We start from the raw sequence: 288,358 nt of genomic DNA, 5'->3' as shown, positions 1-288,358 counted from the left end.
CTGGCTAGGCCACTCCAGGACCTTAATGTGCTTCTTCTTGAGCCACTCCTTTGTTGCCTTGGCCGTGTGTTTTGGGTCATTGTCATGCTGGAATACCCATCCACAACCCATTTTCAATGCCCTGGCTGAGGGAAGGAGGTTCTCACCCAAGATCTGACGGTACATGGCCCCGTCCATCGTCCCTTTGATGCAGTGAAGTTGTCCTGTCCCCTTAGCAGAAAAACACCCCCAAAGCATAATGTTTCCACCTCCATGTTTGACGGTGGGGATGGTGTTCTTGGGGTCATAGGCAGCATTCCTCCTCCTCCAAACACGGCGAGTTGAGTTGATGCCAAAGAGCTCGATTTTGGTCTCATCTGACCACAACACTTTCACCCAGTTCTCCTCTGAATCATTCAGATGTTCATTGGCAAACTTCAGACGGGCATGTACAGTGGGGAAAAAAAGTATTTAGTCAGCCACCAATTGTGCAAGTTCTCCCACTTATAAAGATGAGAGAGGCCTGTAATTTTCATCACAGGTACACGTCAACTATGACAGACAAAATGAGGAAAAAAAATCCAGAAAATCACATTGTAGGATTTTTAATGAATTTATTTGCAAATTATGGTGGAAAATAAGTATTTGGTCAATAACAAAAGTTTCTTAATACTTTGTTATATACCCTTTGTTGGCAATGACACAGGTCAAACGTTTTCTGTAAGTCTTCACAAGGTTTTCACACACTGTTGCTGTTATTTTGGCCCATTCCTCCATGCAGATCTTCTCTAGAGCAGTGATGTTTTGGGGCTGTCGCTGGGCAACACGGACTTTCAACTCCCTCCAAAGATTTTCTATGGGGTTGAGATCTGGAGACTGGCTAGGCCACTCCAGGACCTTGAAATGCTTCTTACGAAGCCACTCCTTCGTTGCCCGGGCGGTGTGTTTGGGATCATTGTCATGCTGAAAGACCCAGCCACGTTTCATCTTCAATGCCCTTGCTGATGGAAGGAGGTTTTCACTCAAAATCTCACGATACATGGCCCCATTCATTCTTTCCTTTACACGGATCAGTCGTCCTGGTCCCTTTGCAGAAAAACAGCCCCAAAGCATGATGTTTCCACCCCCATGCTTCACAGTAGGTATGGTGTTCTTTGGCTGCAACTCAGCATTCTTTGTCCTCCAAACACGACGAGTTGAGTTTTTACCAAAAAGTTCTATTTTGGTTTCATCTGACCATATGACATTCTCCCAATCCTCTTCTGGATCATCCAAATGCACTCTAGCAAACTTCAGACGGGCCTGGACATGTACTGGCTTAAGCAGGGGGACACGTCTTGCACTGCAGGATTTGAGGAGTCCCTGGCGGAGTAGTGTGTTACTGATGGTAGGCTTTGTTACTTTGGTCCCAGCTCTCTGCAGGTCATTCACTAGGTACCCCCGTGTGGTTCTGGGATTTTTGCTCACCGTTCTTGTGATCATTTTGACCCCACGGGGTGAGATCTTGCGTGGAGCCCCAGATCGAGGGAGATTATCAGTGGTCTTGTATGTCTTCCATTTCCTAATAATTGCTCCCACAGTTGATTTCTTCAAACCAAGCTGCTTACCTATTGCAGATTCAGTCTTCCCAGCCTGGTGCAGGTCTACAATTTTGTTTCTGGTGTCCTTTGACAACTCTTTGGTCTTGGCCATAGTGGAGTTTGGAGTGTGACTGTTTGAGGTTGTGGACAGGTGTCTTTTATACTGATAACAAGTTCAAACAGGTGCCATTAATACAGGTAACGAGTGGAGGACAGAGGAGCCTCTTAAAGAAGAAGTTACAGGTCTGTGAGAGCCAGAAATCTTGCTTGTTTGTAGGTGACCAAATACTTATTTTCCACCATAATTTGGAAATAAATTCATAAAAAATCCTACAATGTGATTTTCTGGATTTTTTTTCTCAATTTGTCTGTCATAGTTGACGTGTACCTATGATGAAAATTACAGGCCTCTCTCATCTTTTTAAGTGGGAGAACTTGCACAATTGGTGGCTGACTAAATATTTTTTTTCCCCACTGTATATGTGCTTTCTTGAGCAGGGGGACCTTGCGGGCGCTGCAGGATTTCAGTCCTTCACGGCGTAGTGTGTTACCAATTGTTTTCTTGGTGACTATGGTCCCAGCTGCCTTGAGATCATTGACAAGATCCTCCCGTGTAGTTCTGGGCTGATTCCTCACCGTTCTCATGATCATTGCAACTCCACGAGGTGAGATCTTGCATGGAGCCCCAGGCCGAGGGAGATTTACAGTCTTTTGTGTTTCTTCCATTTGCAAATAATCACACCAACTGTTTTCACCTTCTCACCAAGCTGCTTGGCGATGGTCTTGTAGCCCATTCCAGCCTTGTGTAGGTCTACAATCTTGTCCCTAACATCCTTGGAGAGCTCTTTGGTCTTGGCCATGGTGGAGAGTTTGGAATCTGATTGATTGATTGCTTCTGTGGACAGGTGTCTTTTATACAGGTAACAAACTGAGATTAGGAGCACTCCCTTTAAGAGTGTGCTCCTAATCTCAGCTCATTACCTGTATAAAAGACACCTGGGAGCCAGAAATCTTTCTGATTGAGAGGGGGTCAAATACTTATTTCCCTAATTAAAATGCAAATCAATTTATAACATTTTTGACATGCGTTTTTCTTGTTTTTATTCTGTCTCTCACTGTTCAAATAAACCTACCATTACAATTATATACTGATCATTTCTTTGTCAGTGGGCAAACGTACAAAATCAGCAGGGGATCAAATACTTTTTTCGCTCACTGTATAAAACAGGTATATTTTTGTAGGATATAGATGATGTAACATAGGATACATTTAACAAATAAATATTGGAGATGTATTAGAAGATTTTAAACTTCAGGGTACGGTGCTACATTTATCCACCAGGTGGCAGCTAGACCAACTAATTATTACACATTTCCATTGTGTTTGTGTGTGTCTGAGAGTTCACTTTGAATGTAGTAGTCAAAACCACCCATCAATATTGACCCGGTTGATTTTAGTAAGGCTTTTTCACGTAGCCTGGTCCCAGATTTGTTTGCTGTCTTGTCAGGCTATAGGTCACCTTTTCATCTGTCAAAGTCAGTATAGCGCTCCACAGTGGAGGTGTCATAATACCCATTAAACCTAGTGGTCAAAGAGGGAGATGGTTCCAATTGTTTTTCCACCATTCATTTTTCTCATAGGGGATTTTAGAAACACTTCTAATAAGGGCTGTGTTTCGGGTAGGCTTACCCTGGCGTGATGTTTTGATAACCATGTCAATCTAGCTGGGACAAGGTGACTTTTATCTATTTACTCTGATTCAAAAATGCTAATTAGCGTCCAAGTAGACATCATGCAAAACGACAAATCCCTGCAAGCTCCTTCACGTCATCTCTAGCTGACACCTTTGCTAACAAGTATTGTCAATGTAAAACTAGCACAAGACAGTTCCCAGAATTGTCCATTTAATTAAATGTAGCCAATTTATGAATTACTACATTTAGCTAACATTAGGTAGTTAATCCAGAGATTCTTACCTTTGTCTCGATTCAGCAGTCTTTTTTTTTGGGGGGGGTAAATACAGGTGACTATATTGATAAAAGTCACCATTGTCTGAGAGAGGTTTATATAGTTATCAAAACGTCACATCAGCGTAAGCCTATATGAAACACAGCCCCTATTTAAGTGTTTCTAAAATCCTCTATGGGAAAAATGAATGGTGTAAAAACAATTGGAACCATTTCCGTTTGGCCGCTAGGTTTTATAGGTATTATGACTCATGCTGTGGTACTCTATGGCATGCCTACCAACCCACTGTGCTTGGTAGTTGTAGTTCACATCTCTCAATTAAATCAGTGGATATTTATGCAATGAAGACATTTGTGATTCTTAAGGGTCTGTAACAATACTTTTCACTGTAATGTGCGTCAGTGGTCATGAATGACTCTCCTCCTCACACACTTATTTTTTTCTATCGCTCAATTTTTAGGAATGACTCCGCATAGCCTGGTCCCAGTTCTGTTTGTGCTGTCTTGTTTAGTGTGACAATGACCATAGGATTTGGCAAGATAACACAAACAGATCTGGCAGCAGGCTAGGTTCCGCATATTTTTTAGTGCAAATGTTTATCATCATCCGTAGACGATCAGATACACCGCAGCACAGTGTTATTATGGCCATACAGTAAACATTGCTACGTTATGCCATGGCTTTCAACTGTAAATACCAGGGTTGGCGTCAGTTCCATTTCAATTGACCCCAATCCTGGTAGATAATAGTTTATCTGTACTGTACATATGCACACAGAGTAAATGGATATTCCACAAGTCACTATAATTCAATTTTTATGTCCATAATTGAATATAATACCATGTATTTCATGAGCAAGTTGACACCATTGTAAAACTCATGCATTCACTCGCCTATTACTATATAAGGACACATCGTTATTGTATCTTGGGGCTTTGGGGGGTGCTGTTGTATCTTAGGTAAAATTGGCCTGCAATTGGGTGCTATGTAGTAACCAATGTAAAGGGTGGGGGTGTGGGGTACCTTTCTTTTAAATGTATTGAAAATATATGTATTGTTTGTATAATGTGCTTGACAATGCCTATGATATAAACAAAGTCACAGCTTACTATTATGAGCTTATAGTAAGTTAGTTATCCAGCAGCTGCTAGCTTTATTTATTTAATCACTGCCATTTAGTTGTTTTCTGTTGCTTTTGGTGGGGAGGGCAAGGAAATGTGATTAGAACAAAAATGAACCTATAACTCAGCTTTTATAGCTAGATCATGCTGATAGAAACATGCAGGGCTTGCAATTGATTGTACTATTCAGTTAGTCAAGGCAAAGATTTACTGTGTATCACACACAGCTACAAACCTAGCCAAAGAAGAGACTGGGTTGATAAAGTTGGAAAAGCAGATATTGTCAGATTTGTCATTGCTTAAGCTTTATTTGACGAGCTTCTACCAGGGTATCCTCATGCAATAACTTTCATGTATTAAATATATCTCTAGGTTAGCTTCGTCATGTCATAGAATATGGTCTCAGCAGCACATTGAACGCACAACACTGAAGACAATCTATGATGTCGCTATACACCATGAATGTTTTGGATGTTTCATGTCAATTTGTGTCCACGTACAGTAACTCACTGTTGTTGTTCAATACCCATGTAGTTGTTAGTATTGGAATTCACTACCTGATTGTTTTTCCCCCTCTCCATTTTGTATTGCGTTGGAAGTGTTCTATGTCACACCTGAACTATGTAAGATGTATTTACTCAGAGCTATAGAATAAAGTGATAGAACATGTTTTTCATTTCAATCTTAATGTTCCACATTGTGCCCTGCTTAATGTGTTAACTGCACTGATTTGAGGGAGGGACACACTCTGCATTGCTCAATGTTTACAGACAGCAGTCTTCCACCAACAAAGGAGTGGTCGTACAAGCTGACCTACAGCCCTCCTATAGTACACAAACACCGACCATGAACTGAGGTAAACTGTACTTGTTTCGTAGGACGCCTTTGTCCAACAGCCAGTAAAAACAGGAGGGATTGAAAACGAAAACGAGAAGTATCAAATTTCTTGGAACACAGCTACAGTTGAAGTCGGAAGTTTACATACACTTAGGTTGGAGTCATTAAAACTCGTTTTTTCAACCACTCCACAAATTTCTTGTTAACAAACTATAGTTTTGACAAGTCGGTTAGGACATCTACTTTGTGCATGACACAAGTCATTTTTCCAACAATTGTTTACAGATTATTTCACTTATAATTCACTGTATCACAATTCCAGTGGGTCAGAAGTTTACATATACTAAGTTGACTGTGCCTATAAACAGCTTGGAAAATTCCAGAAAATGTCATGGCTTTAGAAGCTTCTGATAGGCTAATTGACATCATTTGAGTCAATTGGAGGTGTACCTGTGGTTGTATTTCAAGGCCTACCTTCAAACTCAATGCCTCTTTGCTTGACATGGGAAAATCTAAATAAATCAGCCAAGACCTCAGAAAAGAATTTGTAGACCTCCACAAGTCTGGTTCATCCTGGGGAGCAATTTCCAAATGCCTGAAGGTACCACGTTCATATGTACAAACAATAGTACGCAAGTATAAACACCATGGGACCACGCAGACATCATACCGCTCAGGAAGGAGACGCCTTCTGTCTCCTAGAGATGAATGTACTTTGGTGCGAAAAGTGCAAATAAATCCCAGAACAACAGCAAAGGACCTTGTGAAGATGCTGGAGGAAACAGGTACAAAAGTATCTATATCCACAGTAAAACGAGTCCTATATCGACGTAACCTGAAAGGCCGCTCAGCAAGGAAGAAGCCACTGCTCCAAAACTGCCATAAAAAAGCCAGACTACGGTTTGCAACTGCACATGGGGACAAAGATCGTACTTTTTGGAGGAATGTCCTCTGGTCTGATGAAACAAAAATATAACTGTTTGGCCATAATGACCATCGTTATGTTTGGAGGAAAAAGGGAGTTGCTTGCAAGCCGAAGAACACCATCCCAACCGTAAAGCACAGGGGTGGCAGCATCATGCTGTGGAGGTGCTTTGCTGCAGGAGGGACTGGTGCACTTCACAAAATAGATGGCATCAAGAGGAAGAAAAATTATGTGGATATATTGAAGAAACATCTCAAGACATCAGTCAGGAAGTTAAAGCTTGGTCGCAAATGGGTCTTTCAAATGGACAATGACCCCAAGCATAATTCCAAAGTTGTGGCAAAATGGCTTAAGGACAACAAAGTCAAGGTATTGGAGTGGCCATCACAAAGCCCTGACCTCATTCCTATAGAATATTTGTGGGCAGAACTGAAAAGCGTGTGCGAGCAAGGAGGACTACAAACCTGACTCAGTTACACCTCTGTCAAGGAATGGGCCAAAAATCACCCAACTTATTGTGGGAAGCTTGTGGAAGACTACCTGAAACGTTTGACCCAAGTTAAACAATTTAAAGGCAATGCTACCAAATACTAATTGAGTGTATGTAAACTTCTGACCCGCTGGGAATGTGATGAAAGAAATAAAAGCTGAAATAAATCATTCTCTCTACTATTATTCTGACATTTCACATTCTTAAAATAAAGTGGTGATCGTAACTGACCGTAACTGAGGAAATTTTTACTGGGATTAAATGTCAGGAATTGTGAAAAACGGAGTTTAAATGTATTTGGCTAAAGTGTATGTAAACCTCCGACTTCAACTGTACATAAGCAGATGAACGGTGAAGTTGTGGCTGTGTTATGGAAACACCTACTTTTGAAAGGGATGTGTTCTGAATGTTTAACTTTCAAAAATGTATTTTTTCACCCAGTGACCTGTGTGTGAAAAGACTGGTGGAAGCACAACTGGCATCATTACCCAATACAATAAGCCACATCATCCTGTTGGTCCGATGAAAAGAGACAGAGGATGGTGTGATGAGGTCTAGGGTTTGTATTCTCTCCCACACACACACACCTGTTTCAGACACGTTGGCCACCTGCCAACCTGGCCATGGCAAGTATATTGAGGCAGTGTGTGTTTGGATATCGAACCTGCTCCCCTCGTTGCCGAGTTTACAGTCAGGTCTTCATTAATAACACACACAGACTACACACACCAGTCACGCAGGAGTCAGGCTTGGGTACCTGAACAGGTAACAAACATTCATTCACAGGTAAAACATGAAACACATAGTTACTGGACTGACTTTACGTATAGAATCCAGATGCATAGAGCAGTGCTTCCCAACCCTGGTCCTTGTGTACACCCAACAGTACACATTCTCGTTGCAGCCCTGACAAAGACACCTCATTCAACTCATTGAGGGCTTGATGATTAATTGACAAGTTGAATCATGTGTGCTTGTCCAGGATTACAATAAAAATGCTTACTGTTGGGGGTTCTCGAGGACCAGGGTTGGGAAACACTGCCATAGAGAACCATGCATTACTCAAGTTGAGTTCGACTCCATTAGAGACATCAATAAATGCATGAAACACACCATAGTTGTAGATATACTTCTCTATCCCAAGGGATGAGTAATGTTCAAGTGTTTTCACAGTTTAGTGCATGTTCTAAGGTCCCTGACTGAGAATGTCTTTATTTAACTAGGTAAGATGAGAACACGTTCTCTTTTACAATATTTACCTGGCCAAGGCCTTTAAGCTACAGACCACTGTCTAGTTCGTACAACTTGGGAGTTTCCACATCTAGATAAAAGAGATAGGAATAAGCTCCACCTCATCTTCCAATGGGCTTATGAGCGCAGGAAGTTAAGGGCGTAGGAGCTAATGAGCAGTGGAGATCATCATGCACCAGAGCATTCTAGAACATTCACATTTTTCTTGAGGAAGTGACACATTTCATATGTCCTATGATAGGTGGAGGTAGCAATCTTAGAACTCAAATGTTAGTGCACGAGAACGACAGATACGGAAAATGCCCTTTTCTTCAAGATCAAATGTCAACAGATGTTTTGTAGTCATACAAAACTCAAGAACACTTGAGTATTGTTGTTTGCATAAGGTTCAATTTTGTGAAGGGAGTTGAGAAAAGACAAAAAATCAAAATGCAGGAAATAAACAAGTAATTGTGTCTGAGGCCTCTATCAGTGTTGATCTAATGCTACTAACAAAACTAACTCAATCTATTGCATTGGCACAATTCTCTTGACGGCCTCTAAAACATCTTCATTCTCCACTTTGTTGCCAAACTCCTTCTCCCTGTGCTCCAAAAGAATACCCTGAGGAGCAAAAAAGACAACATTAATTTAAAAAGGGACCTACATAATACCAAACAAGCTCACAACACAACAATGATGCTCTCTGTCCATTCGTTTTCATTAAATCATGTTTGTATCCATATTGTCCTGCTGATGGCCACTGATTACTAAGGAGTTGATAACAGATACAAAGTGTGTGTTGGCAGTTTGAGTCTAACAGCTCCAATCAATGATTCCCAGCTGTGGCTGAGCCCACTCCATTGATGCACAGCCCTGTATGTGTGTGTGTGGTACCTGGTTCCCCGCTCCGATGACAAACACGCCTCCCAGGACAAAGCCCTCCCCCAGCATGTTGCCCTGGTAACCAGCCTTCCAGGCCCGCATGAAGTTCTGCCACACCCCCTGACGGATGAACCCCAGCCCCCCCATCTTCCTCTGTAGCGGGCCGTAGAAGTGGTGCTGCAAGGGACACGAGCAAAACAATCAATCAGTCAGTCAGTCCTTGGAGAAAATAAAACTTGAAACAAAGTCAGGCACAGACAATGGGCACACTATATCTACACCAGAGCATGTGAGCGAAGTTGAGCTGTCGGAAATTCCGCTCTGTATCCTTTCCAACCGCCGCTCCGCACTCACAGGAAAAAAAATGGCGCTCCAAATTCGATCCATTCATTAAAATCACAATTTAACCAACACCCATATATTTTTGTGACTACCTGGACCTACCAATTGGTTTTGAAGTACTGAAACCAAACCATATCGATTTGAATGAAAAGTATTTGAATAAACATGAAAAGGTGAATGTAAGAAGTGCACATCATTTCAAATAGGCTAAATGTCATATTAAACAGCATATAAACACTAAATAGGTCAAGAGCCAGACATGGAGCCTAAGAAGGAACAAATTATTTAGGCTATATTATTTCAAGGCTATAGCCTACAAATAAATACATTGTGAAGCATTTGCGAGTGTGACACACTAGGCTGGTATGGACATAAAGCGCTCAGCATTTAAACAACATTTCGTTGTATTCAATCATTTTAGTCTATAAATTGCGCATATAGGCTGTGACTTACTTAGAAAAAAAAAAGAAAAAAAAAAGACTTATTAGTGCCTTTGAATTCATTTTTAGAAACACGAGTTTGGCCAGTCTGTGGCTTCAGGCTCATCCGATGGTGCCTGGAGAGCCGGCCAGCAGCGGAGAATATCCGCTCCACACTTGTAGAGCCACTGGGGATGCTAAACATCCTTTTGGCCACTCTTGCCAGGCTGGGCAGAGATGCAGAGTTTTTTTAATTTTTTTCCTATAGGTAGGCGTAAAGGTTTTTAGGCAAAATAACCCAATCAAAACAGAAAGCTCCTTGAACGTGGGAATATGCCAGGCCTATTGGGCCAAAATCAATTATGGCCTATTGTATAGATAATAGAACGAAAAGTTGAAGAGATCTGATTTTTTGTTTAGAAATACTTTGCTACAATGACACAGTTATCTACCCACCTCGTTCCTTTCTTTTAGCATGTACACGTAGTAAGTAAAGCATCGTGCTTTCGGGATATGTGTCTTCAGATTCCACAATGATTCTTTAGTTGTGGACACTAAATCACTGCACTCCCTCTCTTGCTCTTGGTCCTCATCTTTGTAAGTCAGTTTATTTATGAAAATATTTAGCGACCTCCATGACAGTAGCTAAAACAAGGGGCTATAGCAGCACACAAGTAGACTACAAATGCATGCTGGGCCGGGCATGCCCTGAGCTCGTGAAGTGAGCGCTACTGGAGCGAAATTGGAGCGGGCGAGAATGCCGAAGCTCCAGCCTTTGGGAATCTCGCTCCGTGCTCCAGTCAAATTGGGAATGCTCCTCTCCAGCTACACTCACATACTCTGATCTACACATGGTTTAGCTCCTCTCCTTCATGGCAGGCCTATGTAGTGATCTATTCAAACATGTTCACAGTTCTTTCAGGCCAGTGCAGATGAAGGAAAGGAGGAGACAAGGAGAGGAAGCCTTTGTTAAACTATTGAGATGCACCCATAGAGCGTCAGGTCAGTCTCACCTTCACGTCTACATAGATGTCCCCAGCAAAGTGAGGTCGGAAGTCCTCGATCTCCGTGCCAATGTTCTCCTTCACCACGGCAACCAGAGGGACACCAAGCTCCTCAAGCTGGGTCTTCAGAGAGGACAGCTCAGAGGCCTCCTACACAGACAATTAGTACAATTCCAATAATAGGATGGGGCCTCGTTTATTTGGAATTTAGGCCTGCAGATTTTGCCTAATGCATACAGCGGAATCTACACAACAACAACATATGGTGTGGAATAGACTTGAATTAAGACCATTTCTGAAATAGTAAAAAAAAAGCTGACTATACTGTAAAGTATCAGTAACATCATCACTTCACCTCTCTGCACAAAAATCATCCGGGCCGTCGTACAGCCATGACTACTGCTCCTGTCTTCTCCCACAGAGTTTTGGCCTTCATGGTCTTCTCATCTGCAGGACACACACACACATACACATACACATTATACACAGCACATACATAAAAAAAAACTCTGGGCCCTAATGTATGGCTCAGAGTTTTTCCTGAATACATGACCAAGAATAACTCCAAGCCTGCAGTGTGTTACATGTACAGTGCCATCAGAAAGTATTTATACCCCTTGACTTTTTCCACTTTGTGTTACAAAGTGGTATTAAAATTTATTTAATCGTCATTTTTTTGTCAACAATCAACACACAATACTCTGTAATGTCAAAGTGGAAGAAAAATTCTAACATAAAAAAGAAAAAAGAAACGAATATATCTGGATTAGATAAGAATTCAACCACTTGAGTCAATACATGTTAGAATCACCTTTTGGCAGTGATTACAGCTATGAGTCTTTCTGGGTAAATCTCTAAGTGCTTTCCACATCTGGATTGTGCAACATTTGCCCATTATTATTTTCTAAATTCATCAAGCTCTGTCAAATTGGTTGTTTATCATTGCTAGACAAACATTTTCAGGTCTTGCCATAGATTTTCAAGCAGATTTAAGTCAAAACTGTAACTAGGCCACTCAGGAACATTCATTGTCTTCTTGGTAAGCAACTCCAGTGTAGATCTGGCCTTGTGTTTTAGGTTATTGTCCTGCTGAAAGGTGAATTAATCTCCCAATGTCTGGTGGAAAGCAGACTGAACCAGGTTTTCCTCTAGGATTTTTCCTATGCTTAGCTCCATTCCATGTATTTTTTATCCTGAAAAACTCCCCATACCTTAATGATTACAAGCATACCCATAACATGATGCAGCCACCACTATGCTTGAAAATATGGAGAGCGGTACTCAGTAATGTGTTGTATTTGCCCCAAACATAACACTTTGTATTCAGGATAAAAAGTGTATTGCTTTGCCACATTTTTGGCAGTTTACTTTAGTGTCTTGCTGCAAAAAGGATGCATGTTTTGGAATATTTTTTATTCTGTACAGGCTTCCTTCTTTTCACTCTGTCAATTAACGTAGTATTATGGAGTAACTACAATGTTGTTGATCCATCCTCCCTTGTCTTTGTGGTCGAATCTGTTTGAAATTCACTGCTCGACTGAGGGACCTTAGAGATAATTGTATGTGTGGGGTATAAAGATGAGGTAGTCATTCAAAAGCCATGTTAAACACTATTATCGCACACAGAGTGACGCCATGCAACTTGTGACTTGTTAAGCAATTATTTTTACTCCTGAACTAATTTAGGCTTGCCATAATAAAGGGGTTGAATAATTAGACTTTCAGCTTTTCATTTTTCATGAATTTGTAAAATTTTCTAAAAACGTTATTACACTTTCATATTATGTGGTATTGGGTGTAGGCCAGTGACAAAAGATCTCTTAAATTCAGGCTGTAACACAACAAAATGTGGAAAAAGGGGTGTGAATTCTTTCTGAAGGCACTGTATAAAGACTGGGTTAAACGCATGGATAAATGTGTTTAGTAAGGAGCGTAATAGTTTTACATCATGTTCCCTCTTTACATTAAGCCCTTGTTACATGGAGGGAAAATTGCATAGGATAGGCTAGCTCATTTAAATACTGCTTTTTACTGAGGGTTCTCAAAGTGCTTTACATTTAGTGGGAGTTTTATAGCCTACCATGTATGGCCGAGGATTTAGCCTGTGGACAGTTGAGCATTCACTCATGTCTTAGCCACATTACAATAACCTACAGTGCATTCGGAAAGTATTCAGACCCCTTGAATTTTTCCACATTTTGTTACGTTACAGCCTTATTCTAAAATGGAGTAAATTGTGACAAAGCAAAAACAGGTTTTTAGAAATGTTTGCAAATGTATAAAAAATTAAAAACAGAAATACCTTATTTACATAAGTATTCAGACCCTTTACTCAGTACTTTATTAAAGCACCTTTGGCAGCGATTACAGCCTCGAGTTTTCTTGGGTATGACGCTACAAGCTTGGCACACCTGTATTTGGGGAGTTTCTCCCATTCTTCTCTGAAGATCCTCTCAAGCTCTGTCAGGTTGGATGGGGAGCGTCGCTGCACAGCTATTTTTAGGTCTCTCCAGAGATGTTAGATCGGGTTCAAGTCCGGGCTCTGGCTGGGCCACTCAACGACATTCAGAGACTTGTCCCGAAGCCACTCCTGCGTTGTCCTGTTGGAAGGTGAACCTTCACTCAGTCTGAGGTCCTGAGCACTCTGGAGCAGGTTTTCATCAAAGATCTCTTCGTACTGCTCCGTTCATCTTTCCCTCGATCCTGACTAGTCTCCCAGTCCCTGCCGCTGAAAACATCCCCACAGCATGATGCCGCCACCACCATGCTTCACCATAGGGATGTTATTGGCCAGGTGATGAGCAGTGCCTGGTTTCCTCCAGATGTGACGCTTGGCATTCAGGCCAAATAGTTCAATCTTGGTTTCATCAGACCAGAGAATCTTGTTTCTCATGGTCTGAGAGTCCTTTAGTTTACTTTTGGCAAACTCCAAGCGGGCTGTCATGTGCCTATTACTGAGGAGTGGCTTCCGTCTGGCCACTCTACCATAAAGGCCTGATTGGTGGAGTGCTGCAGAGATGGTTGTCCTTCTAGAAGGTTCTCCCATCTCCACAGAGGAACTCTTGCGCTCTGTCAGAGTGACTATTGGGTTCTTGGTCTCCTCCCTGACCAAGGCCCTTCTCCCCCGATTGCTCAGTTTGGCCGGGCGGCCAGCTCTAGGAAGGGTCTTGGTGGTTCCAAACTTCTTCCATTTAAGAATAATGGAGGCCACTGTGTTCTTGGAGACCTTCAATGCTGCAGACATTTTTTGGTACCCTTCCCCAGAGCTGTGCCTCGACACAATCCTGTCTCGGAGCTCTAAGGACAATTCCTTCGACCTCATGGCTTGGTTTCTGCTCTGACATGCACTGTCAACTGTGGGACCTTATATAGACAGGTGTGTGCCTTTCCAAATCATGTCCAATGAATTGAATTTACCACAGGTGGACTCCAATCAAACTCAAGGATGATCAATGGAAACAGGATGCACCTGAGCTCAATTTCGAGTCTCATAGCAAAGGGTCTGAATACTTATGTAAATAAGGTATTTCTGTTTTTTATTTTTCTATACATTTGCAAAAATTTCTAAAAACCTGTTTTCGCTTTGTCATTATGGGGTATTGTGTGTAGATTGATGAGGAAAAACATTTATTTAATCAATTTTAGAATAAGGCTGTAACGTAACAAAATGTGGAAAAAGTGAAGGGGTCTGAAAACCTTTCGAATGCACTGTTTATAGGCTAATACAAAGAATGGGGCTTTCACTGGGGATGCAAGTTTAATTGTTTGTAAACATATGGACTGAAAAGATATGGACAGATGACAAGCTCTGCCGATGTAGAGGAAGGAAGCTGGTTTTAGCCTTGCACTGTGATGTCACCTTTCCTGAGACTTTAAGTAACTTTGACTGACCATCAAGGGTTAAGGTTTGGAAAACTGGTTAAATTCCTTGTCATGTTGTTGGTCCAAATTCACGGCCTGTGCAATGCCTCTATGTGGTGGTAGAATAGGTGAACCAGGGCCATCGTACCGTCTCCAGTGGAGCGGAGGTCTGCGTCCTCCAGGTACTCCAGCGAGGCCTGGGCAGCCTTGGTCAGACACAGGTCAGTATTAGCCAGGAAGATCCCTGCGATGGCTGCTCCTAAGGCCCCCAGACCCAGAGACCAAATCCCCATCTCAAACAGCTCCACCTCGAGGACGGAGGACAACACTGCAGACAAAGACAGGAGAAGACAAACATGATTATCAAAGTGATTTACAAAATATATTTTTCTTAGGAAAGAAGAAACACAGGAACCAGACCTAGAGGAGTGAGGGGGAGGGGGGCTCCTACTCTGGTTGGCCACACTTATGATTTCTCGTTTAGTCAGTTCATGGGACTTTACCGTTAGTAGCTAGGTTTCCATCCAATAAGCGACAGATTTTCATGCAAATATTCTACAATCCGCATAAATACAAAATGCCAGAGATGTGTTTCCATCAAATTGACTGGTGTTGCGGATAAAAAGCTGTGCGTGACGAAGTAGTGCACATAAAAATGAAATGTGCGGTTAAATTCCCATGTACTGAATAAAAAAGTAAATGGGTTTCCAGTGCGGGTAGGCTACCTAAATGATGAGATTATTATAGACAAAATAGCGAGATTGCTTGGCTGCCGTTTTGACAAACAAAATCATTGATGTCACCAGAATAAGACTCTCAATATTTATTGGAAAGCAGCATCAAGCTCATCAACGTGCACTTTCACCACTCTGTGAAGTTCATCATAACTTATTTCATTTGTAGCCTAATAAACTGGATGCTTTCCCGAGTCGTTGTGGGAGGAACACACAACACATCATCGCGTGACTCCAAGTTTGCTTCAATATGATGGTTATTATATCGATATTTGCGCATAAAAGGCGTTTCCACAGCTATTTCTCGCATAATCAATTTTACCGACACAAAAAAACATCGCACCTTGTCTAGCGTATTTTGTTTTGTTGGAAAGTTTACCAACATATTTCCTGTGTCCATCAGGCCTGTCGTGACATTTGTTATCCGACATGTACTTTATTTGCATAAAAAGGTTAGATGGAAAGGGAGAAGCAACAGTCCTAGGCATGGGTTGGGGGGAGGTCAGGGTCACTGATCTAGGCCGTAAGATTAACTGGGAGACAAGTCAAGGGACCTTTAAGTTACTCCATGCAACATACAGTTGCCACTAGAGAGAGATAATGTAATGCTGCTCCTTGCCTGATTTGGGCTTGTTAGTGTCAGGGCTGGATGAGGCTGAGCTGTGGTAAAAGGCAGCAGTCTGGATTCTCAGAGAGGGGAGTCTGGCTGAAGGGGTGGTAGAGGGCTGCCTGTTGTGTGTGATGCCCCCCAGAGGCAGTGCAGAGTCTGAGATAGCCTCCATCTGGCCCTTGGGGCTGTAGCTTAGGGCCTGGACCAGGGCCATGGTGACTGTGTAAACACAGCCTACCAGAGCTCTCACGCTCTCTCTGACTCTTACAAACCACCCTCAGCCATTCTCTGGAAAGACAACTAAAAAACAGAAGCCTTTACCGTGAGTGTGAAATCATTTGTGTTTGAAAGTTGGCGTTGGCATGGGCACATGCCAATGACTGTTAGGAAGTAGTGACTGAGGTTAAAACAGTAGGCTAAAGACTCTGGGGACATGTAGTTTAAATGTGTACTGTTGACAAAAAAAGGAAAAACTACAGTTTCACTGTGTGTAAAACTCTCACTCTCGTCAGTGTTGTCTGGGTGAGGCAAGCGATATCAATTACTGTGAAGTTGAAGGTGTGTCCTGACTGAGTATAATTCAGTTGCTCCTAGATGCTGATCTAAGGTCAGTGTTGCAATGATTCCTCTATGATTATGACATATGGAGGGTAAACTGATCCTAGATCTGTGCCTAGAGGCCACGTCTAACCACAGTGTCATGGCAGCTCAAATTTCATTAGGCATTGTCTAATGAATGACAGTAAACCTGCTCGTCTACTTTCCATGTCCTCAAAATAAAACTGATACATGACTTATGCAGGATAAGTAAACAAACCATATGAGCTGCTCAGTTGGTTTCGTCTTATCTTAAGTAGACTATCAAACTGTATTGTACAAGACACAGTATGTGGTTATACAGTTGTGTGTGACTGACTCTCTCACACACACACACACACACACACACACACACACACACACACACAGCTCATCACTAAGCTAAGGATCCTGGGACTAAACACCTCCCTCTGCAACTGGATCCTGGACTTCCTGACGGGCCGCCCCCAGGTGGTAAGGGTAGGTAACAACACATCTGCCACACTGATCCTCAACACGGGGGCCCCTCAGGGGTGCGTGCTCAGTCCCCTCCTGTACTCTCTGTTCACCCATGACTGCATGGCCAGGCACGACTCCAACACCATCATTAAGTTTGCCGACGACACAACAGTGGTAGGCCTGATCACCGACAACGATGAGACAGCCTATAGGGAGGAGGTCAGAGATCTGGCCGTGTGGTGCCAGGACAACAACCTCTCCCCTCAACGTGACCAAGACAAAGGAGATGATTGTGGACTACAGGAAAAAAAAGAGGACTGAGCACGCCCCCATTCTCATCGACGGGGCTGTAGTGGAACAGGTTGAGAGCTTCAAGTTCCTTGGTGTCCACATCACCAACGAACTATCATGGTCCAAACACACCAAGACAGTCGTGAAGAGGGCACGACAAAGCCTATTCCCCCTCAGGAGACTAAAAAGATTTGGCATGGGTCCTCAGATCCTCAAAAAATTCTACAGCTGCACCATCGAGAGCATCCTGACTGGTTGCATCACCGCCTGGTATGGCAACTGCTTGGCCTCTGACCGCAAGGCACTACAGAGGGTAGTGCGTACGGCCCAGTACATCACTGGGGCAAAGCTCCCTGCCATCCAGGACCTCTATACCAGGCGGTGTCAGAGGAAGGCCCTCAAAATTGTCAAAGACTCCAGCCACCCTAGTCATAGACTGTTCTCTCTGCTACCGCACGGCAAGCGGTACCGGAGTGCCAAGTCTAGGTCCAAAAGACTTCTCAACAGCTTCTACCCCCAAGCCATAAGACTCCTGAACAGCTAATCATGGCTACCCGGACTATTTGCACTGCCCCCCACCCCATCCTTTTTACGCTGCTGCTACTCTGTTAAGTATTTATGCATAGTCACTTTAACTCTACCCACATGTACATATTACCTCAACTACCTCAACTAGCCGGGTGCCCCCGCACATTGACTCTGCAACGGTACCCCCCTGTATATATAGCCTCCCTACTGTCACTTTATTTTACTGTATATATAGCCTCCCTACTGTCACTTTATTTTACTTCTGCTCTTTTTTTCTCAACACTTTTTTGTTGTTGTTGTTTTATTCTTACTTTTTTTGTTTAAAATAAATGCACTGTTGGTTAAGGGCTGTAAGTAAGCATTTCACTGCAATGTCTGCACCTGTTGTATTCGGCGCATGTGACCAATAAAATTTGATTTGATTTGATTTGAACCTAATGCCTCAGACCACAGCTTACAAAGTTAATCCTCTTTCCTCTTGTATAAGCAAGATGGGCCATAACATACAATGTTACAGGCAGTAGGCTACACAACAATAAATCATCAGTATAGTCAATTGAGCATAGTTATTAGCATATGAATACAAACAACATACTGTTACTGTATTGTCATGACTAGCTTAGATGTGAATTTTTCAAGATATGGATCATTCAGGTTCTCTGAACACTATGAACATGACATTCTAAAATTGTCCACCAAATGCTTAGGCCTACATGCATTGAATATATGTGAAACCAGACTATTATTTTTAAACTCATTTCATTTTCAAACATCGATTCATATATCAATCACCCACTGAAGGTTTGCACTCACTTGAGAAATGCCCCTCAAGTTCAGCTCATTCAATTCCAGGTAGGTACTCTGTTCTGCACTTCACTGTGACTTGACAGTCTTGACTAACTACTGCAGTTTGACTTTCACTTCTCAGAGAGACGACAAATGCCTAAACCCTAATGATAACAGCAGCCAATAAAGACTACCTGCCAGCTGTCATGAACTGGACTTGACTGGATTCATTGGATACCATGTAGATAGATAGTGAAAAGGAATGTTTACATTGTATAAGTCAATAGTTAAGCTACGGTGACAATGAGTGGAGAAACTGAATGTTATTGACAATGAAAATATGAGGACATAGGGCCTATTATTATCATGACAAAGATGAAATGGAAAGTTAACTAGTTACAGATCTACAGTAAATATTGATTGAATTATGCACCTTCTTATTCCTTGTCTTTCAGCTTATTTCAAACGGTGTGACAAATTATTAAATGAGGCTTTTCATGCAAACCCTACCAAGACAATTTTGCAAAGCTCAACTCATGCATTTTGACATAGCTAGTTAACGTTAGCTAGCCTTTTTGATAAGCAACCTTCAGGATGCACTACAGACAATCATGTTGACTGGTAACAGTGGCAAGTGGTATTATAAAGTGAGCTTTACTAGCTAGATAACTAAATTGCAGTATGGTATTCTTTGATTTATGCATTAAATAGGACACGTAGAAGTTAGTAATAGCAATGACACTGTAGTTTTTCTACTTTGTTGACTTCACCTGTGGCTATCTCGCTAGTTAGCTGGCTATCTGGGTTAGCTAAGCTAGCTAGCTAGATTCTGGCTGCATGATGACGTTAACAAGTTAGCTTGCAGATTGAAATAATATGGGTCTGAATGCTCGCAACATGTTTAACAATATTTCAAATAATGTATATTAAAGGTATGATACTCACAAATATTGTGTTGACGGAGGAGAGTGCAGTAGAAACGTCTCCGTTCAAATGATCTAAATGTGTGGTAGGCGTATCAGTCGAGCCAGATAAATGGATTAGTCATTGCAGGGAAAACTAATTATATTTTAGTCATTTAGCAGACGCTCTTATTCAGAGCGATTTACAGTTAGTGAGTGCATACATTTTCATACTGGCCCCCTGTGGGAAACGAACCCACAACCCTGGCGTTGCAAGTGCCATGCTCTATCAACTGAGCTACAGGGGCACATGATTACATGGACCCTTGGCATAAATCAACTAATCAAGGTTATTTTTTTACAATAAAAACGGACTGACCTAGGTAAAACATCTAATAAAAAATAAAGATATATAATATATAAAGATGTGTGTAGGTAAGTGTAGGTATACAAAATAAAATAAAGACAATTTATTAGGTGGAACATGCCACAACCATTTAGTAAACAAATTGCAGTACAGGTAAGTATAAAACCCACAAACAACGGTAAAAGGTTTGATAAATAATTACTTTATTATTCTCAAATGCCTTGTAACAGTTCATGCATTCTCCTGGTAGCGAGCCCTATCTTTGTCTATTGAGCAGTGTGACTGAGTGTGTAAGCATCAGCCCTGAGCTCTCATCATTTAGACACATACCTTCATTAACACCCACACAGTCCCATGACTACAACTGGACAGTAGTGAGACCAGTACACAGGACAACACAGCACTATTGACAGGACATGTCCAGGGATGAGATCAGGACAGGTTCAGCACAATGAAAAAGGGAAAGGGTCTGCTGGGTCAATTTCAATTATGTATAAATATCAGAAAAATGACAGAAAAAAGTACAATCTAAAATAAAAGTTATATGCACAGAGACTGACAGACATACTGTGAAGTAGCACAAATACATTCACTATAGACTATACATTTGACACAAAAGTGCACACTTATGGTCAATGAGAGGCTAACACACGTGAGTGGAAAGTCATTCCTGCATAAAAGAACCAAAACTACTGTGTTAAATGGCTAAAGAACAATGAATGCATGTGCTTTTAGACCAAAACAATTAGATTTTCCTGTTTTTTAAAATGATATTTCCACACTATGAGGTCGAAATAACACTGAAATTGTGAAAATAATGATAATGCCCTTTTTGTGTAAGAGCTGTTTGAAAAGAATGCCTGATCATGAATTCACAATCAGATCTGATTATTCTGACCAATGACCAGTCATCTTTTATTTGCATATGTATCCTCCTAGTTTGAAGGGGTAAGTGGGGTAGGCTCTATGGTCCAGACGATTCTATCCGGCAAATCAGTGCTGTGTATGTAAATATATTTACATTTCAATGGCAAAAGGAGGCTCAGGGCAATAAATGATACTAAAGTTATTTTCATGAAATAAACACACACACAGTGATTTTTTTATACATACAGTGATGATTTAAAAATACAATTAAAAAGACTGCATGGGGACTTTAAGCTGTTTGTGTAAACTATTTGGCTGTAGCCAAGCCGTCTTGAATTTTCCTGGCTGATCTGAGTACAGCCAGCAGGTTGACTTTATCCCCAAACTCCTTCTCACGGTGCTCAAGCAGAATACCCTGCATGGGGAAGAGAAGGAAAACAGACATGGGTCTCAAAACTGGTCTCTGTGGAAGTACAGCAAGTGCTCATTGTATAAGCATTAATATGTTATGAAAAGTACACCATGTGTAAATGATAGCAGAATAAAAGCACATCCACCGATACATACTTGCACTGGACCTGAATCCTAATTTGAGTTACAGGTAAGTGTCAAAATAAAGGAAACACAAGTAAATGAGGGATACAAAGTGTATTGAAAGCAGGTGCTTCCACACAGGAGTGGTTCCTGAGTTAAATAAACAATTATCATCCCATCATGCTTAGGGTCATGTGTAAAAATGCCCTGTTGCCCATTATTTTTGTATACAATGGCTAGAAGAAGAATCTCAGTGACTTTTAAAGAGGGGTCTCAAAGGAGCATAGGGGGTTTAAAGTGTGTGTGTGTGTCTCAGTCACCAGATCTCAACCCAATTGAACACTTATGGGAGTTTCTGGAGCGGCGCCTGAGACAGAGTTTTCCACCACCATCAACAAAACACCAAATTATGGAATTTATTGTCTGAAGAATGGTGTCGCATCCCTCCAATAGAGCTCCAGACCATTTGTAGAATATATGCCAAGGCGCATTGAAGATGTTCTGGCGGCTCATGGTGGCCCAACGCCCTATTAAGACACTTTATGTTGGTGTTTCATTTATTTTGGCAGTTACATGTATATGCTCACATCTCAAGCAGTTGTCACTATACGGACTTGCTGCAAAGAATTGTAGTACCGTACCATCTAACATCCAATGCATATCAAATAGCTCACATACATCAGTATAGAGACTAAGTGGAGTCGCAATTCAACGGCTCAGACACGAGACGTATGTGGCAGGGTCTACAGACAATCACGGACTACAAAAAGAAAACCAACCATGTCGCCGACACCAAAGTCTCTCTTCCAGACAAGCTAAACACCTTCTTCGCCCGCTTTGAGAATAACACAGTGCCACTGACGAGGCCCACTACCAAGGACTGTGGCCTCTCCTTCTCCATGGCCGACGTGATTAAGACATTTAAGCATGTTAACCCCCGCAAGGCTGCCGGCCCAGACGGCATCCCTAGCCGCGTCCTCAGAGCATGCGCAGACCAGCTGGCTGGTGTGTTTATGGACATATTCAATCTCTCCCTTTCCCAGTCTGCTGTTCCCACATGCTTCAAGATAGCCACCATTGTTCCTGTACCCAAGAAAGCAAAGGTAACTGAACTAAATGACTATCGCCCTGTAGCACTCACCTCTGTCATCATGAAGTGCTTTGAGAGACTCATCAAGGATCATATCACCTCTACCTTACCTGTCACCCTAGACCCACTTCAATTTGATTACCGCCCAAATAGATCCACAGACGATGCAATCGCCATCACACTGCACACTGCCCTGTCCCATCTGGACATGAGGAATACCTATGTAAGAATGCTGTTCATTGACTATAGCTCAACATTCAACACCATAGTACCCTCCAAGCTCATCATTAAGCTCGAGGCCCTGGGTCTGAACCCCGCCCTGTGCAACTGGGTCCTGGACTTCCTGACGGGCCGCCCCCAGGTGGTGACGGTAGGAAACAACATCTCCACTTTGCTGATCCTCAACACTGGGGCCCCACAAGGGTGCATGCTCAGCCCCCTCCTGTACTCCCTGTTCACCCATGAATGCGTGGCCAAGCACGCCTCCAACTCAATCATCAAGTTTGCAGACGACACAACAGTAGTAGGCTTGATTACCAACAATGACGAGACCGCTTACAGGGAGGAGGTGAGGGCTCTGGGAGTGTGGTGCCAGGAAAATAACCTCTCACTCAACATCAACAAAACGAAGGAGATGATCGTGGACTTCAGGAAACAGCAGAGGGTGCACCCCCCTATCCACATCGACGGGACCGCAGTGGAGAAGGTGGAAAGTTTCAAGTTCCTTGGCGTACACATCACCGACAAACTGAAATGGTCCACCCACGCAGACAGTGTGGTGAAGAAGGCGCAACAGAGCCTCTTCAACCTCAGGAGGCTGAAGAAATTCGGCTTAGCACCTAAAACCCTCACAAACTTTTACAGATGCACAATTGAGAGCATCCTGTTGGGCTGTATCACTGCCTGGTACGGCAACTTCACCGCCCACAACCGCAGGGCTCTCCAGAGGGTGGTGCGGTCTGCCGAACGCATTACCGAGGGCAAACTACCCGCCCTCCAAGACATATACAACACCCGATGTCACAGGAAGGCCAAAAAGATCATCAAGGACATCAACCACCCGAACCACTGCCTGTTCATCCCGCTATCATCCAGAAGGCGAGGTCAGTACAGGTGCATCAAAGCTGGGACCGAGAGAATGAAAAACAGCTTCTATCTCAAGGCCATCAGACTGTTAAATAGCCATCACTAGCACATTAGAGGCTGCTGCTGCCTATTGAAATCACTGGCCACTTTAAGAAATGGAACACTAGTCACTTTAATAATGTTTACATATCTTGCACTACTCAGTCTCCAACTTTCTGCCAGTTGGAGACTGGATAAACCATGTATTTAGATTGTAGGTAGGTATTGTAGTTAGGTATTATAGGTAGTTTACTCAGGTAGTTATTGAAGGTTATTGTAGGTAATTATTGTAGGTAAGGACTGTATTCGGCGGACTCCGGCGAAGCACGAGGCTAGCCTACCCACTACTTGGACCAACAAAGCTAGCTAGCTAGCGGGTAGCTACCGGTAACTTTTAGCAACTGTGGTTAGCTGTTTCCAATGTTATTTCACGCTTAAGAGTACCTGTAATTGAGCCAGCTAGCTGCCACCTTCAGCTGTTTTTCTAACCTCATTATCATTAACGTTAGGTGGTTGGTAGCTGCTGTACTTAATTTCGGCTACTGATTGCAGTCTGCCAGTTTGGCTTTATACATAGCTTGGGCTTTGTCGAGTAAGGCTTAAACTATGTATTTAGATTGTAGTTAGGTACTATAGGTAGGCATCGTGGGCTGTATATTATTAAGTAGTATAGGTAGGCATCGTGGGCTGTTGTGGGTAGCTGTTGTGTAGTTATTGTAGGTTACTTTTGTATTCGGCCGTGCCGGGATGTAGCACGGAGCTAGCTAGCTAACTCACCTCCTGGATTAGCTGGCGAAGTTGCTATTAGCAACGGTTGCAACTAAAAACAATATCCTTTTAGCCAGCTACATTCGCTCGCAGCGACGCCGCTTTTTCAAACAAAGTCAACACAGTAGCCATTGCTAGCCAGCCAACACTACCAGCAGGCTGTGGTAGCTAAATACAATATCTTTGTGCTAGCTACCCAACGTTTAATCGTTGCTGCGTTATGAAAGGTAAGCTTGGCTTCTTATATGGTGTTGAGTTAAGCTTAAACCATGTATTTAGATTGTAGGTAGGTATTGTAGTTTGGTATTATAGGTAGCTTACTCAGGTAGTTATTGAAGGTTATTGTAGGTAATTATTGTAGGTAAGGACTGTATTCGGCGGACTCCGGCGAAGCACGAGGCTAGCCTACCCACTACTTGGACCAACAAAGCTAGCTAGCTAGCGGGTAGCTACTGGTAACTTTTTGCAACTATGGTTAATTGTTTCCAATGTTATTTCATGCTTAAGAGTACCTGTGATTGAGCCAGCTAGCTGCTACCATTCAGCTGTTTTTCTAACCTCATCCGAGGCATTAACGTTAGGTGGTTGGTAGCTGCTGTACTTAATTACAGCTACTGATAACAGTCTGCTGTAGTTTACAACAATTCTAATTTCTAAAGTGGAAGTTGGGAGAGTTTTACTCGGGTGGTTCAGTGAAACAATTATAGTTTCTGAGGTGGAAGTTGGGAGAGTTATATATAAAAAAAATTTTTGGTGAGGGAGGCCTGCTCTCTCCTTTCCCTGATGTTTAGTTCATTTCATCCCGATCTCCTCTGCATTATTGTAGCCATCTGCTGCAGCCTGTCAACTATGCCTCTGCCTATCCCTGTTCTCTCCTCTCCGCACAGGCTACACAAACGCCTCACACCGCGTGGCTGCTGCCTCTCTAACCTGGTGGTCCCTGCACGCACCACACACCTGGAGTTCCAGGTCTCAGGCAGCCTCTGGAACTGCCGTTCTGCCGCCAACAAGGCTGACTTCATCCCGGCCTATGCCACCCTCCAGTCCCTCGACTTCCTGGCACTGACGGAAACATGGATTACCACTGAAAACACTGCTACTCCTACTGCTCTCTCCTCGTCTGACCATGTGTTCTCGCATACCCCGAGAGCATCTGGTCAGAGGGGTGGTGGCACAGGAATCCTCATCTCTCCCAAGTGGTCATTCTCCATTTTTCCCCTAACCCATCTGTCTATCTCCTCATTTGAATTCCACGCTGTCACAGTCACTAGCCCATTTAAGCTTAATATCCTTGTCATCTATCGCCCTCCAGGTTCCCTTGGAGAGTTCATCAATGAGCTTGACGCCTTGATAAGTTCCTTTCCTGAGGATGGCTCACCCTTCACAGTCTTGGGGGATTTCAACCTCCCCACGTCTACATTTGACTCATTTCTCTCTGCCTCCTTCTTTCCACTCCTCTCCTCTTTTGACCTCACCCTCTCACCGTCCCCCACTCACAAGGCAGGCAATACGCTTGACTTCATCTTTACTAGATGTTGCTCTTCTACTAATCTCACTGCAACTCCCCTCCATGTCTCCGACCACTACTTTGTATCCTTTTCTCTCTCGCTCTCCTCCAACACTACTCACTCTGCCCCTACACAGATGGTAACGCGCCGCCGCAACCTTCGCTCTCTCTCTCCCACTACTCTCTCCTCTTCCATCCTATCATCTCTTCCCTCTGCTCAATCCTTCTCCCTCCAATCTCCTGATTCTGCCTCCTCAACCCTCCTCTCCTCCCTTTCTGCATCCTTTGACTCCCTGTGTCCCCTATCCTCCCGGCCGGCTCGGTCCTCCCCTCCAGCTCTGTGGCTTGATGACTCATTGCGAGCTCACAGAACAGAGCTCCGGGCAGCTGAGCGGAAATGGAAGAAAACTAAACTCCCTGCCGACCTGGCATCTTTTCACTCCCTCCTCTCTACATTTTCTTCATCTGTTTCTGCTGCTAAGGCCACTTTCTACCACTCTAAATTCCAAGCATCTGCCTCTAACCCTAGGAAGCTCTTTGCCACATTCTCCTCACTGCTCCCCCCCTCCTCCCTCTCTGTGGATGACTTTGTCAACCACTTTGAAAAGAAGGTTGACGACATCCGATCCTCGTTTGTTAAGTCTAATGACACTGCTGGTCCTGCTCACACTGCCCTACCCTATGCTTTGACTTCTTTCTCCCCTCTCTCTCCAGATAAAATCTTGCGACTAGTGACTGCAGGCCGCCCAACAACCTGCCCGCTTGACCCCATCCCCTCCTCTCTTCTCCAGACCATCTCCGGTGACCTTCTCCCCTACCTCACCTCGCTGATCAACTCATCCTTGACCGCTGGCCATGTCCCTTCCGTCTTCAAGAGAGCGAGAGTTGCACCCCTTCTCAAAAAAACCAACACTCGATCCCACTGATGTCAACAACTACAGACCAGTATCCCTTCTTTCTTTTCTTTCCAAAACTATTGAGCGTGCCGTCTTTAGCCAACTCTCTTGCTATCTCTCTCAGAATGACCTTCTTGATCCAAACCAGTCAGGTTTCAGGACTGGTCATTCAACTGAGACTGCTCTTCTCTGTGTCACGGAGGCTCTCCGCACTGCTAAAGCTAACTCTCTCTCCTCTGCTCTTGTCCTTCTAGACCTGTCTGCTGCCTTTGATACAGTGAACCATCAGATCCTCCTCTCCACCCTCTCCGAGCTGGGCATCTCCGGCGCGGCTCACTCCTGGATTGCGTCCTACCTGACCGGTCGCTCCTACCAAGTGGCGTGGCGAGAAGCTGTCTCCGCACCACGTGCTCTCACCACTGGTGTCCCCAGGGCTCAGTTCTAGGCCCTCTCCTTTTCTCCCTATACACCAAGTCACTTGGCTCTGTCATATCCTCACATGGCCTCTCCTATCATTGCTACGCTGACGATACACAACTAATCTTCTCCTTTCCCCTTCTGATAACCAGGTGGCGAATCGCATCTCTGCATGTCTGGCCGACATATCAGTATGGATGACGGATCACCACCTCAAGCTGAACCCTGGCAAGACGGAGCTGCTCTTCCTCCCGGGGAAGGACTGCCCGTTCCATGATCTCGCCATCACGGTTGACAACTCCGTTGTGTCCTCCTCCCAGAGTGCGAAGAGCCTTGGCGTGACCCTGGACAACACCCTGTCGTTCTCCGCCAACATCAAGGCGGTGACCCGATCCTGCAGGTTCATGCTCTACAACATTCGGAGAGTACGACCCTGCCTTACACAGGAAGCGGCACAGGTCCTAATCCAGGCACTTGTCATCTCCCGTCTGGATTACTGCAACTCGCTGTTGGCTGGGCTCCCTGCCTGTGCCATTAAACCCCTACAACTCATCCAGAATGCCGCAGCCCGTCTGGTGTTCAACCTTCCCAAGTTCTCTCACGTCACCCCCTCCTCCGCACACTCCACTGGCTTCCAGTTGAAGCTCGCATCCGTTACAAGACCATGGTGCTTGCCTATGGAGCAGTGAGGGGAACGGCACCTCCGTACCTTCAGGCTCTGATCAGTCCCTACACCCAGGCGAGGGCATTGCGTTCATCCACCTCTGGCCTGCTGGCTCCCCTTCCTCTGCGGAAGCATAGTTCCCGCTCAGCCCAGTCAAAGCTGTTCGCTGCTCTGGCACCCCAATGGTGGAACAAGCTCCCTCACGACGCCAGGACAGTGGAGTCACTCACCACCTTCCGGAGACATTTGAAACCCCACCTCTTTAAGGAACACCTGGGATAGGATAAAGTAATCCTTCTACCCCCAAAAGTATAATTGTAAAGTGGTTATCCCACTGGCTATAGGGGTGAATGCACCAATTTGTAGTCGCTCTGGATAAGAGCGTCTGCTAAATGACGTAAATGTGCCCTTGAGCAAGGCACTTAACCCTAATTGCTCCTGTAAGTCGCTCTGGATAAGAGCGTCTGCTAAATGACTAAAATGTAATGTAAATGTATATACTGCATTCTATTCTATAATATTCTACTGTATCTTATTCCATGCCGTGGTCCTCTGTAGCTCAGCTGGTAGAGCACAACGCTTGTAACGTCAAGGTAGTGGGTTCGATCCCCAAGACCACCCATACACAAAAAAATGTATGCACGCAAGACTGTAAGTTGCTCTGGATAAAAGCGTCTGCTAAATGGCATATTATATTATGCCGCTCTGTCATTGCTTGTCCATATATGTATATTTTCTTAAATCCCATTCCTTACCAGTTTTGTGTGTATTGGGTATATGTTGTGAAATTGTTAGATATTACTGCACTGTCGGAGCTAGAAGCACAAGCATTTCGCTACACCCGCTATAACATCTGCTAAACACGTGTATGTGACAAATAAAATTTGATTTGATTTGATTTTACTTGCAGATCCATTCTTGCTATTGCTAATTAGTTCTAACTACTGTATATCTCCACTTTTGTCCGTTATAGCATGGATAGAGTGCCCAGTTCAAGCGGTATAGCCCTACCTGATCTTTGGGCCCAATGACGAACACTCCCCCCAGTACAAGACCTTCTCCTTTGATTATATTTCCTGTGCAGCCCTTCCTATAGGCCCTCCACAGGCTCCTCCACACCCCGATACGCAGCAACGCAGACAGGAACATCCAACGCTCCACAGGACCGTATAATGCTCTCTGAGAAAAACAGGTTTGGTTATTAGATGGAGGGATACAGTGACGTTAGCAGGATACTGTACTTTGTTGACGTCTACAGTTGGATGTATATTTGAAAAGATGTCGGAAATAGATGTTATATCATATATTGCACAAAGGTGTGCAGTGTGACTGAACAAACGCTGGAAACATATATTTTACAAGGAACTGTGTACTTTATCTTCTCATGTCAATGCTAACTGCTGTTAACATTGTAAATTAATTAGTTATTCACTGACCTTCTGGTCTACATAGACTTCCCCAGTAAAAAATGTCTTGAAGGCATCCAGCTCTTGGCCAATGTTCTCTTTGACCACGGCTAAGAGAGGGACCCCCAACTCCTCTAGCTGGGGCTTCAGAGAGGACAGCTCAATGGCCTCCTAGAGAGAAAGAGAGAGATAGACAAAGAGACAAAGCGACAGAGACAGACAGAGAAAGAGAGAGCGAGAGAGAGAGCGAGAGCGAGAGAGCGAGAGAGCGAGAGAGCGAGAGAGAGAAGAGGCATGGAGAAACATCAGCACTCAAGTCTGTCTGCTGTCAGGAGTGTGAAAGAATAAAATAGACAAGCTAGTCTAGAGGAGACACCACAACCACAGCGCTCACCTCTCTGCACAACAAGCATCCAGGGCGTCGTACCACCATGATCACTGCCCCAGTCTTCTCCCACAGAGCTTTGGCCTTATACGTCTCATAAACTGAAAGAGACAGAGAAGGGTTAAATATAGCCTACTTCTCCAAATCTATGAAGAGACCTCATACAAGGTCAAATGCTAACAGTAGATCTGTAATCTAAACAAACAGATCTGGCTTACTAACTATTCTAGCTATTAATTTGGATATAAAACGTTCAGTGTTCTGGACTCTATTCTATGACTCCTTACTTCCTCCGGTGGTCTTGAAGTCAGTCTCCTCCAGAACCTTCAGGTTGGCCCACAAAGGCTTGGTGAGGAACAGGTCTGTGATGGACTTTAGTAGATATGCTATGAACAGGCCTACTGCCTTCAGAGCCTGGTTAGAAGTCACCATGGCCCACTCAGACACTTCACATCACTCTGGGGGTAAAAATATGGATCAAGATAGGATATGAATGGGATAGGAATATGTGGGGTAAAATAGAATGAAGTAGCCTATTCATCCCTGAAATACATTGTCCACTCATGCACAATAAATACAGTGTGTGTGTGTGCACGTGTGCATGCATGCATGTGTGTATCTGCTACAAACATCCCATAGACCCTGCTTTGTTATAGTGTTTTGTTATGTAATTGCTGGACCCGATCATTAACATTCTTGGCCCTAATTAGTTAGTTGTTTCTGAGCAGTGAGCAATGCCATCTACAGCCCAGACCTTCAGAGCTGATAATCACAGCTTACTGCAGTAGCGCTCTGAAAGCAGGGCTATATTTTTTATATCGCTGACTTTGATCGATATTAATTGTAATGCTAAATCGTGTTACTATGAAGCACAGTCATTCAGTGTGACACTTCAAATTATCAAAGCGGTAGCTTCGATCATAAAAAAAAAAGATGATCAAAGACGGGAATGGAAAACAACATACAAGAGTGTTATCTTGTTTAATAAAAAACGGAATATGCTACTAACCAAAGAAATTCCTTCAATCACACTTCTTGATCAATCTATCTACAGATCAGTCATTGTCTTACGTCAGATCGTATCACTCCTACGCGACGCTCGTCCCTCAACCGATCAGTGATGGTGGAATCGACGCGCTATCTGACATAAGACAATGCAGGTCAGTAGATGCTAAGAATCAGTCAAATTCAACAATCAACCTACTGTACAAAAATAATTCCCCTTTAATTAACGGATGTGACTTCTAGCCTAGATAAAGGAAATTCAACAACAACTAAAATTAATCCAGCAAAAGTTAGCCTTTCTCCTTCATCAATGAAAATACAATTAATGTTTATATTCCATTGATCAAATAACCATTAAATACATTATAAATCAAATTTAGTTGAAGCTATAGCATAGAGTAAGTGGTGGGGGAAAAAAATACTCACCAATATCTGTCTCCCTGCTACTAACGAGAGTAGGATTCAATATCCTGGTCTGGTGTGTTTTCAGCCCCTAGCCACTAAGCCCTTTAACCAGCCCCAGTCCAATCACATCACTGTACCAGCCCGATTCAGTATGACCTAACATTTTGCCGATACACACTGTGGTGGAACACAACTGACGTTGACTCGCTATTACTGGGTACTACATGGTCGTATTGATAAGGGCATGCAAAGGAAAACGTTTTAAAATGTTGAGCAACGTAAAACGAAAATGAGTGTTTGACTGTTTCCAGTGTTTCCAGATAGTACCTCCCCGTTTCGGCACGTTTACATACGCTGCGAGCCTAGTGAATAGGACCCTGAGTCTGTAATGGACATTTACTGGAGCAGGTCCATGAATGAATGGAGATTTCTGCTTCACCGCCCACATTAGCCTAAAAGCCCATCAGGATGCTGTCATTTTGTTCATTCATCCCATTCCTCACTAGCATGGTCCCAAATCTCTTTGTGCTGTTTTGCCAACTCCTATGGTCATTGTCACGCCAAATGGCAAGACAGCACAAACAGATCTAGGACCAGGCTAATTCTTCACTGCTTTAATTTAGGGATCTGAAATTATACTTTCTACTATCTTCTATTCTATGGAATTAGGCTATACTCTGTTTGTTATGCTTTTGGATAGGGACTGGCATGATAGTGGTGTCGAATTGCTGCATGGCTGGTTGTCAAGAAGGTCAAAATTGAAGAAATAGGACTGCCTTTGTTTGGAATATTCAAAAATATAGCAAATGGATAACATTTATATCAGGGTGTGATGATATTGAGGCATCAAATGTACTATATACTCTATATATCCTACGCACAGCACAGGTGGCCCACTATAACTACTATTATACTAATATTATATAAGACAATACTATTACAGTAATAGATAATACTACTACTCTACTGTACTGTACTAGCTGTACTGACCCCCTGTGACCGCCAGATCAGGAGGGGCTTAAGAAGGGTCTTAACCTCTGCGACTGGCTCTACAGCGCGTGTCAAACTCATTCCACAGAGGGCCGAGTGTCTGCGGGTTTTCGCTCCTCTCTTGTACTTGATTGATAAATTAAGGTCACTAATTAGTAAATAACTCCCCTCACCTGGTTGTCTAGGGCTTCATTAAAAGGAAAAACCCAAAACCTGCAGGGACTAGGCCCTCCATGGAATGAGTTTGACACCCCTGCTCTACAGGCTTTTTAAATAGGTCTGAGGTCAGGGGTCAAGTCACAGGAGTTCCCAGGGGGTGCTGGGCATTCCCATAAAGATGTGGGTCACCCCTATATGTGCTGTATGTTGTGTATGACATGGATACCCCCTAAACTTTAAACAAATTATTTAGGCGATAACTGTTACTGTAACATCTGTACATGCACAATTCTAATCTCATCTTTGACTCCTCCTCAAGCTCCTTTTTCAGCTGCCTCTGAAATGTGTCCCTCTAACACAGAAAACCCACCTTAGCACATTCATTATTTTGTACAAATAATTCTTGATTAGCTATGTTCAATGATGTAGCTTAGCCCATTTATAAAAAAATCGAATTCACAAATTCATGGTGTTGCTCAATGTCATATGGGCCTATTTATTGGCAAGGAGACACTGAGCCCTAGAGGCAATCGACCACATTACAGTTTTCAAAAGTGTTTTACCTCTATCTAGCTCCCCACATAGTCCCTCACAGGCAGACGTTTCACATGAGTCTACTGTGGAACAGATGTAAAAATCCCTCCAAATCTGATTTTGCCGCCCATTCAAATTAGGCACAAGGTTGCCTTGTTAAATCTTGTTCATTCTCTCAAACTAAATACCATGAATGTGTTCTCATTAGCTGGGAATGTTGTTTGAAATGTCTGATACAACATACTTTGGTGATATCGTTATCAACCTACTACATAGGCCTACCCCTTAAAATAGAAATAAATAAGAATTCAGAGGGTGCTGCAGCACCCACAGCACCCCTACTTCCCGCGGCTATTCATATAAGGCAGTAGTTGTCAAAAACGGATTTGTTGTCATCTTTTGGTTGACAAGGTAAAAGGTCAGTGGTGAAACTTGGCAACTATGGCAACAGAATTTTCTCGAGTTCCCCACTTTTAATTCCGACTTGAAGGGTAATTAAAGTGAAACATGGTAGGCCGTCATTGTAAATAAGAATGTGTTCTTAACTGACTTGCCTAGTTAAATAAAGGTTAAAGAAAAAATAAAATAATACTAATAATAATATCCCAGTCTGAAATAGGAATTTCCGATAAATCCAATAGCATGTGAACGCATAGCTTTTAAAACATTGGCCAGTCAGACCATTACTAGCCTACTTTTCCAGCTGGTTTATTGCAATTTTTAGGCTACGTACAGTTGAAGTCGGAAGTTTACATACACCTTAGGCAAATACATTTAAACTCAGTTTTTCACAATTTCTGACATTTAATCCTAGTAAAAATTCCCTGTCTTAGGTCAGTTAGGATCACCACTTTATTTTAAGAATGTGAAATGTCAGAATAATAGTAGAGAGAATGATTTATTTCAGCTTTTATTTCTTTCATCACAGTCCCAGTGGGTCAGAAGTTTACATACACTCAATTAGTATTTGGTAGCATTGCCTTTAAATTGTGTAGCTTGGGTCAAACGTTTCGGGTAGCCTTCCACAAGCTTCCCACAATAAATTGGGTGAATTTTGGCCCATTCCTCCTGACAGAGCTAGTGAAACTCAGTCAGGTTTGTAGGCCTCCTTGCTCGCACATGCTTTTTCAGTTCTGCCCACACATTTTCTATAGGATTGAGGTCAGGGCTTTGTGATGGCCACTCCAATACCTTGACTTTGTTGTCCTTAAGTCATTTTGCCACAACTTTGGAAGTATGCTTGGGGTCAATTTGGAAGAACCATTTGCGACCAAGCTTTAACTTCCTGACTGATGTCTTGAGATGTTGCTTCAATATATCCACATAATTTTCCGTCCTCATGATGCCATCTATTTTGTGAAGCGCACCAGTCCCTCCTGCAGCAAAGCGCCCCCACAGCATGATGCTGCCATCCCCGTGCTTCACAGTTGGGATGGTGTTCTTCGGCTTGCAAGCCACCCCCTTTTTCCTCCAAACATAACGATGGTCATTATGGCCAAACAGTTCTATTTTTGTTTCATCAGACCAGAGGACATTTCTCCAAAAAGTACGATCTTTGTCCCCATGTGCAGTTGCAAACCGTAGTCTGGCTTTTTTATGGCGGTTTTGGAGCAGTGGCTTCTTCCTTGCTGAGCGGCCTTTCAGGTTATGTCGATATAGGACTCGTTTTACTGTGGCTATAGATACTTTTGTACCTGTTTCCTCCAGCATCTTCACAAGGTCCTTTGCTGTTGTTCTGGGATTGATTTGCACTTTTCGCACCAAAGTACGTTCATCTCTAGGAGACAGAACGCGTCTCCTTCCTGAGCGGTATGATGGCTGCGTGGTCCCATGGTGTTTATACTTGCGTACTATTGTTTGTACAGATGAATGTGGTACCTTCAGGCGTTTGGAAATTGCTCCCAAGGATGAACCAGACTTGTGGAGGTCTACAATTATTTTTCTGAGGTCTTGGCTGATTTCTTTTGATTTTCCCATGATGTCAAGCAAAGAGGCACTGAGTTTGAAGGTAGGCTTTGAAATACATCCACAGGTACACCTCCAATTGACTCAAATTATGTCAAATAGCCTATCAGAAGTTTCTAAAGCCTTGACATAATTTTCTGGAATTTTCCAAGCTGTTTAAAGGCACAGTCAACTTAGTGTATGTAAACTTCTGACCCAATGGAATTGTGATACAGTGAATTATAAGTGAAATAATCTGTCTGTAAACAATTGTTGGAAAAATTACTTGTGTCATGCACAAAGTAGATGTCCTAACCGACTTGCCAAAACGATAGTTTGTTAACTAGAAATTTGTGGAGTGGTTGAAAAACGAGTTTTAATGACTCCAACCTAAGTGTATGTAAACTTCCGACTTCAACTGTAGGTGGTGTGCAAAGCACAACACAGTGCAAAAAAAATATGTCATTGTATATCCTGTGTGGGATCATCAAATCAGGATATTTGGCTTTTTCATACCGAGGCTTGGTGATTATCGAGGCCGGGAGAGTGTTGGAAAGATTTTTCAAATACTGTGAGGAACTATTCGGCTATCATTCACAATGAATGTTAAAAACACTTTATTCGTTGACTTACTGTGTGAGGTGAAGAAAAAAGGACTGAGAAACTCAGATTATTAGTGGTGGATGTGGTGAGTTAAGAAAATAAGAAATCAGACATCCCCAAATGGGCACTTTGTGGCAGCAGGCCAGGTACTTCTATGCGTGCTCAGGCGCGCGCGCTCCCTTGACATTATCAGGACAGGGAAACCAGACACATGCTCATTGCTCACATGACACTCCAAACAAAAGACAATGAACAAAATGACAAACCTCGTAAATGATGGTTATGGAATAAACTGAAACTTGTTTCTCACAAATGTAGCAGGTTGTGAACTCTGCAAACAACGTTTCCACTCTGAGAATGAGAACGGTAAACTGTAGCCTAATTAATACATGCATTAACAGACATTTATGTAACCAAATGACTGGGATTAACGGTACATTTACTAGGCCTACTGGTGACGTATGTAATTGGGAATCGATAAAAATAAACAATCAAAGGGCAAACAATTCACACAATGAAACAATGAATCCGCAATAATTGTCTGGAGACAGCTGTGCCATTCTGGAGAGTGTGCATTCTGGAGAGAGACGCGCCACTTCTTCTTGTCTCAATGTTTTGAATTATACCCAAGACACATTGTCTTCACACATATTTTAGATGTTTTTTACTGACAGATGCAACTCAATAGTCAGTCAGGCCTACTGCCACGCGCGCTGCCCAAATTGCTGCCTTCCCAAATAGGCATAGGCCTACTCGCTTATGATTTGAAACAATCCACAGCAAAAAAAAGAAAAAAGAAAAGAAGCTAATGATCAAATCAAATCAAATCAAATTTTATTGGCCACATGCGCCGAATACAACAGGTGCAGACATTACAGTGAAATGCTTACTTACAGCCCTTAACCAACAGTGCATTTCTTTTTAACAAAAAAAGTTAAAATAAAACAACAACAAAAAAAGTGTTGAGAAAAAAAAGAGCAGAAGTAAAATAAAATAACAGTAGGGAGGCTATATATACAGGGGGGTACCGGTGCAGAGTCAATGTGCGGGGGCACCGGCTAGTTGAGGTAGTTGAAGTAATATGTACATGTGGGTAGAGTTAAAGTGACTATGCATAAATAATTAACAGAGTAGCAGCAGCGTAAAAGGATGGGGTGGGGGGGGCAGTGCAAATAGTCCGGGTAGCCATGATTAGCTGTTCAGGAGTCTTATGGCTTGGGGGTAGAAGCTGTTGAGAAGTCTTTTGGACCTAGACTTGGCACTCCGGTACCGCTTGCCGTGCGGTAGCAGAGAGAACAGTCTATGACTAGGGTGGCTGGAGTCTTTGACAATTTTGAGGGCCTTCCTCTGACACCGCCTGGTATAGAGGTCCTGGATGGCAGGAAGCTTGGCCCCAGTGATGTACTGGGCCGTATGCACTACCCTCTGTAGTGCCTTGCGGTCGGAGGCCAAGCAGTTGCCATACCAGGCGGTGATGCAACCAGTCAGGATGCTCTCGATGGTGCAGCTGTAGAATTTTTTGAGGATCTGAGGACCCATGCCAAATCTTTTCAGTCTCCTGAGGGGGAATAGGCTTTGTCGTGCCCTCTTCATGACTGTCTTGGTGTGTTTGGACCATGATAGTTTGTTGGTGATGTGGACACCAAGGAACTTGAAGCTCTCAACCTGTTCCACTACAGTCCCGTCGATGAGAATGGGGGCGTGCTCAGTCCTCTTTTTTTTCCTGTAGTCCACAATCATCTCCTTTGTCTTGGTCACGTTGAGGGAGAGGTTGTTGTCCTGGCACCACACGGCCAGGTCTCTGACCTCCTCCCTATAGGCTGTCTCATCGTTGTCGGTGATCAGGCCTACCACTGTTGTGTCGTCGGCAAACTTAATGATGGTGTTGGAGTCGTGCCTGGCCATGCAGTCATGGGTGAACAGGGAGTACAGGAGGGGACTGAGCACGCACCCCTGAGGGGCCCCCGTGTTGAGGATCAGTGTGGCAGATGTGTTGTTACCTACCCTTACCACCTGGGGGCGGCCCGTCAGGAAGTCCAGGATCCAGTTGCAGAGGGAGGTGTTTAGTCCCAGGATCCTTAGCTTAGTGATGAGCTTAGAGGGCACTATGGTGTTGAATGCTGAGCTGTAGTCAATGAATAGCATTCTCACGTAGGTGTTCCTCTTGTCCAGGTGGGAAAGGGCAGTGTGGAGTGCAATAGAGATTGCATCATCTGTGGATCTGTTGGGGCGGTATGCAAATTGGAGTGGGTCTAGTGTTTCTGGGATAATGCTGTTGATGTGAGCCATGACCAGCCTTTCAAAGCACTTCATGGCTACAGATGTCAGTGCTACGGGTTGGTAGTCATTTAGGCAGGTTATCTTAGAGTCCTTGGGCACAGGGACTATGGTGGTCTGCTTGAAACATGTTGGTATTACAGACTCAGTCAGGGACATGTTGAAAATGTCAGTGAAGACACTTGCCAGTTGGTCAGCACATGCTCGGAGTACACGTCCTGGTAATCCGTCTGGCCCTGCGGCCTTGTGAATGTTGACCTGCTTAAAAGTCTTACTCACATCGGGTACGGAGAGCGTGATCACATAGTCATCCGGAACAGCTGGTGCTCTCATGCATGCTTCAGTGTTGCTTGCCTCGAAGTGAGCATAGAAGTGGTTTAGCTCGTCTGGTAGGCTTGTGTCACTGGGCAGCTCGCGGCTGCGCTTCCCTTTGTAGTCTGTAATAGTTTTCAATAATAATAATAATAATAATAATTAATTATAATTTTCAAGCCCTGCCACATCCGACGAGCGTCAGAGCCAGTGTAGTACGATTCAATCTTAGTCCTGTATTGACTCTTTGCCTGTTTGATGGTTCGTCGGAGGGCATAGCGGGATTTCTTATAAGCGTCCGGGTTAGAGTCCCGCTCCTTGAAAGCGGCAGCTCTACCCTTTAGCTCAGTGCGGATGTTTCCTGTAATCCATGGCTTCTGGTTGGGGTATGTACGTACGGTCACTGTGGGGACGACATCATCGATGCACTCATTGATGAAGCCAGTGACTGTTGTGGTGTACTCCTCAATGCTGTCTGAAGAATCCCGGAACATGTTCCAGTCTGTGCTAGCAAAACAGTCCTGTAGCTTAGCATCTGCGTCATCTGACCACTTTTTTAATGATCCTCTGAGGCTAAGTCATGCTCTCTGGTGAAGTATTTTGAATGGTTTTATTTAGACAGGAGCATTGGCTTATCACAGTTTCTCTGGACCCCTCCCTAAAATAAAAATAAAATGCGTCAGCCAGACAGCCACTCACAAAGTAGCCTATAGACTAGGGATCGCAGTCCATGGTGCTGAAATTGTGACATGTCAATGAGGCTGCCTATCAAATGGATGATATGTTATCTGTGGTGCCAGGGCATGTAGCCTATAGCTTTGCTTTAGCTAATGGATAAATGTTTATTGCTAATGGATAAATGTTTTATTTGGTCATCATTTTCTAATGTTAAGCTTAACATTTCACGAAGCTGTACTGTGTGGGAAGGCTGCCATGTAATTACTTGTTCAGTAACTAAAGTGGCAATATGTAACTTTTGGGGCCACCTGACCAAATTCACATAGAAATGTTTGTTATAGAGCTATCATTCTACTTGAAAGTATGGTATTATTTTATGTATCATTAAGGCAAATGTAGGGAGAGGTCAAAGGTAAAATATAATAAACATGTTTGATATTTTATAATCCAGATACATGCTTAAATAAAGAATATAGCCATGTAGTATATGCTGTGTTTCAAATGAATGTATGTGCTCTTTCACAAAAGCTCTCAACAGTATGCGTTACATTAGTTCTTTTTTAAGAAGGGGCCTAGGCCACGCAGCCAATAGAATGATAGAATGAGAGGCTTCGTATAGAAAAAAGCATTCATGACCTTTTGGAGTGGACATTGTGTGACAGCTGGACGTTGAAAAAGAAGGGTGGTGTAGAACTAAAATAAGTTAGGAATTTGCCATAAGGTAACTGAATATGCCATGTAAGTATGTTTGTGCATTTGTGTGTGTGTATAAAAGGGATGTCTAAGCCAGAGAGAGACAGCCGTTCCATGGAACTGCTCGGCTTTCGTTATTAGATAATAAGTCTAATTTTTGGATTCACAGGCTCCAGTTTCTTGAGAGATATGTTTGAGTTGACTACTTTCGAGTCATATATTTCTACGACAAAAGAAGCGTTAGAACTGTTCTATGTGCGCTATTTCTATGCTTCCAGTTTTTAAGTTTAGTTTTTGTCTTTTACTTTTGGTTTTGTACACCAGCTTCAAAAAGCTGAAACAACAATATTTTTGGTTATGGAAAATATATTTCACAGCGGTTTAGACGGTAGAATGATTCTCTACACTATACTAGCTTATTTTGTCACATAAACTGAAATTAGGCGAACAATTTGAGTTTTAGCAACCAGGAAATGGCGTAGCGATTTCTGAATAGTGCAACTTTAAAGTTCGAAATTCAAACATTGCAGATTGTAAAATAAATGTTTGATACAACAGCATACTTATCAGCAACCAATAGATTTTTTTTAATATAAAACTGTCCTGTATAACCTACCTGAACCTGCATGGCATGAGCAGTCCTTGCTCTCTCCCAGCTTTGATTTAAAGTTGTTGTGCGTAAAACTAGTCTATTAATGCCAAATAATACAGTTAGTCCACCCTCAAAACACTAGTTTACTATGAATTGTTTCTGTAGTATCTAAACAGTTTATGACTTTGCTGACGTTTGCAAATGGTGTGTTAGAGGAAGTTGACTCAGCTTGCGGAAGCATCTGGAAAGCATTACTATAGGGAACCCCTAAAACAGAGGAAGTCTGTTATGTGAAGGCCAGAGATTGGTCTTTAGAAAAACCACCCATATTATGTTACATATTATAAATACCATGTTTGGAACAAAGGACGGGGAGAAATAACATATTAGAGATTAGGTCAGTTGTTCTCCAGATGTCTGCAGGAGTCTGTAAATTGACGCTGAAATCTTTGATGTAATAAACCATTATAATCAAGGACAGTGTCAGCGGATTTCTTGTCATCACAGCATAATCAGCATCGTTATCTCGACACTACATTAATGGCGACGAGGAATTTGGGACGTGTTGCGTCTTTTCTCAGCATTCCATTCATGGGCGCCGAGCTGACTCCCGCTCAAGAGGCATGCAGATACGAGACGAGAAGGAGGAGAAAGAGAGAGAGAGGAGGTGCTGACGAGTGCGTCACGCGACAGTGTGTGCTGCTCCGGATCCAGTCCAATCAAGGCCAGTACTGCTCTGTTCACAAAACTTACTTTCCCATAGAGGATATTGTGTGTGCCTAGCATATTTCATGTTGTGACAATTTGACAGGGACTTGGCAACAGACTGATCAATTGATGTTATTAAGAATTGCACATTGGAGTTATTGTGCATGAGTTGGTTTGATTAGAGTTGTGTTGGAAATCCAGCACTGACATTATTCTGTAAAATTAAGGTAATTTGGTGCGTATTAAGCAATTGGTTTGTGAGTGCTGTAGTGTTGCTGGATTACAGGTCTTTCTTTTTTGGATTGCTCTGAAGTTGACTACTTTCCTTTACTTTTCCTGATCGGATGTGGTAAGATTGCCACTAATCAATAATTTGGTAAAATAAAATAAAACATTAATTAATAAATAAATAAAAATAAATAAATATATTGATAAATTAATTAATTGATTGATTAATTAATTAATTACATTTTAAAAAAGGAGGGAAACATAAGCTACATAGTCTAAAGTATTTTTTGGTTTATGTCACGATCGTCGGTAAGAGATGAGGACCAAGGCGCAGCGTTGCAGACGAACATACTCTTTATTTAGCGAACACGACCAAAACAACAAAAACGATAACGTGACAGTCTACGGTCAAACACAAACCAACTTGAACAAGATCCCACAAACACGAATGGAAAACAGACTGTTTAAATATGGCTCCCAATCAGAGACAACCAGCAACAACTGACACTCGTTGCCTCTGATTGGGAGCCACTCTGGCCAACATAGAAATAGCACCCATAGAATTTACACCATAGAAACAAAACACATAGATCTACACACCCTGGCTCAACATAACAGTGTCCCCAGAGCCAGGGCGTGACAGTACCCCCCCCTAAAGGCGTGGACTCCGACCGCGTCAACCAAATACCACAGGGGAGGGACCGGGTGGGCACTCCGCCTAGGCGGCGGATCCGGCTCCGGGCCTGATCCCCGCTCCCTCTCCAACCCCCAAAGTACCCCTGGTCCGGTCTGGCCCCGCTGGCCGGAGCTGGACTGCACACTGATGGAGCGGATTGCTCTAGCTCCGGCGTAAAGCATCTGACCGGTGCCGAACCAGGCACCAGTGGAACAGGCACGGGCCGTGCCGGACTGACGACGCCCACCACTGGCTTGGTGTGGAGAACAGGCACGGGCCGTGCTGGACTGACGACGCACACCACTGGCTTGGTGTGAGGAGCAGGAGCGGGCCGGACCGGGCTGGCGATGCGCACCATAGGCTTGGTGCGGGAAGCAGGAGCGAGCCGGACCGGGCTGACGATGCACACCCCTGGCTTGGTGCGTGGAGCAGGAACGGACCGGACCGGGCTGACGATACGCACCCCTGGCTTAGTGCGTGGAGCAGGAACGGGCTGGACCGGGCTGACGACTCGCACCCCTGGCTTGGTGCGAGTGGCAGGAACAGGCCGGACCGGGCTGGCGACGCGCACCATAGGCTTGGTGCGGGGAGCAGGAACAGGCCGGGCCGGGCCGGGCTGGCGAAGCGCACCATAGGCTTGGTGCGGGGAGCAGGAACAGGCCGGGCCGAGCTGGCGACGCGCACCGTAGGCTTGGTGCGAGGGGCAGGAGCAGACCGGGCCGGGCTGGCGACGCGCACCGTACACTTGGTGCGGGGAGCAGGAACAGACCGGACCGTACTGGGGACACACACCCCTGGCCCTACACCGGGATCTGGAACGGGCCGGACTGGTAACACACCCCAGTACCTCTCGCCGTGCCTCTACACCTTCCTTCCCTTCTTTGACCAGTGGCCCCCGTAACCTGGCGGCCTCCTCTGCCAACCCGCTGGACCGCTCTATCGCGGCCTCCTGCTGCCCCGACGTCGTGAGCCCCCCCTAAAAAAATTCTGGGGGTCTCTCTTCCCCGTGGGCCAGGCCTCTATAGTTCTCGCCCAACTCTCGCTCTTCTGCTTCCAGCTCCAGCCATTCTGCTCCTCATTTGGCTTGACCCAGTCGAGACTCTTCCTCCACTATTCCCAAGTCCACCCTCTCTGCTCCTCACTAGGCTTGACCCAGTCGAGGTTGCCACGGAGATCTGCTAGCGATTCCCCTGGCGATGGCTCCTGGACACGCTGCTTGGTCCAGTTTTGGTGGGATCTTCTGTCACGATCGTCGGTAAGAGATGAGGACCAAGGCGCAGCGTTGCAGATGAACATACTCTTTATTTAGCGAACACGACCAAAACAACAAAAACGATAACGTGACAGTCTACGGTCAAACACAAACCAACTTGAACAAGATCCCACAAACATGAATGGAAAACAGACTGTTTAAATATGGCTCCCAATCAGAGACAACCAGCAACAACTGACACTCGTTGCCTCTGATTGGGAGCCACTCTGGCCAACATAGAAATAGCACCCATAGAATTTACACCATAGAAACAAAACACATAGATCTACACACCCTGGCTCAACATAACAGTGTCCCCAGAGACACGGCGTGACAGTTTACAAATTAATTGGTTTAAAATAATAATAATAATAAAATAATTCACAATAAAGGAATATAAAATAGTTGTTACAATGGGGAAAAAGGACATCAAAACTATGAAAGTAATTAATCCTGTTGATGTAGTACAAAATAGTAATCCTCTAGTTAATGGTATTGGAAGATTTGGAGATTAAAGGTGCTTCATGTTCAAGAGGATTTTATCCTACAATGAAGGGAGCACAAGTAAGAAGATGATGCCAGTGATAATTTGAGGACAGAACCTGGAGTATAAGCCTTTGCAGAATACCGATATGTCAGATATACTTGAGAAGCTGCCTACTCTTCAAGATGGAGCATATCCTTGGATTTCAAAATTGGAAGAAATTACGGTGGGAACACAGTCTGCCATAGGAGACATTAAGAGACTTTTGGCTAATCTCCTTGGGATTCCAGATATGGAAGACATTTTTCAGAGAGCTGGACTTAATAGATATGTGGGGACTGCGGTGAATGATCCTGAATTGTTGGCTGCAAGTAGAAATCGGCTGTGGAGAGCACTGAAAGATATGTTTCCAACAAATGTGCATCCTGACAACATTCTGATTGACCCACTGGGACAACAAGAAAATCAGAGAGCATATGTGTGTCACGGTTTCGGCCGAGGCTGCTCCTCCTCCTTGTTCGGGCAGGCTTCGGCGGTCGTCGTCTCCGGAGTACTAGCTGCCACCGTTCTTTGTTTTCGATGTTTGATTGGTTTGGTCTGTTTAGTACACCTGTTCATGTTTAGTGTTGATTAGGTGTCCTATAAGTTCTCGTTGTTTCTGTCATGTGTTGTGTGTAATAGTTTTTCCTGTCTGTTGGTGTTCTACTGTTGTTTGGACAGACGCTAGTTATTACCGTCGCACATTTGTTCGTGCGTAGTCGGTTTTTGTATTTTACGCACTGTTGCGTATTGTTCGCCTCCGGGTTAGTTTGACCCGTTTATTTTGTGCTTTTCCAGTAAAGTCAAGTTTGACTGAGCTCCTGTGTCCTGCACTTGATTCCACACCACATTCGCATCAGAACCCTTGACAATGTGTCAAGAGTTCATCAAGTGTGGAGAAATATTACCGGAAATGATCCAGATGTGAGTCAAATTGAGCAGTCAATTTTGAGAGCTAAATTGCAGATGGGACTTCCCTCACCAGTAAGTAGCAAACTGGCTGAGGTGGTTGGACTTGGAAGCATGACAAAAGGTATCTATACAGATCATATAGCCCATCAAGTGGATCTGTACAGGAAAAGGAACACAACCAGAAAGAACAGGACCAAGAAACTCTCAGAAAACTCAATCAAATACAACTGGTGGAGAATAAGAAGGAGAAGAAATAAGCTTTGGTTATGCAGAATCAGTGTGCACCAAATCAACAATCACTGCCACAGCTTCAACCGGACCAGTTCCAACTGCAATTGTACCAGCAACCAATAGCGGTACCAGTTGTTTCATATCCACAGCCAGTTTCTGGACAGACACAGAATTGGAGAGGTAGAGGACGAGAAGGCTTAGGAAGAGGAAGAGGAGGAAGATTTAAGCCATACTTCCAGCAATCTTCAGAAGTGTGTTATGATTGTGGACAGGTTGGTCACTTTGCTGTGAGTGTAATGGGCCAGGAGGAAACACAAGAGGGAATTTCAGAGGAAGATACAGGGGCCAGTCAAGATCATCTGGAGGACAGGTGAACCCTTATAGGGGCCCGGAGCAAGGATTCTAGGGGTGCCCAGAAGATCCGAAAGGGGGGTGTCAGCTGGTAGCATCAGGACCGTAAAAAGATCCAACAATTGAGGTGAAAGTAAACAACCGACCATTGGAAGTGATGGCGGATAGCGGAGCTGCTTTTATCTGTGTTCGGCCTGAAGATGTTACACATCTCCCTATGTCCAATCAACTAATTAGGACAATTGGATTTGAGGGAGTGAAACAGCTGATTCCTCTTACGGAACCAATTGAGCTCTGCTATGAAAATCAGAAAATTACAATACCCATACTGGTATCAGAACATACACCTATTGCATTGTTGGGAAGAGATGCATTGTGTAAATTGAACTATACAATAAAATGTACACCAGACGGCTGTCTGGTAGAAGTGCCAAAGGAAAAGGTTTACCAATTGTTGATGACGACAGAGATGGATTCTTCTTCAGTATTCTGGATTGGAAATCTCAGTGAAGATTTTTTGAAGCAGGCTAAGATATGGGAGAAATTCATTGTGGCAAATATGCCAGATGCGAGGCTTCGGCAATATCCATTTCATTGTACGCTCAAGTATTTCAAGAATGCTGCCCAATCGAACTCAGAGGAATGGTTGAGTCATCAACAAAGAAAGTTCAACTCAGCTCATGTTGCATAATTTTAGGACCACAAGGAGCAGCTATGAAGATAAATACAGACGATTATCTGGATAAAGAATTTGAGATTGAGAAGAGTGTGCCACATGTGACCTTGTTGCTATGAGCAGAAGCAAATAGGAGAAATGATGACAGAAGCAGAGAAAGCTGTTGAAAATGAAAGAGAATTTGGGGATTTGGAGGAGTGAAGATCAGCGATTTCTCAAAATAATGATTTCGGCTCAAGGACAAGGAGAGCCACAAGATGTACGGATGACACATTAATCTATTTGCAGTGTGAAGATCGATTCAGACCCTATGAAAGAGGAGATGTTGCAATAAGTTCCAGAATGTTTGTGGTCTCAACACAGTACCGATATTGGACTTGTGAAATCAGCCCAATTGAGGTGAAAGTTGAACTTCGACCAGGAGCCAGACCTCCTTGGAAGAATCAGTATCCATTGAAAGATGAAGCAATCCAAGGGATTGAACCACAAATTGAAGGAATTTCGAAAGCAGGTGTTTTGAAGACAATAAAAAATCCTCAGAGTAACAATCCTTTGTTGTCTTTGGAGAAACCATGAGGGGTTGATAGTAGCGCCTCTAGACCTATTAGGTCTGATGATTTAGGAAGCACATGGGTTAGCTAATGTTGCAAGGGGGGAGGTTAGGAGAAAGATCACAAAGGAGTATGGTTTTTGGGAACCATATTTGCTTGAACAGGTTGACTATGTCATAGGCAGGTGCACAATCTGTCTGAAAAATAATGTTCGCAGGGGTGTGACTGTTATTCTTGGTTACATTCCTACACCAAGAGGTGCATAAGATGTCCAACTAAGCTAAAATATGCTCAATCGGTTGCCAAGTTCTTGTGTAAAGAAGTCATAAGCAGGTGGGGACTACCCGATCGAATATCCTCAGATAATGGGAAGGAATTTGTGGATAAATCAGTGAAATTGATGTTGAAAAAATTGGGAATTAAGCAACGTCTTGGAGCAGTTTATCACACACAAAGTCAAGGGATTTGTGAAAAAATGAACGGTGTCTTGAAAAATCGCATTGTCAAAATTTGTCAGCATACGGGTCTAAACTGGATAGCGGCGCTTCCTTTAGCATTAATGGTGTGTCGCTCAAGTGAGTTGCGTGATCTACGTATGACACCCCATGAACTGGTCACAGGAAGAAGGATGCCTACGCCTTGTTTGCAAACAAGCGGAAAGGGTCCAAGCTTGGCTCTTTTGGAAGATGAAATGAGAGCGTACGTTACATATATGGCCAATTTTCATAAAAAGTTGTCCACATATGTTTCTGACAGGCAAAGAAAAGAAGAGGTGCAGGAGAAGCTTGATGAGCAAAAAATGAGTACAGTGCAAACTGGGGACAAGGGGTTCGTGAAGGTATTTAGAAGGAAGTGGTATAACGAACGTTGTGAAGGACCATTTGAAGTTGTTCGTAGTACTGGAACAGCTGTCGAGGTTAAAGGGTCTCCAACGTGATATCATTTGTCACATTGTGTTAAAGCGCCTGGAGAAGAGGTGCCACGCGCAGAGAGACAGGATGTTGAAGGCTCAAGAGAGCAGGATGAAGATAGGGGAGAACAGGCAGAAGGAGGGATGCATGACAATATCCAGAGTCAAAACCCAGAAGGAGAGATTGTCCATGTTGTGGACAACGTTGATGATAATGTTTACACTTCTGATGATGCCAGAGATGACTCTGCAATGGATGGAAAGGAAAGGAGATTTGGGGACATTGATTTTCAATACGTCCCAGAAACAACAGGGAATATTTCAGTGGAATGTGAAACAGTGGAGATCACCAAGGGGAACTCTGTTACAGGAGAAGCTGGTGATTCGGTTAGACAAAGTAGGCCCAGACCAGTTAAGAGAAAAGTCAGACCAAAACGTTCGAAAACTAGGGTTGAAGTAACTCTAGGAAAGTCAGCTCAGCTTCCATGTCAGTGCACGAGAGAGAACAGTGGTGAAGGGAAATTTAGAGTTCAGTGGGAAAATAGCTATGGCAGGAGTTTAGATCTGTTAGGAGCAGTTGCATTGAGAAAGTATGCGCTGCTGAATGATAAGAGAAGACTGAAGATTGAGGGTGATTGTAGTCTCTATGTGTACAATTCCCAGCAGGAGGATCAAGGTGATTATAAATGTATTTTTTATAATCCACAGTTTGAAAGTGAGGGATTCGAGTCGGGACTGAAAGTTAATGTAGTGACACTAGTGGTGATAGATGGAAATACAAGTAAAGAGCTCAAAGCTGTAGGGATAATAGATTAATCAACAACAATGACATCAACACTTCAGCCTAATACAACAAGAGTGAGAAGCAATTCAACTCTTTCAACATTGACAGATATTAAAGCTATAAATGTATCACATTTGATTACAATGGCGCATCAGAAAATCGCTCCAACACCAATTTTAGAAAAAAAAGACTGTAATTAGGGTTAGGATGGGTGGTACAGCGAAAACATAATGTTAACTTTCACTGCTATGCGGATGACACACAGCTGTACATTTCAATGAAGCATGGTGAAGCCCCAAAATTGCCCTCGCTAGAAGCCTGTGTTTCAGACATAAGGAAGTGGATGGCTGAAAACTTTTTACTTTTAAACTCGGACAAAACAGAGATGCTTGTTCTAGGTCCCAAGAAACAAAGAGATCTTCTGTTAAATCTGACAATTCATCTTGATGGTTGTAAAGTCGTCTCAAATAAAACTGTGAAGGACCTAGGCGTTACTCTTGACCCTGATCTCTCTTTTGACGAACATATCAAGACTGTTTCAAGGACAGCTTTTTTCCATCTACGTAACATTGCAAAAATCAGAAATTTTCTGTCCAAAAATGATGCAGAAAAATTAATCCATGCATTTGTTACTTCTAGGTTAGACTACTGCAATGCTCTATTTTCCGGCTACCGGATAAAGCACTAAATAAACTTCAGTTAGTGCTAAATACGGCTGCTAGAATCCTGACTAGAACCAAGAAATTTGATCATATTACTCCAGTGCTAGCTTCCCTACACTGGCTTCCTGTTAAGGCAAGGGGCTGATTTCAAGGTTTTACTGTTAACCTATAAAGCGTTACATGGGCTTGCTCCTACCTATCTTTCCGAGTTGGTCCTGCCGTACATACCAATACGTACGCTACGGTCACAAGACGCAGGCCTCCTAATTGTCCCTAGAATTTCTAAGCAAACAGCGGGAGGCAGGGCTTTCTCCTATAGATCTCCATTTTTATGGAACAGTCTGCCTACCCATGTGAGAGACGCAGACTCGGTCTCAACCTTTAAGTCTTTACTGAAGACTTATCTCTTCAGTAGGTCATATGATTGAGTGTAGTCTGGCCCAGGAGTGTGAAGGTGAACGGAAAGGCTGGAGCAACGAACAGCCCTTGCTGTCTCTGCCGGGCCGGTTCCCCTCTCCACTGGGGTTCTCTGCCTCTAACCCTGTTGCAGGGGCTGAGTCACTGGCCTGCTGGTGCTCTTTCATGCCGTCCCTGGGGGGTGCGTCACTTGAGTGGGTTGAGTTACTGACGTGATCTTCCTGTCTGGGTTGGCGCCCTCCCCCCTTGGTTTGTGCTGTGGTGGAGACCTCTGTGGGCTATACTCGGCCTTGTCTCAGGATTGTAGGTTGGTGGTTGGGGATATCCCTCTAGTGGTGCGGGGCTGTGCTTTGGCGGAGTGGGTGGGGTTATATCCTTCCTGTTTGGCCCTGTCCGGGTTTCTTCGGATGGGGCCACAGTGTCTCCCGGACCGCTCCTGTCTCAGCCTCCAGTATTTATGCTGCAGTAGTTTATGTGTCGGGGGCTGGGGTTAGTTGGTTATACCTGGAGTACTTCTCCTGTCTTATCCAGTGTCCTGTGTGAATTTAAGTATGCTCTCTCTAATTCTCTCGTTCTCTCTTTCTCTCTGAGAACCTGAGCCCTAGGACCATACGTCAGGACTACCGGGCATGATGACACCTTGCTGTCCCCAGTCCGCCTGGCCTTGCTGCTATTCCAGTTTCAACTGTTTCTGCCTGCGGCTACGAAACCCCTACCTGTCCCAGACCTGCTGTTTTCAACTCTAAATGATCGGCTATGAAAAGCCAACTGAGAGACCTGAGCCCTAGGACCATACGTCGGGACTACCGGCCGTGGTGACTCCTTGCTGTCCCCAGTCCGCCTGGCCTTGCTGCTATTCCAGTTTAAACTGTTCTGCCTGCGGTTATGGAACCCCTACCTGTCCCAGACCTGCTGTTTTAAACTCTAATGATCGGCTATGAAAAGCCAACTGAGATTTATTCCTGATTATTATTTGACCATGCTTGTCACTTATGAACATTTTTGAACATCTTGGCATGGTTCTGTTATAATCTCCACCCGGCACAGCCAGAAGAGGACTGGCCACCCCTCATAGCCTGGTTCCTCTCTAGGTTTCTTCCTAGGTTTTGCCTTTCTAGGGAGTTTTTCCTAGCCACCGTGCTTCTACACCTGCATTACTAGCTGTTTGGGGTTTTAGGCTGGGTTTCTGTACAGCACTTCGAGATATTAGCTGATGTAAGAAGGGCTATATAAAATAAAATTGATTGATTGATTGATTGATCTTCCTTGTAGATGTGAGAGACGGAGTGGGGGTGGTGACATTCCTCCCACGTGGAGAGATAATTATAGAGAAGAAGTGTTGTTATCAGGACCAGAAGTAGAAGCTGTTTCATCTAGTCAAAGGAAGTATATTTTGTACAACGATATGAAGTGGAAGAGGGTTATGAGTGATTGCTCACTTATTTTGCGTAATGTTACATGGGAAGATCAGGGAGAATATACGTGTACTTATTTAGAGCCAGCGTAAAAATTTGTTCCGGTTAAGAATTATTGGTTAAAAGGCTATGTAACTCGTACAGGTGACGCTTATGATGGAAGATTTTAAGTCTGCTGAAGTTTCCACAGTCACCAAAGGAGTTCAGGAGCAGTATATTACAGTAGCCACTCCAACAGTAAATAATACACAGAGGATATCTGTCACTTTGCCACTGGAAATAATTAAGAGTGTTAATACATCAACTAAAGCCACTATTTTAACAGTAACTTTGAAAGAGATTAATGTTACGACGGCGATAACAAATTTCGGAAATGTGACACAGACACCAACAACAACTTTTCTGAAACTAAAGGATGTAGTAAGAGTGACTCAGAAGTTTATGATACGGATGGAGAGTGCTGTGAATGGTAGTAAGGATAGTGTTGAAATAGGAGAGCAGGTGGTAGTAGAGAATGATGTAGATTCATCTGAAATAGTGCAGAATACTATCCTGGAGGTAAAGGATGAGTTCTTTAATTTTGATGGAACACCAGAAGATATATCTGATCAATACCGCTCGTTAGGGAAGAGAGAAATGAAATGGAAGGCATATGGTTTTGATTCTTCTGTTTTGCAGATTAAAGATGGATGGGCAGGTAGGAATCTATGGTTCCAGCAGTTAACCCATTCTGTAAGATCAGTGAGGAATCTTGAGGGTCCATGTCTGTTGAGAATTCCAGCACCAGGCACATGGGGTTCAATCTTAGAGACGGTGGCTCAACCTCTATCAACTGCGTGTCAATCTTATGCTTTATCATGGCTGTTGTATCAGCAACAATCATTAACAGATATAATGATGTCGTTGTCGAAGCATTTGTTTAGGCCTAGGTTTAATTGTTATTGGTTAAATGAATTACCCTATGTGAATTTGTTAGATCGGAAGGAAAATCAGTTAAAAGCGATTCCTGAAGCATTGGAGGTGAAACCCGTGAGGGCTAAAAGCTGTTTTTGTTCAAATAAAACATATGATGGACCGGGTATGTTTATGGGAATATCAGATTGTGATGATTATATGATGACTTTGGGTAAGCATGAACGTAAGGTTAGTAATGAGAAACATAAAGTAACTTTTTATGTTCCATTTAGTAAGAAGAGCAGGACTTTGATGGTGAAAGATCAGCTTTTGCCTGGCAATGTGACTATTGGGAATTTTCTAGATATTTGGTGGGTTTGTGGTGATAAAGCATATATATTCTTACCCTATGGATGGACAGGATGTTGTTACATGTCGACGTTGAAGCTTCCATATGAGGTTTATACCATTCAAAAGGGGGAAGCACCGGACACAGATAAATCTGATTCTAGGTCTGGAAATAGGGTGAAAAGGGAAATGGCGCAATTTCATAGTCTGGAATCCTACCATTGGAGGATAAGTCTAGGAGAGAAGTGGGGACTTGGACTTTTTCCATGGTATGGTGTAACATTTTTGGCAGATCACATTGATAATATTACCTATACTTTGCAGGGTTTTGCAAATGAAACGATACAAGGGTTTAACCTTCTGTCAAACACTCAAAGAAGTCACAGACTGACGCTGTTGAAACATGACATGGCTCTTGACTATATTTTAGCAAAACAAGGTGGCTTATGTTTGGCAATGAACTTGACGGGGGATGATTGTTATACTTTGATCCCCGACAGTTCCGATAATATCACTAGTGTTATAGATGCATTGAAGAATATAAGGGATGCGTTTGGTCGATCTGAAGGAGCTGGATGGTCAGCGAAGGCTTGGTTGCAAGATCAGTTAGGCCCAGTGGGAGCAGTGATAGTTCAGATTTTAGTGGCCGCTCTTGTAGCGCTGTGTGTGATGTTTTGCTTTTGTACTTTGTTATTGACTTTTGCGAAGGCTATGATATTGAGATGGGTTCGAGTTGTGATGCCTGGAGACAACACTCAGATGCCGTTGTTAACTGTTACTGATCTAGATGGAGATAAACAAGTGGGACTGGATGGAGTATTGATGGATAGATACAGTGGGGGAAAAAGTATTTAGTCAGCCACCAATTGTGCATGTTCTCCCAATTAAAAAAATGAGAGAGGCCTGTAATTTTCATCATAGGTACACGTCAACTATGACAGACAAATTGAGAAGAAAAAAAAATCCAGAAAATCACATTGTAGGATTTTTAATGAATTTATTTGCAAATTATGGTGGAAAATAAGTATTTGGTCAATAACAAAAGTTTCTCAATACTTTGTTATATACCCTTTGTTGGCAATGACACAGGTCATAAGTTTTCTGTAAGTCTTCACAAGGTTTTCACACACTGTTGCTGGTATTTTGGCCCATTCCTCCATGCAGATCTCCTCTAGAGCAGTGATGTTTTGGGGCTGTCACTGGGAAACACGGACTTTCAACTCCCTCCAAAGATTTTCTATGGGGTTGAGATCTGGAGACTGGCTAGGCCACTCCAGGACCTTGAAATGCTTCTTACGAAGCCACTCCTTCATTGCCCGGGCGGTGTGTTTGGGATCATTGTCATGCTGAAAGACCCAGCCATGTTTCATCTTCAATGCCCTTGCTGATGGAAGGAGGTTTTCACTCAAAATCTCATGATACATGGCCCCATTCATTCTTTCCTTTACACGGATCAGTCGTCCTGGTCCCTTTGCAGAAAAACAGCCCCAAAGCATGATGTTTCCACCCCCATGCTTCACAGTAGGTATGGTGTTCTTTGGATGCAACTCAGCATTCTTTGTCCTCCAAACACGACGAGTTGAGTTTTTACCAAAAAGTTATATTTTGGTTTCATCTGACCATATGACATTCTCCCAATCCTCTTCTGGATCATCCAAATGCACTCTAGCAAACTTCAGATGGGCCTGGACATTTACTGGCTTAAGCAGGGGGACACGTCTGGCACTGCAGGATTTGAGTCCCTGGCGGCATAGTGTGTTACTGATGGTAGGCTTTGTTACTTTGGTCCCAGCTCTCTGCAGGTCATTCACTAGGTCCCCCCGTGTGGTTCTGGGATTTTTGCTCACCGTTCTTGTGATCATTTTGACCCCACGGGGTGAGATCTTGCGTGGAGCCCCAGATCGAGGGAGATTATCAGTGGTCTTGTATGTCTTCCATTTCCTAATAATTGCTCCCACAGTTGATTTCTTCAAACCAAGCTGCTTACCTATTGCAGATTCAGTCTTCCCAGCCTGGTGCAGGTCTACAATTTTGTTTCTGGTGTCCTTTGACAGCTCTTTGGTCTTGGCCATAGTGGAGTTTGGAGTGTGACTGTTTGAGGTTGTGGACAGGTGTCTTTTATACTGATAACAAGTTCAAACAGGTGCCATTAATACAGGTAACGAGTGGAGGACAGAGGAGCCTCTTAAATAAGAAGTTACAGGCCAGAAATCTTGCTTGTTTGTAGGTGACCAAATACTTATTTTCCACCATAATTTGCAAATAAATTCATTACAAATCCTACAATGTGATTTTCTGGATTTTTTTCTTCTCAATTTGTCTGTCATAGTTGACGTGTACCTATAATGAAAATTACAGGCCTCTCTCATCTTTTTAAGTGGGAGAACTTGCACAATTGGTGGCTGACTAAATACTTTTTTCCCCCACTGTATCCATTTTGAATATCCGATCATTTTTCACATGTCTTTACATATTATTGTGATATTTAGTATGTTGTTATGAATCAAAGGGGGGAAATGGAATGTGATTCATTTTATATATAATTTTTATATTATTGTTGATATTGATGTTTTAATTTGCATGTGTTGTTTTGCAAAAGATACTGGTTGGTGTTTTCTTTTCTTCCAGAAGCATATGGGGGAATGTGTAGAGGGGATTCAAATACTCAAACATGGACAATATGAATGGACTGGAGGAAGTGGAACAAGGAAGGTGTGGAAACGTTCAAATTCCATCATCAACGTTGCATTGAAAGTCGACACTGCTGAGGAGATGCAGTGTAGTGGACTACATTCCAGTGTCTGCAATGATATATAGACATATTTGTATGTGTAATACATAATTTGTGTCATATTCTTTCTGTATTAATTTTTGAAGAATTATGTTTTCTGTTGTTGGGTACATGTGGGGACCTCAGATGTTTTTGTTTATTTCGTGGATGCTTAGGGATATTGGGTCTAGGCAGGGACAGAGAGAATCCACAGGAGGGTCCGATGGGTCGACCAGCCTGAATGTGGGCATTTTTGATTGTATTTTGTTTTCTGAGGCTTTCATGTGTATTCAATTGCATCATAGTTTAAAATGCATTGATAAAGATTTATGAATTGATCTGGAGTACTTAGGTGGTCGCCTGGGGCAGAGGAGCCGTGAGATAATTTTACTGTCTTGATTGATTGATGGATATTTGGAAAGAAAGCTGCCAGACAGGTTTTTCGCTCTCACACTCCATAAAGATTTGTTCATATTTCATAGAAATGTATTTACACTCCATAGAAAAATTTGTTTTTGGTTTATTGCTGAAGTTACTCAATAAGAAAAATTGTTATTTGTCATAATCCTATTCTTTTTGTTTTCGAGACTTAATTAGTCTCGAAGGGGGGAAATATGTAGTATCTAAACAGTTTATGACTTTGCTGATGTATGCAAATGGTGTGTTAGAGGAAGTTGACTCAGCTTGCGGAAGCATCTGGAAAGCATTACTATAGGGGCCCCCTAAAACAGAGGAAGTCTGTTATGTGAAGGCCAGGGATTGGTCTGTAGAAAAACCACCCATATTATGTTACATATTATAAATACCATGGTTGGAACAAAGGACGGGGAGAAATAACATATTAGAGATTGGGTCAGTTGTTCTCCAGATGTCTGCAGGAGTCTGTAAATTGACACTGAAATCTTTGATGTAATAAACCATTATAATCAAGGACAGTGTCAGCGGATTTCTTGTCATCACAGCATAATCAGCATCGTTATCTCGACACTACAGTTTCATTATGCAGTGTAGCCTACTATCTATAGCTATAGGCCTACATTATTTAGCTGCTATTTATCTGCTATATATAAACAATTTATTAAAAAAATGTTCAATTAGTTCAATAATTTATTTTTGAGGGGCCTGAGGCACTTTGATCAGTCACATTCTTGAAGCCCAAGAAACCAACACTTAGCTTCCTAGTACATATGGAAATTAAAAAGGGTTCTGAATTATTTTTTAGAGGATTACTGTCGAAATGATTTATATATATTTAAAAAATAGACATCGATGATGGGCGTATGGGGCTGTGGGGATGTATGCCAGTGGACAGGAGTAATTATATAATTTTGTCAACTTTAGGGGAAGCCAGCATCTGCACAGTGCACTCTGCACCTGCCAACTTTCCTTTCCGATTTGAAAATGGCTGAAACCAGAGATCTGTATATAATGACAAGATTATCATGTCTCCGCCCTAACAATGGGAGTCGTTGTTCCAAAGGCAGGAAGGCAGGAAAGAAGGCAGGGACTTCATGCACCCCAAAATCGGAGGGGTCACAAGGTCCCCCGTCCATAAGTTGGAGAATAAAATAATAAAATAATATGAAACAGCTTTTTCCTGCAATCTAGAGACATAATCATTATGTTTAATTTGATGTAAAAATACAAGTGTATTTTTCTGCATATCTAAGAGTACTTCTTGAGCTGACTGTCATCTTGACTAGTGGTTCTTTTTTTAAATAAACTAAATATGCTTCTCTACATCTCTGCTAAAATCTGGGTAACCGATTGAAAGGAATGTGAGTCTTTTTCAGTACATTTAGTTATTGCTTGCTTTTCTAAAGTCTACCAACCTTGCCAGCAGGCATGCCAGCTAAGATAGTTAGACAAGCTAGCTACTGTAACTTGATTGATAGCCTGAAATGGCTTCTTGGAAGCTAGTTATAAGGTTGGGATATTGGAAACCTATCTGGGCTAGCTAAAGCCAACTTAATAAAATTGCTAGGTGGCTAGAATACATTTATATACATATACAGTTGAAGTAGGAAGTTTACATACACTTAGGTTGGAGTCATTAAAACTCGTTTTTCAACCACTTCACACATTTCTTGTTAACAAACTATACTTTTGGCAAGTCGGTTAGGACATCAAACGCCTGAAGGTACCACGTTCATCTGTACAAACAATAGTACGCAAGTATAATCACCCTGGGACCACACAGCCATCATACCGCACAGGAAGGAGACGCGTTCTGTCTCCTAGAGATGAACGTACTTTGGTGCGAAGTGTGCAAATCAATCCCAGAACAACAGCAAAGGACCTTGTGAAGATGCTGGAGTAAACAGGTACAAATGTATCTATATCCACAGTAAAACGAGTTCTATATCGACATAACCTGAAAGGCCGCTCAGCAAGGAAAAAGCCATTGCTCCAAAACTGCCATAAAAAAGCCAGACTACGGTTTGCAACTGCACATGGGGACAAAGATCGTACTTTTTGGAGAAATGTCCTCTGGTCTGATGAAACAAAAATAGAACTGTTTGGCCACTGTATATATATATATACAGTGCATTCAGAAAGGATTCAGACCCCTTCACTCTTTCCATATTTTGTTACGTTACAGCCTTATTCTAGAATTGATTAAATTGTTTTTTTTTCTCATCACTCTAAACACAATACCCCATAAAGACAAAGCAAAAACAGGCTTCTAGAAATTTGTGCAAATGTATCAATAAAAAATATCACATTTACGTAAGAATTCAACCCTTTACTCAGTACTTTGTTGAAGCACCTTTGGCAGCGATTACAGCCTCGTCTTCTTGGGGATGACACTACAAGCTTGGCACACCTGTATTTGGGGAGTTTCTCCCATTCTTCTCTGCAGATCCTCTCAAGCTCTGTCAGGTTGGATGGGGAGCATCGCTGCACAGCTATTTTCAGGTCTCTCCAGAGATGTTAGATCGGGTTCAAGTCATGGCTCTGGCTGGGCCACTCAAAGACATTCAGAGACTTGTCCTGAAGCCACTCCTGCGTTGTCTTGGCTGTGTGCTTAGGGTCGATGTCCAGTTGGAAGGTGAACCTTCGCCCCAGTCTGAGGTCCTGAGCGCTCTGGAGCAGGTTTTCATTAAGGATCTCTCTGTACTTTGCTCCGTTCATCTTTCCCTCGATCCTGACTAGTCTCCCAGTCCCTGCCGCTCAAAAACATCCCCACAGCATGATGCTGCCACCACCATGCTTCACCAAAGGGATGGTGCCAGGTTTCCTCCAGATGTGATGCTTGGCATTCAGGCCAAAGAGTTCAACCTTGGTTTCATCAAAAAACTAAAAAAATGTGTTTTGCTTTGTCATTATGTTGTATTGTGTGTAGATGAATGAGGAAAGCAATTAATTTAATCAATTTTAGAATAAGGCTGTAACGTAACAAAATGCGGAAAAAGTCAAGGGGTCTGAATACTTTCCGAATGCACTGTATGTACATATACTGTAGGTAAGGATAAAGTGACTAAGCAACAGGATAGATAATAAACTAACAGTGGCTTATGTGATTCTAACATGTATTGACTCAGGGGTGTGAATACTTCTGCATTTTTTAAAATTAGATACTTCTGTATTTCATTTTCAATAGATTTGCCAAAATTTCGAAAAACATGTTTTCACTGTCATTATGGGGTATTGGGTGTATAGTCGTGGTCAAAGGTTTTGAGAATGACACAAATACTAATTTTCACAAAGTCTGCTGCCTCAGTTTTGATGATGGCAATTTGCATATACTCCAGAATGTCATGAAGAGTGATCAGATGAATTGCAATTAATTGCAAAGTCCCACTTTGCCATGAAAATGAACTTAATCCCCAAAAAACATTTCCACTGCATTTCAGCCCTGCCACAAAAGGACCAGCTGCCATCATGTCAGTGATTCTCTCATTAACACAGGTGAGAGTGTTCACGAGGACAAGGCTGGAGATCACTCTGTCATGCTGATTGAGTTAGAATAACAGACTGTAAGCTTTAAAAGGAGGGTGGTGCTTGAAATCATTGTTCTTCCTATGTTAACCATGGTTACCTGCAAGGAAACATGTGCCGTCATCATTGCTTTGCACAAAAAGGCCTTCACAGGCAAGGATATTGCTGCTAGTAAGATTGCACCTAAATCAACCATTTATTGGATCATCAAGAACTTCAAGGAGAGAGTTTAAATTGTTGTGAAGAAGGCGTCAGGGTGCCCAAGAAAGTCCAGCAATCGCCAGGACCGTCTCCTAAAGTTGATTCAGCTGCGGGGCCTCACCAGTGCAGAGCTTGCTCAGGAATGGCAGCAGGCAGGTGTGAGTGCATCTGCACGCACAGTGAGGCGAAGACTTTTGGAGGATGGCCTGGTGTCAAGAAGGGCAGTGAGGAAGCCACTTCTCTCCAGGAAAATCATCAGGGACAGACTCATATTCTGCAAAAGGTACAGGGATTGGACTGCTGAGGACTGGGGTAAAGTCATTTTCTCTGATGAATCCCCTTTCCGATTGTTTGGGGCATCCGGAAAACACCTTGTCCGGAGAAGACAAGGTGAGTGCCACCATCAGTCCAGTGTCATGCCAACAGTAAAGCATCCTGAGACCATTCATATGTGGGGTTGCTTCTCAGCCAAGGGAGTGGGCTCACTCACATTTTTGCCTAAGAACACAGCCATGAATAAAGAATGGTACCAACACATCCTCCGAGAGCAACTTCTCCCAACCATCCAAGAACAGTTTGGTGACGACCAATGCCTTTTCCAGCATGGTGGAGCACCTTGCCATAAGGCAAAAATTATAACTAAGTGGCTCGGGGAACAAAACATTGACATTTTGGGTCCATGGCCAGGAAACTCCCCAGACCTTAATCCCATTGAGAACTTGTCGTCGATCCTCAAGAGGCGGTGGACAAACAAAAACCCACAAATTCTAACAAACTCCAAGCATTGATTATGCAAGAATGGGCTGCCATCAGTCAGGATGTGGCCCAGAAGTTAATTGACAGCATGTCAGGGCGGATTGCAGAGGTCTTGAAAAAGAAGGGTCAACACTGCAAATATTGCCTCTTTGCATAAACGTAATGTAATTGTCAATAAAAGCATTTGACACTTATGGAATGCTTGTAATTATACTTCAGTATACCATAGTAACATCTGACAAAAATATCTCATAACACTGAAGTAGCGAACTTTGTGAAGACCAATACTTGTGTCATTCTCATAAGTTTTGACCACGACTGTAGATGGGTGGGGTACACTGTATGTGTGGGATACAGACATGAGGTAGTTATTCAAAAATCATGTTAAACACTATTATTGCACACAGAGTGAGTCCATGCAACTTATTATGTGACTTGTTAAGCACAGTTTTACTCCTAAACTTATTTAGGCTTGCCATAACAAAGGGGTTGAATAATTATTGGCTGAAGACGTTTCAGCTTTTCATGTTTAATTAATTTGTAAACATTTCTAAAAACATATAATTCCACTTTGACATTATGGGGTATAGTGTGTAGTCCAGTGACACAAAATCTCAATTTAATCCATTTTAAATTCAGGCTGTAATCCAACAAAATGTGGAAAAAGTGAAGGGGTGTGAATACTTTCTGAAGGCACTATAGAATTATCTGTAAGGTCCCTCTGTCAAGCAGTGAATTTCAAACACAGATTCAACCACAAAAACGAGGGAGGTTTTTCAATGCCTCTCATAGAAGAGCACATATTTGTAGATGGGTAAAAAAAAGAAAAAGCAGAAATGGAATATCTCTTTGGATGGTGTATCAATACACCCAGTTACTGCAAAGATACAGGCGTTCCTCCTAACTCAGTTGCCGAAGAGGAAGGAACCTGCTCAGGGATTTCACCATGAGGCCAATGGTGACTAGGAGAAAACCGAGGATGGATCAACAACATTGTAGTTACTCCACAATGCTAACCTAATTGACAGAGTGAAAAGAAGGAAGCCTGTGCAGAATAATGATATTGCAAAACATGCATCCTGTTTGCAAAAAAGCACTAAAGTACTCCTGAACTTATTTAGGCTGGCCATAACAAAGGGGTTGAATACTTATTGACTCAAGACATTTCAACTTGTCATTGTCAATCAATTTGTGAAAAAAATTATTGTTTACCAACTTTTCTGCTACCCATGTGTAGGCTTATATTGATTCTAAGGTGTTTTGTCTGCTCTTTGGTTTTCTAGCAAGGTGTTTTATATACCTTCCGGAGCAATAGATCATGGCCCATAGAAATAGAATTAGACAGATCCCACTAGGCACAGACATCTACAGTTGAAGTCGGAAGTTTACATACACTTAGGTTGGAGACATTCAAATTCCTTTTTCAACCACTCCACAAATTTCTTGTCAACAAACTATAGTTTTGGCAAGTCGGTTAGGACTTCTACTTTGTGCATGACACAAGTAATTTTTCCAACAATTGTTTACAGACAGATTATTTCACTTATAATTCACTGTATCACAATGCCAGTGGGTCAGAAGGTTACATACACTAAGTTGACTGTACCTTTAAACAGCTTGGAAAATTCCAGAAAATAAGTCAATTGGAGGTGTACCTGTGGATGTATTTCAAGGCCTACCTTCAAACTCAGTGCCTCTTTGCTTGACATCAAAAGAAATCAGCCAAGACCTCAGAAAAGAAATTGTAGACCTCCACAAGTCTGGTTCATCCTTGGGAGCAATTTCCAAATGCCTGAAGGTACCACGTTCATCTGTACAAACAATAGTACGCAAGTATAAACACCACGGGACCACGCAGCCATCATACCGCTCAGGAAGGTGCGAAAAGTACAAATCAATCCCAGAACAACAGCAAAGGACCTTGTGAAGATGCTGGAGGAAACAGGTACAAAAGTATCTATATCCACAGTAAAACAAGTCCTATATCGACATAACCTGAAAGGCCGCTCAGCAAGGAAGAAGCCACTGCTCCAAAACCGCCATAAAAAAGCCAGACTACGGTTTGCAACTGCACATGGGGACAAAGATCATACTTTTTGGAGAAATGTCCTCTGGTCTGATGAAACAAAAATAGAACTGTTTGGCCATAATGACCATCGTTATGTTTGGAGGAAAAAGGGAGTGGCTTGCAAGATGAAGAACACCATCCCAACCGTGAAGCACGGGGGTGGCAGCATCATGCTGTGGGTGTGCTTTGCTGCAGGAGGGACTGGTGCACTTCACAAAATAGATGGCATCATGAGGAAGGAAAATTATGTGGATATATTGAAGAAACATCTCAAGACATCAGTCAGGAAGTTAAAGCTTGGTCGCAAATGGGTCTTCCAAATGGACCCCAAGCATACTTCCAAAGTTGTGGCAAAATGACTTAAGGACAACAAAGTCAAGGTATTGGAGTGGCCATCACAAAGCCCTGACCTCAATCCTATAGAAAATGTGTGGGCAGAACTGAAAAAGCATGTGCGAGCAAGGAGGCCTACAAACCTGACTCAGTTTCACTAGCTCTGTCAGGAGGAATGGGCCAAAATTCACCCAATTTATTGTGGGAAGCTTGTGGAAGGCTACCCGAAACATTTGACCCAAGCTACACAATTTAAAGGCAATGCTACCAAATACTAATTGAGTGTATGTAAACTTCTGACCCACTGGGTATGTGATGAAATAAATAAAAGCTGAAATAAATCATTCTCTCTACTATTATTCTGACATTTCACATTCTTAAAATAAAGTGGTGATCCTAACTGACCTAAGACAGGGATTTTTTACTAGGATTAAATGTCAGGAATTGTGAGTTTAAATGTATTTGGCTAAGGTGTATGTAAACTTCTGACTTCAACTGTATTTCACGTTGGTTCAAAGTAATTTCATAAACAACATTTATTCAGTGTGTTCCCAGTGGGATGGCTCTTGTCAAAAGGGTATAATGAAACACAACCAGTTTTGAGAGTACAGTAGCAACCTCTCACCCTTGAAGTTCTGAGAAAAACGTGCCACCCTTGCCTCTCCAACAGTTTATTACTGGCAGCATTTATTCATCAATATGGGTGTTCCTACAGTCTATGGATGTTTTGCAGTAATGATATCAGTAGTAGAGGAGGTAAAATGAATGGCATTGATAATGGCCTTATCATCACCATTATCAACATGTAATGCAGTATTAATATGTGTACAGAACAGTAGGTTAAAGCCAATTCCCCTCCTGACTAAAAGGCTTCTGATCCTACATTTTATTTATATGTCACAGGGGTGATTCCTCACGAAACTAGAACAAAAAAAGTTCACAACATTTAATCCATAGAAGGGTCCTTAGGAGGAATGATTCTTGACATATATTTGACATTTGTATCTTAAAGCATCATTGAAAAATAATTAAAGTTGGACAATTTGTGACATTTTGGCCTTACCTAGGCCTCCTTTTAGACTCCATAATGCAGCGATTCCCAAACTCGGTCCTCGGGACCCCAACGGGTGCACATTTTGTTTTTTGCCCTAACACTACACAGCTGATTCAAATCAAAACTTGATGATTAGTTGATTATTTGAATCAGCTGTGTAGTGCTAGGGCAAAAACAAAATGTGCACCCCTTGGGGTCCCGAGGAGCGAGTTTGGGAAACCCTGCCATAATGTTTCATCTGTAGGTGCTACAAAGCTTTACCACTTGCTCTGTAATATGTGTAGTATTTTGATTTCAATAAAGAAAAATCTTACATTAAGTTATGAATATTGAAAAATATAAAAATGTATATTGAAAATATACAATTTCTGATTTGGCTAATTGTTCAATATATTGTTGAACATAATATACTCTAGGGCAGGGCTCTCCAACCCTGATCCTGGAGAGCTACCCTCCTGTAGGTTTTCGCTCCAACCCCAGTTGTAACTGACCTGGTGCGCTAGATTAGGGTTGGAGCGAAAACCTACAGGATGGTAGTTCTCCAGGAACAGGTTTGGAGAGCCCTGCTCTAGGGGCATATCAAAGTTCCAGGGAGTTCTCTGCAGAAACAGGCACAGATAGGGCTCAAGGGGTGCATGAGAATCTGCCCTTTTGCCCTTCTATGAGAAAAGTTCCCTTTCAGACAATGCAAATAGTCCGGGTAGCCATTTGATTAGCTGTTCAGGAGTCATATGGCTTGGGGGTAGAAGCTGTTAAGAAGCCTTTTGGACCTAGACTTGGCACTCTGTTACCGCTTGCCATGCGGTAGCAGAGAGAACAGTCTATGACTAGGGTGGCTGGAGTCTTTGACAATTTTGAGGGCCTTCCTCTGACACCGCCTGGTATAGAGGTCCTGGATGGCAGGAAGCTTGGCCCCAGTGATGTACTGGGCCATACGCACTACCCTCTGTAGTGCCTTGTGGTCGTATGCCGAGCAGTTGCCATATCAGGCAGTGATGCAACCAGTCAGGATGCTCTCGATGGTACAGCTGTATAACTTTTTGAGGATCTGAGGACCTATGACAAATCTTTTCAGTCTCCTGAGGGGGAATAGGCTTTGTCGTACCCTCGTCACGGCTGTCTTGGTATGTTTGGAACATGATAGTTTGTTGGTGATGTGGACACCAAGGAACTTGAACTCTCAACCTGCTCCACTACAGCCCCGTCAATGAGAATGGGGGTGTGCTCGGTCCTCTTATTTTTCCTGTAGTCCACAATCATCTCCTTTGTCTTGATCACGTTGAGGGAGAGGTTGTTATCCTGGCACCAAACGGCCAGGTCTCTGACCTCCTCCCTATAGGCTATCTCATCGTTGTCAGTGATCAGGCCTACCACTGTTGTGTCATCAGCAAACTTAATGATGGTGTTGGAGTCGTGCCTGGCCATGCAATTATGGGTGAACAGGGAATGCAGGAGGGGACTAAGCACGCACCCCTGAGGGGCCCCCGTGTTGAGGATCAGCATGGCAGATGTGTTGTTACCTACCCTTACCTCCTGGGGGCGGTCTGTCAGGAAGTCCAGGATCCAGTTGCAGAGGGAGGGGTTTAGTCCCAGGGTCCTTAGCTTAGTGATGAGCTTTGAGGGCACTATGGTGTTGAACGCTGAGCTGTAGTCAATGAATAACATTCTCACGTAGGTGTTCCTTTTGTCCAGGTGTGAAAGGGCAGTGTGGAGTGCAATAGAGATTGCATCATCTGTGGATCTGTTGGGGCGGTATGCAAATTGCAGTGGGTCTAGGGTTTCTGGGATAATGGTGTTGATATGAGCCATGACCAGAATTTCAAAGCACTTCATGGCTACACACGTGAGTCCCACGGGTCGGTAGTAATTTAGGCAGGTTACCTTAGTGTTCTTGGGCACAGGGACTATGGTGGTCTGCTTGAAACATGTTGGTATTACAGACTCAGTCAGGGACAGGTTGAAAATGTCCGTGAAGACACTTGCCAGTTGGTCAGCGCATGCTCGAAGTACACGTTCTGGTAATCCGTCTGGCCCTGCGGCCTTGTGATTGTTGACCTGTTTAAAGGTCTTACTCACATCGCCTACGGAGAGCCTGATCACACAGTTGTCCGGAACAGTTGATGCTCTCATGCATGTTTCAGTGTTACTTGCCTCGAAGCGGGCATAGAAGTAATTTAGCTCGTCTGGTAGGCTCGTGTCACTGGGCAGCTCGCGGCTGTGCATCCCTTTGTAGTCTGTAATAGTTTGCAAGCCATGCCACATCTGACGAGCGTCGGAGCCGGTGTAGTACGATTCAATCTTAGTCCTGTATTGACACTTTGCCTGTTTGATGGTTCGTTGGAGGGCATAGCGGTATTTCTTATAAGCGTCCGGGTTAGAGTCCCACTCCTTGAAAGCGGCAGCTCTACCCTTTTGCTCATTGCGGATGTTGCCTGTAATCCATGGCTTCTGGTTGGGGTTTGTACGGTCACTGTGGGGACGACGTCATCGATGCACTCATTGATGAAGCCAGTGACTGATGTGGTGTACTCCTCAATGCCATCGGAATAATCCCGGAACATATTCCAGTCTGTGGAAGCAAAACAGTCCTGTAGCTTAGCAACTGCATCATCTGACCACTTCTTTATTGACCAAGTCACTGGTGCTTCCTGCTTTAGTTTTTGCTTGTAAGCAGGTGTCAGGAGGATAGAGTTATGGTCAGATTTGAAATGGAGGGCTAGGGAAAGCTTTGTACGCGTCTCTGTGTGTGGAGTAAAGGTGGTCTAGAGTTTTTTTTCCCCTCTGGTTGCACATTTAACATGCTGGTAGAAGTTAGGTAAAACAGATTTAAGTTTCACTGCATTAAACTCCCCGGCCACTAGGAGTGCCGCCTCTGGATGAGCGTTTTCCTGTTTGCTTATGGCTTTATACAGCTCATTGAGTGCGGTCTTAGTGCCAGCATCGGTTTGTGGTGGTAAATCGACAGCTTCGAAAAATATAGATGAAAACTCTCTTGGTAAATAGTGTGGTCTATAGCTTATCATGAGATACATGGAGTCTTAAAGGAGGCCTGGATATGGCCATAATGTCACAAATGTTCCAACTTCAAATACTTATTTCTCAATTATGCTTTAAGATACACATGTCAAATATACACTGAGTGTACAAAACATTAGGAACACCTTCCTAATATTGAGTTGCACCCCCTTTTGCCCTCAGAGCAGCCTCAATTTGTCAGGGCATGGACTCTACAAGGTGTCAAAAGCGTTCCACAGGGATGCTGGACCATGTAGACTTCAATGCTTACCACAGTTGTGTCAAGTTGGCTGGATGTCCTTTGGGTGGTAAACCATTCTTGATACACACGGGAAACTGTTGAGCGTGAAAAACCCAGCAGCGTTGCCGTTCATGACACACTCAAACCGGTGGGCCTGACACCTACTACCATACCCCGTTCAAAGTTACTTCAATCTTTTGTCTATGTCATGGTCAGCCTATGGCAATGAAAGAGCAGGTGTTCCTAATGTGTTGTACACTCAGTGTATATCAACAACCCTTCCCCCAAAGGGCACTTCTATGGATTAAATGTCATGAAGAAAAAAAAAAGGTATTTTTTTGTTCTAGTTTTGTGAAGAATCACCCACAGTTCTAACATGATCTATTTAGCTCCTATCTCCGAATTAATCTGTTTTGGCAGACAAGGACAGATCATTCTAGACATGTAAACATACAAAAAGTAGACTCAAAAGTAAGTATTTCACTGCTTGTCAAAACTAGCAAGAAAGCCAGATCCATTCACAACAGCCCTTCTCACAGTAAAATAATAGTGAGCTTCTTGATTTGATAGTGATACAGTGTTAGTGTCTCTATGTCGTTGTTTGTGTCTCTAGTATTTTTGGGTGTTCTGTGCTGTCCATTGTGTGGAACTCCAGGAGGAGTAGCTGTGGCTACAGTAACAGTGAATGGGGATCTGAATAAACTGGAAAAAGAGAAGCCAGATCAGAAGTTATTTGAAGAGCTTAATACCAAAAAGCTACATATACATTTTCTGAAATGTTGGTAAATAAGCTTTTATTGTTTAAAGCTGCAATATGTAACTTTTTGGGCGACCCGACCAAATTCACATAGAAATGTGTGTTACAGATCTCTCATTCTCATTGAAAGCAAGTCTAAGAAGCGGTATATCTGTTCTATGTGTGCTATTTCTATGCTTCCTGTTCTTAAGTTTCGTTTTTGCGTCTTTTACTTTCGTGTTTGTACACCAGCTTCAAACATTTGAAAATACTATATTTTTGGTTATGGAAAATATATTTCACAGTGGTTTAGATGGTACAATGATTCACTACAATATACTTGCTTGTTTTGTCACTGTGATGAGTGTGGTGAAAGGAGTCAGGCGCAGGAGGGTAATCACCGAATACAGAGTTTATTCCTTCGTTGACACTCAAATGCTCTCCAATAGGGATCAACGAAACAGGTACAGGGGAAACAAACATCCCTGGCAATTACACTGTGACGGAATCCAATAATACATAGGCACAGGGGGAAAATCTACCCTGGCAACACAATGTTATGAGTAGCTCCACCGAGCTACATTACTCTCACAATTAACAATCACCCACAAGGACAAGGGGGCAGAGGGAACACTTATACAGACTAATTAAGGGATAGGAACCAGGTGTGTGTGATTGACAAGACGAGACAATTGTGATGATGATTGGGGCGGCAGTGGTTAGTAAGCCGGTGACGACGAACGCCGAAGCCTGCCCTAACAAGGAGGGGAGGCAGCCTCGGCCGAAGTCGTGACAGTACCTCCCCCTTGACGCGCAGCTCCAGCAGCGCGCCAACCCTGGCCTCGGGGACGGCCAAGAGGATGCAGAGCAGGGCGAGCCGGATGGCGACAGTGGAAATCCCGCAACAGGGAGGGATCGAGGATATCCCTCACCGGGACCCAGCACCGTTCCTCCGGACCGTACCCCTCCTACTCCACGAGGTACTGAAGGCCCCCCACCCGCGATGTCCAGAGGAGGTGGAGGAACCTCCCGCACCTCAGACTCCTGGAGCGGACCAACCACCACCGGCCTGAGGAGAGACACATGAAACGAGGGGTTAATACGGTAATCGGGGGGAGTAACAACCTATACGTAACCTCATTGATTCTCCTCAGGACTTTGAACGGCCCCACAAACCGCAGGCTCAGCTTCTCAGGGCAGGCGGAGGGGCAGATTCCGGGTCGAGAGCGAGACCCGATCCCCGGTACTAAGACCAGGGCCTCACTGCGGTGACGGTCAGCGTTGGCCTTCTGACGATGCACGGTGCGCTGGAGGTGAACGTGGGCAGTGTCCCACGTCTCCTCCACGCGCCGAAACCAGTCATCCACCGCAGGAGCCTCGGTCTGGCTCTGGTGCCACGGTGCCAGGACCGGTTGGTAACCTAAAACACATTGAAATGGTGTTAGGTTAGTAGAGGAGTGGCGGAGAGAGTTCTGTGCATATTCTGCCCATGGCAAGAACACCGACCACTCCCCCGGCCGGTCCTGGCAGTAGGACCGCAGGAACCTACCCACATCCTGATTTACTCGTTCCACCTGCCCATTTGACTCGGGGTGGAACCCAGAGGTCAGGCTGACCGAGACCCCCAGACGTTCCATGAACGCCTTCCAAACCTTGGACTTGAACTGGGGACCTCGGTCGGACACTATGTGCTCTGGCACCCCGTAGTGCCGGAAGACGTGAGTAAACAGGGCCTCCGCAGTCTGCAGGGCCGTGGGGAGACCGGGCAGAGGAGGGAGGCGGCAGGACTTGGAGAAGCGGTCCACAACGACCAGGATGGTGGTGTTACCTTGGGAAAGGGGAAGATCAGTCAGAAAATCAATGCTAAGGTGAGACCATGGTTGTTGAGGAACTGGTAACAGTTGTAGCTTACCCGCTGGGAGGTGCCTAGGTGCCTTACTCTGGGCGCACACCGAGCAGGAAGAGACGTACACCCTCACGTCCTTAGCCAAGGTAGGTCACCAGTACTTTCCGCTCAAGCAGCGCACTGTACGACCGATACCTGGGTGACCAGAGGAGGTTGACGTGTGTGCCCAGAAGATCAGACGATCACGGATAAGAGCAGGCACGTACCGCAGCCCAGCTGGACACTGCGGTGGAGATGGATCTGTGCGTAATGCCCGCTCTATATCCGCGTCCATCGCCCATACTACCGGCGCCACAATGCAGGAGGCCGGGAGTATGGGGGTGTTGTCTCTGGGCCACTCCTCTGTGTCATACAGCCGGGACAGTGCGTCTGCCTTCACGTTCTTCGTACCCGGAATGTATGATAGTGTAAAATCAAACAGGGTGAAGAATAGGGCCCACCTGGCCAATGTCTCCACATGGTCAAAGCTCGGACAACAGCCAACAGTTCCCGATCACCAACGTCGTAGTTCTGCTCCGCCGGGCTAAGCTTCTTCGAGAAGAAGGCACAGGGGCGGAGCTTGGGTGGCGTGCCCGAGCGTTGGGACAGGACAGCGCCTATCCCTACCTCGGACGCATCCACCTCCACTACGAACGGTAGTGATGGATCAGGGTGGGCCAGTACCGGAGCTGAGGTGAACAGACCCCGCAGTCTCCTGAAGGCCAGATCCGCCTCAGCAGACCAGCGGAGCCGGGACGGCCCACCCTTCAACGGGGATGTGATGGGAGCTGCGACCTTGCCAAAGCCCCGGATAAACCTTCGGTAGTAGTTTGCAAAGCCAAGGAATCGCTGCACCTCCTTAACCGTGGTTGGAGTCGGTCAATTACGCACGGCTGAAATGCGATCTCCCTCCATCTCCACACCTGAGGTGGTAATGCTGTATCCGAGGAAGGAGACGGACTGCTGTAAAAACATACACTTCTCTGCCTTGGTATAAAGGTCATTTTCCAACAGTCGGGCCAGCACTTTGCGAACCAGGGACACATGCTCGGCGCGAGTAGCGGAATACACCAGGATGTCATCGATGTAGACCACCACACCGCGACCAAGCATGTCCCGAAACACCTCATTCACAAAGGACTGGAAGACGGATGGAGCATTCATCAAACCGTAGGGCATCACCAGGTATTCATAATGCCGTCTTCCACTCATCCCCCTCCCGAACACGCACCAGGTTGTACGCACTCCTGAGATCTAGCTTTGTGAAGAAGCGCGCCCCATGCATTGACTCGATCACTGAAGGAATGAGGGGGAGAGGATAACTAAATCTAATCGTCTCCTTGTTCAGTGAGCGATAATCAATGTACGGGTGCAGACCGCCGTCTTTCTTCTTCACAAAAAATAAACTTGAGGAGGCGGGCGAAGTGGAGGGACGTATGTACCCCTGGCCCAGGGACTCGGAGACGTATGTTTCCATAGCCTCTGTTTCAGCCTGCGACAGGGGGTACACATGACTCCTGGGCGGTACAGAGTCTACCCAAAGGTCTATCGCGCAATCCCCCGCCCGATGAGGTGGTAATTTAGTAGCACGCATCTTGGAAAACGTGTGCGCCAAATCGAGGTATTCGGGGTGAATGCGCACGGTGGAGGTACCGTCTGGACTTTCCATCGTGGTTGCACCAACGGAAACATCTAGACACCTACCCTGACATTCACGCGACCACCCCGTGAGAGCCCTCTGCGGCCATGAGAAGGTGGGTGATTCTGTGATGAGTGTGGTGAAAGGAGTCAGGCGCAGGAGGGTAATCACCGAATACAGAGTTTATTCCTTCGTTGACACACAAATGCGCTCCAATAGGGATCAACGAAACAGGTACAGGGGAAACAAACATCCCTGGCAATTACACTGTAACGGAATCCAATAATACATAGGCACAATGTTATGAGTAGCTCCACCGAGCTTCATTACTCTCACAATTAACAATCAACCACAAGGACAAGGGGGCAGAGGAAACACTTATACACAGACTAATTAGGGGATAGGAACCAGGTGTGTGTGATTGACAAGACGAGACAATTGTGATGATGATTGGGGAGGCAGTGGTTAGTAAGCCGGTGACGACGAACGCCGAAGCCTGCTCGAACAAGGAGGGGAGGCAGCCTCGGCCGAAGTCGTGACAGTCACATTAACTGAAATTAAGCGAACTATTTGAATTTTAGCGGGCAGGCAGTCTCGGCCAAAGTCGTGACAGTCACATTAACTGAAATTAAGCGAACTATTAGAATTTTTGCAACCAGGAAATAGTGGAGCGATTTCGGCATAGTGCATCTTTAAAGAAATTCCGAGAGAGATCGGTGTGTTTTTTCACTATCTAATCTGTTCAAGGACAGACATGTATTTGTTTTAAATCTATCACTTGATGATTTCATTTCAGAGAGACAAATAAACATGTTTCTTTGCTAAATGCTATATATCCACCTCACTCTCAGAGAAATAAGTAGTAGGCCCTACTGCTAGGTTTTACACAGTCAAATGTAACAAATAACTACATTATCCAAATAAACTCATTAGTCCTTGCCGATGACAAGCATACCCATAACATGATGCAGCCACCACCATGGATGAAAATATGAAGAGTGGTACTCAGTGATGTGTTGTGTTGGATTTGCCCCAAACATAACGCTTTGTATTCTGGACATAAAGTTAATTTCTTTGCCACATATTCTGCAGTTTTACTTAAGTGCCTTATTGCAAACGGGATGCATGTTTTGGAATATTTTTATTCTGTACAGGCTTCCTTCTTTTCACTCTGTCATTTAGGTTAGTATTGTGGAGTAACTACAATGTTGTTGATCCATCCTCAGTGTTCTCCTTTCATAGCCATTAACCTCTGTAACTGTTTTAAAGTCACCATTGGCGTCATGGTGAAATCTCTGAGCGGTTTCCTTCCTCTCCATCAACTGAGTTAGGAAGGGCGCCTGTATCTTTGTAGTGACTGTGTGTGTTCAAAGGGGGTGGGGGGGGGGTCAAAAGCTTCAAGTTCCTCACATGGAAACCATGTGTTTGATTAGTTAGATTACCATTCCATTCATTACGCTCCAGCCATTACGATGAGCCCGTCCTCCCCATTTAAAGTGTCAGCAGCCACCACTACTGAGGCCAGTAAGTCTCTCCCTATCCCTAACTTTGTGATAAAGTCCATAACCAGAGGGACTACCAAGGGTCCAACTAGACCACTACAAGGCCATGGTGCTTGCCTACGGAGCAGCAAGGGGAACTGCCCCTCCCTATCTTCAGGCTATGCTCAAACCCTACAACCCAACCCGAGCATTCTGTTCTGCCACCTCTGGTCTCTTGGCGTCCCACCCCGATGGATGGTCAGCTACCACTCAGCTCAGTCAAAGCTTTTCTCTGTCCTGGCACCCCAATGGTGGAAGCAGCTTCCCCCTTAAGCTAGGACAGCAGAGTCCCTGCCCATGTTCCGAAAATGACTGAAACCCTACCTCTTCAAAGAGTTTCTTAAATTAATCCCACTAGCACTGACTCTGCTAACTACTTTGAGGGAAAATGTACTTGCTACGACTGTGATATGTGGCTGTCTCACCCCAGCTATCTCAAGATGAATGCACTAATTGTCAGTCGCTCTGAATAAGAGCATCTGCTAAATGACTAAAATGTAAAAATGTAGATCTACCTGCCATGGCCAGGCTCTGGATGGTACTGGTTCACAATCTAACAAACACCCAGGGCTGGGGTTGGGGCTGGGCCTATGATCGGGGCTTCCCAGGCAACACGACCTTGAACATGCAGAAAGACAAACACCTGTTAACAACCTTCCTACAGGCTTCACATCACAGGCAGCCTGACTCCAACTCACTTATCTCAGCCTGTTCTCTCAAGTTTAAGGTCTGACGTTCAGCCAATCCCAAATCAACCCTTCGCTCCTACCCCTTTACCCTCCAGATGATTGAATAGGGGTTAGTCTCACAAAGCCAGACTCCAAGCCGGAAGATCAAGGTCTGATAGGTGTAAGCAATATGGCGCTATAAGCAATAAGCTTTAAGCAAATGGCACTAGCTCCTGCTTGCCGTCTGATAGGTGGAACTTGTACCATATAGCTCTGGGTCAGGGCTAGGGGTCGATTTGGAATTGGGAAAGAAAGTAAAAAAGAACACATAAGGGGTTTCTACACCTCTGTCACCAAAGTACATTACACAGTCCAGGGAATCCCCCTACACATACTAAGTCAGGTCGTTATGTGTCCTCAATGACTTACCTGGTTAGGTACTCTTGAAAACAAGATGGTGCATCTCAAGAGATTTTATCCTGCAAAATTTCTAATAAATAAAGGCAAAAAATGAAATAAATAATAATCTCTCTCTATGGCTCACACACACAAAAAACACTATGCCAGATAACTCTCTATAAAGGTCTGGGAATTAATAATCACTACTGATAATAATAATTTTGTTTTTTTCATCAGAAATGATAGCGAGTACCTTTATGTGTGTGTAAAATATTACTATTCTCAGATTTGTAATTCATTGACATTAGATGTGTATGAAAATGTTTAGTTTTTTTGCAAAACGCTATACTGTATATCCATTGTTTAGCTGGAATGGAATGTTCGTATCCTGTATATTTGACTGTGATATATGTGGTTGTCTCACCTAGCAATCTTAAGAGGAATGCACTTACTGTAAGTCGCTCTGGATAAGAGCATCTGCTGAATGACTAAAATGTCAAATTAATAAAATAAAAAAATATCATTAAATATTTATGTCACAAATGTATCATTTGTACATTTCTTTATTAAAAATGTAGTTCTTTGTTACATTTGACTGTGTAAAACCTAGCAGTACTACTTATTTCTCTGAAAGTGAGGCAGATACATACACTGCATTCAGAAAGTATCCCCTTCACTTTTTCCACATTTTTTACGTTACAGCCTTATTATAAAATTGATTAAATAGTTTCCTCATCAATCTACACACAATACCCCACATTGACAAAGCGAAACTAGGTTTATAGAATTTTTTGCACATTTATAAAAAATACAAAACTTTAATATTTACCATTTACATAAGTATTCAGACCTGTTACTCAGTACTTTGTTGAAACACCTTTGGCAGCGATTACAGCCTCGAGTCTTCGTGGGTATGATGCTACAAGCTTGGCACACCTGTATTTGGGGAGTTTCTCCCATTCTTTTCTGCAGATCCTCTCAAGCTCTGTCAGGTTGGATGGGGAGTGTCACTGCACAGCCATTTTCAGGTGTCTCCAGAGATGTTTGATCAGATTCAAGTCCGGGCTCTGGCTGGGCCACTCAAGGACATTCAGATACTTGTCCCGAAACCACTCTTGCATTGACTTGGCTGTGTGCTTAGGGTCGTTGTCCTGTTGGAAGGTGAACCATCGCCCCAATCTGAGGTCCTGAGCACTCTGGAGCTGGTTTTCATCAAGGATCTCTCTGTACTTTGCTCCGTTCATCTTTCCCTCGATCCTGACTAGTCTCCCAGTCCCTGCCGCTGAAAAACATCCCCACAGCATGATGCTGCCACCAACATGCTTCACCGTAGGGATGGTGCCAGGTTTCCTCCAGACGTGATGCTTGGCATTCAGGCCAAAGAGTTCAATCTTGGCTTCATCAGACCAGAGAATCTTGTTTCTCATGGTCTGAGAGTCCTTTAGGTGCCTTTTGGCAAACTCCAAGCGGGCTGTCATGTGCCTTTTACTGAGGAGTGGCTTCCGTCTGGCCACTCTACCATAAAGGCCTGATTGGTGGAGTGCTGCAGAGATGGTTGTCCTTCTGGAAGGTTCTCCCATCTCCACAGAGGAACTCTGGAGCTCTGTCAGAGTGACCATTGGGTTCTTGGTCACCTCCCTGACCAAGGCCCTTCTCCCCCGATTGCTGAGTTTGGCTGGGCGGCCAGCTTTAGGAAGAGTCTTGGTGGTTCCAAACTTCTTCTGTTTGGTTTTGACATGCACTGTCAACTATGGGACCTTGTATAGACAGGTGTGTGCCTTTCCAAATCATGTCCAATCAATTGAATTTACCACAGGTGGACTCAAATCAAGTTGTAGAAACATCTCAAGGATGGTAAATGGAAACAGGATGCACCTGTGCACAATTTCGAGTCTCATAGCAAAGGGTCTGAATACTTTTGTAAATAAGGTATTTCTGTTTTTGTTTTTTTATTAATTTGTATTTTTTTCTAAAAACCTTGTTTTCACTTTGTCATTATGGGGTATTGTGTGTAGATTGATGAGGAATATGTTTTACTTAATCAATTTTAGAATAAGGCTGTAACATAACAAAATGTGGAAAAAGTCAAGGGGTCTGAATACTTTCCGAATGCACTGTATAGCATTGCGAAAAATGTGATTTTTTGTCTCTCTGAAATGAAACCATCAAGTGATGGACATGTATTTATTTAAAATCTGTCATTGAACAACCCCATGCCATGATTAGATAGTGAAAAAACACACCAATCTCGCTCATAGTTTCTTTAAACAATAAAAGCTAATTTACCAACATTTCTGAAAATGTATATACTGTATAGCGTTTTGGAATTAAACTCTTAATTCGTTGTAGCTTTGACATTTGACCCTAGTAAGATTAGATATATCAAGGTAAGACCATGCATCATCTACTGACCTCTACCTCTCTTTATCTTTTTCTCAGCACGTGCATGCTTACGTACACACATTTGCATGCACACGGGCCTACACTCAGACAATCTCTCCCTCTCTTATTCTGCAGTCACTCTTATTTACCAAAACTGCAATCGGTCACATATCTAATTTATGTTACCCCACGTTTCACGTATACAGTATGAATGTGAGCCATGCCTCCCTCTGTTAGCTCCTCCTGTATAGCCCTAATGGTCATCTGTAAAACTGTGTCTGAGTTCGTCTCTGCAGGGCCCCTTGGCTCTGTGCAGGTTGAAGTTCATGTGTTTGTGAACTTTGACTCGTCTTTATCCACTGTTGCACTGAGTCGCTGAGGAGGGATTTAATAACCCACTGTCCCCGAGTAAGTAACCTCTCAGACCTAGAAAGAACGGGTGCATGGAAACACTGCATGGTGATAGGAGTTACCTCCTATACTGTCTTGGTTTGTTGTATTGTTGTGGTTGATGTCTTCACCTCCTATATAACACAAACAATCTTTGAATGATTGTGATGATTCTTTGTGCTTTCATTCTCAACATTACAATTACTGTCATAGATAGCACTTATAATGGATTAGTAAATAATTATTCATAATTTATTAATCATAATATAGGTCCTTATAAACCATTTACTAATATTAGTAAAGTATTTTTGTGTGGCCTCATCCAAAGTGTTGTCTATTTTATTTTATAAATACTTTATAAATGTTTTGAGTGACCAGTGTAATTTCTCACCAAAAAAGTAGACATTCCAGCAGTACCTGATGCTCCTTAAGGTCTCAAAATGGCCCCTAGAACATATCAATGGTTAAACAAGAAGCAAGGATATGAGGAAGGTTGGCTCAGAGTTTTCTTTCCGAGGGTGGAGACTTCGCAAACCGGAACGCCCAATTTCTAACACGTATGACTACAATTTCTAACACAGTGACTGTATGTACATATCCCAACCAGAAGCCATGGATTACAGGCAACATCCACAATGAGCTAAAGGGTAGAACTGCCGCTTTCAAGGAGCGACACTCTAACCCAGAGCTTATAAGAAATCCCACTATGCCCTCCAACGAACCATCAAACAGGCAAAGCGTCAATACCGGACTAAGATCGAATCGTACTACACCGGCTCCGACGCTCGTCGGATGTGGCAGGGCTTGCAAACTATTACAGACTACAAACGGAAGCACAGCCGCGAGCTACCCAGCCGCAGGGCCAGACGGATTACCAGGACGTGTACTCCGAGCATGCGCTGACCAACTGGCAAGTGTCTTCACTGACATTTTCAACCTCTCCCTGTCTGAGTCTGTAATACCAACATGTTTCAAGCAGACCACCATAGTCCCTGTTCCCAAGAACACTAAGGTAACCTGCCTAAATGACTACCGACCCGTAGCACTCACGTCTGTAGCCATGAAGTGCTTTGAAAGGCTGGTCATTGCTCACATCAACACCATTATCCCAGAAACCCTAGACCCACTGCAATTTGCATACCGCCCCAACAGATCCACAGATGATGCAATCTCTATTGCACTCCACACTGCCCTTTCACACCTGGACAAAAAGAACACCTACGTGAGAATGCTATTCATTGAATACAGCTCAGTGTTCAACACCATAGTGCCCTCAAAGCTCATCACTAAGCTAAGGACCCTGGGACTAAACACCTCCCTCTGCAACTGAATCCTGGACTTCCTGACCGGCTGCCCCCAGGTGGTAAGGGTAGGTAACAACACATCTGCCACGCTGATCCTCAACACGGGGGCCCCTCAGGGGTGCGTGCTTAGTCCCCTCCTGTGCTCCCTGTTCACTCATGACTGCATGGCCAGGCATGACTCCAACACCATCATTAAGTTTGCCGATGACACAACAGTGGTAGGCCTGATCAGCGACAACGACGAGACAGCCTATAAGGAGGAGGTCAGAGACCTGGCCGTGTGGTGCCAGGACAACAACTTCTCCCTCAACGTGATCAAGACAAAGGAGATGATTGTGGACTACAGGAAAAAGAAGAGGACCGAGCACGCCCCCATTCTCATCGACGGGACTGTAGTGGAGCAGGTTGAGAGCTTCAAGTTCCTTGGTGTCCACATCACCAACAAACCAACATGGTTCAAGCACACCAAGACAGTCATGAAGAGGGCACGACAAAACCTATTTCCTCTAAGGAGACTGAAAAGATTTGGCATGGGTCCTCAGATCCAGGTTCTACAGCTGTACCATCGAGAGCATCCTGACTGGTTGCATCAATGCCTGGTATGGCAACTGCTCGGCCTCCAACCACAAGGCACTACAGAGGGTAGTGCGTACGGCCCAGTACATCACTGGGGCAAGCTTCCTGCCATCCGGGACCTCTATACCAGGCGGTGTCGGAGGAAGGCCCTAAAAATAGTCAAAGACTCCAGCCCCTGAATATAGCCTCGCTATTGTTATTTTACTGCTGCTCTTTAATTATTTGTTACTTTTATTTCTTATTTTTTTTAGGTATTCTTTCTTAAAACTGCATTGTTGGTTAAGGGCTTGTAAGTAAGCATTTCACTGTAAGGTCTACACCTGTTGTATTCGGTGCATGTTACAAATAACATTTGATTTGATTTGATTTTATCTGTGGACCCAGAACTGAATCACGCTGACCAAATTACGCAAGATTTTAGTTCTGGATTAACTGAGATTAGACTTCTCTACACACTTTGGTTTTGGTAGAAAAGTCACTGCCAAGAAAAGCTTTTGTTAGCATTTTCAGACTAAAAACATGATTTTACTCAGCATAGAGTGTGTCTGAAGTTACACATCACACTATTACAACAGTGTGACTGTTTTGGAATAAAATGTTCCATATTACAGTATTTTCTTAAACATCCTCTGTATTGTGTGCTTATTGTTTAACCATTGATATGTTCTAGCGGACATTTTGAGACCTTAAGGAGCATCAGGTACTGCTGGAATATCTACCAATGGCATGTCTATCTTTTTTTGAGAAATTACACTGGTCACTCAAAAAAATAATAAAGTATTTATAAAGTATAAATAGCCCACACTTTAGATGAGGCCACGCAGAAAGACTTAACTAATGATTAGTAAATGATTTATAAAATACCTATATTGAACATCTTATGAATAATTATTAAATACTTAAAAGTTGTTTATAAATGTGTGAATAACTAGGTTACTAACATTTACAAATGTGGGAGTAATGGTTAATAAATGATGAATAAACTGTTTACTAATCCATCATAAAGAATGTATTACGTGGAGTTATTATAAAGTGCTACCAAGTCATATTTCCTTAGTGTCACAGTCCCACTGTAAACTCACAATCCTTATCATAATTGAAACATCCCTAATCCATATATTATGTTTCTTATTCACCGGAAGATAAATTCTGCTTCAGCAACTGTTCGGATTATAATTGATCTATGTTCAATTGTAGTGCCATGACCTTCTTTAACATGTTATATGACACGTGGTCACCCCAGCGATAAATAGCCATTATCTTTCTACACAACCAGAAAGATATTGTCGGTGGTGAAAAACTTCCCCTGCTGCGTCAGTCAGTCATTAACCTTGGCTGTGTAGAGACAGGTTGCTGCCAAACCACATCACTCAACTAACCACTGTCTGTCTTTAATGGTTTGTCCGTGAGGGCACACACTTACACATACACTGGCATGCAGACACACATGCACTGGCACGCAGCACACCGACACATATGGTATGCAGACACACACACACACGAAAACCACAACTTTCTCACTGATTTCTGTGGGACAGAGTGCACAATTTACTATACTGTAAATAATTTCATAGAAAAGAACACACAGATGTGTGTGTGGCCAAACCAAACATTGGTGTCCTCCCCCAGGGGTCAGTTGAGGTGTTGGCAGGCACTATGTGTCACTGTGTGACATTGAACTGGACCGGTTCTGGTTCTGGAGCTCTCTGGTTTGGGCCGAGGATAGGTGTGTGTGTGTGTGTGTCAAGAGTAGCTAGTTGCCTAAAACCCTGATCCGGGGTAAGAAATGTTTTCATCCCCCTGATGGTTACGTTTAGGACTGCGGGTGGGATAATCTGGTACTAGATCTGTAGGGTTCTCACTTCAATCACTTGTGTCAGAGGTTGATCCCTTGTTGTCACCAAATGATGACAAAAGACTGTAGCAAAAATTGTGCTTGCAACAGTTATCCTTAACTATCAAATGAAGGTAAATGTGTGTATTTGCTGCTATAACATGCTATAAATTGTGCCATATTCGATCCAGAGACAGGTTGGACACAACAGGTTCACAGCTACAGTCGACCACCTGTCTTGAAATATTAACAGTATGGTAAGAGGAGGAGGTGTTAGATCATCACAGCACTCATTACCCAGCCTCTACTACACATTTAACCATTATCTCAATGTGAGTTTGAGATACTGTACCACTATGATGACTGTCTGTCAGTGACAAAGGAAATATAGTGAATATTGCTTTATAAAAATCTGCTTCTGGTATCCTGACAGGAAAGAGACTATTAAGCTGAGCGCTGCTGAAGTCTTGTTAAAATTCTCCTCTCATTTCTTGGAGCTGAGTCAACATGAACTGTAACCAGATCCAGATGTGTGTGTGACTGTGTGTATGCCTCTGCACCATACAGTTGTATTATATATGATTTGTAAAATGGTACATATTCTTGTGTGTCTTGTAGTTGCAGTAGCTACTCTTCCTAGGGTCCACATCAAATGTACAAATACATGACAAAGTACAGAACACTTATAGACAATAACAACATGAGATATTATATTAAATTCAAAATAAAAAATGATAATAAAATAAGAGTCATATAATACTATTTACACACTATTCATATGTATATGCTTATTCATATTCTTATATACAGTACAGTTAAATTAGATCTTTAGAAAGAGGAGAGGCGCTGTGATACAATATGTTTTTTTGTCTGTTTTTTAAAGCTAAACTTGCTTTTTGCCTTAGTAACCTCTAGTGGCAGAGCATTCCACGATGATATGGCTCCATACATAACTGAGTGACGCATTAAATCTGTTTTCCGTGAAGAAATCCATAGTGCCTTCAGAAAGTATTCATACCCCTTAACTTTTTCTACATTTTGTTGTATTAAAGCTTGAATTTAAAATGTATTACATTTATATTTTTTTGTCACTGGCCTACACACAATATCCCGTAATGTCAAAGTGGAATTACGTTTTTCTAAATTTTTACAAATGAATAAAAATGAAAAGCTAAAATGTCTTGAGTCAATAAGTATTCAACCCCTAATTGACAGAGTGAAAAGAAGGAAGCCCGTACCGAATAAAAATATTCCAAAACATGCATCCTGTTTGCAACAAGGCATTAAGTAGTACTGCAATAAAAACTAGAGTTGCTTACCAAGAAGACAGTAAATGTTCCTGAGTAGCCGAGTTACCGTTTTGACTTAAATCTACTTGAAAATCTATGGCAAGATCTGAAAATGGTTGCCTAGCAATGATCAACAACCAATTTGACAGAGCTTGAAGAATTTTGAAAAGAGTAATGGACAAATGTTGCACAATCCAGGTGTTGAAAGCTCTGAGAGACCTACCCAGAAAGACTCACAGCTGTAATCGCTGCCAAAGGTTATTCTACAAAGTATTGACTCAGGGGTGTGAATACTTATGTAAATTGAATATTTCTGTATTTTATTTTCAATAAATTGGCAATAATGTCTAAAAACATGTTTTCACTTTGTTATTACGGGGTATTGTGTGTAGATGGGTGAGAGAAAAAAATATATTTTATCCATTTTGAATTCAGCCTGTAACACAACAAAATGTGGAATAAGTCAAGGGGTATGAATGCTTTCTGAAGGCACTGTATGTCTGTTTGAAGTGTATGCAAATATATTATACACAACACAAAACATTTTCTTAAAAAGACTAGAAGAGAAGTAGTACATTTCTCCTCAACCATGAAAGACTATCATGCATGTTGTTGATGTTAGTTCTGTGTGTGCAGTTAGGAGCAAGGCATGCTGCTTTGTTTTGAGCCAGCTGCGGCTTTGCTAGGTCTTTCTTTGCTGCACCTGACCATATTACCGGACAGTAATTGTTGTGGAAAATAACCGCTATACTTTATTACAAATAAGGTCTTACAGAGTTTTTGTTGCATCAAGAAATTACTTTATTAAAGTTTCAACAAAGCCGATACCAGTCTGCAGAGTGGCACACCCCCTTACGGTCTCCCTCCATCTTATATAGTCCTCTTCAGTTTTCCCGCTCTTTTATTGCTCCGCCCACTTCCTTTGTCTCTGAGAGCGGCTAAACTCAACTTTCATTAAGTTCAGAGTACTACACTCAATCAATCCTTATCTTGCAAAAACACTAATGTTTAGTTTAAACTCTGTTCAACCCTGGCTCTTTTCACTGTGTTTGAAGACAAAAACAAACGGCCCAAGCCAGTTTCAGTCTTTGATATGATAAGACAACCATGGATCTAAGTAAGAGCAAGCAATCTGACCCTAGGGCAGATTCCCTCTCTACTCAGTGAAATTAAATGACCCAATACAATTTCTGGCCCAGTAACAATGAATTCTAACTTTATGCTCTTGATTAACCCAGTTCTACCTCATAGTCCATTAAACTCTACAGTTCATTAATAATAATTCACCACATAATCAAGAAGGGACAAGACCAGAGCCTGAACAACTAATACAGTTGATATTTGTGTAAAAAATGCAGAACATATTTTTATAATGGATATACCTCTTCCCATCTTCACAACAACTTTGTCAATATGACTTGACCATGATAACTGACCATCCAAAGTTACTCCTAGGAGTTCAGCTTTTTCAACTTGTTTAATGGTCACACCCTTTATGCACAACTCCAGTTGAGGTTTAAGTCTAAGAGAATACTTTGAACCAAATACAATGTTTTTGGTTTTAGATGTATTTAAGACTAGTTTATTGTTAATTACCAATTCTGACACTGACTTTGACTCATTGCTAAGAGTCTCAGTGAGCTCACTGGCTGTAGGTGCTGATGTGTAGAGTGTGGAATCATCAGCATACATAGTCATATTAGCTTCTTGTAAGACAAGTGGCAAATCATTTGTAAAAAATAGAGAAGTAATGGCCCAAGGCAACTGCCCTGAGGGACACCGCACTGTACATATCTGATGTTAGAGAAGCTTCCATTGAAGAACACTCTCTGAGTTCTATTGGATAAGTAACTCTCCAACCATGTTATGGCAGGTGATGTAAAGCCATAACAAGTGAGATATTTTTCAATAACAAATTATGATCAATAACATAAAAGGCTGCACTGAAATCTAAAAATACAGCTCCAACTATCATCTTATTATCCGAAGACATTGCAAATAGGGGTGGCAATACAGTCTTCTACCATTCTCAATAGTTACCCATCTAGGTTGTCTATACCTGGTGGCTTACCATTATTGATGGATAACAATCCTTTTTCCACCTCTTCCCCACAAACTTGACCAAATTCAAAACAGCAATCCTTCTCTTTCATTATTAGATCTTCAATACACAAATATGATGGTTCACTGTTCAATGTTGTAATTTCACTTCTCAGTTTGTCCACTTTACCAGTGAATTAGTTATTGAAATGATTGGCTATATCAAAAGGTTTTGTTATAAATGACCCATCCACTTCAATGAACAATGGAGATTAATTGGGTTTTCTGCCCATAATATAATATAAGGCGCTCCAAAGTCTTTTTCCATTGTTTTCTATGTAATTTATCTTGTTTTGGTAATATAATTGTTAAATGTTTCAATTCATCATTGATCCAGGGGGCTCTAACAGTTCTCACAGTTATTTTCTTAACAGGTGCATATTTGTCAACAATTGGCAAGGATACTTTTACAAATATTTTTAGATCTTCAACAAAATAATCCTGAAAAAACATTTTGTATGATCTCTTTTAAATTATTTTAGGCCCTGCCTTTCGTACGTTGTCTTTTGTTGTTATTGCCACAATGTTATGGTCACTACAGCCAATGGGAACTGATATTGCTTTGGAGCAAAGCTTTGCAGCATTAGTAAAGATAAAATATGATCAATACAAGTGGGTGTCACAGATCGAACACTATTGGTATACACTCTTGTTGGTTGAGTGATAACCTGGGTCATGTTTGTCACGATCGTCCAATGAGGGAGACCAAAGCGCAGCGCGTTGAGCGAACATGACTTTATTATATTAAAGTATAGAACACCAAAACAACAAACAATGACGATACGTGAAGTCCACAGTGACAAAGACTGATACGGAACAAAAACCCACAACCACAAGGTGAAAACACACAGTTTAAATATGGCTCCCAATCAGAGATAACGAGCCGACAGCTGACACTCGTTACCTCCGATTGGGAGTCATTTGAACAACCAAATACAACAACCTAGAAATAGACACAACAGAACTACCAACATAGAAATAAACACATAGAATGCACACACCCTGGCTCAACATAATGAGTCCCAGAGCCAGGGTGTGACAGTACCCCCCCCTAAAGGCGCGGACTGCGACCGCGCCTCAATACGGGCTAAACAAGGGAGGGCTGGGCGGGCATACCACCTCGGCGGTGGCTCTGGCTCCGGCCTTGATCCCCACCTCCTCTGCCACCCCCCAAAGTACCCCTGGTCCTGTCTAGCCCCGCTGGCCGGAGCCGGACTGACGACACGCGCCCCTGGCTTGGTGCGTGGAGGACGAACGGGCCTTACCAGGCTGACGACGCGCACCACTGCCTTGGCGCGGGGAGCAGGAATGGGCCGGACCGGGCTGACGAAGCGCACCCTTGACTTGGTGCGGAGAGCGGGACCGGGCCGGACAGGGCTGACGAAACGCACCACAGACTTGGTGCGGGGAGCAGGAACGGGCCGGACAGGGCCGACGAAACGCACCCTAGGCTTGATGCGTGGAGCCGAACGGGCCTCCCCAGGCTGACGACTCGCATCCCTGGCTTGGTGCGAGTAGCAGGAGTGGGCTGGATCAGGCTGACGGCTCGCACCCTTGGCTTGGTGCGAGTAGCAGGGACGAGCTGAACCAGGCTGACGACTCGCACCCTTGGCTTGGTGCGAGTAGCAGGAACGGGCTGGACCAGGCCGACGACTCGTACCCCTGGCTTGGTGCGAGTAGCAGGAACGGGCTGGACCAGGCTGACGACTCGCACCCTTGGCTTGGTGCGAGTGGCAGGAACAGGCCGGGTCGGGCTGGCGACGCGCACCGTAGACTTGGTGCGGGTGGCAGGAACAGGCCGGACCGGGCTGGCGACGCGCACCGTAGGTTTGGTGCGAGTGGCAGGAACAGGCCGGGTCGGGCTGGCGACGCGCACCGTAGACTTGGTGCGGGTGGCAGGAACAGGCCGGACCGGGCTGGCGACGCGCACCGTAGGTTTAGTGCGAGTGGCAGGAACAGGCCAGGTCGGGCTGGCGACGCACACCGTAGGTTTAGTGCGTGGAGCAGGAACAGGCCGGGCTGGGCTGGCGACGCACACCGTAGGTTCTGTGCGTGGAGCAGGAACAGGCCGGGCTGGGCTGGCGACGCACACCGTAGGCTTGATGCGAGAAGCAGGAACAGGCCGGGCTGGGCTGGCGACGTACACCATAGGTTTAGTGCGTGGAGCAGGAATAGGCCGGGCTGGGCTGGCGGACACCGTAGCTGCTGGGAACAGGCCGGGCTGGGCTGGCGACGCACACCGTAGGCTTGATGCGAGAAGCAGGAACAGGCCGGGCTGGGCTGGCGACGCACACCGTAGGCTTGGTGCGCGGAGCAGGAACAGGCCGGGCTGGGCTGGCGACGCACACCGTAGGCTTAGTACGTGGAGCAGGAACCGGCCGGGCTGGACTGGCGACGCACACCGTGGGCTTGGTGCGTGGAGTAGGAACAGGCCGGTCCGTACTGGGAACACACACCACTGGCCTTAACCGGGGATCAGGAACGGGCCGGACCGGACTGGTAACACACCTCAGTCTCTCACGCCGTGCCTCAACTGCTTCCCTCCCTCTACTCGCCAATGGCTCCCGTAATCCGGTAGCCTTCTCTCCACGTCTCCCTGTGGCAGCCTCCTGCTGCCCAGCCGCCCAAGCCATGTGCCCCCCCCCAAAAAACTTTTTGGGGTTGCCTCTCGTCCCTCCGACGATGGCCCTGCTGACGCCATTGCTCCTCTCTCGCCAGGGCCTTGATCCTCCCCCAAGGTCCCTTGCCCCCGAGCATGTCCTCCCAGGACCACGATTTGCCCACCTGGGCCATCGCCAGCCTCTCGATCTCCTTACCCGGCGCTTCCTCCCATGTCCAGTCTCCTTGCTCCTGGACACGCTGCTTGGTCCTTTCTTGGTGGGTTTTTCTGTCACGATCGTCCAATGAGGGAGACCAAAGCGCAGCGCGTTGAGCGAACATGACTTTATTATATTAAAGTATAGAACACCAAAACAACAAACAATGACGATACGTGAAGTCCACAGTGACAAAGACTGATACGGAACAAAAACCCACAACCACAAGGTGAAAACACACAGTTTAAATATGGCTCCCAATCAGAGATAACGAGCCGACAGCTGACACTCGTTACCTCCGATTGGGAGTCATTTGAACAACCAAATACAACAACCTAGAAATAGACACAACAGAACTACCAACATAGAAATAAACACATAGAATGCACACACCCTGGCTCAACATAATGAGTCCCAGAGCCAGGGTGTGACAATGTTACAGGCATTACTCACAGTAAGAAGCTTCCTCTTGAGAGGACAACTAGATGATAACCAGTCAATGTTCAGGTCACCAAGAAAATATATTTCTCTGTTAGCATCAGAGACCTTATCTAACATCACACACATATTCTCCAGATACTGACAGTTTGAACTTGGTGGCCTATAGCAGCACCCTAAAAGAAAAGGCTTCAGATGAGGCAGGTGAACCTGCAACCACAGCACTTCTACTTCATTTGTGATGAGATCCTCTCTGAGCTTTACAGGAATATGGCTCTGAATATACAGTATACAGCAACACCTCCCCCGTAGACATTCCTGTCTTTTCTATAGATGTTATATCCTTGTATTCCTACTGCTGTATCATCAAAGGTGCTGTCTAAGTGAGTTTCAGAAATGGCTAATATATTAAGATTATCTAAGATTAGCAAATTACTAATCTCATTTTCTGAGGCTACATATACAGTGGGGAGAACAAGTATTTGATACACTGTCGATTTTGCAGGTTTTCCTACTTACAAAGCATGTAGAGGTCTGTAATGTTTATCATAGGTACACTTCAACTGTGAGAGACGGAATCTAAAACAAAAATCCAGAAAATCACATTGTATGATTTTTAAGTAATTAATTTGCATTTTATTGCATGACATAAGTATTTGATCACCTACCAACCAGTAAGAATTCCGGCTCTCACAGACCTGTTAGTTTTTCTTTAAGAAGCCCTCCTGTTCTCCACTCATTACCTGTATTAACTGCACCTGTTTGAACTCGTTACCTGTATAAAAGACACCTGTCCACACACTCAATCAAACAGACTCCAACCTCTCCACAATGGCCAAGACCAGAGAGCTGTGTAAGGACATCAGGGATACAATTGTAGACCTGCACAAGGCTGGGATGGGCTACAGGACAATAGGCAAGCAGCTTGGTGAGAAGGCAACAACTGTTGGCGCAATTATTAGAAAATGGAAGAAGTTCAAGATGATGGTCAATCACCCTCGGTCTGGGGCTCCATGCAAGATCTCACCTTGTGGGGCATCAATGATCATGAGGAAGGTGAGGGATCAGCCCAGAACTACACGGCAGGACCTGGTCAATGACCTGAAGAGAGCTGGGACCACAGTCTCAAAGAAAACCATTAGTAACACACTACGCCGTCATGGATTAAAATCCTGCAGCGCACGCAAGGTCCCCCTGCTCAAGCCAGCGCATGTCCAGGCCCATCTGAAGTTTGCCAATGACCATCTGGATGATCCAGAGGAGGAATGGGAGAAAGTCATGTGGTCTAATGAGACAAAAACACACAGCCAGGGCAACTAAGGAGTGGCTCCGTAAGAAGCATCTCAAGGTCCTGGAGTGGCCTAGCCAGTCTCCAGACCTGAACACAATAGAAAATCTTTGGAGGGAGCTGAAAGTCCGTATTGCCCAGCGACAGCCCCGAAACCTGAAGGATCTGGAGAAGGTCTGTATGGAGAAGTGGGCCAAAATCTCTGCTGCAGTGTGTGCAAACCTGGTCAAGACCTACAGGAAACGTATGATCTCTGTAATTGCAAACAAAGGTTTCTGTACCAAATATTAAGTTCTGCTTTTCTGATGTATCAAATACTTATGTCATGCAATAAAATGCAAATTAATTACTTAAAAATCATACAATGTGATTTTCTGGATTTTTTGTTGAAGTGCACCTATGATAAAAATTACAGACCTCTACATGCTTTGTAAGTAGGAAAACCTGCAAAATCGGCAGTGTATCAAATACTTGTTCTCCCCACTGTATTTACAGTATATGAGCACATTTTAACCCTTTCCTGGGTAGCTTATCTTAAACTGAACTGATAATAGGTTGTTTTTCTAATAATTCTATTTCTGATAATAACAAAGAAGAAATTAATGGATTTTGGAGCAGATTATGTTTAGCAGATGCTAGTAGACTAGAGCAGGCAACCTTTATTATTCCCAACTGGCAATTTCGCTTTGCAGCTATCAAAATATATTTACAAAATACACAAGAGCAACAATTAGACATAGAGTACATTGAATACAACACCAAAAATACTTTTATGACACTGCTTTCACCATAATCTAAAAGTAAAAATATATTAAATTTCCAACACTGATTGCATCATCTAAAATACAGCATAAGCGTGACTTAAACCCAAGTGTGTGTGTACAGTATCAGCTGTACTTTCATATGCAATCACTGTCAGATCAGTGGGTCAGTGAGTCAATGTACTCATCATGCCACTCTATGTTTCCTCCCACATCCCACTCCCTGCAATGGATGCCATTTTTCAATCACTTTGGTGCCATTTTCACAAGTTTGTGGTAAATTTTGACAACTCTTAGTACAAAACTCAAAACATATAATCAGAAAGACAGTTGTTTCAAAACTTTAAGGACATTTTCAATTGACTAAGTACAACACACAAAATCATACAGTTACAGAAATGTAATCAGTGTTTCATCTAGAAATACATGTTTCATATTGCAATACATGTTCATATAAAGTAATTGCCTTTCACAATGCAACGCTCACATTACTTTTGATATGATTCTCTTCTCATTTATTCAAATACATTTAACTTAATCTGACTGCTCTTAATTGATAATCACTAAACCATTTGGTAAACCTATAGATTTTAAACTGGTTTGTCTACTACAGATTTTGAGAACTACATAATGAAAATGTATGTCTGTAAAGTAGAAACATATAAAGTATGATATATACTGTAATATTATATAATTTAGTCTATTACGATAATGACCATTATACATTTAATTCACAGTAAGTTTTAAAACATATAATATTGACAAGATCAGATATGTACTGTATGTAACAAGTGTATCCCCTATACAGTAAAGATGTATGAAAAATGAAGTTGCTGGAGTGGGGTTGACACTGCTTTAGTAAAATTGCATTGACCAATACAGTACTGTAATACCGTAATATATGCCATTTAGGTACCAGACGCTTTTATCCAAAATGACAAGTGAGTCCACACATTTTCGTATGTGACCCCAGTGGGAATCGAACCCACAACTCTGGTGTTGCTAGTGCCATGCTCTTACGAACTGAGTTACGTACAGGACCACTACAATATATAATTACAATAAAATACTGTAAAATATGATAAATGATTACAATAATTGTGGAAGATGTATGACTTCCATCCTCATGAGCGTACCACGCTCCTTCAGGCCATGGATGAGGCAGAAATGACAGGCTTGGATTCGCCATGCCAAAATGTTTTTCTCCAGGTGCATGAACAATGAGGACATTCACTGCGATGTCGATGAAAAGCTATGGCCAAATGCTCAAGACAGGCTTGATGCAAACGGGTGTCTGCTAAACGTTATGTTTCTTTCATTTATTTTTATTTTTTTCATTTGATTACAGTACACCTATGTTGTAATTATATGTGAACAATACATTTATTTTGCATCAATGATTGTGAAAGATGTATTCAATAATCACACCTTTCATCACACGTGATAGAAATGATGGAAATCTGATGTTCGGTTAATTTTAATGGGTAGTGCAAGTGTATGGCCTAATGTGAAAACAGTGTTATGTACTGTAGTTTACAGTACTGTAGCATATTACATTCAAAGGGCACTTTTGAAACATATCTTGCATTTTTTGCTATTGGATTACAGTTTTTTTTATCGCTTTGGTAATATTTTCACAAGTATGTGGTACATTTTCACAACTCTTACTCAGTGGCGGCTGGCCGATAGAGGGCGCTAGGGCGCCGCCCCCTTAAATAAAATTATTTTTAAAAAAATAAAATAATAATAATAATAATAATAATAATAATAATAAAAACATCAGTATGTCAATATTTGTGTGTTTGAAATATGGAATGCACACAGTAATATGTGTAAGATATGATAGAAAATCATATTCGCAACCTTTCCTCTGCCTGTCAAACGCCTCGTCAGCTCTGGGCGATACAGAAAGTGCCCCGAGGAGGCGGGTCTACGTAGCAGTTAAGCCAATTGCTAATTTAAGATATGAATGTATGACATAAAATGTAGCTAATCAGCGATTTTAATTCGAATCCAAGGAGGGCGATTATTTTATCGCCCCAAGCTCGCCCCTGATAAAATAAGGACCGGGCTCCAGTGGCGCCATTTTTACTAGACGACAATGGCGAGCGCAAACGTTACTCCTCCAAGACCCAACCCTAACTCGGTGAAATCTCTCCTCCAAGATCCGTTTGAGAGGAGAACTTTGTCAGAGAAAGTTCGGGTGAAAGAGCTGGGCCCAGATCAACCTGACCTCTCAATCAGACAGCAGGCTAGCGAGAAAGGGAAGCAGTATATGCGCGGCTTCTCCCGTAGCTGGTACACCAGGAAGGCTTGGCTAGCTGGGTGCACTGATGCTAATGCTTTATTTTGCTTTCCGTGCTTGCTTTTTAAAACGACGGGGTCAGATTCAGCATGGACAGGTACCGGAGTGAGGGATATGAAGCACCTGTCAGAGAAGGTAAAGAAACATGAGAACACCAGGGCACACATGGACAACTCTGTAAAGCTAGCTGTATTAGGAAGGGTGAACATTGCTACGCAGCTGGATGACGGCCACAGGATTGCGGTGAGGAAACACAATGAGGAGGTGGATAAAAACAGGCACATTCTATCCAAAATTATCGATTGTGTGAAGTTCTGTGGGGCTTTTGAGTTGGCCTTGCGTGGGCACGAGGAGACTGACTCCACGGACAACCCCGGCATTTTCCGGGGCTTAGTGGATTTTGTTGCCTCCCTCGACAGTGTGCTGGAGGAGCACCTGAAGACAGCTACCGTTTTTAAGGGCACGTCAAAGACGATACAGAACGAGCTGTTGGACTGTATGCTGTCAGTGCTTAAGGATTACATCCTGGAGGAAGTAAAGAGTGCTGATTTTATCGCCATTCAAGCTGACGAGACGACTGACGTTTCCACCCACTGCCAGTTGGTGCTTGTGATACGCTACATCGATGCTAAAAGTAACGTCCAAGAGCGTTTTTTTTCGAGTTCATTTTGATCGAGAACGCAACCGCCCGACACCATCGCTACAGCGCTGCTGGAGAGGCTCAGCACCATACTCTCACATGGACAAAAGGCCAAACTTATTGCCCAGGCTTACGACGGAGCAAGTGTGATGAGGGGAGCCACCGGCGGAGTGCAGCGTAAAATAGTGGATGTGTACGAAAATGCGCACTACGTCCACTGCTATGCACATCAGCTGAACCTCATCATGCAGCAGGCTACTTCACGCATCCCCAGGATCGGCACTTTCTTTCCGACCTTGCAGGATTTTCTGCTTTCTTCTCCAGGTCTCCCAAGCGAACCACCGTGCTTGACGAAGTGGTTGCGCATAGACTCCCCAGAGCCTCTACAACACGGTGGAACTTCCACAGTCACGCTGTAAACACTGTGTACGAGTACAGGGATGACCTCCTAACGTGTTTCCAGACCATCAGAGACTCTGGGAACTTTGATGCCCCGACTGACAGAGAGGCGGGGGGGCTTTGTGAGGATGCTCGAAGACGAGGCTTTCTGTTTTTTCCTGGCACTGTTCCACAAGATCATGCCAAATGTGGACATGCTTTTCAGCCAGCTGCAGAAGAGGAACATCGACCCTGTCTTCATTAAAGCACTTGTCCAGAGGTTCACAGACAGCATGCTAACAATCAGGTAAATAACTATATTTACTATTGGCTGATAAAGATGTTGTTAGAAAGATGAATAGTTCACTTACAACAGTTTAAAAGCCTAAATGTGTCTGGTCATCAAAGTGAGTGATTATCATAGAGCCGTCACAATTATATTTGTTTTAGTATTTTAAAAGGAAAAGAAGACACAATCAGGCGTTGATAATAATGCAGGAAAGTACTACACAGTTTGTAATAATTATTCAGGTGTCCACCAGGTCAATTTCTAGAAGAGGCCTAGTTGTTATTGAAGATTAACTTTATTGCTAAGTGCACAGCAGAACAAAATGATGTTGCATCCCTCTCACAAATGTAATAGAAAAAGGCTTTAAAACGTAATAACATCAGTTAATTATGTACATCACAGGTTAAAAGCAGTTACTAGACATAGTTTGTGTGTATATACACACTATCTGTCTGTCTGTCTGTCTGTCTATATATATATATATATATATATATATATCTATATATATATATAAATAAAAGTCACTGGTTGTGTGTTGAGGGGGAATTACAGTGAGTTAAGAAGTCTGATTGCAAGTTATCAAATTAAACTTTATTTTTGGACCCAGGGCCTCAATTCCCTCTTTGTGTGGGGACAGCGCATCTGACGAGCAGCAACAGCCCATCAAGCGACGGAGGATGCTGGGACCAGGAGAACAACAGAGGTTGGCTATAGAGGTAAGTTGTGATGTAATTGTCAGTGTTTCCCCCTAGAACTATTTTCAGGCCTGGTAGTATGTAGCCAAAACCCTGAACAATCAGCACCTTGGTAATCATATACTTGAGTTGGACATAGGCATGTGTCAGTCAGGATCACTTGCATCAAAATAGCTTAATTGCAAATTAAAGCTGATGATGTATCTTTTACAGGTATGTGATACCATCCTGAGTCATGCCAAAGAGAGGTTCTCCTTCACCCAGCACCTCATCAGCGCAACACTATTGCACGGAGAGTTGTTCCCACAACACAGTGTGAAGTTCCCGATACAGCGCTTGAAACAACCGTGGAGGCGTACCCCATGTTGAACAAGGCCAAGCTCAAAACCGAACTGTCCCTCATCTATGAGAACAGTGAGTTCAAGGCTTGTAGTGGTGCAGTGCCCCTGTACCAGTTCTTCATGGAGAACAACCTTCAGAGCACTTTCACAGAGACTGCCAGCCTCCTCAAGATCCTCATCACCACACCCATGACAACTGCTGAGTCAGAAAGGTGCTTCTCTACACTGAAAAGGATCAAGACCTTCCTGAGAAACAGCATGACACAGGATCGCCTGAACGCTCTGGCCATGCTCTCCATGGAGAAGAAACTTGTCAGGGACATTCCTGACTTTAATCAAAGGGTCATTGAGAGGTTTGCCACTCAGAAGGACAGACGGGCAAAATTCCTGTACAAATAAGATGACAGACACACACACACAGAGCAGCTCTGGCCGCATGTTTCTTTGTATATAGTTGACCTTAGCATAAAAAAATCCAGTTATATATGGTACTCTAGAAAGTCTTAATAGTGTCTTTGCTAATATTACTGTATATATGTTGTTTGTATCAATTAATTGTTGCAGTTCTGGAGCACATTAACAATTAGTCACATTTAGTATGATCATAAAATACTGTATGCTATTCTTCCAGTCAAAGGTTTGAGTTCATCCACTTGATATCCATTTCTATATTATACATCCTTTTATACAGTGTAAGATTTCCTATAAACTTTATAATAATTTCATGTTATTGTCCACTTTCCACTCTGTTCTGACAGCATGCCTGTTGCGTTGCCTGTTTACTACCAATGGTGAAAAGTTCACTTTAAATGCAAATGAAAGGCTTGGGTTTGTGTAATATGTTTTTGTGTAAGAATGCCTCAACTTTTTAATATTGGCATTAAATAATTACTGAATGTTTCACTGAGCACTGCTGTCCTGCAGTTTGTGTTAAAATATATCGCGATGGTTACAGGAAAAAAAAAGTATGGCACAGCCCCACCGAGAATATTTTTCACCAGCCGCCACTGCTCTTACTACAAAACTCCAAACTTGTCACACTTGTAACGCAGCCAGTCTTTCATTCAAAACCTGTCATTGTACATTCATTTGGATTGTAAACATCTCTCACCACACAACCATTGATTGAAAATATAAGTTTGTGAAATGTAATGAGAACATTGGTTTAATCACCAAAACACAATATAATATATTTTCAATTTAGTCATTCTAACTACCAGTTAATCCAATAGCAAACAATGCAAGGTACTGTACGTGTTTCAAATTGGCCTTAGAAGTGTTGAAAGTAATATGCTATAGTACTGTAAATTACACAGTTTTAACATGAGGCAATACACTTACATTACCCAACAAAATTTACAGAAAATCTATAATTTCCATAATATCTATCCAATGTGTAATCAAAGGTGTGATCAATGAAGACAGCCTCTACAATCATTCATGCAAAAAAACACATTTAATTTTTCAGATATAATTGCAACATAGGTGTACTGTCTGTAATCAAATGTAAGACATTTAATGAAACAAATAAAATTAATGAAAATAAAACATTACGTTTAGCACGCATTAATTTGCATTAAGCCTGGCATTTGGCCATAAATTCTCATTCACATCACAGTGAATGTCCTCATTGTTCATGCACCGCGGGAAGAACCTTTTGGCATGGCAAATCCAAGCTTGACATGGGTCTGCATTGATGTTGTCGCATGCCTCATCCATGGGCCGAATTAGGGTGACACGCTCATTGGGATGGCGATCGTACACCTTCCACCATGATGAAAGGAGAGTATGGGGGCAGGTATAGCGTCGGGGATGGGCCCGAAACCATACCTGAACCACCTCTACATGATGGAACCTGACAATGACATACCTTGACAGGCCTGCTCAATTTCATTGAGAAACACAATGAGGTGTGCAGCGTTGTAGGATCCAAGTAATGGCCTACGTCCTACCACACCATCTTCAGAGATACACTAGCTGCGCACATGGAGATGTTTCCCCCACGTTGTCCTGGCATTTGGATGGTCGCCCACAGCGCCGAGTTTTGGCCAGGTTGAAGCCTGCTTCATCAACAAAGATATACTTGTCATGGTTCACAGCATCATCAAGCACCATCACCCTCTAAAAATATATTTTTACAGTGTAGTTCCAATATGATATTGTGAAGTAGCATGTTTCAAATAGTAACAGTAATACAGTATAATAGTAATATACATGAACATACTCGGCCCACAGTTGTTTCGCCCGGTCATTGTTTCTCTCAAAAGGCAACAGGTAAATGTGTTTCATAGATACCTGCTGCCTCTTCAAAAGGCGGGTGATTGTTGGTAGGCTGATGGATGCCACATTGGCAAAGGTGTCATCGTTCTCCTCAATGGCCTGCTTTATTTCAGACAGCCGTATGTCATTCCTGGCCCTCACCATTTCCACCACTGCCCACTCCTTCTGGTTGGTCAGCACACGGCCACAGCCACCACCATGGGGTCTTCTGTCAATTCTGAGGGTAGAACAGAGTATACTGTCAATAGATCATGCTGTAAGAATACTGTAACATGTTTTGTGAATTTACATGCATTACAATATGTCATTTACTGTAAATATAATGGTAAAGCATAGTGCATATCCTGCAGACTTATCGGTTTTCTTGGCAAAATGTTCTCATGATCGAATTGACTGTTGATCTTTTCAGATTGGGGTGAACTAATCTGCCATGGTAAGGCCTCTGTTTATCACATGGTCAATGACGATGGCCCGGACTTCATTAGATACAACAGTTCTCTGCCGTCTGCCTCCCTCTCTCTGATGTCCACGTATTTGACGGGGCCCATGCCCACCTCTTTGACGAGGCCTATGCCCACCTTTTTGACAGGGCCCATGCCCATATCTTTGACCTCTTTGATGGGGCCCTGTTCCACCTCTCTGACAGGCCCCTTATCCACGAGCTCATTGATTTCGATTGATTTCTTCCTCTCTCTTGCTGTCTATCCTGCTCCATGTTGAAAGAAATTGCAAGTGTTCACACACACCGTTTTATATGGTGACCAATTGTGGTTAACACTATGTGAAATCAATTAGCAATAACGAGTAGACATTATGTATGGTTATCATGTATCATACATGTCATTTAGATGTTTATACTTTACAAACACACGTATTATTTCTGTAGTTCTCAAAATCCATATAAAGTAGACAAACCAGTTTAAAATCTATAGGTTTACCAAACCGTTAAGTGATTAACCATTAAGGACAGTTGGATTAAGTGATGATCAAATGTATTCAAACAAATGAGAAGATAATCATATGAAAGGTATAGCGAGCATTGTATTGTAAAAGGCAATTACTTTACATGAAAGGTATTTCTAGATAAAATACTGATTAGGTTTGGTGAAAAAGTTACTGTGTGATTTTGTGTGTTGTACTTAGTCAATTGAAAATGTGCTTAAAGTTTAGAAAAAACTGCCTTTTTGATTATCTGTTTTGAGTTGTGAAATTTTACCACATACTTGTGAAAATAGTACCAAAGTGATTAATAAAACTAACTAGTTGTTCAAATAACTAAATTGAGAAGATATCATTATGTTGTGTTTTGTTGATCAAATCAATGTTCTCATGATATTTCACAGTAAACTTATATTTTGGATCAATGGTTGTGTGGTGAAGGATGTCTTCAAACAAAACAAATGCACAATAAAAAAGTTTTGAATATGAGACTTCCTAGTCACAAGTGTAACCAGTTTGGAGTTTTGTACTAAGAGTTTTTAAAATTCATCACATACTTGTGAAAATAGCACCAAAGCGATTGAAAAAAACGGTATGTGGTTGGTTGACTGTCTTATTGTTTACAGTTGTGTATGTGTGTGTGTGTGTGTGTGTGTGTGTGTGTGTGTGTGTGTGTGTTTGTACCTAGCCACTGCTAGCAAATGCTTTGAAACAGTACACATGTATTGCACAATGTAGCCCAAACACTTGAAGCATTGCATGCTTTCAGAACCAATATTATGATCTGTAGAATACTTGTTTGCATGCCTCCTCCTGTGACACATCAACTAGCAGCGGGAACCCGGTTACTGAGATTTACCGGGATTTACCTTCCAAAACCACACCCTTTTCTCTGGGTAAATAACTGCGAGAAACCAGTCAATTATAATAAATGTATTATATGAACAGCATGATGTGAAATTGAACTGTTAAATGATATGCAATGTCTAAATCTGGTTTCTCTAAGGCCTCTGCATGATGAATCAACACTCAGGGTGGGGACAAACAGCCCATCTCAGTATAGAGCGCAATTCACAATGCATGTAGGTAGATCTATCATCTCATTATGGTAACTTTTTTTCTGGTGACAGATAGGCCTACATTTGCTGCAGCATAGCCTATGCTACAGTAACATAAAGACCAAATGCGCCTCTAATTTATTCATCTCCATCTGGCATTCGGGGTCACCTTGTTTTTTAATTGTAAAGTTTTATCTTTTTTCCTTACGTTTTAAAACAGCCTATCACTTACATTTACATTTACATTTTAGTCATTTAGCAGACACTCTTATCCAGAGCGACTTACAGTTAGTGCATACATTACTTACCTTTTTTTTTTCATACCCCCCCGTGAATGTCATTGCTTTAAATCAGTGCACGCGCGAGCACTCTCGAGTCTTTCTCTCTCTCCATCAACAAAGATTGATATCAGCGGCGTAACTTTCACTGCATTTTTGTCCCCTCCAGTTGTATCATTGGAATGTGATACAAAACCAGGCAATGGTGTGCTTTAGGACCATGCGGACGCCTCCGAGCGGTCGGGTAGGCTGTTTGGAGTGTTTATCCAACTGGATAAAAAAGAATATATATAATAATGTTGTCCCCCCCCCACTTCTAAAACCAAACTTAGGCCCCTGATTGATATATAGGCCTATATATATATGTCATAGCCTACCACTTTCAGGTTATACATTCAATGCAGTATTAGCCTTATATTTAGCTAATTAATGACGGGTTATGCATAAAAAGCTTCTAACTTATACCCTCTGTCTCTTGCGCAATACGCAAGCAACTGTGCTCCGCTGGCCTTTCATTAAAAAACGCTCCTTAGCTCTTGGAGTCCTATGCAGCAAAAGCTAGACTAGAATAGCTTGCTGGACATCTTTTTTTTTTTGCATTTCTTATACCAATAGACTATTCAAAGAGGGATGCAAGCTCTTTTTTGCTGAATGTTATAAACAGTACCCAATAGAACTCACTGGTAGTTTGAAAGAAGAGCATACGCGCGATTGCGGCAGGCTATAGCAGTTATTTATTTAGACCCATAACCATTAAATCTTTGTGAAGAGAAGTGAAAGCCTTCTGCATCTAATTCTAGTCCTATATTATTCAAGGATGTCATTAGAATGATGAAGATAAGGACAACGAAACGTATGTCATGTAACTGTTGAAAGCGAGGAAGGAATGAAGCAACAATAGAGAGAGAAAGAGGAGGTAGGCTAATAACATTAGTGGAAATATTATGAATGTGTCAGCCTACTAACTATACAAATAGGCCCTATTATATTTCAAAGTTAAAATCAAATTCGCTAGCCTATACTTGTAACTTTCTAGGCCGCATGTGCTGCACCAGAATCACATTTTCTTTTGCTTTATCATGGTTTGAACTATGTGCTTACAGTACAATACAGTACAGTAATACAGTTCACACTCAAAAAGATAAGCCTATTGGAGCTAGTTTCATTTATTTACCCAAGAGAGCATATAGAGTGGGGGAAAAAAGTATTTAGTCAGCCACCAATTGTGCAGGTTCTCCCACTTAAAAAGATGAGAGAGGCCTGTAATTTTCATCATAGGTACACGTCAACTATGACAGACAAAATGAGATTTTTTTTCTCGAGAAAATCACATTGTAGGATTTTTAATGAATTTATTTGCAAATTATGGTGGAAAATAAGTATTTGGTCAATAACAAAAGTTTCTCAATACTTTGTTATATACCCTTTGTTGGCAATGACACAGGTCAAATGTTTTCTGTAAGTCTTCACAAGGTTTTCACACACTGTTGCTGGTATTTTGGCCCATTCCTCCATGCAGATCTCCTCTAGAGCAGTGATGTTTTGGGGCTGTCACTGGGCAACACGGACTTTCAACTCCCTCCAAAGATATTCTATGGGGTTGAGATCTGGAGACTGGCTAGGCCACTCCAGGACCTTGAAATGCTTCTTACGAAGCCACTCCTTTGTTGCCCGGGCGGTGTGTTTGGGATCATTGTCATGCTGAAAGACCCAGCCACGTTTCATCTTCAATGCCCTTGCTGATGGAAGGAGGTTTTCACTCAAAATCTCACGATACATGGCCCCATTCATTCTTTCCTTTACACGGATCAGTCGTCCTGGTCCCTTTGCAGAAAAACAGCCCCAAAGCATGATGTTTCCACCCCCATGCTTCACAGTAGGTATGGTGTTCTTTGGATGCAACTCAGCATTCTTTGTCCTCCAAACACGACGAGTTGAGTTTTTACCAAAACGTTCTATTTTGGTTTCATCTGACCATATGACATTCTCCCAAACCTCTTCTGGATCATCCAAATGCACTCTAGCAAACTTCAGACGGGCCTGGACATGTACTGGCTTAAGCAGGGGGACACATCTTGCACTGCAGGATTTGAGTCCCTGGCGGCGTAGTGTGTTACTGATGGTAGACTTCGTTACTTTGGTCCCAGCTCTCTGCAGGTCATTCATTAGGTCCCCCCGTGTGGTTCTGGGATTTTTACTCACCGTTCTTGTGATGATTTTGACCCCACGGGGTGAGATCTTGCGTGGAGCCCCAGATCGAGGGAGATTATCAGTGGTCTTGTATGTCTTCCATTTCCTAATAATTGCTCCCACAGTTGATGTCTTCAAACCAAGCTGCTTACCTATTGCAGATTCAGTCTTCCCAGCCTGGTGCAGGTCTAAAATGTTGTTTCTGGTGTCCTTTGACAGCTCTTTGGTCTTGGCCATAGTGGAGTTTGGAGTGTGACTGTTTGAGGTTGTGGACAGGTGTCTTTTATACTGATAACAAGTTCAAACAGGTGCCATTAATACAGGTAATGAGTGGAGGACAGAGGAGCCTCTTAAAGAAGAAGATACAGGTCTGTGAGAGCCAGAAATCTTGCTTGTTTGTAGGTGACCAAATACTTATTGTCCACCATAATATGCTAATAAATTCATTACAAATCCTACAATGTGATTTTCTGGATTTTTTTTCTCTCAATTTGTCTGTCATAGTTGACGTGTACCTATGATGAAAATTACAGGCCTCTCTCATCTTTTTAAGTGGGAGAACATGCACAATTGGTGGCTGACTAAATACTTTTTTTCCCCACTGTAGCTAGCTACATCTATGGGCTGTTATGTTTTTCTGTCGTGCGTAATGTGCAGTAGCCTATATAATATATGTTGGATAACAGAACAATCATTTGGGCTTGGGCTCATTAATGTAGGGCTCATAAAATGTAGGCTATTTAATATATGGCTCATCAGGCTCAGGTAGCATCAGGTTTGAAATGTCATGCTGATCAAAGCTCTAATCAAATCCAGACGTATTTATATGCTTTATAATGCTTTTGAATGACACTTCCGATTTTTTTTCGGGAAATACCGGGTCACGGGAGAAAAGTGATTTATTCCCGGGATAGAACATTTTTAAAATACCAGGAAAATACTCAACTATAGAAATTTTTATATTGTTAAATTCTCTCCATCTATTTTCCTATTAATAAAACGTGTTTTTGTACATCCAGTTATATTGCTAAACCAAAGTAGCTGAGGAAAGGTAGTTAACACGCTACATTGCATCATATGTAAAAGCCTCTCTCTCTCTCTCTCTCTCTCTCTCTCTCTCTCTCTCTCTCTCTCTCTCTCTCTCTCTCTCTCTCTCTCTCTCTCTCTCTCTCTCTCTCTCTCTCTACCTTTACACAGCCCCAGCTCAATCCTAAGGGAGAGCTAACCAACCCAGAGAATATGGGGGAGTGATACTTTGCGTTCTACAGCCCAACAACGGTGTCTGGGCTACAGCAGCACCCCTGTGGACGACAGAATTGATAGATTCCTTCCACCATTCAGGATTGTGGAAAGAACAAGCGTTTAACTGAGACTTCCCAAAAGTTTAAATCCCCTCCAATCAACAACTCCCCCTGGAATGGTTTGTCCCATGGGTTCGCATGATGTGTTTGTGTGTGTGTGTGTGTTTTTTTTTCTTTCTCTTAGCCATATATAGGACCATGTGTAGATAGTCCAGGAGTTCTATTGGATAGACAGACAGTCAATTGGCTGCAGGGCTTCAACCCTCGCTCTCTCTTTTTTCTCTCTCTCTCTCGCTCTACCTTCTCGTGCAGGAATATAAAGCTCTCACCAGATCTATTTGGCTGCTGTTGAAGGAAACGGTGGAACTTCTCTGTGTTTTTGAGTGGTTCTGAGCACCTACCTGTGTCAAAATGAGTGACACTCTGCTGGATGATGGGTCCTTCATGTTCACTTCTGAGTCCGTCGGAGAGGGACATCCAGGTGAGTCTTCACCTGGCTCCATTTTACTTTCTCTTTACCTGCTCTTTACCAGTACTCCAGATTTTTTCTAGCCGTGGCCCCACATGAATAGCAACAGGCTCAATAAGAACCTACATCTGTGCCTGTCAGATGAAGTGTGAATAGTTACTCAATGTTGATAATGCACATTATATGTTTGATGCATGGCATCAAATTCTAATCTGGAACTCAAAGCCAGTTCCAGTACTTTTTTAATACTTCCCCTTTAATTAGGGACTGATTTAGGTGGGTGCAATTAAAAATCAGGTAGGACAGAAAAACCAGCAGTAGTTTGGACCTCGTGTCAAACTCATTCCACGGAGGGCCGAGTGTCTGAGGATTTTCGCTCCACCCTTGTACTTGATTGATTAATTAAAGTCACTAATTAGTAAGGGACTAATCACCTGGATGTCTAGGTCTTCATTTAAAGGAAAAACCAAAAACCTGAAGACACTCGGCCCTCTGTGGAATGAGTTTGACACCCCTGTCTTAGGGTAAGATCTGAATACCCCTGGTATATAGATATAAAAGATGGAAAATTAAATTAAATTAGACAGAATTTAACAAAATGTGCATAGAAATGAAAGTTGATTAGAGACAAAATCATTTTTTTAAACTCAAAAATGGATTACCGGACTGATGTAGAAACGCAGCATATTGGTGCTCTATGACACAAAGATAGTATCTAACCAGCCACTATAAGACCCTGGAGGTAGTTAATCTGTCTGTGCTCCTGGCAGACACATTTACACATTTACTATGAAAGCATATGGATGGTATTCCATTGATAGACTACCCCCATAGACATGTGACAGGCACTCATCATTACCACTCTCTCTTTCTCTTCCCCCAGTCACGCTTTCTCTCTCTCGCTCTCTCTCGCTCTCTGTCTCTCTGTCTCTCTCTCTCCCTCTCTCTCTCTCTCTTTGAGGGGGATATTGAGTAGAGGTCTGGTGTAGAGTTGCATTGCTGAGAGAAAGGGGGAGAGAGAGTGACATATGCTCCCACAGTGCACTATTGCCAGCACGGGGGGGGTTCAATGTTGCTGTTTGATTTGGCTCTTATTGTAACGTGTTCATTCTGATAAAGCAACCAATGGTCTGATGTCCCATACACCCTGCCCCCTCCAACCATGTTAACTTCACGTCCAATCAAAAGTGCTAAAACCTACTCTGCCCTCTTTGGGCTAGATTAACCAAACAATGCTGACCCTGTGTGTGAGAATATTTACAGAAACATAGACAGTCATACATATATACACAGACACATACATGCACTCACAGAAACACAAACTGTCATACAAAGATCCTGATTGTGAAAGGTATGAAAAGTTATCGTACCATTGCGATAAGCTAACTACACAAGACTATTAGGGCCAAGTTAAGAGAAAACAAAACAGGAGGTGGTACTTTGAGGAATCTTTTATGCATGATAGTACTTTTAAAAAGTGGCAATATTTTGAGAATAAAGTGGCAATATTTCAATAATAAACAACGAAGCAGGGGTTTTACGCAAAGGTGTTTTTGGAGGGTTGTTGTATGTAACCACACGGACTACGATTAAATACCTCATCTGAGTCTGTGTGGTTCCTCCTTCTGAAAAGAATCTGTGGCACAACCTCTTCCAGGTCCTAATAGGCCTTCTTATAATAATATGGTTATTATGTGCTAAAAGAGATCGGGTTTCCTTGTTACTAAAGCCAATTCTAAAGTATCGTTTCAGCAGGCCATCTAACTTCAGGCATTTCACCGGTGGCGCACACAGCAACAGGGAGCCAGGGCGACATGCAGTTAACCAAATCCCCTACTTTAATCTTGAAATATAACTGGGACTTTATTCTCAAAATGTTGATTTTATTCTAAAAATGTTTTCTTTATTCTCGAAATATTGCTACTTTATGCTCGAAATATTGCTACTTTATTCTAGAAATATTGTCACTTTATTCTCAAAATATTGCCACTTCATTCACAACATTTTATGTAGACTTCATTCTCAAAAAATGTTCTCTTCACTTTGCCCTAATACTCTTCTTAAATCATGAAATCAACAAGGCTTCATATGCTTAGTTTAATACACTGAAAACAAACTTAAACATACCAAAAACAATTTAGTCCAATCAATGTTGCTCAATATCATGTGGCTGTTCATTCCACTGATTTCTGACTGTGTGTGTATGTGTGTGTGTGTGTGTGTGTGTGTGTGTTAGTGCTTGCGTGTGTGTGTGTGCGCACAAGTAAACATTTTTGGGGGATTTACCCTACTTGTAAACTAGTTGAACGCCAATGCCATCCTCCTCTCTTTCATGTTGGCAAAACTGTCTATGGCTCTGTCATAGAGTATGCTTTAAGTTTTTGTTTTCATTGGCTATCTTGCTAAAATGCTTGCTAGCCTAACTTCCTCGCACGGGCAACAATGAACCAGCTAAGTTAGCTAGCTAGCTAGTTAACATGAGCCTACTAGGCTACATCTAGGCTACATATGGAACTTCAATCATCGCAGGTCAGTGGCACAATATATTAATTTATGGTTAGATCAGAATCGCCGTCATAATCATTGGCCTGTACAGAGAATTAAATCAAAACCACAAGTCCAAATCCACATCTCCATCCATGGCTTAGGAAAGGGCCGATTTAGCAAGTTATCTACTGTACGACATCAACACAAGCAGACGAGAAAGAGACTTGTTTTTCTGACAATTATGACATTTTGCTTAGGATGTGATTTGATTGGAATGATGCGCCAGGACAACCCGCAGTTGAGCTCAGGTCAATGCTGATTGGCTAATTACTTTATTTTTTTTAAAAATCAAGGGAGGCCAAATGCTTGCTGGCATCAATCAATCAAATGCTACAGCAGCAACATGTCATACTCTTTTGTTCCAGACAGCATCAGATACATGGGCTACACATACTGAGTCAGAGGGGTGCTGTTTCCCTCGTTCGGATGATTTCTCCAGTGAGATTCAGACACTTGCGAATTGATGGAAAATTATGAAAACACATAGAGATGAAAGATAAATTATTATTATATATATATATATATATATATATATATATATACAGTACCAGTCAAAAGTTTGGACACACCTACTCATTCTTTATTTTTTTCTATTTTCAACATTGTAGAATAATAGTGAAGACATCAAAACTATAAAATAACACATATGGAATCATGTAGTAACCAAAAAAGTGTTAAACAAATCAAAATATATTTTATATTTGAGATTCTTCAAATAGCCACCCTTTGCCTTGATGACAGCTTTGCACACTCTTGGCATTCTCTCAACCAGCTTCACCAGGAATGCTTTTCCAACAGTCTTGAAGGAATTCCCACGTATGCTGAGCACTTGTGGGCTGCTTTTCCTTCACTCTGAGATCCAACTCATCCCAAACCATCTCAATTGGGTTGAGGCCGGCTGAATGTGGAGGCCAGGTCATCTGATGCAGCACTCCATCACTCTCCTTCTTGGTCAAATAGCCCTTACACAGCCTGGAGGTTTTATTGGTCAAATATTTGGGGAAGCATGGCTTCCCTTGCCATCCATGAATACATGCCACTGCTTCCCAATAGATGGGTTAGCTGACAACATCACGAAAATGATGCACAAGCTTCAATGGGGCAGAAGTCTGTGAGTTGTTGTGATTCTGGGTGGCCAGATAGCTGATAGATAGTGACTCGTTTCAGCTAGTTTGATCTTGTTCTTGATAACATGTTTTGTTTTGAGGTGTTCTGACTGATTTCAAGTCAATGGTAATATGGCAAAAAATTCACTAGCTAGCTAACCAACAACTGTAATTATGTATTTGTGGCATTCAAATTATTATTACATTCTAAACTGTCAGGATATTGTGGACATTGCCTGACTAAATAGATTGGATGCATGCATGCCATGGCAATTTTTTTTAGCCTACTGTAGCGATGTTGGCGACGCAAGCACATTGATAAAGTCTGATCCTAATCTCACCGTTGCCATTTGAGATGATGAAGGGTATTGTATCATATTTTCCAAAGGAGAAAGTGACCAAAAAAAACTTTTCCCTTTGTAATGGAACACTTTATATGGAAAGACTAATTGAAGCCAACATTCAATGTTGTCATCCTTATAATAACAGCACGTGGTTTTATCGCAACAAGTGCAACAGACTAGGGCACCACCTGTCAATTGAAACAGCAGAGGGGAAAACAAAAGCTTCTACATCGATCACCAACCTGGTCTCAAAGCATTTCATATTATTCTGTACGTAATTGGGTTAAGGTTAGGGTTAGGTGAAGGGTTAGCAAAAATGGTTAGGGTTAGGGGAAGGGTTAGCTAACATGCTAAGTAGTTGAAAGGTAGCTAAAAAGTAGTAAGTAGTTGAAAAGTTGCTAATTAGCTAAATTGCAAAAGTTGTCCGTGATGAAAATTGAACTCACAACCTTTGGGTTGCTAGACTTTCGCGTTATATGTCGACCCATCCACCCCGACAATCCACCCTACTTTAATTTTTGCCTTAAGTAACCATCTGTCTCATGTAACCATACCAAACATAACATATCATACTAAATGGAGTGTCTTGGATTTACATACAGAATAATACGAAATGCTCTGAGCTGGCTTTTGTCCCAGCACTTTTCAATAATTTTTATTTAGTTTAATGAAACATATTGACGCAAAAGTGTTAAATAGAGGTAGAAAGTACAGTTTTTAAGACCTATTTGCCTCATGATTTGTCAAATCGAGCACAATATCTGTCCACATCAGAGTGCAGCAGGATCTGTGCGTTTCTTGACCAATCAGTTTAACTGAAATCACAGGTAGTGCAGGCTGGACACAAAGCACGTCTAGCAAAGCTCAAAGCGTGCTTTCCACTTCTCTTCGGTAGGCCAATTTATTGAGCTAACGTGATACAAGCTAAAACTCTTTACACATATGTTGCCGAAACCTACAAACATTAGCGATCTGACATGTTGTATGTGATGAAAACGTACCGATTTTTCAGTCTGATCAACAGCAGTTGCATACAGCCTAGTATGTGCCCTGTCCCTCTGGCAAGGGTAAATGCAGCAACATTATGTATTTATTTTTGTACAACTGGTGGGTCTAATCCTGAATGCTGATTTGATAAAACCACATTCCAGCCAGTGTCTATTCCACAAATTGCCACCGGCTAAATCTATGATGTTAAAATGCCTATTTACTCTGTTCCATCTGACTGCACAATCCACGGTCTCATCAGCCCAGCCAGGCAATTTATAAACTTGATCTCCACTATAAAAAGCATCTAGACACTATCTCACATTTCTTTTAGACTAACATTTCGTTTTCAACAGCGGAGATTTGTATCAACCTTGCTGACTGTCTCTCCGACATTTGCAACATTGTTTCAATATTCAAATTCGATCTCCTGCTGTCCCATAGTAATGACCGTTGTCGGGAGTCAGAATGAGACAGACAGGCAGGCAGCGTTTCTCAGCCAGTCTAAATTATGAATCAGCTAGCATCATTTTTATGGATATATACAAAAAAAGGTAAATAGAAAAAAGGTCAAACGAAACGCAGCTAACTTGCAGTCTTTCCAGCTTCAGTTTGCAGTGATTGTGTTACTGTAGCTGTGTTGTTGGCTAGCTCCTATGAACAACAGTGTCCTGACGAGTGAGCACATTTTCTATGCAAGGCGAAATCGCGCCTCATAAGCTCATTGTTATGTATGTATCCAAATAAATGTCACTAGAAAACAGCTTAAACAAATGCAAATGCAGCTACTTTGCTGTTATTCTGGCTGCACTTTTTGACGTGACTGTAAGTTAGCTGTAGTTGGCTAGCTAGCAAGCAAGGGATAAGAACGTTGCCAGCCAGTATGGCAATGGAACATTTAGAATGAACAACTGGGTCGCTGGCTAGCAACCTAGACCTTTTCAATCTACAATTACTAACGGGAAATAATCAATCAACAAAATAGTGATGACATACTGCACATTTTTCTACAGTTGCAAAGGACTGACTACATGATGCAAACCTGCATAAAGCAAGCTCAGCCCTGTGAGTTCTATTGTCCCTGTGAGTTCTATTGTCCGCAGTTGTCTCTGTGTCCCTGTGTCCGTGTAGAGGAAGCCCTCGTTAGTCTAATTTTAAAGTATAATTTATATAAACAATGCAGTTTGACAGGGTTTTAATCCTCCCCAAGGCCAGGAGTTTTTTCAGGTTTAAAAAAACAACCCTGTGACCTGGTTAGAAAAACTAATCAAAGCCCATACAAACCTTTTTACATCTGATTAATCACTGTCATACCCTTTAGGGTCCGGAGTTTACCTGGTTTGGTTACCAGATCACAAGAAAATCGGAGCACTTCTCTGAAACATTGAAAATATGGAGCCCCAAGAGTCACCTTTATTTTCTCTGTTTGTCCCTTGTTAGAAATGAACCACATGATTTGGCTTTGCAGTACATCTCTCCTCACACACACACATTAGACTGGATACCAAACACAAAATGCACAGTCACCTCAGGAGAACAATGCTACACCACTGAAGCCAAACCCTGAGATAAGAACACCAGGCCAAGTCACAGACTGATACAACTGAAATTGTTAGGGATGTTGCCACAACAACAAAGTGTAGGCCTATTTTTCTTTCTCTAAGTCTGTTCTCGGAAGCCTGTTTTCTGTCCTACTTGATTTCCAATCCTTCTGAGTTATCTCAATAAGGAATACACATAAGGACACAAGGAATTATCTCTCTCTCTCTATTTGAAGGAAACTCAGGTCCAGTGTAGTTCAGTTGGTAGAGCATGGCGTTTGCAACGCCAGGGTTGTGGGTTCGATTCCCACGGGCGGCCAGTATGAAAAGAAATGTATTCACTCACTAACTGTAAATCACTCTGGATAAGAGCATCTGCTAAATGACTAAACAAAAAAAGCCGCCAGGTTCTCTGCTAAAGTGTACCGTTGGCTTGGCCTTGCAGACAGGCTTTAGTATACTATTCCATCTGATAACAACCAAGAGGTCTGGATGGTTCCCACACATGGTGGAAAGTTGTTAGGCCCTCTTCCTTCCACAGTGGAAGACCTAGCAGAGCTATTGCATTGAATAATTATATATCCAGTGGGTACATTGTTGCATTGCCATTAAAGTGGCTACCCACAGGGCACACCATGTAATTTCAATGTGGATAATTGGGTAATATTTGGTTGAGACGCTGATCAATGAGATTACAACCTACAATACCTTCAGAAAGTATTCAGACCCCTTTACTTTTTCCAAATGTTTTTGTGTTACAAAGTGGGATTAAAATTGATTTAATTGTCATTTTTTTGTCAACGATCTACACAAAATACTCTAATGTCAAAGTGGAAGAACATGGTTACATTGAGGGAAACAAGTATTTGATCCCCTGCTGATTTTGTACATTTGCCCACTGACAAAGACATGATCAGTCTATAATTTTAATGGTAGGTTTATTTGAACAGTGAGAGACAGAATAACAACAACAAAATCCAGAAAAACGCATGTCAAAAATGTTATAAATTGATTTGCATTTTAATGAGGGAAATAAGTGTCGTATATGATGAATGGTGGCAATTATTGCCATCAACAAAGAGTCCGTTATGCTGCATCGTGTTAGAGGCTTTTATTCATACCACGAGGTTACAGCATAAATTACAGACACGCGTTGTCCGGAGAACGGCTCCTCCAATTGCTATGGCCGTTCTAACGTCTCATCGTTTAACCCCTATTTATAAACACTGATGCCCCCTCTTCTGGCCAATCACCAGTCTCCCCTGTCTACAACCCACCTCCTGTCTGTGATATGTGGTATTACACCTAAAACATTCCCCTCTTGATACTACCATAAACAACATTCTATTTCTTCATGAAAAACATTTAACAAAGGCGTAATCTTCAGATACTATATTCCCCCTTTCGAGACCGAACTAAACGTCTCGAAACCAAACAGAATAGGATTATGACTAGTAACAACTTATCTTATTGAGTATCTTTAACCTTAAACCAAAACATTCTCCCTCTAGAGTGTAAATACCTTTCTTATGAAATATGAATAACTGTTGATGAAGTGTGAACACATTACTATGAATTATGAATAAATCTTTATGGAGTGTGAGAAGCGAAAAACCTGTCCGGCAACCTTTGTTCCAAATCCATCCATCCATCAATCAAGACAGTAAAATTCTCTCACGGTCCCTCTGCCCCAGGCAACCACCGCGGTACTCCAGATAAACTCATAAACCATGTAAATACATTTGAAACTATGATGCCACCAAATACACATGTTTCCCTGCAAACAAAATCCTATCCAGAAACATCCACTCTCAAGCTGGTCAACCCATAGGACTTGAAAAGGAATCTCTCCCTGCCTAAACGTCCTTTCCTAACCCCATCGAAATAAACAAAAGCATCTAAGATCCTCATCTGCATTCAATAACATCAAACATCATTCTACTAAAAATCAATACCTAAGAATATGACACCATTATGTATTAGACATCAAATATGTCTATATTTCATTGCAGACACTGGAATGTAGTCCACTACACTTCATCTCCTCCGTAGTCTCCTCCTCCAATGGACTTGTTGATGATGGAATCAGCCACACCCTCCTTGTTTCATCTCCTCCAGTCATATTGTCCCTTCATATTGTCTTTGTTTCACATGTTCCCCCAAATGCTTCTGGAATGAAAAGAAAAGAAACGACCAAACAGTATCCTTTGCAAAACAACATTTTCAAATTAAACCTCAACATCAATTTAAGAATATAAAAATGACATATCAATGATGTATGAATCACATTATCCATCCCCCCTTTGATTCATAAATCATACTAAAAAATCATACTAATATTGAAAAAACAATTTGAAAAATCATCAAATAATCCAAAATGATATTTATCCATCAGTTCCACTTGTCCATCTTTATCCAGATCAGGAACAGTCAACACCGCATCTGAGTGTTGTCTCCAGGAACTCTCCAACCTATCTTAATCTCATAACTTTCTCAAAAGTCAGTACAAACATCACACAGTGATATCAAAGCTGAAACTAAAATCTGACCCATCACTGCCCCTACTGGCCTAATTAATCTTGCAACCAAATCCTCTCAAATCTCCATAGGGTCAGAATGTGCTCTATCATCACAAACCCACCAAATATCTCTAAAATTCCCATAGTCACACTGTCAGTCAAAAGCTAATCTTTTAACCATCAAAGTCCAGCTTTTCTACTACCTGGTACATAAAAATTACATTATATTTGTCATCTCTAACCTTATGTTCATGCTTATCCAAAGTTATCATATAACATCCCAATATGATATTCCCATAAACATACCCTTTACCTCATATGTTTTATTAGAACAAAAATAACTTTTAGCCCTCAATGTTTCACCTGAATACTTCAGGTTTCCACTGTTACCTGACTTTACTCTCCATCTAACAATTCCCATAGGGTAATCCATTTACCCAAGAACACTTAAACCCTACTGTTCTGACAACTACATTATTTTATCGGTCAATGACTGTTGCCGATACCACAGCTATGACAAAGCATAACACTTACCCACACCTGCCAGAGGCCGCGCGACCGTCTAACACGTCTTGGGCTGGCATCCCCAACAGACATCAACCCTCAAGATTCCTCACTGATTCTTACAGAATGAGTTAATCTATCTCTAACTTTCACAACAGAGGAACGAGCAGCACTGATCAGATGCCCCCCCTCTGTCATCAAAATCAAAAGACCTCATTGTCACGATCGTCTGAAGGATGAGACCAACGCTGCAGCGCGTGTACCGATAAACATGATGACTTTATTTAATTAAAAGTGCAACACGACAAAACAATAAACCACGATCATGAAGTTTCCACGGTGCACTCACCGTGAACGGAAACAAAAACCCACAAACCCCACAGGAAAACATTCAGAATAAATATGGCTCCCAATCAGAGATAACGAGCCGACAGCTGACACTCGTTACCTCCGATTGGGAGTCATAGACAAACCTAGAAATACAACCAACAGAAAGGCAAACCTAGAAATACAAAACCAAAACAAAGACACCCTAAATGAAAATAACAACCCCTGGCTCAACAATCGAGAGTCCCTGGAGCCAGAGTGTTACAGTACCCCCCTAAAGGTGCGCACTCCGGGCGCACCAGCATACCGTCTAGGGGAGGGTCTGGGTGGGCGTCTGTCCAGGTGGCTGGCTCTGGCCCAGGTCGTGGTCCCCACCCCACCATAGTCGTTACCCACTTACTTAGCCTCCTACACATTACCACCCCCCAACTACACCCCCACTGGGTTAAGGGGCGGCACCGACTAAGGGGAGCACCGACTAAGGACCAGCACCGGGATAAGGGGCAGCACCGGGCTAAGGGGCGCACCGGGCTAAGGGGCAGCACCGGGCTAAGGGCCAGCACCGGGATAAGGACCAGCACCAGGCTAAGGAACAGTACCTGACTAAGTGGCAGCACCGGACTGAGGCAGCTCCGGACTGAATGGCGGATCTGGCTGGCTGGCTCTGGCGGATCCTGCTGCTCATGGCTGGCTGACGGATCTGGCTGCTCATGGCAGGCGGAAGGCTCTGGCTGATCCTGTCTGGCAGAAGGCTCTGGCTGATCCTGTCTGGCAGAAGGCTCTGGCTGATCCGTCTGGCAGAAGGCTCTGGCTGATCCTGTCTGGCGGAAGGCTCTGGCTGATCCTGTCTGGCGGAAGGCTCTAGCGGCTCCCGGTCTGGCGGACGGCTCTGATGGCTCATGGCAGACGGGCGGCTTTGCAGACTTTGGGCAGACGGGCAGTTCAGGCCCCGTTGGGCAGACGGGCAGTTCAGGCGCCGTTGGGCAGACGGGCAGTTCAGGCGCCGTTGGGCCGACGGACAGTCCAGGCCCTGTTGGGCAGACGGCAGACTCTGGCCGTCTGAGGCGCATCGTAGGCCTGTGGCGTGGTGCCGGAACTGGAGGTACCGGGCTGAGGACACGCATCACAGGGCTAGTGCGGGAGAAGCAACAGGGCATGCTTGGCCCTGGGGACGCACCGTAGGCCTGTTGCGTGGTGCCGGAACTGGAGGTACCGGGCTGAGGACACGCATCACAGGGCTAGTGCGGGGAGAAGCAACAGGGCATGCTTGGCCCTGGGGACGCACCGTAGGCCTGTTGCGTGGTGCCGGAACTGGAGGTACCGGACTGAGGACACGCATCACAGGGCTAGTGCGGGGAGAAGCAACAGGGCATGCTGGACCCTGAGAACGCACATAAGGGCTAGTACGGAGAGCCGGAACAGGGCAGACCGGGCTGGCGAGCGCACCGTATCCATGGTGCGGGGAGCAGGAACAGGCCGGGCTGGGCTGGCGACGCGCACCGTATCCCTGGTGCGGGTGGCCGGAACAGGCCGGGCACGGGCTGGCGAGCGCACCGTATCCATGGTGCGGGGAGCAGGAACAGGCCGGGCTGGGCTGGCGAAGCGCACCGCATCCATGGTGCGGGGAGCAGGAACAGGCCGGGCTGGGCTGGCGACGCGCACCGTCATCCCTGGTGCGAAGTGGCCGGAACAGGCCGGGCCGGGCTGGCGACGCGCACCGTATCCATGGTGCGGGGAGCAGGAACAGGCCGGTCCGTACCGGGAACACACACCACTGGCCTCAACCGAGGATCAGGAACGGGCCGGACCGGACTGGCAACACACGTCAGTCTTTCACGCCGTGCCACAAACACTTCCCTTCCTCTACTCGCCAATGGCTCCCGTATTCCGCGTTAGCCTTCTCTCCTTTTCTCCTGTGGCAGCCTCCTGCTGCCCAGCCGCCAAGCCATGTGCCCCCCCAAAAATTTCTTGGGGTTGCCTCTCGTCCTTCCGACGAAAAACCTGCTGCCGCCGGAATGCTCCTCTCTCGCCAGGGCCTTGATCTTTCCCCAAGGTCCCTTGCCTCCGAGCATGTCCTCCCAGGACCACGATGTGCCCACCTGGGCCATCGCCAGCCTCTCCATCTCCTTGCCCGGCGCCTCCACCCATGTCCAGTCTCTTTGCTCCTGTACACGCTGCTTGGTCTTGGTATGGTGGGTTTTTCTGTCACGATCGCCTGAAGGATGAGACCAACGCGCAGCGCTGTACCGATAAACATGATGACTTTATTTAATTAAAGTGCAACACGACAAAACAATAAACCACGATCATGAAGTTCCTACGGTGCACTCACCGTAACGGGAAACAAAAACCCACAAACCCCACAGGAAAACATTCAGAATAAATATGGCCCCAATCAGAGATAACGAGCCGACAGCTGACACTCGTTACCTCCGATTGGGAGTCATAGACAAACCTAGAAATACAACCAACAGAAAGGCAAACCTAGAAATACAAAACCAAAACAAAAGACACCCTAAATGAAAATAACAACCCTGGCTCAACAATCAGAGTCCCTGGAGCCAGAGTGTTACACTCATCCTGCAGCTTCCATGATGAATCTCTCTTCTCCATTTCAGATTAATCTATATTGCTCTCTACTACTATCTGCTCTACTTTTTAACCCTATTCGTAGTAACCTAAACCCCTGAGTCTCTCTTGCCTCCTTTAATTTCAGAAAAGTTGTTGTCATCCTTCCCTACATTTGCTATTACCATCGGCTATCATTAATCCCTTCCCAAAGTTACCATTAACGTTGTTGATTTAGTTGATGAATTAAAACCCTTGATTCCCTCTAGTGGGAAACTACCAACATCCTATTCGATTATTCCCTGTTGGAGTGACTACTGTAATAAACTTATCCTTAACTCCCTCTGTGACTGTGGAAAGTTTTACAGACTTCAAATCTTCCATTATAAGCATCACCTTACAAATTACATAGCCCTTTAACCAATAATTCTTAACTCGAACAAATTTCTATGCTTTCACTAGATAAGTACACATATTCTCCCTGATCTTTATCTGTAACCTTACGCCAAAAATAATCCCTTATTTGACTAAGTGCAACAGCTTCTACTTCTGATCCTGCTAACAATACTTATTCTCCCCTAATTATCTCTCTCTCTCTCTGTGAACGAAACGTCATCATCCTAAATGGCATATTATTATTATTATTATCCTAACTCTAATAACAGTATTTTCCCCCCTATAATTGATGCTGGACCCCTATAATCAACCTAGTTTTCCCAAAGCTCTGAACTCTTTACTTGTACTTCCATCCATCACCACTAGTGTCACTTTTTCCCCCTTTCAGTTCTACCTCTAAACTTTAAACCTTTTGATTATAACAAAAAAGTACCCACAATTACCTTGATCTTCCTATTCTAAAGTGTCATTCATTACTATTCTCTCTCTCTCTTACTACTAACTTTAAACTTAGCTTACTGTCTGAGTTCCTTCAAACCTACTCTACTCCTAACTTATTTTAATCTAATCTTCTCCTAACCTTTAAAAAACCCTTTTCCACTGATTTATTGACAAAATCCCTTCCCCACCAATTTTTAGAATACGTGATTGGGAATTCCCCCACCTGCTCCTGACTCCTTTACACAGACTTGGCAAAACGATTTAAACACCTTTTAGCCTAACCTCAAATCTCTTAGTGTAAGAATGTAAACCCAAAATAACAGTCACCCCTATTAAGTTTTTTTCCCCAGACAGATTGTCTAACAGGCAATCTAATACATTATCATCCTTCCTATGATATTATCTTTTAAGCAAATGATTCCCAAAAACCCTACTTCTCAAAATATTCTACCAGACAGTCAGTCGTCTAGTGTGCCTCTGATTGAACACTTCAATTTACACCATGCATCTCTTCCCACAATATCATTGATATATTGTCCTAATATTAGTATGTCTATTGTAATTCCTATTTGACTTCTATAGCAGAGCTCAATTGATTCCCTAAGAGTAATTAAACCGTTTTACTACCTCAAATCCCTATCCTAACCTAATTAGTTTATTTTACAGAGTGGATATGGATAACCTCTTTAGGCTGAACCCAGATAAGTTTTTCCCCTATTCACTATCACTTCTAATGGTCGGTTGTTTTTACTTCAATTGTTGCTATTTTTCCCTTCTTCTCTAATCGATGCTCTCAGCTGATACCCCCTCGTATCTTCTAGACACTAACAGGTGATCTTCCCTTACTCCTGGATCTTCCTCTGTTTCTTCTTCTCATTCTGTGTCTGTCCAGACCTTGACTGTGGATATGACACCTAGTACCCCCCTTGGCTGGTACAATTGCATTTGATATTGTTCAGTTGAAGCTGTAACAGTGATTGTTGATTTGGTTCCCTCTGATTCTTCATAACCCAAACTTATTTTCTCCTTCTCCAACTCTTGGGATTATTTTTCTCAGCAGGTTTTCTTGGTCCTGTTCCTTCCCGTCGTTGACATATCAGTATTCTTCAACCTTAGTTCTAAGTTCTGTCCTCGAAATATCATCTTCCATCATCTTCTTACTTTTCTTCTGTGCCAGTCCTTGTAGGACAAACTCCTCTTGAAAATAAAGCACCTTTAATCTCCAAATCTTCATCGCTTTCTTCATCTTCAACTTCCATCAGAGATCAAATCTCTAGTATCCATTTCTTCTTTCCTCTCTTGCCACTTCCCTCTGATCACAGAGTCACCTCCACCCATGACCTCTCATCAATCACTCTCATCTCCATCATCCTCTTCTCCTTCACGTCCAGACATCTCATTTTCTTCCATCTTCATCTTTCTGAACCTCCTTCTCTTCGTTTCCCAGACATGTCGGGTTCTTCTTACTTCTGGAGTTTTGAATTCATCTTCATCGTTGTTTCTGCTGGTACCCTATCTATTATTAATCTATATTTCTGATGCAATAATCACTCCTGGATGATTATTGTAAGCTGAGAATAAACCTCCCTAAGCTCTACTTTTTAAACCTATCTTATCAGCTGACATATTTTATCAATTTCTGTTTGAGAATGAAGGGCAACTTTTGTTTCACTTGCCGGATACCCTAGCAACACTTTAGTTAAAGGATTACCACTATGCACTATATCAACCGATGTACTGACTTTCCTAGTCCTGATATTTTTTACCCCATTGTAACAAGCCTTTTATATTCCTTTATTGTGAACTATCTTATTTTTAAACTATATAGCTTATGTAGCCTTCCCCCTGTAATTCTTAATATAACCTAACAACTCCAAATAAATCCCAATAAGTCAATTAAAAATCATGAATAATTAAAACCAATTTTTATTCCTATATCCTATGTCCCCCAATTTAACCATTAGTGTTGACTATATTACCACAACCCATCAAATGCAAGTAAATTAGTCAACTTCAAAGCAATCCCAAAACAAAGCCTCTAACCCTTCAATAAATGATACACAGAGCATCCAAAATGCAATTTTTAATGAAATAGTATTTGACAAGCCTATGCAAAATCGTCATAAACTCACATATCTTGTAACAGTAACCTGTTTGATGATTTGATCCCTCCACCGCGTCAGCGTGATCACTTCCTGTATCTCCTCGCTCCCCCCTCTCTCCTGTCTCTCATGACAAGGGACAAAGACACAGAAACAGCTTTTAATAGTTAATGCCATCACTGAGTGTTTCCAACCATTCAATATTCATTCGTTCTACATTCGCTCTAAGACTTTAACTCAGGACTAATTATAGATCGCCCAAAAACATTTATTTTTATTCATTATTTAATTATTTAATTCACTCTATTATAATCCGTTACCATATATTTAATTTATAAATTCAATAGGTACCCAAACAAGTTTCATCTTAACCCAGCCGTTAAACTAGAATCATCGTGTTAAAATTTCTCCTGTCTGTCTATTTGTTCCATCGTCTGTGTTCCTCTGTCTCCCCCTGCAGTTTAACCAATGTGTTGTTTTGCAGAATCCCACACATGCGCAAATATGATTTATTACATAAATCGCTCCAAAACATTTCATTTAATTTTTAATCGTCTTTTAATTTAATTAATTATACTCCGTCAACATATATTTGATTTATAACTTACTACATCTCGCCAAATAGTTTCGCGTTCGAACAACAGCCGTTAACACCTAAGAGATTTTTCCCCAAAATCTCTCTTATTCTGTGACTATTATCCCTTGCCGACCCCCACATGGGACCTATGACCCTTACCCATAATGCCGTGCTTTGTAGGCTTAGCACATAACCACATGTTGGAGTTTTTAGCCCGTAAAATCACGCATGCGCAAATATCATTTTAACCTCATACTTGAGTCTCAGCATCCCCTCATGGTGCCGTGAAAACAAAAACGCTCCCTAATCTCGTGCCATAAACTCCAACTCCCACGTTTGGTACTGTAGTGTCGCAAAATTAAACGCATGCGCATACCCATTCCTCAATACAATTTCACCGTGGAAGGAAGATTCTCTACTCTCTCCCCAAACATAATAACAGTCCAGCTGTAATTCCCCCATTTCCCCCTTATAGTCAAACAACATTTACCAGCGCTCACAAAACATATAACCTGACTTACAAACACATAAACAAGTTTAAGAGACTTTCACCCGTCGCAACGGAATCTCTGAGGATACGTTAGCATGTAGTACGCAACACAATTAGCATGTAGCATTAGCATTTAGCTTAGCCTAAGGTACACTATAGCATGATTCACACTTTAGCCTTACAAAAATTAGGCCTGAGCAACGATGTACCACGTGGCCCAAAACAATCCAGCCTTTAGCTTCAGCCTCTAGCCAACTGCAGCCTACTACACAAATCAATATCCTGCACCGTTGCAAATAAATAAATCGCCCAATTCTCCCCGCTCTAACTTTTTTGTTGCCTTGAAAGATGAATCTCATATCAAGAGGTTACCCCCAACCAATTTCCCGTCGACCAGAGGAGGAGTATAACATAGCTACAACCATTCACTTCATATTCCGCTTAAGGAATCAACCTGACTCAGTCTAACTAAGCCCTGGATTTCTGGCCCACTCCTGCGAGTCGCCCGTTTTGAGGTCTTTCCAGATTAACGGTGCCCTAAAAATGCATACGTATCCCAACATTAATTGCCAATCCATTGTCACCGTTACCAATGAAATATAAAAGTTCTACCGTTCCTTTGCTCTAAATTTGCCATTGTCACCCGTTACCAATGAAATAAATTTTAGCAGACTCTAGTCGACCAGCAACAACGCCACCTGAGGCCAGGTTATAATGGAACATCTCTTCAATGTACACAAGTCATATCCAATCTAACAAACTCCGAGCGGTAAGAACACTCACCCTTTTTCCCTCAGAGAGAGTTAGCCCGACGATTGACTGAAACACAGAAGAGACGCAAACCAGCCCCACGTTGGGCGCCATTATGTCGTATATGATGAATGGTGGCAATTATTGCCATCAACAAAGAGTCCGTTATGCTGCATCGTGTTAGAGGCTTTTATTCATACCACGAGGTTACAGCATAAATTACAGACACGCGTTGTCCGGAGAACGGCTCCTCCAATTGCTATGGCCGTTCTAACGTCTCATCGTTTAACCCCTATTTATAAACACTGATGCCCCCTCTTCTGGCCAATCACCAGTCTCCCCTGTCTACAACCCACCTCCTGTCTGTGATATGTGGTATTACACCTAAAACATTCCCTCTTGATACTACCATAAACAACATTCTATTTCTTCATGAAAAACATTTAACAAAGGCATAATCTTCAGATACTATATAAGTATTTGACCCCTCTGCAAAACATGACTTAGTACTTGGTGGCAAAACCCTTGTTGGCAATCACAGAGGTCAGACGTTTCTTGTAGTTGGCCACCAGGTTTGCACACATCTCAAGAGGGATTTTGTCCCACTCCTCTTTGCAGATCTTCTCCAAGTCATTAGGGTTTCGAGCCTGACGTTTGGCAACTCAAACCTTCAGCTCCCTCCACAGATTTTCTATGGGATTAAGGTCTGGAGACTGGCTAGGCCACACCAGGACCTTAATGTGCTTCTTCTTGAGCCACTCCTTTGTTGCCTTGGCCGTGTGTTTTGGGTCATTGTCATGCTGGAATACCCATCCACGACCCATTTTCAATGCGCTGGCTGAGGGAAGGAGGTTCTCACCCAAGATTTGACGGTACATGGCCTCGTCCATCGTCCCTTTCATGCGGTGAAGTTGTCCTGTCCCCTTAGCAGAAAAACAACCCCAAATCATAATGTTTCCACCTCCATGTTTGACGGTGGGGATTGAGTTCTTGGGGTCATAGACAGCATTCCTCCTCCTCCAAACACGTCGAGTTGAGTTGATGCCAAAGAGCTCGATTTTGGTCTCATCTGACCACAACAATTTCACCCAGTTCTCCTCTGAATCATTCAGATGTTCATTGGCAAACTTCAGACGGGCCTGTATATGTGCTTTCTTGAGCAGGGGGACCTTGCGGGCGCTGCAGGATTTCAGTCCTTCACGGCGTAGTGTGTTACCAATTGTTTTCTTGGTGACTATGGTCCCAGCTGCCTTGAGATCATTGACAAGATCCTCCCGTGTAGTTCTGGGCTGATTCCTCACCGTTCTCATGATCATTGCAACTCCACGAGGTGAGATCGTGCATGGAGCCCCAGGCCGAGGGAGATTGACAGTTATTTTGTGTTTCTTCCATTTGCGAATAATCACACCAACTGTTGTCACCTTCTCACCAAGCTGCTTGGCGATGGTCTTGTAGCCCATTCCAGCCTTGTGTAGGTCTACAATCTTGTCCCTGACATCCTTGGAGAGCTCTTTGTTCTTGGCCATGGTGGAGAGTTTGGAATCTGATTGATTGATTGCTTCTGTGGACAGGTGTCTTTTATACAGGTAACAAGCTGAGATTAGGAGCACTCCATTTAAGAGTGTGCTCCTAATCTCAGCTCGTTACCTGTATAAAAGACACCTGGGAGCCAGAAATCTTTCTGATTGAGAGGGGGTCAAATACTTATTTCCCTCATTAAAATGCAAATCAATTTATAACATTTTTGACATGCGTTTTTCTGGATTTTTTTGTTGTTATTCTGTCTCTCACTGTTCAAATAAACCTACCATTAAAATTATAGACTGATCATTTCTTTGTCAGTGGGCAAACTTACAAAATCAGCAGGGGATCAAATATATTCAGTTTTCAACCCCCTTAATCAAATCAAATCAAATCAAATCAAATCACATTTTATTGGCCACATGCGCCAAATACAACAGGTGCAGACATTACAGTGAAATGCTTACTTACAGCCCTTAACCAACAGTGCATTTATTTTTAGCAAAAAACTAAAACTGAAACAACAATAAAAAAAGTGTTGAGAAAAAAAGAGCAGAAGTAAAATAAAATAACAGTAGGGAGGCTGTATATACAGGGGGGTACCGGTGCAGAGTCAATGTGCGGGGGCACCGGCTAGTTGAGGTATTTGAAGTAATATGTACATGTGGGTAGAGTTAAAGTGACTATGCATAAATAATTAACAGAGTAGCAGCAGCGTAAAAGGATGGGGTGTGGGGGCAGTGCAAATAGTCTGGGTAGCCATGATTAGCTGTTCAGGAGTCTTATGGCTTGGGGGTAGAAGCTCTTGAGAAGTCTTTTGGACCTAGACTTGGCACTCCGGAACCGCTTGCCGTGCGGTAGCAGAGAGAACAGTCTATGACTAGGGTGGCTGGAGTCTTTGACAATTTTGAGGGCCTTCCTCTTACACCGCCTGGTATAGAGGTCCTGGATGGCAGGAAGCTTGGCCCCAGTGATGTACTGGGCCGTACGCACTACCCTCTGTAGTGCCTTGCGGTCGGAGGCCAAGCAGTTGCCATACCAGGCGGTGATGCAACCAGTCAGGATGCTCTCGATGGTGCAGCTGAATAATTTTTTGAGGATCTGAGGACCCATGCCAAACCTTTTCAGTCTCCTGAGGGGGAATAGGCTTTGTCGTGCCCTCTTCACGACTGTGTTTGGACCATGATAGTTCGTTGGTGATGTGGACACCAAGGAACTTGAAGCTCTCAACCTGTTCCACTACAACCCTGTCGATGAGAATGGGGGCGTGCTCAGTCCTCTTTTTTTCCTGTAGTCCACAATCATCTCCTTTGTCTTGGTCACGTTGAGGGAGAGGTTGTTGTCCTGGCAAAACACGGCCATGTCTCTGACCTCCTCCCTATTGGCTGTCTCATTGTTGTCGGTGATCAGGCCTACCACTGTTGTGTCGTCGGCAAACTTAATGATGGTGTTGGAGTCGTGCTTGGCCATGCAGTCATGGGTGAACAGGGAGTACAGGAGGGGACTGAGCACGCACCCCTGAGGGGCCCCCGTGTTGAGGATCAGTGTGGCAGATGTAATGTTACCTACCCTTACCACCTGGGGACGGCCCGTCAGGAAGTCCAGGATCCAGTTGCAGAGGGAGGTGTTTAGTCCCAGGATCCTTAGCTTAGTGATGAGCTTTGAGGACACTATGGTGTTGAATGCTGAGCTGTAGTCAATGAATAGCATTCTCACGTAGGTGTTCCTCTTGTCCAGGTGGGAAAGGGCAGTGTGGAGTGCAATAGAGATTGCATCATCTGTGTGGATCTGTTGGGGGCGGTATGCAAATTGGAGTGGGTCTAGGGTTTCTGGGATAATGGTGTTGATGTGAGCCATGACCAGCCTTTCAAAGCACTTCATGGCTACAGACGTCAGTGCTACGGGTCGGTAGTCATTTAGGCAGGTTATCTTAGAGTCCTTGGGCACCGGGACTATGGTGGTCTGCTTGAAACATGTTGGTATTACAGACTCAGTCAGGGACATGTTGAAAATGTCAGTGAAGACACTTGCCAGTTGGTCAGCACATGCTCGGAGTACACGTCCTGGTAATCCGTCTGGCCCTGCGGCCTTGTGAATGTTGACCTGCTTAAAAGTCTTACTCACATCGGCTACGGAGAGCGTGATCACATAGTCATCCGGAACAGCTGGTGCTCTCATGCATGCTTCAGTGTTGCTTGCATAGAAGTGGTTTAGCTCGTCTGGTAGGCTTGTGTCACTGGGCAGCTCGCGGTTGTGCTTCCCTTTGTAGTCTGTAATAGTTTTCAAGCCCTGCCACATCCGACGAGCATCAGAGCCAGTGTAGTACGATTCAATCTTAGTCCTGTATTGACTCTTTGCCTGTTTGATGGTTCGTCGGAGGGCATAGCGGGATTTCTTATAAGCGTCCGGGTTAGAGTCCCGCTCCTTGAAAGCGGCAGCTCTACCCTTTAGCTCAGTGCGGATGTTTCCTGTAATCCATGGCTTCTGGTTGGGGTATGTACGTACGGTCACTGTGGGGACGACATCATCAATGCACTTATTGATGAAGCCAGTGACTGATGTGGTGTACTCCTCAATGCTATCTGAAGAATCCCGGAACATGTTCCAGTCTGTGCTATCAAAACAGTCCTGTAGCTTAGCATCTGCGTCATCTGACCACTTTTTTATTAACCGAGTCACTGGTGCTTCCTGCTTTAGTTTTTGCTTATAAGCAGGAATCAGGAGGATATAGTTATGGTCAGATTTGCCAAATGGAGGGCGAGGAGAGCTTTGTATGCGTCTCTGTGTGTGGAGTAAAGGTGGTCTAGAGTTTTTTTTCCTCTGGTTGCACATTTAACATGCTGGTAGAAATTAGGTAGAATGGATTTAAGTTTCTCTGCATTAAAGTCCCCGGCCACTAGGAGCGCTGCATCTGGATGAGCGTTTTCCTGTTGATTTATGGCCTTATACAGCTCATTCAGTGCAATCTTAATGCCAGCATTGGTTTGTGGTGATAAATATACAGCTATGAAAAATATAGATGAAAACTCTATTGGTAAATAGTGTGGTCTACAGCTTATCATAAGATACTCTACCTCAGGCGAGCAAAACCTCGAGACTTCCTTAGTATTTGATTTTGTGCACCAGCTGTTGTTTACAAATATACACAGACCGCCACCCCTTGTCTTACCGGAGTCAACCGTTCTATCCTGCCGATGTAGCGTATAGCCCGCTAGCTGTATGTTATCCATGTCGTCGTTCAGCCACGACTCGGTGAAACATAAGATATTACAGTTTTTAATGTCCCGTTGGTAGGATAACCGTAATCTTAGGTCATCCAATTTGTTCTCCAACTATTGAAGATTGGCTAATAGGATTGATGGGAGTGGCAGTTTACTCGCTCGCCGTCGGATCCTTACAAGGCACCCCGACCTACGTCCACAATATCTCCGTCTCTTCCTCATGCGAATGACGGGGATTTGGGCCTTGTCGGGTGTCTGTATGATATCCTTCGCGGCCGCCTCGTTGAAGAAAAAATCTTCGTCCAATACGAGGTGAGTAATCGCTGTCCTGATATCCAGAAGCTCTTTTTGGTTATAAGAGACGATGGCAGAAACATTATGTACAAAATAAATTACAAATAACGCTGAAAAACACACATATTAGTACAATTGGTTAGAGGGCTGTAAAACGGCAGCCATCTTCTCCGGCGCTGTTATTCACATCACAATCAGTACATGTAAGAATCACGTTAGAGTTGTTAGAATTGCCTGTGCTTAGCTCTATTCCGTTTATTTTTATCCTAATTAAATACCCATAACATGATGCAGCCACCACAGTGCTTGAAAATAGGAAGTGTGTTACTTAGTGATGTATTGTGTTGGATTTGCCCCAAACATAACACTTTGTATTCAGGACAAAAAGTACATTTCTTTACCACATGTTTTGCAGTATTACAGTGGCTTGCGAAAGTATTCACATTTTTCCTGTTTTGTTGCCTTACAACCTGGAATTAAAATTGATTTTTGGGGAGTTTGTATCATTTGATTTACACAACATTCCTACCATTTTGAAGATGCGAAATATTTTTTTTTGTGAAACAAACAACAAATAAGACAAAAAAACTGAAAACTTGAGCGTGCATAACTATTCACCACCCCCCCAAAGTCAATACATTGTAGAGCCACCTTTTGCAGCAATTACAGCTGCAAGTCTCTTGGGGTATGTCTCTACAAGCTTGGCACATCTAGCCACTGGGATTTTTGCCCATTCTTCAAGGCAAAACTGCTACAGCTCCTTCAAGTTGGATGGGTTCCACTGGTGTACAGCAATCTTTAAGTCATACCACTGATTCTCAATTGGATTGAGGTCTGGGCTTTGACTAGGCCATTTCAAGATATGTAAATGTTTCCCCTTAAACCACTCAAATGTTGCTTTAGCAGTATGCTTAGGGTCATTGTCCTGCTGGAAGGTGAACCTCCATCCCAGTCTCAAATCTCTGGAAGACTGAAACAGGTTTCCCTCAAGAATTTCCCTGTATTTAGCGCTATCCATCAATTCTTCAATTCTGACCAGTTTCCCAGCCCCTGCCGATGAAAAACATCCCCACAGCATGATGCTGCCACCACCATGGTGTTCTCGGGGTGATGAGAGGTGTTGGGTTTGCGCCAGACATAGCGTTTTCCTTGATGGCCAAAAAGCTCAATTTTAGTCTCATCTGACCAGAGTATCATCTTCCATATGTTTGGGGAGTCTCCCACATGCCTTTTGGCGAACACGTGTTTGCTTATTTTTTTCTTTAAGCAATGGCTTTTTTCTGGCCACTCTTCCGTAAAGCCCAGTTCTGTGGAGTGTATGGCTTAAAGTGGTCCTATGGACAGATACTCCAATCTCCGCTGTGGAGCTTTGCAGCTCCTTCAGGGTTATCTTTGGTCTCTTTGTTGCCTCTCTGATTAATGCCCTCCTTGCCTGGTCCGTGACTTTTGGTGGGCGGCCCTCTCTTGGCAGGTTTGTTGTGGTGCCATATTCTTTCCATTTTTTAATAATAATGGTGCTCCGTGGGATGTTCAAAGTTTCTGATATTTTTTTATAACCCAACCCTGATCTGTACTTCTCCACAACTTTGTCCCTGACCTGTTTGGAGAGCTCCTTGGTCTTCATGGTGCCGCTTGCTTGGTGGTGCCCCTTGCTTAGTGGTGTTGCAGACTCTGGGGCCTTTCAGAACAGGACTATATATACTGAGATCATGTGACAGATCATGTGACACTTAGATTGTACACAGGTGGACTTTATTTAACTAATTATGTGGCTTCTGAAGGTAATTGGTTGCACCAGATCTTATTTAGGGTCTTCATAGCAAAGGGGATGAATACATATGCACGCACCACTTTTCCGTTATTTAAAAAATATATTTTTTATTTTTATTTTTTATTTCACTTCACCAATTTGGACTATTTTGTGTACAGTGGGGAAAAAAAGTATTTAGTCAGCCACCAATTGTGCAAGTTCTCCCACTTAAAAAGATGAGAGAGGCCTGTAATTTTCATCATAGGTACACGTCAACTATGACAGACAAATTGAGAGAAAAAAAATCCAGAAAATCACATTGTAGGATTTGTAATGAATTTGTTTGCAAATTATGGTGGAAAATAAGTATTTGGTCAATAACAAAAGTTTCTCAATACTTTGTTATATACCCTTTGTTGGCAATGACACAGGTCAAACGTTTTCTGAAAGTCTTCACAAGGTTGCTGGTATTTTGGCCCATTCCTCCATGCAGATCTCCTCTAGAGCAGTGATGTTTTGGGGCTGTCGCTGGGCAACACAGACTTTCAACTCCCTTCAAAGATTTTCTATGGGGTTGAGATCTGGAGACTGGCTAGGCCACTCCAGGACCTTGAAATGCTTCTTACGAAGCCACTCCTTCGTTGCCCGGGCGGTGTGTTTGGGATCATTGTGATGGTGAAAGACCCAGCCACGTTTCATCTTCAATGCCCTTGCTGATGGAAGGAGGTTTTCACTCAAAATCTCACGATACATGGCCCCATTCATTCTTTCCTTTACACGGATCAGTGGTCCTGGTCCCTTTGCAGAAAAACAGCCCCAAAGCATGATGTTTCCACCCCCATGCTTCACAGTAGGTATGGTGTTCTTTGGATGCAACTCAGCATTCTTTGTCCTCCAAACACGATGAGTTGAGTTTTTACCAAAAAGTTCTATTTTGGTTTCATCTGACCATATGACATTCTCCCAATCCTCTTCTGGATCATCCAAATGCACTCTAGCAAACTTCAGACGGGCCTGGACATGTACTGGCTTAAGCAGGGGGACACGTCTGGCACTGCAGGATTTGAGTCCCTGGCGGCGTAGTGTGTTAATGATGGTAGGCTTTGTTACTTTGGTCCCAGCTCTCTGCAGGTCATTCACTAGGTCCCCCCGTGTGGTTATGGGATTTTTGCTCACCGTTGTTGTGATCATTTTGACCCCACGGGGTGAGATCTTGCGTGGAGCCCCAGATTGAGGGAGATTATCAGTGGTCTTGTATGTCTTCCATTTCCTAATAATTGCTCCCACAGTTGATTTCTTCAAACCAAGCTGCTTACCTATTGCAGATTCAGTCTTCCCAGCCTGGTGCAGGTCTACAATTTTGTTTCTGGTGTCCTTTGACAGCTCTTTGGTCTTGGCCATAGTGGAGTTTGGAGTGTGACTGTTTGAGGTTGTGGACAGGTGTCTTTTATACTGATAACAAGTTCAAACAGGTGCCATTAATACAGGTAACGAGTGGAGGACAGAGGGGCCTCTTAAAGAAGAAGTTACAGGTCTGTGAGAGCCAGAAATCTTGCTTGTTTGTAGGTGACCAAATACTTATTTTCCACCATAATTTGCAAATAAATTCATTAAAAATCCTACAATGTGATTTTCTGAAGAAAAAAAATCTCAATTTGTCTGTCATAGTTGACGTGTACCTATGATGAAAATTACAGGCCTCTCTCATCTTTTTAAGTGGGAGAACTTGCACAATTGGTGGCTGACTAAATACTTTTTTCCCCACTGTATGTCCATTTAAATTACAGGATGTAATGCAACAAAATAGGAAAAACGCAAAGGGGGATGAATACTTTTGCAAGGCACTGTACTTTAGTGCCTTATTGCAAACAGGATGCATGTTTTGGAATATTTTTATTCTATACAGGCTTCCTTCTTTTCACTCTGTCATCTTTGTTAGTATTGTGGAGTATCACAGCCATTAAACTCTGTAACTGTTTTAAAGTCACCATTGGCCTCATGGTGAAATCCCTGAGCGATTTCCTTCCTCTCTGGCAACTGAGTTAGGAAGGGCGTCTGTATCTTTGTAGTGACTGGGTGTATTGATACACCATCCAAAGTGTAATTAATAACTGCACCATGCTCAAAGGGATATTCAATGTCTGGTGCCCTTCTTTGCTAACCACTGGAAAACCTCCCTGGTCTTCTCGGTGGAATCTGTGCTTAAAATTCACTGCTCGAATGAGGGACCATAAAGAAAATTGTATGTGTGGGGTACAGAGATGGGGTAGTCATTTAAAAATCATGTAAAACACTATTATTGCACACAAAGTCCATGCAACTTATCATGTGACTTGTTAAACACTTAACAAAAGATTTGAATACTTATCAAGGCATTTCAGCTTTCATTTTTAATTCATCTGTAAACATTTCTAACACATCAAAATGTGGAAAAAGTCAAGGGGTGTGAATACTTTCTGAAGGCACCCACTCAAAAAGCAAGCGAAAAGGTAGTTTAATTTTCAATATGTTATCACTATGCTTTGAACCAACTAAAAGCACAACCAAGTTCCAGTGGAAAAACAATGTCTGATTTTTGGTTTAGTTGTCACCCAAATGGCTATCACTGTGCTTTGAACCATTTAAAAAGCACAGCACAGTTCAAATGGGAAAACAATGTCAGATATATATTTTTTATTTATACAACAGAATCATTTGTTAATGTGTGCTTCATCTAATAGGAGAACCAAATTACCTGGATTGCGGTTGAGATTAGATTACATGGTGCAAGTGTTCAATGCCATTCGAGATTCTGCGCAGATTATTACAGCAATTGTGAAGATCTCCACAGACCTGCGATGACCTATGCATGCTATCCTGAACATGCATGCTTTACATGATTACATAAGAAGAGATATATAGTTACAGTAACCACAAAATGTGGCTATGGATGTGTTACTAATTTCAAGGTTGGATGCTACATTAGTTTGTAAGAACTTTAGGCTATTTACAGTATAAATTTTTTTATATTGAATTGTGTTTGGTTGACAATGTAACCAAATACAGTATCAACATTTAGAGGAGATGTATCTACTGCTTGGATAGTTCGATATGAGCCACTGGCTTAATCCCTTTCTTTGACTTTTATTTTTGGTTGAGTTGGAGACGTGAATCCAACATATAATTTGTTAAATTGTCAAAGTTAATAGGCTATTTATTGTGTTTCAATTGACTTAGTCTGGCTTTAATTCCAGTTTGTCTACAAATTAATAATTGATATGTTGTATTCTCAACCAGAAATCGAAGTTAAAGAATAGGACTAATATTAATGGCTTTGCAAATGCTACGTAGGCCTAAATAGAATCATTGATGATACATGAGTGATAAAGTATGGTCACATTTAATCCTTAAGAGTCTATTGACGCACCAGTGTTTAAATCTAATTAACATAATAAACAAATCCTCATCAATATCCATCAGTTTAAGCTAGAGATATCTGTTTTTTTGCATGGGCTGCATCTCAATCCACCACATCTGCCTATGTCGCCCTTCAGCATCTGTGGTGGAAAGTGGCAGAGCTACAGCGCTGTTTGTCAGACCAGGAGACATCCCAAAAATTGGTCTTCTGACGAAAACGTCTGTAGTGTCTGAACGGTTTGGCCTAGTAACTAATAAGATGAGACTCTCACAAACACAATGGTGTTCTCCGTTTTGCTCTACGACCCCCACAAGTATTACGGGACTCATCTGAAGGTAACCCATACAAATGAATGGAAATACTGTTTGGAGGTACTGTAGTTTTTGTACCAACAAAAATAAAGGGTTAAATATGTGTTACAAAAAGCAAAAATATTTCCTGAGCTTTCTTGTATCTCCTAGATGGACAGACACTTCAAAACCTTATTCCTTATGATTTATTTTTTAACTACAGTATCTTTTTTGCAATTTATGAATGTGTTATTCAATGCTTTTCTATGGGCTATAGTAGTAAAGGCCAAAGTCAATATTTTATCCCAATTATTTTTTATATATATTTTGGATACCTAAAGGGGTCCTAAAATTCAAAATCAAATAGCTAACTGATCCATGGAATGACCATCTAAAAACAACTCCATATGTTAGCTTAGTGACTGTGGGAAGAGTATCTCTCAACTGGGCACCTTAAAACAACATGAACGTATATACAAAGGAGAGAAGCCTTACCACTGATCTAAAAACAACAGCTGTGCTGCAGGGTCATCGGCGAGCACACACAGGAGAGAAGCCTTACTTCTGCTCTTAATATGGCAAGAGTTTCTCCTGATTGGGCAACGTAAAAACACACCAACGGTTACACACTGGAGAGAAGACTTATCACTGCACTGACTGTGAGACGAGATTCTACAGATTGGTCAATTTAAAAAGACTCCAACGTATGCATAAGAAGTGGTAGTGGATTGGATCAAATGAAGAAAGCGTAGAACACTCTATTGTAATCCCATTGTTTCTCACTGTGAGAGAACTGTGCAGATACAGTTGAAGTCGGAAGTTTAAATACACTTAGGTTGGAGTCATTAAAACTTGTTTTTCAACCACTCCACAACTATAGTTTTGGCAAGTCGGTTAGGACATCTACTTTGTGCATGACACAAGTAATTTTTCCAACAATTGTTTACAGACAGATTATTTCACTTATAATTCACTCTATCACAATTCCAGTGGGTCAGAAGTTTACATACACTAAGTTGACTGTGCCTTTAAACAGCTTGGAAAATTCCAGAAAATGATGTCATGGCTTTAGAAGCTTCTGATAGGCTAATTGACATCATTTGAGTCAATTGGAGGTGTACATGTGGATGTATTTCAAGGCCTATCTTCAAACTCAGTGCCTCTTTGCTTGACATCATGGGAAAATCAAAAGAAATCACGCAAGACCTCAGAAAAAAATTGTAGACCTCCACAAGTCTGGTTCATCCTTGGGAGAAATTTCCAAACGCCTGAAGGTACCACGTTCATCTGTACAAACAATAGTACGCAAGTATAAACACCATGGGACCACGCAGCCTTCATACCGCTCAGGAAGGAGACGCGTTCTGTCTCCTAGAGATTAACGTACTTTGGTGCAAAAAGTGCAAATCAATCCCAGAACAACAGCAAAGGACCTTGTGAAGATGCTGGAGGAAACAGGTACAAAAGTATCTATATCCACAGTAAAACGAGTCCTATATCGACATAACCTGAAAGGCCGCTCAGCAAGGAAGAAGCCACTGCTCCAACACTGCCAGACTACGGTTTGCAACTGCATATAGGGACAAAGATCGTACTTTTTGGATAAATGTCCTCTGGTCTGATGAAGCAAAAATAGAACTGTTTGGCCATAATGACCATCGTTATGTTTGGAGGAAAAAGGGGGTCTTGCAAGCCGAAGAACACCATCCCAACCGTGAAGCACGGGGGTGGCAGCATCATGCTGTGGGGGTGCTTTGCTGCAGGAGGGACTGGTGCACTTCACAAAATAGATGGCATCATGAGGAAGGAAAATTATGTGGATATATTGAAGCAACATCTCAAGACATCAGTCAGGAAGTTAAAGCTTGGTCGCAAATGGGTCTTCCAAATGAACAATACCAAATGAACATACTTCCAAAGTTGTGGCAAAATGGCTTAAGGACAACAAAGTCAAGGTGTTTGAGTGGCCAACACAAAGCCCTGACCTCAATCCTATAGAACATTTGTGGGCAGAACTGAAAAAGCGTGTGCGAGCAAGGAGGCCAACGAACCTGACTCAGTTATACCAGCTCTGTCAGGAGGAATGGGCCAAAATTCACCAACTTATTTTGGGAAGCTTGTGGAAGGCTACCCGAAACGTTTGACCCAAGTTAAACAATTTAAAACCAATGCTACCAAATACTAATTGAGTGTACGTAAACTTCTGACCCACTGGGAATGTGATGAAAGGAATAAAAGCTGAAATAAATCATTCTCTCTACTATTATTCTGACATTTCACATTCTTAAAATAAAGTGGTGATCCTAACCGACCTGAAACAGGGAATGTTTACTAGGATTAAATGTCAGGAATTGTGAAAAACTGAGTTTAAATTTATTTGGCTAAGGTGTGTGTAAACTTCCGACTTCAACTGTACCTTTAACGTTGGTCTAAACACCACCAATAAACACCATAGAAGAAGAATGCATGCTTAGCAACAACCAAGGGGCCATGCAGCTTTCCACTGTTCCAAAGACTGTCTATTATATGGAACAGATTGGCATGTGACCGCTCTAACAATGTAGACATGTCCTCAATGATTGGACATGAATCTGTGTTGGTCAAACTCTTCTCTTCTCTATCATTAAATACAACAAAACAATGTTTTAAGTGAAATATTTAGTTTTTGTCTGAAGCTGGAAAAAAGACCTGAAATGAGCATCACAAAGATACATTTGACCTATGCACTAACAAGCTTTTTCAATATACACAGCTTTATCACTGGCTACAGTGCTGTAGCTTTATTAATCTACTGTACTTCAATCAACATGTACTCACATTGGATGGGTTGATTAGGGTTCAAACCATGTCTTAAACCGCTAGCTAGCTACTTACAAGCCACAACACACGTACATTTGCTGTAGAACTGTTTCATGGGGTGTGATGTAATCAAAACTATCTTTAGAAGTAAAATTGTTCTACAATTTTCTTACACTTTGAAAATGTGGAATAGTTTTTGTAGGTTGGCAGGATAAAAACTGTATTTAAGCTAGCAAAATGTAAAGGGGTGTGCAGACTCACTGTGACTGTATACGTACCATTGACTTGTAATGGATTTGTGCCACAAATGCTAAAAAGTTAGCATTTTAAACAATAGTAAGATAAACAATATATGCCCAGGACTATATGGGGGGACAGACTGTTGAAATGCCCAGTTGATTGTGTAAACAGTCTTGTGGAACTCTGTCATTGATGGTCCATCTGAGGGTGTGTCATTGATGTGAATGCTCAGAGTAAAGGGGCTCTGAACTCACCTGTGATGGCCCACGTCTACCACAGCCTTTCCTGTTGTGTTTGTAAGCACCACAGCATTTTAGGCAGCCATTGTTCGGGATGTGTTCATACATACAGTACAATGGGAGGGCGCGTGGAAGGAACAGGGGAGAACCAGGAGTTTGATCTCTTACTTCTATTTAGGACTGGGATCCCTCTGTGGGCCGGGCTTTTCAGAATATCTCTTGATTCTCTTTTAAACATGCTAGAAACTTAAAGGACAGCCTAGAAAGAGCAGATGAAAATGTTCCCCCCCAGCATTTCCTATCCACCCTCCCCTCAAATCATTCTGAGAACTGTAATGCAATGACCAAGGGGGATTTCTTTCTTCACCCTCATACTGGAAATAAAATGTATGTCATGGGTAGAATTTCCTGTAACACAAAATGTGTGGTATATTTCCTGATGTGCCCATGTGGCTTTTATTATATTGGAAAATCTAAGAGAAAATTTGAAGTTGAAAGAGCAACTCCCCTGCGGTGTTGCCAACTAATTTTCAGGGGAAGTTGCTAGAGGCAGGTCGATTTGTTGCTAAAAGTTGCTAAATGACGTTGTGATGTCATTGCGTGATGACGTCATTACGTTATAACATAAAACTGCGTAATTACGTAGAATACACAATAACGTAATTCAAATTGACTGGCCATCTTGGCGACAAATATGATTTGACATTTGCTAGCTTAGATTTGTTTGTTTATTATCACATATTTTTATTTGTAAATGTAATTAAAAACACAACACATTTATATGATCAGATATTTTTATTTTTAAACACAACACATTTAATTGTTGAACAATTACACATTACACATTATTGAACAATTGCATTTTATTATGTGAGCAAGACAAATGAGATGATCATGGACTACAGGAAAAGGAAGGCCGAACACGCCCCCATTAACATCGACGGGGCTGTAGTGGAGCGGGTCGAGAGTTTAAAGTTCCTTGGTGTCCACATCACCAACAAACTATCATGGTCCAAACACACCAAGACAGTCGTGAAGAGGGCCCGACAACGCCTTTTCCCCCTCAAGAGACTGAAAAGATTTGGCATGGGTCCCCAGATCATCAGAAGGTTTTACAGCTGCACCATCGAGAGCATCCTGACCAGTTGCATCACCGCCTGGTATTGCAACTGCTCGGCATCTGACCGTAAGGCGCTATAGAGAGTAGTGTGTACAGCCCAGTACATCACTGGAGCCAAAATTCCTACCATCCAGGACCTATATACTAGGCGGTGTCAGAGGAAGGCCCAATAAATTGTCAAAGACTCCAGTCACCCAAGTCATAGACTGTTCGCTCTTCTACCACACGGCACCCGGTACCAGAGCGCCAAGTCTAGATCCAAAAGGCTCCTTAACAGCTTCTACCCCCAAACCATCAGACTGCTGAACAATTAATAAAATGACCCCCCCCCCCTTTGTTTTTACACTGCTGCTACTCGCTGTTTATTATCACTGTACCCCTACATACATTTACATTTACGTCATTTAGCAGACGCTCTTATCCAGAGCAACTTACAAATTGGTGCATTCACCTTATAGCCAGTGGGATAACCACTTTACAATGTTTTTTTTTTGGGGGGGTGGGGGGGGTAAGGGGGGTAGAAGGATTACTTTATCCTATCCCAGGTATTCCTTAAAGAGGTGGGGTTTCAAATGTCTCCGGAAAGTGGTGAGTGACTCCGCTGTCCTGGCGTCGTGAGGGAGCTTGTTCCACCATTGGGGTGCCAGAGCAGCGAACAGTTTTGACTGGGCTGAGCGGGAACTGTGCTTCCGCAGAGGTATGGGAGACAGCAGGCCAGAGGTGGATGAACGCAATGCCCTCGTTTGGGTGTAGGGACTGATCAGAGCCTGAAGGTACGGAGGTGCCGTTCCCCTCACAGCTCCGTAGGCAAGCACCATGGTCTTGTAGCAGATGCAAGCTTCAACTGGAAGCCAGTGGAGTGTGCGGAGGAGCGGGGTGACATGAGAGAACTTGGGAAGGTTGAACACCAGACGGGCTGCGGCATTCTGGATGAGTTGTAGGGGTTTAATGGCACAGGCAGGGAGCCCAGCCAACAGTGAGTTGCAGTAATCCAGACGAGAGATGACAAGTGCCTGGATTAGGACTTGTGCCGCTTCCTGTGTAAGGCAGGGTCGTACTCTCCGAATGTTGTAGAGCATGAACCTACAGGATCGGGTCACCGCCTTGATGTTAGCGGAGAACGACAGGGTGTTGTCCAGGGTCACGCCAAGGCTCTTCGCACTCTGGGAGGAGGACACAACGGAGTTGTCAACCGTGATGGCGAGATCATGGAACGGGCAGTCCTTCCCCGGGAGGAAGAGCAGCTCCGTCTTGCCAAGGTTCAGCTTGAGGTGGTGATCCGTCATCCATACTGATATGTCTGCCAGACATGCAGAGATGCGATTCGCCACCTGGTTATCAGAAGGGGGAAAGGAGAAGATTAGTTGTGTGTCATCTGCGTAGCAATGATAGGAGAGGCCATGTGAGGATATGACAGAGCCAAGTGACTTGGTGTATAGCGAAAATAGGAGAGGGCATAGAACTGAGCCCTGGGGGACACCAGTGGTGAGAGCACGTGGTGCGGAGACAGCTTCTCGCCACGCCACTTGGTAGGAGCGACCGGTCAGGTAGGACGCAATCCAAGAGTGAGCTGCGCCGGAGATGCCCCGCTCGGAGAGGGTGGAGAGGAGGATCTGATGGTTCACAGTATCAAAGGCAGCAGACAGGTCTAGAAGGACAAGAGCAGAGGAGAGAGAGTTAGCTTTAGCAGTGCGGAGAGCCTCCGTGACACAGAGAAGAGCAGTCTCAGTTGACCAGTCTTGAAACCTGACTGGTTTGGATCAAGAAGGTCATTCTGAGAGAGATAGCAAGAGAGTTGGCTAAAGACGGCACGCTCAATAGTTTTGGAGAGAAAAGAAAGAAGGGATACTGGTCTGTAGTTGTTGACATCAGAGGGATCGAGTGTTGGTTTTTTGAGAAGGGGTGCAACTCTCGCTCTCTTGAAGACGGAAGGGACATAGCCAGCGGTCAAGGATTAGTTGATCAGCGAGGTGAGGTAAGGGAGAAGGTCACCGGAGATGGTCTGGAGAAGAGAGGAGGGGATAGGGTCAAGCGGGCAGGTTGTTGGCCGGCCGGCCGTCACAAGTCGCAACATTTTATCTGGAGAGAGAGGGGAGAAAGAAGTCAAAGCATAAGGTAGGGCAGTGTGAGCAGGACCAGCAGTGTCATTTGACTTAACAAACGAGGATCGGATGTCGTCAACCTTATTTTCAAAATGGTTGATGAAGTTATCCACAGAGAGGGAGGAGGGGGGAGGGGGAGGAGGATTCAGCAAGGAGGAGAAGGTGGCAAAGAGCTTCCTAGGGTTAGAGGCAGATGCTTGGAATTTAGAGTGGTAGAAAGTGGCCTTAGCAGCAGAAACAGATGAAGAAAATGTAGAGAGGAGGGAGTGAAAAGATGCCAGGTCCGCAGGGAGTCTAGTTTTCCTCCATTTCCGCTCGGCTGCCCGGAGCCCTGTTCTGTGAGCTCGCAATGAGTCATCAAGCCACGGAGCTGGAGGGGAGGACCGAGCCGGCCGGGAGGATAGGGGACATAGAGAGTCAAAGGATGCAGAAAGGGAGGAGAGGAGGATTGAGGAGACAGAATCGGGAGATTGGAGGGAGAAGGATTGAGCAGAGGGAAGAGATGATAGGATGGAAGAGGAGAGAGTAGCGGGAGAGAGAGAGCGAAGGTTGCGACGGCGCATTACCATCTGAGTAGGGGCAGAGTGAGTAGTGTTGGAGGAGAGCAAGAGAGAAAAGGATACAAAGTAGTGGTCAGAGACATGGAGGGAGTTGCAGTGAGATTAGTAGAAGAACAGCATCTAGTAAAGATGAGGTCAAGCGTATTGCCTGCCTTGTGAGTAGGGGGGGACGGTGAGAGGGTGAGGTCAAAAGAGAAGAAGAGTGGAAAGAAGGAGGCAGAGAGAAATGAGTCAAAGGTAGACGTAGGGATGGTGAAGTCCCCCAGAACTGTGAGGGGTGAGCCATCCTCAGGAAAGGAACTTATCAAGGCGTCAAGCTCATTGATGAACTCTCCAAGGGAACCTGGAGGGCGATAAATGACAAGGATGTTAAGCCTAAATGGGCTAGTGACTGTGACAGCATGGAATTCAAATGAGGAGATAGACAGATGGGTCAGGGGAAAAATAGAGAATGTCCACTTGGGAGAGATGAGGATTCCTGTGCCACCACCCCGCTGACCAGATGCTCTTGGGGTATGCGAGAACACATGGTCAGACGAGGAGAGAGCAGTAGGAGTGGCAGTGTTTTCAGTGGTAATCCATGTGTCCGTCAGCGCCAAGAAGTTGAGGGACTGGAGGGTAGCATAGGCTGAGATTAACTCTGCCTTGTTGGCAGCAGAACGGCAGTTCCAGAGGCTGCCTGAGACCTGGAACTCCACGTGGGTGGTGCGTGTGTCACGATCGTTACATGATGTAGCGGACCAAGGCGCAGCGTGATAACCGTACATTTTTTATTAGTACACACACGAACAAAAACAACAAACCAAACGATACGTGAAGTCCTAGGTTAACACCAAAACAAACCTTACGGAAAAAGATCCCACAATAAACTGGTGCCAACAGGCTGCCTAAGTATGAGCTACAGCTGTCTCTGATTGGGAACCACCCTGGCCAACATAGAAACTAAACGATCTAGAACACAACATAGAAAACTATAACATAGAAAAATCCACACCCTGGCTCAACATATAAGAGTCCCCAGAGCCAGGGCGTGACAGTACCCCCCCCCCTCCCCAAAGGCGCGGACTGCGACCGCACCTAACCAACAACAAGAGGGTAGGGCCCGGGTGGGCATTCTGCCTCGGAGGCGGATCCGGCTCCGGGCGTGACCACCACACTCTCTCTACCCCCCCGTTGCACCCCTGGTCTGGTCTGGCCCCGCTGGCCGGAGCTGGACTGAACACCGGTGGAGCGGATTGCTCTGGCTCCGGCGTGGAGCAGCTGGCGTGGAACAGGCACGGACCGTGCCGGACTGACGACGCGCACCACTGGCTTGGTGCGGGGAGCAGGAACGGGCCGGACCGGGCTGACGACGCGCACCACTGGCTTGGTGCGGGGAGCAGGAACGGGCGGACCGGGCTGACGACGCCGCACCACTGGCTTGGTGCGGGGAGCAGGAACGGGCCGGACCGGGCTGACGACGCCGCACCATTGGCTTGGTGCGGGGAGCAGGAACGGGCCGGACCGGGCTGGCGACGCGCACCACTGGCTTGGTGCGGGGAGCAGGAACGGGCCGGACCGGGCTGGACGCCGCACCATTGGCTTGGTGCGGGGAGCAGGAACAGGCCGGACCGGGCTGGCGACGCGCACCATTGGCTTGGTGCGGGGAGCAGGAACAGGCCGGACCGGGCTGACGACGCGCACCATTGGCTTGGTGCGGGGGGCAGGAACAGGCCGGACCGGGCTGGCGACGCGCACCACAGGCTTAGTACGGGGAGCAGGAACGGGCCTGACCGTACTGGGAACACACACCACTGGCCTTGTGCGGGAATCAGGAACGGGCCGGACCGGACTGGTGACACACACCACTTGCTTGGTGCGTGGAGCGGGACTGGGTTTCCTCATAAACCTCCGCTCCCTCTGCTGCCTAACCAGTTCCTCTCGCCGTGCCTCCACACTCTCCTTCTCCCTCGTGACCAATGACCCCCTTAATCTAGCGGCCTCCTCTGCTAACCGGCTGAACCGCTCTATCGCGGCCTCCTGCTGCCTCGTCGTCCACGGCGTGAGCCCCCCCCTAAAAATGTTTTGGGCTTGTCTCTCCCCCGTGCTCATGGCCTCCATCCCTCTTGCCAGACTCTCACTCATCTCCTCCCAAGTCCATCCTCTCTCCTCGTCACGCTGCTTGATCCAGTCGTGGTGGGATCTTCTGTCACGATCGTTACATGATGTAGCGGACCAAGGCGCAGCGTGATAACCATACATTTTTTATTAGTACACACACAAACAAAAACAACAAACCAAACGATACGTGAAGTCCTAGGTTAACACCAAAACAAACCTTACGGAACAAGATCCCTCAATAAACTGGTGCCAACAGGCTGCCTAAGTATGATCCCCAGTCAGAGACAACGAGCTACAGCTGTCTCTGATTGGGAACCACCCTGGCCAACATAGAAACGAAACGATCTAGAACACAACATAGAAAACTATAACATAGAAAAATCCACACCCTGGCTCAACATATAAGAGTCCCCAGAGCCAGGGTGTGACAGCGTGCAGGGACCACCAGGTTAGAGAGGCAGCAGCCACGCGGTGTGAGGCGTTTGTATAGCCTGTGCGGAGAGGAGAGAACAGGGATAGACAGAGGCATAGTTGACAGGCTACAGAAAATGGCTACAATAATGCAAAGGAGATCGGAATGAAATGAACTAAACATCTGGGAAAGGAGAGAGCGGGGCCTCCCTCACCACAACACCCAAATATAACTCTCCCAACTTCCACCTCAGAAACTATAATTGTTGTAAACTACAACGGTTCAATGTTTTCTAGGAATAGACTAACTTAGTTTATTCAGCTAGCTAACTTGGTACAGTATTCTTCCGTGAAAATCGTCCAGGGCACCTAGTCATAAGACGCCACAGCCAGATAGCATGCCGGACTCCAACAACACGGTTTAGCACCAATACTCGGCCACAACAAACCACCAGTGTGTCAACACGCCAAGCAGATCGTTCGTGTCCGTGTCTAACGTTGTGGGTTAGTCCCGACAGCTTGAGCGAGTCCGTCAACTTATTCAGCCAGTTAGTTAGCTAGAATAGTTAGCATACTAGCTAGCCATTGCTTTCAGACAAAGAAGAAACCCCTCCTTTCACGGCACGAACACACAAAGAGAGCCAAGCTAACGTTAACTAGTCACCCATGTCCCGAATTCCTTGAACGACTCTGGCTACCAATATGTAAAAAAAAACACAAATGTAGGTTATGACTTACCCCTAGCAGCTACTGTTAACTAGCCAAGTGCAACGCTAGCCACTGAATTGACTGAGCCAGTTCGCGTCTGTTCACTAGGTCGTTCCAGCAATTGTTTACTAGTAGCTATCCAGGCAGCAACAAGCTAGCTAAATTTCAAGCACAGTAGCCACTTACTACCTAACATTAACGGTTCAGACAATGAGGTTAGAAAACAGCTGAATGGTAGGCATTATTGTATGTAATTATTGTAGGCAGCCAGCTGGCGTAATTACAGGCACTCTCAGGCGTGAAACAACTATACCGTTGCTAATAGTTGCCAGTAGCTACCCGCCAGCTAGTCCAGGTAGTGGGTTAGCTAGCTAGCTTCGTGCTTCACCGGGCTCAGCCGAATACAATACTAACCTACAATAATTACATACAACAACCCACGATAACTACCTACAATACCTAACTACAATCTAAATACATAGTTTAAGCTTTACTCGACAAAGCCCAAACTATGTATAAAGCCAAGCTTACCCAACGACATCACGACCTCACCCGACAACCTCCTCCTCTCCTCGACAGGTAAAATGTTTCAAAAGTAGATTTGTTTAAGACTACCTACATGTACAAATTACCTCAACTAACCTGTACCCCTGCACATTGACTAGGTACCGGTACCCCCTGTATATAACCTCATTATTGTTATTTTATTGTGTTACTTTTATATATTTGGTCTTTTTTTTTACTTTGACTTATTTAGTAAATATTTTTTTTACTCTGTTTTATTAAAACTGCATTGTTGGTTAAGGGCTTGTAAGTAAGTATTTCACGGTAAGGTCTACACCTATTGTATTCGGCACATGTGACAAATAACATTTTATTTGATATAATATTCATGACTTACAAACAGAGAGAGAAATATTATATCCATGACATGCAAACAGAGAGATAAAGTCCCCTGTAGCTCAGTTAGTAGAGCATGGTGCTTGCAATGCCAGGGTTGTGGGTTCGTTTCCCACAGGGGGTCAGTATGAAAATGTATGCACTCACTAACTGTAAGTTGCTCTGGATAAGAGTGTCTGCTAAATGACTAAAATGTAGTAGAACCCCCTCACCAACAATGGATAATACTTTCAGAGGTTAATTTGCTCTGTTAAAACTACTCTTTGGAATGACTTCGATAGCAGCAGTGAATTGATTTAGTTTTTAAGTGGAGATCACTCAACAATCTTTCTCACGATAGCACATTGGTAATAGTCAGTGACACATAGCTAAGCAGGGCTTGGTTAAAACACTGGATGGGAGACCAAGGGGTAGCTGTAGATAGGTTAATTCTCCAGTAGGAGGTGCGGCCCTGCCTATAGTTTTTTTTCTTCTGATAATGGATATAACGTTGAAGATCTGCCGTTGTTTTAAAGGTACAAATTCAACATATTTTATACAAGGTTTGTCTATGTTGAAATTTGGTTACCATGATGAGATAATACTGTGGTTGAAATTTCACCCTTAAAACAACAGTTTACGGTGATAACTTTTTCAAATCCCATGTATTTTCCACGTAGATTCAATTTTACAATATGTTGACAAATTACACTGAAACAACTTTGATTCAACTCGTTTGTGCCCAGTGGGTAGTTGGCCAAAGCAGACAGACAGGATAATCAACATCATACAGATGTAGGTTATTCATTTGATCACTCTTTTGTTGCTGAGAATTTTACTGCTTTGCAGGAACTGCAAACTTGTAGTGTATTTGAGTTTTAAAAAGGCTTCTAAAATTTGTAATTTCCACTTTGAAATTTTTGACTTAATTTGCCCTAACAAAAAATCTATCAACCCCTACAAAAATTTCCATTAATTATAATCCACATAACAATTCACATTTCCTGTTGCTGCAGGATTATTTTCGTGCTGTAGCAAACTGGCTCAAATTAAGATCCTACATCTGTATGTAGCCTTTACACCAGGGCTTGAAATACAGTGGTAAGATTCAGTTCTAGATTAAGATTATTAATGTGAGATAATGATGACTTTGGGGCATTTGCATCTGTATTGCATAGTTTTGCCTGCCAGGCCTAGGATACAGTGCCTTCAGAAATTATTCATACCCCTTGACTTATTCTACATTTTGTTGTGTTACAGCCTGAATTTAAAATAAATGCTCAACCATCTACACACAATACCCCATAATGACAAAGTGAAAACATGTTCTTAGAAATGTTAGCAAATTTATTGAAAATTGAATACAGAAATATTTAATTTACATAAATATTCACACCCCTGAGTCAATGCAAGTTAGAATTACCTTTCGCATCGATTACTGCTGTGAGTCTTTCTGGGTAAGTCTCTAAGAGCTTTGCACACCTGGATAGTACAATATTTGTCAATTATTATTTTCAAAATTCTTCAAGCTCTGTCAAATTGGTTGTTGATAATTGCTAGACAACCATTTTCAAGTCTTGCCATAGATTTTCAAACAGATTTAGGTCAAAACTGTAACTCAGTCACTCAGGAACATTCACTGTCTTCTTGGTAAGCAACTCTAGTGTAGATTTGGCCTTGTGTTTTAGGTTATTGTCCTGCTGAAATGTGAAAAAATCTCAGACTGAACCAGGTTTTCCTCTTGGATTTTGCCTGTGCTTAGCTCCATTCCATTTATTTTTTTTACCCTGAACCCCCCGAGTCCTTAACAATTACAAGCATACCCATAACATGATGCAGCCACCAGTATGCTTGAAAATATGGAGAGTGGTACTCAGTAATGTGTTGTATTGGATTTGCCCCAAACATAACACTTTGTATTCAGGACAAAAAGTGAATTGCTTTGCCAAATGTTTTGCTGTATTACTTTAGTGCCTTGTTGCAAATCGGATGCATGTTTTGGAATATTTTTATTCTGTACAGGCTTCCTTCTTTTCCCTCTGTCAATTAGAATAGTATTGTGGAGTAACTACAATTGTGTTGATCCATCCTCCATTTTCTCCTATCACAGCCATTAAACTCTGTAACTGTTTTAAAGTCACCATTGGTCTCTTGGTGAAATCCCTGAGCGGTTTCTTTCCTCTCCGTCAACTGAGTTAGGAAGGACGCCTGTATCTTTGTAGTGACTGGGTGTATTGATACACCACCCAAATAAACCAATAAGAAAGAGAGTTCCAAACCTCTCTGCCAATAACAGCTAGTTTCCCCTCCCAGACAGTCATTTTTACATTTTAGTCATTAAGCAGACACTCTGATCCAGAGCGACTTACAGGAGCAATTAGGGTTAAGTGCCTTGCTCAAGGGCACCTTGTCACCTCTGGAATTCAAACCAGGGACCTTGCGGATACTGGCCCAACACTCTAACCGCTAGGCTACCTGCCACCCTAAGTTCTGGAAAAAAAATTACTTGAGAAATTGCTCTTTGCTAAGAAGCTATTTTTGTTTCTTTTTGACCATTTTAATTTAAAACAATCACAGTAAGTTACTTAAGTTTTACCCAGAATGCTGTATTAAACCTTTAACAGTATTTAACTTTTCATGAAACCTCATTTTGAGCAGTTAATAACCTAACCACAGATCAAGCAACATTTATCTAATCATTTTATGAAACATTTTTGTCACAAGCTTCGTAAACAATAGGTGTAGACTAACAGTGAAAAATAATAGAAAAATAATAACAGAGGGAATAAATACACAATGAGTAATGATTACTTGTACCAGTACCGAGTCGATGTGCAGGGGTACGAGGTAATTGAGGTAGATAACAGTGGAGGCTCCTCAGAGGAGGAAGGGGAGGACCATCCTCCTCAGTGAATTTCACAACAATTTAAATGGGGTACATTGACTTCAATACAAAACCTAGGAGGCTCATGGTTCTCACCCTCTTCCATAGACTTACACAGTAATTATGACAACTTCCAGAGGACGTCCTCCAGCCTATCGGAGCTCTTGCAGCATGAACTGACATGTTGTCCACCCAATCAAAGGATCAGACAATTAATCTAGTACTGAAAGCATAAGCTAAAGCTAGCTAGCACTGCAGTGTATAAAATATGGTGAGTAGTTGACTCAAAGCGAGAGAAAGACAATAGTTGAACAGTTTTGAACAAATTAATTTCTTCCAAAATGAAGGGGGAAGCTAGAGAGAAATAGAGAGAGAGAGATTTCATAATTTTTTTTCACTTACTTAGCTAGGAAATGCAGCTAGCTAGATTAGCCTACTGAAACACCCTGCTCAAACAGAGGGATGCTATGTTAGCTGGCTGGCTATGACCTTCCAACACAACACTGGAACTCTTCCAAGTCAAGGTAAGCTTTTGGTATTACTAATTTTTTGCCACCGGGGCCCGCCGGCGTAACTGTTTACTGACCGTACACGAACGTTACTGCATGATTGTTGCGGGTTTACTAATGCGTTAGTTCTATTAGCTGTGCTGACTATGATGTTACTTTAGCTAATATGGTGACAACGATGTAGGGCAACTGTGTGCAGCGGTTTCGCTTGGAAAGGTTTTTTCACCTGGTCACATACAGCTGATGTGTTGTGCATTGAAGTCCACAAGCGAAGGGAAGAGGTGAGAGGAGGACAGCGCATAGATGCGAGAAGGAATACAACATAGCTGCTATGAAAGTGAACTGTGTTTATGTGTTCAGGGGTGTATTCATTCCGCCGATTCTGTTGAAAACCGTTTCTTAAACGGAAGCAAACGGAACAAAACGGGGATAAACATACCTGAATTTGTCCAATAGAAACTCTTGTTTGCAACTGTTGGATTAATGATTACACCCTATATCATCTAGATGCAGGCAAGAGTGTGCAAGGCGGTATTGAATGGCACTGTCTGTCACCTCAAATTTGTCTCTCGACCTGTGTGTGCCTACGTTGTAAACTTTAATTCATAGGCTATGGTTGTAGCAACCTCATGATGGGTATAGGGAAAATTCGAGTATCATGTAGTAGCCTAAACCTATTGGTGTTACATTGAACTGGGTGAATGGAATATGAATGAGAGTAATCCAATATGCTGTAATAGAAATAAGGCTATGCTCATGAAAATTGAACGGCACTGACAGCCACTGGTAGATACATACATATAGGTAGGGCTAAAGTGACTTGGCAACAGGATAGATAATAAGCAGTAGCAGCAGTGTATGTGATGAGTCAAAAGTGTTAGTGCAAAAAGGGACTAAACGTTATGGATTTAACATTCAAATCCTGTTGCTGCAGGATTATTTTGCTGTGACAATACAGGTCAAATTAATATCCTACATCTGTACATTCCTACAGGGCTATTTGACTGTGTGTGGTGTGGAAAACGGTTGTGAAAAATACTGTTATTTTGTACTTTGGGATTATCCCAGCAAAAGGAATGTGACACTTTTTAAAGATTTCACAAGTTCAATGGGTACAATCCTGTTCATGAGGAAATTATTAATTTGCATCACGCTCAAATACACTTTGTTTCGGTGTGCTTTTGATTAAAGCCATGTGCCGGGTGGCGGGTATCACTCCAAAGACTCATTCATTTATTTGTTTCCCCTTTATATCCTTTGTTCTTTTCATTTATTATTGTCCTCTTTCTGTCCTTTTCCAGACAAGATCTGTGACCAGATCAGTGATGCTGTCCTGGATGCTCACCTGAAACAGGACCCAGATGCCAAGGTTGCCTGTGGTGAGTTAGAGGGGGACACATTTAAGTGAAACACACAGAACAACAAACAAAGCCAAATGTCCCAAAAGCATTTAAATATTTTATTCCTACTGTTCTGTCTAAAGCTAGCACTTCTTTCTACTTTGTTTGAACTCAAACCCTTTGATTTTATCTTACGTAATCTTCTTAATTTCCAAGAAATAACTCAAGAAAATAAGCTTGTTAGAACAGTTGGGACACAACACATAAGAAACCCACTGACCCCAAATTGGGATATTGACCTAATGACACAAGTGTACATTCTACACTTATCTATGTCCACTATGAACTCAAAACTATTTGTTGTTGTTGTTGTTTTTTATCCCAAGATAGAGGTCTAAAAGTTCAAAATACCTTACTAATCAATTACGCAACACCTGAGACATACTTACATAGAATGTCACTGATCTAAAGATAAAAGTGTCATAGGTTGTTTTTACACAGATATAAAGTGTTAACGGTTGTCTTCCCTCTGTGTAGAGACGGTGTGTAAGACTGGCATGGTGCTGCTGTGTGGAGAGATCACATCCCGGGCCAACGTAGACTACCAGAAGGTTGTCAGAGACGCTATCAAACACATCGGCTACGACAACTCAGACAAAGGTGAGAAACAGGCTTCTGTTGTACTCAAACCAATATGTTTACTATTGAAACAGATGTTTTTATATATACTGAACAAAAGTATAAACGCAACATGTAAAGTGTTGGTCCCATGTATCATGAGCTGAAATAAAAGATCCCCGAAATGTTCCATACGCACAAAAAGCTTATTTCTCTCAAATGTTGTACACAAATTTATTTACATCCCTGTTAGTGAGCATTTCTTCTTTGCCAAGATAATCCATCCACCTGAAAGGTGTGGCATATTAAGAAGCTGATTAAATAGCATGATCATTACACAGGTGCACATTACAAAACTGCACCTAAAATGTGCAGTTTTGTCACACAACACAATCCCACAGATGTCTCAAGTTTTGAGGGAGCGTGCAATTGGCATGCCGACTACAGGAATGTTCATCAGAGCTGTTGCCAGAGAATTGACTGTTAATTTCTCTACCATAAGCCGCCTCCAACGTTGTTTTAGACAATTTGGCAGTACGTCCAACCGGCCTCACAACCACAGATCACGTGTAACCACGCCAGCCCAGCACCTCCACATCCAGCTTCTTCACCTGCAGGATCATCTGAGACCAGCCACCCGAACAGCTGAGGAAACTATGGGTTTGCATGATCTAAGAATTTCTGCACAAACTGTCAGAAACCGTCTCAGGGAAGCTCATATGCGTTTTCGTCGTCCTCACCAGGTTCTTGACCTGACTGCAGTTCGGCGTCGTAACCGACTTCAGTGGGCAAATGCTCACCTTCGGTGACCACTGGCACGCTGGAGAAGTGTGCTCTTCACGGAAAATCCCAGTTTCAACTGTACCGGGCAGATGGCAAACGGTGTGGATGGCGTCGTGTGGCGAGCGGTTTGCTGATGTCAACGTTGTGAACAGAGTGCCCCATGGTGGCGGTGGGGTTATGGTATGGGCAGGCATAAGCTATGGACAAAGAACACAATTGCATTTTATCAATGGCAATTTGAATGCACAGACATACCGTGACAAAATCCTGAGGCCCATTGTCATGCCATTCATCCGCCGCCATCACCTCATGTTTCAGCATGACAATGCACTGCCTTATGTCGCAAGGATCTGTACACAATTCCTGGAAGCTGAAAATGTCCCAGTTCTTCCATGGCCTGCATACTCACCAGACATGTCACCCATTGAGCATGTTTGGGATGCTCTGGATCAACGTGTATGACAGCGTGTTCCAGTTCCCGCCAATATCCAGCAACTTCGCACAGCCATTGAAGAGGAGTGGGACAACATTCCACACGCCACAATCAACAGCCTGATCAACTCTATGCAAAGGAGATGTCGCACTGCATGAGGAAAATGGTGGTCACACCAGATACTGACTGATTTTCTGATCCACACCCCTGTCTTTTTTTTAAGGTATCTGTGACTAATAGATGCATATCTGTATTCCCAGTCATGTGAAATCCATAGATTAGGGCCTAATGAATTCATTTCAATTGACTGATTTCCATATATGAACTGTAACTCAAAGTAAAATCTTTGAAATTGTTGCATGTTGCATTTATATTTTTGTTCAGTGTACATACTATAATGTAGATTGCATAATGTCATGACACTCTGTCTCTCTCTTCCTCCATCTTTCTCTTCCTCTCTCTCCCCCTCTCTCTCTCTTTATGTCTCTACCTTTCTCCCTCCTCTCTCTCTCCCCAGGTTTTGACTATAAAACGTGCAATGTGTTGGTGGCTCTGGAGCAGCAGAGTCCAGACATCGCTCAGGGTGTCCACATCGACAGGAAAGAGGAGGATATGGGAGCTGGAGACCAGGGTCTGATGTTTGGCTACGCTACAGATGAGACAGAGGAGTGCATGCCTCTCACCATCGTCCTGGCTCACAAACTCAATTCCAAGATGGCCGAACTCAGACGCAACGGAACCATCCCCTGGCTCCGCCCCGACTCAAAAACACAGGTGAGACTGAGAGAATTACCAATTAACTCTCTCTCTCTCCCTCTTTCTCTATCTGAGGGGGATATGTGAGGAGAGAGGTTGTGGGTTGCATATAGAGAGAAAGAGAAAGGGAGAGACAGTAAGGAGAGAGAGAGAGAGAGAGAGAGAGAGAGAGAGAGAGAGAGAGAGAGACATGTGGTCCCCAACACACAGATGCACCTGCATCTGAACCCATGACTCCCCACTGAGAGGTTGCCACTAGGAAGGTGTTACCATGAGACCATGTGACTAGTCTGTTTTTACCCCTGAGTGGGAATGAGTTGACCCCTAACCCTGACCCCATGTAGTAACACGTCTGGAGCAAAGGAGATCGGCTGTGGTCTCGTCAATCACAGCAAACGGTCTGGTTCCATTACAACCTCTAAACCCTTCTCTTAGCTCCTACCTATTTTCTTAGCATCTACTCCCTTCAATGTTCACAGATCTGAAAGGATTGGAGAGGTGTCAGTAATGTGGTGGAAGCTCCACTGAGGTTGCCCAAAACTACACGTCTAGGGTCCAAGTTGGGAGAAGGGGCAAGGAGCTGAAATGGAACAGACCAAAATCCAATGGATTCCTTCCTCAGGCAGCTGTAACCTTATGGGCAATTCTCAAGTTCCTGAGTTCTTATGAGTGGGGAGTGAAGAGGGAAGGGTCTCCAGTTTTAGGGGTATTTTTGAAGGGGGCTGGAAAAGGAATGGCCCAAAATAGGATCTTGTGAGAGGTGAATTCCAGCAGCTGTAAATTTGCCTTTCTGAGTTGATTCCAGACTGGTGAACTCCAATTGATTCATTGATTGGTTGATGCAGCCAGAACATTATATAAAAGCCATCCACATGTCTTAAGTGAAGTGAAGTTTACCAAGGCCCTCGAAATCTGATAACATTGACAGGCACGTGTCTTGGCTTCAGGACTGAACATAATAAAGACAAACACGTAGCAGAACATGTGATGATATCAATTAACAGTAATTTTGATCCGAATGTGCAAATTGTCCATGTTATTGGACCATAAACAGATATGGCTCATTAACCTATACGGTCCAAATAATGATGATCCATGCTTCTTTGAAAATATATATAATAATTGATCAACCCTACAAGCAATACAAGACTAAATTATTATGGTGGGAGATTATAATACGGTTTTAAATACCTCTATGGACCATAAGGAAATCACACCACAAACCTTCACCCTCATGCACTTAAGGAAATCACGAATGTCATGGATATATTGGAACTTGTGGATATATAGAGGCTTAAATATCCTGACCTATTGAGATATACTGTGGCTTGCGAAAGTATTCACCCCCCTTGGCATTTTTCCTATTTTGTTGCCTTACAACCTGGAATTACAATGGATTTTTTGGGGATTTGTATCATTTGATTTACACAACATGCCTACCACTTTGAAGATACAAAATATTTTTTCCTGTGAAACAAATAAGAAATAAGACATAAAAACAGAAAACTTGAGCGTGCATAACTATTCACCCCCCCAAAGTCAATACTTTGTAGAGCCACCTTTTGCAGCAATTACACCTGCAAGTCTCTTGGGGTATGTCTCTATAAGCTTGGCACATCTAGCCACTGGGATTTTTGCCCATTCTTCAAGGCAAAACTGCTCCAGCTCCTTCAAGTTGGATGGGTTCCGTTGATGTACAGCAATCTTTAAGTCATACCACAGATTCTCAATTGGATTGAGGTCTGGGCTTTGACTAGGCCATTCCAAGACATTTAAATGTTTCCCCTTAAACCACTCAAGTGTTGCTTTAGCAGTATGCTTAGGGTCATTGTCCTGCTGGAAGGTGAACCTCCGTCCCAGTCTCAAATATCTGGAAGACTGAAACAGGTTTCCCTCAAGAATTTCCCTGTATTTAGCGCCATCCATCATTCCTTCAATTCTGACCAGTTTCCCAGTCCCTGCCGATGAAAAACATCCCCACAGCATGATGCTGCCACCACCATGCTTCACTGTGGGGATGGTGTTCTCGGGGTGATGAGAGGTGTTGGGTTTGCGCCAGACATAGCGTTTTCCTTGATGGCAAAAAGCTCAATTTTAGTCTCATCTGAACAGAGTACCTTCTTCCATATGATTGGGGAGTCTCCCACATGGCTTTTGGCGAACACCAAACATGTTTGCTTATTTTTTTCTTTAAGCAATGGCTTTTTTCTGGCCACTCTTCCGTAAAGCCCAGCTCTGTGGAGTTTATGGCTTAAAGTGGTCCTATGGACAGATACTCCAATCTCCGCTGTGGAGCTTTGCAGCTCCTTCAGGGTTATCTTTGGTGTCTTTGTTGCCTCTCTGATTAACGTCCTCCTTGCCTGGTCCGTGAGTTTTGGTGGGTGGCCTTCTCTTGGCAGGTTTGTTGTGGTGCCATATAATTTTTTTATAACCCAACCCTGATCGGTACTTCTCCACAACTTTGTCGCTGACCTGTTTGGAGTGCTCCTTGGTCTTCATGGTGCCGCTTGCTTGGTGGTGCCCCTTGCTTAGTGGTGTTGCAGACTCAGGGGCCTTTCAGAACAGGTGTGTATATATACTGAGATCATGTGACAGATCATGTGACACTTAGATTGTACACAGGTGGACATTGTTTAACTAATTATGTGACTTCTGAAGGTAATTGGTTGCACCAGATCTTATTTAGGGTATTCATAGCAAAGGGGGTGAATACATATGCACGCACCACTTTTACGTTATTTATTTTTTTGAATCTTTTGAAACAAGTTATTTTTTTCATTTCACTTCACCAATTTGGACTATTTTGTGTATGTCAATTACATGAAATCCAAATAAAAATAAATTTAAATTACAGGTTGTAATGCAACAAAATAGGAAAAATGCCAAGGGGAGTGAATACTTTTGCAAGGCACTGTACATGGCGGAGGCTCAATCAAGCTAGTCGTCTTGACTACTTTCTTATGTCATTCTCTCTGGCACCAAAAGTTTAAAAAGTGTTGACAGGGGACAAAATGCGGTTGGACCATCAAATAATTGCAATGTATATTACTCTTACAGAATTTCCATGTGGCGAGGATATTGGAAATGTTATCAAAGCCTATCGGATGATAACTGTTTTTAACTAGGACAGAATAATTTATTACTGACTTTTTACGACATAACATAGGTACAGCAGATCCCCTTATTGTATGAGACACTTTTAAATGTGCCTTTAGAGGCCATGAAATTCAGTACTCATCTCTAAAACAAAAGCAATTTAGGTCAAAAGAGTCCATATTAACAAAGGAAATGGAAGGACTAACAGTACAGATAGATAACAATAAAAACGTTACCATAGAGGCTCAGAATGAGTTAGAGGAAAAACAAAAAGAAATGGAGGAACTTATTCAAGAAAGACCAAGTGTAATATATTATAAAAAATTAAGGGAACTGGATGGAATATGGGGATAAATGCACCAAATTCTTTTTACATCTTCAACATAGAAATGCTACCAAAAAGAATTTACTGAAACTTGTTACAAATGACAGAGTCAACCATGATTCACCAAACAATATTTTGAAAGAGGAAGTAAAGTACTTTAAGCATATGTTTTTGTTTCAGTCTCCTCCATCGCCACTAACCGAAGCTAATTGTGTGTATTTTTGTTCTATTAATCATGTAAAATTAACAACTGTACAGAAAGACTCATGTGAAGGTCAAATTACAGAGGAGGAACTTCTTGATGCAATTAAAGCCTTTAAGTCCGAGAAAACTCCAGGGCTGTATGGCATACCAGTGGAGGTATACCAAACCTTTTTTGATATACTCAGAGGACCATTATTAGCATGTGTTAACCACTCCTCTATAAATGGTAGATTATCAGACACTCAACAAGGTTATTATTACTGAAACAGGATCCAAGTGGTAAATATAAAAATTCAGTCCATTAAAAAAATTGGAGGCCTTCAGTGTTGTGATGCAAAAATTCTAGCAAAATGCATAGCGCATAGAATTAAAAAGGTATTGTCGGATATTACTAGTACTGGAAACAATAGAACAATATGAAAAATCTGGGAAACCAGGCCTGGTATTCATAGCTGACTTTGAAAAGGCTTTTGATAAAGTACGACTGGAGTTTATATATAAATGCCTGCAATATTTCAATTTTGGAGAATCTCTTATAAAATGGGTTAAAGCTATGTATAGTAACCCTAGGTGTAAAATAGTAAATAATGGCTACTTCGCAGAAAGTTTTAAACTGTCAAGAGGAGTAAAACAAGGTTGTCCACTATCGGCATATCTATTTATTATTGCCATCGAATTGTTAGGTGTTAAAATCAGATCCAACAATAATATCAAAGGGTTAGAAATCCAGGGCTTAAAAACAAAGGTGATGATTCATGTTTTCTTTAAAAATCCACAATTTGGATCCCTCCACAGCCTCATAGAGGATCTAGATACTTTTTTAACCTCTCTTGATTACAACCAAATTATGATAAATGTACTATAATACGTATTGGATCACAAAAAAATAAAACCTTTACATTACCGCATAGTTTACCTATAAAATGGTCTGACGGTGATGTGGACATACTCGGTATACATATCCCGAAAAAGAAAGAAATGATCTCACTCCAATACATTTTAATAGAAAGATAGCAAAAATAGATGAGATCTTCCTACCATGGAAAGGAAAAATCTCCCTGATTAACTCTTTAGTCATATCCCAGTTTACCTATTTGCTCATGGTCTTGCCTACTCCTAGCGGCCTGTTTTTTAAATTATAAGAGCAAAAGATATTCAATTTTATTTGGAATGGCAAGCCAGACAAAATTAAAAGGGCCTATTTATATAATGAATATGAATTCGGAGGGCAGAAATTATTAAATATTAAAGCATTAGACCTCTCACTAAAAGCGTGGGTCATACAAAAGTTGTACTTACAGTTGAAGTCGGAAGTTTACAAATACCTTAGCCAAATACATTTAAACTCAGTTTTTCACAATTCCTGACATTTAATCCTAGTAAAAATTCCCTGTCTTAGGTCAGTTAGGATCACCACTTTATTTTAAGAATGTGAAATGTCAGAATAATAGTAGAGAGAATGATTTATTTATGCTTTAATTTCTTTCATCACATTCCCAGTGGGTCAGAAGTTTACATACACTCAATTAGTATTTGGTAGCATTGCCTTTAAATTGTTTAACTTGGGTCAAACGAGTCGGGAAGCGTTCCACAAGCTTCCCACAATAAGTTGGGTAAATTTTTCCCTATTCCTCCTGACAGAGCTGGTGTAACTGAGTCAGGTTTGTAGGCCTCCTTGTACTCACACACTTTTTCAGTTCTGCCCACAAATTTTCTATAGGATTGAGGTCAGGGCTTTGTGGTGGCCACTCCAATACCTTGACTTTGTTGTCCTTAAGCCATTTTGCCACAACTTTGGAAGTATGCTTGGGGTCATTGTCCATTTGGAAGACCCATTTGCGACCAAGCTTTAACTTCCTGACTGATGTCTTGAGATGTTGCTTCAATATATCCACATAATTTTCCTTCCTCATGATGCCATCTATTTTGTGAAGTGCACCAGTCCCTCCTGCAGCAAAGCACCCCCACAGCATGATTCTGCCACCCCTGTGTCAGTGTAGCTGTAGGTGGGTGTGGTGGTGGAATCAGGCGCAGGACGCACAAAGTAAGTCCAAAAGACTTTAGTTGTTTGGCAACAAAACACAGCACGAAAACAAATGCCCTGAGGCGAGAAACTCCACACACAGGCGAAATAAAGCGGGCGCACAAAATACGTGCGACAAAATACTCCAAAAACACAGAATGGAGAGCAGCTCAACCGAGCAAACTGTACATACAAAAGCTAAGCGCACGACAGTGAAAACAATCACACACAACACTAGACAAACACAACGAGAACTTATAGGACACTAATTACACTAAACGATAACAGGTGTAACAACAATCAGACAAAAGCAAACGAACATAGAAACATGCAACGGTGGCAGCTAGTATTCGGAGACGACGAACGCCGAAGCCTGCCCGAGCAAGGAAGAGAGGCAGCCTCGGCCGAAACCGTGACAGTACCCCCCCTTGACGCGCGGCTCCAGACGTGCGCCGACTCCGGCCTCGGGGACGACCAGGAGGACGCGGAGCAGGGTGCGTCGGGTGCCCACGATGGAATTCCGTCAGGAGAGACGGGTCCAAAATGTCTCTCCTCGGCACCCAGCACCGTTCCTCCGGGCCGTACCCCTCCCACTCCACTAGATATTGGAGACCCCCCATCCGACGTCTCGAATCCAAGATGGACCGCACGGAGTACGCCGGTGCCCCCTCGATGTCCAATGGGGGCGGAGGAGTCTCCCTGATCTCACTTTCTTGGAGTGGGCCAGCTACCACCGGCCTGAGAAGAGACACATGGAACGAGGGGTTAATACTTTTATACTCAACAGGTAGTTGTAATTTGTAACACACCTCGTTCAACCTTCTCAGGACTTTAAATGGCCCTACAAACCGCCGACCCAGTTTCCGACAGGGCAGGCGGAGGGGCAGGTTTCTGGTAGAGAGCCAGACTCGATCACCAGGTGCGTACACCGGTCCCTCACTGCGGTGGAGATCGGCGCTCGCCTTATGACGACGGAGGGCCCGCTGCAGGTGGATGTGTGCAGCGTTCCATGTCTCCTCTGAGCGCCGCGCCCACTCATCCACCGCAGGAGCCTCGATCTGGCTCTGCTGCCAAGGTGCCAGAACCGGCTGGTAACCCAACACACATTGGAAAGGGGTTAGGTTAGTGGAGGAATGACGTAGGGAATTCTGGGCCATTTCGGCCCAGGGAACGTACCTTGCCCACTCCTCCTGCCGGTCCTGGCAGTATGTTCTAAGAAACCTACCCACATCCTGGTTCACGCGTTCCACCTGCCCATTACTCTCCGGGTGGTAACCCGAGGTGAGGCTCACCGAGACCCCCAACCGCTCCATAAAAGCTCTCCAGACTCTGGAGGTAAATTGGGGACCTCGATCAGACACAATATCCTCGGGTACCCCGTAGTGCCGGAACACATGGGTGAATAGTGCTTCGGCGGTTTGCAGGGCAGTAGGAAGGCCCGGCATAGGGAGCAAACAACAGGCCTTAGAAAACCGGTCCACAACGACCAGTATAGTGGTATTCCCCTGTGAAGGAGGAAGGTCAGTGAGGAAATCCACCGAGAGGTGAGACCATGGTCGTTGTGGAACGGGCAGGGGTAGTAACTTACCCCTAGGCAGATGTCTAGGCGCCTTACACTGGGCGCACACCGAGCAGGAGGAAACATAAACCCTCACATCCCTCGCCAACGTGGGCCACCAGTACTTGGCACTAAGACAGTGCACTGTCCGGCCGATACCAGGGTGTCCAGAGGAGGGTGACGTGTGAGCCCAATAGATCAATCGATCCCGAACCTCGAGCGGAACGTACTTCCGACCCTCCGGGCATTGAGGTGGACTAGGGTCGGTGCGTAACGCCCGCTCGAGTTCAGCATCGACCTCCCACACTACCGGTGCCACCAGACACGACTCCGGCAGTATGGGGAGTGGGCTCCACGGACCTCTCCTCCGTGTCATACAGCCGAGACAGTGCGTCTGCCTTACCGTTCTGTGACCCAGGGATGTACGTGATCTTAAATGTGAACCGGGTCAAAAACATATTCCACCTCGCCTGGCGAGGTTCAGCCTCCTCGCTGCCCGGATGTACTCCAGGTTACGGTGGTCCGTCAAAATGAGGAAAGGGTGTTGAGCCCCCTCAAGCCAGTGCCTCCACACCTTTAGGGCCTGTACCACGGCTAACAGCTCCCTGTCCCCCACGTCATAGTTTCGCTCCGCCGGACTGAGCTTCTTGGAATAAAAAGCACAGGGGCGGAGTTTAGGTGGCGCGCCGGACCGTTGCGACAGCACGGCTCCTATCCCGGCCTCTGACGCGTCCACCTCTACCTGAAATGGCAAAGAGGGATCCGGATGCGCCAGCACCGGAGCCGAGGTAAACAGGTCCTTCAGCCTCCCAAACGCCCTGTCCGCCTCGGCTGACCACTGCAGACGCACCGGACCCCCCTTCAAAAGAGACGTTATGGGAGCTGCCACCTGTCCAAAACCCCGGATAAACCTCCGGTAATAATTCGCAAACCCCAAAAACTGCTGCACCTCCTTCACAGTGGTTGGCGTTTGCCAATTACGCACGGCTGACACCCGGTCTACCTCCATCTTCACCCCTGGCGCAGACAACTGATAACCCAAAAAGGAGACCGACTCCTGGAAGAACAGACACTTCTCTGCCTTGACATACAGGTCGTGCTCCAACAGTCTCCGCAACACTCGGCGCACCAGGGCCACATGCTCGACTCGGGTAGGCGAGTACACGAGAATGTCATCGATGTACACGACCACCCCCTGCCCCTGCATGTCCCTGAAGATCTCATCCACGAAGGGTTGGAAAACTGAAGGAGCGTTCATCAACCCGTATGGCATGACAAGATACTCGTAATGGCCCGAGGTGGTACTAAAGGCTGTCTTCCATTCATCGCCCCCCTAATGCGCACCAAGTTGTACGCGCTCCTGAGATCTAATTTAGTGAAGAAACGCGCCCGTGCAATGACTCCGTCATGGTCGCAATCAGCGGGAGTGGATAACTGTACTTCACCGTGATCTGATTGAGACCACGGTAATCAATGCACGGGCGTAATCCTCCATCCTTTTTCTTCACAAAAAAGAAACTCGAGGACGCAGGGGAAGTGGAGGGCCGTATGTATCCTTGTCTCAGAGATTCGTCTATGTACGTCTCCATAGCTCTCTTCTCCTCCTGAGACAGAGGATACACATGGCTCCGTGGGAGCGCAGCTCCTGCCTGGAGGTCTATCGCACAATCTCCCTGCCTATGGGGAGGCAACTGCGTCGCCCTCGACTTACTGAACACAATAGCCAAATCCCCATACTCAGGGGGAACGTGCAATGCGGGCACCTGGTTTGGACTCTCCACCGAGGTAGCCCCTACGGAAACGCCTAAACATCGACCCACACACTGGGCAGACCACTCCATCAGAGCCCTCTCCTGCCACGAAATAGATGGGTTATGGGTACTCAACCAGGGCATGCCCAGCACCACCGGATACGCAGGCGAGTCGATCAGAAATAGCTGGATCATCTCCTGATGACCCCCCTGCGCACACATCCTAAGTGGCGCAGTGACCTCCCTGATCAAGCCCGCACCCAACGGAAGGCTATCTAGGGCATGAACGGGGAAGGGAACGTCAACAGGGAGAAGGGGAATCCCTAAGGCTAAGCAAAACTTCTTATCAACAAAATTCCCAGCCGCGCCTGAATCTACCAGCGCCTTATGCTGGGAATGAGGTGCTACCTGTGGAAAACGCACAGGTATACAGAAATGTGCAACAGAGAGCTCTGGGTGAGTGGGGCGCCTACTCACCTGGAAGGACTCCCCAGTGCGGGACCTGTCGTCCTCTCCCCTAGGAGGCCATCCCCAGCACCTAGCCGCGGTGTGTCCTCCCCGACCACAGTTGGTGCAGGAGATGGACCCCCCCGTAAGCCGACCCCTCCTCTCTCTAGCGCCAGCGCCCCGAGCTCCATGGGGCACGGCTCGGAGGCGCTGGAGGGTGAAATGGACGGACCCCCTCGGGGACGTCCCGCGGGTAGCTAGCAGGGTATCCAGCCTGATGGACATGTCGACCAACTGGTCGAACGAGAAGCTGGTGTCCCTACAGGCCAGCTCCCTACGGACGTCCTTGCGTAGACTACATCGGTAGTGATCGATGAGAGCCCGCTCATTCCACCCTGCATCCGCCGCTAGAGTACGGAATTCCAAGGCGAACTCCTGGGCACTCCTCTTCCCCTGCCGGAGGCAGACCAGACGCTCCCCGCCGCTTTCCCCTCCGGGGATGGTCAAACACCGCCCTGAAGCGGCGGGAGAACTTCGTCGTAGGTGATGGTGTTCGCGTCGATTCTCCTCCACTCTGCGTTGGCCCATTCCAACGCCTTCCCGGAAAGGCAGGAGATCAGGGCGGACACGCTCTCGTGTCCCGAGGGCGCCGGGTGCACGGTGGCCAGGTAAAGCTCCACCTGGAGAAGGAATCCCTGACAACCGGCCGCGGTCCCATCGTAGGCCCTCGGGAGCGAGAGCCGAACTCCTCTGGGTTCCGGAGCGGGATTGGGCTGACCTGCCGATGGTGCGGGCAGGGAGGATGGCGGTGGAGGAGTCCCTCGGGTCTCCCAGCCTCGGATGGTGGTGATCACCTCCTGCAGTGCGGACCCCATCCGCAGGATCTGGTCATTTTGTTCGCGGATCCTGTCCTCCAACGTCGCCTGTGCTGCTGCGGCTCCTGCTGACTCCATCGAGTATGGTGTGTGATTCTGTCAGTGTAGCTGTAGGTGGGTGTGGTGGTGGAATCAGGCGCAGGACGCACAAAGTAAGTCCAAAAGCCTTTAGTTGTTTGGCAACAAAACACAGCACAAAAACAAATGCCCTGAGGCGAGAAACTCCGCACACAGGCGAAATAAAGCGGGCGCACAAAATACGTGCGACAAAATACTCCAAAAACACAGAATGGAGAGCAGCTCAACCGAGCAAACTGTACATACAAAAGCTAAGCGCACAACAGTGAAAACAATCACACACAACGCTAGACAAACACAACGAGAACTTATAGGACACTAATTACACTAAACGATAACAGGTGTAACAACAATCAGACAAAAGCAAACGAACATAGAAACATGCAACGGTGGCAGCTAGTATTCCGGAGACGACGAACGCCGAAGCCTGCCCGAGCAAGGAAGAGAGGCAGCCTCGGCCGAAACCGTGACACCCCGTGCTTCACAGTTGGGATGGTGTTCTTCGGCTTGCAAGCCACCCCCTTTTTCATAACATAACGATGGTCATTATGGCCAAACAGTTCTATTTCTGTTTCATCAGACCAGAGGACATTTCTCCAAAAAGCACGATCTTTGTCCCCATGTGCAGTTGCAAACCGTAGTCTGGCTTTTTTATGGCTGTTTTGGAGCAGTGGCTTCTTCCTTGCTGAGCGGCCTTTCAGGTTATGTCGATATAGGACTCATTTTACTGTGGATATAGATACCTTTGTACCTGTTTCCTCCAGCATCTTCTCAAGGTCCTTTGCTGTTGTTCTGGGATTGATTTGCACTTTTCGCACCAAAGTATGTTCATCTCTAGGAGACAGAACGCGTCTCCTTCCTGAGCGGTATGATGGCTGCATGGTCCCATGGTGTTTATACTTGCGTACTATTGTTTGTACAGATGAACGTGGTACCTTCAGGCGTTTGGAAATTGCTCCCAAGTAGGAACCAGACTTGTGGAGGTCTACAATTTCTTTCTGAGGTCTTGCGTGATTTCTTTTGATTTTCCCATGATGTCAAGCAAAGGAGGCACTGAGTTTGAAGGTAGGCCTTGAAATACATCCACAGGTACACCTCCAATTGACTCAAATTATGTCAATTAGCCTATCAGAAGCTTCTAAAACCATGACATCATTTTCTGGAATTTTCCAAGCTGTTTAAAGGCACAGTCAACTTAGTGTATGTAAACTTCTGACCCACTGGAATTGTGATAGAGTGAATTATAAATGAAATAATCTGTCTGTAAACAATTGTTGGAAAAATTACTTGTGTCATGCACAAAGTAGATGTCCTAACCGACTTGCCAAAACTATAGTTTGTTAACAAGAAATTTGTGGAGTGGTTGAAAAACTAGTTTTAATGACTCCAACCTAAGTGTATGTAAACTTCCAACTTCAACTGTAGGTTCAGAACTTTTGTGAAACAGTACAGTTATAAATATATGGCAAATAGAAATCAAACTGGATGGACATCAGAAATAGATGGGAGAGGTTGAGGGTAGAGGAAGAACAGGACTAAAAACAAACAAAAGAAACTATTGTAAAATAGATTGTGTCCGTAAAATGTATATAGTATGTATAAGCTGGAAGTAGAAGTTGAAGTGTTGTTGTTCATTAGTTTACTCCAATTAGGGGAGGGGTGGTAGGGTTAGTGGAAAATAATACATTATACGTATGTATGTTTATGTATGTGTATATTTATATATACAGTGCCTTCGGAAAGTATTCAGACCCCTTGACTTTTTCCACATTTTGTTACGTTACATTACGCCTTATTCTAAAATAGATTTAAAAAATAATAATAATCATTGGTGGTTTCGAGTTGGAGTGATTTTTCGCATTGAGAGAGGAACTGTTGTCATTCACAATGGATGTAAAAAATATATATATATATCTGTGTAATGAAAATAAAATGTGTCTCCTTGCCTATGTAACAGACATACTTGGGAAACTGAACGAACTGAACGCAAGCATGCATGGGAAATACAAAAACATTCTATAGATGAGTGACCGAAACAGTGGATTCAGAGGAAACCATTCTTATTGGAAAGTCTTTCAAAAGTGAACCATGCCCCCTTCCCTCAGCTGTGCATGTTACTAACAGAAAACAACATCAGTAAGTGTCCCACACGAGTGATGACTGCTCACCTACAACGCTTGGAAGAGCACTTTGTTACGTTACAGCCTTATTCTAAAATGGGTTAAATGTTTTTTTGTTTTTTTTATCTACACACAATACCCCATAATGACAAAGCAAAAACTGGTTTTTAGAAAGTTTTGCAAATGTATTAAAAATAAAAAACAGAAATACCTTATTTACATAAGTCTTCAGACCCTTTGCTATGAGACTCGAAATTCAACTCAGGTGCATCCTGTTTCCATTGATAATCCTTGAGATGTTTCTACAACTTGATTGGAGTTCACCTGTGGTAAATTCAAATCATTGGACATGGACATTGGAAAGGCACACACCTGTCTATATAAGGTCCCACAGTTGACAGTGCATGTCAGAGCAAAAACCAAGTCTTGAGGTCGAAGGAATTATCCGTAGAGCTCCGAGACAGGATTGTGTCGAGGCACAGATCTGGGGAAGGATACAAAACAATTTCTGCAGCATTGAAGGTCCCCAAGAGCACAGTGGCCTCCATCATTCTTAAATGGTAGAAGTTTGGAACCACCAAGACTCTTCCTAGAGCTGGCCACCCGGCCAAACTCAGCAATCGGGGGAGAAGGGCCTTGGTCAGGGAGGTGAACAAGAACCTGATGGTCACTCTGACAGAGTTCTAGAGTTCCTCTGTGGAGATGGGAGAACCTTCCAGAAGGACAACCATCTCTGCAGCACTCCACCAATCAGGCCTTTGTGGTAGAGTGGCCAGACGGAAGCCACTCCTCAATAAAAGGCACATGACAGCCCAAGATTCTCTGGTCTGATGAAACCAAGATTGAACTCTTTGGCCTGAATGCCAAGCGTCAAGTCTGGAGGAAACCCGGCACCATCCCTACGGTGAAGCATGGTGGTGGCAGCATCATGCTGTGGGGATGTTTATTAGCAGCAGGGACTGGGAGACTAGTCAGGATCGAGGCAAAGATGAACGGATCAAAGTACAGAGAGATCCTTGATGAAAACCTGCTCCAGAGCGCTCAGGACCTCAGACTGGGGCGAAGGTTCACCTTCCAACAGGACAACGACACTAAGCACACAGTCAAGACAATACAGGAGTGGCTTCGGGACAAGTCTCTGAATGTCCTTTCCCAGCCAGAGCCCGGACTTGAACCCGATCTAACATCTCTGGAGAGACCTGAAATTAGCTGTGCAGCAACGCTCCCCATCCAACCTGACAGAGCTTGAGATTATCTGCAGAGAGGAATGGGAGAAACTCCCCGAATACAGGTGTGCCAAGCTTGTAGAGTCATACCCAAGAAGACTTGAGGCTGTAATCGCTACCAAAGGAGCTTCTACAAAGTACTGAGTAAACGGTCTGAATACTTAATTAAATGTGATATTTCTGTTTTTTAGGTTTTATAAATGTGCAACAATTTCTGAAAACCTGTTTTTGCTTTGTCATTATGGGGTATTGTGTGTAGATTGATGAAGGAAAAAATCTATTTAATCCATTTTAGAATAAGGCTGTAACGTAACAAAATGTGGAAAAGGTCAAGTGGTCTGAATACTTTACGAATGCACTGAATATATGTGTATGTATGTGAATATTTATTTATAAAAAAATATATGGGGGATTGGAAACTATGCAGACAATTACATTGATGGAAGCTACAATCTATCTGCAATATTAAAGCTGATCTACCCCCTAAAAATTTAAACAAACAAAAAACATGTAGCAGAACAAATATGATAACATATCTCATCTCATCCCCTGTTTTCCCCCCTCCATCCCTCCCTCTCATCGCTATCTCCTCTTCTTCATCAGGTGACAGTACACTATCAGCAGGAGAACGGGGCAGTGATCCCTATGAGGGTCCACACCGTGGTCATCTCTGTTCAACACGATGACTTCATCGGCCTGGAGGAACAGAAGACGGTGCTCAAGGAGAAGGTACGTACTAGGTGCTACGACTAGGAAGTTAATTGAAATTCCAATTCAAGGATATTTTCTATACTTGGCCAAAGTATCTGTATGTGTGGCTCTGGTAGTGGATGCAATGTAAAGTACTTTAATGCATATTGAAAGGCTCCATAAAAATGATCTACATCATTCCCTCCTATCAGGTGATCAAGGCAGTAGTTCCAGCTAAGTACCTGGATGATAAGACCATCTACCATCTGCAGCCCAGTGGACGCTTCGTCATCGGAGGACCCCAGGTGAATGTCATAACCGAAATGGGTGCAATCACGCATGTAAACAGACACAAGTTCACTTATAATATAATAATAACATGCCATTTAGCAGACGCTTTTATCCAAAGCGACTTACAGTCATATATATATTTTTTTTGTGTGTATGGGTGGTCCCGGGGATCGAACCCACTACCTTGGCGTTACAAGCGCCGTGCTCTACCAGCTGAGCTACAGAGGACCACACTTACCTCACCTGCATACACACACACAGCTCATTCTTTAAAGACCAAAGGATGTTGTGCAAGATCAAACCTCAAAACAAACATTACATTTACATTTTCGTCATTTAGCAGACGCGCTTATCCAGAGCGACTTACAAATTGGATAAACATAATATAAACTCCTGCTATCTTCTTCCTCCGCCAGGGTGATGCTGGAGTGACGGGTAGGAAGATCATCGTTGATACGTACGGAGGCTGGGGGGCCCACGGTGGTGGAGCTTTCTCTGGTAAAGACTTCTCCAAGGTGGACCGCTCGGCTGCCTATGCTGCCCGCTGGGTGGCCAAGTCCCTGGTCATGGCCAAACTGTGCAGGAGGGTGCTGGTTCAGGTGAGGTCTTATCATGGTTCTCCTGGTTTTCCTAGTTCTCCTCCTCAATAAAATAGCAACCAAATACATCAGTTCTCCTGACAGAGCTGACATCAGCTTATGACTTTTGACTTTATGTTCTCATGATTGTCACTACCGTTGTAGGTTTTATCAGTGGTTGTCTCAAAATGTTGACATGAGCATTGAGGGCATTCTGTCTGTGTGACTGTAGGTATCCTACGCCATCGGAGTGGCCCACCCTCTGTCCATCTCCGTGTTCACCTACGGCTCGTCACAGAAGTCTGAGAGAGAGCTGCTGCATATCGTCAACAAGAACTTTGACCTACGACCTGGTGTCATCGTCAGGTAAACACCTCACCTCTGCAGTCACACCATCTTGACGTCATCAAAGGAAAACTGTTGTTTGTAACACATAGATAATCTCACACAACAATGACTTAACCATAGAGGTCTATATCAGGTTTAAGGTCAATTTTTGTTCGTATTATCAATTAAAGAACCCGTCTCGAGAGCTGCAAACCCCTCTAAAGTTTCAGGTCACTCAGTTCATGTAAGTCATGCTTATCTTGTCATTGAGAGATTTGTGTGGACATTTACGTTACAGAAGAGGTGGTAGTGTACATTTGTGTATCAAATGCTGTTACAGGTGTGTTTTATCTCTCTCTCCACAGGGAACTGAACCTGAAGAGGCCAATCTACCAGAACACAGCGTGCTACGGCCACTTTGGCCGGAGTGAGTTCACCTGGGAAGTCCCTAAGGAGCTCACCTACTAAACATCCTCTGCTGGTGGTCAAATATATAATGAGCTGATCTGGAGATAGAAAACAGGCCCCCTCTACAGGCTCAAACCACAAATGGTTCTGCTTTTTCATTGGCTAGTGTTGAGGTTAAAGGGATACTTCGGGATTTTGGCAACGAGGCCCTTTATCTACTTCCGCAGAGTCAGATGAACTTGATAATGCTAGCAAATACCCATAGACTTCCAGTCATTGCGCTAACGCTAGTTAGCATTGGCTCGTGAAACTACCTCTAACTTCCTTCATAATGGACACAGAGACATAAAAAATGGTATCCACTAGTTCATCTGACTCTGGGGAAGTAGATAAATTGCCTCATTGCCAAAATCCCGAAGTATCCCTTTACGTTTTAGGGTTTGTGTTTATGATTAGGGTTAAAGGTTCTCCCAATCATTAATGTTGTTGTAGCCCATAGAGTGGGATTTGTTTGTTTATTCTTCTTGTCTTGAATGAGAGATCAGCGACATAGAGGGGTATCTCTCTTCTCCCTCCCCCTCTCTCTCCTCTCTCTTTTTCTATGCCACCAAACATCTCAGTCAATAGAGAGGATAAACTCACTGTGATTTTATTCAGACAATCCACACATTTTCATTGAGATAAATGGTGTCCTTTGTATAGTGGCTCACCTACATTATGTGCCTTAGTATCAAAACAATGATGCGTTAGAAGTATTACATGTGCAGAAGTATTCACACACACTCACTCTGGCCATGAGTGATTCCACGATCACTTCTGCTATTAAAGAATGAAACAAACAAACAAACAAAACCAACCAAATAATAATCAATAAAGTTAAATATTGAAAAAACATATAAAGCAGAGCATTTAGCCTCAAAACTGTGAATATACTGTATAGCAATATATCCCCTCCACTCTGTCCATATCACTTCAAGATGGTGCTATGAATCCTGTATTTGTATTCATCCATAATCTAAGGGGAAGATAGTGCCTTCGGAAAGTATTCAGAACCCTTGACTTTTTCCACATTTTGTTACGTTACAGCCTTATTCTAAAATGTATTAAATAACTTTTTTTCCTCATCAATCTACACACAATACCCCATAATGACAAAGCAAAAACAGGTTTTTAGGAATGTTTGCTAATTTATAAAAAATAAAAAACGGAGATATCACAGGTTTCCTCCCGACGTGACGCTTGGCATTCAGGCCAAAGAGTTCAGTCTTGGTTACATCAGACCAGATAATCTTGTTTCTCATGGTCTGAGAGTCTTTAGGTGCCTTTTGGCAAACTCCAAGCCGGCTGTCATGTACCTTTTACTGAGGAGTGGCTTTCGTCTGGCCACTCTACCATAAAGGCTTGATTGGTGGAGTGCTGCAGAGATGGTTGTCCTTCTGGAAAGTTCTCCCATCTCATCAGAGGAACTCTAGAGCTCTGTCAAAGTGACCATCGGGTTCTTGGTCACCTCCCTGACCAAGGCCCTTCACCCCGATTGCTCAGTTTGGCCAGGCGGCCAAAGAGTCTTGGTGGTTCCAAACTTCTTCCATTTAAGAATGATGGAGGCCACTGTGTTCTTGGGGACCTCCAATGCTGCAGAAATTTTTTGGTACCCTTCCCCAGATCTGTGCCTCGACACAATCCTGTCTCGGAGCTCTACGGACAATTCCTTCGACCTCATGGCTTGAATTTTGATCTGACATGCACTGTCAACTGTGGGACCTTATATAGACAGGTGTGTGCCTTTCCAAATCATGTCCAATGAATTGAATTTACCACAGGTGGACTCCAATCAATTTGTAGAAACATCTCAAGGATAATCAATGGAAACAGGATGCACCTGAGCTCAATTTCGAGTCTCAAAGGGTCTGAATACTTATGTAAATAAGGTATTTCTGTTTTTTATTTTTAATACATTTGCAGAACTTTCTAAAAAAATGGTTTCGCTTTGTCATTATGGGGTATTGTGTGTATGAGATTATTCTTTTTTTAAATCCATTTTACAATAAGGCTGTAACATAACAACATTTGGAAAAAGTCAATGGGTCTGAATACTTTCCGAAGGCACTGTATCTGCAGGTTCCATCCACAACCTTCAATCAACCAAAGTATATTTATCTTTTATTAATAGGGTCTTTCAATCCCATCTAATATTAGAAGGGAGATCACCCTCTAACGTGGGTTTCGGCCGCAGTTACAACAATTTTCTTTGCTATGTATCAAACTGGTTTATATTATATGTAGATCAAATCCACATGAAAGTCTTAATTTTGTAATTATTATCATCGATGCAGCAGGATTATTATTTTTATTTTTTACAGTGCATTACTACTACTACTACGACGACACAACAGCAACGACAACAACACCAATAACAACAACAGGTGTATAGTCAGATGACACAGGTCTCTTATACCAGGGAGGTTCCGGGCGGTATACTGTACCTCTTATCAGTGTGTTACAGTTGACCAAATGTAGCAGTAGAAATAGGTTTGCAAAATAAGGCTTCAAAACCCATTTATAAGGCATCATAATGATGCTTTATAACTGTTTATAAGGCCTTATAATGCTATATGATGCATCTATTAACCCCTGCTCAGTCCTGTTTGATTATGCTATTTGTATCTTCATCTGTAGAGCTGCTGCTGGGATCTATCTCACTGTAAACAATATTAGCGGCCTTGAATGAATTAACTGTTCTCATCTCAACTCTGATGGCCGATAGTAGATAAGGTTTGATGTATTTCATTTTTTGACTTGATTGTGAGTTAATTGATTATTTTTCTATGAATAGATTATGAATAGATTGCCAAACTGCATGCTGCCAACAGTAGGCATATTATTTTGTGGACCATAGATGTCTTAATGTTTCTACATTTGTACAATTTGACATGCCTGAGATGATGCTGTCTGAGAATAATAACGTTGAGCTTGCCAAAAAAACATGACAAAAGTATTTTAAGGTGATGACATAATGTCCTTCTTTCCTCAGAGTTTCAAACCACTTGTGTATTTTTTCTTTCATCCATTTTCCAAAATGTTTCTAACCATCTCTGGGACATTCACTTAAGTCTTATTTGCTTGCAGCTGCTTGTCTGTCTCTCTGTCAGTATAAATGTATTTTGTATAGACTCTTGTCTGTTTACATTATAAGTCTTACTCTGAGTTTCTGGGCGCTGTATTTTCTTTAAGGACCTAGTAGGGGAATAGTGTATAAAACAAAGTCTTCCAAAACGTTTCAGGATGCTGGTTTTGTCAAACAATAATTAAAGAACCCGAGAAATACCTGCACATAGTTAAAAACCATCCTGAGGTGTTTCATTTTTATCAACATAAAGGAAATGAAACACTTTGGGTGTTCTAGTAGCAGTGTGTGGGTGTTTCTGCCCTTGTTTCCCTTCTCCTGCTGAGTCATTAACCATGATGACCCAGGGCTTTAGCCTTCTGATGTATTCAGCAAACACTGAACTGATTTAGCTATTATCTCTTCCTAACTGTGTCCCAAACCTTGTTGTCCCCCCCACCCTCTCTACCTAGTAGCTACTGTATGCTGTTCTACCCTCTGTACCTGGTAGCTGGGTCATTCCACGAAACAAGTGCCTTTTGCGTTTAAGTAGGAATTGTGCACAAATATTGAATTTTAAAAGCCTGTTATATAGACCACATGGAAAATTCAATAAATCAGTGTTTTAATGTGGATAATGACTTGCTAAAGTACCACAATTTAGCATTTTGACATGTCCCTCTGTGCATCCTCTGTGAGGAAGATTTTAACCCACTTAATGTCGCCAAGCCCTAGTTATTTGGTTGCTATGATAAAATGTTTTCTGAAGATTATTATTATTATTTCATGTGATTAGTGATTCATTTTAAGGTAAAAACAACAACAACCTGTCCCTCATTTTGAGGTCAACCCAGTTACATGAACTGAACTCTCATTTTAATATGGTGAAACTATTCCTTTTAAATAATTATTTCAAAAGAAACATTGAATATAATAGTCAAATCATAGTATAAAAGCAGGTGAGCTGGTTCTACTTTTTTTGCCATTTTCTGGTGTTTTGTGGTGGAAAACTGAGCGGGTCGAGCATAACACGTCAACCATGTTACCCTACCCATAGCATAGCTACTCAGGCAAGAAATGTTTTCACAATGTATTTTTTTGGGGGGGAAGCTTGCATTCAATTGCCCCTCCCTGTTGCACACAACAAGCTTCCATTCCCCCTGTCCCAAGGGGATTAATGGCTGATTTAAGATGAAATCGTCAACACTGTTACTTTATTTGGCACTTAATATGCACTTACTATAGTATATTTTCTATTTAACCTCTTGAGATGGTATAACATGTTTTTTATTAAGTTGAACAAGTGCTCTTTATGGCAGAATGTTAAAATTAGGTGAAATAATACAGATCGTTTTTCTCACCAAATTACAGTACTCATAATGACCCTAATTGGTGGAATGCTGTTCTACCCTCTGTACCTAATAGATAATGTATGCTGTTCTTTCTTCCCCCCACACCCTGCACCCAACTCTACACAAAGTCAAAACAGTTGGTGGAGAAACCTAAACAAGTAAATAAGTGTTGACAATAAAAAATATTTAAAACATAGAAAGCTGTATATAGAGCATTTGTTTGGGTGGTTATGAATGGTGTTTTTGGTTTTATCATATCCAGAGTCCTCAGGGACTTGGTATTTAAGGTGTATATGTATCACTATTAAAGTTAATATATTCATGTTGAACATAACTTATTTTCATAATTTCAAGACATCTTATTCCAGTGAAATTGGAATTAGCAATGAATTCCTTGTGGAAAGGTGGTGAGAGAGGAGGGTGAGTAAAATAAGATAAAGATGTTAAGATATTACTTTATTGATCCCCAAGGGGGACATTTGTAAGAGATGGGGGACAAGAACACTGAATGATGAAATACAATTAAACATATATTTCTTTGGTTTCATCAAAATAAAGGCACATACAGGTAAATATATGGTTCTGCATAGAACATAGAACCAATGGAACCAGGGCAAGTGACCAATCAGGTCAGATATGGACAGAGCCAATGGCACTTTGACATAGAAATGTAAAATCAACCCACTGGTCAAAACAAGTTCTCTAAAACACAATTGAATATACAAAAAATATCCCAACAAACACAATTTATTTTAAGAAGTGAAAAAAAAGTTTCATTAAGTCACTGATTGTGAACAGCTGGTGATGTAACAGATTCCTGAGAGGTAAATGTTTGAAGGTACATCAGTAAATAGAGACAGAACATTGACAAGGGTCATGTTCATTAAGGCATGCAACGGAAAACGTTTTAGGTTTCGCAATTAACAGCGAAAATTCACGTTTTTCATTAAACAGGTAGTCCAGTTCGTCCATCCCGGTTTCTGTCCTTATACTTCCGTTTGCTGCCTAATGAATATGACCCATTTACTCAGCGTAGACAACCACCTCTGGTCTCTTGGCCGTCCCACCCATACGGGAGGTCAGCTCCCGTTCAGCCCAGTCAAAGCTCTTCTCTGTCCTGGCGGAACCATCTTCCCCCTGTCCATCTTCCGAAAACATCTGAAACCGTACCTCTTCAAATAGTATCTTAAATAAGACATCTGGCTCCCCCCACCAAAAAAAAATAAACATATTGCAATTGACTTTTCCTACTGGCACTGACTTTGCTGATAACTTATTTATTGAGGAAAAATGTACTTACTACGACTGTGATACATGGTTGTCTCACCTAGCTATCTTAGATGAATGCACTAACTGTAAGTGAGTCGCTCTGGATAAGAGCGTCTGCGAAATGTCTAAAATGTAAATGTAACCATAGATACAGATCTGGGATCAGCTTACCCTCGCCAAATCCTAACCATAACCATTAGGGAAGAAATATGCAAACTGATCATGGATCAGTGTCTAGGTGAAAACTTTATCCTACTTCTTGAAGCTTTGATATGATTTGATGTTTGGTACAGTAAGTCAATACTGGGTCAATTATATTTCTTAAGACAGTTTCAACAAAAGCACATTTAAAGGCCGCTTAAAAACTGAGGCAGGTATATGTAGTGATATTAGTGCCAACAGGAATTGAATCATTTTTCTTGACACAAATATCATTCCATACAGACATATGATTAGCTTTATGTTGTGGATTGGTTGGCACAGCGTTCTGTCAGAATACATAGGCCTTATATACCTACTTATCCAACAGATTGGTAAAACAGATAATAAACCCTTTTCCAGTACACCACATACTGACATCACGCACAGATGCGCGCGACTCTTGGCGGCAGTAAGAAAGCCATCGCCATCTGCACCCATTCAACATAGCCTAAATTCACGTTTCTATTACATCCAAACAAAATAACTTTTTTGGGTTCTCATACGCTTACAATGTTTGGATTCTTGCTTGAACAGTCACTAAGATTATATTTGGTTGTGCAAAAGCTAGCCAAAGAGCCATTTTACTGGTTGAAGTTGAAGTGTTTTTTAAGTATAATGTAGTTGATTTGTGATAATGACACAAACATTATTTTAAGCAGGCCATTCATACAAGCCTTAAAATCCAATTATAATCCAATAGTGTGACATGCACTCATAAGCAACATGTAAATAGAGTCTTTTTTTGATGGCGTTCTATAAGAACTCCCCCGTGTTCTGCCACCAACTTGCACGCAATGCCCTCATGTGGCAATGTTTGCAAACACAGAAAGGGGTAGAACAGCATAGAGCTCTGTGCAATAACCTGTGTCTCCACTAGGAGGGACTAATGGACCACTTTTTCCCTCCACAAACACCATTGTCTACTATTGGGTTTCTATTAGATTAACTTCATCAGTCAGTCATCAATCCAATTTGCTCAGATTCACGTTCAAGCCGTTGTGATGGCTGAGGGTGAATGTGAAACGCTTGTGAATGGAACTACAGTCTCTACATGTCTTTCTGCAATCCACAGACACTGAAGCTAATAAGGCAGCATTGAAACAGTGGAGACAATTGCATTATAAGATCTCTTAGCACAGATCTGAAAGGCAGGTGGATGGTTTGACACAGTGCAGTTAGGTGGGAGAGTGGATACAGATGGTTTATGTCTACATTCTTTGGAAGAAGACCAGCAGCAAGCAGCAGTTCCATCCTGTTCCCTTTAGGCCCCAATGCCAGGATAAGCTAAAGGGACAGAAAGCCAAAAGACTGTTATGTAGCCTAGTTTTACTACATTGTCGCCTTGCAAAACAACAACTGTTGTTGACTGAAACAGAAACCGATTGAACCCCAGGCTGACAAAAAGAAAAGTTTGGGAAATCGAAAGCAGAGAAGGCATGTCCACTCCTTGTTTCTGTGATTATAAATTCAGTGCCTTCGGAAAGTATTCAGACTCCTTGACTTTTTCCACATTTTGTTACATTACAGCCTTAATCTAAAATTGATTAAATAAAAATATTCAGCAATCTACACACAATACCCCATAAGACAAAGCAAAAAACGTTTTTTAGAAATGTTTGCAAAAACAGAAATACCTTATTTACATAAGTATTCAGACCCTTTGCTATGAGACTTGAAATTGAGCTCAGGTGCATCAAGATTCTCTGGTCTGATGAAACCAAGATTGAACTCTTTGGCCTGAATTGCCAAGCGTCAAGTCTGGAGGAAACCTGGCACCATCCCTACGGTGAAGCACAGTGTTGACAGCATCATGCTGTAGGGATGTTTTTCAGCAGCAGGGACTGGGAGACTAGTCAGGATCGAGGCAAAGATGAACGGAGCAAAATACAGAGAGATCCTTGATGAAAACCTGTTCCAGTGCGCTCAGGACCTCAGACTGGGGCGAAGGTTCACCTTCCAACAGGACAACGACCCTAAGCACACAGCCAAGACAACGCAGGAGTGGCTTCGGGACAAGTCTCTGAATGTCCTTGAATGGCCCAGCCAGAGCCCGGACTTGAACCCGATCGAACATCTCTGGACAGACCTCAAAATAGCTGTGCAGCAACACTCCCCATCCAACCTGATAGAGCTTGAAAGGATCTGCAGAGAAGAATGGGAGAAACTCCCCAAATACAGGTGTGCCAAGCTTGTAGCGTCAAACCCAAGAAGACTCGAGGCTGTAATCGCTGACAAAGGTGCTTCAACAAAGTACTGAGTACAGGGTCTGAATACTTAAATAAATTAGCAAACATTTTGAAATACCTGTTTTTGCTTTGTCATTATGGGGTAGTGTGTAGACTGATGAGGGGGAAAAAACTATTAAATCAATTTTAGAATAAGGCTGTAACCTAAAAAAAAGTCAAGGGGTCTGAATACTTTTCGAAGACACTGTAGATTCTCGATTCTGGTCCTCTGTTTTTCAGGCTCTGAAACTTTTCTGATTCCTGTGATTTATCTTGATCAGCCCAGACAGAGCTCTGGCTTGTATTAGCTGATTTACAGGTGGGTTCTTCCAGTCCTCTTCTCCACTCTCAACATCCATACATTTTGGCTGAACAGTACAGTCAACATGTAGATAATACAAGTGTTTTGGATATTATGTATAACATACTATTGGAGGTTTGGCTTTTTATATACTCAAGTGTCTCTAATAATCATAAGGAAAAATACATATTTTTACAGTCTGCAAAAGTCTGCATTCCAATGTACAGCTTTATAAGGCACAATGTTTAAGTAGCTTCAGTAGAAAAATAAGGTAACTCTGGTATCCAGTTATTCCCCGGTTTAAAACCAAGGTTCAATGACCAGTATACTGTTCATCAGTGAAGCATCCATGTCATCAACACATTCATGGTAGTGAGTCCTCAGTCTTTCGCTACATGTGAGGGGAGTCATTTCAACCATTTGAAATATTCAAAATATTCAAAATATTCCATGTGGCATATTGGGAGCTGTGCGATGAGGCCCAACTCTCATGGTATTGTTGTTGTGTGTTTTAAAGGACAAATGATGGCAGGTCGTTGTCTTGTTTGGACTCTAGCACTGAGGGAAACATCAACGTCTGCTCGCTAACAGTCTCTGAAAATAAATTTGTATTTGGCCAATTCAAGAGCGTTTGATTATTGGATTAGGCTCTACGTTGCACAGGCCTAGCTCTCCAATGCAGGCAGTCTCTCTCTATTCTCTAATGCGTTCCTCTATTTTTCTCTCAACCTCTCGCTTTCTTTAATTTTTATATAGCCATCTGGTTGCATGCCCTCCTCCCTTAACCTGCGTCGAGATGACAGTGATGTCATCAGACAGCAGCAGGCTCAGACTCAGCGGCCCCAGGATCACTTCCTGTAATGAGTGATGGGGCTCCTTTGGCCGGAAAACAGGGGATGAAGGAAAAGGAAAATAAGATTTAGTTCATTAGTTATGTGCAAACACAAGCAGGGTCTTTGGAGGCTGGGACAGGGCTGGGGACATGGGAACAGTACGAACCCACATCTCCCCCATGGTGTCCACACCCCCGGGCCTGGTGGAAATGGTAGAGTCCACTCCACCAACGCTGAGCTTATATGTGGCAATGGCATAGTCCACTTCCCACCCTGGAATGGGGGTGTTTTGGTGTCTTAGCGATGGATACTCAAAAGTCCCTCCACCTCCCCCAGATTGATAATGGCACAGGCCAGCTTTCTGGCCTCTCTCCCAGGGACTACAGCATTGACATGCTCTCAGGGGGGTGTGGAATGGGACCTCCTAGGGACTCTACTTTGTGGTCTCTCCCGTTCGGCCCCAGGGCTCCCCCTCTGGCGAGCACCATCACAGTATCTCCTGTGACACCGGCGAACTCGAAGGCAAAGGTTCCGTAGAAGAGCATGATGATGACGCAGAACACCCACTCAAAGATGGCCGATGCGTGCTGCAGGATGAAGCTCTCCTGGACAAAGAACACGCCACCTAGAGGCAGAAAGGTCAAGGAGCACAACTACACAGACTGACCAACTAACAGACTGATTGATTGACATACATACAGACTGACTGGCATGAGAAGAGGATGGCCAAGTCCCAAATCAACCCCTAGCCCCTATGCACTAGTGGAGATATCCTATATTTGACTACAGCAGCAACATTCCTATTCTTTCCATCTTCAACTCCTTATGTCCTCCTCTCTCTCCATCTCTATTCCCCATTTCCCTGCTCTCCATCCCTCCTTTCCTTCCCTTCTCTCCCCCATTCCTCCTCGATTTCAACAACACCTCTCTTCCTCCATCTTCCCTTACTCCTCCCTCTCTCCTCTCTGATTGTGAAGATAGGTACAGATGTAGGATCTTAATTTGAGCCATTTTGCTACAGCAGGAAAATAATCCTGTCGCAACAGGAAATGTGAATTATTACATGGATTATAATTAATGGACATTTTTGTAGGGGTTGATACATTTTTCGTATGTGAAAAATCTGTCTGAATCAATTGTGAATCAAGTGGACATTTTGAACTTCAGAACAATTTAAACCTCAAATACACTATAAGTTAGACATTTTCTGCATTGCAGGAAAGGTCTCCTGCAACAGGGTGATTAAATTAAGATCCTACATCTGTAGTAGCCTTTGCTTGTGCGAGACCCAGAGCGGGTCATAAGAGTGGGGTCTATCTCCTGTTTCTGTAGTGTGAGACAGCTTGATGTACAAGTACACCCCCTTAACACAGATGTTACTGAGTATGGTTCAATATCTTTTGCAGGATACTAAGCACCAGCGTGATGAAGGCCAGTAGTGTCATGCCCAGTCGTAGGTGAGCCAGGCTGTATTCTCCCTGAGTCTTGGCCAGCCTGTAGGTTAGAGCCGACTGCAGACACACAAACAGCATACTTGTGGGGAATGCTACCCCTGCCCCCACATAGTGGAGGATCTTAGCATTGTCCACCTGGGGGAAGGAAGAAAGAAAGAAAAACACACATCCAGACAGACAGAGAGAGAGTGAGAGATACATTTATTAGTATAGTATGGATTTTCATTTGTCTCAATGGGCATTGAACAAGTCACATATTCATACATGATGCTAGACATCACTTGAAAAGCCCTCTCTCTGTTCTGGCCTCTAGTGTTGTTGTGTCTCAGTTTGGCCAGAAGGGCGCAGCAGCAGTCAGTCATTGAAATAGTACTGAGTCAGGTAACCCATTGAGTGAGTGAGTGAGTGAGTGAGTGAGTGAGTGAGTGAGTGAGTGAGTGAGTGAGTGAGTGAGTGAGTGAGTGAGTGAGTGAGTGAGTGAGTGAGTGAGAGAGAGAGAGAGAGAGAGAGAGAGAGAGAGAAAGAAAACAGGGCAACCAGTGGAGCACAAACATTGTAAATACAACCAATATTTATCTGTTTACTTATCTTCCCCTACTATTCGTACTACAACTATCTGCACCTTCTTAAAAACACTATACATAGCTGAAATGTCTATCCATTTTAAACCTTTATGAGTGCAATGTTTACATGTTTTATTCGTTTTTTGTATCTTCTCAATTTTGGTTATTGTTTATTTTGCTTGCTTTGGCAATGCAAACATAATGTTTCCCATGCCAATAAAGCCCCTTTGAATTGAATTGAATTGAAAGAGAGAGAGTAGAGATAGTAGATAGAGAGAGAGGTGAGAAAGAGAGAGAGATGTGAAGAACATGGCCAGCGGTACAGTACAGTATAACGCCTCCTTCTCCCTCCTTATAACACACATCCAGCCGCAAACACACAATACACAAAGGAGCATGTGACCACACACACACACACACACACACACACACACACACGCCTCAGTGGCACCAGACGGCCTGATGGGACCTGATAACAGAAAAGCACATACACTCAAAGGAGCAATGCAGGGGAATGACCAGACCAAGGGGACCGACACACAATTAATTAATGAATGAATGAATGAATGACATGTATTTACAGTGGCTTGCGAAAGTATTCACCCCCCTTGGCATTTTTCCTATTTTGTTGCCTTACAACGTTTAATTAAAATGGGTTTTTGGGGGTTTGTATCATTTGATTTACACAACATGCCTACGACTTTGAAGATGCAAAATATATTTTTATCGTGAAACATACAAGAAATAAGACAAAAAAACTGAAAACTTGAGCGTGCATAACTTTTCATCCCTGTATTTAGCGCCATCCATCATTCCTTCAATTCTGACCAGTTTCCCAGTCCCTGCCGATGAAAAACATCCCCACAGCATGATGCTGCCACCACCATGCTTCACTGTGAGGATGGTGTTCTCGGGGTGATGAGAGGTGTTGGGTTTGCGCCAGACGTAGCGTTTTCAAAGGTTGGCCAAAAAGCTCAATTTTAGTCTCATCTGACCAGAGTACCTTCATCCATATGTTTGGGGAGTCTCCCACATGCCTTTTGGCGAACACCAAACGTGTTTGTTTATTTTTTTCTTTAAGCAATGTCTATTTTCTGGCCACTCTTCCGTAAAGCCCAGCTCTGTGGAGTATACGGCTTAAAGTGGTCCTATGGACAGATACTCTAATCTCCGCTTTGCAGCTCCTTCAGGGTTATCTTTGGTCTCTTTGTTGCCTCTCTGATTAATGCCCTCCTTGCCTGGTCCGTGAGTTTTGGTGGGCGGCCCTCTCTTGGCAGGTTTGTTGTGGTGCCATATTCTTTCCATTTTTTAATAATGCATTTAATGGTGCTCCGTGGGATGTTAAAAGTTTCAGATCTTTTTTTATAACCCAACCCTGATCTGTACTTCTCCACAACTTTGTCCCTGACCTGTTTGGAGAGCTCCTTGGTCTTCATGGTGCCGCTTGCTTGGTGGTGCCCCTTGCTTAGTGGTGTTGCAGACTCTGGGGCCTTTCAGAACAGGTGTATATATACTGAGATCATGTGACACTTAGATTGCACACAGGTGGACTTTATTTAACTAATTATGTGACTTCTGAAGGTAATTGGTTGCACCATATCTTATTTAAGGGCTTCATAGCAAAGGGGGTGAATACATATGCACGCACCACTTTTCCGTTATTTATTTTTTAGATTTTTTTTTAACAAGTTATTTTTGTCATTTCACTTCACCAATTTGCACTATTTTGTGTATGTTCATTACATGAAATCCAAATAAAAATCCATTTAAATTACAGGTTGTAATGCAACAAAATATGAAAAACACCAAGGGGGACGAATACTTTTGCAAGGCACTGTATGTGTCAAGTCGCCTTTAGCAACTGATAGTTCTCCCAGAACTAATACATTCCATATGAAAATTACTATAATATCTATTTCTAAGTTAGCCTAGCTATTATTAACTAACACAGAGGACCAATTGATCAGACCAAGGGCTTGGGCTACAACAACACCTTTTCTTCGCCCTCACTAACGCAGTATGAAATGATTGTAGGTTTTCTAGGCTCTCCCTCAGAGATTTGATTAATCTCTATGTCTCTTCCTATAACCAAGGTTCATACACATTTTGACAGATGGAATTTCATGACTTTTCACCAAATTTCCATGAACAACAATTGCCGGCATCTCTATGTACATATAAAAAAGTAAGCGTAGTGTGGTATCGACACTGGGAGGCTGCTCTCTGATCCCATGTAACATCTCCTGTCGTTGTGCAAGGCACTTAACCCCCACAAAGTAGAATACCTGTTAGACAACTGTATAAAACACATGTGGTCAACCCTCAGCCTGGAGAGCTACTGGGTGTGCAGGCTTTTGTTCAAGCCCTGCTGAAACACATCAGAGCCAGTTTATCAAGGTCCGATTGAGCAGCTCATTTCTAAAATGTGGTTTGTTAGAGGGGGACTGGAATAAAAGCCTGCACACCTAGTTAAATAAAGGTTCAATAAAAATAAAATAAATAAAAACATCCATTAGCGCTCCACCCATAGCAGTGTTAGAGATAAAGACAGCATGCAGTGCACTAACACCCCTCCCTTCCCTCCTCTCATCCCTCTCCTCTCCTCTCCCCAACAGCAGTGTCCATTAGGTCAATCCTATTGCTTCTGGCCCAACACCTTCACATTTAGCTGTCACACTCCACTAGAGCTGAAGAAAGGAAAGTACATGAAAGCACACACCAGTAGAGCTGAGGAAAGTACAGCCTTTCTGCCAGTCTTTCCAATGTAAACACCATTAGCTAGCCATATGTTCTAATGCGGCCTGCCCTGCCACACACACACACCCGGTACTCACTGTTCTCTCATGTCTCCCTCTCGTTCCCTGCCTGGGAACTATAATTAGCAAAATGTGTGTACTTATGTGTATCAGTGGCGATCGGTGACGTTTAAGATGAGGGAGGACGATAATTGTTTTTATGAGCCTTATTTCTATTACAGCATATTGGATGACTGTCATTAATATTCCATTCACCCAGCTCAATGTTACATGGATAGGTTTAGGCTACTACACGATACTCACATTTTCCCTATACCCATCATGAGGTTGCTATAACCTAGCCTATGAATGAAAGTTTACAACGTAGGTGCACAGGTCGAGACAAATTTGAGTAATCAAGTTGACAGACATTGACACATTCAATAACGCCTTGCACACTCTTGCCTGCATCTAGCTCAGCCAACCCCAATAAGCGGCCCGCGGGCCAGATCCGGCCCGCAAGAGCCAAATGTCTGGCCCACACTGACAGCATTGGCATTCACTTGTTATAATAAACATGAATTTAATATCCGCGGCTCTGCTTTATTTTGAAATTATCCCACACCTTGACCTGTGGCCTTTACCGCGTGCATACGTAAGACGTGCTTTGCGCGCTTTGCGTACTAATCTCCACTCGACTAGCTACCTAGTGTAGTGTCACACACACACACAGTAGCCGCAGCCGCTCGCCAGTTAACCCTCTTTCATCAAAAGGACTGACCACTTCCTCACAAAAAATTATTAAATCCAGTCAAACCAACATGGCATTTGCCAAGATACGCAAGGTAGACCAGGAGAACCGTCAGTTCAAAACTGACTGGACTGAGAGGTATTGCTTTTTTTTACCGGACCACAACAGTGCTAAGCCCACATGCTTAATATGCATGCAGACTGTAGCTGTAATCAAAGCGGACAATCTGAAGCGGCATTTTAACTCTATTCATGCTGCCAGTTTTAATGCAAACTACCCAGAAAAATCTGACCAGTGCAAACAAAAAATTGCAAGCATGTTAACGTCATAGAACCACTCGGTTTTAACTATGTGTAAAACAACATCGGCACAAGAGAGCGCAACAGCTGCCTCATTACACGTTTCTTGGAAGCTTGCAAGAGCTAAGAAGCCATTCGCCGATGCAGAGTTAATTAAACAATGTGCAATCGACATGGCTGCCGAAGTTTTAAACCAAGAGGAACCAATAAAAAAAGAAGTTGTTGAGCTGTTGAAGCAAGTGCCGCCGTCGGCTAACACGGCAACCAGAAGAGTCGAAGTTTTGGCGGAGGAGTGTTTTTCCAGTCTACTCACAGATTTGAGGAAAACCGAAGCATTCTCACTGGCAATAGACTCGTCTTGTGACCGAACCGACATGGAACAGCTGTCTGTGTTCGCAAGATTTTTTGATGGGAAGACATTCCGGGAGGAGCTGCTGTGTTTGATTTCTCTACCCGGGCGTACAACCGGGGAAATAATATTCAACGAGCTGACACAGTTCTTCGAAAGGAATGGCTTAGATGTGAGTAAAATTGTCTCTGTTGTTACCGACGGGGCTCCGTCAATGGTGGGACACCGCCAGGGCTTGGTAAGCAGGCTTTCTGCCGTCAACCCAGCACTCCTGGCATTTCACTGCATTATTCACAAGTCAGTTTTGTGCGCAAAACTGTGTGGAAAAATGAAAGAGACCATGGATACTGTGACTCGACTAGTTAACTTTGTCCGTGAGAGCTCTAGTCTGCAGCATTGCCTTTTTAGAGCATTACTCGAGGAAATGTCAGCTGAACACAGGGATCTTTTGCTCCACAATGACGTTCACTGGCTGAGCAAAGGCCGTGTGTTGGAGAGGGTGTGTGACCTGCGTGATGAACTTGTGTCATTTTTATCCAGCCTGCAGAGCCTAAAAGACAGCGACTTTTTGAGCTTTTTAACTGACAACAAGGTGATATCAGATGTTACTTTTTTGTGTGACATCATGTCTCATCTAAATCACCTTAACCTGCGACTACAAGGCAAGAACCACACTGTTGCTGACATGTATGAGGCGATTGAAGCTTTCCGGTCAAAGCTGCACCTCCTGGAGAGAGACATTCATGGGAGAAAGTTGCACTTTCCACGTCTGCGTGATCATTGTGAGAAGAATAAAATGCAGGAAGATCCAGCAATGAAGGATTTTGTGTCCAGGCTGGCAGAAAACTTCATGGAAAGATTTGAAAGCTCCCCTAAACTCTCAGCGGACATCCTTCTCTTCGTAAGACAGCCGTTTTCTGTGTCAGCTGACGGCCAGTGGACTGCAGAGGCCAAAAAGCTGGTGCCTTCCATAGATGAGGCTGCTCTTCAGATGGAAATCTTGGAGATGGGAACATCTGATTTGCTCAAAGCTCAACACAAGGATGCACTGGTGAGTGACTTTTGGATCAACGTGGTTCCCCAAGCTCGTTTTAAAAACACCAGAGATATTGCAATGCTCCTACTCACGATGTTCCCCTCAACATACATCTGTGAATCAGCATTTTCTTCAATGAATGCTATCAAGAGCCAGGACAGAAACAGACTCTCAGATTCACATCTTGGACAGTGCCTCAGGATTGCCACAACAGAATACAAGCCTGACATCAGAAAGGTTGGCTCATCCCGTCGCTCTCACTTCTCTCACTGATTGGTGAGTGAACCAGATCCAATTATTTTTTTGCTATTTTTCAATCTTCTTGTGGTATAATAATTATTACAATGAAATAACCATTTCATATTTAATAGCATGTTTTCTACTAAATATGCTACACAGCTTAAATAAAAGTAAATGGCATCCAACTAGTTAGTAAAATGTAAAACTTAATACACAGCAATAAAAAAATTATACACAAATAAAAGCTAATTAATTATATTGTCACATTAATATCAAACACTTTTGGTTGTTAACAGCTTGATATTATTTGGTTCACATATTTTAAAAGTTTAAAAACTAATGTGGCATATTCTGATAACACATTTGAAAAGTACCTAACTAAAATCTCTGTCTGTCTGTGTTTGTCCTTCTGTCTCTTCTCTTCTCTTAGAAAGACCGCCTGAACGCAGATATCCAAAGCATGGATGTTCCAGACAGAAGTGGGCGCTGTGTGTGTGTGTGTGTGTGTGTGTGTGTGTGTGTGTGTGTGTGTGTGTGTGTGTGTGTGTGTGTGTGTGTGTGTGTGTGAATGTGTTTGCTGGACTTTTTGTTTGCTGACTGTTTGCACAGAATATGCTCCAGGGGCATTTCATAATTAAATAGTTGGTTTTGGACTCATTTAGTATTTTTCATTTTTCTCTTATGTGACTCCTAACACCACTACTAATAATTATAAAATCACAATAGAAGTGAAAACTGATCAAACATAAAACTGTGTCCAAAAAAACAAACATGTTGGCCCTCGGCTTGGCATGCCTGACCAAATTTGGCCCTTTTGGAAATCTAATTGGGGAACCCTGATCTAGGGTGTAATCATTAGTCCAACAGTTGCAAACGAGAGTTTCTATTGGACAAATTCAGGTATGTTTATCCCCGTTTCGTTCCGTTTGCTTCCGCTTAAGAAACTTATTTCAACAGAATCGGCGGAATGAATACACCCCTGATCACACACAAACACAGTTCACTTTCATAGCAGCCACATACAAACAGCATAATCCCTTTGTTGTATAATTACTTCTTGCATCTACACGCTCTCCACCTCACACCTTTTCCCTTCGTTTGTTGACTTCATTGCACAACACATCAGCTGTCTGTGACCAGGTGAAAAAAACTTTCCAAGCCAAACCTTCATATCATAACCGCTAACTGCTACACACAGACTACATCGTTGTCACCATATTAGCTAACGTTATAGTCAACATAGCTACTAGAACTAACGCTTTAGTAAACCCGCTACAATCATGTAGTACAGTGTACAGTCAGCAGCAAGCAGATTAGCAGTTACACCAGCAGGCCCCGGTGGCAATAAATTAATAAAACCAAAAGCTTACCTCGACTTGGAAGAATTCCAGTGTTGGATAGCCATAGCCAGCTAACTAACATAGCATCTCTCTCTGTTTGAGAAGGCTAAACTAGCTAGCTGTGTTCGCTAGCTAAGTGAAAGTGAAAAAAAATATACAACTAAATATAGCTCTCTCTCTCATTCTCTTTCTCTTGCTTCTCCTTCATTTAAAAAATACATGTATTTGTTTAAAACTGTTCAACTATTGCCTTTCTCTCTTTGAGTCAACTACACACCACATTGTATGTACTGCAGTGCTAGCTAGCTGTAGCTTATGCTTTCAGTACTAGATTAATTCTCTGATCCTTTGATTGGGTGGACAACATATCAGTTCATGCTGCAAGAAGACGTCCTCTGGAAGTTGTCATAATTACTGTGTAAGTCTATGGAAGGGGGTGAGAACCATGAGCCTCCTAGGTTTTGTACTGATGTCAATGTACCCAGAGGATGGAAACTAGCTGTCCTCAGGCTAACACCATGGTGCTACCCTACAGAGTGCTGTTGAGGCTACTGTAGACCTTCAATGCAAAACAATTATTTGGTGACGTGAATATATTCAGTATAGTTTTATCTAAAAAGGATAACTTTAATGTTTTACTATTTATATTAAATTCACTGAGGAGGATGGTCCTTCCCTTACTCCTCTGAGGAGCCTCCTATGTACATGTGTATGCCTGTGTGTGTGTGTGTGTGTGTGTGTGTGTGTGTGTGTGTATGTGTGTGTGGGTGTGTGTGTGACAGAGCGAGGAAGTTTGTTGATATAGAGACGCTCTAAATCAACAAAGAAGAGAAGGCCCATCTACTCTCAGCAATGAGTCGCTGTGTGTTCCCTCAAAAAGTTAAGAGATGGGGGAAAAGGCGAGGAGAGGGGGGAGATGTGGAGGAGAAGGGTAAGGGAGTAAGGAGAGATTAAGGGAGAGAAGTGGGTGTTGACAAAGGGATGGAAGAGGAATGGAGAGAATAGAGAGAGCAGTGGATGAGAGATGGAGATGGGAGGACAGGGGTCTGGAGTGTTTACAGAGAAGCTAAAGGCGTCCGCATGCATCCGCAACAGTTCAGAAGACTTTGTGCATATATTCTGACGACATTTTGTGACGTTTTTGTTTTCAGGCACACTAAACATTTTCTTGAGGCAAGCCGAAGTCGGTAGCCGAAGTCTACCCCCTTCGTCGGTGATTGGTCAACAGTAGGGCTTCTTCAATAAAGTTTTTCATTGAGAAAAACTGCACACAACATCTTAGTTAAATGTAGAATTGCGCGGCTAAGATCTCCTCGGCAAAAACGTCAAAATTAATGACAGATTTCTTGAGTTATCTTATATTAATTCTGACTATTTTGAGGAAGTGTATACTGGCTACGGCGTCTCACAATAGATAAACAGTACTATTGGCGCTTTTTTCTCGTTTTTCAAGCAAAGGTCTCTGAAGGGAGTATGCGAGCACAGTCGTTCACCTAGGTGACAGCCGAACTGAAGCATGCTGACGCCTTAAGGAGTAGCATCCACCTAGACCCCCCCCCCTACCTGTCGGAGGCAGGGTGAAGAGTCTGACTAGCACACTGATACACACAAACATAACAACAACTCTTTGAAGTGTTTACTGGTGATATCCTGTATTTATTATGTTGCTAATGTGGCCTTTTTGAATGAAACAGCTGCAGACTGTAGATAGATGGAGGAGAGATTAGGTGAGAGGGACAGGCAGTTCAGACTGAATAGTGGAGGACGCAGAGCGTAGAGAAAAGAGGGTTAATTGTGAAAGAGTGAATAATAAGTTACAGGGGGGAAAAAAAGTATTTAGTCAGCCACCAATTGTGCAAGTTCTCCCACTTAAAAAGATGAGAGAGGCCTGTAATTGTCATCATAGGTACACGTCAACTATGACAGACAAATTGAGAGAAAAAAATCCAGAAAATCACATTGTAGGATTTTTAATGAATTTATTTGCAAATTATGGTGGAAAATAAGTATTTGGTCACCTACAAACAAGCAAGATTTCTGGCTCTCACAGACCTGTAACTTCTTCTTTAAGAGGCTCCTCTGTCCTCCACTCGTTACCTCTATTAATGGCACCTGTTTGAACTTGTTATCAGTATAAAAGACACCTGTCCACAACCTCAAACAGTCACACTCCAAACTCCACTATGGCCAAGACCAAAGAGCTGTCAAAGGACACCAGAAACAAAATTGTAGACCTGCACCAGGCTGGGAAGACTGAATCTGCAATAGGTAAGCAGCTTGGTCTGAAAAAATCAACTGTGGGAGCAATTATTAGGAAATGGAAGACATACAAGACCACTGATAATCTCCCTCGATCTGGGACTCCACGCAAGATCTCACCCCGTGGGGTCAAAATGATCACAAGAACGGTGAGCAAAAATCCCAGAACCACGCGGGGGGGGCCTAGTGAATGACCTGCAGAGAGCTGGGACCAAAGTAACAAAGCCTACCATCAGTAACACACTACGCCGCCAGGGACTCAAATCCTGCAGTGCCAGACGTGTCCCCCTGCTTAAGCCAGTACATGTCCAGGCCCGTCTGAAGTTTGCTAGAGTGCATTTGGATGATCCAGAAGAGGATTGGGAGAATGTCATATGGTCAGATGAAACCAAAATAGAACTTTTTGGTAAAAACTCAACTCGTCGTGTTTGGAGGACAAAGAATGCTGAGTTGCATCCAAAGAACACCATACCTACTGTGAAGCATGGGGGTGGAAACATCATGCTTTGGGGCTGTTTTTCTGCAAAGGGACCAGGACGACTGATCTATGTAAAGGAAAGAATGAATGGGGCCATGTATCGTGAGATTTTGAGTGAAAACCTCCTTCCATCAGCAAGGGCATTGAAGATGAAACGTGGCTGGGTCTTTCACCATCACAATGATCCCAAACACACCGCCTGGGCAACGAAGGAGTGGCTTCGTAAGAAGCATTTCAAGGTCCTGGAGTGGCCTAGCCAGTCTCCAGATCTCAACCCCATAGAAAATCTTTGGAGGGAGTTGAAAGTCTGTGTTGCCCAGCGACAGCCCCAAAACATCACTGCTCTAGAGGAGATCTGCATGGAGGAATGGGCCAAAATACCAGCAACAGTGTGTGAAAACCTTGTGAAGACTTACTTTGACCTGTGTCATTGCCAACAAAGGGTATATAACAAAGTATTGAGAAACTTTTGTTATTGACCAAATACTTATTTTCCACCATAATTTGCAAATAAATTCATTAAAAATCCTACAATATGATTTTCTGGAAAAAATATTCTCAATTTGTCTGTCATAGTTGACGTGTACCTATGATGAAAATTACAGGCCTCTCTCATCTTTTTAAGTGGGAGAACTTGCACAATTGGTGGCTGACTAAATACTTTTTTTCCCCACTGTATGAAAGAGGTAGGAAAGTAATTCAGAATTGGGAGAATTGGAATGGAGGAATACGTGTAAAGAGAGGGGGTGTAGAGAAACTAGGGATGGGGTTAGAAAACGGGAGGCCTATACTAGAGTCCTGTGTGTATGTGGCTGTGTGTGAGCGACGAGTGTGTGTGTCTGGTGTGGCTGTGTGGGAACGTGTGTAGACAGGTCCAGAGAACCTTCAGTTGTCTCTAGGGGAGAGAAGGAGAGAGACAATCAAACTGACTACCAGTCATGCCTTTCACACCTCCGCCTGCTTGTCTGTGCACATCCCCTCGTCATTCCTCTTCTTTCCCTTTCCTTTGCTCTCAGAGAAGAAATGTGCAGGTCTCTTTTCTCCTTTCCCCTCTTTCTTTCCCCCTCTTTCTTTCCCTCTCCTGCTTTCCTGTGGCCAGCGTCCACAGAGGGCACACTCAGAGTAGTGTACTATTCACATCCTCCCCTCGTGTGTGTGTGTGTGTGTTTTGGTTTTACTATACTTGTGGGGACCAGAAGTGAAACAAGCCAAATTCGGACAAGTGGGGACATTTCACCGGTCCCCACAAGAAAAAAAGGCTATTTTAGGGTTAGGAGTTAGTGTTAGTTTATGGTTAGGGGTTTGGGGTTAAGGTTAGGTTTAGGGGTTAAAGGAAATTAGGATTATGAATGGGAATTCATTGTTTGGTCCCCACAAGGATAGTAAAACAAACATTGTGTGTGTGTGTGTGTGTGTGTGTGTGTGTGTGTGTCTGGGGCCATCTATTCAGGTCCTCTCCTGTCAGTCTAAAAGTGTCTGATTCATAGACCCCTACCCTGTCCTGTCTTACATAACACAACATAATATCCTAATGGTGTCATTATAGCCTAGTACTGATAGTGATTGTGTTGTTTTAGTGGTAATTGTGTTGTGAGCAGTGGTGTAAAGTACTTAAGTAAAAATACTTTAAAGTACTACTTAAGTAGTATCTGTACTTTAGTTTAATATTTATATTTTTGACAAATTTTACTCCACTACATTCCTAAAGAAAATAATGTTATTTTTACTCCATACATTCCTGACACCCAAAAGTACTCATTACATTTTGAACGCTTAGCAGAACAGGAAAATGGTCAAATTCACGCACTTATCAAGAGAACATCCCTGGTCATCCCTACTGCCTCTGATCTGGCAGACTCACTAAACACAAATGCTTAGTTTGTAAATTATTTCTTAGTAAGATTGTGCCGTCTGGTTTGCTTAACAAGGAATTTGAAATTATTCATACTTTTACTTTTGATACTTAAGTATATTTAAACCAAATAGTTTTAGACTTTTATTCAAGTAGTATTTTACTGGGTGACTTTCACTTGTACTTGAGTCATTTTCTATTAAGGTATCTTTACGTATGACAATTGGGTACTTTTTCCACCACTGTCTGTCAGAACTGCCTATTATATTTTCACTGCTTTAAAATTGTCTACTAATGTGTAGCCTATATGAATGTTAAATATTGTATGTCTATGAATCTAGATATGTATTTATGTCCATCCCATTTGTTGGATGAAGAAAGTTTTATAGAATTGAATTGAGATTAGAATTGAATTGAGTACAGAAAGTTCCAGACGGGCTCTGATTGGGTACAGATGGGGTCTGTGACACGTGTGCACACGGTCTCCTCCTGGCTGTTAGACAACACACACACACACACACACACACACACACACACACACACACACACACAGGGGATGAGCCGTGATGACTCACTTCCCATAAAATTCCCCCTAGTTTTTCCACTGAACGCTCCGAGGGCAGAGAGGCCCCAGAGGGAAGGAGAAATGGAAGGATGGAGGGATGGATAGAGGGAGAAAGGTAAGGGAGGGAGTCACAGATGCAACTCCCTGTTCTTACTTTTGTTTTGGCACGCACATGCACACACATATACACACACACAGACACACACCACAAAGAGACTAAGGAGAATCAGGGGAGTAGTGAAGGTGGCAGCTTTGCTCCTATCCTCTCCAGTTTTTTTAAATCCCTGTCTGGCATTCAGGGTAGAAACATCCTGTACACACACACACACACCACTTCCTTCCACAAACATACCACAGCACGGGGAGCCCAGAACACCAAGAGCCCAGAACACCAGGAGCTAGAGAACGACCAATATGGATTTTTTAGGGCCGATGCCGACACTGATTTCTGGGGGTCAAGGAGGCCGATGGCCGATATTTTAGACCGATATTCAATATCATTAAATTAGCCATGTATACATTATAATGCATACATTATAAAATCAAACAATAAATGTAACTGTTTTTAACAATCTAACTACATAACAACATAATGGTAATCATTTCATTTGAATGGTAAATGTCTTGATAAACTGGGTAAATTAAGATGGCATAGGCCTACTCACAATACAGGTGAATGCATATTCAATAGGAGTGTGTGCATGCATTGAGTTATTGAGCTTGTTTTGGCTGATCAGTGGAGTCTATGGTGCTACAGATGACAAACAATCTGTGTAGTGGCGATTCCCTATGAAAAGCCACTGGCACAGGAGAAAGCTGTCCATAACACGTCCACAAAAATCAGCTTTCCAAACGTTACTCGTTTTGGGTGAAGTTCCCATTTATTTGCACATATAAAATATAAATAGCTCCAAAACACATATTCCTATAGAAAAGGTGCAGAGAGATGCATTCTATAATCTGTATCTGGGATACGGTAAGAACTGTATGCGCTCTCCTGTGACCTGTGCTAACCCTACCTGGTCACCTGTGCTACCTACAGTGCATTCGGAAAGTATTCAGACCCTTTGACTATATCCACATTTTGTTACATTACAGCCTTATTCTAAAATGGAGTAAATTGTTTTTTTCCCTCATCAATCTACCTACACACAATACCTCTTAATGACAAAGCAAAAACAGGTTTGTAGAAATCTTAACAAATGTATTAAAAATAAATAAATAAAATATCAAATTTACATATGTATTCAGACCCTTTACTCTGTACTTTGTTGAAGCACCTTTGGCAGCGATTACAGCCTCAAGTCTTTTTGGGTATGATGCTACAAGCTTGGCACACTTGTATTTGGGGAGTTTCTCCCATTCTTCTCTGCAGATCCTCTCAAGCTCTGTCAGGTTGGATAGGGAGCGTCGCTGCACAGCTATTTTCAGGTCTCTCCAGAGATGTTCGATCGGGTTCAACTCCGGGCTCTGGCTGGGCCACTCAAGGACATTCAGAGACTTGTCCTGAAGCCACTCCAGCGTTGACTTGGCTGTGTGCTTAGGTGTCGTTGTCCTGTTGGAAGTGAACATTCGCCCCAGTCTGAGGTCCTGAGCGCTCTGGAGCAGGTTTTCATCAAGGATCTCTCTGTACTTTGCTCTGTTCATCTTTCCCTCGATCCTGACTGGTCTCCCAGTCCCTGCCGCTGAAAAACATCCCCACAGCATGATGCTGCCACCACCATGCTTCACCGTAGGGATGGTGCCAGGTTTCCTCCAGACGTGACGCTTGGCATTCAGGCCAAAGAGTTCAATTTTGGTTTCATCAGACCAGAGAATCGTGTTTCTCATGGTCTGAGAGTCCTTTAGGTGCCTTTAGGCAAACTCCAAGCGGGCTGTCATGTGCATTTTACTGAGGAGTGGCTTCCGTCTGGCCACTCTACCATAAAGGCCTGATTGGTAGAGTGCTGCAGAGATGGTTGTCCTTCTGGAAGGTTCTCCCATCTCCACAGAGGAACTCTGGAGCACAGTCAGAGTGACCATCGGGTTCTTGGTCACCTCCCTGACTAAGGCCCTTCTCCCCCGATTGCTCAGTTTGGCCGGGCGGCCAGCTCTAGGAAGAGACTTGGTGGATCCAAACTTATTTCATTTAAGAATGATGGAGGCCACTGTGTTCTTGGGGACCTTCAATGCTTCAGAAAGTTTGGGGTACCCTTCCCCAGATCTGTGCCTCGACACAATCCTGTCTTGGAGCTCTACGGACAATTCCTTCGACCTCATGGCTTGGTTTTTGCTCTGACACGCAGTGTCAACTGTGGGACCTTATATAGACAGGTGTGTGCCTTTCCAAACCATGTCAAATCAATGTAATTTACCACAGGTGGACTCCAATCAAGTTGTAGAAACATCTCAAGGATGATCAATGGAAACAGGTTGCACCTGAGCTCAATTTCGAGTCTCATAGCAAAGGGTATGTAAATAAGGTATTTCTGCTTTTTATTTTGCAAAAATTTGCTAAAACCTGTTTTCGCTTTGTCTTTATGGGGTATTGTGTGTAGATTGGTGAGAATAAATAAAATATCAATTTTAGAATATGGCTGTAACGTAACAAAACATGGATAAAGTCAAGCGGTCTGAATACTTTCCGAATGAACTGTACATACACACGTGACTAGTGACCCATGCCCCCAACAAGTGCCCTCTAGAGTACAAAACAAGTTAAAATAACCCTTGACAGATAACATATACACAACACATAAACAGGCTAAAATGGCTCCTACAATCTGTAGCCGTCCATTTGGGACATATTAGCCCATCAACTGATCAATATAATGTGCATATACAGTAAGCATCACTCCATCTATTCATCTATTCAATGCAAATGGGTCCAACATAACGTCATGATTTGTGATCATGGATGCTTATGAAACTAGTATTATTAGTCATTTTCCGTGATCAGGAAAAAGTTGCTTTTTCATATTTAAAATTGATTAAATTGAGATTTTGTCTCACTGGCCTACACACAATACCCCACAATGTCAAAGTGGAATTATGTTTTTAGAAATGTTTACAAATTAATAAAAAAAATGAAAAGCTGAAATGTCTCGAGTCAATAAGTATTCAACCCATTTGTTATGGCAAGCCTAAATAATGTGCTTATCAAGTCACATAATAACTTGCATGGACTCACTCTGTGTGCAATAATAGTGTTTAACATGATTTTTTAATGACTACCTCATCTCTGTACCCCACATATACAATTATCTGTAAGGTCCCTCAGTCGAACAGTACATTTCAAACACAGATTCAACCACAAAGACCAAGGAGGTTTTCCAATGCCTCACAAAGAACGGCACCTATTCGTAGATCTATTCTTTATTTTTAAAAGCAGACATTGAATTTCTCTTTGAGCATGGTGAATTTATTAATTACACTTTGGATGGTGTATCAATACACCCAGTCACGACAAAGATACAGGCATCCTTCCTAACTCAGTTGCCGGAGAGGAAGGAAACGGAACAGGCATTTCACCATGAGGCCAATGGTGACTATAAAACAGTTACAGAGTTTATTGGGCCCTAACCTATGGATTTCACATGACTGGGAATACAGATATACTGTATCGGGCCGATATTGGCCAATATTGGCCTTTGCCGATAGTCCCTCTACATAGCAAAACTGTTGCTATGACTGCCGCCAAGGCCTAATGTACTGAACAACGTTTTTTTAAGACCCGCACCCTAATCTCGCCGGCAACCCTCCTATAGTACCAAAAATGTATGCCCCAACCTTGGCCCCAGTACCATGCATGCACGGAGACATGCACGCATGCACGCACACACAGTTTAAAGTCCAGGCACTGAGCCAAGGTTCGAAATATCTAAAATTGCAGAAACTCAGTCCTGAACAACCAAAGTGTGTGTGTTCCGGTATGTGAGTGGTCCATAACTACAACATGAAGCAGATCTGGAATGTAACAGTCAGAGGTGAGGTAGAGAGGAGAGGACAGGAGAAGAGAAAAGAGAAGGGTTGGGGCAATGGAGGAGAAGTGGAGAGGGGAGGACAGATGAGTGAAGGGTTGGGAGGAGCGGACGAGTGGAAGAATAGGGGGGGTGGGGGGATATTAGGTAAATTTTAGGTCTTTTTGCAAATTTTAGGTATTGTGAGCGGAAACTTGAACGTTGTGAGAATGTTGTGCAACTTCCGCGTTTACAGTGCACAATGAAGCTGTACCATTACAGTTTTAGACAGTAGCCAATAGTGGCTATTTGAGCATAATGTAGGCATACCAACAAAACCAACGGAGCAAATCCCATAACATTTTCACGTGGAAATAGCTTTTGATTTCTATGCTATATCCTACAGTAGCCTATATGTGGTGTTCAATGCAGGCCTACATTGCATGATACTTTTACAAACGTTTTAACATTATGAATGACATAAATTTATGATTTTTTTACTTGGTTTGTTACACCATGGGCCAAATAGGTTACTGTAAATTACATTGTATTGTTTTGTATGATGCAAGAAACGACTTTACAAAATACAATTGAAAACTCGTCTGTCCTCGGTTGCAACAGTCACTACTGAGTTCCAAACTGCCTCTGGAAGTAACGTCAGCACAAGAACTGCTTGTCGGGAGCTTAATGAAATGGGTTTCCATGGCTGAGCAGCCGCACACAAGCCTAAGATCACCATGCGCAATGCCAAATGTCGGCTGGAGTGGTGTAAAGCTTGCCGCCACTGTACTCTGGAGCAGTGGAAACGCGTTCTCTGGAGTGATGAATCATGCTTCACCATCTGGCATTCTGACGGACGAATCTGGGTTTGGTGGAGAGAAAGCTACCTGCCCCAATGAATAGAGCCAACTGTAAAGTTTGGTGGAGGAGGAATAATGGTCTGGGGCTGTTTTTCATGGTTTGGGCTAGGCCCCTTAGTTCCAGTGAAGGGAAATATTAACGCTTCAGAATAAAATGCCATTTTAGACAATTCTGTGCTTCCAACTTTGTGACAACAGTTTGGAGAAGGCTCTTTCCTGTTTCAGCATGACAAGGCCCCCATGCACAAAGCTAGCTCCATACAGAAATGGTTTGTCGAGATTGGTGTGGAAGAACTTGACTGGCCTGCACAGATCCCTGATCTCAACCCCATCGAACACCTTAGGGATGAATTGGAACGCCGACTGTTAGCCAGGCCTAATCGATCAACATCAGTGCCCGACCTCACTAATGCTCTTGTGGATGAATGGAAGCAAGTCCCCGCAGCAATGTTCCGACATCTAGTGGAAAGCCTTCCCAGAAGAGTGGAGGCTGTTATAGCAGCAAAGGGGGGACTAACTCAATTTTAATGCCCATGATTTTGGAATGAAATGTTCGACGAGCAGATGTCTACATACTTTTACATACTCATGTAGTGTATATAGTGCAAACTAATGGGGTGAACTCAGTGAAGTTCAATCTCTTGCGTCTCTGCGTGGCATAGCATTTCTTCTGTGCGGCAGCTTAGAGGGAACATTGGTGCCAAGCCAGGTTGTATCCATCGCAGATTTCTCCTGATTGAGACCTACACAACAGATGTTGTGAAAAACTGGACTAAACTCAACTTGAGACCACCTTTGAGGAGTGAATCGGCTGTCAAACTATTGCGGATGAACTAGCATAGATCCTCTCATGATATGGTGCTGTGACACCATTGTGCTATGTGAAACCGTTGTAAAACCTTTGTGAAATACAATGCATTCGGAAAGTATTCAGACCCCTTCACATTTTGTTATGTTACAGCCTTATTCTAAAATGGATTGAGTAAAAAAAAAACATCTAATCAATCTACACACAACAACCCATAATGATGAAGCGAAAACTGGTTATTAGAAATGTTTGTCCGTAGAGCTCTGAGACAGGATTGGGTCAAGTCACAGATCTGGGGAAGGGTACCATTGAAGGTCCCCAAGAACACAGTGGCCTCCATCATTCTTAAATGGAAGAAGTTTGGAACCACCAAGACTCTTCCTAGAGCTGGCCGCACGGCCAAACTGAGCAATCGGGGGAGAAGGGCCTTAGTCAGGGAGGTGACCAAGAACCCGATGGTCACTCTGACAGAGCTCCAGAGTTCCTCTGAGGAGATGGGAGAACCCTCCAGAAGGACAACCATCTCTGCAGCACTCCACCAATCAGGCCTTTATGGTACAGTGGCCAGACGGAAGCAACTCCTCAGTAAAAGGCACATGACAGCCTGCTTGGAGTTTGCCAAAAGGCACCTAAAGGACTCTCAGATCATGAGAAACAAGATTCTCTGGTCTGATGAAACCAAGATTGAAATCTTTGGCCTGAATGCCAAACGTCACGTATGAAGGAAACCTGGCACCATCTCTACGGTGAAGCATGGTGGTGGCAACATAATGCTGTGGGGATGTTTTTCAGCGGCAGGGACTGGGAGACCAGTCAGGATTGAGGGAAAGTTGAACGGTGCAAAGTACAGAGAGATCCTTGATGAAAACCTGCTCCAGAGCGCTCAGGACCTCAGAGTGGGGCAAAGGTTCACCTTCGAACAGGACAACGATCCTAAGCACACAGCCAAGACAATGCAGGCGTGGCTTCGGGACAAGTCTCTGAATGTCCTTGAGTGGCCCAGCCAGAGCCCAGACTTCTCTGGAGAGACCTGAAAATAGCTGTGCAGTGACGCTCCCCATCCAACTGACAGAGCATGAGAGGATCTGCAGAGAAGAATGGGAGAAACTCCCCAAATACAGGTGTGCCAAGCTTGTAGTTTCATACCCAAGAAGACTCTAGGCTGTAATCGCTGCCAAAGGTGCTTCAACAAAGTACTGAGTAAAGGGTTTGAATACTTAAGTAAATGTGATATTACATTTTATTTTTTTTATATACATTTGCAAAAATTTCTAAAAACCTGTTTTTGCTTTGTCATTATGGGGTATTGTGTGTAGATTGATGAGGGAAAAAAATGACTTAATCCATTTTAGAATAAGGCTGTAACCTAACAAAATGTGGAAAAAGTCAAGGGGTCTGAATACTTTCAGAATGCACTGTAGTTGTGGAACAGTGTTGCATTGCTGAACTACCTTGTGCTATGTCAAACAGCCATGTAGAGTTGTGAAACAGTTGTGGAACAATGTTGCGTTGCTGAACGTATGTACCTGGTGCTATGCAAAACAGTTGTAAAACGTGTGTGAATTAGTTGTCGAACAGTGTTGCGTTGCCGTCAGAAAGTATTCATACCCCTTGACTTCTTCCACATTTGTTGTGTTACAGCCTGAATTTAAAATTGATTAAATTGATTTTTTTCACCCATCTACACACAATACCTCATAATGACAAAAGTGAAAACATGTTTTTAGACATTTTTGCACATTTATTGTAAATGATATACAGAAATAACTAATTTACATTATTATTCACACCCCTGAGTCAATACATGTTAGAGTCACTTTTGGCAGTGATTGCAGCTGCAAGTCTTTCTGGGTAAGTCTCTAAGAGCTTTGCACACCTGGATTGTACAATATTTGCACATTATTATTTTTAAATTCTTCAAACTCTGTCAAGTTGGTTGTTGATCATTGCTAGACAGCCATTTTCAAGTCTTGCCATAGATTTTCAAGCCGATGTAAGTCAAAACTGTAACTAGGCCACTTAGGAACATTCAATGTAATATTGGTAAGCAACACCAGTGTATATTTGGCCTTGTGTTTTAGGTTATTGTCCTGCTGAAAGGTGAATTTGTCTCCCTGTGTCTGTTGTAAAGCAGGTTTTCCTCCAGGATTTTGCCTGTGCTTAGCTCTATTACGTTTCTTTTTATCCTAAAAAACTCCCTAGTCCTTGCCGATGACAAGCATACCGATAACATGATGCAGCCACCACCATGCTTGAAAATATGAAGAGTGGTACTCAGTGATGTGTTGTGTTTGCCCCAAACATAACGCTTTGTATCCAGGACATAAAGTTCATTTCTTTGCCACATTTGTAGCAGTTTTACTTTAGTGCCTTATTGCAAACAGGATGCATGTTTTGGAATATTTGTATTGTATTGTACAAGGCTTCCTTCTTTCACTCTGTCATTTAGGTTAGTATTGTGGAGTAAATACAATGTTGTTGATCCATCCTCAGTTTTCTCAGCCAATAAACTCTAACTGTAAAGTCACCATTGGCCTCATGGTGAAATCCCTGAGCGTTTTCCTTCCTCTCCGGCAACTGCATTAGGAAAGACGCCTGTATCTTTGTAGCGACTGGGTGTATTGATACACCATCCAAAGTGTAATTAATAACTTTGACATGCTCAAAGGGATATTCAATGTCTGCTTCTTTTATTTGTACCTACTTACCAATAGGTGCCCTTCTTTGTGAGGCATTGGAAAACCTCCCTGGTCTTTGTGGTTGAATCTGTGTTTGAAATTCACTGCTCAACTGAGGGACCTTACAGGTAATCGAATGTGTGGGGTACAGAAATGAGGTAGTGTTTCAAAAACATGTTAAACACTATTATTACACACAGAGTGAGTCCATGCAACTTATTATGTGACTTGTTAAGCACATTTTTACTCCTGAACTTATTTAGGCTTGCCATAACAAATGGGTTGAATACTTATTGACTCAAGACATATCGGCCTTTCATTTTATATTAATTTGAAAAAATATATATAAAAACATAATTCCACTTTGACATTATGAGGTAAATGTGGAAAAGGTTAAGGGGTATGAATACTTTCTGAAGGAACTGTATGTACCTGGAAGTTGCCGACCATGATGAGTCCTGCAGCACAGATCCAGCCAGTGGACAGGCCCGCTGTGTTCAACACACAGTTCTGATGCTTCTCTATCACATGGGCATAACGCAGGAGGACTATCACCATCACTATGGAGAGAGAGAAAGAGCGAGAGAGAGAGAGTGAGAGACAGAGGGAGGGGGAGAGAGAGAGAAATATAATTGTATTAATTGTGCAGCCCTACATTGTCTTGACCCTAAGCTGAGACGCTTGGGTCATGGTTATTAGAAAATGCCAAGGTAAACCCCCCCCAAAAAAAAATGTGCAGCGGAAAACAAACATTTTCACTCCGACAATTCCAGGTAGTGCCTCCCTGTTTCAATCCTTTTTTTTATGCCCAATGTCATGACTTGCCCTCATGGGCTGAGGATCAAAGATGCCGGCTAGGCAAAGATTTGAACACCCCCTCTCCTGGGGGCCAGTTTGTTGACCGGTCGTAAATTCCTTGCAGAAACTTTATTTTCCATGCCATGCAGTATTGGGAGAGGGAATTTCCCTGTGAGACAAAGGAAGTCTTCCCGCCAAGACTCCAACATCCAAAAGTGGATAATGAAACAGTATTCCTACTTAAAATAATGTGGGAAATGGTCGGTGGCGACTTAAAGAACAATCACGTCAAATTCGTTATTATGTTGTGATGTCATTAAAGACGGTGGAACAACATAACTGTATCTCCGGGGGTGTACACTCCCCAGTTATGAGGTTTGCATCTAATTGTTGTATAAAACAAATGATTAAGTATAATAATACTTTTGTGAAGATAACAATGTGATTTTAGCATTCTAGATGAGATTATTGTTTCCATATTTTTTTGTTCTCAGTCAGTGGCCACGACCAGATGAGCACAAACATGATGGAACGCCCCTTTTACCCCGAGTGCATAAAAAGCCTTGAAAAACAAATTAACATTAGACCAGCAGACGTGAAGCGTGAGCTAAACGTTGCAAATGGTTGAATTTCTACAAGACCAGCAGACGTGAAGCTTGAGCTAAATGTTACAAAATGGTTTAAAACTACAATTACCAAAGGAAGACCAAGCATACTACAGTATAAGCCGGATGTTGCAAATGGTTGAATTTCTACAAGACCAAGAAGTGTGAAGCTGAAGCTACACGTTACAAAATGGTTAGACCAGAAAGACCAGAAAACGTGAGATGTTAGTCCAAACGTTTGAAATGGAGAAACTCTGAAACTGTCAACCTCTACACGAGGTGAAGAAGAAGACAATGCACTAGACCTTATCATTTCAGTCTGCAGCTGGCATGTGTAGTCGTCTAGAGAACTTTCACTAAAGACACGAGTTGGGAAGGACAATGCCTCTCAGACAACCACTGGTACATCTGAAGTATCCATCTAACCCCCACTACGACCAGAAACTCTACCAAGGACAATAGGATCTCTGATTCCTCACCGTTCTCATGATCATTGCAACTCCACGAGGTGAGATCGTGCATGGAGCCCCAGGCCCGAGGGAGATTGACAGTTATTTTGTGTTTCTTCCATTTGCGAATAATCACACCAACTGTTGTCACCTTCTCACCAAGCTGCTTGGCGATGGTCTTGTAGCCCATTCCAGCCTTGTGTAGGTCTACAATCTTGTCCCTGACATCCTTGGAGAGCTCTTTGTTCTTGGCCATGGTGGAGAGTTTGGAATCTGATTGATTGATTGCTTCTGTGGACAGGTGTCTTTTATACAGGTAACAAGCTGAGATTAGGAGCACTCCATTTAAGAGTGCGCTCCTAATCTCAGCTCGTTACCTGTATAAAAGACACCTGGGAGCCAGAAATCTTTCTGATTGAGAGGGGGTCAAATACTTATTTCCCTCATTAAAATGCAAATAAATGTATAACATTTTTGACATGCGTTTTTCTGGATTTTTTTGTTGTTATTCTGTCTCTCACTGTTCAAATAAACCTACCATTAAAATTATAGACTGATCATTTCTTTGTCAGTGGGCAAACGTACAAAATCAGCAGGGGATCAAATACTTTTTTTCCCTCACTGTATATTTCATTTGTATAGAGCTTTCCATTACAGCAAGAATCTCAAAGACGCTCTTAAAACAACAAAACATTTCAGTTAGCCTATTGACGGCTCTGGATGGAATATCTTCCACGGTCATCCACAGAGGCAGGTGCAAGTCTAACAGGTCACATCCTGTGTCCGATCCTTTGTCCGATCCACTCTCATGCGCACCTTCCTAGGGCTGTTGCGGTGACCGTATTACCGCCACACCGGCAGTCAGGGGTCATGACCGCAGTAAAATTCCACGTAACCGTTGAGTCACGGTAATCTCCTCTTATGCACTCTGGACATGCTTTGGTATTACCCTATTTGCTAACGACCATCAGGTCCTACTGACCTGGTACTCAGGGCTCTATTGTCCCTCTAACCAATCTGACATTATGCAAATGCCTCAAAAATCACATCAAACACTTATCATCAAAACAGTATGCGCTTTTAAAACTCACATCACTGTGATGATCAATTTGAAGAAAGTTCAACAGCAGGTTGAAACTGAGTGTAAAACATGGTCATTGTGGATGTTGTTTCAAAGACTAACACAACAAAATGGACAGCGCTTTCTAAGGTGATGATTAATTCAAAATCACCATACGCATATTAGAGCTTATGCATACGAATAGGCTTATGAGCCAAAGTCCGGAAAAAAAACTGAATTAAAATAATGATTGTGCCGTTATACAATACATAGCCTACCGCATATTACACATGGCAGAAAAACATAAAATATTAATTGGTCTAGCCTATACTCCAAAATTAAACAAATTCGAGTAATTAACTGTATTAATATGCATACTGTATGGACTGGTTACCTTAGGCTACGCGACACAATTTCTATCCAGGAGTCTGGGAGAAAATGTACAGTATACAGTGGGGAAAAAAAGTATTTAGTCAGCCACCAATTGTGCAAGTTCTCCCACTTAAAAAGATGAGAGAGGCCTGTAATTTCCATCATAGGTACAGTCAACTATGACAGACAAAATGAGAAAAAAAAATCCAGAAAATCACATTGTAGGATTTTTTATGAATTGATTTGCAAATTATGGTGGAAAATAAGTATTTGGTCAATAACAAAAGTTTCTCAATACTTTGTTATATACCCTTTGTTGGCAATGACACAGGTCAAACGTTTTCTGTAAGTCTTCACAAGGTTTTCACACACTGTTGCTGGTATTTTGGCCCATTCCTCCATGCAGATCTCCTCTAGAGCAGTGATGTTTTGGGGCTGTCGCTGGGCAACACAGACATTCAACTCCCTCCAAAGATTTTCTATGGGGTTGAGATCTGGAGACTGGCTAGGCCACTCCAGGACCTTGAAATGCTTCTTACGAAGCCACTCCTTCGTTGCCCGGGCGGTGTGTTTGGGATCATTGTCATGCTGAAAGACCCAGCCACGTTTCATCTTCAATGCCCTTGCTGATGGAAGGAGGTTTTCACTCAAAATCTCACGATACATGGCCCCATTCATTCTTTCCTTTACACGGATCAGTCGTCCTGGTCCCTTTGCAGAAAAACAGCCACAAAGCATGATGTTTCCACCCCCATGCTTCACAGTAGATATGGTGTTCTTTGGATGCAACTCAGCATTCTTTGTCCTCCAAACAAGACGAGTTGAGTTTTTACCAAAAAGTTATATTTTGGTTTCATCTGACCATATGACATTCTCCCAATCCTCTTCTGGATCATCCAAATGCACTCTAGCAAACTTCAGACGGGTCTGGACATGTACTGGCTTAAGCAGGGGGACACGTCTGGCACTGCAGGATTTGAGTCCCTGGCGGCGTAGTGTGTTACTGATGGTAGGCTTTGTTACTTTGGTCCCAGCTCTCTGCAGGTCATTCACTAGGCCCCCCGGTTGATTTCTTCAAACCAAGCTGCTTACCTATTGCAGATTCAGTCTTCAAAGCCTGGTGCAGGTCTACAATTTTGTTTCTGGTGCCCTTTGACAGCTCTTTGGTCTTGGCCATAGTGGAGTTTGGAGTGTGACTGTTTGAGGTTGTGGACAGGTGTCTTTTATACTGATAACAAGTTCAAACAGGTGCCATTAATCCAGGTAACGATTGGAGGACAGAGGAGCCTCTTAAAGAAGAAGTTACAGGTCTGTGAGAGCCAGAAATCTTGCTTGTTTGTAGGTGACCAAATACTTATTTTCCACCATAATTTGCAAATAAATTCATAAAAAATCCTACGATGTGATTTTCTGGATTTTTTAAACTCAATTTGTCTGTCATAGTTGACGTGTACCTATGATGAAAATTACAGGCCTCTCTCATCTTTTTAGGTGGGAGAACTTGCACAATTGGTGGCTGACTAAATACTTTTTTTCCCCACTGTATGCAGGGTGGCTTGCAGGTAGCTTACAATTTTAGTGAATTTATATTTGATTTTGAATAGCCTAGTAATAGGGAATTTTTTATATTTTTATAATTAATTGGGTGACACATTACCTTTAACTATACAGAATATCTCACCACCATGCTTTACCATCTCCTCCTCTCTCTCCTTTATTCCTTTCTCGAGCGTGCAGAGGGGCTGTCAACAGTTTAGTAAAATATGTGTTGTTGCGAAAACATGTTACTGTTGTTGTTCCTGAACAGAGTTCACTTGGTTTGCCAACTTAAGCACTTGGTAGTTGCAGGAACAGGGTTGGAGAGCTCATGGCATACAGAGTTTGGGCGGAATATTACCTCAAATCAAATCAAATGTTATTTGTCACATGCGCCGAATACAACAGGTGTAGACCTTACAGTGAAATGCTTACTTACAAGCCCTTAACCAACAATGCAGTTTTAAGAAAGAATACAAAAAAAAATCACTAAAATATACAATATAAAATAATACGAAATAAAAGTAACAAATCATTAAAGAGCAGCAGTAAATGGAAATAGTCTGGGTAGCCATTTGATTAGATGTTCAGGAGTCTTATGGCTTGGGGGTAGAAGCTGTTTAGAAGCCTCTTGGACCTAGACTTGGCGCTCCGGTACCGCTTGCCGTGCGGTAGCGGAGAGAACAGTCTATGACTAGGGTGGCTGACAATTTTTAGGGCCTTCCTCTGACACCGCCTGGTATAGAGGTCCTGGATGGCAGGAAGCTTGGCCCCAGTGATGTACTGGGCCGTACGCACTACCCTCTGTAGTGCCTTGCGGTCTGAGGCCGAGCAGTTGCCATACCAGGCAGTGATGCAACCAGTCAGGATGCTCTCGATGGTGCAGCTGTAGAACCTTTTGAGGATCTGAGGACCCATGCCAACTCTTTTCAGTCTCCTTAGGGGGAATAGGTTTTGTCGTGCCCTCTTCACGACTGTCTTGGTGTGCTTGGACCATGTTAGTTTGCTGGTGATGTGGACACCAAGTTGCGTAACGAGAGCATGCTCCTCAGGGGTTGATGGGTGGAGTGAAATAAGTGTTCTTATATTTATTTTTCTCAGCTGCTCATATTAAGAACATCCCCACTATAGAACCGAAGAAGCCTAACCAGGCATCATTAAAAAAATGGACCGGTGAGAAAGTGCACAGCCTTCATTCGCTATTCGAGTGCATATAGATTACATGTATTTTTCCCCTGCCCCTGTTCCTGCCAATTTGATAATGGGCCATTCTAAATCGAAACAAATAGTAAAGACAAGATTAAAATGAGAATAGTCTGATGGGTGAAAATATGATCACTTGATGAGAGAACAGCTGTGCAGCCTGAGGCAAGGAACAGAGCGCAAGTTTTTTTTGCAACTTTCTCAAATCATCAACAGCCTATAGTCACATCATGCAACTTCTAAGACAATCTAAGGTTTGTATCATTCACAACTAAAGTTGCCAAATAACTCTAAATCTACCGTATAGGACCTGTTTCAAATTATCACTTTTACACGCAACATAGCCACTTCATATGCGCACTTGCTCCGGAATGGGAAAAATATCCTTTCTATTTTATTCAGCTAAGTTCAATTATATTCTTCTCACTATAAAATCCAATAAAATAAAATAATGGCATGAGAATTATAAGCATATCTCGTCAGCTAAATGAAAAAGCCTACAGCCTATGACTTGGAGCATAGCCAGATAACATACAGCGCATTCGGAAAATATTCAGACTCCTTCCTTTTTCCACATGTTGTTACATTACAGCCTTAATCTAAAATAGATCAAATAAAAAAAATCCTCATCAATCTACACACAATACCCCATAATGACAAAGCAAAAACCCGTTTTTAGAAATGTATGCAAATGTATTTTTAAAAACGGAAATAACTTTTTTACATAACTATTCAGAGACTTTGCGATGAGACTCGAAATTGAGCTCAGGTGCATCCTGTTTCCATTGACCATCTTTGAGATGTATCTACAACTTGATTGGAGTCCACCTGTGGTAAATTCAACTGATTGGACATGATTTTGAAAGGCACACACCTGTCTATATAAGGTCCCACAGTTGACAGTGCATGTCAGAGCAGAAACCAAGCCATGAGGTCGAAGGAAATGTATGTAGAGCTCCGAGACAGGATTGTTTTGAGGCACAGATCTGGGGAAGGGTACCAACAAATGTCTGAAGCATTGAAGGTCCCCAAGAAGACAGTGGCCTCCATCATTCTTAAATGGAAGCAGTTTGGAACCACCAAGACTCTTCCTAGAGCTGGCCGCCCGGCCAAACTGAGCAATTGGGGGGAGAAGGGCCTTGGTCAGGGTGGTGAACCAAGAACCCGATGGTCACTGACAGAGCTACCGAGTTCCTCTGTTGGGATGGGAGAACCTTCCAGAAGGACAACCATCTCTGCAGCACTCCACCAATCAGGCCTTTAAGGGAGTGGCGAGACGGAAGCCACTACTCAGTAAAAGGCACCTAAAGGACTCTCAGACCATGAGAAACAAGATTCTCTGGTCTGATGAAACCAAGATTGAACTCTTTGGCCTGAATGCTAAGCGTCACGTCTGGAGGAAACCTGACACCATCTCTACGGTGAAGCATGGTGGTGGCAGCATCATGCTGTGGGGATGTTTTTCAGCGGCAGGGACTGGGAGACCAGTCAGGATCGAGGGAAAGATGAACGGAGCAAAGCACAGAGAGATCCTTGATGAAAACCTGTTCCAGAGCGCTAAGGACCTCAGACTGGGGCGAAGGTTCACATTCCAACAGGACAACGACCCTAAGCACACAGCAAAGTCAACGCAGGAGTGGCTTCAGGACAAGTCTCTGAATGTCCTTGAGTGGCCCAGCCAGAGCCCGGACTTCAACCCGATCTAAAATCTCTGGAGAGACCTGAAAATAGCTGTGCAGCGACTCTCCCCATCCAAACTGACAGAGCTTGAGAGGATCTGCAGAGAAGAATGGGAGAAACTCCCGAAATACAGGTGTTCCGTCAGATGTCGGATGTGGCAGGGCTTGCAAACTATTACGGACTACAAAGGGAAACCCAGCCGCGAGCTGCCCAGTGGTGCGAGCCGACCAGACGAGCTAAATGCCTTTTATGCTCGCTTCAAGGCAAGCAACACTGAAGCATGCATGAGAGCACCAGCTTTTCCGGACGACTGTGATCACGCTTTCCGTAGCCGATGTGAGCAAGACCTTTAAACAGGTCAACATTCACAAGGCCACGGGGCCAGACGGATTACCCCTACCTATATGTACAAATTACCTCGACTAATCTGTACCCCCGCACATTGATTCGGTACCGGTACCCCCTCGTAATTGTTATGTAATCTTATTGTGTTACTTTTAATTTAATTTTTTACTTTATTTTATTTAGCAAATACTTTCTTTACTCTATTTCTTTAACTGCATTGTTGGTTAAGGGCTTGTAAGTAAGCATTTCACGGTAAGGTCTACACCCGTTGTATTCGGCGTATGTGACAAATACAATTTTATTTGATTTGCCAAGCTTGTAGCGTCATACCCAAGAAGACTCGAGGCTGTACTCGCTGCCAAAGGTACTCCAACAAAGTACTGAGTAAAAGGGTCTGAATACTTATGTAAATGTGATATTTCCGGGTATTTTTTTATAAATTCGCAAAAAAATCTAGAAACTTGTTTTTGCTTTGTCATTATGGGGTATGTTGTGTAGATTGATGAGGAAAATCCATTAATCCATTTCAGAATAATGCTGTAACATAACAAAATGTGGAAAAAGTAAAGGAGTCTGAATACTTTCTGAATGCACTGTACAGTAGGCCAACTGTTTTCTTCATATCATAATGTTTCTTTAGACCGGACTAAAATAAATCATGGATTTATTGTGATGGTATATTGATTTACTATACTTTTTTAAAATATACACTACCGTTCAAAAGTTTGGGGTCACTTAGAAATGTCCTTGTTTTCGAAAGAAAAGCAATTTTTTTGTCCTATAAAATAACATCAAATTGATCCGAAATACAGTGTAGACATGGTTAATGTTGTAAATGGCTATTGTAGCTGGAAACTGCTGATTTTTAATGGAATATCTACATAAGCGTACAGAGGCCCATTATCAGCAACCATCAGTCCTGTGTTCCAATGGCACGTTGTGTTTGCTAATCCAAGTTTATCATTTTAAAAGGCTAATTGATCATTAGAAAACCCTTTTGCAATTATGTTAGCACAGCTGAAAACTGTTGTGCTGATTAAAGAAGCAATTAAACTGGCCTTCTTGAGACTAGTTGAGTATCTGGAGCATCAGCAATTGTGGGTTCGATTATGGCTCAAAATGGCCAGAAACAAATAACTTTCTTCTGAAACCATTGGAACACAGGACTGATGGTTGCTGATAATGGGCCTCTGTATACCTATGTAGATATTCCATTAAAAATCAGCCGTTTCCAGCTACAATAGCCATTTACAACATTAACAATGTCTACACTGTATTTCTGATCAATTTGATGTTATTTTAATGGACAAAAAAATTGCTTTTCTTTCGAAAACAAGGACATTTCTAAGTGACCCCAAACTTTTGAACGGTAGTGTAGATGTTCCAAAGGCACGCATCAGCGGCTTGTATGCAGCTTGTATGAGTGGAGGCCTACAGCCTGAAGGCCTGAAGATGCTAAACGTATTTATGTTAATTAACGGTCAATTACCATGAGACCGGCAGTCTTTTCTATGACAACAACCGGCTGACAAAATGTCATGCCCGCCACCTTCCTCGTTATGATGATCAGATCCAGAGGGGAAACAAGTCAGAAGTCAGGTCACCTTTTCCATCCCCAGTCGTAGACTCCTTGGTAAACTTCTACAATAAACATGTAGTGCCTACCTGGGTGAAGCCATGCAGCCGCTAAGCTTAGGCCGCATGAAGCTGCAATCAACAGGGATAGTCCACCTTGAAATAAACTTTAGTGATCCTCTGCCATCTTCAACAGTCTCCAAGCCACTGCCATCTCTTGTTGTTTCAAATCAAAACAGTTAGCTAGCTAGCTATAATGTTAGTGCTTGACCCTACTGTAGGCTTTTAACGATGAAACATGTTGATGTTTGATAACAAAATACATTTCCCTCTAAAATGGCTGAACATCTCTGATAGTACATTTAGTGTTGTTTTCCAATAGCAACAGCATCCTTCTGAGAATACCTGTCATTCCTGTCATCCCATAATAGATTCAAATGCAGATTCAGGATGTGTACTAACTAAAGCAATTGATGAGTAAGCACCTGCAGTGACCTCCGTGTTACCATGGAAGGACACAGAATCTCTGAGCAAGGTTCACTAGCTGGAAGAAAAATTGACTGAAACAGGGAGGGTGTTATGTTTGCAATGGTGTGTCCTAATCAATACGACCCTGGCCTTGCAATGGGACATGGCCATGGACATTTCCAACCGCTAATATCAAGTAAACGTGCCACTACCACAGAACATCATGTGCCTGTTCCTCACACTGGTTCTCTCTGAACTCATGGAGGAGAGGGGGAAACTGAGCCATGGCTTTGAGCCAGCCCCAGATATTTTGGCTCTGACACAGCATTATTTTCCACTGTAAGTCACACCACACCTCACACTTCAAATAAACACATATAGATTTGACACACACTCGTAAACACACACCAGAGCTGCACAATTAATCAAATCCCGATCTAAATTGCGATAATGACATCTGCAATACCCATATCGCAAGAGACTGATTTTCTCCTTTCTTTGACGGGAGAAGCTATAAAGACAAGCCTGGTGCCCAAATTGATGACGTATGTCACACAGCTGCGAGTTGAGTGGAGACGAAAGGATTCAGTTCAGTCTGTCATCCTTCCCAGCTAGCTAGTTTATGCTTATTGCTGGAAACTTTAGTGAGAATTTGAAACTTGTCTGCCGTAATTTTACAAAAATGTAGACATGAATGCCGTAGGCCTAGTTGTACATTTTCGGTGAAAATCACTAGCTACAATACATTTGCTTTAGCTGTCACCCTTGCCTGATATTGGCTACAAGAGCTTTGCCTGCCTACCCAAACTCCTTGCTCTGGCAAAATGCTACACCACGCCCATGGACGTTAGCTTGTTCTCCACAATGGGTCTCGATCTGAGTACCTCACAGACGATTTCTAGAATGGAAATCCATTCTAGACCGTCTGATTGGAGCTAGAAACCGATGGTTTGGGCCAGAGCAAGAACACACGTGGGTAAAGCAGCGTTTTTACAATTCATTATTGGCTTTGATACTCTGTTTGGTTAGAGATGATCCAATCACTGATGACTTTGTTTTGGACACCTAATTTTGAAGTCATCACAAACTTAAATGATGGCAGTCTCAGACTAAAATACATAGCGAACAACTATGAAATAACACATATGGAATCATATAGTAACCCAAAAAGTGTTAAACAAAACAAAATATATTTGAGATTTTTCAAATAGCTACCCTTTGCCTTGATGACAGCTTTGCACACTCTTGGCATTCTATCAACCAGCTTAACCTGGAATGCTTTTCCAACAGTCTTGAAGGAGTTCCCACATATGCTGAGCACTTGTTGGCTGCTTTTCCTTCACTCTGCGGTCCGACTTATCCCAAACCATCTCAATTTGGTTGAGGTCGGGGGATTGTGGAGGCCAGGTCATCTGATACAGCACTCCATCACTCTCCTTCTTGGTCAAATAGCCCTTACACAGCCTGGAGGTGTGTTGGGTCATTGTCCTGTTGAAAAACAAATGATAGTCCCACTAAGCGCAAACCAGATGGGATGGCGTATCGCTGCAGAATGCTGTGGTAGCCATGCTGGTTAAGTGTGCCTTGAATTCTAAATAAATCACAGACAGTGTCACCATTAAAGCACACCCACACCATAACACCTCCTCCTCCATGCTATACGGTGGGAGCTACACATGCAGAGACCATCCGTTCACCCACACCGCATCTCACAAAGACACAGCAGTTGGAACCAAAAATCTCAAATTTGGACTCCAGACCAAAGGACATATTTCCACCGGTCTAATGTCCATTGCTCATGTTTCTTGGCCCAAGCAAGTCTCTTCTTATTATTGGTGTCCTTTAGTAGTGGTTTCTTTGCAGCAATTCGACAATGAAGGCCTGATTCACACAGTCTCCTCTGAACAGTTGATGTTGAGATGTGTCTGTTACTTGAACTCCGTGAAGCATTTATTTGGGCTGCAATTTCTGAGGCTGATAACTCTAATGAACTTATCCTCTGCAGCAGAGGTAACTCTGGGTCTTCCATTCCTGTGGCGGTCCTCATGAGAGCCAGTTTCATCATAGCGCTTGATGTTTTTTGCGACTGCACTTGAAGAAACGTTCAAAGTTCTTGAAATGTTCTGTATTGACTGACCTTCATGTCTAAAAGTAATGATGGACTGTCGTTTCTCTTTGCTTATTTGAGCTGTTCTTGCCATAATATGGACTTGGTCTTTTACCAAATAGGGCTATCTTCTGTATACCCCCCCCATCCCCCCCATCTTGTCACAACACAACTGATTGGCTCAAATGCATTAAGAAGGAACTCAATTCCACAAATTGACTTTGAAGAAGGCACACCTGTTAATTGAAATGCGTTCCAGGTGACTACCTCATGAAGCTGGTTGAGAGAATGCCAAGAGTGTGCAAAGCTGTCATCAAGGCAAAGGGTGGCTATTTGAAGAATCTCAAATATATAATATTTTGATTTGTTTAACACTTTTTGGGTTACTACATGATTCCATATGTGTTATTTCATAGTTTTGATGTCTTCACTATTATTCTACAATGAAGAAAATAGTAAAAATAAAGAAAAATGAAATGAGTAGGTGTTCTAAAATGTTTGACCGGTAGTGCATGTGGACACCCCTTCAAATTAGTGGATTCTGCTTTTTCAACCACACCCATTGCTGACAGGTGTATAAAATCGAGCACACCGCAATTGCAATCTCCATAAACATACATTGGCAGTAGAATGGCCCGTTCTGAAGAACTCCGTGACTTTCAACGTGGCACCGTCTGCCCTGCTAGAGCTGCCCCAGTCAACTGTAAGTGCTGTTATTGTGAAGTGGATACGTCTAGGAGCAACAGTGGCTCAGCCACGAAGTGGTAGGCCACACAAGCTCAAAGATCGCCGAGAGCTGAAGCATGTAGCGCGTAAAAATAATCTGTCCACGGTTGCAACACTCCCTACGAGTTCCAAACTGCCTCTGTAAAAAATGTCTGCACAAGAACTGTTCGTCGGGAGCATCATTAAATGGGTTTCCATAGCCGAGCAGCCACACACAAGCCTAAGATCACCATGCGCAATGCTAAGCGTCGGCTGGAGTGGTGTAAAGTTTGCCGCCATTGGACTCTGGAGCAGTGGAAACGCGTTCTCTGGAGTGATGAATCACGCTTCACTATCAGGTAGTCCGACGGACAAATCTCGACTTGGCGGATGCCAGGAGAATGCTACCTGCCCCAATGCATAATGTTTTTGTTTTTGTTTTTTTCACCTTTATTTAACCAGGTAAGCCAGTTGAGAACAAGTTCTCATTTACAACTGCGACCTGGCCAAGATAAAGCAAAGCAGTGCGATAAAAACAACAACACAGAGTTACATATGGGGTAAAACAAAACATAAAGTCAAAAAATACAACAGAAAATATATATACAGTGTGTGCAAATGTAGCAAGTTATGGAGGTAAGGCAATAAATAGGCTATAGTGCAAAATAATTACAATTAGTATTAACACTGGAATGCTAGATGTGCAAGAGATTATGTGCAAATAGAGATACTGTGGTGCAAAAATAAATAACAATATAGGGATGAGGTAGTTGGGTGGGCTAATTTCAGATGGGCTGTGTACAGGTGCAGTGATCGGTAAGGTGCTCTGACAACTGATGCTTAAAGTTAGTGAGGGAGATAAGAGTCTCCAGCTTCAGAGATTTTTGCAATTCGTTCCAGTCATTGGCAGCAGAGAACTGGAAGGAATGGCGGCCAAAGGAGGTGTTGGCTTTGGGGATGACCAGTGAGATATACCTGCTGGAGCGCAGACTACGGGTGGGTGCTGCTATGGTGACCAATGAGCTAAGATAAGGCGGGGATTTGCCTAGCAGTGATTTATAGATGGCCTGGAGCCAGTGGGTTTGACGACGAACATGTAGTGAGGACCAGCCAACAAGAGCGTACAGGTCACAGTGGTGGGTAGTGTATGGGGCTTTGGAGACAAAACGGATGGCACTGTGATAGACTACATCCATTTTGCTGAGTAGAGTGTTGGAGGCTATTTTGCCAACTGTAAAGTTTGGTGGAAGAGGAATAATGGTCTGGGGCTGTTTTTCATGGTTTGGGCTAGGCCCCTTAGTTCCAATGAAGGGAAATCTTAACGCTACAACATACAATTACATTCTAGATGATTCTGTGCTTCCAATTTTGTGGCAACAGTTTAGGGGCCACAAAAAATCTGAACTCATCTTGAGGGGCCACAGTGGCATTTTGCCATAGGGTGGAAAGAAATGTTTTCAATTTTTAATATGATATCCGAGTGATAGTGATTAACTAAATCAATGGGCCCCCCACCCCACCAGCGGTCGGTAATTCGATCACTAATTTACCAATCTAAAAGATGTTAGATGACATAGGCTAATTGAGTGACTGACATAACTGCTGATGCACAACCACATTTCGAAATTGCACCTTTTGTATTCTACTATTCTAACTATCTACAGTAAGTGTGCATAACAACTGATAACGGTGCAAACATGGTAAAGGCCATCACATTGACCAGACACCAATGTTTTGGACACAGGCTGCACCTTGCAATCGGTAAATGACGTGTTGCATGTTAAGGATCTTTGACATATCATTTCAATTATAATAATGATTGAACCTACTTATAAATAATTACACAATCATAAGCTTCCTATTCCATCTGCAGCCTATGCCTGCCTGGATACATGATTAACTTAGGTTATTTAAGAACTCATAATAGTAAAATAGGAAATAGGAACTCATAATGTTATTCATTAATTAATGTTTAAGTGCTTATAGCACACTATAATTTGATGATCATGTTAAAAATGAATGTTTGTTAATATAGGTGTAATAATCCTATCTATTATCATATGTATTTGGTCTTAATCATTGTGTCATATTTCTTTCAGAAAATGCAGTGTAAGATGATCACCGCATTAAACGTATGGCAGGCCTTTGCAAGAAGTTGGGGGGAGCCTTCTCTTACACATGGGGAAAAACAAGAGGGCACTGGGTGAAGCAAAGAAGGAGCTCAACCTTCCAGAGCATCTACTCATCACAGAATGCTAAACAAGATGGGGATCCTGACAGATAATGGAGAGTGTGCTGGAGCAGAACTTGGCCTTGGCTCAGGCCCTCTCCAGAGACAAAAAGTCAAATCACCTGATCCCAGCATGCCAAGACATAGGAGTTCTGGAATCAGTCAGCAAGTACTTGAGCCCACTTCTGGAGTTCACTGACACACTGTCAGGTGAAGAGTATGTCAGCGTGTTGTACCTGAAGACAGTTCTCCATTTGTTCAACACAACCCTGCTGGCACTGGGAGAAGACGAAGAGGAAGAGGAAAAATAACTCACAAAGTCCATAAAAACAAAGATCTTGGACCACTTGAACAACATGTATGAAGAACCTGGCACACAAGAGCTTATGGACAGGGCATCTTTCCTCGATCCACGGTTTATAATGGAATATGGTGGTGTGGTCAACATCCCAAGCATAAAGAAAACACTGACTTCAGATATGGAGAAGACAGCACGCAAGGTGAATATGGTGACCAGAGTGGGTGGGATATAAGATATTTCACACACTGTACTATGTTAACTTATTTATTTCTATGACCTAGATTGTGGGTAAAATGTAAAAATGTTCATGCAATTATTTATGAATGTTCTTTGTGATTTTATGATGATGATGCCCTGTGAAGCAAATTGCCTTGAGACATTTATATTCTAATTTGATCACCCTGTTGCATGAGAACTTTCCTGCTGGAAATGTTTAACTTGTAGTGTATTTGAGGTTTAGAAAGGCTTCTGAAGTTTGTAATTTCCACTTTGACATTTCAGACTTAATTTTCCCTTACGAAAAATCTATCAACCCCTACAAAAATGTCCATTAATTATAATCCACATTTCCTGTCGCTGCAGAATTATTTTCTTGCTGTAGCAAACTGGCTCAAATTAAGATCCTACCTACACTACCGGTCAAAAGTTTTAGAACACCTACTCATTCAAGGGGTTTTCTTTATTTTTACTATTTTCTACATTGTAGAATAATAGTGAAGACATCAAAACTATGAAATAACACATATGGAATCATGTAGTAACCAAAAAAGTATTAAACAAATCAAGATATATTTTATATTTGAGATTCTTATGATTTGTTTAACACTTTTTTGGTTACTACATGATTCCATATGTGTTATTTCATAGTTTTGATATCTTCACTATTATTCTACAATGTAAAAAAAATTTACAAATAAAAAAAAACATTGAATGAGTAGGTGTGCCCAAACTTTTGACTGGTAGTGTATATAAAAAAATTTAAAAAATGTCCTGATCTTTCTTATATCTCTCAGATATAGGACAGACACACATCAAAACAAACTTCCTTTTGATAAATTTTTTGACTATCTGTTTTTCCATGTTTGAATCTGTTATTCAATGCGTTTCTATGGACTAAGAGCAGTAAGGCCAAATTCAATGTTTCATCAAATAATTGTTTTATATAAACACTTTTTTATACCTAAAGGGGTCCTACAATTCTAAATCAAATAGCTAAATGATCCTTGGTATGACCCCCACCCCCCTGCCTTATGGATTAAATAATAAAGGTGCAATATGCAGGAATCACTCTGCCATTTCCTAGTTGCTAAAATTAGAATAGTTCGCCTAATTTCAGGTTATGTGACAAAACATGCACTCAGAGTGTATCATCTAAACCACTGTGAAATGTGACCCATTTCAAGAAACTAGGCGTATGTCGCACGTCACTACTTCACAGGAGTGGCATTTGAACGTTTTTTATTTTATCAAAATGCATTTCTTGGCAGAAATGCCTTCTGGAACATATTAACTTTCATGTGCTTTAATAACAAATATCTCTATTTGCACATCTATCATTCCAGTGTTAATACTAATTGTAATTACCTCCATAACTTGCTACATTTGCACACACTGTATATATATTTTCTGTTGTATTTTTGACTTTATGTTTTGTTTTACCCCATATGTAACTCTGTGTTGTTGTTTTTATTGCACTGCTTTGCTTTATCTTGGCCAGGTCGCAGTTGTAAATGAGAACTTGTTCTCAACTGGCTTACCTGGTTAAATAAAGGTTAAATAAAAAATAAATAAATAAAAAATCTGTAAATACGAATAAAATGACGAGCCTAGTTGGTTTAGCCACGGAAGAATACAGGAACCTTCCCGCTAGCCATGATTGGCTGAGATAATGGATGGGCTGGACATGCCGAGAGATGAGTTCAGATTAGTCTGCCATTTAGCATGCTTCTGTCTATAACATGAGCTGCTCAGTATGTGTGTATAATCCTTTCTACCGTGGCTTTTTTTGAAAGATATCATGATGAACTGAAAAAGTGTTGCATTGCTGCCCTGAGGTTAATAGCACTATCGACAAAAATCAGTGGGGAAAAATTGTGATGGACTACTTTCTGGAGGACGATCGTGCCATGCTGACTCTCTCTGATTCTGAAAATGAATCAGACGATGAGGAAATAACTGATTTAGGTAAAAACATTTTAATTGAACTAGACATTGTAGAGTCTTCCCCCAAACTAAGGGCAACCATGGCATCCATGACAGAGGGAGAAGCATTCATCCATATATACGGATAAGAGTCTAGCTACATTTCCAGATATTATACATTTCTAATTTTGTCTGAAAGTCATTTTCATTGCAAATTAAAGCGTACTGTTAGCTAGCTAACATTAGCTGGCTGGCTCGCTAGCTAACGTTACGTGTATGATCTGTGTAGTAATATTATTCATATCTAACATTGAACCTAGTTGGTTAGCTTTAGCTACCTGCAGATTCATGTATGGTGCATGATATTATAAATTGGGATTATGATTCATTATTTAGCTAGCTAAACAAAAGACTCCACTATGCAAGTAACCATTTCACTGTACCGTTTACACCTTCTGTATCTTGTGCATGTGACAAATAAACTTAGATAAAATTTGATATAGTGTATGTTTACCAAAGACGGTAATATGAAGAACAACATGACCTGCACCAAAGTCAGATTAAGGATATAGGCCAAGGACTAGATACAGTGTATTTTTACTACTACATTTTGCTACTTCTTTCACCACTTTTAGTCTTGAAATCTTCGGTTGTTTACTACATTAACATATTCACTCTGTTTAGCATATAGCCTCACATGTGAATCCTTGAAGAGATGGGTGGGGCTAAGGCTTAAGAGGGTGTGAACGATGCTGAATGGGTGTAGACAAAGAAGCGCTCTCCAGTAGGCGTACCAAAACATTCACAGGCCATTTTCTCAAAAGTGGGGTTACAAGTTTATTAACTTTCAAAGCAGAATGACTTTCCCATTGTTCCTCAACTGCAGTGTTTGATATACCATTTTCAATGTTGCTGCATAGGACCGAATCCAGGTGGTGGGTCAAATATATTTTCAATAACCACAAATATTATATTTTCAGCTGTTTGAAGCTGGTGTACAAAACCGAAAGCAAAAGACGCAAAAACGAAATTTAAGAATGGGATGCATAGAAATAGCGCACATTGAACAGATCTACCGCTTCTTAGACTTGCTTTCAATGAGAATGACAGATTTCTATGTGAATTTGGTTGGGTCGCCCAAGAAGTTACATATTACAAATTTATGCTCCATTTCTCCATGTCAACCTCTTGCCCTTTATCCCTAGTTCCTACACCAGACAACTCCAATCCTCAAGGGCCACAATGCATGCTGGTTTTCATCCTGACCTTTTAACCAGCGACTGACTTCTACCAAAAAATCCCCAATCAGTAAGAGAGAACAGAAAAACCGCAGGACTGTGTGTAGCCTAACTCAAGGCCCTGAGGGGTGAGACAGTTTACTGACTGAACCAGAGGGTGTGATCCATCCCTGACCCCTTGTTCTATGCACCGTCTTACACGTCTTTACCTCACCGCTAGCCAACTATAATAACATCCTATTGTTTCAGCCAGACCTCAGGGACCCAGTGGAGCGTGTGTGTGTGTGTGTGTGTGTGTGTAGGACTGTTTGATGGCTGGATTATGTAACTGTTGACTTTAAGAAAGTTAAGAATAATTTATGTTAACTGTTACCTGTTAACTGTTAAAAGGCTAAGCTAAGTTATCTATACTTAACATTGTTTCAAAATGTCCCGGCAAATGCCCAAGTACACGTGCGCACACACACACACACACACACACACACACACACACACACACACACACAGTGTAGAGCTCAGACAGAGCATGACCCTAGCTCAGGGGTCATGGTTGAGTAAGAGCTTCAGACCAACACAGAGACTTTCACTGCTGGGTGTCAGGGGGTTCACACTGGACTGCTATGGACAGAGAGCTGGCAGAAAATAATAGTGTACTCACAGTTGTCCTTATTATAGGTCCTGATGTGGCTATGCCAAATGGTTGTGGCCTACATTAGTTCATTTAGCAGACAAGATCTGCTTGTAATTCCGTGGCATTATATTATTTTATAGTATGAAGAATACAATTGAACAAAGCTTAATAAAATAGAAATAGCTACTCCTATATGCTTAATTTAGCGATATGAATGTAACTTTAGTTGTTCTACAAACGTTGGGCTATATGTTTTGATTTTTAATACATTGTAAGGCTGCATGATGAGACTCTAATGATGATTTGAAAAAAGTCGCCTGAAAGGCATGAGCTCTGCTTTGTTTTTTGCGCCGGCATTACACACTCCAATAGTCTCTCATTCACAATTTGACAAGCACTTGATAATGACTCGAATTTCAAGGTGGCATCCCTAAAAGAATCCATGCCTTTTGCGGCACGAAGTGTTGCGGTGTGCCCTTATCCCTGAGTGTGCTGCGCAATCCGAAACTTCTCTCACCAACACCGCTCTCCGTCACGTGATCGGGTCTTTCTCACATGCTACAAATGAAGACAGACACATCCGGCTTATCCAATTCCGAGGTGCATATTGAAGATGTTGGAAAAACTGTCTACATTAACTTTTCGTCAGCCAATAAGAGCAGTAGGCCTAACGAACAGCAAAAGCACTAGCCTATGTCAATCTACTATCCCCCATAGTACAAAAGTCGACCTATTCTATTCTGTGCGAGAAATAAATATTCCAAACATAGTCTGGGACAGTTGTGGGATGCAATAGATCCCAAATTAATATAACCACTAGCATCAAAAAACCTTTTTTATGCAATGTGGCTGACACAACAGATCAGAACGTTTAGCTTAAAATGTTGATAAACTATTAGGCTATTTCTACACATTATATGCGCAGCTATGCGCACATGGTAGTAGACTATAAACGCGAATGTTCCATTAGCGGAAAACACCACTATTAAAAGTGAAAGCAAATGCAATTATGCATGTAATGCTTTTATTATAAAAGCTGCATTTTTATGGTGAAAATGATCTTCCCCAAACATGAAATTCACGCGTTGCTTATATATGCCAGTTAGGCTCTACACCCCTTGTAAAGCGGATTAATGTGCTTCATTTAAAGAAGTTATTTGGCCACTTTAGTTGTGATACAAACCTTATTAAAACATATAGGCCTATGGGCTTGGCTACATGCGACTATGATTCGAAAAAGTCGCAAAACAAGGCTTTGTTTCTTATGCTGGGCATCATTATCAAGTGATAATATATAATTGTCTTGATTTAATCTTGTATTTACTAAATAATATATGTGATATTTGTTTTGATTTAGAATGGACCATTATCATGCACCTGTATCGAAACAGGGGCAGCGAAAAAAAACATGTCATCTATGCACTTAAATAGCGAATGGCGGACGCTTTTTCCCGTGGTTTATTTTCATGCCAGCCAGGTAGGCTATACTCCTGTTGTAAATGTAAGCAATGTGCTTAATATTAGGAAAGTTGAGAAATAAATATAGTAGGCCTAGCCTATAGAAAGCTGATGGGATCCTCCTCGTTTTAATAGTGGCCATCACTCTGTTCTCGCACAATTGCATAGCCTATAGAAATGTTGCGCAACATCAGCTCATGCGCTCTCATTTTTGAATACATTTGCATTGATGTCAGCGTGATTAGAGGGACAACAGAGTGCTGAGTACCAGGCAGTTAGCAAGTTTGTTAGGCTATTAATGACCAGCAGCAGCATCAGAGCTTGGAGAAGCACGATGACCATTACAGTGCTGGTCAGATTGTAGTAACCCTGAAGATGACATGCCAAAAGTGTTTCTCTAATCTCACCACAACCATAAACTCATGAGCTAAGGCACCTGCTTCTGTTACTCAAACTGCCAACACACACAGGGCATAACACATGCATATGATGTATGAGTGCATGTGAGTGAAGAGTATATACTCACCCATGAAGGATCCAGTGCTGCAGATGAGGCTGAAGAAGCAGCTTTCTGGAGGAAGTGTCCCACATTTACTGTAGAAGAAGACAGTAGAACAACTGAGTTCAACACCAAAACACAAATCAGATCACGGCCAACCATCAACACACAAAGAGTGTCTCTCTCTCTCTGTGTGTGTGTGTGTGTCATCTGCCTTTTCTCAGTTGGATAAAAGTCTGTCCTCTCCTCGACTCCATTCTCCTTTCCTCTGTGACCCAGAAACCGATAAGTGGTCGCCATATGTAGGAGGGTGTCAATTTGTTAATAGGTGAACGAAGGAGTTTGCTCCTCTCCTCGATTGCCTCCTCAGGATTCTAAGGTGTATCCTACCGCAGAATAGTTTTTTGAATTCCTTTGAAACAACTGTGGTTTCCTCTGAGGAGAAAAGCATGCACACACATTGAAAAATGATACGATACTTATCATTTTGTCTATAAAATGTCTAGCACAACTAGTTACATTTCTTTTATACATGTATTTTGGAATTCCATCTACGTAAACATAATTTGCCTGATGACATGCTAGTGGAGAAGGACAGTTTTTTATACAAGTGCATTTGATTCCATGTTTCCTCTCCTAGCCTCCTCTCCTTGATTACCTTAAACATTTTTCAAAAGGAGGTGAGGAGAGGACAAAGGAAATATAATTGAGAAAAGGCCTGAGTGATCTCCTCTGGTATGCAATAGCATTTGACCTTTCACCTACTCTTCTAGCTGGTGTTCTAGGAAAATTAAGTGAAGGAACCAGCCATCATAGGGGGAGGCAATCAGTCATAATACCGCCCTCCTGCCTGCCTGTCTGCTTGCAAATGTTTGTGTGTGTGTGTTCCTGTGTACGTGCGTGCGTGTGGCCTGTCTGCCTGGTCCTGTCTCCTGTAAACACCAAGCCCTCTCAGCTGACTAGACCTCACCACTCTTGTCACAAACACAAACACACACACACACTAAAAAGCACACACACAAACACTTGAAGACAGACACTAAAAAGCAAGCACACACTCAACCCTTTCTCTCATTCATAGCCAGATTGGAGAACCATTAAAGAGTAATTGCAACTTCTAGAAGCAGGATATCCTGTATGCTTTTTCAATACCATATATTTACATTCTCCAAGTCTTTTATAGAAACCATATATTTACATTCCCTAACGGTCCTTTGATGTTCAAAGCTCTGGGGATGGGGGAGGCTAAAGAAAGCACAAGTCTCTTTATTCTCTCACTCCCCCCATCTGAAAACGGACTCCTCTTTTCTGGGGAATTGACTGTGTGTGTGTGTGTGTTTCAAGTTTTAATACCACATGCACAAGTACAGTGAAATGCCTTTCTTGCTAGCTCCAAACCCAACAATGCAGTGATCAATATCAATGTAGGACAAAAAAACACAAGTTTGAACAAAAACACACATTAAATAAAAAATAAGAAAAACACAACATAGTAAGGCGCTATATACAGGGTCAGTTCCAATACCATATTTAAAATGTGCAGGGATACTGGAGTGATAGAAGTAGATTTGTATAGGGGTGACTAGGCATCAGGATGTATGGTGACTAGGCATCAGGATGTATGGTGACTAGGCATCAGGATGTATGGTAACTAAGCATCAGGATGTATGATGACTAGGCATCAGGATGTATGGTGACTAGGCATCAGGATGTATGATGACTAGGCATCAGGATGTATGGTGACTAGGCATCAGGATGTATGGTGACTAGGCATCAGGATGTATGGAGACTAGGCATCAGGATGTATGGTGACTAGGCATCAGGATGTATGGTGACTAGGCATCAGGATGTATGGTGACTAGGCATCAGGATGTATGGTGACTAGGCATCAGGATGTATGGAGACTAGGCATCAGGATGTATGGTGACTAGGCATCAGGATGTATGGTGACTAGGCATCAGGATGTATGGTGACTAGGCATCAGGATGTATGGTGACTAGGCATCAGGATGTATGGTGACTAGGCATCAGGATGTATGGTGACTAGGCATCAGGATGTATGGTGACTAGGCATCAGGATGTATGGTGACTAGGCATCAGGATGTATGATGACTAGGCATCAGGATGTATGGTGACTAGGCATCAGGATGTATGGAGACTAGGCATCAGGATGTATGGTGACTAGGCATCAGGATGTATGGTGACTAGGCATCAGGATGTATGGTGACTAGGCATCAGGATGTATGGAGACTAGGCATCAGGATGTATGGTGACTAGGCATCAGGATGTATGGTGACTAGGCATCAGGATGTATGGTGACTAGGCATCAGGATGTATGGTGACTAGGCATCAGGATGTATGGTGACTAGGCATCAGGATGTATGGTGACTAGGCATCAGGATGTATGGAGACTAGGCATCAGGATGTATGATAAACAGAGTAACAGCAGCGTTGATGATGATTGTATGTAAGTGTGTGTGTGTGTGTGCATGCGCGCATATCAGGCGTGTGCAGACCCGTACCTTCCCTCCCTTTCCTGCTTCCATGGAGGAAGGCAGGAAATCTCAGCAGTCAGTGATCTTCAGAAACAGGAATCACACACAGATACGCACACATATATGTATTGCGATTCAATACTGTGATTTTATTGCGATTCGATGTTCCGAACATATTGCTCACCATATGTCTGCTGCAGAGAAACATGAGAGAGCCATGAGAAAACAAGTTCTGATCAGTCATGGAAATAAAAGTGCTGCAAGAAAATTGGCTCCCTATTTAAAAAGAAGATGGAGAACAAGCTATGAAGGGAAAATACTGGAGTTTTGGTGCAGGTACAGCCAACTAGAGAAAAAATTATATTGTCAAAAATAATATCCAAATATGTAACTGTATTGATTTTTCCCCCATCACTAGTATGCGGACATGTGCACGCATGTACTATAGACACGTTATTGTGCACACACATGCGCACACGCAAACAGATGTGTGTCACACCACACACACACACAATCACGCTCACACACACACACACACACACACAGTCCCCTTGAGCTTCAGTCAGTGAGTGTCGACAGGCTGGCGACTCAGGTCATGAGATACAACAGTACTTTGTTCCTATTATTAATCACCAGACAGACAGACAGAGAGAGAGAGCGAGAGAGAGAGAGAGAGAGAGAGAGAGAGAGAGAGAGAGAGAGAGAGAGAGAGAGAGAGAGAGAGAGAAACAAAGAGAGAGGAAAGGAGGAAACAAAAGGAGAAAGAATGAGAAAGAAGGAAAGCGAAAGGAGTGGTGAAGTGCAAGGGAGAGAGAGGGAGAAAAAATAAAAACAGAGAAAGGCGGAGGGAGAGTACTGAAAGAACTGTAGTATTTATTAGGATCCCCAATTAGCCGCTGCAAACAGTTCCAAGCAGGAAACAAAACACAACAACATAAAATACATAATACAATACATAATACAACGCATAATACAATGCAAAATACAATGCAGAACACATAAAAATGTCTGTGTCTCTTCACAGTCCCCATCGTGCCGTAAGGTATTCTTTTGTCAGTTTTTTTTTATCTGGTTTTATTGCTAGCTTGAGTTACCTGGGGTGGCAGAGAGTTCCATGTAGGGATGGCTCTATTTAATACTGTGCGTTTCCCAGCTTCTGTTCTCGACCTGGGGACTGTGAAGAGACCTCTGGCTGCATGTCTTGTGTGGTACCAATGAGTGTCCGAACTGTGTGCCAACTGCTTGAATTGACAGTTCGGTACCTTTAACCGAACAACACCAGGGCTGCCAACTTTTGATGAAAGCTTGGAGTGAGATTTGCTATGTGAATTTCATTGCCCCCTGACACAACACCAGGGCTGCCAACTTTTGATGAAAGCTTGGAGTGAGGTTTGCTATGTGAATTTCATTGCCCCCTGACACAACCTAGATGGAAAATGTTACTGTTTTAAAGCAAATTCACATAATTCTAAATATTTTGACATGGCTTAGGCGTATGACAAGGGTAAAAAATTAATTAATAAATAAACATAGGTCAGGTGTATTCAGGATGCTTTGAACATTAAATTAACATAAACAATTTGACGACTTTGTTACTCTGCGATTTTTTGGGGATGAAATTCCAAGTAGAAAAATTATATTAATAATGGTTGATGGCAGTGGGTAACCAAATCATAGATTGCAGTCTCCTTGTCCATAGACTGCTTTCAAGGTAAGGACACAAACATTTTGTAATTTGGGTGAACTATCGCTTCAAAATAAGGCTGGAAGAAAATCCTGCTTGCTCTCCATGTGCACAATACTAAAATGTAAAAAATTGTATTTGATTCCTGGAGCATTTAATATCCAATACTTATTTGTATGACTTAATGAAAACGGTCTATGAATGGCTGCAAAAATACATAGCCTCAAATAATTCATTTTCAAAGACACAAGTAGCCATATCAGATTTCAAATATGTGATTACACTGGCAAAATTGGGAAGAAGTGGAATAATAAAATAAATGTGGGGAATATCAGTCGTGTTCTTGCTGACAAGCACAGTAATTACCCTATATTTTAACCCATTGTTAAGAATGAGAATTATTCCACTGATCAGACTAAATTAAGTAAATAAATAAAATCTCCTGAAGACAAGATTACATAAATGTGCCCCTACACCCTAACCAAATATTTTTTATATTTATTGTCGCCCCTCTAGAATAAAACGTACACTTTTGGGTTCACAATCTGTTTGAAAAAATTATTTCACAGTTATATAATCAGGTCACCCTACCTAACTTCCCTGCTAAAACATACTGTAGGTCTGTCTGCTGCCTTTTCGTTGTCACAGCCTAAACGCCAATCGCTAACCGAGGGGACTAATGCAAGTGCGGATTAAATTGACTTTAGTACATGCTGTCAAAAGGCTGCATTCTGCAATAGGGACTGGAGTAACAGCAACCTAATTTGTTGACAACATTGTACATAAAACAGCCCTACCAGCAGAAAACATTCTCTCTCTCCATTCAGCTCCACTAATTTTGAGGGGCGTTTCTTTCAAACATTCATCCAATCCCCTTGATCACTTACATAACTAGACCAATCATATGCTTCAATGTGGCAAAACAGGACAATGATAGAGGTTCAGCTCCTGATGTTAAATTGCAGGCGCAGATGATCCGATTTCAAAACGATTTGGAGTTGAAAAGTTAACGCGCTGACTATACAATGGACTAATTAAAAATAAAAGCAGTACTTTTCAAGGAGTGCGATATACAGTGGGGAAAAAAAGTATTTAGTCAGCCACCAATTGTGCAAGTTCTCCCACTTAAAAAGATGAGAGAGGCCTGTAATTTTCATCATAGGTACACGTCAACTATGACACACAAAATGAGAAAAAATCCAGAAAATCACATTGTAGGATTTTTTATGAATTTATTTGCAAATTATGGTGGAAAATAATGATTTGGTCAATAACAAAAGTTTCTCAATACGTTGTTATATACCCTTTGTTGGCAATGACACAGGTCAAACGTTTTCTGTAAGTCTTCACAAGGTTTTCACACACTGTTGCTAGTATTTTGGCCCATTCCTCCATGCAGATCTCCTCTAGAGCAGTAATGTTTTGGAGCTGTCACTGGGCAACACAGACTTTCAACTCCCTCCAAAGATTTTCTATGGGGTTGAGATCTGGAGACTGGCTAGGCCACTCCAGGACCTTGAAATGCTTCTTACGAAGCCACTCTTTCGTTGCCCGGGCGGTGTGTTTGGGATCATTGTCATGCTGAAAGACCCAGCCACGTTTCATCTTCAATGCCCTTGCTGATGGAAGGAGGTTTTCACTCAAAATCTCACGATACATGGCCCCATTCATTCTTTCCTTTACACGGATCAGTCGTCCTGGTCCCTTTGCAGAAAAACAGCCCCAAAGCATGATGTTTCCACCCCCCTGCTTCACAGTAGGTATGGTGTTCTTTGGATGCAACTCAGCATTCTTTGTCCTCCAAATACGACGAGTTGAGTTTTTACCAAAAAGTTCTATTTTGGTTTCATCTGACCATATGACATTCTCCCAATCCTCTTCTGGATAATGCAAATGCACTCTAGCAAACTTCAGACGGGCCTGGACATGTACTGGCTTAAGCAGGGGGACACGTCTGGCACTGCAGGATTTGAGTCCCTGGCGGCGTAGTGTGTTACTGATGGTAGGCTTTGTTACTTCGGTCCCAGCTCTCTGCAGGTCATTCACTAGGTCCCCCCGTGTGGTTCTGGGATTTTTGCTCACCGTTCTTGTGATCATTTTGACCCCACGGGGTGAGATCTTGCGTGGAGCCCCAGATCGAGGGAGATTATCAGTGGTCTTGTATGTCTTCCATTTCCATTTGTTTATTTTAAAAAAAATTCCTAATAATTGCTCCCACAGTTGATTTCTTCAAACCAAGCTGCTTACCTATTGCAGATTCAGTCTTCCCAGCCTGGTGCAGGTCTACAATTTTGTTTCTGGTGTCCTTTGACAGCTCTTTGGTCTTGGCCATAGTGGAGTTTGGAGTGTGACTGTTTGAGGTTGTGGACAGGTGTCTTTTATACTGATAACAAGTTCAAACAGGTGCCATTAATACAGGTAACGAGTGGAGGACAGAGGAGCCTCTTAAAGAAGAAGTTACAGGTCTGTGAGAGCCAGAAATCTTGCTTGTTTGTAGGTGACCAAATACTTATTTTCCACCATAATTTGCAAATAAATTCATTAAAAATCCTACAATGTGATTTTCTGGATTTTTCCCCCTCAATTTGTCTGTCATAGTTGACGTGTACCTATGATGAAAATTACAGGCCTCTCTCATCTTTTTAAGTGGGAGAACTTGCACAATTGGTGGCTGACTAAATACTTTTTTTCCCCACTGTAAGAGGTGTGCCGTGAGAGTGTGAGAAGAGGGTCAAATGCGTGTCTCACGGCCAATGCTTGTGAGTTGGCAGCTCTGCAAGAACTCGCACAAAGACCAATAGTGATGCAGTCAATCTCTCCTCAACTTTGAGCCAGGAGAGATTGACATGCATACCACTGACATTCGTCCTCTGTGTACATCTAAGTGCAATACGGGCTGTTCTGTTCTGGACCAACTGCAATTTTCCTATGTCCTTATTTGCAGCACATGACCACACAACTGGGCAGTAGTCCAGGTGTGACAAAACCAGGTCCTGTAGAACTGGTAGATGTATATGTCAAGAAAGCAGAGCAACACCTTATAATGGACAGACCTCTTCCCATTTTAGCAACTATTGTTTTGACCATGACAGCTTTCTATCTAGGGTTACACACAGCAGTTTAGTCTCCTCACCTTGCTCAATCGCCACATTATTCAGTAATAGATCTAGATGTTTAATGTTGAGTGAGTGTTTTGTCTCAAAAACGATGCTTTTAGTTTCAGAGATATTTAGCACCAGCCTATTGCTAGTTAGCTATTCTAAAACTGACTGGAGCTCTATGTTAAGGGTGTCAGTTATTTATTTTACTGTCGTAGCCGACGTGTATACTGTTGAGTCATCAGCGTACATAGACACACAGGCTTTATTTAAGGTCAGTGGAAGGTCATTAGTAAAAACAATAATGGCCCAAGCTGGCTTCCCTGCGCTATGCAACACTCAACCAAATTTGCATTAGAGAGGCTTCCATTAAAGAAAACCCTCTGTGTTCTATTAGATAGGTAACTCTCAATCCATGATAAGGCATAGGATGCAAAACCATAACATCTACTTTTTTTCAGCAATTTGTAATGATCAATGATCTCAAAAGCTGCACTGAAATATAACAAAACAGCTCCCACAATCTTCTTACATGTTGACCACACCGCTCGCGAAACAAACTCTGTTTACCCTTTTATCTGTGGATTAATTGTCGGAGTAGAGGACCTTGTGCATTTCAGGTAAAATAACAACCCAATGTTTATATCCCAGGACAAATTAGCTAGCAACAGCAAGCTAGCTAGCTAAATTGCCATAAATGTTTAATGCTTTTCGACCTGTCCCAAAATTAATATAGTTCGTTCAGAGTTCGATTTGATATTTCAACCTGCGTGTCTTTATAGCGTCTGGTGTGGGTGGACAAAATCAACATGCGCGTGATGGCGGACGTCTGGTCAGCATGTTATTATTAATTTCTGTCAGCCAATTATCAGTCATTTGTGTCAGTGCCGGGCATGTTGAGTGTCCTTCCCTATAAGCATGCTGAAAGTCTGTTGTTAATTTATTTTCTGTAAAATAACATTGTATTTTGTCAAAGTTTACGAAGCACCGGTAACAGGCTGATTAGTCGGCTGTTTGAACCATTAAAGGGTGCTTTGCTATTCTTGGGCAGCGGAATGACCTCTGCCTCCCTCCAGGCCTGAGGGCACTGTCTTCTAGGGTTAAATTGAAGATGTGGCAAACAAGAGTCGCAATGTATTCCTCTACCAACTTCAGCAATTTACCATTGAGGTTGTCGGTACAAGGTGGCTTGTCCTTATTTATAGATAGCAAAATAAATGTCACCTCTTCCACACCAACATTGCGGAACTCAAAACTGCAGTGCTTGTCTTTTATTATTTGGTCCGTTATGCATGAATATGAAGGCTCAGCGGTTGTTGTTTGCATGTCATGCCTAAATTCGCTAATCTTGTCGACAAAAAAGTTATTTAAGTGGTTGGCAATATCAAAGGGTTTTGTTATGAACAAGCCATCTGCCTCTATGAAGGATGGAGCCGAGTTCACTTTTTTGGCTAGAATTTCATTTAAGGTACTTTTTATCATCCATACTATAGTTTCTTCTTCTTTTTGTTTAGTTTATGTCAAGGCTGAGGTGTATGTGGTGTGGGAGTCAGGCGCAGGACACCGAAGCTTAGTCCAACAAAGTTTACTTGTGACACCACAAGGCAAATATACAGTAAACGGCCTCAAGAAAACCAGAGGCGAGCAATACGCAAACTATGCGTAAAACAATAAACAACGAAACAGATACAAAACACGCAGCACTACGGACAGGCGAAAAACAACACACAACCTAACCAATACAAAACAGGCAACTTATAGAACACGTAGTCAGACACAAACGGACACAGGTGTAAAAAACAGACAAAAGCAATCAAACATAGAAACATTCAACGGTGGCAGCTAGTACTCCGGGGACGACGAACGCCGAAGCCTGCCCGAACTAGGAGGAGGAGCAGCCTCGGCAGAATCCGTGACAGTACCCCCCCCTTGACGCGCAGCTCCAGCCGTGCGCCGACCCCGGCGTCGAGGACGGCCAGGAGGACGCGGACCCGGGCGCGTGGGATGCCCACGGTGGAACTCCGTCAGGAGGGATGGATCTAGGATGTCCCTCCTAGGCACCCAGCACCGTTCCTCCGGACCGTACCCCTCCCACTCCACGAGATACTGGAGACCACTCATCCGGCGCCTCGAGTCCAAGATGGTCCAGACCCTGTACGCCGGTGTCCAAAGGGGGCGGAGGGGTCTCTCCTATCTCATTTTCTTGGAGTGGGCCAGCTACCACCGGCCTGAGAAGAGACACATGGAACGAGGGGTTAATATTCTTGTACTCAATAGGCAGTTGTAACCTGTAACACACCTCGTTCAATCTTCTCAGGACTTTAAAGGGCCCCACAAACCGCCGACCCAGCTTCCGGCAGGGCAGGCGGAGGGGCAGGTTTCGGGTCGAGAGCCAGACTCGATCTCCCGGTGCATATACCGGCCCCTCACTGCGGTGACGATCGGCGCTCGCCTTTTGTTGACGGATGGCCCGCTGCAGATGGACATGGGCAGCGTCCCACGTCTCCTCCGAGCGCCGAATCCACTCATCCACCGCAGGGGCCTCGATCTGGCTCTCGTGCCATGGTGCCAGGACCGGCTGATACCCTAAAACACACTGGAAAGGTGTTAAATTGGTGGAGGAGTGGCGGAGAGAGTTCTGGGCCATCTCTGCCCAGGGGATATACCTAGACCACTCCTCCGGCCGGCCCTGGCAATAGGACCTCAGAAACCTACCCACATCCTGGTTGACTCGTTCAACCTGCCCATTGCTCTCTGGGTGGTACCCCGAGGTAAGGCTCACCGAGACCCCCAAGCGTTCCATGAACGCCCCCCAGACTCTGGAGGTGAACTGGGGACCTCGGTCAGACACAATATCCTCGGGGACCCCATAGTGCCGGAACACGTGGGTAAATAGGGCCTCAGCGGTCTGTAGGGCAGTAGGGAGACCCGGCATTGGGAGGAGACGACAGGCCTTGGAAAACCGATCCACAACGACCAAAATGGTGGTATTCGCCTGGGAGGGGGGTAGGTCAGTCACAAAATCCACCGAGAGGTGGGACCATGGTCGTTGTGGAACGGGCAGGGGATGTAACTTTCCCCTGGGCAAATGTCTAGGCGCCTTACACTGGGCGCACACCGAGCAGGAGGAGACATAAACCCTCACATCCTTAGCTAACGTTGGCCACCAGTATTTCACGCTAAGGCAGTGCACTGTCCGGCCAATACCTGGATGTCCAGAGGAGGGTGATGTATGAGCCCAATAAATAAGGCGATCACGAACATCGAGCGGAACGTACGTCCACCCCACAGGACACTCGGGGGGAGTAGGGTCGGTACGCAGTGCCCGCTCGATCTCCGCATCGACCTCCCACACCACCGGAGCCACCAGACAAGACTCCGGCAGTATGGGAGTAGGCTCAATGGACCTCTCCTCTGTGTCATACCGCCGGGACAGGGCGTCTGCCTTACCGTTCTGGGACCCTGGGATGTATGTGATCTTAAAAACAAACCGGGTCAGGAACATGTTCCACCTAGCCTGACGAGGGTTCAATCTCCTAGCTGCCCGGATGTACTCCAGGTTACGGTGATCAGTCAGAATGAGGAAAGGGTGTTGAGCCCCCTCAAGCCAATGCCTCCACACCTTTAGGGCCTGGACTACAGCTAACAGCTCCCTGTCCCCTACGTCATAATTACGCTCCGCCGAGCTGAGCTTCTTAGAATAGAACGCACAGGGGCGGAGCTTAGGTGGCGTGCCGGACCGTTGCGACAGGACTGCCCCAATGCCGGCCTCGGACGCGTCTACCTCTACTTGGAATGGTAAAGAGGGATCCGAATGCGCCAGCACCGGAGCCGAGGTGAACAGGTTCTTCAGTTTGACAAATGCCCTGTCCGCCTCAGCTGACCACTGCAAACGAACCGAACCCCCCTTTAGCAGGGACGTAATGGGAGCTGCAACCTGTCCAAAGCCCCGGATAAACCTCCGGTAGTAATTAGCAAAACCCAAAAACTGCTGCACCTCTTTTACAGTGGTTGGAGTTTGCCAATTATGCACGGCCGACACACGGTCAACCTCTATCTCCACACCAGACGCGGACAACCGATAACCCAAAAAGGAGACGGACTCCTGGAAGAACAAGCATTTCTCTGCCTTGACATACAAGTCATGCTCCAACAGTCTCCTCAACACTCGGCACACCAGGGCTACATGCTCGGCTCGTGTAGTAGAGTACACTAGGATGTCGTCGATGTATACTACCACACCCTGCCCATGCATGTCCCGGAAAATCTCGTCAACAAAGGATTGGAAGACTGAAGGAGCATTCATTAACCCGTATGACGAGATACTCGTAATGACCCGAGGTGGTGCTAAATGCTGTTTTCCATTCATCCCCCTCCCTAATGCGCACCAGATTGTACGCGCTCCTGAGATCCAACTTTGTGAAGAACCGCGCTCCGCGTAATGATTCTGTCATAGTCGCAATCAGTGGAAGAGGGTAACTGTACTGAACCGTGATCTGATTGAGACTACGGTAATCAATACACGGGCGCAAACCCCCGTCCTTCTTCTTCACAAAGAAGAAACTCGAGGAAACCGGGGAAGTGGAGGACCGTATGTATCCCTGTGCCAAGGACTCGGCTATGTATCCTCTTGAGACAGGGGATACACACGGCTCCGTGGAAGTGCCGCTCCTGTTTGGAGATCTATCGCACAATCCCCCTGTCTATGAGGTGGTAGCCGTGTTGCCCTCGTTTTGCTGAACACAAGTGCTAAATCCTCATATTCAGGAGGAATGCGCATTGCGGGCACTTGGTTCGGACTCTCTACCGAGGTCGCCCCTAAGGAAACACCTAGACATCTCCCTACACACTGGGCAGACCACTCCATAAGAGCCCTCTGTTGCCACGCAATGGTAGGATCATGGGTGCTTAACCAGGGAAACCCCAGCACCACGGGATACGCAGGAGAGTCAATCAGATAAAACTGAATGATCTCCTCATGACCCCCCTGCGTCGTCATCTTAAGTGGTGCTGTGACTTCTCTGATCAACCCCGACCCCAACGGCCGGCTGTCTAGGGCATGAACCGGAAAGGGGGCTTCTACCGGCCGAAAGGGAATTCCTAACCTATAACAAAATGCACGATCAACAAAATTCCCAGCTGCGCCTGAATCTACTAGCGCCTTATGCTGGGAATGAGGTGCCACCTGTGGAAATCTCACAGGTATACTCATGTGACCAACAGAGAGCTCTGGGTAACTGGGGCGCCTACTCACCTGAAATGACTCCCCAGTGCGTGACCTGTTGTCCCCTCTCCCAGGAGACCCTCCCCAGCACCTGGCCGCGGTGTGTCCTCCACGGCCACAGTTGGTGCAGGGGATGGCCCCCCTCGGGTTCTCTCTCCTCCTCTCTCTAGCGCCAGCACCTCCGAGCTCCATGGGAATCGGCTCGGAGGTGCTGGAGGGTGGAATGGACGACCCCCACTCGGGACGTCCGCGGGTAGCCAGCAGGGTGTCGAGACGGATGGAGATGTCCACCAACTGGTCGAAGGATAGGTTGGTGTCCCTGCAGGCCAGCTCACGACGAACGTCCTCTCGTAGGCTACACCGGTAATGGTCGATGAGGGCCCTCTCATTCCACCCCGCATCCGCCGCTAGAGTCCGGAACTCCAGGGCGAACTCCTGTGCGCTCCTCTTCTCCTGTCGGAGGTGGAACAGACGCTCCCCCGCCGCCTTCCCCTCAGGTGGATGATCGAAGACAGCCCTGAAGCGGCGGGAGAACTCCGCGTAGGTGATGGTAGCGGCGTCTATTCCCCTCCATTCGGCGTTGGCCCACTCCAACGCCTTGCCGGATAGACAGGAGATGAGGGCGGAGACGCTCTCGTATCCCGAGGGCGCTGGGTGTATGGTGGCCAGGTAGAGTTCCACCTGCAGGAGGAACCCCTGACACCCGGCTGCAGAACCATCATATGCCCTCGGGAGCGAGAGCCGAATGCCACTGGGTTCCGGTGCTGAGAGAGGAGGACTGGCCGTTGGTGATGGTATGGTGTGAGAAGGCGTGGGCACCTCTCCCGTAACCAACTGGCGCAGAGTGTTGGACACCTCGTTCATGGCGGCCCCAAGTTGCCGGATCATGGTGTCTTGGTCGCTGATCCGATCCTCCAGCGACTTGGGTGCCGCCACTGCTCCTGCTGACTCCATACTGGTGTGTTGTTCTGTCAAGGCTGAGGTGTATGTGGTGTGGGAGTCAGGCGCAGGACACCGAAGCTTAGTCCAACAAAGTTTACTTGTGACACCACAAGGCAAATATACAGTAAACGGCCTCAAGAAAACCAGAGGCGAGCAATACGCAAACTATGCGTAAAACAATAAACAACGAAACAGATACAAAACACGCAGCACTACGGACAGGCGAAAAACAACACACAACCTAACCAATACAAAACAGGCAACTTATAGAACACGTAATCAGACACAAACGGACACAGGTGTAAAAGACAGACAAAAGCAATCAAACATAGAAACATTCAACGGTGGCAGCTAGTACTCCGGGGACGACGAACGCCGAAGCCTGCCCAAACTAGGAGGAGGAGCAGCCTCGGCAGAATCCGTGACAGTTTAGTTACGTGATTTCTCAATTTACTGTATGTTTGCCAATCTGCTGTGTTGTCAGATTTATTTGCTATTCCCTTTCCCTCATCCCTCTCAGCCATACAGTTTTTCAATTAATAATAATATAATATAATATGCCATTTAGCAGACGCTTTTATCCAAAGCGACTTACAGTCATGTGTGCATACATTTTTACGTATGTGTGGTCCCGGGGATCAAACCCACTACCCTGGCATTACAAGCGCCATGCTCTACCAATTGAGCTACAGAGGACCACCAATTAATCATCTATCCATGGGGATTTGACAGTTCTTGGCAGGCCTATCAGTAACCGGAAGAGGTCATTTAATAAATGAATCAAGTGCGTCGTCAGGTTTTCCTCATTACACACATCAGACCAACAAATATTTTTCACATCTTCGACAAAGGAATCATTGCAAAACCTATTGTATGATCGTTTATACACAATTTTAGGTAAAGTCTATGGAACTTTGTTTTTTCTAGATATGCCTATTATATTATGATCACTACATCCGATGGGTGTGGATACCGCTTTAGAGCAGATTTCTGCTGCATTAGTAAAGTTGTGGTCAATACACGTGGATGATTTAGTTCCTGTTCTGTTTGTAAATACCCTGGTAGATTGGCTGATCACCTAAACCAGATTGCAGGCATCGGGTACAGTGGCTTGCGAAAGTATTCTCCCCCCTTGGCATTTTTCCTATTTTGTTGCCTTACAACCTGGAATTAAAATTGATTTTTGGGAGGTTTGTATCATTTGATTTACACAACATGCCTACCACTTTGAAGATGCAAAATATTTTTTATTGTGAAACAAACAAGAAATAAGACAAAAAAACAGAAAACTTGAGCGTGCATAACTATTCACCCCCCCAAAGTCAATACTTTGTAGAGCCACCTTTTGCAGCAATTACAGCTGCAAGTCTCTTGGGGTATGTCTCTATAAGCTTGGCACATCTAGCCACTGGGATTTTTGCCCATTCTTCAAGGCAAACATGCTCCAGCTCCTTCAAGTAGGATGGGTTCCGCTGGTGTACAGCAATCTTTAAATCATATCACAGATTCTCAATTGGATTGAGGTCTGGGCTTTGACTAGGCCATTCCAAGACATTTAAATGTTTCCCATCACTCAAGTGTTGCTTTAGCAGTATGCTTAGGGTCATTGTCCTGCTGGAAGGTGAACCTCCGTGCCAGTCTCAAATCTCTGGAAGACTGAAACAGGTTTCCCTCAAGAATTTCCCTGTATTTAGCGCCATCCATCATTCCTTCAATTCTGACCAGTTTCCCAGTCCCTGCCGATGAAAAACATGGTGTTCTCGGGGTGATGGTATATAACAGGTATATATATACTGAGATCATGTGACAGATCATGTGACACTTAGATTGCACACAGGTGGACTTTATTTAACTAATTATGTGACTTCTGAAGGTAATTGGTTGCACCAGATCTTATTTAGGGGCTTAATAGCAAAGCGGGTGAATATTTATGCACGCACCACTTTTCCGTTATTATTATTTGAATTTTTTTTGGGAAACAAGTTATTTTTTAATTCCACTTCAGCAATTTGGACTATTTTGTGTCTGTCCATTACATGAAATCCAAATAAAAATCAATTTCAATTACAGGTTGTAATGCAACAAAATAGGAAGGCACTGTACTGCTTGAAGTTTTTTAGTGGACAGCTTGATGACAACCAGTCAATATTTAGGTCACCCAGAAAATATACCCCTCTGTTTATATCACAGACATTATCGAGCATTTCACACATATAGTCCAAATACTGACTTTTAGCACTCGGTGGTCTATAGCAACTTCCTACGAGAATAGGCTTTAGGTGAGGCAAATTAACCTGTAGCCATAATAAACAATGAACCATAATCCCAACTCATGACGTTACTACCCTGCATGAATCTGCAGGTAGCTAACCAACCAGGTTCAATGTTAGCTAGCTAACATTAGACTATAACTAGCCAAGCAAATGGCTCTGAGATACGAATAAGAAGATCATACACATAACGTTAGCTAGCGAGGCAGCCAGCTAACGTTGACTAGCTAGTTAAACAATGAACCATAATCCCAACTCATGACTTTACTACCTTGCATGAATCTGCAGGTAGCTAACCAACCAGGTTCAACGTTAGCTAGCTAACATTAGGCTATAACTAGCCAAGCAAATGGCTCTGAGATACAAATAATAAGATCATACACGTAACGTCAGCTTGCGAGCCAGCCAGCTAACGTTAGCTAGCTAGCTAACAGTACACTTTAACTTGAAATTAAACCACTCTGTCAAAATTAGAAACGTGTATTATCTGAAAATGTAGCTAGCTAGACTATCTTACCTGTATACATTGTGCATGGATGGACGCGTCTCCCTGTCACGGATGCCATGGTTGCCCTTAGTTTGAAGATGTAATCCGGAGACAGGTGTTTTCTCCATCTCTTTAGCTATCATACTCTAATTCCACTGATTTCAAAACTCGATCCTCCAGAAAGTGGAGCAACACTTATGCAGCTTCACTACATGATACATTCAAAAAAGCTGCGTTAGACAGGATTACCTACACATACTGACCAGCTCAAATAGACAGAAGCGTGCTATATGGCAGACCAATCTGAACTCCTCTCTCGGCATGTCCAGCCCACTCATTATCTCAGCCAATCATGGCTAGTGGGAAGGTTGCTGTCTTTTTCTGTGGCATAACCAAAGGCTCGTAATTCAACAATTTTATACAAGGCATGGCATACAAGTTTGTTATTAAGGCACATGAAAGTTCACATGTTCCAGAAGGCATTTCTGCCAAAAAACGCATTTTGATTTTTAAAAAAAGTTTACGTTCAAATGGCTCTCCTGTGAAGTAGTGACCCGCGATTTTAGTACTATTCTGAGAGGCGGATCTGAGGTAGACATTTCAGTGACATTTACATTTGAGCCAACGGTACTGATTGAGCTGCCCACAGTGGGCTTCTTCCTAAGGCAGACAGTTTCAGTGCAAACAGTGGAATTAAATTCTATGGGCATATTATTATTGCTGACAATACTAACAGTTAACAGTTAAAGGAACATAGATTAGGTTACTTACATTGACTGCACTTCTATTATCTGGGAACCTCTGCGGTTAGGGTGAATCCCTTCTCTTTTAAAGAGTGTTGGTTGCTCCCACAGCAAGTCAAAATTGTCACAAAAAGAGACTTTGCAAAATTTCTTCAGGAATTCGTTTAAGGCAGCGAGGCGGCTATATCTTCTATAGCACGGCAGGGGGCCAGAGATGATTATTCTCTTCCCAACAAGGGTGTTCAAGAGAATGTTGTAGGCGAAGTAGAGCTTAGTGTTTGTGTGCTGGTTCCATCCCAAATGGCAACCTATTTACTATTTAGTGCACTACGTTTGACCAAAGGTAGTGCATTATATAGGGAATAGGGTGCCATTTGGTATGAGCACTCGTTTTAATTTTCCTAAATTAACTGAGCGATGACGACAGGTAACAAGACATGATTTATGTATTTCTGCCATGAAGTCATTCTTAGTCTGCAGGGACATTGTGAGTGAGTGAGTGAGTGAGTGAGTTAGTGAGTGAGTGATTAGACTAACCTGATGAGAGGAACATTGTCCAGAGTACAGCACAAAGTTGGTCCACTCTGTAGATAAAGCTCCTCCTCACACGACTGGTTATACAGCCTACACAAACAAAACGCATGCACACCCACGCGTGCACACACACACACACACACAGGAGGGGGAATGCTTTGATGAGTACAAGGTTTTAAAAGTAATGTCAGGCCTTGTAATTTGAAACAACACTGTGAAACAGTCTAGTGCGTAATAGCAGACTATATTTCACTATTGCAACAGTCCTGTTATGGAAATACTAGTCTGGAAGTGACGTTACATGGAAGATTGTTTTGACAAATCCACACACAGCCAGTATGGTGTAAGACTTAAACAGTTAAACATCATCACTAAGGACAGTATGTCTCAGTGCACACACACTGTCTCACACACACACACGTTACACACGTGTGATTTTTTCATAACCCAGAAATACTCTGGTGAACCACTGCTACTCCCACACCATATAAACACACACACAGGAATGCACCTCCCTCTGTGTGGTACAGTTAGAATCTTCACAAGACCAGCAACATTATATCAGTGTGTTTGACCTGAGGTAAATATTAGCATCAATGTTGTACATTGGGGAAAAAAAGTATTTAGTCAGCCACCAATTGTGCAAGTTCTCCCACTTAAAAAGATGAGAGGCCTGTAATTTTCATCATAGGTACACGTCAACTATGACAGACAAAATGAGAAAACATTTTCCAGAAAATCACATTGTAGGATTTTTAATGAATTTATTTGCAAATTATGGTGGAAAATAAGTATTTGGTCAATAACAAAAGTTTCTCAATACTTTGTTATATACCCTTTGTTGGCAATGACACAGGTCAAACTGTATATTATTGGTTCTTCCATCACAGAGGGAGACAATACAATGGTACTTTGAGTGTTATTTCACCTGCTCTCAATAAAGTTGTCTTTCATGTTTTTGTAGCATTCCCTTTAGACATACTGTATGCTGTAGGTCAGTGTCTGCACCTACTAGCCCCAGAAACAGGTGTTGTGTCACATTGTAGGGACAGTGGCCGTGAGTGCTATAGAGTTTCTACTTGTAGCCTAAACATTAACTAGCCTAAACAGGTTTTTTTCTGGATCAAAAAGGGGCTTAGGTGGTGGCGTGGCAGGGGGCGTGGCATGGGGTGTGGTCGGCCCGTCGGCGCGGCTGAATTTTAGAAGCCCCCATCTTGGCGGTGTAAAGAAACTTTCACCAATTTCCTACAATTCTACACATTTTGCCATGCAGCTGAGAGAAAAGGTTGCAGTTTTAAAGCAAATTTTCTGCAATTCTATGCATTTTGGCATGGCTAACGCTGTGTTCTTTTGCTCAAACATAATAACAAAATCTATACTGCTAAATGGTTTTGGAATTTTTCAATTATCCCTGACTGTCTAGCTTTTATTTTGGTGATTGTTAGTATTTTGGTGATCGTTATAATGAAACATATACTGTAGCTCCATTATCTTTTCTACATAATTTATATCTGGTTTTAGTCGTTTACGTTTACACGTTTAAGTTTTTCCACCCCAACATTTATTTTCTAAAATTAAATACAAAAATATATATTTCTTTTTTTACACTGTTTGGACTTAGGCGGCCTGAAAAAAACGCTTAGTCGGCCCACTCAAGGATTTTAATGGCAGTTATAACCTGTTATTAAAGTGGAACTGACAGCATTTGAGCAACATGGAAACTTTTTTTTTACATTCTCTGACAAACAAACGCTTACAGTGGCTTGCGAAAGTATTCACCCCCCTTGGCATTTTTCCTATTTTGTTGCCTTACAACCTGGAATTAAAATGAACATTTAAATGTTTCCCATCACTCAAATTGTTGCTTTAGCAGTATGCTTAGGGTCATTGTCCTGCTGGAAGGTGAACCTCCGTCCCAGTCTCAAATATCTGGAAGACTGAAACAGGTTTCCCTCAAGAATTTCCCTGTATTTAGCGCCATCCATCATTTCTTCAATTCTGACCAGTTTCCCAGTCCCTGCCGATGAAAAACATCCCCACAGCACGATGCTGCCACCACCATGCTTCACTGTGGGGATGGTGTTCTCGGGGTGATGAGAGGTGTTGGGTTTGTGCCAGACATAGCGTTTTCCTTGATGGCCAAAAAGCTCTATTTCAGTCTCATCTGACCAGAGTACCTTCTTCCATGTGCTTGGGGAGTCTCCCACGTGCCGTTTGGCGAACACCAAAGCGTTTGCTTATTTCTTTCTTTAAGCAATGGCTTTTTTCTGGCCACTCTTCAGTAAAGCCCAGCTCTGTGGAGTGTACGGCTTAAAGTGGTCCTCTGGACAGATACTCCAATCACCGCTGTGGAGCTTTGCAGCTCCTTCAGGGTTATCTTTGGTTCTTTGTTGCCTATCTGATGAATGCCCTCCTTGCCTGGTCCGTGAGTTTTGGTGGGCGGCCCTCTCTTCGCAGGTTTGTTGTGGTGCCATATTCTTTCAATTTTTTAATAATGCATTTAATGGTGCTCCGTGGGATGTTCAAAGTTTCTGATATTTTTTTAGAACCCAACCCTGATCTGTACTTCTCCACAACTTTGTCCCTGACCTGTTTGGAGAGCTCCTTGGTCTTCATGGTGCCGCTTGCTTGGTGGTACCCCTTGCTTAGTGGTATTGCAGACTCTGGGGCCTTTCAGAACAGGTGTACAGTTGAAGTCGGAGGTTTACATATACCTTAGCCAAATACATTTAAACTCCTTTTTTCACAATTCCTGACATTTAATCCTAGTAAAAATTCCCTGTTTTAGGTCAGTTAGGATCACCACTTTATTTTAAGAAAGTGTAATGTCAGAATAATAGTAGAAAGAATGATTTATTTCACCTTTTATTTATTTCTTGGTCCTCTGTAGCTCAATTGGTAGAGCATGGCGCTTGTAATGCCAGGGTAGTGGGTTCGATCCCAGGGACCACCCATATGTAAAAATGTATGCACACGACTAAGTCGCTTTGGATAAAAGCGTCTGCTAAATGGCATATTATTATTATTATTATTATTATTATTATTATTATTATTATTATTATTATTATTATTATTATCACATTCCCAGTGGGTCAGAAGTTTACATACACTCAACTAGTATTTGGTAGCATTGCCTTTAAATTGTTTAACTTGGGTCAAACGTTTCGGGTAGCCTTCCACAAGCTTCCCACAACAATAAGTTGGGTGAATTTTGGCCCATTCCTCCTGACAGAGCTGGTGTAACTGAGTCAGGTTTGTAGGCCTCCTTGCTCGCACACGCTTTTTCAGTTCTGCCCACAAATGTTCTGTAGGATTGAGGTCAGGGCTTTGTGATGGCCACTCCAATACCTTGACTTTGTTGCCCTTAAGCCATTTTGCCACAACTTTGGAAGTATGCTTGGGGTCATTGTCCATTTGGAAGACCCATTTGCGACCACGCTTTAACTTCCTGACTGATGTCTTGAGATGTTGCTTCAACATATCCACATAATTTCCCTTCCTCATGATGCCATCTATTTTGTGAAGTGCACCAGTCCCTCCTGCAGCAAAGCACCCCCACAGCATGATGCTGCCACCCCCGTGCTTCACAGTTGGGATGGTGTTCTTCGGCTTGCAAGCAACCCCCTTTTTCCTCCAAACATAACTATGGTCATTATGGCCAAACAGTTCTATTTTTGTTTCATCAGACCAGAGGACATTTCTCCAAAAAGTATTATCTTTTTTTTTTGTCCCCATGTGCAGTTGCAAACCGTAGTCTGTCTTTTTTATGGCGGTTTTGGAGCAGTGGCTTCTTCCTTGCTGAGCAGCCTTTCAGGTTATGTCGATATTGGACTTGTTTTACTGTGGATATAGATACTGGAGGAAACAGGTACAAAAGTATCTTCACAAGGTCCTTTGCTGTTATTCTGGGATTGATTAGCACTATTCGCACCAAAGTACGTTCATCTCTAGGAGACAGAACGCGTCTCCTTCCTGAGCGGTATGACAGCTGCGTGGTCCCATGGTGTTTATACTTGCGTACTATTGTTTGTACAGATGAACGTGGTACCTTCAGGTGTTTGGAAATTTCTCCCAAGGATGAACCAGACTTGTGGAGGTGTACACATTCATTTCTGAGGTCTTGGCTGATTTCTTTTGATTTTCCCATGAAGCAAAGAGGCACTGAGTTTGAAGGTAGGCCTTGAAATACATCCACAGGTACACCTCCAATTGACTCAAATGATGTCAATTAGCCTATCAGAAGCTTCTAAAGCCATGACATCATTTTCTGGAATTTTCCAAGCTGTTTAAAGGCACAGTCAACTTAGTGTGCGTAAACTTCTGACCCACTGGAATTGTGATACAGTGAATTATAAGTGAAATAATCTGTCTGTAAACAATTGTTGGAAAAATTACTTGTGTCATGCACAAAGTAGATGTCCTAACCGACTTGCCAAAACTATATTTTGTTAACAAGAAATTTGTGGAGTGGTTGAAAAACAAGTTTTAATGACTCCAACCTAAGTGTATGTAAACCTCAGACTTCAACTGTATATATACTGAGATCATGTGACAGATCATGTGACACAGATTGCACACAGGTGGACTTTATTTAACTATTTATGTGACTTCTGAAGGTAATTGGTTGCACCAGATCTTATTTAGGGGCTTCATAGCAAAGGGGGTGAATACATATGCATGCACCACTTTTCCGTTATCAATTTTTTTGAATTCTTTGAAACAAGTTATTTTTTTCATTTCACTTCACCAATTTGGACTATTTTGTGTCTGTCCATTACATGAAATCCAAATAAAAATCCATTTAAATTACAGGTTGTAATGCAACAAAATAGGAAAAAAGCCACGGGGACTGAATACTTTTGCAAGGCACTGTAGATATGATCATTTTCACGTTCTCATAAATTCTTAGAATGTTTGGGAATTATGTATACTAAGGCATGTGTGAAAATTCTATAGCAATATATATTGGGAAAGCGGCCGTTCATTAATAAAACAAATCTGTCTCGTCCAGGTCCAGGACCAGACTCTACGCAGACCGACGCGCCATAGTCAATCAGAGCTACAGTAGGCCTTTATGCAAACAAGCCATTTGCCACAAAGGCCTGCCATCATTCACTTTGAACTTGACTGTGTGTTTATAGTCAGTTGCAAAAGCGCAAACTTCGATTATTAGAACGCATTTGGCAAAAGCCACAAAATACACCTGAATGGATTTCTGCAAATATGTAAATACCACGGGAGTCCTCTTACATTTGGGAACTTTACAGTCCTATTGATCAAACAACCATAAAAAGGTAGGCTATTTTTCTCTATACACACATCAACAAGATCAACAACTAACGCTAGCCAGAGCAAGATGAGCTAAAATCTAACGAAGCAACATTAGATAAACCCTCTCAAACTTTTTCAGCTAGTTGGCCATCAAAATTGCCCTGATAAAAGATGGGGAATCAGCCTGCTGGCTAGGCTGTTTACATGTTATCTAGAGCGTTTGTGACAAACTATTACTTTTTTTGCCTACGTTTACTGACACCGGTCATATTCAGCGGGTGTTACGCGTTCGTAAATTCATCAGTTATTCTGCGCTCTGGCACACTCAGTCGATAGCCAGAGTGAATTTGCGAACGCAAGACATAACTGGATAACAGTCGTTCAAGTTCAGCATAGCTAGCTAGCTACATTTCTTACTAGCTAACCGAATGACACCTACATCTCTAGCTGTGTAGCCACCGAAAAACAATTTGAGGGAAAAAGTCAGTCACTCACCCACTCCTCCAATGACATGACATCCTTCTAGCTAGCTATCTTGCTAACGTTAGGTTCTGTGTATTTAGCTTGCTACATAAATAGATACACTAGCCTATTAGCCACGTTATAACTTACTTGTGATCATTGCCCTTGCTAGTTTGATTGTATTGACATTCCCAGCCTTAGTTACATTCGTCCGTTTTTGTCCAAAATATTGAGTCATTGAAACTTGATTTACAACCTGATAGCAATATGGTTTAGACTACCAAGAAATGTATTGGTGAATTATATTAATCATGCATTGAACTGCATCTATCAATTCTGCCAACAATCCCTTACTGTATGTCATGGAATGTTGAGTCAAATATAACCTATTTTTAAAACCTCTTATAAAGTTGGTTTTGTAGCATAAACTGGGAATTGGTTATTTCTGACTGATATTATGATTGTCTGTTTGTTTCATATCTGCAAAGTAGTTCAAACGTTATCAGTTATACTTTAACATGAATGAGGTATGATTTAGCTACGTACCAGTTATCCACAGGGCAGACGTGCTGGTTGTACAGGGCCATGGCGTACCTGTGACAGGTAAAGAAGGGTTAGCCTACACATCAGATAGACAACATGGAGCAGGTAAAGGGCAATGGTTAGGGTTAAACATCAGGCAGGATGCAACACACCTGACTCAACTCTTCAACTAACCATGGTCTTCAATCTGGACCACACAACTGCAACTTGAACATTTGATTACTTGAAGCAGTACGCTTATGAATACACAGTCATTCATATTCAAATATGCAATCTAATTTTGTAGGGGTGTACGGTCCGCACTGTGAACCTGAATGAACCTGAATGAATACATACAAAATAAATACAAAATAAAAACACTAGGCCTATAGGCTATGCCTACACTGCATTGTAGGCCTATGCCTCTTGAGTAAATCTGAGCTGAAAACAACTTTTCAGGCAATTTCGTTAAAACAACTAGAGCCTATGTGCACATTGTAATCAAAATTAAAATCTTAATTGGCGCATTTCAAACTGTCCTTTTGTGAGGCGTAGCCGGGAACTAATTCTGTACAATTGCGAGTGGTGGGGGTCGATCAACCAGAATTGGAGGATCTTCCATCATTGTTTAAATCTCCAGTTTGGGAACATTTTGGCTTCCCAGTAGATTACAATGATGATGGACAGAGAGTTGTGGATAAAACATTAACAGTATGTTGTTACGCTCAACAAGAATAGCCTATGCAGCTGCCAACACCTCAAATATGTTGACACATTTACGCCAACATCACCCCAGTATACCGGAGCAAGCCGAAACAACAACACAACATTATCACCCCTCTGCATTCAAGCAGCCCTTGGCAGCTGATTCTGACCGGGCCAAAGAAATTACAAGCGCGATAGGTAGGCTGTGTTCATATTTTTTTTTACACTTTGGTTTATAGATGGATATGCACCCATTCTCTGTGGTTGAGAATAGGGGGTTTCAGCACTTTGTGAAAGTGCTCGAGCCACATTAGGAACTTCCCTCTTGCACCCATTTCAGCAAACAGGTAGTACCCACTCTATATAAGCAAACCAAAGCCATAACGTTCAATGAATTGGCCAATGCACCCTGTGTTGCACTTACTTAACAGTGACTGACAGCACATCACATTACCCCGGAGTGGGAGATGTACCGTGCTACAGACATGCCCACTTTATGTCATGGTGCATTCGTAACCAAGTGGAAATTTACCACATACGACTGGGAAAAATCCACTTGAACGGCCCTCAAACTGGTAATCACTAGTGGTAAACTTGTCTATCATCATGAGCACCCACTTCTCCCACGTGGTGACATTTGACATCACCTACTAAGGAAATGGCCACTATAACAGAATTTTCGGCAGTTAAATGCAACACAAAACATTATTTATAAAAATAAATATTTTAAATGTGGTTTTTGAATGCTATAATTTGCTTACAAGCATGATAACTGTACTTTTAGTTTATGGTTGACACAGCTTGTTGGCCATTAGCCAATCTGCATTTCTCAACGAGTTCAAATCACATGAATGCATCCAACTGGTATTTACGACTTCACAACCGGTACATTTCCACCTCCCACATGGTTACAAACGCAGCATCAAAGTGGAAACTTGAGAGGCCCAACATAACAATCCGGCCACAAAAGACAATGCAAGGAACATTGTGAATGCTGAACATTGTGAATTGCATTTAATTTTCTCGCTGTACTGAAACCGTGACCCCAAAAATCGCAATACGTACCGATCCGTGGGTTTGGTGAACCGTTACACCCGTACCAAATTGTATTTTCCCAGTGGCCACAATTCTGACAAACAGTAAAAAGTGAAGGACAGTCAGAACAAGTGACACAGAGAAATAGAGGGAACAGGAACAACAATAACTGTCACTGGTGGTTTTGTTGTCAAACAGAGGAGGATAGGGGTGAATGACTGGGGTTTCCAACAATTGGGAAGAGGATCACACAATAGAGAAAGGAGAGAGAGGGGGGAGAAGAGAGGGGGGAGCAGAGTTTAGGTAAATTGTAGGTTATTTGATCCATGACCGATGTGATTTGATTTGTGATTTTATTAGGATCCCCAATAGCCGACGCCAATGGTTACTTGGGTCTGACACATTACAAAAAATACATTACAGACAGAAGACTTTACAATTTACATACATTTTAAAACATGAACATGTAATGTGCATGTGTTTGCATATATCAGTTACACATACATGTCAGTACATACACACAAAAAGTAGCTCACATGGAGGAGAGGCATTGTGCCGTGAGGTGTTGCTTTATTAGTTTTTTGAAACCAGGTTTGCTGTTCACTTGCGCTATATGAGATGGAAGGGAGTTCTGTGCAATCCATGGCTCTGTATAATACTGTACGTTTTCTTGAATTTGTTGTGAGAGAATGCTCTAGAGGTAAATTTACCCCAATTTCAATCATGGCATTGCTTATAGCAGGGGTTCCCAAACTAGGGGTCGTGACCCCATGTGGCATCACCTGATATGCATGTTGTTCAGTGTGCTGTGTGGCTATATTGATGAAAAACAGATTCCATGTGATCGAATGGTGGGCTTTTGCACAGAGGGGGCTCCATCTATTGCAGGATGGCGGGCAGGCCTCTGCACTGTAGTTATGAATGTGTCTCCTTCTGCCATATCGATACATTGTATGATACAATGAGAGCAACTGGCGGCAAAAGAGCTGAGCACAGAACTCGGAGAGCAGCAGGTAACTTCGATTGTAAACTACATCGAACCACATCCACTACGCGCAAGCCTGTTCACAAAACTATGTGGAGATATGGGATCAGCACATGACACTTCTATTTCATACCGAGGCTTGGTGGTTTCGAGGGGGAGTGATTTTTCGCATTGAGAGAGGAACTGTTGTCATTCACAATGGATGTAAAAAAAATATGCATGGGAAATACAAAAACATTCTATAGATGAGTGACCGAAACAGTGGATTCAGAGGAAACCATTCTTATTGGAAAGTCTTTCAAAAGTGAACCATGCCCCCTTCCCTCAGCTGTGCATGTTACTAACAGAAAACAACATCAGTAAGTGTCCCACACGAGTGATGACTGCTCACCTACAACGCTTGGAAGAGCACTTTGTTACGTTACAGCCTTATTCTAAAATGGGTTAAATGTTTTTTTTTTATATATTTTTTTTATCTACACACAATACCCCATAATGACAAAGCAAAAACAGGCTTTTAGAAAGTTTTGCAAATGTATTAAAAATAAAAAACAGAAATATCACATTTACATAAGTATTCAGACCCTTTACTCAGTACTTTGTTGAAGCACCTTTGGCAGCGATTACAGCCTTGAGTCTTCTTGGGTATGACGCTACAAGCTTGGCACACCTGTATTTGTTGAGTTTCTCCCATTCTTCTCTGCAGATCCTCTCAAGCTCTGTCAGGTTGGATGGGGAGCGTCGCTGCACAGATATTTTCAGGTCTCTCCAGAGATGTTTGATCGGGTTCAAGTCCGGCTCTGGCTGGGTCACTCAAGGACATTCAGAGACTTGTCTTGGCTGTGTTCTTAGGGTCGTTGTCCTGTTGGAATTGGAAGGTGAACCTTCGCCCCAGTCTGAGGTCCTGAGCGCTCTGGAGCAGGATTTCATCAAGGATCTCTCTGTACTTTGCTCCGTTCATCTTTCCCTCGATCCTGACTAGCCTCACAGTCCCTGTCGCTGAAAAACATCCCCATAGCATGATACTGCCACCACCATACTTCACCGTAGGGATGGTGCCAGGTTTCTTCCAGTTGTGATGCTTGGCATTCAGGTCAAATAGTTCAATCTTAGTTTCATCAGACCAGACAATCTTGTTTCTCATGGTCTGAGAGTTTTTTAGGTGCCTTTTAGTGAGGAGTGGCTTCTGTCTGGCCACTCTACCATAAAGGCCTGATTGGTGGAGTGCTGCAGAGATGGTTGTCCATCTGGAAGGTTCTTCCATCTCCACAGAGGAACTCTGGAGCTCTGTCAGCGTAACCATCGCGTTCTTGGGTCACCTCCCTGACCTAGGCCCTTCTCCCCTGATTGCTCAGTTTGGCCGGGCGGCCAGCTCTAGGAAGAGTCTTGGTGGTTCCAAACTTCTTCCATTTAAGAGTGATGGAGGCCACTGTGTTCTTGGGGACCTTCAATGCTACAGAATATTTGTTGTTACCCTTCCCCAGATCTGTGTCTCGACACAATCCTGTCTCGGAGCTCTACGGTCAATTCCTTCGACCTCATGGCTTGGTTTTTGCTCGGACATGCACTGTCAACTGTGGGACCTTATATCTACAGGTGTGTGCATTTCCAAATCATGTCCAATCAATTGAATTTACCACAGGTGGACTACAATCAAGTTGTAGAAACATCTCAAGGCTGATCAATGGAAACAGGATGCACCGGAGCTCAATTTAGAGTCTCATAGCAAAGCGTCTGATTACTTATGTAAGTACGTTGTTTTTTAAACATTTTTTAAAAATAAATGTGCAAACATTTTAAAAAAAACTGTTTTCGCTTTGTCATTATTGGTTATTGTGTGACGATTGATGAGGAAATTTTAAAAAAAATCCATTTTAGAATAAGGCTGTAATGTAAACAAAATGTGGAAAAAGTCAAGGGGTCTGAATACTTTACGAATGCACTGTAATTCTTGCAATACCAGCAAAATCTGGACAAACCTGGAAAAATCACATCCAATGTACAGGTAACTGCCAAAATAAAAGGAAATACCAACATAATGTGTCTAAATAGGATGTTGGCCCACCACGAGCTAGAACAGCTTCAATGCACCTTGGCATGGATTCTAAAAGTGTTTGGAACTCTATTAGAGGGATGCGACACCATTCTTCAACGAGAAATTCCATAATTTGGTGTTTTGTTGATGGTGGTGGAAAATGCTGTGTCGTGGAAATTACCACCAGCGACACCTGAAGTCAATCTTAAATTGATCATTGTTTATTAACAGCAAGCTGGAAAGGTCACAGTCAAACTTAGATGCATAAAGTACCGGTCTGAAGTGAGCTCTACCGGGGCAGTCCCGTTAGTTCTCTTATATACACTGCTTACACAGACAAGCTATATTTGCATGAATTAGCTTATTCATGATTCATAATTAATTCATAATTAACTTTTTGGGTCATGCATGTGACCGACCAATAACTCACGAGGCTTCTTCTCTCCAAGCTGAGACCTTGAAACTGAGCTATCCCTTCTGTTCTCAAAACAAGGTTCTGGGCGTACTGCCAAATTGCTTATACTGATAGTGAGGCTTCCTCCCAGGCACGATCAATCAGTCACTTGCATGAACCCAGTCAAATTGGTTATTAGAAAAGCACAAACACAACATTTTCCATCACACACTGTCTCAGGAGCTGCTCTAGAATCTCCCATAAGTGTTCAATTGGATTGAGATCCGGTGACTGAGACAGCCATGGTATATGGTTTACATAGTTTTCATGCTCATCAAACCATTCAATGACCACTCATGCCCTGTGGATGGGGGCATTGTCATCCTATGGGGGCATTGCCATGGTAGCCCAAACAATTGCCACAATAATGGCCTGTCCAGCATTTTTACACATGACCCTAAGCATGATGGGATGTTAATTATTTAATTTACTCAGGAACAACACCTGTGTGGAAGCACCTGCTTTCAATATACTTTATATCCCTAATTGACTCAAGTGTTTCCATTATTTTGGCAGATACCTGTAGTTTCAAGGCTATCACTGGTTGTTTGCTCTCTCAATGTAGACTATGCTCTCCCTATCTAGGCCAGTGGCGTGTATTCATGGATGCCAAGGGAAGCCAGGCTTCTGAAAAAAGTTTAGCAAGAAAAAATGTACAAAACAAAGTAATTTATCTTTCATCTCCCTGTGTTTCATCATTTTCCTTCAATTCACAAGAGGCTAAATGTATCTCACAGGAGAAAGCATCCGAGAGAGCGAAACAGCACCCCTCTTTCTCTCTACGTGTAGGCCATCTATCTGATGCTGTCTGGTCCAAACAAGTATGACATTGTTGTCGCACATAACATTGAAGGCAAGGGAAGCCAGTGAGCATCTTGCCTCCCTTGACAAAAAAGTATACCAAATTAGCCAATCAGTGTTGAGCTAAACTGAGCGAGCTCAACTGTGAATGGTCCTGGCACACCATAGAAAAGTGTCAAGGGAAGTCAGCTTGGATTTAGCGTGACCCCTTTCAAATCCCACAGAGAACATACAGTACCAGTCAAAAGTTTGGACACGCCTACTCATTCCAGGTGTTTTCTTTATTTGTACTATTTTCTACATTGTAGAATAATAGTGAAGTCATCAAAACTATGAAATAACACATGGAATCAAAACATTATTAAATAAATATATTTTATATTTGAGATTCTTCAAATAGCCACCCTTTGTCAAGATGACAGCTTTGCACACACTTGGCATTCTCTAAACCAGCTTAATGAGATAGTCACCTGGAATGCATTTCAATTAACAGGTGTGCCTTCTTAAAAGTTAATTTGTGGAATTTATTTCCTTCTTAATGTGTTTGAGCCAATCAGTTAAGTTGTGACAAGGTATGGGGGTTATACAGAAGATAGCCCTATTTGGCAAAAGACCAAGTCCATTTTATGGCAAGAACAAATAAGCAAAGAGAAACGACAGTCGCAAAAACCATCATGCGCTATGATGAAACTGGCTCTCATGAGGACCGCCACAGGAATGGAAGACCCAGAGTTACCTCTGCTGCAGAGGATAAGTTCATTAGAGTAACCAGCCTCAGAAATTGCAGCCCAAATAAATGCTTCACAGAGTTCAAGTAACAGACACATCGCAACATCAACTGTCCAGAGGGCTGTGTGAATCAGGCCTTCATGGTCGAATTGCTGCAAAGAAACCACTACTAAAGGACACCAATAACAAGAAGAGACCTGCTTGGGCCAAGAAACACGAGCAATGGACATTAGACCGGTGGAAATGTGTCCTTTGGTCTGGAGTCCAAATTGGAGATTTTTGGTTCCAACCGCCATGTCTTTGTGAGACGCAGTGTGGGTGAACGGATGATCTCTGCATGTGTAGCTCCCACCGTAAAGCATGGAGGAGGAGGTGTTATGGTGTGGGGGTGATTTGCTGGTGACACTGTCTGTGATTTATTCAGAATTCAAGGCACACTTAACCAGCATGGCTACCACAGCATTCTACAGCGATACGCCATCCCATCTGGTTTGGGCTTTTTTTTAACCTTTATTTAACCAGGTAAGCCAGTTGAGAACAAGTTCTCATTTACAACTGCGACCTGGCCAAGATAAAGCAAAGCAATGCGATAAAAACAACAACAACACAGAGTTACATATGGAATAAACAAAACATACAGTCAAAAACACAATAGAAAATCTATATACAGTGTGTGCAAATGTAGTAAGTTATGGAGGTAAGGCAATAAATAGGCCATAATGCAAAATAATTGCAATTTAGTATTAACACTGGAGTGATAGAGGTGCAGAAGATGATGTGCAAATAGAGATACTGGGGTGCAAATGAGCAAAATAAATAACAATATTGGGATGAGGTAGTTGGGTGGGCTAATTACATTTTAGTCATTTAGCAGACGCTCTTATCCAGAGCGACTTACAGTTAGTGAGCGCATACATTTTCATACTGGTCCCCCGTGGGAATCGGACCCACAACCCTGGCGTTGCAAGCACCATGCTCTACCAACTGAGCTACACAATTACAGATGGGCTGTGTACAGGTGCAGTGATCGGTAAGCTGCTCTGACAACTGATGCTTAAAGTTAGTGAGGGAGATAAGATTCTCCAGCTTCAGAGATTTTTGCAGTTCGTTCCAATCATTGGCAGCAGAGAACTGGAAGGAATGGCGGCCAAAGGAGGTGTTGGCTTTGGGGATGACCAGTGAGATATACCTGCTGGAGCGCATACTACGGGTGAGTGTTGCTATGGTGACCAATGAGCTAAGATAAGGCAGGGATTTGCCTAGCAGTGATTTATAGATGACCTGGAGCCAGTGGGTTTGGCGACGAATATGTAGTGAGGGCCAGCCACAGAGAGTGTTCAGGTCACAATGGTGGGTAGTACAGTGGGGGAAAAAAGTATTTAGTCAGCCACCAATTGTGCAAGTTCTCCCACTTAAAAATATGAGAGAGGCCTGTAATTTTCATCATAGGTACACGTCAACTATGACAGACAAAATGAGAAAAGAAAATCCAGAAAATCACAATGTAGGATTTTTAATGAATTTATTTGCAAATTATGGTGGAAAATAAGTATTTGGTCAATAACAAAAGTTTCTCAATACTTTGTTATATACCCTTTGTTGGCAATGACACAGGTCAAACGTTTTCTGTAAGTCTTCACAAGGTTTTCACACACTGTTGCTGGTATTTTGGCCTATTCCTCCATGCAGATATCCTCTAGAGCAGTGATGTTTTGGGGCTGTCGCTGGGCAACACGGACTTTCAACTCCCTCCAAAGATTTTCTATGGGGTTGAGATCTGGAGACTGGCTAGGCCACTCCAGGACCTTGAAATGCTTCTTACGAAGCCACTCCTTCGTTGCCCGGGCGGTGTGTTTGGGATCATTGTCATGCTGAAAGACCCAGCCACGTTTCATCTTCAATGCCCTTGCTGATGGAAGGAGGTTTTCACTCAAAATCTCCTGATACATGGCCCCATTCATTCTTTCCTTTACACGGATCAGTCGTCCTGGTCCCTTTGCAGAAAAACAGTCCCAAAGCATGATGTTTCCACCCCCATGCTTCACAGTAGGTATGGTGTTCTTTGGATGCAACTCAGCATTCTTTGTCCTCCAAACACGACGAGTTGAGTTTTTACCAAAAAGTTATATTTTGGTTTCATCTGAGCATATGACATTCTCCCAATCCTCTTCTGGATCATCCAAATGCACTCTAGCAAACTTCAGACGGGCCTGGACATGTACTGGCTTAAGCAGGGGGACACGTCTGGCACTGCAGGATTTGAGTCCCTGGCGGCGTAGTGTGTTACTGATGGTAGGCTTTGTTACTTTGGTCCCAGCTCTCTGCAGGTCATTCACTAGGTCCCCCCGTGTGGTTCTGGGATTTCTGCTCACCGTTCTTGTGATCATTTTGATCCCACGGGGTGAGATCTTGCGTGGAGCCCCAGATCGAGGGAGATTATCAGTGGTCTTGTATGTCTTCCATTTCCTAATAATTGCTCCCACAGTTGATTTCTTCAAACCAAGCTGCTTACCTATTGCAGATTCAGTCTTCCCAGCCTGGTGCAGGTCTACAATTTTGTTTCTGGTGTCCTTTGACAGCTCTTTGGTCTTGGCTATAGTGGAGTTTGGAGTGTGACTGTTTGAGGTTGTGGACAGGTGTCTTTTATACTGATAACAAGTTCAAACAGGTGCCATTAATACAGGTAACGAGTGGAGGACAGAGGAGCCTCTTAAAGAAGAAGTTACAGGTCTGTGAGAGCCAGAAATCTTGCTTGTTTGTAGGTGACCAAATACTTATTTTCCACCATAATTTGCAAATAAATTCATTAAAAATCCTACAATGTGATTTTCTGGATTTTTTCCCCTCAATTTGTCTGTCATAGTTGACGTGTACCTATAATGAAAATTACAGGCCTCTCTCATCTCTTTAAGTGGGAGAACTTGCACAATTGGTCGCTGACTAAATACTTTTTCCCCCCACTGTATATGGGGCTTTGGTGACAATACAGATGGCACTGTGATAGACTACATCCAATTTGCTGAGTAGAGTGTTGGAGGCTATTTAGTGGGACTATCATTTGTTTTTCGACAGGACAATGACCCAACACACCTCCAGGCTGTGTAAGGGCAATTTGACCAAGAAGGAGAGTGATGGAGTGCTGCATCAGATGACCTGGCCTCCACAATCCGACCTCAACCCAATTGAGATGGTTTGGGATGAGTCGGACGGCAGAGTGAAGGAAAAGAAGCCAACAAGTGCTCAGCATATGTGGGAACTCCTTCAAGACTGTTGGAAAAGCATTCCAGGTGAAGCTGGTTGAGAGAATGCCAAGAGCGTGCAAAGCTGTCATCAAGGCAAAGGGTGGCTATTTGAAGAATCATAAATATAAAATATTTTGTTTTGTTTAACAATTTTTTGTTTACTACATGATTTTACAAGTAGGGTGGGTGAACATGTTTTTCTACTTGCACGAACACTCACACAGAAATCAGAACCATGGACAGCCACATTATATTTAGTGTTACGCAGAGTGGAACAGGGGAACCCAAGAGCAGACTCAGACGAGGAGACTGGGATGAAGTGTAACCAAGGTATTTATTGAAACACAGGGGGGAGATGGAGTGCAGGTCAGGGAAAACAGCTGGAAACCAGGTGCGGAGGCTGCGGCTGGAGCGAGGGGGGTTGAGACAGGGTGAGCAGGTCTGGAGGGGAATCCAAGGGAGTAGTAGAGTGGGGAATCCAGGACAGAGTAGCAAGATGACGAGACGTGGGACTGGAGACAGGAACCAGAGTCAGAGCGGGCAGAATGAGCAGAGATTACAATCTGGCAGTGTGGAAGTGGCAGGACTGAGTATTTGTAGAGGTCTTGATTATGGAACAGGTTGCAGCTGGAGGGGATCTGCTCGGCCTCCAGCACACCTGTCTCCGCCCACACAATCACACACACACACACAGAGAGAGAGGGAGAAGGAGAGAGTACTGGGAGAGTGGCGGCAGGTCAAGGAGACACAGGATGAGCAGTAGAGGGCGTTGCAGGAGCAGATGTGTCATTTAGCTTACGTTGATTAGACTAAATTGTTTTTGGTATCTTTTAGTTGTAACTGTTTTAGACTTAGCAGAGGTGGTTTGATGATGTTGAAATGTTGAAGTTGAAATGGTGCTGGAATAGTGGGGGCAGCTCCTGTTTTCTTTGAGACTTCCGGTAACTCTCTGTGGTTCTAAATCAATAGTTGTTTAGTGGTCTGAAAATGTCGGAAATAATACTTGCTTAACTTGCTTGACCATGCTGTAGGTCATGTAAGTGTCTGTGACTGTACATGCAATATGCTTTGTGGACTTCACTGGACAGAGGACAAAGGTGTGGTTGAATTTATTCTGCCACTGTGTCTTCTTATTGTCTCAGCCTTTAGGCCTATATATCACAGTCGCAAGGCATATGAATTAACAGGTTATAGAGCAAACAACGCAATTATCACTAGGCTATGTCATTGCACTCTCCAGCCTTCCGATACATAAACAAATAAAACCACACAACGACCTGTCACTAAGATAGTCCTGTTTACTTGCCCTGCTAAACCAGGGCACCTATCAGTTAGCTATCAATTCTGACAAATCAAAATCACTCAGATGTGTATTTTCCTAATTCCAATCGATATTCCTGTTTCCTTGAACTGGACTAATGTGGGGAAATCTGGGTGGAGGACCATTCTGGTCAGTGTGTTCTTACCCAGAAACAGGTTGGAGATTGTGGGAAGAGGGGAGAGAGAGAGGGAAGAGAGAGGGGTGAAAGAGAGCGCAGAGAGAAGAGAGCGGGTGCACCAGAATACAATGCACACAACATACTGTAGGCCTAAGCTATATAGACCTAGTACAAAATCAAACTCAGATCATTGAATTATGACCTCAAAATCGACAAAGCACAAGCCCATGCAGTAGATCAGACAGACATCTGTGTGCATTACAAACTCACAGACAGTTTGTCCACACACACACAGTTTGTAGTCCTCTGTGCGTAAATCTGACAGTGCTCAGGGGTCAGTGACAGGCTAAACAGCAATTAATGTACGGAAGCTACTGCTAGGGCTGGGCAACATATCGTATTTTAAGGTATAGTGGTATGGCTCCACATACCGGTAAACTTTCAACGTTGTACAAACGTAGTTTTGTGGTGTTGGTCGTTTTTTGTCGTTTTACTACGATTTGCTTACTTTAAATGTCAGGTTTTTGGCTAAGAGCCTTGATACATTTTATTTACTTTCTCTCTCAATAACTGTTATAAGACTGGGGATACAATTTTATACATCTAAAGTGGTGTTTTTCTAATTTCGTTTGCACATTTGATTCACTTTTTATTTTTTCTATTTTTTTGCTGCTTGATTATCTAACACAGAACACTACATTAAAGGGCGGTACTGTGGGTTTGGGTTTAACAACGCACTTTCACAGACATACTGTGCGAAGAACAGGATTTTTGGGTATTCATTGCTTTTTCACTCTATGTTCTAATGACAGGGTTGTACAACGGGAGTGCTCAGGGTGGCCATAATAATACCATCAAGTACATTTTGTGGAACATCAAAGGGGCTAACAAGCTTGTGAAACGTAAGAGTGTGCTGACACATTTAAAAGGGTTTTTAACGCACATTTTGCGTTTCTACAAGAAACTCACTTGAGGACATGTGAGCACTTTAGGATTCGCAAGGACTGGGTTGGTAAATTGTTCCACTCAAACTTTCATAGTAAATCAAGAGGTGCAGCCATTTTGGCTGATAAATCTACTCCCTTTGTAGCTTCTGAGGTTATTGCTGATCCTAAGGGACGATACGTCATAGTAACTGGTAAACAGTTTTCTACCCCTCTTGTTTTGGCTAGTGTTTATGCTCCCAATTGGGATGACAAGTTTCATTTCTACCTTTTTATCTGCTATACCCAATTTAGATTCCCATTCGCTGATTTTAAGGGGTGATTTCAACTGTACAATGTCCCCAGTTTTTGACAAGTCCTCACGAAGAACTACTGGCCCATCTAAATGTGCCCTACTTATTCAATCTTTTCTTCAGAAATATGCTATGTGTGAGGCTTGGCGTTTCCTACACCTTACAGATACACATTATTCATTTTTTTCTCATGTTCATCAAACATACACCCGCACTCGTCCCCGAGTGGCGCAGTGGTCTAAGGCACTGCATCGCAGTGCTAGCTGTGCCACTAGAGATCCTGGTTCGAATCCAGGCTCTGTCGTAGCCAGCCGCGACCGGGAGACCCATGGGGCGGCGCACAATTGGCCCAGCGTCGTCCAGGGTAGGGGAGGGAATGGCCGGCAGGGATGTAGCTCAGTTGGTAGAGCATGGCGTTTGCAACGCCAGGATTGTGGGGTTCGATTCCCACGGGGGGGCCAGTATGAAAAAATATATATAAAATAATAATGTATGCACTCACTAACTGTAAGTCGCTCTGGATAAGAGCGTCTGCTAAATGACTAAAATGTAAATGTAAATGTAATTGATTACCTCTTTTTGGACAAAAAACTTCTGCCTAACCTTCAGAGGTGTACTTATGAGAGTATTGTTATATCTGACCATTAGTGCTTGAGCTAGAGTTTCCCCAGCAACCTCCTATGTGTTATCAATGGCGTCTAAACTCCATTTTACTCTCAGATAAGGAGTTTGTCAATTTCATTTATTCTGAAATCACCTTGTTTCTAGAAATTTATTCAACCCCAGGAAAGTCCTGCTCTTCCATATGGGAGTCCCTCAAAGCATACCTATGTGGCCAAATAATTTCTTATACAGCCAACAAAAACAAAGCTTGCTCTTAGCGGCTTCGAGAACTGAGCAAAGCCATAGCTACATTAGATGAAAAGTATGCTACAGATCCTTCCTCGTATCTATATAAAGAACGCCAGCTAATCCAATCTGAATTTGACGAGCTCTCTACCAGACAAGCTGAACAATTACTCTTACGAGCCCGATACAGAGTGTATGAGCAAGGCGACAAGGCCAGTAAACTCCTTGCAAATCAGATCCATAAATCTGAGGCCTCATGTTTAATCCCACCAATAAGGACCCTGTCTGGTGCTACCACAGTTATACATAAAGAGGTCAATGATCAATTCAAACAATTTTACTCTGCGCTATTCACCTCTGAATCTCCTCAATACCCTTTGTTGATTGATTCTTCGAAGGTCTGAATATGCCTTCAATTCATACAGACTCTCATGACGATTTAGAAGAAGAATTTACACCTGAGGAGATTGCAACTGCAGTGTCCGCAATGAAAAATGTAAATCACCAGGTCCGGACAGCTTTCCAAACAAATTTTCCAAGGCGTATTCCGGTCTGCTTTGCCCATTCCGGTCTCGATTATTTGCAGAGTGCCTTGATACATCAAAGCTACCGCCTAGTCTTTATCAGGCTTCAATTTCATTACTATTAAAGAAAAACAAGGACCCCTGGAATGTGGATCTTATTGCCCAATCTCGTTTTTAAATTGCGATTACAAGATCCTAGCCAAGCTCTTAGCCATCCGTATGGAGGGCTCGCTGCACCAAGTAATATACTCTGACCAGACTGCCTTTATGAGAAATACGCATTCGTTTTTCAATATTAGACGCCTTATGAATGTACTGTACTCTCCAGCGTCGGGAGACCTGCAGGTGGTGGTCTCGCTCGATGCGGAAAAAGCTTTTGACGGCGTCGAGGGGGACTACCTAACAGCCGCCCTTCATAGATTTGGCTTCGGTCCCAAATTTATTGCGTGGATAAATATTATTTATTTCTCTCCCATGGCTTCGGTACAGACTAACAACTACGGACTAACAACTTGTCCAGACAGGGTTGTCCACTCTCCCACTTGTTGTTTGCTTTGGCAATTGAGCCATCGTACTGCGCTCTAATGATGCTATTCAAGGTATACTCAAGATGGGCTTAGAGCAGAAAGTCTCGCTATATGTGGACGACGTCCTTTGTTTATCTCCAACCCTGATACCTCATTACCACATGCCTTATCTATTCTTAAACAGTTTGGAGCAATCTCAGGGTACAAGCTGAATCTAGGCAAGAGTGAGCTTTTTCTGTAAACAATTGTTGGAAAAATTACTTGTGTCATGCACAAAGTAGATGTCCTAACTGACTTGCCAAAATGATATTTTGTTAACAAGAAATTTTTGGAATGGTTGAAAAACGAGTTTTAATGACTCCAACCTAAGTGTATGTAAACTTCCGACTTCAACTGTACTTGGGAGTTAAAGTGACAAGGAAATATTCCAATTTGTTTAAGGAAAACATTGTTGCTCTAGCAGATTGTTTCAAACTATCTTTTCCTTTTTGGACGTCTCTACCTCTTTCTCTTCTTGAAAGGGTTAATGTCATTAAAATGAATGTGTTGCCCAGATTTGTATATTTATTTCAATGTTTAACCATTTTTACTCAAATCTTTTTTTAATTCACTGGATCAAACATTCATGTATTTTATTTGGGATGGGAAGGTACCACAGATTGGTAGAAAACATTTACAGAAGCCTAAGGCATTGGGTGGTTTAGCTCTACCAAATTTTCAGACATACTTTTGGGCTGCAAATTTCAGAGCCCTTTTGTACTGGCTACAGAATGATCCTATTGGCCCAAGACCACTCTGGGTCCAGATCGAGTCTGAATCATGTAAACCTGCTGCACTTTCCTCTGTGTTGTGCTTGTCTTTCCCAGTGTCCCTAGGCAAAAGATGTGTCAACCCAATTGTAAAGCAGTCTCTTAAAATTTGGAATCAGTTCCATTTAGCCTTAGAGGCTTTTCTCTATCAGAACATTTTATTTCCTCCATCTTTAAATGATGGGGCTTTTGGCATCTGGCACTCACTAGGCTTCTCCTCACTAGCCCAATTATTATTTGATGATACATTTGCCTCTTTTGTTCAGCTACAGGAAAAGTTCAACCTCCCCCAATCCCACTTCCTCCTCTATCTCCAGACTAGGAACTTCGTTCGATCTAACACATCTGAATTTCCCAATAGGTCCGTGACTACAGCTATAGAGAGCATTTTATTTAGCTAAACAAGCTTCCTAAGGGTGCAATTTCAGATATATATGCAATCATTAATGACTTACAGAACCCTTCTTTGTTGCTTTTAAAGACTCAATGGGAAAAGGATTTGGGGGAGGAACTTGGGGATGACACCGGGGAATCTGTGCTGCACAGGGTGCATTCTTCCTCTTTTAGCACTAGACACAGCCTCATTCAATTCAAGGCGGTTCACCATATCCACTGGTCCGGGGCTAAACTCAGAAGAATATTCTCTGATTTTGATCCTACTTGTGTTCGATGTAAAACGGAACCAGCCACACTGTTTCATATGTTTTGGGACTGTCATAAACTGTCTGTATTCTGAGAATTAATATTTTCTCTGATATACACTAACGGTCAGAAGTTTTAGAACATCTACTCATTCAAGGGTTTTTCTTTATTTTTACTATTTTCTACATTGTAGAATAATAGTGAAGACATCAAAACTGTGAAATAACACATATGGAATCATGTAGTAACCAAAAAAGTTGTATAAGCAACTTGACTCCATGACTCCATATGTGTTATTTCATAGTTTTGATGTCTTCACTATTATTCTACAAATGTAGAAAATAGTAAAAAATTAAGATAAACCCTTGAATGAGTAGATGTTCTAAAACTTTTGACCGGTAGTGTATATGACACTCTTATAGGTCTGTCTCCCCTTACAGCCCTTTTCGGAGTACTGCCCATAAGCACCCCCCTGTCAAGAATTTAGTCGGACACTATTGCTTATACAACTCTTTTAGCTAGACGGCTAATACTCCAGAACTGGAAAATGGCGCTTCAACCATCTTATAAATATTGGGTGGGAGATGTGTTGGGGTCTCTGAAATGAGAAGATATTAAATTGTGGGAACTCCAAACATGCTTGGGCTCCATTCCGGTCTTACTTTGAACAGTCCACCCTCTGATTGCATTTTTATTGAAACAAAACTTAAATCTGTATTTGACACCACTTTGATTTACTGGTTGGAGGAGCATTTATTTGTAGTGTTTATTTGGGAGGTCATTCAGATTAGTGATGTGCCCATTGATTCTTATTGAATGTGACTTGTGGATGCCTTATTACTATTGCCATGTCAGAGCCTAAAATGTGAGCTTGTTTTGCTCCATTTGTAAACAATGTCATTGTAAAAACAAGCATTGTAAACTTTAATTTTGGTCCGGTGGATGGTCAGTCTGTGGCCGTGACTGTCTGTGAATGTGTGAGTGGTTGCATTTCTCCACCCCTATCCCTCGACTGTTAACAGGAACAATGGCGAAGTGACTGCTCTGTTCCTGTATTAACTACAGATTGCCCTTTAACCTCTGTACCCTTCTGCCCAGTGTGTTTAACTTTTCTAAAGTACGGTATCTTTATTGTTATTTTTTATTTTTTTTTCTAGTTGAATATATCATTATTTATATTGTTTATATTATGTTGTCTTATTATGTGTGATATGTGTAAAACTGAATAAACAGAGTTTTCAAGGATCCACATACCGGTGTGGATTTTTACAATACCGTCTATAAAGATGTTTATAAAGTGCAAAATAAATGAAAAGTTCTACAACTTGGACTACTTCACTCAGGACTCCAGACTAACATTTTCTCCTGATGGCACTGGTGCCACTAACTTGTTCAGTAGATGGCACCTGCCCATGATTTGGTCCCACCCCCCCCAGAAATGTGGCGTCACACATTAGACATTTTTTTTATCTTATAAAGTCATTCACAGTGCTTTATTTAGAGGTGTAATGGATTACTGAGATGGTACATAATTAATACGTTGTTTCATCTAACATGTCCATGCAGGTATTTTTGGCATTTTGGCATTTTGTCTAAAATTGAGGTCGTGTTTTCTCTAGCTGGAGGTAAGCAGGAGGTAAGCTTCTCATATGGTGTTGAGTAAAGCTTAACCATGTATTAGATCGTAGGTAGGTAGTTAGCTGTAGTTAGGTATTGTATTTATTATAGGTTAGTATTGTTGTTATTGTAGGTTTCCGTAGGTAATTGTAGGTTAGTATCGAAGCACGAGGCTAGCTAGCTAGCGGGTAGCTACTGGTATCGATTAGCAACGCTGGAGAGCTGTTTCCAATGTTAATGTAGTCCTAGCCAACGTTTAATTTTTGCTGCGTTATGCGTTATGAAAGGAACTAGACACGGACTTGAATTATCTGTTTAGTGTGCTAACACACTCTTGGCAGTTTGTTGTAACCAAGTATTGATGCTAAATTGTGTGTTAATGGATGCTAGCTTGCAAGTTAGCTACGGCGTCATAGCTAGGCATCGTGGGTTGTTGTGGGTAGTTACTGTGTCTTGGCAGTGCCGGCTGTAGCACGAAGCGTGCTACCTAGCCGTTTTTCGAACAGAGTCAGAGTCAACACAATAGCCATTGTGTGCCGGGTGTAGCACGAAGCTAGCTAGCTAGCCGTTCTTCAAACAAAGTCAACACAGTGGCCATTGCTAGCTACCCAACACGACTAGCTAACTGTACGGTAGTAGCTAAATACAATATACTTGTCCTAGCTAGCCAACGTCTAATCATTGCTGCGTCATGAAAGGAACTTGACACAGACACGAATGATCTGTTTAGTGTGTTATCACACTATTGGTGGTTTGTTGTGACCAAGTGTTGGTGCTATACGGTGTGTTATTGTTATTGGATGCTAGCTTGCTAGTTAGCTATGGTGTCATAGTTGAATAAAGTGGGTTGAGTCTATTCCTTTAAACATTGAACCGCTGTGGTTCACAACAATTCTGATTTCTAAAGGTGGAAGTTGGGAGAGTTTTTGTTCGGGTGGTTCAGTGAAACAATTTTAGTTTCTGAGGTAGAAGTTTTTGGTGAGGGAGGCCCTGCTCTCTCTGCTCCCAGATGCTTAGCTCATTTCATTCCGATCTCCTCTGCATTTTTGTAGCCATTTGCTACAGCCTGTCAACTATGCCTCTGCCTATCCCTGTTCTCTCCTCTCTGCACAGGCTACACAAACGCACCACACCGCGTGGCTGCTGCCTCTCTAACCTGGTGGTCCCTGCACGCACCACCCACGTGGAGTTCCAGGTCGCAGGCAGCCTCTGGAACTGCCGTTCTGCTGCCAACAAAGCTGACTTCATCCCAGCCTATGCCAACCTCCAGTCCCTCGACTTCCTGGCGCTGACGGAAACATGGATCACCACTGAAAACACTGCTACTCCTACTGCTCTCTCCTCGTCTGACCATGTGTTCTCGCATACCCCGAGAGCATCTGGTCAGAGGGGTGGTGGTACAGGAATCCTCATCTCTCCCAAGTGGACATTCTCAATTTTTCCCCTAACCCATCTGTCTATCTCCTCATTTGAATTCCATGCTGTCACAGTCACTAGCCCATTTAAGCTTAATATCCTTGTCATCTATCGCCCTCCAGGTTCCCTTGGAGAGTTCATCAATGAGCTTGACGCCTTGATAAGTTCCTTCCTGAGGATGGCTCACCCCTCACAGTTTTGGGGGATTTCAACCTCCCTATGTCCACATTTGACTCATTTCTCTCTGCCTCCTTCTTTCCACTCCTCTCCTCTTTTGACCTCACCCTCTCACCGTCCCCCTACTCACAAGGCAGGCAATACGCTTGACCTCATCTTCACTAGATGCTGCTCCTCTACTAATCTCACTGCAACTCCCCTCCATGTCTCCGACCACTACTTTGTTTCCTTTTCTCTCTCGCTCTCCTCCCACACTACTCACTCTGCCCCTACACAGATGGTAATGCGCCGCCGCAACCTTCGCTCTCTCTCTCCCACTACTCTCTCCTCTTCCATCCTATCATCTCTTCCCTCTGCTCAATCCTTCTCCCTCCAATCTCCTGATTCTGCCTCCTCAACCCTCCTCTCCTCCCTTTCTGCATCCTTTGACTCTCTGTGTCCCCTATCCGGCTCGGTCCTCCCCTCCAGCTCCGTGGCTTGATGACTCATTGCGAGCTCACAGAACAGAGCTCCGGGCAGCGGAGCGGAAATGGAAGAAAACTAAACTCCCTGCCGACCTGGCATCTTTTCACTCCCTCCTCTCTACATTTTCTTCATCTGTTTCTGCTGCTAAGGCCACCTTCTACCACTCTAAATTCCAAGCATCTGCCTCTAACCCTAGGAAGCTCTTTGCCACATTTTCCTCCCTCCTGAATCCTCCTCCCCCCTCCTCTCTCTCTGTGGATGACTTCGTCAACCACTTTGAAAAGAAGGTTGACGACATCCGATCCTCGTTTGTTAAGTCTAATGACACTGCTGGTCCTGCTCACACTGCCCTACCCTATGCTTTGACTTCTTTCTCCCCTCTCTCTCCAGATAAAATCCTGCGACTTGTGACTGCAGGCCGCCCAACAACCTGCCCGCTTGACCCCATCCCCTCCTCCCTTCTCCAGACCATCTCCGGTGACCTTCTCCCCTACCTCACCTCGCTGATCAACTCATCCTTGACCGCTGGCCATGTCCCTTCCGTCTTCAAGAGAGCGAGAGTTGCTCCCCTTCTCAAAAAAACCAACACTCGACCCCACTGATGTCAACAACTACAGACCAGTATCCCTTCTTTCTTTTCTTTCCAAAACTATTGAGCGTGCCGTCTTTAGCCAACTCTCTTGCTATCTCTCTCAGAATGACCTTCTTGATCCAAACCAATCAGGTTTCAGGACTGGTCATTCAACTGAGACTGCTCTTCTCTGTGTCACGGAGACTCTCCGCACCGCTAAAGCTAACTCTCTCTCCTCTGCTCTTGTCCTTCTAGACCTGTCTGCTGCCTTTGATACTGTGAACCATCAGATCCTCCTCTCCACCCTCTCCGAGCTGGGCATCTCCGGCGCGGCTCACTCCTGGATTGCGTCCTACCTGACCGGTCGCTCCTACCAAGTGGCGTGGCGAGAAGCTGTCTCCGCACCACGTGCTCTCACCACTGGTGTCCCCCAGGGCTCAGTTCTAGGCCCTCTCCTTTTCTCCCTATACACCAAGTCACTTGGCTCTGTCATATCCTCACATGGCCTTTCATATCATTGCTACGCTGATGATACACAACTAATCTTCTCCTTTCCCCCTTCTGATAACCAGGTGGCGAATCGCATCTCTGCATGTCTGGCAGACATATCAGTATGGATGACGGATCACCACCTCAAGCTGAACCCTGGCAAGACGGAGCTGCTCTTCCTCCCGGGGAAGGACTGCCCGTTCCACGATCTCGCCATCACGGTTGACAACTCCGCTGTGTCCTCCTCCCAGAGTGCGAAGAGCCTAGGCGTGACCCTGGACAACACCCTGTCGTTCTCCGCCAACATCAAGGCGGTGACCCGCTCCTGCAGGTTCATGCTCTACAACATTCGGAGAGTACGACCCTGCCTTACACAGGAAGCGGCACAGGTCCTAATCCAGGCACTTGTCATCTCCCCGTCTGGACTACTGCAACTCGCTGTTGGCTGGCCTCCCTGCCTGTGCCATTAAACCCCTACAACTCATCCAGAATGCCGCAGCCCGTCTAGTGTTCAACCTTCCCAAGTTCTCTCACGTCACCCCCCTCCTCCGCACACTCCACTGGCTTCCAGTTGAAGCTCGCATCCGCTACAAGACCATGGTGCTTGCCTATGGAGCAGTGAGGGAACGGCACCTCCTTACCTTCAGGCTCTGATCAGTCCCTACACCCAAACGAGGGCATTGCGTTCATCCACCTCTGGCCTGCTGGCTCCCCTTCCTCTGCGGAAGCATAGCTCCCGCTCAGCCCAGTCAAAACTGTTCGCTGCTCTGGCACCCCAATGGTGGAACAAGCTCCCTCACGACGCCAGGACAGCGGAGTCACTCACCACCTTCCGGAGACATTTGAAACCCCACCTCTTTAAGGAATACCTGGGATAGGATAAAGTAATCCTTCTAACCCCCACCCCCCCAAATTGTAAAGTGGTTATCCCACTGGCTATAGGGTGAACGCACCAATTTGTGAGTCGCTCTAGCTAAGAGCGTCTGCTAAATGACGTTAATGTGCCCTTGAGCAAGGCACTTAACCCTAATTGCTCCTGTAAGTCGCACTGGATAAGAGCGTCTACTAAATGACTAAAATGTAAATGTAATGTAAATGTAGGTATGCATGATTCAAGATATTTTGATGTGCAACATAATCCAGTGATTGTCATACATTTTGGGTTGACAATTAGGCTCTTGTTGTTTACTTTACTGTTAAAATAGGGAACAAAGTTGTGTTTTGTTCAATAGAGATGAATTTGCCTACATCTTTATGTGCACTTATATCATAGTCTAATTTATTTACAGCTAATTCACCACCTGAGTAAATGGAAACTCAAAACACGACCTAGATCCTAACTCTAAACATAATACTCACTGCTGGTAGCCATGTATTAATCTAACAGTAAATTCAATGTCCTAAAAAACCTTTGCAGTTGTAGCCTACTACCCAATGGCCGATGCGCTCCGTATCTCAAAGCCATATCAAATACACTATATATACTAAAGTATATGGACACCCCTTCAAATGAGTTGATTTGGCTATTTTAGCCACACCCGTTGTTGACAGGTATATAAAAATCGAGCACACAGCCACGCAATCTCCATAGACAAACATTGGCAGTAGAATGGCCTTACTGAAGATGCCACCTTTCCAACAAGTCAGTTCGTCAAATTTCTGCCCTGCTAGAGCTGCCCAGGTCAACTGTAAGTGCTGTTATTGTGAAGTGGAAACGTCTAGGAGCAACAATGGCTCAGCCGCGAAGTGGTAGGCTTCACAAGTTCACAGAACGGGACCGCGAGTGGTCAAGCATGTAGTGCGTAAAAATCATCTGTCCTCGGTTGCAACACTCACTACCAAGTTCCAAACCGCCTCTGGAAGCAACGTCAGCACAATAACTGTTAGTCGGGAGCTTCATGAAATGGGTTTCCATGGCCGAGTAGCCGCACACAAGCCTAAGTTCACCATGTGCAATGCCAAGCGTCGATTGGAGTGGTGTAAAGCTCGCCACCATTGGACTCTGGAGCAGTGGAAACGCAGTCTCTGGAGTGATGAATCACGCTTCACCATCTGGCAGTCTGACGGACGAATCTGGGTTTGGTGGATGCCAGGAGAACGCTACCTGCCCCAATGCATAGTGCCAACTGTAAAGTTTGGTGGAGGAGGAATAATGTTCTGGGGCTGTTTTTCATATTTCGGGCTAGGACCCTTAGTTCCAGTAAAGGGAAATCTTAACGCTACAGAATACAATGACATTCTAGACGATTCTGTGCTTCCAACTTTGTGGCAACAGTTTGGGGAAGGCCCTTTCCTGTTTCAGTATGACAATGCCCCTGTGCACAAAGCGAGGTCCATACAGAAATGTTTTGTCAAGATCGGTGTGGAAGAACTTGACTGGCCTGCACAGAGCTCTGACCTCAACCCCATCGACCACCTTTGGGATGAATTGGAACGCCGACTGCGAGCCATGCCTAATCACCCAACATCAGTGCCCGGCCTCACTAATGCTTGTGGCTGAATGGAAGTAAGTCCCCATAGCAATGTTCCAACATCTAGTGGAAAGCCTTCCCAGAAGAGTGGAGGCTGTTATAGCAGCAAAGGGGGGACCAACTTCATATTAATGCCCATGATTTTGGAATGAGATGTTTGACGAGCACGTGTCCACATACTTTTGGTCATGTAGTGTAACATGGGCATATAAGCAGACAATGAAAGCTCTTACAATATTCGATGATGAAATTTCTCTAAAACAGGCTATAGGCTACATGTGCACCCCCAAGTCAGAAGAGTAGGCTAAGTTCGGAGGGGGTGAGGGACCAAATTCTTAGGGTGAGACACATGGGCTACTAACAGCTTACTACACAACATACACTTAGTATTAATTTCTTAGCTACAGTATACATATCCTGGCATATTACATAATTTATGCAGCAGCATACAAGACATATTTTTGGACTTTTTTGGGTGCTCACTTGAACAGGAAGGTGGTGCGGTGTTCTTCTTGTGCGCAAACTTTGTCATCAAACTTTGTCATCAGTCTGGCATTCTCTGGATTTATGGTGCTTTCAAGACAACTGGGAACTTGGAAAAAACAAAAGAGGTCGAATCATGATGTCAGTGATCTTCAGGTCGGAATGTCGGAGCTCTAGAAAGAGGCCCAAGTTCCCGACTTGGAATTCCGAGTTGGATGATCGTTCAAAACATATTTTCCCAGTAGGAGCTAATTTTTTTCAGAGTTCCCAGTTGTCTTGAACGCACTGAAGTCGGAAGTCGGCGATTTCCCAGTTCCGAGTTCCGAGTTGTTTTGAACGCGGAAGAAGTCATACTGGATTGACAGCATGGCCAATGTATTCAACCTTTTCTGGCCCATGGTGTTGCGTGTGAATGTTTATCCTTTAAAGTTTGGAAAAGATACCCTCTCAGACAGATGTTTTAAATGCTTAAACCCAGACTTGGACCACACACCCTCTCCACCGAATAGCAGGCTGGGGAAGCAAAATAGTAATTGCTTCGCAACGCTTGCAGTTAGCCACTGATTCCTTCCAAACCACTCATTGTTGAATTTGCCATTTCCAACTTGTTGTGTAATGTTTATGTCCAATGGCCGATGAGCACTTATACGTTTTATCTATAATTTCTCCAGTGGCGTGTATTCATGGATGCCAAGGGAAGCCAGGCTTCCCAAAAAAATTTACCAAGAAAAAAAAGTATAAAATAATAGCCAATCAGCGTTGAGCTAAACTGAGTGCGTTCAACTGTAAATGGTCCTGAAGCACCACCAAAAAAAAAAAGTGTCAAGGGAAGCCAGTTGCATTGAGAGAAATAAATCATTGACAGAAACAACTTGAATTGATGCATCTCGTTGTGTTGTTGTCCTCCAGTGGCTAGCTAGGTAGCGAGCAAAAATTGGCCCTTTCCTAAATTAGCCATGGATGGAGATAGGGATTTGGACTTGTGGTTTTACTTAATTCTCCATACTGGCGAATGATTATAACGGCGATTCTGATCCAACCATAAATTCATACATTGTGCCCCTGGACTGAGAGGATGGAAGTGCAATATGTAGCTAGATGTAGAAGGCTAATGTTAACTAACTTACTTTGCCCATGACAGGAAGTTAGGCTAGCGAGCAAGCATTTTAGCCAGGTAGCCTAAGACAACAAAAAATAAAAGCATGTACTGTATGACAGAGTAATAGACTGTTTTGTCAACATGAAAGAGAGGAGGATGGATTTGGCGTTTCTCTGCAAGTAGGGTGAGTCAACATGTTTTTTCTACTTGCTCGATCGCACGCACGCACGCACGCACACACACACACACACACACACACAAATCAGAACCATGGAAAGCCACATTATATTTAGCTTACGTTGATTGGACTAAATTGTTTTTGGTATCTTTTAGTTGTCACTGTATTAGACTAAGCATAGGTGATTTGATGAAGAAATGTTGAAGTTGAAATGGTGCTGGAATAGTGGAGGCAGCTCCTGTTTTCTTTGTGACTTGCATTAACTCTCCGTGGTTCTAAATCAATAGTTGTTTTGTAGTCCGAAAATGTCGGAAACATTAACTTGCTTGACCATGCTGTAGGTCATGTAACTGTTTGTTACATGCAATATGCTTTGTGGACTTCACCGGACAGAGGTTGCTCTCCAGTGTGATGAAACAAAGGTGTGGTTGAATTTATTCTGCCCACCGTGTCTTCTTATTGACTCTTCCTTAGGCCTATATATCGCAAGGCATATGATCTAACAGGTTATAGAGCAAACAACGCAATTATCACAACACATAGGTTGTAATATGGCTTTTTTTTCTGGCTTGGCTTCCCCAGTGATTTTACCCACACACCGCTACTGAATTTCTCTTCATATGACAAGGATTTAAAAGGATTTGCCAGTAGACTGTCGACATGATTCATGATGATGACTGCTTGTCTAGCTAGCTAGCTTGCTATCTAGCTAAGATTTTGAAAGTATGATGTTGACATGATCAGTCCAATCAAAGCTACAGTAGATATAACGTGATTTGACGTCATTTTATCTGTGGCCAATGACCTTGAGCCTTCTTGGACGGGCACTTCTAATGTAAATCTATGGCAGCACCCAGGGGGGCTTGAACTGCCTAGCTCTCCCTGTAGACTCTGAGGTGACGTAATGTCCCCATGAGTGACAGAACACTGAGCCAAACACGGCGCAACTAGAGAATATTACCAACGCCTACGCTCTGTGCTTTCGCTGGCTGCCCCTCCACCACAGAAAGCACTGAGCTAGGCTGAAACACCTGCATTTTGGAGCCGCTTTACTCAAGAAAGAGACCATGTTTGTATGCGGCTCAAGGATTATATATATATTTTTTTACATTGTTTGCAACCTGATATGTAACAAAAATGTATGCTAAAATAACATGCAAAACATGCCAGTTATAACAGGTGGGGTTAAAAACAGGTGGAGCTCTGCCCCACCTGCCCTGAGGGACGGGTCGCCATCGCATGAGGATAACGCACATTACTGTTTGACGAAATAGGCCTAATGGTTTTAGCCTAGTAAAGAAAATAGGATGTTTAGAGTGAGGTGACCATGTAGAACAGGGATCACCTCACTAGGAACTCAGTCGGGGTCTCAACTTACTGTAGAATACACAAGGTGGAATTTCGAAATTTGGTTGTGCATCAGCAGTTTTTCTCTTGTTATGTCAGTCACTGACAGCTAACATTTGATTGGTAAGCTAGTCTAGCGGCCAGCTATTTAAACTTGTAGCAGTGGCGGTTGGTGCTGTTCAAGATTAGGGATGACGATTTTTTGTTTGTTTGAGTATGGCTTTATTTCTATTACAGCATTGTCACGTTCGTTGAATGACGGGACAGACCAAGGCGCAGCGTGATATACGTACATGTTTATTTAACTTAATAAACACTCAACAAAACAATAAACGAAACATGAAGTCCAAGGTAGCACACACAACATACCTTACACGAAACAAGATCCCACAACTACACAGTGCCAATAGGCTGCTTAAGTATGATCCCCAATCAGAGACAACGAGCGACAGCTGCCTCTGATTGGGAACCACACCGGCCAACATAGAAATACACATACTAGATAGAAAACATAGAACTACACAACATAGAATATACACACCCTGACTCAACAAATAAGCGTCCCCTGAGTCAGGGTGTGACAAGCATATTGGATGACTCCCATTCATATTCCATTCACCCAGCTCAATGTAACATCGATAGGTTTAGGCTACTAGATGATACTAGAATTTCCCCTATACCCATCATGAGGTCGCTACAACCTAGCCACAGGTCGAGATACAAATTGGAGTAATCAAGGAAGCACAAAATAAGTCTGATGCCGAGCAGAAATTACAATAAGAAGCATTTTACAAAACACAGCAAGATATTTGTTATGCGTTTTATATTTTTTTCCTGCGTGAAAAACGCAGAATTCTGCATTAACGCGACCCCTAAATTGAACTTGCTAGTTAATGACTGAATTAATAAGGTGACGGGGCATCAAATTGTGTTAGCTTTCTGGTAACAGACGCCCAATGGGCTTATGTACTAAGCCGGTAATATTGTATATCCCGGTATGAGAGAAGGACGGTATGAAAATCTGGATACCGCCCAACCCGCCCCCCATTGATTTGTTAGTAACTCTCACTCAGATGTCATATTACAAACTGCAAAAATGTCTCTCCATCCTATGGCAAAATGTGTAGAATTGCAGGAAATTAGCTGCACATTTTCTCTCCGCCACTGTGGCCCCTCATGATTTCAGATTTTTAGTGGCCCCCACCCCCATCAAAGTTGCCCATCCCTGATGCAGAATGTGCAGCTCGCACCGATGTAACCAATTCAAAATGTAACTGCACAGCCAAGTCAAAGGGTCGCAAAATGTGACTAAATGGTTGCAGCCTGGAGCCCTGTTCACTGTCCGTTTCATCCTAGTTTGGTTTAGTATAAAACAATCAGAATAGAGAAAGCCCATTAACAACACTTTATTAATTTGTTGCCATCCTATGGTCATGCACTACTCATAAAACATATTTAGAACTTTATTATTCAGAAACATACCGACATACTGTCAAAAATGAGAAAAATATTGTGATCTTATATTTTTTGCCATATCACCCAGCCCTACTAGGAGCATCATGACACACACAGTCTCTCTCACACACACACAGATCACCTGAGCCCAAAAAGGAAATTACATTTGGTAAACAAACACTCCACCATCTGCCTCTGAAGCCACAGCAACCGTGAATAATCATCATCACTACCATCACTAGTCCAGAGAGAGAGTGAGGGAGAGAGAGGGGGAGAGATAAAGAGAGAGATAGAAGGAGAGGGAGGGTAAAAAGAGGCGAGAAGGTTGGGAGGGAGGGAGAAAGAGGCGAGAACGTTGGGAGGGAGGGAGAGAGAGAGTGAGAAGGAGAGGGAGGGATAGAGAGAGAAGGTTGGGAGAGAGAGAGAGAGGAAGAGATGGGAGAGGGAGAGCACGAGAGAGAGAGAGAGAGAGAGCGAGAGAGAGAGAGAGAGAGAGAGAGAGAGAGAGAGAGAGAGAGAGAGAGAGAGAGAGAGGGGGAAGAGATGGGGGGAGAGAGATAAAAGGAAAGGGAGAGAGACAGATGGAGGGAGAGGGAGAGAGAGAGAAAGAGAGATAGACACTAGCTAGTCTACGAGCATCCAAACACCCAGTAAGTCACTGCTCCACAATACAAGAGTCAGCTTGTGTACGCCACACACACACACATACACACCAAGTGAAAGTAGGACAGGTAGGTGTGAATTGCAAACAAGACAAAGGAGGCACACACACCTATATGTGAGTCTAGCTGGCAGAAAGACAGGGGGAACATGGTTTGTCAGGTAGGAGCCAGACTGCAGTTACAAAACTCCTGCCCTCAGGATACCACAGTGCTCTTCCACAACTTTCTCTCTCCCTCTCACACACACAATCACACAGGTAGTAATAGATTACTGAAAGTGTCCTCACCCTGCATGGGCCTCTCAGGGATTATAAAACATGGAGAGGACAGAGATCGAAAAAAAAAAGAGCAAGAGAGTTCTCCTGCAGAAACACAATCATCACATTCACTCAACCTGAACAGTCATGCCTCACTGAGCTCGGCTGGCTAACTGTTTTCAACCAGTCTTTCCCTTTCCTCAAACCTGTTTTTGTGAACTCATGGAGTTCTTGAAGTTAAAATAACACTAAGTGTGGTTTGGATAAAGGCAATTTCTCTAAATAAAGTGCTCTTTCTTTGCCTTGATACTAGCTATATGGGCTGTACATGGTGGCACAATAATAATAGATGTGTTTACATATGTGGGCTGAGTTGCGGTGGTGTGTGTGTGTGTGTGTGTGTGTGGTAGTTTGGCTATAATTGCATGACTGGGAGGCAGCAGAAGTGAATGCCATGTTTTCCTATTTAAGATTCCTCAGCTAGAATGTTTACAGAACATTACCATGGAAACTTCTAGAATCTGTACATTCTGGAACTCTACAAAATAACACAATGTCAGCCGAGACTGCAGCTTAGGTTTTGGACACATGAATAAGCTAGTACTGTAGTCCAAGTCATGTGTGGATTTTGGTAGCAGTTTTTTAACAATAATATCCAGTACTATAGGACAGCAATCCATCTCTGTGTATTAGCCTACTTTTGAGCTCAAGATTATTTCTAACATTTTCATGGACAACTATAAACTGAACAGAAATGTAGAGAGACTGTTGAATCAAAATAATTATCCAAGTCTTACTGCAGAAATGTCTCATGATAAATTAAATGGAGATGAAATATCAGAGAGTGCTGCTATCATTTGTTGTTCTGTAATCAAATCAGCATGTCAAATTTCATTCACTGAAACAAAACAGAGTTGAATGTCTGACTATCAGTACACATTAACTTTCCTCAGGCTACATCTAAAAAGGTCAATATAATATTTGCAAGTTGTTTTCGGCATTTTGAAGAGCATGGAAAAAAGGCCACTGTACTGAATTGACACACAGCTTTTCAATAAATAAATAAATAATAACATTAGCAAACTGAAAGGTCAATGGAAGAATTTATGTAAGAAGCTGGCTAGCTATGGGTGGACCATAAAGTCAAGTCATCGTCTAGCTCTGAGTGGCTCTTTCATGGCGCAGGGCTGAGAAGGGCTTACCGTGTGTGTGTGTGTGTGTGTGTGTGTGTGTGTGTAAGCCCTGAATAAGCACTCTGACTCTGACTACCCCAGCAGCCCAGTATTTACCCTACTTCCACCCAGCCACGGCAGTGGGAGAGCTTTTACAAAGCGTGCCTTTTCACATTCCGCTGTGTGGCCCACTGGACAAGAAGGAAATAGGTAGGGTTGGGCGGTATCCAGATGTTCATATCGTCATGCCATCCTTCTCCCATCCCAGGATTTATGGTATTACCGGCTTAGTATACTAGGGGGCGCCAAAGAATGCAAAAAAAGACCATTACTAGCCAAATATGCTAACAAGCGCAAACAAATAAATTAATTGCAAAGACAGACAAACCAGCTCATGAGGTTAGACAGTGGCTTGCGAAAGTATTCACCCCCCTTGGCATTTTTCCTATTTTGTTGCCTTACAACCTGGAATTAAAATGGATTTTTGGGGGGTTTGTATCATTTCATTTACACAACATGCCTACCACTATGAAGATGCAAAATATGTTTTCTTGTGAAACAAACAAGAAATAAGACAAAAAAACAGAAAACTTGAGCGTGCATAACTATTTGAATTTGCCCATTCTGTGTTGGGTTTGCGCCAGACATAGCGTTTTCCTTCATGGCCAAAAAAGCTCAATTTTAGTATCATCTGACCAGAGTACCTTCTTCCATATGTTTGGGGAGTCTCCCACATGCATTTTAGCGAACACCAAACGTGTTAGCTTATTTTTTTCTTTAAGCAATGGCTTTTTTCTGGCCACGCTTCCGTAAAGCCCAGCTCTGTGGAGTGTACGGCTTAAAGTGGTCCTATGGACATATACTCCAATCTCCACTGTGGAACTTTGCAGCTCCTTCACGGTTATCTTTGGTCTCTTTGTTGCCTCTCTGATTAATGCCCACCTTGCCTGGTCCATGAGTTTTGGTGGAAGGCCCTCTCTTGGCAGGTTTGTTGTGGTGCCATATTCTTTCCATTTTTTAATAATGGATTTAATGGTGCTCCGTGGGATGTTCAAAGTTTCTGATATTTTTTTATAACCCAACCCTGATCTGTACTTCTCCACAACTTTGTCCCTGACCTGTTTGGAGAGCTCCTTGGTCTTCATGGTACCACTTGCTTGGTGGTGCCCCTTGCTTAGTGGTGTTGCAGACTCTGGGGCCTTTCAGAACAGGTGTATATATACTGAGATCATGTGACACTTAGATTGCACACATGTGGACTTTATTTAACTAATTATGTGACTTCTGAAGGTAATTGGTTGCACCAGATCTTATTTAGGGGCTTCATAGCAAAGGGGGTGAATACATATGCACGCACCACTTTTCTGTTATTTAAGTTATTTTTTTCATTTCAATTCACCAATTTTGACTATTTTGTGTATGTCCATTACATGAAATCCAAATAAAAATCCATTTAAATTACAGGTTGTAATGCAACAAAATAGGAAAAATGCCAAGGGGGATGAATACTTTTGCATTCAGAAAGTATTCAGACCCCTTGACTTTTTCCACATTTTGTTACGTTACAGCCTTATTCTAAAATGTATTAAATTGTTGTTGTTTTGTCATCAATCTACACATAATACCCCATAATGACAAAGCAAAAACATGTTTTTAGACATGTTTGCAAATTTATTTAAAAAAAGGTTGGCAACAGATAAGCAATATCTTGCTGCATTTTGCAAACGCAGATCTAAAATGCTTCTTATTATAATTTCTGCTCGGCATCAGACTAATTTTGTGCTTCAGTTGGAATTCTCCACTCACGAATGGGCATTCTATCAGCAGACAGCATTCTGACTGATGTGTAGCCACTTTTCTCCGGTACTTTTCTTTTCTCTTCGTAGCCAGCCTACTTTTCTTGGTAGAATGCAAGATTAACTTTAAGCAAAACATTAGGAAATGTAGCTGGCTATATTCTTTCTACGATGAACATTAGAAATATGATGGCCATGCAAAAAATACATTGCTTCTTCATTGTTAGCTCATTTACCAAATAGCGTTGCACTTCTGTTGTCATCTAATGAAAATGAAGATATTTTCTGCCGAATGTGTTGCACCAATTTATTTTCTGTGAAGGAAAACTATAGTTGCACGTCCCTGATCACTCTATTGAAATAAAAAAAATACTTGACTTTCAATATAAAACATGACCCCTCGCAATACACAGCTGGACTCACCTACTCCCCCTTCCTCCCGTTGTGCCATTTACAAACAAACACGTGACTGGCTCAACTATTCTAGGGATATATGGTAAGCTTCATAATGTTAAATAATGTGACAGGTGAAATGAAGAACGCAATCTGTTTTATCTCCTAAGGTATTGCACAAGTTGACTGCAGGTATTTACTTAAAAAGTAGCTACAAATGTATTGAACAATTTCAAATAAATCGTTTCAACGGTATTGAAAAACCATCCAAGCCTAGAAATAGGTTAGAGGAATCTGGCAGCAATATAGCAGCCAATACCCCCTCCTCCCTCTCCATCTTTCCTTCTCTCAGTCTCTGTCCGTCCTCCCTCACTATTTTTCTCTACTTCTGTCTTTCCATCCCACCTCATTCTCTCTTCTCTTTCTATTGTCTCTACCTCCTCCTTGATCTTTCTTCATCCTCTCTCGTTCCCTCAAAGCGGTAGTGGAGCAGGATGAATGTCGCCACTAGATGGTAATCTAAGGAGTCAACCCCAAGCCACCAACCTTAAGTGACTTCACATAGGCCTAGATCTGATAAAGGACTGGGTAGGAAGGCCTATAGCAATACAATATAGATCTGAGTTGACGACGGACTGATTATTTGAGATGCTGTTTGAGAGACATGTTGTGCCTTTTCCATAAGATGGGGAAATCCTTGTTGCATGAGTAACAGAGTTAAGATGTCCGTTTCACATGCACACCAGTGTGTGCCTAATTAGCCCAAAGACCGGCAGATGGCGATATTGAGTCGTTTAATCTTACCATCCAACGGAAATGTACACAGCCGGCTATACACTCCACAGGAGGTTGGTGGCACCTTAATTGGGGAGGACAAGCTCATAGTAATGGCTGGAACGGAATAAATGGAATGGTAATCTAACTCAAACACATGGTTTCCATGTGTTTCATATGTTTGATACCATTCCACTGACTCCATTCCAGACATTATTATGAGCCATCGTCCTCTCAGCAGCCTCCTGTGATACACTTGTATCCCTGTGGACCGGTTCCTACATAAAACATTCTTCATTCAGGCTGCAAAGGCATTGATTTTCTCCTTAACTCGATTTAATGGCGAGAAGGGTGGAAAAAAACTGGGAAAATATGTGTACTTTCTTTATGAAACACCATTTTACACCACCATGGCTAATGCTACTTCCTGACAATGTTTACAGAGTTAAGACCAAGGGTAAACAACAGACTGCTGCAACCTGATTGTCTGAACGCAATACGCAACATCCGGAACTAGCATTTAGCCACTCTTGCATGGTGGTGGAAAATGGTTCCATAAAGAAAGTATGCATATTTTCCCATTTTTAAAATTCCCAAATTAAATCAAGTTAAGGAGGAAATCGACGCATTTGTAGCCTAAAAATATAATATTTTATGTACATACCAGTCCACAGGGTATAGGAGTGTATAGCCGGCTGCATACATTCCCTTTGGATAGTAAAATAAAACTGCTCAATATCGCCATCTGCCGGCCTTTTGGTTAATAGGACCAAACAAAATGTTTTTGTTCAAGCCTAGACTAAAACAAAAACAAAGAATAGACACTCACACAACCCAAATGCCAGTGATGGTCAAGGCAGGTAGACTGACAGGTAGTATCGCCCAAAAAGACATGTCCTCTCCCCGTTCTGTCCTTCCGCTCCGGGAAACCGTCTTCTTCTTCTTTCTCCTCGTCCTTGGCCAAACTTGCACTCTCCTCTCATGAACTACCATTTAACTCCAGGTGACTGGCAGCTGCATCTCAGCGGATGTGTTCGGTACTTGGGACCCAAGTTGGGGGCGAGGAAAGGGAGAGAGTAGAGCGGCGACGTGTTCCGTCTAGAAAGAGGAAAAATTAATAAATACTCAACATCATCGTGTTGTCACTATTGGCTATCATGATCACGTCAGATAAGTTAGCTATTTTAGTCGCCTGCTTTACAGTTTAAACACACCAGATGATATCAACTTTTGGACACTTTCGCAGCACAATGGCAGAATTTTATGTGCAACATTGGCATAACTTCAGTTAGCGGTTTGATGCTGAATTCCCTAGATCTCAACTCTAGCTAATTGTTACAGGAAATAAAGATAATATACATTGTCAGTATATCAACTTTTCCCTTTTGGATTAGAATCAAGTTTTTCGCTCCCACCTTTTGTTTCTTCTCGCTAGTCTGAGCGCCTACAGCTAACGTTAGCTGCAACACCTCTGTTAAAAGACACTCCAATGATGGTCAACTTTTAACGAGGCAAATCTCTCCGGTGTTTCTCACAAATCTTTGGGCAGTTTTAAATCCTCCTAGTCCGTTTTCTTCTTTGAATTAGACAATTTGTGTTTTTTTCGAAGGGCACAGTCGGTGTATCGCGGTGCGGAGGGGTCAAAAAGCATCAAAGCGAGCCAGCCAGCTGTTTAGTTCGACTCCTCCCACAGACGCGAGATGGAGTGGGTTTAATTTAACCCGCCAGGTGGCCGGCTGGGCTAGATGTGCAGAAAATGACTGGAAATCCAACGGCCAGTTCACACGAACTCCGGTCGCGTGAACTAAGTCAAGGGCAACTATGACTTTTCTCGCGCCTCCAATGCGTTGACATTCCAGCCTGCATTTTATCTCTTGGGAAAAGTAATTAGGCCTATATGCTTTGTTCGTTTGTTGTTCCTAATGTTTTGTTTGTTTGTTGTTCCTAATATTTTACTAAATCCTATTATTCTGCTCAGCGCTGCCACTTGTACACAAAACAATTTGAACAAACGTAGTTATTTGTCTGTTGAAACAGTAGGCTATTGCAAACATAAGCACGACACAAACAGGTTGTCTAGCAATTTCATGTAATTTTTTTCAGGACGGGAGTTACATGCAGTTATTTAGGCAAGCTACTGTATATCAAACAAGCAAGACATAGATAGAAAACATGCTCATTGTTTTTGCTCCAATGCAATTTGTAGACTGCTTCTTGCTTGTACTACAGCAATATCCGTTACAACCACTGGCGACCCGTCCTTCAGGGCAGGTGGGGCAGACACCTTTTTTTTTCGGGGGGGGGGCGTCATACCAGTTTTGCACGTCAAATTACGTTATATCTACAGTAGCTTAGATTGGACTGATCATGTCAACATCATACTTTCAAAATCTTAGCTAGCAGTCATCATCATGAATCTAGTCAACAATCTACTGGCAAATTATTTTTAATCCTTGTCATATGAAGAGAAATAATGAAGAGAAATTATTGATAAAAATGTATCGTTGCTCATCGGCCATTGGACATAAACATTACACATCAAGTTGGAAGTCGCAAATTCAACAATGAATGGTTTGGAAGGAATCAGTGACAGCGGCTAACTGCAAGCATTGCAAAGTAATCACTAGCCTGCTATTCTGTGGAGTGGCTGTGTGGTTCCAAATCTGGGATTAAGGGTCTCTTTTCCTAGTTTAAAATGATCAACATTCAACATTGGCCATGCTGTCAATCAAGCATGATTTGTGCCGCGCTCAAAACAGCTGTTAACTCGGAACTGCGAAAACTTGACCTCAGTGAGTTCATGACAACTTGGAAGTCGGGAAAAAACGAGCTCAGACTGGGAAATACGTTTTGAACGGTCATCCAACTCGGAATTGTAAGTTGGGTGCTCTGGCCTCTTTCTAGAGCTACGACCTGAAGATCAATGACGGCATCATGATTCGACCTTGTTTTTTTCCGAGTTCCCAGTTGTCTTGAAAGCACCATAAATCCAGAAAATGCCAGACTTTGATGACAAAATTTGCCCACGAAGGACCGCCGCGTCACCTTCATGGTCAAGTGAGCACAGTACAACAAGGTGAGTCCAAAAATGTATTGTAGGCTGCTACATAAATGATGTAATATGCCAGGGAGATATATATATACTGTAGCTAAGAAAGTAATACTAAGTGTATGTTGTGTAGTAAGCTGTTAGTAGCCCATGTGCTTCATCCTAATAATTTGGTCTATTTACCCCTCTTAATTTTGCCTACTGTTCTGACTTGGTGGTGCACATGTAGCCTTTAACCTGTTTTAGAGAAATGTAATAATCAAATTTTGTAAGAGCTTTCATTGTCTGCTTATATGCCCCCTTTATTTATCCTATGGCAGTAAGATTCTGTATTTATTTTCTTAGTTCACCTTGTGTTCTTGAACGTAGCCCTGTTTCTTTGTGTTCTTGAACGTAGCCCTGTCTTTCATTTTTGTTCATTGATTTCACCTGTGTTAGTTACTCACCTGCTCTCATCAGCTCCTTATTTAGTTCAGTTCATTCTGTTTGTGCCTTGTGAGGTATTGTTTGCATACTTAGATTTGAGAAATACGTTGCGGGGCGGTGGCGAAGATTCTGTATTCGTAACTGGTTGTCTGCGTGGATGGTCCTAATAGAGCTCGCCAGCTTGTAGTCCTAAAACCTGGAAATGAGTTATCTCTGGTTCGTTCAGCCATTCCTATTTGGAAAATTAATAGGGAAAGAATAGGGTTTTGGGATAAACTCCTAAAGTAAGGTCACAGGCTTAGGAGATATAGTAAAATACAGGACGCGATGGGGTGAGGTTGTGTTTCTCTAAGCGTGAGGTAAGCTTAGCTTCTTATATGGTGTCGAGTAAAGCTTAAACCATGTATTTAGATTGTAGGTAGGCATTGTAGTTAGGTAGTTATTGTAGGTAATTATTGTAGGTAAGTATTGTATTCGGCTGAGCCCGGTGAAGCACGAGGCTAGCTAACCCACTACCTGGACCAATAAAGCTAGCTAGCTAGCGGGTAGCTACTGGTAACTATTAGCAACTGTGGATAGTTGTTTCCAATGTTATTTCACGCTTAAGAGTACCTGTAATTATGCCAGCTAGCTACCTACCATTCAGCTGTTTTTCTAACCTCATTATCTGAAGCGTTAACGTTAGGTAGTTAGTAGCTACTGTACTCGAAATGTAGCTAGCTTATTGCTACCTGGATAGCTAACTAAACAATAGCTGGAACAACCTAGCTGTAATGTTTGGAGACGCTTTCTCTCCGTTGGGACAGACGCGAACTGGCTGAATCGATTCAGTGGCTAGCTTTGCACTTAACTGGCTAACAGTAGCTACTAAGGGTAAGTTATAACCTACCTTTTTGTTTTTACATACTGGTAACCAGAGTCGTTCAAGGGACATGGGTGACTAGTTAATGTTAGCTTGGATCTCTCTGTGTGTTTCGTGCCGTGGGAGGAGGGGTTGGTTCGTTGGCAGAGAGCAATGGCTAGCTAGTATGCTAACTATTCTAGCTAGCTAACTAACTGGCTGAATAAGTTGACAACGTACTCACTCAAACTGTCAAAACTAACCCAAAACTTTACACAATGTTAGACACGGACACGAATGATCTGTTTGGCGTGTTAACACACTGTTGGTGGTTTGTTGTAACAGAGTATTGGTACTAAACCATGTTATTGGAGGCTGGCATGCTAGTTGGCTATGGCTTCATAGGATTCGGTGCCCTGGGCGGTTTTCACAGAAGAATACTGTACCAAGTTAGCTAGCTGAATAAACTAAGTTGGAGTCTGTTCCTAGAAAACATTGAACCACTGTATTTTACATGGAAGTTGGGAGAGTTATATTTGAGTGTTTCAGTGAAACGTAAGTGAAGGAGGCCCCGCTCTCTCGCTTTCCCAGATGTTTAGTTAATTTCATTCCGATCTCCTTTGCATTATTTTAGCCTTTTCTTTAGCCTGTCAACTATGTGTCTGTCTATCCCTGTTCTCTCCTCTCTGCACAGGCCATACAAACGCTTCACACCGCGTGGCTGCATCCACTCTAATCTGGTGGTCTCTGCACGCACGACCCATGTGGAGTTCCAGGTCTCTGGCAGCCTCTGGAACTGCCGTTCTGCTGCCAACAAGGCAGAGTTAATCTCAGCCTATGCTACCCTCCAGTCCCTCGACTTCTTGGCGCTGAAGGAAACATGGATTACCACAGAAAACACTGCTACTCCTACTGCTCTTTCCTCGTCTGATCATGTGTTCTCGCATACCCCGAGAGCATCTGGTCAGCGCGGCGGTGGCACAGGAATCCTCATCTCTCCCAAGTGGACATTCTCTCTTTTTCCCCTGACCCATCTGTCTATCTCCTCATTTGAATTCCATGCTGTCACAGTCACTAGCCCATTCAAGCTTAACATCCACATCGCCCTCCAGGTTCCCTTGGAGAGTTCATCAATGAGCTTGACGCCTTGATAAGTTCCTTTCCTGAGGATGGCTCACCCCTCACAGTTCTGGGTGACTTTAACCTCCCTACGTCTGCCTTTGACTAATTTCTCTCTGCCTCCTTCTTTCCACTCCTTTCCTATTTTGACCTCACCCTCTCACCGTCCCCCCCTACTCACAAGGCAGGCAATATGCTTGACCTAATTGTTACGTTCCCCAGTTTCTGTGTTGTGGTTTGTGTATTTTCATGTATGTATTTCAGGAAATGGGTTCCTGAAATTCCCCAACCAGCAGCTGATTGATTGGATGAACATTGATGATTGGAGAGCTGACCCCGCGCCCTCGTCAGGACGCAGCTGTCTCCAATTACCAACTCCTTCTGAAGCTATATAAGCCCCAGTTGCTCAGAAGGGGGGGGGGGAAACAGAATGGCTGAGAGTTATAGCATGTTGGTTGTTGCTAAAACATTTGGTATGTACTGTGTAGTTGTTGCTGTGAGAACCAATTGTAATGTTTTGTGTTAGTTTGTTGCTCAGAGTTTCTTTAATGTCCTGAGTTTTTTTTCTCAGGTTTTGTTGTGAACCAGTTTGTGCAAATGTTGTTTCATTTGTTCCCAAGGGGGGAAGGGGAAGGCACCTAGGGAGTGCTTAGGCAAGAGGCCCGCGGGCATACATTACCCGTAGAAGTTGACTGTCTATGCACACTAGGAAAGACCTGGGCGGACCATCCCTTGTATTTTGGTTAGTGCACCAGGTGGTGCTAGTTAAGTAAGTAGTGGGTAGGCAGGTAAGGTAGGAGATGGGGCTTTGATATTTACTTTCTTTGCTTTGGTTCCGTCCAGCCCCTTTTCCCCAAACTTACCGTGCGAAGGAATAAATTCCCTGTTAACGGTATTCTCTGCCTTTTGTCATCCTTACTCACACCTACAGTCCCATACCTCTTTCACAGCACGGAGAGTTGAGCTGTAGCAGGGTGTTGTGTTCCCTCTTCCGAGAGGAGTGCGTAACATAATGGGGGCTCGTCCGGGATTTCATTAAACCACCGGACCCTGCTGCACTGAGCTCTGAGTTGTGATTGAGGTGTGATGGTGGGTTGTGAGTTTGGGTGACTTGTTTAGTTTGTGTGCATTCAGGAGGCTGCTGTATACAAGATGGCTGCCTCAGCCATCTCCAAGTTCATTGAAGCGCCCTCTGTTGATAGTTTGGTGAGGTTTCGGAAAATAGATATTTTCGCTATTGCTCACCATTATGGAATTGTTATCCCTGAGAATGCCCTGAAGGCGGAGCTTTTGGTGCTAGTGTAGCCGGCGCGGTCTGCTCGTTGCCGACTACTGTGTTGTGTTCCGGTGCACTGAAGGCAAGACACTGGCGTACTTGAAGGCACTTTATTGTGTACAACTCTCTCAATCTGTTCAACATCAAGGAGATAAAATGTTCAAAACTCTACCCTCAACCAGAATCCGCCTCTCTCAGTCGAGTAGAATGCAGACTGAATATAATCACATTCAAAAATCCAAGGAATAAAATACAACATAATTGGAAAATAAACATCGCATCTGGTGTATATCTTATGTATGTGTCATATTGCATGTTATCTCTGCCAAAAACTCTGAGCTTTTAGCCTTTACATTAATACTGTGCAACATGACATAAACCATCTTTCAAATAGGTCATACATACAGTAATATGCACGAAGCAACATGTAATCCTTCACATTTGAGCTTTTCAGTGCCATTAAACACTAATCAATACATGAAAACATTTTAAATGAACACATATTTTTAACCTGATATAGGGAATACATACCTGTTCAACATCAAGGAGAGAAAATGTTCAAAACTCTACCCTCGACCAGAATCCGCCTAACATAAAAAGAACAACGTGGGCTTCAACACAAGAGGATAGAATGATGATTGCTAACTTACAGCTAAACAGAACACGAGGTTAGCTAAGTTAGCAATTTCTCAATCTCTCAAAAATAGCTAAATTCACGACACAGCTTGATTAAATGTACGTACACTCATCATATAATATACATACAAGTTACTATGTGCACTGAAACGTTTTAGTTTTAACAGGTATATCAAGTTTATGTCACGCCGAAGTGAACACATACCTCTCTCAGTCGAGTAGAATGCAGACTGAGAAAAGCATGAGACCCCTCCGCATATAACCAAACCAACACTCTAGAGGGCGCACTTACACAACTAACTCTCCCAATATCTGTAAACTACACGAAATGCTGAACAATACAATATTTTGGTGAAATAAACTCATAAAATAAAAAATAGAAAATGAACGGTTGCAAAAATCTGTAATTCTTTGACCTGTTACATTAGTCGGGGAGAGTTTAGTGAGAGAGCGAATTCTCTCATTTCAAGATAAGGAGCGGGAGGCTTCAGGAGAGGAGACGGGTAGACCTTCCGATGCCAAGTCGGAGGACAGGACGGAGGAAGGGGTTGCTCGTACCCCCTTTACATTGCCCCGATTCGATCCTTTATCTTCTGCTTCAGGTCGTTCAAGCAAGACCGCTAGGCTAAAGGTGAGGCTGGCCCGGTTAGAAATGGAGCAAAAAGATAAAGAGACAGATGCGGTTTGAACTTGAAATTAGGAAAATTGAAATTGAAAAGGAGGTGAGAATCTGACAACTGGAGCTAGATGCTGGCTTCAGTGCGACTCCACAAACTGCTTATCATCAAGCCCACTTTGATGTTAGTAAAAATATAGCGTTAGTCCCTCCATTCCCGAGAGTCGGAAGTTGATTCCTATTTTCTTTGCTGCGCTACATTGGCCACCCGAGGTTTGGCCGCTCCTGTTACAATGTAAATTGTCTGGGAAAGCCCAGGAAGTAGTAGCTGCTCTCTCCCTGGAAGACAGTTTACAGTATGATACAGTTAAAACTACCGTGTTGCGGGCTTATGAGTTGGTGCCTGAAGCTTATAGACAGCGCTTCAGGAACCACAAAAAAACATCTCACCGTACTTCTGTTGAGTTTGCAAGGGACAAAGAGTCTCTGTTTAATCGCTGGTGTTCAGCCAGCAAAGCTAACACCTTTGCTGATATTCGGGAGTTGATGCTGTTAGAGGATTTTAAAAGCAACCTCCCTGATAGAATTGTAGTTCATTTAAATGAACAAAAAGTGGTGCCATTGGCCCAGGCAGCAGTGTTAGCAGATGAGTACGCTTTGACACACAAGACTGTCTTTGGTGCGCCTCGTTTTGAAGACCGAACGATTACATCATCAGTGCCTCGTTCAGGTCGCTTTTCCTCTGACAACCCTAAGCCTTTTCATGAAAACCGTGAATGTTTTTACTGTCACCAAAAGGGTCATGTGATTGCGGACTGCCCGGTTTTGAAAAATAAACCGAAACAGTCCCTGTCACCGTCCCCAAAAATGAAAAGTATGAGTTTAGTCAAGTCTTTGGCTCGTCCGTTGGACCGAGTTATTGATTCAGCATTTGAGAAACCGGATCCTGTCCATGCTCCGTTTATATTTGCTGGATGTGTTTCCTTAACTGGAGAACAAGCTGATCAAAAGCCCATTCAAATCTTACGAGACACCGGGGCGGCGCAGTCAGTAATGGTTACTGATGCTTAACCCTGGTCTCCTGAAACGTATTGTGGCTCGCATGTCATATTAAAAGGGATCGAGACAACAACAGTACCTGTACCATTACACTGGGTCCACTTAGTGTCAGACTTGGTATCAGGATGTTTCCGTGTTGGTGTAGTGTCTACACTGCCAGTAAAAGGAGTTAGATTTTTACTAGGGAATGATATTGCTGGTGGTAACGTCACTCCTGTGTTAGAGGTAGTAGACAACCCAGAAATCAGAATTGCAGATGATAGGCTGGTTCAAGCATTTCCACATGTTTTTCCAGCTTGTGTGTTAACGAGGGCACAATCTCGCAAGCTAGGAGATGTGGTGGATTTGGCTAGTTCCATTTTTGAGAAGGTTGAGGTAGAAGACAATGCACCGAGTATTCCTTCTGCAATGCCGACAGTTTTTACTCCCGTAAAAACTAAGGCAGGGGAAAGTGAAATCGCGCCCCAATTACATGACATTCTTTTGTCTGTCACCCCTGAGAAGGTGATTGAATGTCAAAAGAGAGAGACCAGTCTTCGCAAGTGTTTTACTTCGGTAATGTCCATTGAGGAAGCTAAAACTAAGGAGAATGCTTCTTTAACCCTCAATTTGGCCAAGTGTGAGTTTGGGAAGGCTACTGTGACTTACTTAGGGAAACAAGTGGGAGGAGGTCAAGTGCGCCCAGTAACTGGCAAAGTGGAAGCAATTGTTGCTTATCCTGCTCCCACGACTCGCCGCCAGTTGCGCAGATTCCTGGGGATGGTAGGGTACTATCGTACATTCTGTAAGAATTTCTCGACGGTAGTAGCTCCCCTTACATCTCTGCTTAGCCCTAAGGTACCATTTATGTGGTCCCAGGACTGTAACTATGCTTTTGAGTCCGCTAAAGCGCTACTTTGTAGTGCCCCAGTGCTTGCCACCCCCAACTTTGACAAACCTTTTAAGTTGGAGGTAGACGCTAGTATAGTGGGGGTGGGTGCGGTTCTCTTGCAGGAAGATGAAGATGGAGTGGATCGACCCGTCAGTTTCTTCTCCCGTAAGTTCAACTCGTGTCAGTCAAGGTACTCCACAATTGAACAGGAGACGCTGGCTTTATTGCTAGCCTTACAGTTCTTTGAGGTATATGTGGGCTCCAGTGCCTTGCCTGTAATGGTCTTCACGGACCATAATCCGTTGGTGTTCTTGAAGCAAATGTACAATCAGAACCGCCGCCTTATGCGGTGGGCTCTGATTGTACAAGGATATAATGTACAGATAGCCTATGTGAAGGGCTCGGAAAATGTGGTTGCCGACACCCTATCACGGGTTTAATAACTGGGGATGCGTTGGTTTTTGTTATTGCAAACTGTATGTTTGCATTTTTTGTGGTGGGCGTGTTACGTTCCCCAGTTTCTGTGTTGTGGTTTGTGTATTTTCATGTATGTATTTCAGGAAATGGGTTCCTGAAATTCCCCAACAAGCAGCTGATTGATTGGATGAACATTGATGATTGGAGAGCTGACCCCGCGCCCTCGTCAGGACGCAGCTGTCTCCAATTACCAACTCCTTCTGAAGCTATATAAGCCCCAGTTGCTCAGAGGGGGGGGAACCAGAATGGCTGAGAGTTATAGCATGTTGGTTGTTGCTAAAACATTTGGTATGTACAGTGTAGTTGTTGCTGTGAGAACCAATTGTAATGTTTTGTGTTAGTTTGTTGCTCAGAGTTTCTTGAATGTCCTGAGTGAGTTTTTTTTTCTCAGGTTTTGTTGTGAACCAGTTTGTGCAATTTTGTTTCATTTGTTCCCAAGGGGGGAAGGCACCTAGGGAGTGCTTAGGCAAGAGGCCCGCGGGCATACATTACCCGTAGAAGTTGACTGTCTATGCACACTAGGAAAGACCTGGGCGGACCATCCCTTGTATTTTGGTTAGTGCACCAGGTGGTGCTAGTTAAGTAAGTAGTGGGTAGGCAGGTAAGGTAGGAGATGGGGCTTTGATATTTACTTTCTTTGCTTTGGTTCCGTCCAGCCCCTTTTCCCCAAACTTACTGTGCGAAGGAATAAATTCCCTGTTAACGGTATTCTCTGCCTTTTGTCATACTTACTCACACCTACAGTCCCATACCTCTTTCACAGCACGGAGAGTTGAGCTGTAGCAGGGTGTTGCGTTCCCTCTTCCGAGAGTAACACTCATCTTTACTAGATGCTGTTCTTCTACTAATCTCACTGCAACTCCCCTCCAAGTCTCCGACCACTACTTTGTATCCTTTCCTCTCTCGCTCTCCTCCAACACTACTCACTCTGCCACTACTCAGATGGTAATGTGCCGTTGCAACCTTCACTCTCTCTCTCCCGCTACTCTCTCCTCTTCCATCCTATCATCTCTTCCCTCTGCTAAATCCTTCTCCCTCCGATCTCCTGATTCTGCCTCCTCTCCTCCCTTTCTGCATCTTTTGACTCTCTATGTCCCCTATCCTCCCGGCCGGCTCGGTCCTCCCCTCCTGCTCCGTGGCTTGATGACTCATTGCGAGATCACAGAAGAGGGCTCCGGGCAACCGAGCGGAAATGGAGGAAAACTAGACTCCCTGCGGACCGGTCATCTTTTCACTCCCTCCTCTCTACATTCTCTTCCTCTGTTTCCGTTGCTAAAGCCACTCTCTACCACTTTAAATGTCAAGCCTCTGCCTCTAACCCTAGGAAGCTCTGCCACCTTCTCCTCCCCGCTGAATCCTCCTCCTCCCCCTCCCTACTCACTCTCTGTGGATGACTTCGTCAACCATTTTGAGAAGAAGGTTGACGACATCCGATCCTCATTTATTAAGTCAAATGACACCGCTGGTCCTGCTCACACTGCCCTACCTTATGCTTTGACTTCTTTCTCTCCAAATGAAATCTTATGACTTGTGACGGCCGGCCGCCCAACAACCTGCCCGCTTGACACTATCCCCTCCTCTCTTCTCCAGACCATTTCCGGAGACCTTCTCCCTTACCTCACCTCGCTCATCAACTCATCCTTGACCACTGGCCATGTCCCTTCCGTCTTCAAGAGAGCAAGAGTTGCACCCCTCCTCAAAAAACCTACACTCGATCCCTCCGATGTCAACAACTACAGACCAGTAACCCTTTCTTTTCTCTCCAACTCTTGAGTGTGCCGTCTCTAGCCAACTCTCCTGCTATCTCTCTCAGAATGATCTTCTTGATCCAAACTAGTCAGGTTTCAAGACTGGACATGCAATTGAGACTGCTCTTCTCTGTGTCACAGAGGCTCTCCGCACTGCTAAAGCTAACTCTCTCCTCTGCTCTTATCCTTCTAGACCTATCCGCTGCCTTTGCTACTGTGAACCATCAGATTCACCTCTCCACCCTCTCCGAGTTGGGCATCTCCGGCGCTGCTCACTCTTGGATTGCGTCCTACCTGACAGGTCGCTCCTACCAGGTGGCGTGGTGAGAATCTGTCTCCGCACCACGTGCTCTCACCACTGGTGTCCCTCAGGGCTCAGTTCTAGGCCCTCTCCTATTCTCTCTATACACCAAGTCACTTGGCTCTGTCATATCCTCACATGGTCTCTCCTTTCATTGCTACGCGGAGACACACAATAAATTTTCTCCTTTCCCCCTTCTGATAACCAGGTGGCGAATCGCATCTCTGCATGTCTGGCAGACATATCAGTGTGGATGTCGGATCACCACCTCAAGCTGAACCTCAGCAAGACGGAGCTGCTCTTCCTCCCGGGGAAGGACTGCCCGCTCCATGATCTCGCCATCACGGTTGACAACTCCATTGTGTCCTCCTCCCAGAGTGCAAAGAACCTTGGCGTGACCCTGGACAACACCCTGTCATTCTCCGCTAACATCAAAGCGGTGACCCGATCCTGCAGGTTCATGCTCTACCACATTCGCAGAGTACGACCCTACCTTACACAGAATGCGGCACAGGTCCTAATTCAGGCACTTGTCATCTCCCGTCTGGATTACTGCAACTCGCTGTTGGCTGGGCTCCCTGCCTGTGCCATTAAACCCCTACAACTTATCCAGAACGCTGCAGCCCGTCTGGTGTTCAACCTTCCCAAGTTCTCTCATGTCACCCCGCTCCTCCGCACACTCCACTGGCTTCCAGTTGAGGCTCGCATCTACTACAAGACCATGGTGCTTGCCTACGGAGCTGTGAGGGAAACGGCACCTCCTTACCTTCAGGCTCTGATCCTACACCCAAACGAGGGCACTACGTTCATCCACCTCTGGCCTGCTAGCCCCCCTACCTCTACGGAAGCACAGTTCCCGCTCAGCCCAGTCAAAGCTATTCGCTGCTCTGGCACCCCAATGGTGGAAAAAGCTCCCCCACGACGCCAGGACAGCGGAGTCAGTGACCACCTTCCGGAGACACTTGAAACCCTACCTCTTTTAAGGAATACCTGGAATAGTATAAAAGTAATCCTTCTACCCCCCATAAAAAATAAAAATAAAAAGTGGTTGTCCCACTGGCTATCATAGGTTGAATGCACCAATTTGTAAGTAGCTCTGGATAAGAGCGTCTGCTAAATGATGTAAATGAGATCTTATATGTTTTGTTCTGAGATATTAGCAATCAGTTAACATGACCTTTATGAATTATGAAGCCTTTGTGCTTTATGTGCTTTTTCTTATTACATAAATGCTTCAAAATTCACAAAAAGTAACGTTAGCTGATGAAGATTCTCATAGAACGAAACGTATAAGATCTCCTAAACATGTGTTTACCATAGACCTTATTTTCTGTGTTTATCCAAAAACTCCATTAATTTTCCCACCGGCTTTGGCCTACAAAAAGAGCAGAGTTAGTGCCTACTATTGCTCTATGTAGGCAGGAATTTGAGACAATATATCCACAGGAAAGCAGCACCCCCTGAAAAATCGGAATAAAAAAATACATTATACACATTTTAAACACGTTTGCCTCATGTGATAGTTGGTTTAATTAATATTTTCCTGTGGATATATTGTCTCAAATCCCTGCCCATATAAGGACCAACCATGCAGACAACCCATAGAGTAAGTTCAAATGTAATTTTATTCAACATTCCGGCTTGTAGAGGACCTGAGAGGGCCATTTCAAAAATCAAACACTGTAATGTCCGAGACATTGGTGGATTTAGAAATTGAGCCGTCTGGTCCCCACTCCCCAGGCAAGGCCAACGTGTCCAACAGTCCTGACCAATGTTGCCTCTAAGCTGTGCACGTGCGCCGCGCACCTCTTCCAGGTCTGCAGTGCAGAAGAAATGCATGCTACGCAGAAAGCAAGAGATTCGCCCCATTAGTTTGCACTATATAGATCAACGTTTTTTGCTGTGATCGAATCAACATTATCAGCCCCTTTTCAACGCAACAAAACAAATCCAACTTTGCAAGATTGCGTCTATGAATTTGTTGGAGCCAGAGCGCAATGGAGTAAAATTATATTGGCGGGGGTAGCCCACCATCTTTCAATCGCCTGCTAGTGAATGCGCTTTTCAGATCAAAGCACAGAGCCGCCAGTGTGCACATTTGTTGCTATTCTTTGTTAGTTAGCGAGTTATTAGCCCAGCTATAGATAAGTATAGGCCAGTAATGGGGAGTTACTGCTTCCTACAAGAGCACAAAACGTGTAGGCTACATTTCAAGCTGTCTTTGAAAAGCCAGTCAGGTAAACAAACGTTTCTTAATTAAAGGGGCAGTGTTGTATTTTGAGACAGGCTTGAATATGCAAATAAGCCAATAGGTAGAGTATGGTAATAGGATGGTAACAATAGTTCATTGTATTTTGTAAAGTGGTTTCTTGCATCATACAACACAATACAATGCAATTTACAGTCACCTATTTGGCCCATGGTGTTACAGACCAATACAAAATGAATGTCAAACCCTAAAAGTCTCATGCAATGTAGGCCTGCATTGAACACCACATATAGGCTATGGTAGGCTATATCATAGAAATCAAAAGCTATTTCCATGTGAAAATGTTATGGGATTTGCTCCATTGGTTTTGTTGGTACACTCTAAAAAATTAGGGGTTCAACAAGGGTTCTCCTAAGATCCTGTAAGTTCTTCAAAGAACCTTAGGGTTCTTGGCAATGAAAATTGCCCCCAAAAGGTTATTCCAAGAACCCCATAGGAGGTGGGGTTCATCAAGGAACCTCTTTAGTTGGTGGGGGTTCTTGCAAGAACCTAACTGCCACACTGAAACATTTGGATTTGAATTTGAAAGGACAGCAGGTGGGAGGAGGCATACAAAGGTATGTCAATTGGTATTGGTATGTTATGCAGATCACATGTACCATCCTCCTCCCTTACCTCTTCAATGAAAGTCCCATAGGCCGCTACATTATGGACAAGATACAGTGGGGAAAAAAAGTATTTAGTCAGCCACCAATTGTGCAAGTTCTCCCACTTAAAAAATGAGAGAGGCCTGTAATTTTCATCATAGGTACACGTCAACTATGACAGACAAAATGAGGAAAATAAATCTAGAAAATCACATTGTAGGATTTTTAATGAATTTATTTGCAAATTATGGTGGAAAATAAGTATTTGGTCAATAACAAAAGTTTCTCAATACTTTGTTATATACCCTTTGTTGGCAATGACACAGGTCAAACGTTTTCTGTAAGTCTTCACAAGGTTTTCACACACTGTTGCTGGTATTTTGGCCCATTCCTCCATGCAGATCTCCTCTAGAGCAGTGATGTTTTGGGGCTGTCGCTGGGCAACACAGACTTTCAACTCCCTCCTGTAAGGGATCGGGGGTTGGCAGGGTCTAGACAGAGTCTGACACTTCCCCGATCTACAGAGAGGGGGAGTCATCAGACTCGATCTGGTTCACCTGAGTTCTGAGCACACCTGTCAGTAATTAGTGTAGGATTTAAGGT

At 43.2% G+C, this 288,358-nt stretch overlaps 4 protein-coding genes and 1 pseudogene across 6 annotated transcripts; 2 read left to right on the top strand and 3 right to left on the bottom strand.

Moving 5' to 3' along the window:
• Window positions 1–7,449: 7,449 nt before the first annotated feature.
• Window positions 7,450–19,678, bottom strand: LOC121574744 (annotated as a pseudogene).
• Window positions 19,679–20,076: 398 nt separating this feature from the next.
• On the bottom strand, window positions 20,077–31,311 carry LOC121584006 (peroxiredoxin-like 2A). Of its 3 annotated transcripts, none has more exons than XM_041899854.2 (7): window positions 30,986–31,311; window positions 30,564–30,695; window positions 29,842–30,012; window positions 29,564–29,655; window positions 29,200–29,340; window positions 28,775–28,942; window positions 20,077–21,177 (listed from the first exon to the last, which is right to left on the bottom strand). In XM_041899854.2, the coding sequence occupies exons 3-7, from the start codon at window positions 29,984–29,986 to the stop codon at window positions 21,070–21,072; spliced, it is 654 nt and encodes a 217-aa protein (XP_041755788.1). In that variant the 5' UTR covers window positions 29,987–30,012; window positions 30,564–30,695; window positions 30,986–31,311; the 3' UTR covers window positions 20,077–21,069. The 3 variants fall into 3 exon arrangements, with proteins under 3 accessions (XP_041755788.1, XP_041755781.1, XP_041755775.1); XM_041899847.2 differs by having other exon boundaries at window positions 30,626–30,695; window positions 30,986–31,310; XM_041899841.1 differs by lacking the exon at window positions 30,564–30,695.
• Window positions 31,312–100,628: 69,317 nt separating this feature from the next.
• LOC121574735 (S-adenosylmethionine synthase-like) lies at window positions 100,629–163,270 on the top strand. Its single transcript, XM_041887291.2, has 9 exons — window positions 100,629–100,885; window positions 144,398–144,475; window positions 144,974–145,096; window positions 146,788–147,044; window positions 161,333–161,458; window positions 161,632–161,724; window positions 162,127–162,309; window positions 162,521–162,654; window positions 162,981–163,270. The coding sequence occupies exons 1-9, from the start codon at window positions 100,816–100,818 to the stop codon at window positions 163,081–163,083; spliced, it is 1,167 nt and encodes a 388-aa protein (XP_041743225.1). The 5' UTR covers window positions 100,629–100,815; the 3' UTR covers window positions 163,084–163,270.
• An 8,035-nt stretch (window positions 163,271–171,305) lies between these two features.
• LOC121574727 (transmembrane protein 150A-like) lies at window positions 171,306–274,104 on the bottom strand. Its single transcript, XM_041887278.1, has 8 exons — window positions 273,896–274,104; window positions 273,310–273,578; window positions 239,670–239,717; window positions 233,394–233,480; window positions 215,942–216,009; window positions 194,945–195,072; window positions 173,719–173,896; window positions 171,306–172,932 (listed from the first exon to the last, which is right to left on the bottom strand). Exons 2-8 carry the CDS (start codon window positions 273,471–273,473, stop codon window positions 172,688–172,690), a joined length of 918 nt encoding a protein of 305 aa, XP_041743212.1. The 5' UTR covers window positions 273,474–273,578; window positions 273,896–274,104; the 3' UTR covers window positions 171,306–172,687.
• Window positions 178,154–180,410, top strand: LOC123491608 (SCAN domain-containing protein 3-like). The gene is made up of 2 exons (XM_045222861.1): window positions 178,154–179,770; window positions 180,165–180,410. The coding sequence occupies exon 1, from the start codon at window positions 178,160–178,162 to the stop codon at window positions 179,765–179,767; it is 1,608 nt and encodes a 535-aa protein (XP_045078796.1). The 5' UTR covers window positions 178,154–178,159; the 3' UTR covers window positions 179,768–179,770; window positions 180,165–180,410.
• Window positions 274,105–288,358: the final 14,254 nt, after the last annotated feature.

The sequence above is a fragment of the Coregonus clupeaformis genome, chromosome 1, assembly GCF_020615455.1.
Source record: "Coregonus clupeaformis isolate EN_2021a chromosome 1, ASM2061545v1, whole genome shotgun sequence".
Taxonomy (NCBI): domain Eukaryota; kingdom Metazoa; phylum Chordata; class Actinopteri; order Salmoniformes; family Salmonidae; genus Coregonus; species Coregonus clupeaformis.
The sequence above is the reverse complement of the archived record's forward strand: the minus strand, read 5'-3'. Positions and strand labels throughout refer to the sequence as shown.

Excerpts from the sequence above, each read along its gene's own strand:
- LOC121584006 (XM_041899854.2), bottom strand. The coding sequence starts at position 29,986 with ATGGTGACTTCTAACCAGGCTCTGAAGGCAGTAGGCCTGTTCATAGCA. Across the intron at positions 29,656-29,841 it reads CTTCAAGACCACCGGAGGAA|TTTATGAGACGTATAAGGCC; the intron begins GTAAGGAGTCAT and ends TGTCTCTTTCAG. Across the intron at positions 29,341-29,563 it reads GATGCTTGTTGTGCAGAGAG|GAGGCCATTGAGCTGTCCTC; the intron begins GTGAGCGCTGTG and ends CTTTCTCTCTAG.
- LOC121574735 (XM_041887291.2), top strand. The coding sequence starts at position 100,816 with ATGAGTGACACTCTGCTGGATGATGGGTCCTTCATGTTCACTTCTGAG. Across the intron at positions 161,459-161,631 it reads AGACGGTGCTCAAGGAGAAG|GTGATCAAGGCAGTAGTTCC; the intron begins GTACGTACTAGG and ends CCCTCCTATCAG. Across the intron at positions 162,655-162,980 it reads CGACCTGGTGTCATCGTCAG|GGAACTGAACCTGAAGAGGC; the intron begins GTAAACACCTCA and ends CTCTCTCCACAG.
- LOC123491608 (XM_045222861.1), top strand. The coding sequence starts at position 178,160 with ATGTGTAAAACAACATCGGCACAAGAGAGCGCAACAGCTGCCTCATTA.
- LOC121574727 (XM_041887278.1), bottom strand. The coding sequence starts at position 273,473 with ATGGTAGTTCATGAGAGGAGAGTGCAAGTTTGGCCAAGGACGAGGAGA. Across the intron at positions 233,481-239,669 it reads GTCTGCCCTGTGGATAACTG|GCTGTATAACCAGTCGTGTG; the intron begins GTACGTAGCTAA and ends TTGTTTGTGTAG. Across the intron at positions 172,933-173,718 it reads CTTCATCACGCTGGTGCTTA|GTGGCGTGTTCTTTGTCCAG; the intron begins GTATCCTGCAAA and ends TTCTGCCTCTAG.